The 250,000-nt window shown below is 35.4% G+C and overlaps 2 protein-coding genes and 1 long non-coding RNA gene across 5 annotated transcripts; 1 reads left to right on the forward strand and 2 right to left on the reverse strand.

Annotated features, from left to right (window-relative positions):
- Window positions 1-22,615: 22,615 nt before the first annotated feature.
- On the reverse strand, window positions 22,616-41,631 carry LOC130235077 (uncharacterized). The gene is made up of 3 exons (XR_008838361.1): window positions 41,054-41,631; window positions 33,243-33,339; window positions 22,616-22,846 (listed from the first exon to the last, which is right to left on the reverse strand). It is a non-coding gene; the product is annotated as an uncharacterized LOC130235077 (long non-coding RNA).
- An 11-nt stretch (window positions 41,632-41,642) lies between these two features.
- Window positions 41,643-211,670, forward strand: dachd (dachshund d). 3 transcript variants are annotated; one of them, XM_056465443.1, is made up of 11 exons: window positions 41,643-42,394; window positions 121,658-121,773; window positions 141,011-141,172; window positions 167,145-167,317; window positions 167,636-167,771; window positions 170,144-170,275; window positions 192,171-192,313; window positions 198,352-198,499; window positions 201,324-201,467; window positions 203,405-203,473; window positions 211,231-211,670. In XM_056465443.1, the coding sequence occupies exons 1-11, from the start codon at window positions 41,826-41,828 to the stop codon at window positions 211,269-211,271; spliced, it is 1,833 nt and encodes a 610-aa protein (XP_056321418.1). In that variant the 5' UTR covers window positions 41,643-41,825; the 3' UTR covers window positions 211,272-211,670. The 3 variants fall into 3 exon arrangements, with proteins under 3 accessions (XP_056321418.1, XP_056321416.1, XP_056321415.1); XM_056465441.1 differs by having other exon boundaries at window positions 41,644-42,394; window positions 192,168-192,313; window positions 211,234-211,670; XM_056465440.1 differs by having other exon boundaries at window positions 41,645-42,394; window positions 192,168-192,313.
- Window positions 211,671-238,696: 27,026 nt separating this feature from the next.
- On the reverse strand, window positions 238,697-242,557 carry gpr18 (G protein-coupled receptor 18). The gene is made up of 2 exons (XM_056465451.1): window positions 242,399-242,557; window positions 238,697-240,064 (listed from the first exon to the last, which is right to left on the reverse strand). Exon 2 carries the CDS (start codon window positions 240,052-240,054, stop codon window positions 239,065-239,067), a length of 990 nt encoding a protein of 329 aa, XP_056321426.1. The 5' UTR covers window positions 240,055-240,064; window positions 242,399-242,557; the 3' UTR covers window positions 238,697-239,064.
- Window positions 242,558-250,000: the final 7,443 nt, after the last annotated feature.

A 250,000-nucleotide genomic window follows, 5' to 3' on the forward strand; every position in this document is an offset into this window, starting at 1 on the left:
ATCTGTTCACCCTTGTTGATTCAAATCATCCCTGTTCCTAACAGGAGGCTTGTTTACCAGTTTACTGGTTTAGACATTTCCGAGATGGTAATTTTCAATCCTTAGCATATCATTAGCGCTCTCACTTTTGACACAGTGGTGAAAGGGACATCTCAATAGAGCCCATTCATCTTTTAATACTTTTAATTACTCTTCTTCTTTCAAGTTACTTGTTTAAATGAGCATTTTATACTCAGTAACTTGTCAGTTACCTTATTTACCATTACCTCTGTAATTACTAATAGTAAATAATTAAATAGTATAAATAGTGAATAATTAAAAGCAGAGACTATTTGTTATAGTTTTTTTTGTTCATATTATTATTTTTATTTATTATAGATTTTTTAAATCAACAAGGAATGTATACACCAAATTTATGCTTTTAATTTTACCTGCACTTTTCTTTTAATGGAAATAATTTGAGAAATCTCAAATATACTTATTGTAACAGTGTTGTAATTGCCATCATTTAACTTTTGTTATCTGAGTTTTTTCATAGTATAACCAAAGTTAGCAGCCATCTTTGAATCGCCTCTCGTGCAGTATGCTCGGGCATTCTGTCAGAATGAGGAAACATCAAATTCTCCAAAACTGTTTGCCAAGCCTACGATTACGTTACATATTTGCAATCACCATTAAAATTAAACAGCAACTGTCTCAGTTTTGTTTGTAAACGTCTGAGTCAAATATAATAAGCATTTTTTTCAGCTTGCCCAAGCTAATGTGCATGAACTAGAAAGGAACGAGATCACGACACCAACCTCATTTATGGCTGTTCTACACACTATCATCCTCTTGATAATGCTTTGTCAGATCGCACTGCTCTTCTGAAGTAATTCACAACTTGGTCTTGATGGCGAATCTCCTCCAGAAATGAAAGTGACTCTTTGTTTACAAGTTTGTGGGCGTTTGAGTAGCTGTTGCTGTCGTGTGATGTGCATTTGACACCTTGCATTCGTTTCATGCAGATTACAAAATCAGAAAACTTTGGTTTTCAGTTGTACTGGGTTCATTTAAAAGATATATAAAAGATATATAGAGATTTCAGGCTTTATGTGGATATATTTTTACTGAGATTCCACTGTGTTTCTTGACCACATAAACTGTTGTAAAAGCACACAACTGGTCCGAACTTCTCCCCTGTAGAATCGTCAGTCTAGTGATTGATGATTGGCTCCTGTACTAATAGGCGGGGCTTCATTCACTATATTGACCATTACACTTTTCCCCATTCAAAACTAAACAATTGACATATCTTATGTATTCTACAGTCTTTGGTATAATAAATGAAGTTCAAATGTGAAAACCTCCAAGTGCCATCTGAAATTTTCTTCTAAAATTAAAAGAGTTATTTCACATTAATGACAATGCAAAGAACCTATTTTTTTTGCCATAGAAGTGGATTTTCTGAACATACGCACAGGAATTTGCTAAAATTTGCTAATTTTAGAAGAACAATTCAGATGGCATTTAGAGGTTTTGCATTTGAACTCTTCAAATATAAAAAAAAAAATTCCCTAGGGGAAAGTTGGACTTATATTCAAAATGCATAAACTGTCCTTGTTTCTATACATTAAAAAAGTAAATGAAAGTAGGAAAACTAAATTAGCACTTTTGTTCAATGTATATAAGCTTTTTCCTATATAAGAAAGATTGATTGAAACTTTGTTACATTTTTATTTAGCTTGTATTGTGATCATTTTTATTTATTCATTCATGTATAGAAAAGCAGAGCATTAAATACAAATTTCTGCTTTGTTTCGCCAGCACTGTTTCTTTAAGGAAATGTTTGAGAAGTGTTGTTTCTAAGGAGTTTGTTTGAAACAAAGTTTACCCTGCTGCAGTTCAGTGATCCCTAAGTTGCCCATCATGTTGAAAAGCCACTTTTTAAAAAGTAAGACGAAAGTGCTGACATTGACGCGCGATGACAGAGCCCCATCGAGGATAGGTGAACCACTTTGGCAAAGTGACATCAATTTTCAAGATGATTTACTCTAACCATAACGCTCTTCTGGAGAAGGGGCAAAATTTCCAAAGTCTGATTTACCCCCACTGACAGTCGCACAACTCCTGCAACAATGTTTCCAAGGCTGCTAGCGAATGACGAGTGGTCATGTCTGTAGAACCGGCCCCATTGCTTTGATTTATAGGTGGGGGATCCAATAAAAATGGCAATCAAATCAGCCCAGCCACTTTACAGGTAGTAGCCTGTCTGATTAAGTTGTCCAAGGCATGGCTAGGGTTCAGAATGATTATCCAGAGGAACCGAAAAACGGGTCCATTCCCACTGCCAACAAGGACACCATTCATCTCCCGCTGTGTTCTTACTCCTTCTGTGATACATATCCAAAATAAGCGCACATCTACCGCTCACGTCCCCTCGCTGAAGGTTATTTGTTGTCTGAAGGACTCCTCTTGTCAAGATATGATGAATACCATGTACACAGACAGGGGAGCATCAAAACCCGGATTAGCCGGAAAACTCACTGATCTGTGAATAACCTAAAAAAGAGGAGCCGAAGATTAGCGACGACGCTTTTAAGAATGATCCATCAAACTCAACTACCAGAGGAGTGCGAATGAATCATGCGCCTTGATTTTTGAACCCTCTCTTCTCGGCAACTCCAGCGCCGTAGTGCAGTGCGGAGTATCCGTCGGAGAGAATGTTATTAAATAAGCGCTATTAATTTCCACACAGATCATTTCTTATCTGGCCTTCAGAATGAATTATTCACACAATGATGTCACAGATTGCTGAATTAATCGCCAGTCTTTTATATTCAACCGTGTTGACCAGAAAGCCTAAAGCGATGTCAGTGATTTAGCCCCTTGTGGAAAAAAAAGAAAAAGAAAGAATGGTTAATGGAGAAAGGAAAATCCCTTAAGAGCGCGTGTGACTTATTTTCTCTCATTCGCAATACAATGGAAGTAATGGCTACGTGTTAACCTTCGGGAAAACGAAGGACAGTGGTATTAATAAAAGGGCATTTCCCAAACCGTTCTGGCTATTTTTTTTCCCCTCAGAAGTGTGCTAACGCTACACGTCCGTATGGTTTCCTGTGCTAATGCCTCTGTGGTATTCAGCGATCACATGGCTGAATTAACACCATTGTCTGAAGATTTGCATTGGAGAAACGCGGAGGTTAGAGCACTGTTACAGCAGGCCTGCTTTCTTTTATCTCCAGCGGGAGACAGGCAACAGGTAAAATAATCAATCTGAAATGTTTGCGCTGCTTAGAAGTAATGGCTGCATACTTTTAGCCTGTTTACCGTCTGTTGTAGGAAGCCCATTGCAGGAAGTGCATTGGATCAAAGTCCGGGCAGCTGGTTTAGCAGTTACAGTGTGTGATAAGTCAAATGAAATCACCCTCATTGTTACATTGGAGTGACTTGTCTCAGTGTCTGACAGGAAAAAAGCAGGAAGAGGAAAATGGAGCTGATAGTTGGAGTTGCCTGAGTAATAAAAAAAGGCCACGGGCAGCCCTCCAACTTCCAAACAGAACAATCGAGCACAGAAGCTTTTGTGATAGCAACACAATCACCCCCAAGAAATAATAGTCCTGTATGCAGAACAGACACAGGCAAATCTTTCTAGACATAAATCTAACCGGAGCCCACAAACATGGCAATTATAACCATGCTTGGCTGTGATGGCTTTTTTGTTTATTCCTTGGCAGTAATGTTTTTGTTTCTGTGAAAGAAAAAAAAAACAACAAATCTGACAATTTCTTATAGTATGTTGCTTTCTTAAAGTGATAGTTCACCCAAAAAATGAACATTTGCTGTTGATTTACTCGCACGCGGGCCATCCAAGATGTAGGTGTTTTTTTTTCTTCAGTAGAACTTTAATGAAGATTTTTTGCTAAAATTATGGTCCTTGGCTTCTCATATAATGCAAGTCAACACCTAGTTGTTCAAATAAGATTACAAATAGTTCTTATTTGATTACAATTTACATCATATTAAAAAATAGGTAACACTTTATTTTGATGGTCCATTTAAGTATTAGTAGACTGTCTGCTTAATATCTGTGGATACTGCTTCTTCAACAGACATTTAACTGACTTTAAGAAACTTTGCCAGTACATGCCAATTTACACTAACCCTAAGCCCAATCCTAACCCCAACCTAACAGTATACTTATAATCTAATGAGATTTAGTGGCAATGTAACTTAAATTCAACAAACGGACCATCAAAATAAAGTGTGACCAAAAAAATATATGTAAATCGGCCCAATGCTGCTTTTAACATTCTTAATCAAATTACAGAGGGGGGAAAAAGTGAATGGTGAGGGTGAATAAATAATATTCGGTTCCCTTCCTATTGGCCATTTTAACATTTATCTAGTTGTGTAGTTTGAAATATAAACTTTCTGATTAAAAGTGCAATGTTATGCGGCAAAATAAAGCCTAAATAACCATCATGTCCTTGCCATTTTTAAAGGGCACCTATTTGATCCCTTTTACAAGCTGTAAGAAAAACCTTTGTTGTCTCTAGAATGTGCCTGTAAAGTTTCAGCTCAAAATATCCATCAGATTATTTATTATAGCCTCCAGAATCTGTCCATTTTGCTGTCTTGAGTACAGCTGTTTTTGTATCCTGTGGCTTTAAATCCAAATGAGCTGCTTCTCTTCGCTCCCATATGCATGTCTGCTTCTCATGCATTGTTGCAATGTTAGATAAACAGCCGTCAGTGATAAAGATTCAATTCAATTTTTCAATTCAATTCACCTTTATTTGTATAGCGCTTATACAATGTAGATTGTGTCAAAGCAGCTTCACATAAAGGGTCATAGTAAATAGGAACAGTGTAGTTCAGTTTGTAGTGTTTAAGTTCAGTTCAGTTTAGCTCAGTTCAGTGTGGTTGAAAAATCACTACTGAGAGTCCAAACACTGAAGAGCAAATCCAACGATGCGCAGCTCTATAGATCCCGAACCATGCAAGCTAGAGGCGACAGCGGAGAGGGAAAAAAAAACTTCATTAATGGCTAAAGTGAAGAAAAAAAAACCTTGAGAGAAACCAGGCTCAGTTGGGCACGACCATTTTAATTTCTCCGCTGGCCAAACGTCTTGTGCAGAGCTGCAGTCTCAGTGGCGGAGGCTGGAAGCTGGCCTCAGCGAAGACTTGTCTGTCTCTGGAGCATCACAGGAATCAGTCTCATGTTCTCCACTCCTCCATGACCACCACAGTAGCTGCTCAGGATTCGGCCTGGTCCAGGATATGGAAACCTTGGGATCATCTCGTCGTTGGTCTTGGATCGAATCAGTGACTCTGCATAGTCTGAGGGCCTCGGGAAGGGTATCCCCATGTGGAAATGGAGAATAAAGAAAATAATTAGCGTAGCTGCTGTTCATAGTGTATATAAACAAGATGCAGAACCTGTGTGGAAGCCCGCTAAGTGGTGCACTGAGTGTATGCTTTACTAAACAGATAGGTCTTTAGACAGACACGGATGAAGCTGAAATACAGCTCAGTAGTCAAAAATACCAAGTAAGTTTATTTTATATATTTGTGGTGGAGTTTATTCAAGCATTTCTGAAATGATGAGTCTCACACAAATGCCTTTTGGAGTTTACACACACATACACATATATATGTGCATTTACTGACACCATGCGGCTGTGGCGATTGTAGCAGTTAGGAATTACATAGCGATTTTACTGGGTTGTTACTAGATCGGATAAGGTTGTGGCCGGAAGTTAACGAGAATTATTTATATCATTTATTAAATTACCCATTAATTTTATTTTATCAACGTCTACCCCCGCCCCAACCCTAAACCCAACCATCACAGTAACGTAAAAACAGTAGTTGTACCGAGTATTATTTATGCTATCTATTAAATTACCCAATAAATTGTCATTTTTAACACCTACCCTATAGTGTCATAAAAAATGCTGATATATTGATGTGCATATCGCACTTCCGGTCGGCCGCGTATTCCAGAGAGTTGGAACAGATATTTTAATCTCAGTTTATTTGCAAAAAAAAGATGTTCCGTGGACATGTGTATACATGTTATTATAGAAACATGACATCTGTTGATCAATTCCGTGGGTGGGGAAAACCGCACTCCTACATCCCGTTGCATTGGGCCTCAAAATCAGTCGGACTTGTGTCCTATTTTACCATCAGGAAATTTTAGAAAAAGAGACTTGTGGGGTTTATATCACTCCAATATGACAGTGAACACACTACCTACACACAGTTTTGCCCTTTAAAGTAAAAAGGTCAATTTGACCTCACTTTATTTTTTGGTGCAATTCCCACTAGAAATAAACCATCAACTATGATTATTTCCTCAATAAACTTCTAATTTGCAACTTATTAACAGACATTAATTTCGTGGTTAGGGTTTGGTGTTCGGCAGGGCATTAATATCAAAAACAGCCAACATCTTAATAGGTAGCCACTTGTTCATAGTAAGAATTGGTATGTAAACTAAAGTATCACAGACAATTCTTATAACATAGCATTCATGAAACAGGAAATGACTATTCATTGATTTCTGTTTCCAGAAAGATCAATTTTATTCTTCTTTTGTTTTCCAAGTACAATGCTGCAAAGCTTCTTGCAGCTGGATGTATCCTGTACACCAAAGAAGAAAAGAGGCTATTAATCAAATGGTGTTGGTGCAAGCACATTGTGTTGTCCCGCACAATAGAGACAGCCCAAAGTGCTCTTGTTACGCTGCCAGTCGCACATATTTTGTAGCAAAAAAAAGTACATCACTGGACATATGGATGGGAGCCTGGCTGAAACAAATACACCACTGATAGAAATATTTTAACATGCATATTTGACATGCTTCCTCTAACCCATCGCTATATTTTCTTTTCTTATGACTTATTTCAGAGATTTAATGGTGTAAAAATGTTCACTATGCATATTGCAACATTGCTTTTGGCGTTATAAATCAAAGAGTCATACTCAAAGTGTTGCTTACATCAATTTACAGAATATAGCACGCATCCCTATTTATTTCTACTGCATATTTATTCTTCGATTTGTTCCCATCACTTATTTTTCACTGCCAAAGAAGCATCAGAGTGACTATGGATGTCCTTTTCCAGTGACAGCCACTGAAAGTGATACCTCAGGCTTTATCTTGCATCTGCCTGTTTAAGATTCATAGAAAAGGCTATCTGCCCTAATCAATATCTTCTTGAAATTTAAGTTGCATAATGCATCGCCTTCGCTGGCATGATTTAAAACATCAGCACAAAGTATTCTTAATTTTATTGCCCGCTGTAAATTAAAATTAATGATGCTGACATCCACAATTAACAATGAAAAATGCAGATTCCTATAATTACTTTAGCCATAATATTGTTTTTCAACAAAGACTCAAGGTGCCACAGACCAGCTCCTCAACATTCAGCAGAACACAAAGAGACAGCTTCATTACATTTTATTTGCCATAGGAAACAAAAAGAAAAAAAAAGCTTTTTATTTGCTATAGAAAAAAAAGGAAAAGCTAACAAAAATCCGCAGCTCATTTGGGATTCTCTCGCCATGCATAATTAAGCAAATTTGATTGGAATTAAGCATGACTTCTTTGGTTGAGTTTTAATGAATGCAAATCAGGCATCTACATCCCTAAGATTAATTTCAGCCAATTAAAAAACAAAGCTTATTGGAAAGTGTAAAAGTGTTCAAAGCCGGGTAGCAAAGCATTTTCCTCTGCTCGTCTCATCCTCATAACTTACACTCAGGAGATTTTTCCTCTCTCAACTTTGATCATTAGCGTGGAGTTGTGAGCGAGCCCTCTGATTTCAAATAGTGTGGAAAAACGCAACAGTCTTAACCGCAAAGTCACTTCTGCACAACTCTTTGCAACTCTGTGCTGTGTCACACACACACTCTAATACATTCATTAGCTGCCTGTGAGGATTAGTACTTCTGTACTTGAGAGAGGAGAACAAGGTATTCAAGGCCATGAAAGTAGTTAATAACAATAATATACATTAAGTGGGAATTTATTGCTAAATAAACCCACTCAAGGTCATACAAGATCATCATGTTAAGGTTTATTTAGATTATTTTGCTTAAGATCTGTGTTTTTCATACACTTTACATGACTAATTGACAATTGAATTACTGGGTTTATAATATTTTATTAGCGCTGTCACTTCACAGCAAGAAGGTCGCTGGTTCAAGCCCAGGCTGGGTCAGTTGGCATTTCTGTGCAGAGATTTCATGTTCTCCCCATGTTTGCGTGGGCTTTCTCAGGGTGCTCCGGTTTCCCCTACAGTCCAAAGACGTGCTGTAGGTGAATTGGGTAAGCTAAATTGTCTGTAGTGTATGAGTGTATGTCTTGTTACTCCATATTGAAGGTTGAGCGTTGGGCTAGCGACCCACCATAATAAAACTAACTAGATGTTACGAAACACCAATATGGTGCGGCGATATAAATGTCTTCGATATAAATGTCTCTGGGAGTAAGTAAGTATAATATTTTATTGTGTTGTTTGATGTAATAGTAAAGAAACAATATATAATTAACTGTGTAATGTAAGATTTCGGATAATATGTATATATTTTGCATTTTATTATACAATTTTTATATTAAATAATTTAAAATATATAAACTATCTACATATAATAATATCATGTACTATAATAATATAATCTATAATCTAATGACATATAATCTACATTATAATAAAGTACATAAAGTGATAGATTATCTTTACTTTTACCTCAGTATTTTATCCCAGCACAGATATATTCGAAAATCAAAATACATAACAATTATCTGACAAGAAAAAATATAATTAGATACATTGTCTTGTTTTATGAAAAAAATAAATAAGTGACTAAAAGGGATGCTGAATTTTTTTTTTTAATTATTTAATTCTTATAATTTTTAGTTTGTTGACCATTGGGATATATTTAATCTTTTATATGCATTAAAAGCTCTTAATTAAATTTTTTTTAAATCTGAAAACAAGACTTAGGGGGCACCTATGATTAAAATCATCTTTTGTAGGTTATGGAAGTATGTGTGTAGGTATGAAGTGTCCACTCATATTGAAGTGATATAAAGACAATAAGTGTCTTTCAAAAAATTTCCTGAAGATAAAATAGATTTAAACCCCTCCCATTTTGAGGCCCACCACAACGTGACGTAGGAGTGCGGTTTCTCCGTCCACAGAATTGATTGACAGCCGTGTATTAACATGTCTTCGTAGTAACGTGTGTAATCATATCAACAAGACAGGACGTGTGCAAAAGCAACCGGGATTAAAAGATCTGTTCAGCTCGCTGTGATCATCAATCATCATCAAATCTGATTAAGAATGAGCTTTATAAATTTAAAACATTTTTAAAAGAGTGCATGTTTGTAATGAATTACAGCAAATTTACCATCTTTATCACCACAGCCGCATGTCAGAACAATTATAAAAGAAGACGCTTCAATACCGGTTTGTGGATGTTAAATCAGGTTTATTTTGTACAATAACATAACTCATATCCATACTGCAACGTTTATCCTGTCACATATGCGTGTAAGGTGCAAAGTTAAACGCACGCACTGTGTGTGTGCGTGCGTGAACGACATTGTGTGTGACTCATCAATGCAACTCCACAACAAATACATCAAATAATAATCATTGGGAAAGTTCTCAGTCTGTTATCAGCTGAGGCGGAGATTGAGGAACACTCTCACAGGCACATGGGAACGGTTGGCAGGGAGAACTAGCATTAAAGGCACAGGCAACAAAAAACGCTTCATTGTGTTCAAAGCAGAGTATTCTAATGTTCTGAAAGGTATAATAAATGATCTGATGGGTGTTTTGAGCTGAAACTTTACAGACACATTCTGGAAACACAAAAGACTGATCTTAAATCTTGAAAAAAGGGATAAAATAGGTGCCCTTTAAAATTTGAAGTTCATAATATAATGTATCATCGTCTAGGAAAATCTTAAACTGAAAAATGAGAAGAATACAAACAAATAAATAGGCTTTTCAGCAGCGTTTAAATAATTTGTTCAAATGTATTTTGTTTCAAGAATAAGCCCCTGTTGCTTAATTTTCCAAACAGAACTAACTTGCGTAACTCCTGAACAGCGCATAACTGAGGCACTGTTGTGGGAATACAGTAAGTGGGTGATATTGGCCATCCTTTGAGCACAATGTGTATTTGCAGTACATTGCAGGGTTTGAATTGAGTTGTTTCTTCTCAAACCACTCTTGATTTTGGACCCTTCTCGTATCTCTCTATTTATACTGCTTTAACTTCAGAAATGCACTTAACTCTTGGCAGTGTGTCTCCTATAACCATTTTCTGCTCGAGCGTTTGTTTCACTGCCTGCTTTCTGCCAAAGCAGTTTCACGTTCCTGTTTTCTCCCCTGGGTGACTCTTTTGAAGCACTTAATCTTTTAAAATTTTTACACACCTGCTAATTTTTCCCTATTTCACATGTAGCCACTTAATAATTGAGGAAGCAAAAAAGAATCGTTCGCTCTGCAAAAAAACTCTGGTAAAACCTGATTATTTTGCACAGGCAGAAGTAAATGCTAATGATTTAAGGCAAGCAGGCACCTTCGACACTCGGGGCTGCGAAATGCTAATCCTCATCTTCCCCCTCCCCAGCATGCCGTTCGACGAGAGTGTGTACATCGATTTGATCTCTCACATCAAAAGACAAACACTGATGCGAGTCAGCACTTCCTCTGTCAATGTCATTCCTTGATGTGATTCTTTCCACGCACATCTTTGTGGAGCCCAAAGATCGAGCTTTAAGCAATCACAACTATTGGCATTTTTTAACTCTTGAACCGCCAGTGGTCGATGAATACCTTAAATGCTAGCGGGTAAAATATATGAATCCAAATGACTACTGATTGATAAGGCCAAAAATTATATATATATGTCACCGCATTATCCCTTATCCCCACTATCCCGTCTTCACAAAGTAATGTCTTGAATCATGAACAATTTTTTTTAGCCTGAATACTCAATGCAATTTATAACTTGTTTGCACAGTACTTATTTGTACAATCTAGTGGTGTAACTGATTACAAATTTCAAGGTTCAGATTACACTACGGTTTTTGGGTCATGGATCGGACCATTTTTCGGATTAGCAAAAAACAGGGGAGACAAATGTCATTTGCTTTCCATTTATACAAAAATATTACTGTAACTACCATTGGTTTCAACAAACAGAACCTGTAATTTTAATTAAAAATAAAAATCAAGAAAGAACCAGCTGAAAAAAAAAAGTGTTCAATAAGAAATATGATCTTTGCTACTGTTCCTGATAATGCTAAATATAGAAATCTAACATCTTGTACAACATATCATATTTATTTTCGATTAATGATTCAACAATTCACACATAAAACTTCATGTTTCAATAGGTGCATCATTTTTGAAAACCTATTCAGTAACATACTTTTGATGGTTGTTTGTCACCACCCATTGGTTAAACAATGTAATTGCTACCACATTCACCAGCATCAAGTTCCAATAAACGGTGACTTTAATCTTTACCATAAACATCAGTGTTTATATCTGAACTCTAAACTGTTCTCCCAGTACTTCTGTGTTATTTAATTGTAACTAACTGAAAAAGTGTAAAAACTGAATATCTCTCGATCAAATGCAGATTTGAATGCAGCGTTTCGGGGGATTAATAAACATGCAAATCATTATCATTTATCATTCATGTTGCGCGGGTTTGAATTGAGATCACGATCTTTGAATGTTTAAATTGTGCAGCTTTACACTGAATGCAGGCTAAACAAACAGTGAAAGAACACTTTACAGCTGAGATTTCAGCTGCTATCTGGGCTTTTACTGTCTTTTTACACCTCCCTTTATTCATGTGTTCAATACTTTGTGTCATTTAATTTAATCTGTAAACTAATTATATATATATATATTTCATATGTGTATTTCTTTGGTTGTTATCAACATCTGGTGAAAATTTCAAGTCAACAGCACCTTTAGAAATATGTTTTCTGAGAAAAATGGTGACGTTAAATACTTATTTCCCCCACAGTAAATACCCTGTTTATAATCTGTTCATGAAAACAAATTTTGCATAACATAATTTTACTCAAATCTTTGACAGTGAGACTTGGATATTTAATTGAAAGTCTGTTGGGTTTGTAAATAGTCTAGTTTGTAAATTACACGATTTCAGTAAAAGTCAAAAACACATCCCAAATTGCATATTTATTCTCTATAGGCATTTTGTAATATAAATCGAGTAAGTTTAAGAGTAGGTGCACTTTAAATACACTGAGGATGTACTTATTCCACCAATAAAAAGAAGTGTGGGATGTGGAACACTTCGTGTACTTAACAGCTTTGCTCACATAGTGGAGGGGGAAGAACAAAATTCTTCTATAGACACAATTATGCCGCCTCCTGATTGTGAATGTGGTTGTACTGTCAAAATCTGTCATCTGTCATCTGTCAGATCGTTGTTTTTAGTAATTTATTTTGGTGGTAGGATGGCTCAGTGGTTAGCACTGTCGCCTCACAGCAAGAAGGTCACAGGTTTGAGTCCCAGCTGGGCCAGTTGGCATTTCTGTGTGGAGTTTGCATGTTCTCCTCGTGTTCGTGTGAGTTTTCTCTGGGTTCTCCCGTTTCCCCTACAGTCCAAAGACATGCGCTATAGGTGAAGTGGATTAACTAAATTGGCCATAGTGTATGAGTGTTTTTATGAATGAGTGTATATGGGTGTTTCTTAGTACTGGGTTGTGGCTGGAAGGGTATGCTGCATACAACATATGCTGGAATAGTTGGCGGTTAATTTCGCTGTGGCGACCTCTGAAATAGATACTAAGCCGAAGGAAAATGAATGAATAGTCATTTATTTTACAAAATTAGCAACTTTTAAACGTCATTATGGAATTAGTTTTGAATTTCCGGTTAGTATAAATACATTAGCGTTCCATTTGGTACGACACTAAACTCAAACACGACTGAGTGTACAAGTGCACAGTATGTCATTTGGGCTGCAACTGGTGACTGGCAGACTTTGATATTTTATTGACAATCTATTTTCTACATTTGAAAAAAGTGATTCTAGTGTTAATAGAAGATTCATGATTGTAAGAAAGGGGGAAGAGCAGACCCGTCTGTGTGGATGGAGATGCTTTATGTTAGTACCACGCTAATCCCATTGTCTTTACCTGTTATATGTTTCATTAACATTGTCTTTCAGGATCAGCCTCCAGCAGTGCGGGGGAATAAGTTTGAATATGCACAGAAATCAAAAAGAATTCAGTGGCAGGGTTCAAAGCGGCCCACGAAAGGCCTTTATGTGGGCCTTAATCATGCTAAAACACAGGCTGGTATGCCGAGTGCGTCGCGCTCCCCTTGCTTTGCCGGGTGACAGCGAGAATTAATATTTGCCCTCTGATGCATTTTTTTTGAAGGAATAAAGAAAGTAAAGAGAAGCATTATCTATTCAAGTAGCGCAGGGAATAGCGTTCGCTGGGCTCCCTCTGTTCGAGCTGCTGCGTCTCATTTTGTCTAGAGAAGATCAGAGAACTGAAGACTCGCCGCTGCCGAGCGCCGAGTGGGAAATGAGACTGAACTTGGAGTTTCAGGATCCTAGGGGAGAGTTTTGTTGGGGTAACCAGACTTTTGAGCGTATTTGCATCACACAACTGGTTAAAGCTACTGCAGAGTGATACACGAGCGTGGTAACAATGCAACTGTGAAGATGGTTTTACTTAATGGTACATATGTTTGGCTGCTCTTTATTGATTAATTTCAATAAATTGATTTATTGTTTATTTCAAAAACAGAAATGTTAAAGCATTATTGCCTCAAAGCGGCTAGATAAATAGCCGTGTTGGAAAGTGACTCAAAACAGAATAAAAAATAATGATGCTGCTAACTTCATTTTAATCTATTTTATTAGGGTGTTTAGGTGTCAAATCCTGGTGCTTTTCAAGTAACAAGCTGTTTTTACAGGCATGGTGAAATTGATGTCTTTTTTCTCAATTACTGTATATGTAGATTAATGCTACCGAACCGATTAATCCTAATTGATTCCCTCTCATTTGAAGTCATGTAAAGTCTGCTAGATTCTAGTGAATTGCTTTCATTCTAAAAACTATTATTATATTTACAATAATTAGTATATTATTGTATTTCAACCATATAAATACTGATCCTAAATGATTCTCTCATGTAAATTCTGGAAAGCCTATTCATTAGTGTTTTGGTTGAGTCCACCTTTGTTGAGTCCAAGTCAAGACCAAGTGCTTAACTAGTCGAGTACGAGTCCAAAAAGGGTCGAGTCGGACTGAAGCCCGAGTCCTTAACATCCGATTTGAGTCCTGCCAAGTCCATTATGTCATGAAATACATTCATTAATTTTCCAGCTGCAACACAGCTGGAAACACCCATACACACTTATTCACACACACACTCATACACTACGGGCAATTTTTTTTACCCAATTCACCTGTATGTCTTTCACATGTCTTTGGACTGTGGGGGAAACCGGAGCACCCAGAGGAAACCCATGCCAACAAGGGGAGAACATGCAAACTCCGCAGAGAAACATTCCTGGCCTAGCGGAGACTTGAACCAGTGACCTTCTTGCTGTGAGGCAACAGTTCTAAGCACCGAGCCATGGTGCCTCCTACGTCATAAAATTGAAAATAATAATAATAATACAAACAATTGTTTAAACTTGTTCATCCATTCATCTGCCGCTTTTCCGGGGCCAGGTCACGGGGACAGCAGTCTTAGGAGAGAACCCCAGACTTCCCTCTCCCCAGACACGTTCCCAGGCCAGAGAGACAAAGTGTCTCCGGTGTGTCCTGGTCTTCTCCAAGGCGTCCTCATGGTGAGAAATGTCTGGAACACCTCCTTAGGTAAGCGTCCAGGAGGCATCCAAAACAGATGCCCTGAGCCACCTCTGCTGACTTCTCTCGATGTGGAGGAGCAGCGGCTCTACTCTGAGCTCCTCCCGAGTGTCAGAGCTCCTCACCCTATTCATAAGAGTGCGCCCTGCCACCCTTAAAAAGGAAACTCATTTCGGCCGCTTGTATCTGAGATCTTGTCCTGTCAGTCATGACCCAAAGCTCATGACCATAGGTAAGAGTAGGAACATAGATTGACCGGAGAGCCTCTGACCCCATACTGCCCGAGCACCCTCCACAAAATGCCACGACGGACACGGTTGAATGCCTTCTCCAAGTCCACAAAACGCATGTGGACTGGTTGGGCATACTCCCATTAACCCCCGAGGACCCTGGTGAGGATATAGAGCTGGTCCAGTGTACCACGGCCCGGACGAAAACCGAATTGTTCCTCCTGGATCCTTGGTTCAACCATCGGCCAGATCCTCCTCTCCAGTACCCTGGCATAGACTTTCCCCGGGAAGCTGAGGAGTGTGATCCCCCTATAGTTGGAGCACACCCTTTGGTCCCCCTTCTTAAAAACGGGAACCACCACTACAGTTGCCCAGTCCAGAGATACTGTCCCCGACCTCAATGTGATGTTGTAGAGACATGACAGCCAAGACAGCCCCACAACATCCAGAGACCTAAGATACACAAGGTGAATCTCATCCACCACCACTGCTTTGCCATTGCGGAGCTTGCAAACTACCTCAGTGACCTCAGCTCATGCAGGGGTGGACTCACCCATCAACCAATTGTTTAAACTGTTAAATTAATATTTTAAACTCTCTCAGCCAGAGAGTTCATAAATTTTTTGTTATAATTTCATGCTGTTATTTATTAAATTTTAATTGTTGTAGATGATGTGGACTCGCCTGTACTTGTGATATTTTCCAAAATGTCAAGTCTAAGTCAAGTCCGAGTACAACTTTATCTGAGTCCATGACAAGTCCAAGTCCAATCAAAATTGGACTCAAGTTGGAGTACCCCAACACTGCTGTTAATTCTATTGAATCTGTTCATTCTAAATGACTGTTTTATTGTTTATAAAGTTTTAGAAAGGCAGTTTCATTCTGTTTAATGATGTATGATTCTATTTTATATATAGTTTTGGGAAGTTTGATTCATTCCGTTAAATGAGGTCATCCTAAATGACTCTTCAGTGTGTCATGATTTGAAAAGTTTGATTGATCCTGGTGAATCACATCATCATAGAAGATTCTGTCTTGAATTTTGGGAAAGTCTGATTCACTTTTGGATCAAGTCACCCTAAACGGTTCTCTTAAAAAAAAAAAAAATGTATGTATGTATACAGTATGTATATATATATATATATATATATATATATATATATATATATATATATATATATATATATATATATATATATATATATATATATATATATATATAAAGGTTAGAAATATCTAGCAACCAAATTAAAAAGTAAATAATAATATGTCAGCAAACACTCACTCACTCACTATCCTCATTTATCAGGGGTAGCAACTGTGGAATAAACCAACAATTATCTTGAGCAGTGGATGCCCTTCCAGCCTCAACCTGGTACTGGGAAACACACATCCACTTTCTCATTCACACACATATTCATTCACTATGGCTATTTTAGTTTACCAAATTGTCTTTGGACTGTGGGGGAAACTGGAGCACCTGGAAGAAACCCATGTGAACACAGGGAGAACATGCAAACTCAAAAATGTCTCCTGGCACAGCTAGACTAGTTGGGACAACATTTTGCAATTTTGATGATCTTATATGGGTATAATACATTTTCAAATATTTCACATTTCTTTGTGTAGTGACCCAAGTGATTACATCAATGTTTTTCCATGTATAAGGAAAAAAAGTCACTTGGTTAATTTCAGTTTCAAGTAGCTTTTCAACAAATACAGCAGATGTGGTGTGAAATTGTCAAATTTCGAAAGTAATATACTGTAGAAAACAATGCAAATTTTCAATAGTAATTTACTGTTTCTATTTAAAACAGTTTTACTGTAGTTTGCAAAGCATAGTGGGGGGCTATAAAATGATAATATGCATTATTTTTTTGGGTGTTGGGTTTGCATTTCTATCAGTTTGTTTCTTCTTATTTTTCTTTGTTTTAATCCACAATAAGCATGCTTTTCCCTTAACGCCCCAGGCTTGGTATCCTATTAGACAAAGCATCATTGCCAGGCCTTATGTTTCACTTTATGCACCACAGACTGCACATTGAAGTCCAGCAGAGCAAACCACGGCCTTTGAAAATGCTTGTGCCACGTCAATATAAACCCACACTGCTAATACATTCGTAACACTACAGTTGCAGATCAACTGCTGCAAAACACTCTTTCCCTTTTATTCCTGCATATAATGACATAACAGATGTTTCTTATTCAGTGGCCGAAATCAGTGAAAGGCTATTGAGACGGTTTGTTTAAGGCCTCAGTAAAAGTGGAATAATTTGCAACGTCTTTGAGAATCAACACAATCAGCAGCGGCTTTAATAGCGTTTTAATTAATCTTCCTGAAATTGCGTGCGAGCGTTTAAAAGGAGATCTTCTGGGTGTTATATTGTGTGCGTGAGAGATGCATCTCTGTGATGGCAAACCCAGGGGACACGCAGGAGGACAATACTGGCTCTCTGGAGGATTGGATGTTGCCGAACTGAATGTGAATGCATAAAAGAAAACTCGGCAGCAGTGGGGAATAGGGCACAACATGGATTTGTGCACAGAGAGGGGAAAAAACAGCACAGAATGTCCACATTCTTGGTTAAATCTTAAATAGGTTACCTATTCATTATGCTTGAGCGATCTGCTTACCAGATGCATGCTACAGTAGTTGCAACTTATTTGTACAATTTCAGTTTTTCCCCAGTTTTGTAAATATCAAAAATCTTCATGAAAAGTCATGAAACATAATCAATTTCACATTTTACAATTTGAAATAAAATTTAGATCATTTTACAGCTTAAACAATTAGGTCTTTAGATACTTTATGAATCATGTTGTATTTTTATGCCTTTAAAATGTTTCATAATTTAGATTATTTATTTATTTAGAACATTTTATTTTACAATATAGGAGAGGATCTACTGTATATACATCTGGTATATATAGATATTGATCTCATTTTTATTTGAAAATTATTATTTCCAAAATTGTGCAATTTCATTTTTCTCACAGTTTTCTATATATCAAAAAAGCGTCATATTGATTGAAGTCATATAAACAATTTCACATTTTACAATTGGATATTTATTTTAGATCATTTTACAGCTTAAACAATTATGCCTTTATAGGTACTCTGAATTATGTCGTATTTTCAATGCATTTAAAATGTTTTAATAGTATTTTTTTAAACTAATTTATTTATTTATTTAGCACATTTTATTTTGCAATATAAATGTTTTTTTGCAAAATTGTTGCAAACAATTTAAATAATTGTGTAATCTTCAACTTAATTTGTTTGTTTAAATTCAGCCTAAATAAATAGTTTACAACCAGTTACCCTAAAAAATGTAGTAAATCCAGTGAATATTTTTTTTTCAGTGTAGGAGAGGATCTACTGTATATGCACATCTGATTGATATAGAGATTGATTGCTCAAATATTAGTAGTAAATAGGTTAACTACTCATTATACTTGAGCGATCTGCTTACTAGATGCAGCTTATTTAAAAACATATTTTTCCAAAATTGTGCAATTTCATTTTTTCCGCAGTATATTAAAAGCTTCATATTAATTGAAGTCTATATAATCATTTTCACATTTTATGATCGTATATTAATTTTAGACCATTTTACAGCTTTTGCAATTATGTCTTTAGCTACTCTATGAATTATGTTGTATTTTTTAATGCATTCAAAATATTTTCATAATTTTTTATTTTTTTTATTTAGCACATTTTACTTTTAATATACACTGAATTTTTTTTTTTGAAAAAATTAAAATTAGTAATGTTCAACTTAATTTGTTTGTTTAAATTCAGCCCAAATAAATTGCTTGCAACTACTTACCTTAAATAATATAGTAAATTCAATCAATACTTTTTTTCAGTGTAGGAGAGGATCTACTGTATATACATCTGTATAAATGATTGATATAAAGATTTATTGCTCAAACATTTCTACTTTCTGTAAATATATTATAATTTCCCATGTGTAGCGTTTTAATATATGTATTCATTTACTATAAAACCCAATAAGTTATGGTAACTCAAACCATTTAAGGAAACCGATTGCAACAAACCATTTAAGTTCAAAAACTAATCCTAATGAGTTCTGTGAACTTAATCTATTTGAGTAAATGAAGCAATTTGAGCACAGTAAAACCCAATGAATGTAGAGAACTCAAACCAACTGAGGACTGTAAACCCCTATAAGTTAAGGCAACTCAAACCATTTGAGGAAACATTGCAACAAACCATTTGAGTTAAACTAATCTATATGAGTACTCTGAACTTACTCCATTTAAGTTGAAGTAATGAAGTATGTAATTAAGTCATTACCTTCAAACTGAGTTCAAAACTCTTATCAAATGAGGAGAATTACCTTTCAGTAAATTTTGAGTTAACTACACTCGTTTCATTTGATAAAGTTGACTGTTTTACTGTACATGGTTTTACAGTGTACAGCAGTCCAATGCTTCGACAATGATTTTGTTAACAGCATGCATTTTGAAGAAGTTACAGTGATATTTCACACAAAACTGAAATTCTGTCTTACTTTCCTTTCACTTGTTTCAAGCCTGTTTTTTTCTTCTGTTAAATACAAAAGATATTTTGAAAAAGTCTGGAAACCTCTAACCATTGACCTCCATAGTATATGATTTTTCCTCCTGCTGCAATCAATGATTACAGATTTTTAGCTTTCTTTAAAATACCTTCTTTAGTATTCAAGAGATAATATCATAATTCTGACTGTGTGTGGAAGGTAAAGACAAAACGCTTATTACCTAGATTATAAATATTACTGTAAAAACAACTGAAATCTTTTTAAAGATTGTAAAGTAAAAGCCTGTTTTGTATTTTAATTATGCGATTTGATAGTTTACAGTACTATTTTTGATTTATTTTTCCAAAACCAGACTTTTTACAGTAAATTCCATTTATATGACTGCATCCAGTTGTTCACTCCACATTGCAGATATCACAGAGCCCTAGAACTGCTATTTAGTTTTTTTTTTTTTTTTTTTTTTTTTTTTTTTTTTTTTTACATCCACCACAAAGAGAAGTTACCGGAATGTTTTTTTTATAAGACCTTTTCTTGTGTGCACTAAACAAAAGCAGATCCATGCAACGTGAGCGTCCACCATGCGCTCCGGCTACACCCCTCCATTTGCTGCTCGCCTGCTTTTCCTGTTTGGTCTGCTCTCTTTGGTTTGTCCCTTATCTTTCCATCAGTCATTCCTCCGGCTTGATACGGCGCTTTGGCTGTGGCTAGTGTTGTTTGGCACCCTCTCTTTTCTCCCGTCTCTCTCTCTCTCTCTGTGAAAGGCACTTTGTCCTTCTGTGCTGAAGTTTAGAAGCGAGGGAGAAATGTCTTGGCAACACTTGCTGGCTTTGCTGGCGTCACACCTGGACCTGTCCAAGACTTCATCTTCAGGGAGATCTGCTCCTGCACCGCTGGACAGATGAAGCCATCTTGGGTTATTATGTACTAAACAATATAATAGATGACAGGATGACGGTTATTATTATTATCTACCATTTAAAAGGTAGACTTAGGCGGGATGTGGTTAAGGTTAGGGACTGTTTAGATGAATATAACAATGGAATAAGTTGTTTACTATTTAATTTTATATGCAAATTAATTTACAGTATGTAATTGCAGCTTTAATTACATGCATTTTCTTTGCATCATATTTTTTTAAACAAGCACAGTGTATCGCTACTAAACTTCACAATTATATGGAATATGTTTACTTATATACTGTATAACACAAATACTTTATATCATTTTTATTATCATTTATTTTATTATTTTTACTGTAGTTGAAGTGAGAATTATTAGACCCCCTGTTTATTTTTCCCCCAATTTTTTTTAACGAAGAGAAGAGTTTTTTCAACACATTTGTAAACATAATAGTTTTAATTACTCATTTCTAATAACTGATTTCTTTTATCTTTGCCATGATGACAGTAAATAATATTTTACTATATATTTTTCAAGACACTTCTATACAGCTTAAAGTGACATTTAAAGGTTTATGTAGGTTAATTAGGTTAACTTGGCAGGTTAGGGTAATTAGGCAAGTTATTGTATAACGATGGTTTGTTCTGAAAAAATATAGCTTAAAGTGGGTTAATAATTTTGAACTTAAAATGTTTTTAAAAAATAAAAACTGCTTTTATTCTAGCCAAAATAAAACAAATAAGACTTTCTCCATAAGAAAAAATATTATCAGACATACTGTGAAAATTTCCTTGCTCTGTTAAATATCATTTGAGAAATATTTTAAAAAGAAAAAAAATCAAAGGGGGCTAATAATTCTCACTTCAACGGTATATATTAGTTGACAAAATAAATTTGAACATAAAAAATGTTAAATATTATTAACAAATAATAATTTATATTACTGTAGAGTTGCAGAAGTTAAATAAAAGCATGAAATTAATTTACTTTTTTTTTGGTAAATATTATTGCAAAATAATAATATAAATAAAATTCATTTATGTAAATTCATGCATTCATTGAAAAAAACAAATATGTATTTTGAAACAGATTACAAAAACTAAATATAAAAACATATATATATATATAAAATATATTTACAAAAATGAAACTTGTAATTCAGAAATTGCTAGTTACCAATAATTCCAATAAAATGGTAACATCGACATTAGTTATGAAAACTTGTAGTGCAAAATCCAAATATTTTCTTGCCACAAATTTTCTACAATGTAGTAGCAGTTGAGAGTATTAATTGGTCGGTGTGTGTGTCTGTTTATGTGTGTAAATTGCTTAAAATGTACATGCTAATATGAAGAGTTGACAATAAAAACAACAATTTGGATATACCTTTGTGAAAATCTTTGTTTATTTTAAAATAATTTTCATGCAGTTCTTTTAATAAATTTTAAGTATTACAGAATACATTTTTTAAAAAAAAAACGTGAGCTACTGGAAAATATACCGCGTAGTGTCCGCGGGGTCTTAAAAAGTCTTAAAATGTCTTAAATTTCAAAAACTAAATCTTAGGCCCTAAAAGGTCTTAAATTTACAGATTTTTTGTTTTGTAGGTCTTAAATAATTTTAAACAGGTCTTAATTTTCTTTTATGTAAAGTTACCCAGTCATGCCGACCACTTACCAAATAATCCAATCTAAATAAAACATTTGATAGCTCCATTATTTACCAAAATGGTGTAATTATCTTTCTTACATTCACTTTTATTTGCATAAATTTGGCTTATTATAGTTTTACAAATATTTTAACTAGATTTTGCTTGTTTTGACACATTTAAAATATGTGGTTAAGATGTAACTAAATTAAATTTGTTTCAATGGGACAATCTTTTTCCTTGGCCCAACTATACCATTAGAAAAAAAATCCTTAGCGTTTAGCCCTGGATAAGTCCGAAATGTTCATCATAATGGTCTTAAAAAGGTCGTAAAAAGTCTGTGAAACCTGCAGAAACCCAGATAAAGGAATAAAGGAGGCTTCTATTTTTAATTTCTCTATTTTTATTGTCCTGTACTTTGCATGTTTTGTATCACAATCCACTTAGTATTTTTACAGCATATTTATTTAACCTTTAATTAATTCACAGTGATTTATAGCTTTTGAATATCCTTTTTCTTTTTCAAGATCCTCTGTTTTTCTTCCCTTCAAGGAGTTTCCAGCAGGAAGTCAAAAGTGTATCTGTCTTTTCCATCTTCAGTCCCTGTAGAGGTCACTGTTGCTTGGCACAGCTGAAAAACAACCGAGGCACACACAGAAGGTAATTAGATCCAACATTATCTGATATTCACACATGCCGTTACACTTTCACAAAATGATGTCGGATGCTAAAATAACTTAATCCCCATATAGTCAAGAAACAACTAGTGTACAGCTTCATATGCCTTGAGGAACATCCAGAATCATCCAGACACGTGTCAGGAGATATTTTATAGTTATGCCATCAGTTTATTTTTGCAAGAGCTCTGTGATGGTAATTGAATTCCTTGATATTTGTGTTTGGGGAAATGATTACAGGCTGTAATTAAGGGTGGGGTTTTGTTGTGGAGCTCTGAAATGAGAGGTATTAATTTGCTCTGTACTCCACATTTGTTTGTGCTCTTTAATTCTGAAATCCACACACACTCACTCGCATGTCGGAATCAACTCTAAATCATATTTATCGCTGGCAACACACGTCCAGATGGCAGACTCTTAACTGAGCTTGGATTAATGGGAGGACGGGCGAGAACTGCATCAAACTCCTCTTAAGGACCTTTGAAGAACAACATTGCTAATCGCTCATAAGGACGCTGTACAGCATGTTTGTTGGGTAGAAATAAACAAATTATGCTTTGTTTGGAAATACATTGCCAGCTTCTGCGTTTCTAGATGTCAGTAGACCAGCATGTATCTGTGTGTGTGTGTGTGTGTGTGTGTGTGTGTTTCTGAAGAAATGCAGATGGCCTGGTCCACATAAGCCCTTAGTTAGGATTCTGTTTAAGTGTTAAAATCAATTCCAAGCAAATAACGTGGAAACCTTTGTGTAAGCACTTTTTACACTCCTAATTCTCCCTTGTTAAATTAGCCTCTGTGTCGGAATGATGGGACAACAGATGAGGAAGGAACCTGAACGTGCTGGAGCATCACAAGATTTACAATTTACTACACAAAGTGGTTTAATCTTAAAAAAAATCTATTTAATCACATATATAGTTTATTATCTAAATCATTTTTATATTTACATTTATATTCTTTATATACAGTTGAAGTCAGAATTATTACCCCCTGTATATATACAGTGCTCAGCATGATTGAGTACACCCCATTTTGAAAATGAATATTTTTATCCATTTCTCGGTGAATATAGGCGATGTATTTTGGTGCATTTAAAGAAACAAATTTATTAAACAGACATATTTATTAAAATTATATTTTTATCACCAAACATGTTCAGAAATTGAAAGATAATACAACTAAATTCAAGCAAAATATTGCTAAAAACTTACAACCTACAAAATTGCAACAAATGTTTTTACATTTTTTTGCTTCTCTTGATTTTTCCTCTTTTTAAAAAATTGTATTTAATATTTTTCTCTAACATATACATTTGGGTGTACTCATTTTTTTTTTTTTCCTATTTTTAAATATTTCCCAGATTATGTTTAACAGAGCAAGGAAATTTTCAGCTTAAGTCTGATAATATTTTTCTTTTGGAGAAAGCCTTATTCGTTTTATTTCAGCTAGAATAAAAGCAGTTTTTAATTTAAAAAAAATCATTTTAAGGTCAAAATTATTAGCCCCTTTAAGCTTTATATTTTTTCTGATAGTCTACAGAACAAACCATCGTTATACAATAACTTGCCTAATTACCCTAACCTGCCTAGTTAACCCAATTAACCTAGTTAAGCCTTTAAATGCACTTTCAGCTGAATACTAGCATCTTGAAAAATATCTAGTAAAATATTATTTACTGTCATCATGGGAAAGATAAAAGAAATCAGTTATTAGAAATGAGTTATTAAATCTATTATGTTTAGAAATGTGTTAAAAAAAATCTTCTCTCTGTTAAAGATTGGGGAAAAAAATGAAATAAACAGGGGGCCCAATAATTCATGGGGGGCTAATATTTCTGACTTCAACTGTGTGTGTGTTTATACATATATATAGAGAGAGAGAGAAATGCATGTTCACATTAAAATAAAAAAAAATATACACAATAAATAAATAAAATAAGTCAAAATAATAATATTTTTTTTAAATGACTATAAAGTTGCAATAGTTAAAAAGAGCATGAAATGAAAACTAGTTTTTGGTGCTCCAATTAAATATCAATGCAAAATAATAATATAAGATAAAATGTAAAAAAATAACTTTAGCTGTTAAAAATATATATATTTTTCATTTATATTGAATTATCATTTATTCATTTTCTTTTTGACTTAGTCCCTTTATTAATTCGGGGTCGCCACAGCGGAATGAACCACCAACTTATCCAGCACGTTTTACGCAGCGGATGCCTTTCCAGCTGCAACCCATCACTGGGTAAGCATCCATACACATTCACACACACACACACACACACACACACACACACACACACACACACACACACACACACACACACACACACAATGGACATTTTAGCCAACCCAATTCACCTATAGCACGTTTTTTGGACTTGTGGGGGAAACCAGAGTACCCAGAGGAAACCCACGTGAACAAGGGGAGAACATGCCAACTCCACAAAGAAACGCCAACTGACCCAGCCAAGGCTCCAATCAGAGACCTTCTTGCTGTGATGTGGACGTGCTACTCACTGCGCCACCGTGCAGCCCTACTTCACAGACAATAAAAATAAATTAATTTAAAAACAAAACTACTAAAGTGTTAATTAATGTATGTAAGCATTTAATGAGAAAAGTGTGCATACAGTACATTTAGTGAACATTAAATTAAGTTACAATGGATGTAATGAATCTCTCAGGACTCCAAAACTGTTAGTAAGGCCAGCAGGGGGCGCTCAACCTGTGGTCTGTGTGGGTCCTAACACCCCCGGACAGTCAAGGCGACTCTATACTGCTCAGTAAGCGCCGTCTCTTGGATGAGACGTAAAACCGAGGTGCTGACTCTCTGTGGTCATAAAAAAAATCCCAAGACGTCCTTCGAAAAGAGTAGGGTTTTAACCCCAGTATCCTGGCCAAATTTGCCCACTGGTCTCTGTCTATCGTGGCCTCCTAAACCTCCCCATATGATAATTGGCTTCACCACTCTTTTCTGTCTCCTCTCCACCAATCAGCTGGAGTGTGGTGTGCGGTCTGGTGCAATATGGCTGCCATCGCTTCATCCGGGTGGATAGTGCACACTTGTAGTGGATGAGGAGATTCGCCCCAATGTGTAAAGCATTTTGAGTGTGGAATAGCGCTATATAAGTGTAAGGAATTATTAATACTCAGTATTGCAGTAAAATAGTGTTTCGGTCTTTCTGCTGCAAAATAGACATAAATAACTTTTATTTTGTTAGTAAATTGTAAGCTAATTAGTTAATGTAATTAAAGTACTACTACTAAAAAAAAACACTTAAACCTAATAATAATGCATGTATAGTGTGTGTTCATAGGCTGGATAATTTATAATTACAGTTGTTTATACAGATTTATTTACATTACTCTGTAATTTGATAATAGGCCATTATGCATTCATGGTTCTGAGTTATTGGGTTCTCCAACTGGGAGAAGCAGTATTTTTATCTAAGAGAGATGTGTCATTATGCGCTGATAATTCCACATAGAAAACGTGTCTGGCGGTGTTTGCTTTGCCATGGCGAGGCTTTCTGTATGCTACCCCAGTTGATTTCCACATCTAAAAGGACAGGGCATCTCATTTCTTGTCACCGTGTCCCAAATTCCTAAAGGTACAATTAGCATTTTGTCTGACAAAATGTTGAAAGGTTCATAGATTGATATTTGCAAAAATGCAGCAAGATGCTTTTTTCCCCCGAATGCAAATTTTGACATTTATTAACTTTTATTCCGGATCTGTTTATGGATTGTAAAAAGTCTGCATACATTTAACGAGAATCAAGCGAAATTACAGTGTTTACACAGTTGCTGTCCGACACGCAAAGTGCGTAATTTAACGCAGAGGCAATAAAATTTTTACTGTCCTTGATTTATGTCTTCTATGGCATTTCTAATGAGAGCGAGCGGCGTTTCATTGAGGAGCTGTGCAGGAAACTACATTTATTGCAGACCTTTTTTTTCTCAGGGGTGCTTTTCCCCCGCGAAATAATGTCAGCACTTTCCCACCTTCAAAGTCCTTTTGTTTTTCTCAATCTATTAACAATTCTAATTGTACAGCACTTGTTAAGTAAGCATGGTAAATAAGGCAGGAAACGCATTATTTCCCTTTAGTGCAGATTAAAGGTAGCACTGCGCTATGCTGAAACACATTAGTGAACACTAAAGACACGCTGGCTGCAGACTGGCTTTAGTGAGTTTCCTGACGATTAAGAGTGGTTTCTGTGAGAAACAGGCCACATATCTGTTAATGAACACATCCGTGTGCTGGAATCTTCAAACGGGATGCAATCACTTTAAATTTGATTAAAGTGATACATATTAGACTGGCTGTTTTCTTTGGGCCTTTCAGCTAATTAAATAGCTTTGTATGGCATCGACTGCTTTTCTCAGACACAACACCCCTGTTCAACTTCGCCGGCCATATCTTAATTGGGGATCATTTCGCAAATGCGGTTCAATTTCCTTTACAAGACAGTTACTGTTAACTGCTATTTTTAAAGCCAATAACAACGTCAAAGCTCGGGATGATTAAAGCAATTAAAGTTTCCCTTTGTTTTGTGAATACAGTCAGATAGGCGGCCGTGTTTGTATAACATTTATTAAACATTTACAAAATGGAATTGAATCTGTCATCGCAGAAGTTTCTCGGAGACAATGACTTTTTGGTGCGCCCAACGCGCTTTCATTCAGGGAATGTTTTTCGACCTTCTGTCCCTGATTAGCTGTGCGATTTTAATCAAACTTTACCCTTAAATCTACACGCAGTGAGAAGAAGTCGTGTGTAATTTCAGCACCAGACTTTACCCAATTAGCATACTACATTTTCTCCATTCGATAAAACTGCCTTTTGAGATCTGACTGGTTTAATCTGTTTAATGTGCGTGTAAACTATAATCTCTCAATTCTCCCGATTCCCTTAAGGACATTATTCACATACTCTTCATTTTTTTGAAATGCATGATCTAGCACTGCTCTTAAAATCAGAATTAAATGCTGATTAGAAGACGGCTTTTTCACAGAGCTTTGCCTTCGTGGTCAGAGGGGGGAGTAGAGTTATGTAAAAGTAATCAGCTGCAGACTAGTTTTGCCACAAGTTTAATAGAGCTTTACAACCAGACGTGTTGCTCGCACTGCTGTCACATACAGATGTTACTAATCAATGGATGCGCAGAGAAAAACATAATTTAAAAAAAATCTCTGTGCCACGTGCATTGCATTTTAGTTGCATTTGGAACAAAAGTTCATCACAGCAAAGATCTGCTCAGTTCTTAATGTAGGGGTGAAAAGAAGTTAAAAATATCTGTTAGCAAAAGATTCTGATGAATATGAAAATCTAACCAGCACGCTTTCCTTTCAATGCCGAAATAAACATACACGCAGTGGGGAATCAACTTTTACTCATATTCATAAAATGTTTGTATTTGAACATGAGCATTTACATTTTATTTTCCACAAAGTGGAAACCATGAATTAGGGACGTCGATTCACAAGGTAGACAAAGACATCTGCTTGTGAAAAAACAAACTGGAATGCATGCAAGCTACAGCAACAGTGGATGACTATGAAGATGAGAGATGGTGGGAAAAGTAGCTTGAAAAAGTACAAAGATGTTGGTTATAACCTGCGGCAATCCTACATACAGACCCCTGTAGGTTAGGAGTGGTACTGATTACTGCGCAAGCTCTAATAGTAACTCAGGGAGCCCCAAAACGGCGTGGGCCCTTAGAATCGTCCTAACTTTTGACCCCCCTAGCGGCGCCCCTGTATTAAACTATTGAACTGTAGGACAGTGCAGCTGAATAAAAGGCATGTTTAGGTATGTAGCTACATATATCTACATATATGACTATGCGATGGTCATGGCAGTGTCAAACAGTAAATGCATTTTGTTTCAGAATGTTATGCTTGAGCAGGAGTTCTGATCTTGTACATGCTCATTCTGGTAATCTCATACTCGTTCACACAGACAACATTGCTGTTAATTTACAGGTAATGTTACACCTTCTCTTAAATTGCCAGAATGAATTTACTGTTGTTATTATTTTATTTTTTTAAGAGCCTTTTTATGCATAATCTCTTGATGGTAATGAACCAGAAATGTATCAGTAAATTTGTGTGAAATGGGGCTTATGACAATTGATGGATTGATTGATATTTTATTTTAATAAAACATGTTCATGTTGAAAAAGAATACTTGCTCTACAGTAAGTTTGTATTAGTTAATGTTAGTTAAAGCATTTATTGACATGAACAAGCAATGTCCAATACGTTATACAGCTCTAGTAAGAAATAGTTTTCTCTGATCTGTATCTTTAATAATAATATTAATAGTTTATATAATAAAATGTGTGCAATACATATGACCACCCCTATAGTATAATGGTTCATACCATTGTGAATGCATAAGCTTGCCAATCAGTCTCAGAAGAAAATGTACTTATCCAGCAGATTTAGAGGACTGATAGACATTGCAAGTGTTCACAAGACACTTCTCTAGTAAAATAGGTGTTTGTATCTTCATTCAGCCTAAAAGTAAAGTAAAATTAAACACAGTTTGAACTGTGACCTACAGCAACCTCTGAAATAATTAATTGGGGACTACTGTAGATCAGAATACACTAAATATCCCTCACAACACTGAAAATTCAATATGTTTTATTAGTAAATTTAAATAAATACATATGTTTGATTCACTGAAGCATGTGTTACACATGCTAACAATACCAAAAAAGTTAATTGTAAATGTATAATTTGCACCCTGGTTAATGGAAATATAATTATTCAATGTTGTTTATGTTCACTCACAGTGCATTAAAGGTCCCATGAAATTAAAATAAAGTTTTTTAGATGTTAGTATTAATATTGTTCATTTTTAAAATATCTAAAAGTTTGCGTTTAAAAGATTTAAAAAACTGTTATCAACATGTAAAGCTTGTATTTTGTCACTTCCGCCTAAATAGATCAACGGTTTTAATCTCAACAACCCATACTACAGTTTCTCATCACATCATAACCAATCAAATGCTTTCTGCTATCTGACATGCCCCACCCCCGTCAAGAAGCTTCTCGTTTGCTTTTCATTTGATGCACTTGATCTCAATCACTCTCACTAGCAGAGTGGTGATAAAACAAAACACTACTGGCTGTTTTTTTAAAAAAAAGGGGAGGAGCTGATTGAATATGAAATATGAATTAGGATTTTGATAATACATTAGTAAAATGTTGAACTTTAATTATTAACATGTGTACTACGTATTGTTCATTATTTGTTCATGTTAGTATATAGTATATAGTTAGTAATATATTAACTAACATTAACTAATGAAACCTTATTGTAAAGTGTGACCAAAGAGATGGACCTATTTTCTATATCTATTGACTAATTAATTTATTAAGCAAGCAAATGCTCTGTTTGTACTGTACAACAAAATGTTGTGGGGGTCATGACATTTTTGTTTTGACGCGTACTGGCGATTTAACAAAAAAATGAAAATAAATAAAATAAAAAACAATGTGAACAGCGAAAGAGCTAAACATGAAATACATGTCTACACATCAATGTCTACTATTAAGCAGCTCGGTGTTGATCTTTTTTAGGACTTAAACAGGCCTCACTATTACATTACCATCTCTGGCCAATAGTAGTTCAGAGTTTACCAGTCAAAGCAAACATTTCTGGAAAGTTTACTTTAACAAGGTGTTTTTGAATAGCCTGATTTTGTCAGAAATTATATCACACCATTTTGTTTTTCGATTTTTCTTGAAGTAAATCAACATTTGCCATTCTGACAAATGCCCAGAAGAAAATGCTCAGAGCGCTGGATCAAACCCATCACTATTTGTACTATTGTAACAAGCGCGGAACGACAGCGAGGCTTTTGGAAGCACAATATATTTCTTTTATAGGATGCAAATGTATTGAGTGATGCGACAGACCCGGTTCGATACGTACCGCGGATTCCGACCAGAATGAGTCTTTGTGCAGGTTCCTTTTGAAGTCACTTCATTGATTACCACAACCCTCTAGGAAATGGCTCATGCATCTCATGTACATTATAACAAATGTTCTCTTTGCATTACAATTGAATTGTGATTGTTATGTTCAATCAATGGGAAAGGTCAAAGGATCGCCACTGCCAGCAATTTAATGGAGAAGTCGATGGAGATTCATTTTAATCACTGTGGCTGTTGCCGAACGAGCACAACAGGCCCTGTGAATGGCACGGTAATTACTACTGTTTATACAGGTTTACCTTCCAATTTAGATATCCACAAATCTCTCGTCTGATATAAAAGTCTGTGCGCCTTTAAACAGGGCACAGGGCACCGCAGAGTAATTGTGCAGCTATCAAGCGGCTTCTTTTGAAAAAAGAAAAAAGAAAAAAATGAAATTAGCTCTCTTTTAAAGACTGATATCACCGGAGGGCCAGTATTTTACATACGGTTGGACGTTTTGCCAGCTCAGCTCACAAGACACTTGGCTGGCATCTTTCCAAGAGAATCCTGAGATTTGCAGATATATTTGCAGACAGGATGCATAGAGAGAAAGAGAGATGGCATCATCAACATCATTACAACCGCACAAATGCATCTGAGCATCAGAACAGCTTGACATCTGATAATTATTTCATGGCAGCATATCTCTATAATGCATATAATGAACTGCTGTGTTGCAGCTATGTGCTAGGAAACTAAACATTGGTCAGGAAATGGTGATTCTCTGATGAATGGAAAGTTCAGAAGAACAGTGTTTATTTGAAATGGAAATTTTTGACATTTTGTGTTTTTACTGTATCATTTTATCAATTTAATGTGTCGCTTCTAAATGTAATAGAAATGTATCATTAATAATAATATTTTACCATTTTATATATATTATACCCCACACACACACATACCGGCCACTTTATTAGGTACACCTGTTCAACTGCTTGTTAACGCAAATTTCTAATCAGCCAATCACATGGCAGCAACTTAATGCATTTAGGCATGTAGACATGGTCAAGATGATCTGCTGCAGTTTAAACTGAGCATCAGAACGGGGACAAAAAGGTGATTTAAGTGACTTTGAACGTGGCATGGTTGCTGGTGCCAGATGGTCTGAGTATTTCAGAAACTGCTGATCTACTGGGATTTTCACGCACAACCTTCTCTAGACTTTACAGAGAATGGTCCGAAAAAGAGAAAATATCCTGTTAGTGGCAGTTCTGTGGGCACAAATGCCTTGTTTATGCTAGAGGTCAAAGGAGAATGGCCAGACTAGTTTGAGCTGATAGAAAGGCAACAGTAACTCAAATAACAACTCTTTACAATCGAGGTATCCAGAAGAGCATCTCTGAATGCACAACATGTCCAACCTTGAGGCAGATGGGCTACAGGAGCAGAAGACCACACCAGGTGGCACTCCTTTCAGCTAAGAACAGGAAACTTTGGGCCCATTAGTACCAATTGAGCATCATGTCAATGCCACAGCCTACATGAGTATTGTTGCTGACCATGTCTATCCCTTTATTACCACAGTGTACCCATCTTCTTATGGCTACTTCCTGTATGTCATAATGCGCAAATCATCTCAGACTGGTTTCTTAAACATGAGAATGAGTTCGCTGTACTCAAATGGCCTCCACAGTCACCAGAACTCAATCCAATAGAGCATCTTTGAGATGTGATGGAAAGGGAGATTCGCATCATGGATGTGGAGCTGACAAACCTGCAGCAACTGCGTGATGCTGTCATGTCAGTATGGACCAAAATCTCTGAGGAATATTTCCAGTACCTTTTTGAATCTATAACAACCATGGCCTGGACTTTATAGATGTGCAAGTGCAAATCTTTGCAGATGGCCTGATGCCCACAAACTACATATTACTGCTTGTTAACAGCTTGTTTTACTTGAATCTGAAAAAAAAAATTAAAAAAAATCTTTGAAAAATTCCACAAAGCAAAGACACTTTTATGAATTTTTGTTAAATATTCATCATTCATTTAATTAATGCAGTGTCTATATATGCTTATTTTACTGATGAATTGAAGTTATGTATAATTTAATGCATTGTGTTTGTTAAATGACTACAGTTAATACAAAACAACAAAATAACTAACTAATCACATGCATTTAAACCATTCACTTTGACATTGCTATTTCATATCAGCATTCATACGAACACCTTCTAGAAACTTTATTCAGATGCAGCTATCCAGACTTTTATCATCTCAGATTCCATACGTCCTGTAAACAGTAGGATCTGCATTCCATTATGAGGTTCCTTCACAATTTGTATTGACATGCAACATTCCAATCAGGGACTAAAAATATTTGCTTTAATTATGTCTCTGAAGGTCATACCTGATTTGTGCAGGAACTGCTTTATGGAAATGAGCCGGCTAGAAGATCTGTCGTTTTATTAGAGCACATTTGGTCTCTGTTTACTCTCTGATCTCATCTGTAATGTGAACACAACAAAGAGAGCCGTAGTTTCACTTTGTGGAACATTCCGAAGGCAGTGAACTCAGAAAAATTCCAGTCTGGGGAGAAACTCCATTCTCATTAAGCAAAGAAACTGTGCTATCATTCTCTCAACATCTAATTTAATGACAGTCCCCAACTGCCTGTCATAAAGTTTGCCTTCAGACGTGTACTAAATGAGGGGTCTCTAATTGGGAGTCTCTGTGTATTAACCCTGTCTTTTGTGTACCTGTGAGTCGAAATGTGCTTTTCTTTAAAGGAACAAATGGGGAAAAAAGGATGGATTTACATATTTATTCAAATACTCCATCAACAGCAAGTAAATGTTGTAAATATAAAACAAGTGTTTGTATAAAAAATTAAAATAATGTGGTTTATTAATAGCAATAAACATTAATCCAATCTGGTTTGGTGCTGAAAAAAAAGCAATATTAATATTGAAAAACAGTTGTGCTGCTTAAAACGATTATTTTGTTAAGTTTGACCTGTTTTTATATTCAGGGAATCTTTATTTAAATCTAGGGCTGCATGATAAGTCTATATCTATAATGAAACCGCAATCAGAATTAATCAAAAGCTGCGATTGTCATGCACATCTTGTCAGAGAAGCACAGTTCCATGATCAGTAGTAAATCTCCTCTGAAAGCTAGAGGGCGCTCTCACGCAAAAAGTCTACCTACGAAGAAGAACCAACCAAGAAATCCCCAAAAATGCTTGCTAAATAAACATACATTTTAACTGCTTTCATTAACATGACTAGTCATCACTACAGAATCATTTCACAGAAGGATTTAGAATTTAAATAGTCTTCGAATATGAACGCAATTTTGTGTAGCTTGTCAATGAATTTGACTCTGTCCTGTCTGAAAGCACATGCTAAAGATTTACTGCTACTTACAGAACTGGCTTTATTTACAAAATGCACACATAGTCGCCTCTGCAATTGTGCAGCCTCAGTTCATTCCATTGTTTAGTTCCTGTTTTGTTTAAGTATATAATGCTCTGATTTGTTGTCACGGTTACTGATAATGTTCCACACCTGAGTGTGATTTAGTTACTCATCATTTGTATAAAATGTTTACAATCATTGACATACTGAAAATAGAAACCTTTTAAAAAATTACACTATAACAAAATGTTTCTGCAAAAATTATTAAATTATAATAATTATTATTATCATTGCTGAGTATTAGGGCTGCACAATATATCGTTTCATCATCAATATCGCAATGTGCGCATCTGCAATAGTCACATTGCAGGATATGTAAAGTCCAGTCTAAATAATAGTTGACCAGAAGCTACAGAATTGTATTTAATTAGTGTATTTATATGCAATTTATATGATTCATGAAAAAAAATATTTCTTATAATTGTGTCTTGTTTCTAGATATTGTTCCAAATATCTACATTTCAAAATGAAAACAAGATTATTTTACTTACCCCAGTGGCAGAAATTTTAAATTGCCTTAACTTATAATTTTGACTTATTTCTTTTAAAGTTGAAAACAAAACAATATTTCTACTTGCTCCAAGAATTTTTTGATATTTGGATTAGAAACGAGACAAAGCAAAGTAAGAAAAGCATATTTTGCATTGTAATTATTCAATTTCTGTACCGGAATACTTTTAGACTTTCCAGTTCCCCAGTTTTCCCAGAAACATAAAATCGCAATATCAGTTTTTTCCAATATCGTGCAGCTTTACTGTGTACTATGCATGTTAAGCCATTAGTTGGCAGTGCCGCTTTGTAATCATAGAACACACACATGGTCCTGCTTGCTGCCATAGTTGTATTAGTTATCAAATACGTAATGATCGTTTTTATATTTTCATAATATCTTGTTTGTGTAGTTTACACACTGTAATAGTAATTATTTCTAATACAGTAAAGCAAAAATTGAAACCAGTTTTTTTTTGCCCAAAAATAATGTTGTACTGTAAATGAATGCCCACAGTGCATAAACCTTTTCTGTTTTCAATTGAAAACAGTCATGTAAACCAAGTATGTTTTGTTTTCATTGGTTGCTATGATTGCTGATTATGCTGCACACCTGTGTCTGATTTAGTTACTTATTATCTTTCTATTTAATGCCCTGCATTTCAATTATTGTTGTAATTATGTAGGGTTTCATTTCTGATTTTGATTATTTTTCCTGCATTCCCCTTGTATTGTTTATGCCTCAGTTCTCCTTGCTCTTGGAATCAATGTTGACATAAAAGTTTTCTACAAGTTTTGTCTTAAAATAAGACGTAATAGCGTGCTGGTGATTTTTATTCTTAACAATAGATAACTACTTTAGTTAACATGCAAAACACTGTAAAGCCTCATTTAATATTAAGCAAACAGAGATACTCAAATACAAATCAACAGTTATATTTTTAAATCAAAAAGTGATCAAAGATTAATAAATACCACACTAATAAATCATTGTTTGTGATTGCGTTAATATTTCAACCCTAATATTTTTATTTTATTGTTTCACAGGTTTATGAATGCTGAATATCTTCAAGTCCGTCTCTGACATTGACCTATAGGATGGGTGATGTTGAGGGCTGGATCTCAAGCTCAATCTGTGGCCATTCTGTCATCTGCCCTCCACCATGGTGTGTGTGTTTGTATGTGGCAGGGGCGTCTCCGGATGGATGGGGTCAATGGCATGCGACCTTGAGGAGACAAATATTCAAAATCAATAAGTATTTGTCTCACTCTGCACTCTGTTTGTCTGAGCAGCATTTTAAGCTCCATCCTCCCCTGAAAGCGGAACAATGTGAGTAAAGAACGTGAGTCAGAAGACAGAGGTTCAACACTCGCAGATTTACCCAAATATTTACTGCACGCAAGCCATGTTTATTCATTTATCCATCAGGCGGAGGTTTGCATTTAGTGCAATCTGCCAGCATGCTGCAATGCAACAGCGTCTATTTCCATCTGAAGCAGGTATGCCCATTTAATGCAATTAAAGTTATTTAGCTCCCTTTTCAAAGTTCATCAATTATGTTGAAATACTCTTAATGTCCATAAGGGGGATGATGTATGATTGGTGTAATTATTTCTTATTCACCATGCTTTCTAAAGCATATCAATTTTGTTAATACCATGTAATTAAAACATGTCAGTGCACTACAAGTTGCGAGCTGTATTAATGACTGTGAAAATTATTTTAATTAAATAGCCAATTATAGAAAAATCCTAACCATGAGAATTGACATTTAAATGAATTTAATTTAAATTGCTTTTCAACATTGTTTTATCAAAGCCTTATAGGCTGAATAAATTATTATATCAAACAATATACAGTGCCATTGATCATACGCGAGTCATATCGTAGTTCTGCTTTTAAACACTGACACGTGAGCTTTATAGATGGAGGGAAACTCTGTGCACCCGCTTCATTGCCAGCTGCAATGTGATCAACACATTTAACTCTATCATAAATGCAATATTTACTCTACTTTTTTTAAATTTAAAAGATATAATATAATAAACTGAGAGAGTAAATCTTTGTCATGGACCATATTTCTAAAAATAAGCTTGAAAAGTTGTCGTTAGCTGGGTGGTTCTGACGTAACAAGCAAGCGAACCTAAGGCACTTTCTGTAAGTCTAGAACCTAATATTAACTTTTCAGTTAATATTGACGTTTGCATTTAAAATCCAAAAGTGATATATAAGTTATATTTCTGTGTGAGGATTAGCCGGTTGCAAACACTCTCAGAAGGTATGCGAGCTGTCACTGGGGTGGAACCTTTTCAAAAGGTACACATTTGTACTTCAAGGGTCCATATTGGTACCTCAAGTATATATTAGTACCTAAAAAATTTAAGAGGAACACTTTTGTACTTTTTAGGTACTAATATGTACCCTTGAGGTTTTAATATGGACCTTTTAGGTACAAATTTGTTCCTTTTAAAAAGGTTCCACCCCAGTGACAGCTCATGACCTTTTATTCTGAAAGTGTTATGAACTGTGTTTGAACACAAAGCTTATTATTTGCGAACCTTAAAAAACCTATGGGAAAATCCTATAGGGATTTTATCGAGGGAAGCACTAGGTGACGTCATAGTTCCTCCACTCCATTGATTAATTGATTGAAAACTGGAAAAGTTGATAATATACTTATTTTTTCCCTAATCTTATTTAATGTTAAATTTCATTTATTCATTTTCCTTCGGCTTAGTCCCTTATTTATCAGAGGTGGCCACAGTGGAATGAACCACCAACTATTCCAGCATATGTTTTACGCAGCGGATGCCCTTCCAGCCACAACCCAGTACTGGGAAACACCCATACACACACATACACACACATACACACACACGCACACACACACACACACACACTATGGCCAATTTAGTTAATCCAATTCACTTATAGCGCATGACTGTGGGGGAAACCAGAGCACCTGGAGGAAATGTTAATGTTAGCATTCTCTAATATATTTTATAAAATCAATAGTAGCATTTGTATTTACTAAACAGTTAATAAAGTTTATAGCATACTGTAACTATGTAATGTAGTGTATTGCACGTTAATGATAATGTATTATGGGAACAAGGAGAGAGGATTTTTTCAACACATTTCGAAACATAATAGTTTTAATAAGTCATTTCTAATAACTGATTTATTTTATCTTTGCCATGATGACAGTAAATAATATTTGACTACATATTTTTCAAGACACTAGTATTCAGCTTAAAGTGACATTTAAAGGCTTAACTAGGTTAATTAGGTTAACTAGGCAGGTTAGGGTAATCAGGCAAGTTATTGTATAAGGATAGTTTGTTCAGTACACTATTGAAAAAATATATAGCCTAAAGGGGCTAATAATTTTAACCTTAAATAATTTTTTTTTTTAAATTATTTTATTCTAGCCAAAATAAAATAAATAAGACTTTCTTAAGAAAAAAAATACATTATCAGACATACTGTGAAGATGTCCTTGCTCTGTTAAACATAATTTGGGAAATATTTACAAAACAAAAAAAAAAATATTCAAAGGGGGGCTAATAATTTTGACTTCAGCTGTATATCTATATGTTGGTGTGTGTGAGTATGAGACTGTTTGAAGTGGCCATCCATTTCAAAATTCTTGACCTCCAAGAGGACTTAATTAAACCAGTTTAACATTTTGTTCCCAGCCGTTTCAAGCTGTTCGTTGTTATACGTAACCTCTTGATTATTGTTGGCTTGAACTTCTCTCAGGTGAACTGTGTTATCATATATTTTCCTCCAACTGAATAATGATGCAAAGCAGAATGAACACAGCTTCTTCTAAAGAGAGAGAGACTGAGGAATTCTAACCACGATGCATGCATTTACCCAATACATAACGTTTGCAGACGTTGTTAATTTAACCAATAAAACTAATTGAACATTCAAGTTTAGAATGCATGCGTTTCTCTGCATTGCGCATCCTGCTGTTTGCCTATTGAAAGACTGTTGTTCTAATGGGAGTTTGATTCATCAGGCCCACCCAGCTTGTTAAGAGATTCTGAATCGGAGACATCACAGAGGTCCTGTGGCGTTTGTGGATGCCTTTTTGTCTTATCATCATTCTTCTCTAAACGAATGTCTGCAAGCAGTTCTTTGTGTGGAATTTTATGGCCATCATTTGCAGTTAACCCCATGCTAACATGAAAAATTGTTGGCAAACTATCATGACATTCATTGTTTTTAATGAAATCTTAATATGATGCATATTTAAGCAAAGGTTAGCAACATAAAGGGCAACTTTGTGGCTATGAATTTTAAGCGGATATTGATTTTTACACTACATGCTACCTCTGTGTCTGAATGACAATTCTGAAATGGCATTCTGCTTATCTTAAAGCAGATCAGATCAGACTTCAACTTAGAAGTTAACTTGGAAAGATAGGGTTCTTTCCACTTTGTTTTAATCGAGTTCTGTTTGTTTCAATCTGGTCTTTGAAGAACGCATATCTGAAGTGCAAACTGAGACACAAGCATTAACAGTAGGCTATTAAAGCATGTTTAAACCAAGAATGATAACTTTGTGTAAATATCCAATGAAGATCCACACAAGAATTCAATGTCATTCTGTTCATTATAAACACATGCAGCAGTTTTGTCACTTGCCCTTTTAAACAAGTAACCACTTTTAATTTTTTGTGGATTTTGATACCCTTTTATTCATTCATTTTCTTTTTGGTTTAGTCCTTTTATTAATCTGGGGTTGCCACAGCAGCACCGCCAACTTATCCAAAACTTATGTTTTACACAGCGGATGCCCTTCCAGCTGCAATTCATCACTAGGAAATGTTTACCTTTTTATTGATGCATATTTTGATACATCAATGCCTCTTTTGTTGTACATTGATACCTTGAAAGATCCTATTTATTCAGGAATTTAAGTCTTTTCTGTATTTACAACCAGGCAGGTCAAAGTTGTTGCATCTTAGATAAATAATATATTTTTACTGCCAGAAACGGCATGTTGGCTATCTTGGAACCATCTTGATGTGAATGATATAATAGCAGAGATACAGTTGAAGTCAGAAATATTAGCCCCGCTGATTCCCCCCCCCCCCCAATTTCTGTTTAACGGAGAGAAGATTATTTCAACGCATTTCTAAACATAACAGTTTTAATAACTCATTTCTAATGACTGATTTATTTTATCTTTGCCATAATGACAGTAAATAATATTTTACTAGATAGTTTTCAAGACACTTCTATACAGCTTAAAGTGACATTTAAAGGCTTAACTTGGTTAATTAGGTTAACTAGGCAGGTTAGGGTAATTAGGCAAGTAATTGTATAAGGATGGTTTGCTTTGTAGACAGAGCAAAAAATATATAGCTTAAAGGGGCTAATAATATTGACCTTAAAATGTTTTTTAAAAAAATTAAAAACTGCTATTGTTCTAGCCGAAATAAAACAATTAAGGCTTTCTCCAGAAGAAAAAATATTATCAGACATACTGTGAGGATGTCCTTGCTCTGATAAACATCATTTGGGAAATATTTAAAAATAATAATTTATTAAATTATTTTGTGTGTGTGTGTGTGTGTGTGTATATATATATATATATATATAAATAAATAAATAAATATATATATATATATATATATATATATATATATATATATATATATATATATATATATATATATATATATATATATATATATATATACTAAAAATATTAACTTTTTGTTAGTTATTACTACTGGTGGGAATGAGACTTTAAAAGTAGTTTTTAATTGTATTTATTTTCTAATAAACAAAATGATAAAGGACAGTTTTGTACACATAGATTATTTTTTACTTCAGATGATATTTCCATAATTGTCTGTTACAAAATAACTGTACAATTAAAAATATGTAAATAGTTTAAAAAATAAAAAAGCACTTAAAACGTAATTCAAATTGCAAACACATATGTTACTTCAAAACATCTGTATCTGTGTGTTTGTCACTTTTGTGCCTTGCAGTACACACATTAATCCAAATTCCATCCATCTTAGTTCAGTAACAGTACTTGAGAAGTGTTACAGACCTTATTGTAATACTTCCAAGTTTTTGTTAAACAAGCAAATGAAAGCTTTTGTCGTTGCCATCAAATTAAACAAGAGACCCTGCTGATTCAGACGATAGCAGTTCTGTCATAACATAAAATAAACTGACTGCTGATCAAATCATAAGCTAGATGCGAAACTTTTCTTCACCTACCTTTTCTTACAGTGGGTCCTGCAAATCCTTTTATAACTTTTACGGTCACCTCAGGAGGGTGGTGCTCTCACGTTTGAAGTAATTTCACCCCTGCAGCTCTTTTCTAATTGGTTAAACCGACTGGGTTACAACTCAACCCGCGGTCTCTTCTCATTGTGGTTCTGTTAAGTGCACTTTTGTCAGCTGTCATAGTGGTAATAACTTTCATTAATATCAATAACAAGCATGTGTTTATATAGCCACATTTCCCACTCAAGTTCACGCCGTTAATTAAAGTAATTATAAAGTTTTACCTTTTTGTCTCACTCAAACTTAGTATACTTTAAAACAGCGAATAACACGAAGGAGAAGAGCTCGGCGGATAAAGAGTTTGAGAGCGCATTCCTGGATGAAGCGCACGCAGCTTTCTCATCCGAGCTCGCAAAGCCTGTATAAGTAAACGCTGGAAATGTTCCGGCGTCCGCTGTTCCACTAGGGTCGCATTAGATTGTGCATGTCTCCGTTTCAAAGCGCTGATAGTGGCTCCTCCCTCTCTGTACCTTGTGACAACAACAACTCATCCACAGAGCACAGGCACACTTTTCTGCTCATTTTCTTCCTGTCATTCTCTCCCAATCTTTCTCAGAGTCCTAATTTCAGCACGGCACCTCTCCACGTCCATTGGCGCGTCGGCGGAGCGCACTCGGGTGGATTTCTTCTTCTTTGAGCTACTTTTGCAGACTGGCTCTCCTTCCCGTCTGAACTTACTTGAAAGGCGCAGACAGAACACACTATGGCCGTACCGGCTGCTCTGATTCCCCCATCGGCTCTGGTCCATCCGTGTCCGATCTCAACTTCTTCGTCAGCATCATCAGCATCATCATCATCATGCTCCGCGACCGCAGCATCATCATCCTCGCCCTCGGCCACTTCTGCGTCTCCTTCTCAGTCAGCGACCCAGAATCTGTTCCGCGCGGATCTGATCAGCACCAACTGCACCAACAGCATCCCACTGGCCGGCAAGCCCGTGTACTCGACCCCGTCTCCAGTTGAAAACACTCCGCAGAATAATGAGTGTCGGATGGTGGAGCTGAGGGGCGCAAAGGTGGCCTCTTTCACAGTGGACGGACAGGAGCTCATCTGCCTGCCCCAGGCGTTTGACCTGTTTCTCAAACACCTGGTCGGGGGTCTGCACACCGTCTACACCAAACTCAAGCGGCTGGAGATCACGCCGGTGGTGTGTAACGTGGAGCAGGTCCGCATCCTGCGCGGGCTGGGGGCCATCCAGCCCGGGGTCAACCGCTGCAAACTCATCTCGAGAAAAGATTTCGAGACCCTCTACAACGACTGCACCAATGCCAGGTTAGAACAAACTCTTTTACCTTTCCACACCATATAATCGATAGATAGCTACACAAGTTGAATAAGACATTTCGTTAGAAATTACTACTAAACTAACGCACTTCATACTAATTGTTCGAGTCTTATGCGTGAAGGAAATACTTTCAAAATTGTCTTTACACCTTTAAAAAATTAAGGATAGGCTACAATTATAGGTCAAAAAGATTCTGCAGTGTAATGGAACATTATAAGCTTTTTAAACTTGAACTTTGCATGTGTTAACTTTACTTGCAAAGTTACTTAAGTAACTTTAGCTGAAAAACTTTATGAGAAACGATTTGATAAGTACATGAATAATTAAAGAAAGAAATCTTTTTTTATTATTTTAAGTAATTATAATAGAAATATTTGTGTCAAATTTTAGAATATTATAAAATTACATTTTGCAATGGTGTAAAGTTAAAATATTTCTATTAATAAATAAAAACACTTTTGCTCAATTGTTGTAGTGCATGCAAAATGCAGTGCTCTTTTTTTCTTCAACTGTTTAACATTAATAATTCATGAATGACAGTTGGCTTAAACATGTTTTATAGAAATAATGCACAAGTTTATATATAACGCATGAGATCTTTTTTCTTGTTCTTTAAATATTTGCTACCAACCATCAAAAAAATCCTCTGCATATTGCAAGCAATAGTGAGCTCCTATTAAGCATGTGAGGAAAATATCATCTGCCTTTCTATTATCTGAGCACTTTAAACAAGCATGCTTGTCAGAATTATTATAATAGATGTTCTCTCGCATGTATTAGTTGTATTTATAGGCAGACATTTCTTTCAGCTCTTTTCTTCCTCTGGGGAAAAATCAAATCATAGTCAATAAGTGCTTGTATACTTAATGGCAGGAGTGATACAGTGCTTGAAGGTACAAAATCACACAGGAAACAATTACTGCTTGTAACAACGGTGAATAATTTGCCCTGAAACTTTAATGTCACCCTTTAGTGATCAAGTGAATGGGCCCAATAATTACTAGAAAAAGTAAGCTAATTTAAAAATGTCAAGGTGTTGACAGCTCATCTGAAAGGAAAACATAAAACACCTTGCATGCAGCAACCCGAGCCTGAGTGTTGTATAATTTCAGATGCTTTTTTCTCTTTTTTTTTGATGAGGAACTTCAACGCTAAAAAATCTGAAAATTAAATCACAAGTTGTTTGTGAGAATTACTTTATAATTTGTAAAAAAAAAAGAAAAAAAAGAAAAAAAAAATTATATATATATATATATATATATATATATATATATATATATATATATATATATATATATATATATATTGCAGATTAAATTACACAAAATGCTTATTTTTATAATTATAAAAATAATATTTATATATACAACGCTCAATATGATTTCCTGATTTGGACAAGTGCTATTTTATTAAGCAGATGTGTGTAATAAAAAGTGTGAAATACCTTAACACCATTGCATTTGTTTTGCTAAATTATAATATGCGATATTTGCTAATTACATTTTTTGACTATTCAGATAGATAGATAGATAGATAGATAGAGAGAGACTTAATGCCATCACAATCACAGCTACAGAAAACTGAATGACTTTCATTATTTTTTAAAGGAACATATTTTAACACTTTAAATACAGCAGCTAATCTATCATTTGGTCTGAAAATTCCCCTCTATCTGCATGTGTCAAGTTTGGTGTGGTGCTAATGGAGCAGTCTGCTCTCAGTCTCTCCAGAGCTGTCTGTGGGAGATCCTCCTGAGCCTGTGCTTGCGTTCACTCCTCGTGCGGCCTGTCCCAGGCAGGGTCCTGAGGTGATGGAGTGTGTGGTTTGAACTCCAGGGCTGGGAAAGAGAGTGGTCAGTGATGGGGTTAAAGGATAATGCAGTGCTACACATTGCTTTAATGACGCTAAAGTGCTGGCCTATTACTGCTGCATAGAGAGGCCTGTAATTGTCTCTGAAAGCACCTGGTACTGCCGGTGTTATGCTGAAATCAATCACCTCCTCCATGTCTGCTTCCCATTTGGAGGATTACATCATTTGTATGGACAAAGGTATCTGCTCGGATGGAACACAAACACGCCAGCTCTTATTTACAGTGTGGATTTAGTGCATCTACATCTGTTTCAGTTCTCTGTATGGGGAAGGTCAGCACGCCAAGTTATAACTCTTGCATTGGCGCAGTTTCTTAAATGTTGAATTTGTGTGAAATAATATGAGTTTGATTGTGTAGGGGCTCACATTTGAGTTGTTCAAATCTTTTTACCTTTGTAAGGTCAATTAGAAAAAAACAAATGGTATAAGCACTAGCAAGCTCACTTTTCCAGTGCGCAGCTCGACTTCCAGAGTGCTGAAGAAGTGGTAATAATCCTCTTTGCTACGGGATAACAGCGTCCTTACATCTTTGTCTGCTCATGTTAAAAGAATTCCCCGTGAAGCGGAGTCAGACTCGCCCCATTCCCCCTTCCGCATGAGGACGTGTTCCTCCGGCTCTCCCCCCCTCCACACCTCATTCTCCCGGGGACCCTCGGCCCAGATTAATGCGCACCTTCTGCCGCCGAACAGATACAGGGCTGTAATCTCTCTGCTTTCATAGGAGTTATGAGTCTGCCCTGTGAGAAGCAATACTTCAGCTACTTGTTTTCCTTTCCATTTCGTCCATGTGGGACGGTGCGGTTCTTGCCGCCTGGTGACATTTGAACTCTTAAGGAAAGGTTATTGAAACACCAGGGCGGTCAGGCTGGAGGTGAGTGCTGAGGCAGCTGTTATGTCGGAGGGTTTGTCAGGCTGCGTACGGCCCAGGCGCTTAATTGACAGCCGTTGTCAACAATGCAAGGTTAAATGCATTCTAAATGCACCTGCATATTAAGACAATATACTCAATTTAAAATGAGGTTTTTGTTTAATTAATCATCAAATTATTTAATTAATTAATTTAATAATAATAACAATAACAATAACAATAACAATAACAATAATAATAATAATAATAATAATAATAATAATAATTAATATTATTATTATTATTATTATTATTATTATTATTGTTATTATTATTATTATTATTATTATTTATTTTAATTCAGTCACAAGTGCATCACATTTGACAAAATATTTTCGTTTGTGTACAACAACTGGCATATTTACCAAGGAGCGTCATTATTTTGTTTAGCACTCAGGGGTGCGTCTTAACACACAGTGGCAGATTTTATCGCTCTTTTTTTTCTCCCCCTCTCGCTCTCTTTGCAGTGCTCTTCTGATATATTTGTTTTCGACAAGGCACGGATGTGTTTACAGGTACTCATGGGAAATCTTTGGATCGAATTCAAATCATTCCCAGTCAGAGTGGGTGCTAAGATACCCGTCACCCAGCAACCACATCCAAGAGGGAGCTGAGGCGATAATAACTTCAAAAAACAGAGAGACAGATGCTGATTAGGATGAAAGAGTTAAGGGGGGGCAGAGGGGGGGGGGTGTATGGGGGGATGCATGTTAAAAGGCTTGTTAAAATCCCAGATTCATTGTATCACTTTCTTACAAATCATAAATATGATTCCATATTCTTCACTCACGATCGATGCTGATGGATTGAAAATGAAGCATATAAACAATCTGTTTTTTTTTCTTCTTTTTTCTTCATCGCCGTGAGTCACTGGAGCTCTCCTTGATAGGATTAGCCACGTGCGTTCAAATTAACTGTGCACTTGGCATCCTTCGTCGTCAACGCGAGAGGAGGCCATAGAAGAGTTTGTTATAAACGTGACACTGATAAAAGCAACCTGATACCTCTCTGTTTAGTTGAGGTTCATTTGAAACACTAGTTCTAGGAAGATAACAAAGATGCATATTTCTTAAAGCTCTCAAATCTATTTTGAAAGCTAGCAGATGTTATTGTTTGTGTTGATGATTTTAGATAATATTTTTTATTATACAGATGAAATCAGAATTATTAGCCCCCCTGTTTATTTTTTCCCAATTTCGGTTTAACGGAGAGATTTTTTTAACACATTTCTAAACATAATAGTTTTAATAACTCATTTCTAATAGCAGATTTATTTTATCTTTGCCATGATGACAGTAAATAATATGTTACTAGAAATTTTAATATGTTACTAGAAATTTTTTCAAAGTGACATTTAAAGGCTTAACAAAGTAATTTGGTTAACTAGGCAGGATAGGGTAATTAGGCAAGTTATTGTATAACGATGGCTTGTTCTGTACACTATCGAAAAATATAGCTTAAAGGGGCTAATAATTTTGACCTTAAAATGTTGTTTGAAAAATTAAAAACTACTTTTATTGTAGCCGAAATAAAACAAATAAGACTTTCCCCAGAAGAAAAACATTATCAGACACACTGTGAAAATTTCCTTGCTCTGTTAAACATCATTTTGGAAATATTTTAAAAGGAAAAAAATTCAAAGGGCCTTTAATAATTCTGATTTAATTTTGACATTGTACTGTCCATTAAAAATGTTCAAACTCAACCGTGCGGTTAATTTTATTGTAAACATTTAACCAGAAAGTTGGGTTTGTCTGTATTTTTTAACTGCATTTGGATTTATTGACCATATATTTTGGAGAGTCAGAATTATGTACTTATTTTATTAAAAATCTTATTCTTCTGCATAACTCAGAATGTTTGTGTAATACACTAGAAGTCAATGGGGTTCAAAACAACATTGATTGAACCCCATTGACCTTAATTACATGATCTTTTTCCCAGCCAGATTTTTGGTTGAACTACACTGTATTTTTTTCTTTAAAATATAACTTGAATTATTATCATTATCGTAATTATTTTGTCTAAAAATCACTCAATCTTTAAAAAGAGTATAATGTTGGCTGGATTTGTGTTCAATAATGCAGTCAACATTAGTTATTTTGATTGTTTACTGGATTTAGTAGTAATCATTCATAAAAAAATTAAATAATAAAAAATAAAATATAAAATCAAAATATAATTTATTTATTATTCATTTTTAAAAAAAATTTTGCTGACCTAACATATCTCAACACAATCAAGAATTTTTTAACTTGGATATTTTTGCTCTTTTGACATTTTATTAATTAGTGTTTATGTCTCTTTAAAATAACAACCAAACAATACCAACAAGTGATCAAACATACAATGTTAATTGCACAAACAAGTGTATATTTGTGCTTCTTAGTACAGGTTGTGGCAACCCTAAGTGACAGCATGAGTCATCAATCAATCTCAAATCAGACAAGCAAGAAGGAAGCGTGTCAAATCAACTGCAGATTTCTTTTTGTCTGACCAGCAGCTGTATGAAAGGAGACAGGACAGTGGCACTAGCCTCCGTAGCCGCACCTGAGACAGATAGCCGGTGGAAAAAGCAATGCATTACGAGCTTTCTGACTCTGAGCCATGGCATGTCTTTAGCCACCATCCCTTCCACATTACAGCATATTTAGGAAGCAGTGCGCAGGCCGCTGACGCTCTTGCAGGGATGTTAACCACTACTGACACAAGTTAGAGGGAGCAGATGAGATTTCTTGATTGGAGAGCAATTCTGGGCCTTAGCTCGCCTCTGTCTAATATGGTCACATAAAGAAATTGATTTTCCTCAGAAATTAATTAATTTTTCATATAGCCCAAAGCTGGAGTTTAAAAAGAGAGTGCACTTTTCTGCGTTCCTATTTTCCTCCTTTTTTAAAGAATTATTGCCTAATCATATTAATACTTTTGCCCTAAGGATAGGAAGATGATTGTACAAATGCATTCGGAAATATGTATCGCTGAGTATTTATGATTAAATTATGCAAATAACTCCGCTCTCATCCTTCGCGGACCCAGATTGTCTAATTAGGATTGATATGCCGAGTAGATGTTCGGGAATCTGAATACAAGCATGTCCAAAGAGCAGAAAATTGAAAATGACAAGGCCGGAATCCTTAAAAAGTGCTCTTTTTTTCAGCGTCAAATTTAGCGTAGCCGGATCAGGAGTTAATTTTCCCTGGCTTCATTTTGGTGTTGAAGCTGACATGAGAAAGAGAGAGAGAGAGAGTGAGAGAGAGAGAGAGAAAAAGAAGAATACTACAGGGAATCAATCTCAAATGGGATTCCAGAAATTTCCTCTTCTTGTTTTCCTCTCGCCTTCAAGATCCTATCAAATGATGAATCTCCTTCTATAAAAACTTTTGGCGTTATCGTGGAAATATCTGCGTCGTTTGAACTTAATGGCCTCTTCTTGTCCCACTCTTCTGCGATAAAAGAGAATGATGGGAAATCTATCTTGTACCAGTGATATTTACTCTGTTATAAAATGGAGGAATGTTATGATGGATGCTTTATGAGATCTGCAGTTTTGAGAGAAGACCACAAAAAAGCTGGATATTTAAGTTCGAGTCTCTGTCATAAACAGCGTCAATGAGGAGCAGGGGAGAGCGGAGGTCCCGTCTGTAGGTTTTTTGGTGGGACTGTGGTGAAGGACAGGTGACCGCTGAGGTCTCGAGGCTGTTTTCATTTAGGTCAGAACAAGCGCCACTTTACAGTGCAATGAGAGCGCCATGACTCCATTAAAGAAAAACAAAGGGCTCTAGAGTGCTGGAGACTCTTTTCCTTGGACAAAATAAATAGCACTCGCAATTCAACTCACTTCAAGCTGTAGTGCAAAAATGAATTATATTATTTAAGTACCTCTAATAAAAGCATATGCAGAATTCTGCCATACATTATATATTTAGTCATTTATGAATACACCATGAAATATGCTCATGTTTTTTTTCATGCTGCTTAAAAATACCTTTACGTTTTCTCACTGCGTCGCCAACAACTGAAGAGCCCCCACTCAAGGATTGAAAGAGAAAAAAGGAAATTGTACGCTTTTTTAATTCACATTCCTTTCTTAGCAGTGTGACAAAAGACTCGTTACATCTCTGAAGGTATCTCATAAAGTTGTGATTGTTATCTAATCTTTACCTGGCCCACAGCTAATGACACTCGAGAATAGAATGGAAGTCTGTTAGAGCTCAAAGCATGATGGGCCTTTGACAAAGCCGAGACGCCAGGCCTTCTCTTATGAAGCTGCAATCCTCATGGACCGCACAGAAGCCTATCAAGTCAATTTAACACAATTGAATTATAATAGAAAAGCCAAATTTCAGTGCTCGTTGCCGCTGAGGATGCCATATGTTGCCCATATTGAGGCAGTTGTTGAATTTATATCTCATTCTTGCAAGCTATTGAGGAGGCATCTATATTATGCAAGTGCTGTTTAATGTAGTGAAGATATATTTTTCAACTCATTTTTCAACATAAGTTTTTTACCATGATGATACATAATACTAGTTATTTTGCAAGATACTAGTATTAATCCTAAAGTGCAGTTTAAAAGCTTAACTAGGTTAATTAGGGTAAAGTTAGGTTAAATAGGCAATAATTTTTTTAAAGTGCTAACAATATTGACCTTAGCAGTTTTACATTTTTAATATATATTTATTTATTTTTATTCCAGCCAAACTAAAAGAAACTTGACTTGATATATATAAATATTAATATTAAAATATGATTTAAAAAAATTCATTTAATCATTTACATACATTTTAACGTTGAATAGGAAATACTGTGAAACAAATCCATGTTTGAAAAAACATAAGTTCACTGGAGGGCTAATAATTTTGTCTTCAACTATATCATTCATTTATTTTCCTTCGGCTTAGTCTCTGATTTATCAGAGGTCGCCACAGCGGAATGAACCGCTAACTATTCCAGCATATGTTTTACACAGCAGATGCCCTTCCAGCTGTAAGCCAATACTGGGAAACACCCATACACACTCCCATTCACACACACTACGGCCAATTTAGTTTATTCAATTCACCTATAGTGCATGTGTTTGTATTGTGGGGGAAACTGGAGCACCTGGAGGAAACCCACATGAACACAGGGAGAACATCAAACTCCACACAGAAATGCCAACTGGCCAAACTAGCAGCCTTCTTGCTGTGAGGCAACAATGCTAACCACTGAGTTACCGTGCCACCTCGTCAACTATATATAATCAATAAAAATATACAGTGAAATATCGTTTCATATTATTTAAAATAACTAATGCTAAGACGAATTTTCCATATCGTTACCCCAGTCTTCAGTGTCATGTGATTATACCGTTTATACTATACTATGATCAAATAAATGCAGCCTTGGTGAGCACTAGAAATTCAAAAGCTTAAAAAAATGTACTCTATATTTTTCTATTCATTAGCTTTCATTTCATTTAATCCATCTTATGTATCAATGTAAATATTGTATATACTGTAGGCATCATTTTGATTAGCTTCTTCAAAATGTGCTTGACTGTGTTCCATTCACTTCAACTAAAATATTTTCTAAATGCTGCTTTATGAAAGCAAAGCAAACAGTTCACAGACCTTGTAGCTCAACCATGGAATGTCATTTGAAGGCTATTGTGAATCAGCATCGCATAGCACATAACTTTCTTTAGAGGAAACATCCTAACACGCTGATTTAAAACAACTGATAACTCTAAAAACTGTAACACAAAGTATGCCTTTCCTCCAACAACGGATGCCCCAAACCATCCGAAACCCTCCACAGGCTTTTACAGTATTTCATTATCAGCAAACAAAGGTGTTGTTGCTTTGAAAGCAATCCAAAGCTTCTCACATTGCTGTTGTCTGAGTCCAGAGAGACAGTCATTCTGATAACTCTTTCTATGATGCTCCGCTTGAATTTCTCCTCCAGACTCAAATGTCAGCCTCTCGCTAAGGTTTCTGTAAAAAAAAAGAAAGTGTTTTTTTCCATAACATGTGGCTGTGGTGCCCAGCTATTATTACTCTCTTCTTTAAGACTGACAGTTTGCTCCAGAGAGACACGACACCGAATGCGTCTGCTGGAGGCGTAACACTGCATTTCACCGTCTGTCCAATCAGATATGTGTAAACTGACGACACCTGGCAGGAGAAGGTAAACGCTGAGCCCAGAGCTGCTGCAGACACAGATATTGTGTTCAAGCCTTTGTGTGAAGGGAAGATACAAGAAACACAGTCCCATAATAAAGCCCTGTTCACACCAAGAAAAGTTGCTTTACCGATAACTATGTTTGCGCCAATATTAGCATATTATAAATGTGTGGTCTGGTTGTGTTGTCTTTAAACGCTTGCACTAGTTAGAGTAGAATAAAAAAAAGTACGTGTTTAAAACAGAAAGTTTTTTATGTTTAATTTATTTTTTTGAGTTATTTTTTCTGGCTGACTTGAGATCACTTTCCTTCTGTCTCCCGTTATCCTGATCCATTCGTGCAGTTTCATCTTCTCAAGATTTCTGTTGATCAGGCCCATTATCAGATTTACTCGTGTTATAAAAATGAAAATATGCTTGACTGTCTCTTTGTCATTTTGAAAATGCTAATATTTTTAGGTGGGCCCATAGACTGTAAAAAGCCACTATGCCATTATTTATCTTCTCTGCTCACTCGCGAAACATCAACAACCAATGAGAGTGACTGTAAACATAAGAAAGCCAATTAGATGAAAATGAAAAATATTGTTGAGGGCCAATAGTTAAACGTGACTTTAAACTTGGGCATGGTGATCACCGTCATGTGCGCGCACACACAATCCACACAGCCTTCTCATTCTCTCTCTCACACTCTCACTCGGACATTTTCCAGAACAGGATTTGGCAATATCCGGCAAATTAAGCGCTTCTGTTCCAACTCTTTAATTTCTATAAGTTTTATAGGTTTAAAATCTATTTAAAACAAAGCCTGTTTGTAATAAAGTCATAAGAAGCAGACACGCATGTGGGAGCAGTGGGTGGGGAAAACCAGCTCATTTGGATTTAAAGCCACAGGCTACAAAAACAGCTACACTGTACTCAAGACAGCAAAATGGACAGATTCTGGAGGCTATAATAAGTTATCTGATGGGTATTTTGAACTGAAACTACATTCTGGAGACACCAAAGGATTATCTTACATCTTGTAAAAGGGGTAAAATAGGTGCCCTTTAATGAATTAATGCGCAGTTTGTATGAAATTGATACACTCTCATCTGAATGGAAATGTTTGATTTATAGAGGTTAAGGTCCCTCCAAACATAATCAATCATGAATATTTGCCATGAGATTTTATTGTGATTGAGATTGCTGTAAGGTTTATCCTTGGTGTAAACCCATGTTAGGTTATAATAATTTGTGCAAAGTTGTGAAATAATTTCACTCTTCATTTAGCTAAAGTTTTAGAAATTGTAGTACTTTTTATTTTTGTCTATTTAATTAGTAAATGTACACTGCAAAACATTAGTCAAAATCACTAAATGAAATAAGTTAGTTTAACTTAAATTTTTTAAGAGGTTACTTTGACTCTATGAAAAAGAGTTATCATAACTTATGAATTGATTATATTAAGCAGAACTCAAAACAAATCAGTTATGAATGTTTTTTTAACTTAACTCTAAGACTAGAACTTTACTATATAAAACATAAACAAGAATAAAACAAATAAATAAAAACAAAACAAGTCATATATAATGTCTACTAAAAGACAGAAAATATAACTTTACAAACTGTATTGTAAATAAATCATATGAACATTTTCATATTAGTTAATATTAATATTGAAGTTAATTTAAAAACGGAATAAATATACATTTACACACATTTACACAAGTATGATGGGCTGAAAATCTGTGGAAATCTGCGAATTTCTGTACGAGCAGATTCAGTGTGGGCCTATCTCTTGTGTTTTAGAGTGTATTGATTCATTCACTCAGTGTATTGATTGATTCATTCACTCACTCACTCACTCACTCACTCACTCACTCACTCACTCACTCACTCACTCATTCATTCCTTATTCATTCATTCATACATTCGAAAACAAACCTTTTCGTTTTAATTACTTTGTTTAATATCAAACTAAAAGCAAATAAGAAATAACCTTGAACACCTTTCTCCGATCTTTGATAGATCAGTAGACTTAACTTTGAATGAAATGCACTGTCTTTAATTCAATTAATACAATCTGCTTAATTAGACATTTTGAGCATTCAACTATAAAATGGATGTGAAGTTCATAGAGTGGCGTCGAATGGAAATTGTAAGTCATATAAAAAACTTCAACTTTTCATTGCACAGTTAGTTGACTTTACTTTCCATAAAACCCAAGAGTAGATACTTGTGAGATAAACGGGCTCTTTTCCCAGTAGAAAAATGAGAGCCATTGAGACATTAAAGAGCTCTCTTTTGTGGTTTTCTTTCCTGTGATACTCTTTGTTATCTCTTGCATTAGCGCTATTAATTTTAGGTTACACTCGAGTCTCTTCCATCCCATGCTCTCAATGCATCAGAAGGGATTATGTTACTAATGATTTTGATTGTGGATTTATTTTCAGACGTGACGTCACTAACAGATGATTCGCAGAAAAGCTTTCCCTTGAAAGTTGGGCTTGTTGTTTTGGTTCTCGGGCCCGTGAAGAGGAGGTTCATGGCTGTACATACATTTACATATTTACATTATCATGCTCGGGAGACGATATTCTTCCAAAGTGTCTTAAAGACAGATAATTTATTCCAGTTGTGGATCTGGCCTCACATTTTAAACTCGGTGTCTCCATTCATAGAGCTTACGGCGTGCTAATACAACATTCCCAGCATAATGTGTCTGTCCACATCTATTATCCTGCTCTGGAACAGGCAGTGTGATATCCGTAAACTTCACATATGAATAGGCTCAGTTGAAAAGGAGAATGAATTAAGTCAAGCTGACATCGCATGCCAATAAGCTTTGTTTCATTCCCAGTGCAGTATTCATTTGCGGCACAGAAAGATTTATTGCATGATTGACAATTATGAGAGGATGACCTAGTTTTTTGTAATGGAACAAAAATGGTTTTCATGGGACGCCACTGTCTGTCTGTGTATTCTGTGGATGCCAACCCAGTAATAACTAGGTTTTCTCTCACCAACAGAAACTGCTTTCTTTTTTTTGTCTCTCTCTTTCTTTCTTCAGGGGGCGGATTTGAAAGAACAGTGAATCACTTTACTTTTGCTCAATATATTTTGTCTGGGATAATTCAGTATTAAGTGTCAGCGCTCCCCATAGACTTCACCTCCCTTGAAGCTAATACATTCAATTTGCTCCTCAAAGTTATTTTCAATGCGATTTGACATGGCTCTCCCTGCAGGCGAGCACTTAAGTAACTTTATACATGAAGGAGGTTTGGTGCAGCCATTCAATAAGCTACCGAACTGTCTCTGAAGCCGCCCAACAATACTCCGTCTGCTTAACCAGAGACGTTTTCATCGGGATCTGGCTAATATTTCATGATTCATGCATTTTTGATCTTACCTTTCTATTAACTGTTTTATTCAGCTCAGTAAAGCTCATTACAGCTGTGGAGGAGGGCTCCGGCCCCCACGGGACCATTGGTTGAGTGGAACCACAAATGGCACAAGCAGGGTTTAGCCAGAAGTTAATATCCTGCAAAATTGTTTCTGAGTAGCTCGGTAGAATACGGATGATTAAATGACACGAGCAGATCAAAAAAACGTTTTCTCTGACTACAAAGTGTTAAGTGCCGGTGCTTTCAAGCGCTACAGATCTCCCAAGGTTGCCATTAAGTGGAATAGGACTTATTTAATGGGAAAGACTGTCCTGCCGAGAAGGGAACGTGGTGCTGAGAGCACAGCGCACGGTCTTGTGCTGTACAGAGAGCAGCAAAACAACAACAGCAGCAAAATGAGACTGTCAGTTCCTTTGTCATGGCTTTGTATTATTAGAAAACCCATCACTGAGGTTACGTTTAATAGATTTAAAATAAAAATGATTCGTATTAACCTCATAATGATAATAATGAGACTTTAAGAACAAAGTTTTCTAATTATTTAGTCATTAATTTAAATCCTTCTATATAAATTGTTAAATTTAACATGATGGTGTTTAGATGGCGATTTTAGTCATTTTTACAGGTTACAACATCACACCAGTAGGTGGTGAAAAATGACTTATGGGATCCTTAATTCAATTAACACTGATGCTACATCTGAAATCAAATACTCTATTAAAGGTACTACATTTAGATTGAAACTTTGTTGTTTTCTTATTTTCCTCTTCAGATTCTTAAGTAGTCCCTCAACTGGTGACTGTTTGCCTACTTATGAGGTTTTTAATTAGTGTAATTTTAATTTAGTGTCTACTCGTTGTTTGAAACTAAGGTGTGCAGTATGAATGTAATTTTATTATTGTTTTTATATACACTGTGAAACCCAATATGTTAAGGTAACTCAAACCATTTGAGGAAACCGATTGCACAAGCCATTCAAGTTAAAAAAACTAATTTTAATGAATACTGTGAACTTAATCCATTTAAGTAAACGAAACAATTTGAGCACAGTAAAACCCAATAAATGAAGAGACCTCAAACCAACTAAGTACTGTAAAACCCAATAAGTTAAGGCAACTCAAACTGTTTGAGGAAACAGATTGCAACAAACCATTTGAGTTTAAAAACTTATCTATTTGAGTACTGTGAACTTACTCCATTTACGTTGAGGCAATTAGGTATTTCATTAACTCATTACCTTCAACACTGAGTTCAAAACTCTTTTCAAATGAGCAGAATTAACTTTCAATAAGTTTTGAGTTAACTACACTCATTTCATCTGACTGTTGGGTTTTACAGTGTATATGTAACTTATTTGATCTAATTTTAGTATGGAGAGCCCTGCTGTGACGTGAATTTCCCTTTGGGATGAATAAAGTCTAACAACAACATTTAAATAGGAGTATTAAATTGGGTCTTCATGAGTTCATTTATTTAAAAATATATTGAAAAATGGCATTGATTCCTTTTACACTTAAAATCAGTCAGTCATGTACTTAGCTTCCGTAAGTCTTTGAATCATTAATTCAGAAACATTTAGGAATGCCAAGACTCACAATGCCGTTTGCCTTTGTTTGGAATCATTTAGCAGGCGGAGCAGTAGCAACTGTCAATATTGTATCTGAAATGTAAGTTACTCTGTATTTGCTTATTGTTTGTTGAACAGCAGTATGAAAACAATGTCACACGCTGTAACGACTTTGATCTGTATTTGGAACAAACATCACTTTTGTTAGTCTGATATTGCGTAAATATTTGGGTCAAAGCCGCCCACGTTTCAACATTGACAATGTGCAGTTTCCTGAAACCTGAAAAAAAAGCATAGTTGGTCTCAGTCATTATTTATGGTACAGCAGTTTGGCTCTGTTAGCGAGCGTGTGTGTTTCTGTGTAGCGACTTGACCTTTTGTCGCGGTCAGAGCGTTATCCGATTCTTTCCTCTTTTTGTCTTCAGAGCAGCAAATTCCTTAAGCTTCACCTTATGGTGAACAAATGCAAACGGACGCAGTTTCCCATTCTCCCTCCAGCTCTCCTCCCAAAGATAAAATGCTATGTTACTGATTCCAAGAAGACAGATTAAGGGTTGTAAAATGGAGTATGAGGATTTTGCAGTTATCAAATGTCCTCTCACTCTTGACCTTTCAAATGTCAGCAAAAGAATGTGAGACAAAAGCAAGCCCGTGTATCTGATTACACGGATCAAAAGCGTCTTTACGCTCCTATAAGTGACAGGGATGTTTAATTGGAGAATACCAGAGAGGGCGGATAAAACAATACATCATACTTATGTATTCTGCTCTGTTTTTGTACTTGAAGTGTTGTGCTGGAGCGCTGGAAACAGCTCGTAGTTGTTGGGGCATTATGTAATTTTCCCTTGATAAAGGAAGCTCTTTGGCAGCTGTGTCTCTTGCTAGTCTCACAGTCACATTCCAAATGGTCTAATATTATTCCAGCTCTGAGTGGGGCCCTCAAATGCGTACTTTAAAAGAACAGCACACACGGCTCACGGCTGTGATATGTATATTCGTTTTGCCATGGAAGGAGATTCGAGACAGGATAATTAAAGGTGTGCTTCTCAGAGGGTCAGGGTCAAGCCAATAGGAATGTCAGAGTCTTGCAAGGCTATGACAGCTCTTTTCAACAGGCCACGGTGGACTGGTGCAGGCAGAGATAACGCAGCGGCCCTGAAAGGGCAGCACGCTGACAGCTCTCCAGCCATGCCGTCCCAGCAGGAAGGCATCAGTTTGAGAAACAGATAGCCAGCGAGGCCGCCGGTGGCGCGGACGGAGTCGGGACAGATTAGGTGCGGCCCACAGGTCAGGCCGTTCCCAACGTTTTGCTCGCGAACCCTGGAGTGTTATTAATAAAAGACAGGGCCAAAGTGCTCATTGAAAATCTCAAACTCACCTCTTTCATTAGAGCAGGCGTATGTTGCTTCCACCATTAGTATGCTAGCTGTGGACGCTAGTTGACATGTAATGTGCCCTAGAGAAAGTTATCTTGTTGATACTTACTTTTTCTATTTTTAACCTCAGTACTTAAAGGTGAAACATGCCTTTTTATGTTAAAATTATTCCATCACATTATAAGATGCTGAGACAACTAGTAGAGACTGTGTATCTCCAATGTCATCAGTATCAGGGCATATTTTGTCTTTTATTAAAGATAAAGTACATTCATAACAGAGGCAGTAGCTGTGAATGTGTGACACAAGAAGGACAGTATGTTATTCATTGTTGGCAGTCACATAACTTGGAATGCTGCATTTGATCATTACAAATCAAGTTTTCTAGAGAGCTGTGGATTAATTACAGACATTGATCAATACCTTTTCCTAATTAATATAGATTGTGTAAGTCTAATAGGTGCATTATGTAAGTTTGACACCCAGTGGTTGAACTAGGTATTGCACTCCTGGATCAAACGCAAGCGCAGGTTGCCAGATTGATGACCAACAGGAGCGAGTCTCGAGCCTAAAAGCTGATTTAAACCGTGTTTTAAACAAGAACAATGACATGCGATAGAGGAATATTTTTATATTAAAAGGAGTTTTTGTCCTAACCAACACGAATTGATAAATTAAAGAACGCTTCTATTTCTTGCAGCTGAACAACAGAAAACTGACAATGATCACCTCATGTGCTTTATTCAGTGTTAAATGCTAACAATGTGAGTTTGAATGCTATTTTACATGAAATTATTGCCATACTACTGAAAGCAGCAGCAGATAGTTCACCTCAGATCTTGAAAATAAAATAAACCGTTAAATATGTAACTTTATAAATGAAATAATGCAAACCAACACATACTGTGTCAGTGATTCTGCATCTAAATTTAGTAATGTAAAAAAGCTTTAATATGTATTATTTAGATTATAAACTTTACCATTTCGTGAGTGAGGGCATATTTTGTGCTGATTAATAGCCACCTCATGGGGAACTCTGAATCTGCATCTTATTTCGGAGTCTGCTGCTGTCCACTGAAGGTTGCATTTGGGTCACGGGCGCATGCTTTGAGAGCTTTTCTTAATGTATGAAATATGCTGTTTTCCAACAAGGCAACCAGGGGGCTGAAATATAATTGGCTAAAGTGGCATTAATGGATTAAATGACCAAACCAAACACAGCGTTCCGACATGTAACTCACATTTTCAAAGCAGAATAACTGACTTCAGCATCGTTTTTCAGATAAACAAGAATGTTCACTTAACATGTTTCTTAAATATCTGCAAACATATTATGGTATTGTTTTGCTTTAAAAGAGTCAAAAACTTGCATAGAGCACCTTTAACAATGGCACGATATGTAAAAACATATTCAAACTGTGCTGAAATCTGAAATCTTAGGGTTCCAAAAAACTTAATACTTGTTTAAAGTTGTCTAAATTAATTTACTAAATATCTTCATTGAACATGATCTTTACTTAATATTCAGGTGATTTTTGACACAAAATAAAAAAGTAGAATTTTGACCCATACAGTTTATTTTTGGCTACTGCCAAAATATACCTGTTCCATATAAGAATGCTTTTGTGCTCCAGGGTCACATATTTAAAATGATCCACTATGTGTATTTGGAGTGTCATTAAAAAGCCAAAAAAAAAGAAAACCAACCTGATTTCATGACAAAATGTAATCATTTTGTGATTGTGAGTAAGGCATTTGTTAGCCGACTTTCACAACTTCCAAATATGTGGGTTAGGGAGTGTGACTTTTGGTTTGACCAACCAGAGGTGAAAATCCATTTCAAATCAGTATCTTGTGAATTTGTTTTCTGATGCTACTTGCACAGAAATGGCACCCATCACTTTTAACTGAGTCTTTATTACAGTAGCAAATTTGTCACGGTAAATAATCTCCATTTCAACGTTTTAAGTGAGGATATCTGTGCACACAGAGATAAAGCATGCTCCCATAACTCTCTCCTTACCTTAAGCGATGACTGGTGTCGTAGCTGTCATGTGTTTAAAAGGAAGCATAACACGATAAAGCAAGATCTCCGATCGAGATGTGCAGGTGTGCGACGGCCATGATTTATATGCCATGCCTCAATAAAAAGGATGTCAACTTCAGACCTTAATGAAAGCTCTTGAACGTATCGGCGGCAGTGAGATATGTTGACAGTAAGCATGCAAATGAGGTTAAATGTGCGCAAACTGAAATGAATCACCTCCTGTCTCTGCCATTTCTTCGGCTTGAAGCTTTTTGGTGGTTACGTAGGGGCGCATGACACGTTCTGTCCTTTGTTGCAAACTGCTAACTGTATTTAATTTCACATCTTATCGGCCTAGGCTTTGTCTGTCTAGCGGCTCCTCCCGAGTCAAAGCGACCCCTTGAGATAAACTCTGTCAGACTCCGGGGTGATTTATTAAATTCTGATTTCTGTGAAGGACTTTAATGGGGGCTGGGGTAGGGGAATACATTGCAGGTGGCTACCAGCTTCAGGCACTGTTTGTTCTATGATACACCCATGAAAGCTATAGAAGAAAGGGAGAAGTACAAATCTAAGTGGGATTTCCTTCCTTTGTTGTGGTAAGAGGAACTTTTCCCCCTACCGTCCCCCTTTAATTTCACCATTGCAGCAGTTGTTCTGAATAACTGCTGTTTAGAATAGAGACGGCTTGAGGAACTCGGGCTATTTATACTATCCCGCGACCCAGAAGAGTAAATTTACATTCATGCAAATCCACTAGCGGACACCTAAAAGTGTCTCTGACCCTCTATCCAAATCTATTAGGGAAATGTACTGACCCAATCTCAGCCCTATTTGATTAAACTAGTTTGCATCTCTTTTTTGGCCCTGCACTTGTCGGCAATGCAGCATCATGCTAACTGTTCAAAGTGGTGTGTGTATGTGTGGAAAATGCGTCAGACGATGTATTATTAAAGCTAATTTACAGCCGAATATGATTAACCACGGCAGGCGTTTCATTTCAAGGTTGTGCTCATATGGCCTCGTCTTTTTCTCTAGCCGTTAATGGCAGGAGAACATGGCCCATAAAAGTGATATGTTACTTATTTCAGTGGTATCTGTGATTAGCGCCTGATGTTCAGTGTGTCGTATTTTTTGCTCAGCTTTTGCTAGCTTTAAGAAGCTACAATATGCGTTTGCACATCTCTAATAAACAATTTCATGTATATTTGTAGCTGCTCTATTTATATTTAAATTTATATTTATATTTATTCTTATGTTTTAACAACATCCTTACATCATTTTCCAGCTCCTCATACTATTTTTTAGAGAAAAGCATGTGAACTAGAGGCCAAATTTACAAATCATTTATAATTTAGCTAAAAAACTATTCTTAACTGTTATTTTCTTGTTAGCTTATGAGCAAAGTTTACTACCTAAAGGGATAATTCACCCATTTATTATTCAACCTGGTAGAATTCTTTATTTTTTGGACTACAAGAGGAGACATTTTGAAACATTTATTGTTCAACCTGCATTAAATGTAAAGCAAAGAACAAAACAAAAAAATAAAGTAAATAATGAGTAATATAAAAGAATGATCCCATATGACAGAAGTCATGTTTACATTCATATTTAGACATTCCCTGTGTATGGTGATAAGGTTTGGTAAAACAAACAAACAAACAAAAAAAACTACATTTAAATTGCATTACTTCAAAATAAAAATCTGACCTTGACTATTAACTTCATGCATGAATGTGTGTTTATGAACTTCATATTTTACTTTGACTCGTACACCTGAATGCACACAAGTCACACATGCACCATTCTGATAAACTAAAATGGATAAAGCATAAGACAAACCTGGAAATCCTCAAATGTTTATAGACAGTAGCTTCTCAGTTTAATATTCCCAGACCAAATCTCTGGTTGTCAGAGTGACAGTTGACATGTGACACAACAGGTAGTCTTAGAGAAGTACTATAAGTGCATGGATTGTATTATGTATGCATTTTATCTTGATTTCTCACAACTCGTCTGCTTTTTCAAGGTGAGTTAAATGCAGTAGCGCTAAAGATCAGCATAAAAACAAAAAAACCTTAAATGTTGATTTGAAACTATGTGGGACACAAAACATGTGAAATACACAAGAAAGATGTAAAATATGCAGATGGAATATTTCATGTTTTACATGAAAAGATTCCAAATAATGGGTCACACTTTATTTTGATGGTCCGTTTGTTGAATAAAGTTACATTGCATCTACATGCTAACTAATTCTCATTGGATTATAAGTAGACTGTTAGGTTGGGGTTAGTGTAAGTTGACATGTTCTTGCAAAGTTTCTTGTTGTCAGTTAAATGTCTGTTGAAGGAGCAGTATCCGCAAATATTAAGCAGACGGTCTACTAATACTCAAATTGCGAGACAATGAGGGGGTGATTTCCAAAAATGTAATAAATGTTATTAAACTATTAAAATTACCATATTTTATCCATAACCTACTGAAGATAAAATAATATTTAATAGTTACATTAAGAAAACAACATACAAATAAACAATCATCAGCCTTTCAATTTTTGTTTCATTGGATTGCGACCCCTTGGGTTATTATTAACAACACCACAATAGGATTAGTTGCAGCAGATTGACTTCACGGCACAATGTTCACCTTTAACACATTTGCGGCACTCCTACATTAAAAATAAAGGCCACAACTGAACATAGAAGATGATTTCCAAGTGGAGATCTCCAAACTTAAACAAAGAATAGTCTTGTGCTGTAAACATTGTGCCCACCTGCCTCATTAAGTGAGGTTAATATTAAATTGAAAGAATAATGACTACACTGTAAATCCCAACAGTCAACTTTATCAAATGAAATGAGTGTAGTTAACTAAATATTTACTGAAAGTTAATTTTGCTCATTTGAAAAGAGTTTTGAACTCAGTGTTGAAGGTAATGAGTTAAATACCTCATTACTTCAACTTAAATGAAGTAAGTTCACGGTACTCATATAGATTAGTTTTTAAAATCAAATGGTTTGTAGCAATCGTTTCCCCAAACGGTTTGAGTTGCCTTAACTTACTGGGTTTTACAGTACTCAGCTGGTTTGAGTTCTCTTCGTTTATCGGGTTTTACTGTGTTTAAATTGATTCATTTACTCAAATGGATTAAGTTCACAGAACTCATTAGGATTAGTTTTTGAACTTAAATGGTTTGTTGCAGTTACCTTGACTTTTTGGGTTTTACAGTGTATAAAAAAGATATGGTCGTTCGACTGTAAAACTTTTTTGTGTCATCAATATGCTTGTGTTTATATAGTTCATATTGATGTGTGTGAGTCGTTGTGTGCAATGTTTGTATGTTTATAACCACCTTCGAGCATTGTGGATGTCGCGAGCCACTGGAATTGTTGTTTTGGAGGGTCACCGGCTCAAAAGTTTGGGAACCCCTGTCCTAAATAATACCACATGTAATATTAACATGTGATTGCACATGTGAAGCTCAGGTGCAATTTACAGACATTTGAGTTTAGTATATAATGACCACATTTCCCAGATTCCATTGCCTCAGTGGCATTGCAGTTCATCATGTCATTCCAGTTCAAGTTCAGCTCTCTATTCAAATTCAGACCCATATAATGAGAGGTAGCCAATTCACCAATTCTGATTTTTGCACATCCCTGATGTTAACCACAACACTGCCGGTGCATGTGATCAGAAGCTCTCAGTTAACTAGTCAAGGATCACCTGAATAGCCACACTCCGCTCAAGAAAGCAGCATGTTTCCTTTACAACTGGATCCCTGCGGTCCTCTGCTATGATCCCCACATCCAACATTTTCCATTGTTCTCGGCTCCTCACCATCTTTTGTCTTTTTGCCGCTGATTTGTCTTTTGATCTGTGCGAGTGATTTATCTGCATGGAATCGCTTTTCACGCAACTCTCACCCACCTGCCTCAACCGCCACCTCCTTCCCTTCAGCCTCAGGAAATTTGGAAAAGATCTCCAAATATCCTTGGCAGAACCAAATGGAGCGCTGTAGAAGTTGAACTGGTGTGTTTTGATGCCTCCCCTCCCAGTTAAAATGACAAATGAACACAAATTTGTTTCCCATCCACCATACTGTAAATGCAATATTTCTCTTTAAACGTAACAATAACAGAACACTAAAGATGCTAAGGTGGTTTAATTTCCGTCTTTCTCCTCTGAACTCCCCTGGCTGACCCATTTCAAGCCTGCGAAATCGCTCCAAGATCAGGGAGTTTGGTGGAAGACTCTGATGTCTTGAGACGGCAACAGTTTTTCCTCTGTTTGCTTGGTTAAAAGCATTGTGGGTTGGGGGATTGGAGTTGACAACCCTGAGGGTATTAGAGCTGTTTGCCTTCTCTCTCTCTCTCTCTCTCCTGCTTTTTTTTTTCCACTCGTCTGCAGCTGTTTGAGTCTCCTCCCGCCAGCTGTCAGTTAGACTCTCTCCGTAAACACCTCCACACACCACCTGCTTCCCACTGGGGAAATAGGTGTATGGTGGAAAAGTTTGAACAATACGAAAAGGCGGACAGGTGGAGAATCTGTATTCAGCCCAGAGTCTTGGCTCTGACAAGCCAGTTAAGTGTCGTCTCCGTCCAGGGTTTGTCAGAGTTACAATAATTCTAATTAGTAGGGCTGTGTTTGAGAAAACGTTCTTGCTTGTTTTGCGAATGAAAGCGTGCCTTGATAAATTCGAAACTTATGAAAGGCCTGGACGCATAAATCAAAGGCAGGAAACGGTTAAAGCTGCATCCACATTGCGGAATAAACGCAATTTGCCGTCTGTTAGGACTGTTTGAACAATGCAAGTTCCTTCTTCTGCAATTACAGCATAAAGCCTTGATTTGACAGATGTGTGGGTGCACGCTGGTGTTAAGTTGCTGTCAGAATGAGCCGTAAACCAGACAGGTATCTTTTCATCTGTCAATACGAGCGTTTATTCGGTCTATTGGAACAGCGCAGCACCCCGAGGAGAACTTTATTTAACTTTTGGTTGTCCTTCCAAGACTAAATTCTTCAATCCTGACGTTATCTGAACGCAAATTGTGAATGCTAATTAACAAAATGGCCTACAGAAATTCTGATAACCTGAATGTTTCTTTTTTTATTTCTGGCTGCTTGGCCAACGGGCTCTTTTCACACAGGAAGTTATGAAAGTATTACACGCAGATCATTTGCACAATGAAGTCCCAGGCCTCTCTCTGTGTTTTTGTTTGAATTAGCGTAGCAAGTTGAAAAATGACCACCTCTAGGCTAGTTTTGCTGCAGTCTGTCAGCTGCAGGAATGTAGCATTGTAGCACTAGGGCCATTTTTTAAATTAATTAATTTATTTTTATGTTGATTTTGATATTGTGTTTGTGTTCATGTTAAAGCAGCAAGCGTTGCAACATTCTAACCAAGTCATCTTACCATAGACTTCCCCAGAGCTTTAACCACAAACCAATCACACAGTCTTGGTCCTAGTTAAGTTATTTCCTCACCTCATCATTTCACAACTGCCGTTAGAGTGCTCTGCAAGTCAATCAGTGAGGCAATGAAACGAGTTTCACCAACTGAGATTAAGGAGCATTTTGATCTCGATAACAGACTTTCAACTTGTGACATGGAACGGAAAATAAACATGCATTTTTGATGCCGAAAAACAGGGACGAGAGAGATGGAGGGTAATGACGTTGTGCTGAGCTCCTGTTTAGCACTCGGCAGCCCCAGGCAACTGTAAGGCATCAAGGCCACCTGGGTGCGACTTTATTAAAGGATGAAATGAGAGGTCGCACGTTCCAGACCCTCACATGACATCCTGCTGCTGATTCTCTGTGCTGCCCAGCCTGGCTTTTTGATGGGTTAGCCATGAAAGTGTTTTTCATTAGTCCCTCCGAGGGACCCTGGAATGCTCTTTTGCCAGCAAATCCTAATTTCATTGTTGATAGGTCTGTTAGAAGCATGCCGTGTCTATCACAGGCTTTTAATTAATGCTACATAATGCGTTTGTAGGGATTTCGATAGATAGGCACATGTTTTGCAGTGGTAATTTTGACAACAAATTTTGATTTAGTTTTAGTCTTAGGCATTCATTCATTCATTCCTTTTCTTTTTTCGGCTTAGTTCCCTTATTAATTTGGGGTTGCCACAACAGAATAAACCGCCAACTTATTTAGCATATGTTTTACGCAACGGATGCCCTTCCAGCTGCAACCCAACACTGGGAAATATTTAGTCTTCTGAATCATTTTAGTTTCAGTCTAGACTAAATTTCCTAAGTTTTTAATAGACTAAATCTACTCGAGATTTCTAATTCTAAAGCGAAGATGTATGTAAAAATAAAAGTGCGCTTCACTACAAGGCAGTTTCGTTATCTTGTATGTTGTATGCTATTCCCTGATAAGCGGAGATTATAGCACTACAGTATCATTACATCCTTACATACGTAAGAAATAATCACACCGCTGAATGACGCCCTGAATAAATGGTTTTGTGATAGAGGTATACTGTAAATGGCTGTTATCATGATGATCGTTACCATAAAATTACCATGTTTTATCCATAACCTACAGAAGATAGAAATAGTATTTAAAAGTTGCTTAAAAAACATGCAAATAAAAAAATCTGCCTTTTTTTTTTTCAAAAAATCAAAAAAAAAATTTTCATTGGATTGCGACCCCTTGGGTTATTATTAACAACACAGCAATAGGATTAGTTGCAGCAGATTGCAGAATGACGGCCTGAATAAATTGTTTTGTGGTCAAGGTACACTGTAAATGATTGTTTTCATCACAATCATGGCGCAAACAGCGCGTGAATCTAGCATGAGTTAGTGAGTTAGCTAAACTGTAGCCGCAGCTAAAACGAAACACGCGAGGAAACTCCTCACGAAAATGAATGCCATGATCAAATGAATTTTAAGACTGAATCTTCTTTTTCTCTCAGCTGTTGCCATTTCATTATAGTTTAATTTTACAGATGCCACTATGGATGATGATGTAATCGCATCCAGCGTCTACAGTGGACCAGATACTTTTCAAATATGTTTGTCTGTGTGTATGTGTGTACGTCATGCATCACACACCAAGATTAATTCTGATAGGATATTTTTCAAAAAACGTCCCTCAATCAGATTCTCATCTCATATTTATTAGTCAACGAAAATGTCAGTATATTTTTATTATAGTTGTAATCATTACTTCATTTTTATTTAGTTTTCATCAATAGAAACATGTTTGTCACGAAATTTATGACAAGTTTTTCATCAACGAAATTAAGTTTTGTCAAGCCTTCATTATGGTTTAATATTTTATTCATTCATTTTCTTTTCGGCTTATCGTCCCTTTATTAATCAGGGGTCGCCACAGCGAAATGAACCAGCAACTTATCCAGCATATGTTTTACGCGGTGAGTGCCCTTCCAGACGCAACCCAACACTGGGAAACACCCATACACTCATGCATTCACACACATACACTATGGACAATTTACCTGTACCGCACGTGTTTGGACTGTGGGGAACAGCCAAGCACCTGGAGGAAATCCACGCGAACATGGGGAGAACATGCAAACTCCACACAGAAATGCCAACTGACCGAGCCGAGGCTCGAACAAGCGACCTTCTTGCTGTGAAGCGAAACTGTAATGCCCTGTTGCTATTTCATTATAGTTTAATTTGACGGACTATGAATGATGATGTAATCGCATCCCGCGTCTACAGTGGACCAGTTACTTTTCAAATATGTGTGCCTGTGTGTGTGTGCGTCATGCATCACACACCAAGATTAATTCTGATTGTATATTTTTAAAAAAACGTCCCTCAATCGCATTCTGATGTCATTTTTATTTGTCAACAAAAATGTCAGTATATTTGTATTATAGTTGTGGTCATCATCGCTTTTTTATTTAGTTTTCGTCAGTAGAAACTAGTTCGTCACAAAAATTATGACAAAAAAATTTTGTCAACTAAGTTGTCAAGCTTTCATTATAGTTTAATATTTTATTGCAATTTTATTTTTTGCTTTATCAAGGATACAACAAATATGTAAGCGAATTACATTTATGAAAGTAATAAGTTGTAGGCCAGAATTTAGTTATGCCACACGGTATCTTGAATACCATCCGTAATTTACTGAATTTTTTTTTTTATTTGAACACATACTGTAACTATAAATCACAAATCCTGAAAAACTAAGAATTTTGAAGTGCTCTACTAGGTGTGTGCACTATAAGTATAGCACTACATTAATTTAGCAGGTGTAAAACTTTGTTCATTGTTCATTGTTCTGCTTTGTCATAAATCCTAAACAAGATTTTTGTACTCATAGCTTTTGCATTGTGAACCTGTTATCTGATGGCAGCAATCGGGTAACAACTTTATAGCACTTTTTCATGGCTGTAGACTGTAAATGGAGTAACTGTTTGCATTGGCAAAGTGTTGCCTGTTTTATAGCAAGATCCCATCACGTCAAGCTCCTTATCGTTGGCAGGCACACTAGTGTTCTCGCAAAAACAGGCACCTGTTTCAGCCACTTGAGCATGCATTTCGCTTTTAAAGGGACAGCTTTAATTTAAGAGAAAAATGATAGCTTGTGAAAGTGCAATCTGTTGACATATTTCACTGTAGAATAATCGGTGCGTGCTGTGATTGGTCTTCTGCAGCGTTATCATTTAACAGACAGCTTTTAATGCTATCATTTAATTCTCCTCTCTCCCTCTCACCGGCTCATTTGTATGCTGCTCTCTCTGTGTCTGTTTGGGCTAGCTTTAAGAAGCACAAAGCCTTTAATTGTGAGGTTTAACATTTTGCAATTAAAATCCACCCTTATTGCTCAGAGGAACGAATGACGAGGCTTTGATGTATTTTAATCAGCGGAGATGTATTGTACTTTAAGGAGCGTAGAGATCCCTGATACATTTCTGATTTTAAATCGACATCCTCTTCTACCTTTGAAGATGATAGCATTTCAAGCTGAAAGCACTGAGCTGGGGTCCCTTGAACCCTCCCCCTAGATAATAAAGATTTTTATCTTCCCCATTCTAAAGTGGACAAATAGGATTATGGGAGACATTTATATTTCAACTAAACCAAGAACATCACAATGATTCCCCAGAGCATGAAGAATCAAATCTCCAAAGATGTAATAATTAATGGGAAAAGTTTTGCGGCAGAACTTTTTGGGATGATGACACACTTGGCGAAGCTGGGAGTGTACAGCAACTTATCTCGGCGAATAATTCGATTGCTGTTTTGCATCTGTGAAGCTGGAATTCACTAATAACGGATCTCCTCTGCTTCACTTTCCATTGACAGATGGACTGTGCATGCTCAAATCGAATTGGGCTTTAATTGCATTGTGGCGTTTCAAATTTATCTGCTCCAAAGGTTTTGTTTACAGGTTTGGGGGCTCCTGGAAATGATGGTTGCTTTCTTTCCAGTGCTCTAAAGAAGAGGCCACTGTAATTCCTGGAGAATGTGCCTTGGTTGTTTGCCCTCTGGGAAAGAAACTGTTCAATAGGGCAGATTGTTTTTTTTTTGTTTTTTTCTCTCATATGCACTTAAATGCTGTACAGCTGCCTGGATGGTCTTTGGAGCTGTATGTCTGCTTGGTTGCACAATGTTCACATGATGGGGTTCATTTGGATAGGTGGACCCAGTGTAATCAAATTCCTTTCTGCTTCTGAGCTCGTCTCTCCTCTTGCACATTTGTGAACGCACTTTACACGTGTACACTAATGTCTTGCCTTATTAAGTCGAAGCCGTTGAATATCAAAGGCCCGTGCGCACGGTAAACAGCATGCTTTTCTTTTATCAGCACTATCAAAACAAGCTGATGACGGTTTCGTTTGATAATGTTTCTTCGACTAGAAAAAAAAACAGCTTGTTTAGTAGAAATTGTTTAATCGTGTTGAATTCTGGAGAGAAATCATCCAGAACGCCTCATAGACAAAAATAATGGTAATAAAAATACAACACCCCCTCTGTAAATGCTTGTGTTAATATTGTTCTGGATGTTCATTAATAGCTTCAGATTTTCCACTGAGTGAGTCATGCTAATGTTTAACCAACTATTTTAAACCAAAGCCCACACAGAATCATATTTCCATTTTAAGAGATTCGAAATGTTTTTACTGTGTAAAACAAAAGCATTAGCTAATTAAAAGTCCCTTGGAAGACCTAAAGCTTAAAGGGATAGTTCACCCAAAAAATTTAATTCTCTTCTGATTTACTCACCCTCAGGACATCCTTAAAATTTTTATTTTTGTGGAAAATTAAGGATGTTTTTAGCTGAAATTATGATCCTTAGTGGTTCAAAAAATCTAAGTAAATGACTTCAGTCACTTTGAGAGTGAAAAGTACATACGATCAGTCAATCAACCTTTATTTATGTAGCACTTTACTACAACCAAGGTTGACCAAAGTGCTTTACACAAGTAAAAACAAATTGTACAGCACAACTAAAAAGCAGACAATGTAAAACAAAACAAGAAATATCAATAAAATGCCATACAACATACAGGCCAAACTAACATACAGGCCAAACTAAATGAATACCTATGACATTATTCACTGCATATTACCTGTAAACAAATCGTCACCTTAGAACTATAAGGTTTTATCTGACATTTTTGTCAAAATTGTGTTATTGACATATTCTTATTAAATGACAACATATTTACATTATGGGATGTTTTTTTAATAAGTTGTTTACATTTTAAGCCTTTTTATTTAAAAAACAAATGTAACACACATACTGTTTGCTGTAGAATGCAAAAACTTTGAAGCTCAATATCTCAATATCATTCAGAACGCAGATAGAACCTTATAATTTCAAGGTGACGAAATATAAGCGAACAGCAAATATCAAACCTAAAACTAACTTTGCCGAATTGAACTTTAAAAGAAAAATTATGATTCATTTCATTGTAACACAAAAAGTTGCTGTAGTGCCAGCAGACTGAATTAAAGAGCTGCAAAATGTCACTTTTATCTACCATATGGTACACTGCAACATAACATATAAGTGCAGACGGATGTGTTTTGATCTGGTTGTATTTACAGTTGAATTATTAGCCCCCCTGTTTATTTTTTTCCCCAATTTCTATTTGGCAGAGAGAATATTTTTTTTCAACACATTTCTAAACATAATAGTTTTAATAACTCATTTCTAAAAAAACTGATTTATTTTATCTTTGCCATGATGACAGTAAATAATATGTTACTAGATATTTTTCAAGACACTTCTATACAGCTCAAAGTAACATTTAAAGGCTTAACTAGGTTAATTAGGTTTACTAGGCAGGTTAGGGTAATTAGGCAAGTTATTGTATAATGATGGTTTGTTCTGTAGACTATCGAAAAAAATATATAGCTTAAAGGGGCTAATAATTTTGACATTAACATGATTTTTAAAAAAAAATTTAAAACATTTAAAAGTTTTATTCTAGCCGCAATAAAATAAATAAGACTTTCTCCTGAAGAAAAATATTATCAGACATACTGTGAAAATTTCCTTCCTCTGTTAAACATCATTTGGGAAATATTTAAAAAAGAAAGAATTTCAAAGGGGGGCTGACTAATTCTGACTTCAACTGTATATAACAGATCATAAATTCTAATTTGGTCAGTCAGTTAAGTGCGCTTCAATATATTTTTCACATAATTTTCAGCTGCAAAAACTTCTCAATGCATTGTCAGGAACCTCTGAATAGGGCTGGGCGATTTGGCCTAAAATCTAAATCTAGATTAATTGAACATTTTAACTCAATTATGATTAATGAATGATTCTTTATTTATTTATTTATTTTATTTTTTGCGCTTTCCGCATGGCCCACACTCGTCAACACTACCAAACTGACCAATCACAGAGCTTGGGCTATGTGTCATCATGACGTGTAGTTATATTTTTTTGAGAGGTCGGCGTCAGTCACGGCAAGGGCTATGCGACTGTGTTAAGTTAGCGCCAGATCATATTATGCGCTCGATGCAGAAGCGTAAACAGAGCGAGGTCACGTGACTCCACATGCGGTAGGGAAAGTAATTGAAAAAATTGACCTATTAGATCGATTATAGGTTCTGAATGTCGATTTCGATTACTTTACGATTAATCACCCAACCCTACCTCAGATATTTATTTTGTTTTGTCTATACAGGTTTTGTTCACTCTCAAAATGCCATTAACTGTTGACTTGCATTTTATAAATCACCAAGAAACTAAATTTCAGCCAAAAATTATCTTTAATGTTTTATAAATGGCTCAAGGGTGAGTAAATTAACCACAAGTTTACATTTTTTTGTTGAATTATCCCTTTAATGACAGAGCTACAGTAGTAACACACTGGAATGAGCTTGTGAAGAGAGAGGATGATTCCATCATGCCCTCTGCCACACACTCATTTGCCTGGTCTTTGTGAGCCTGTAATATTTTTCATGTGCTTCTAATGAAGATTACCCCTCTCTACCATCCACTCACCTTATCGTTAGCCTGAGCTTTGCCCGTGCACTAATTGATGCACCCCTGCCAATTCAGACTCCGGCCCTGTCACTGACCCCCATTAAGATCCCGTCCTCCCCTTCTTATGGAAATCAGCCCTAGCGTTGTGAATCCTCCACCTCCAATCAGTTTTGCTCAAGTGGAGAAAACAGCCTCTCGTCGCTCGAACCAAGATCAAGCCTGACTCTTATTGCTTTGTTTCTGCTGGCTACAATTGACGATCTCAAAGAGACTGCATTCCTTAACACCAGATTCATCCAAAACGTAATTAAAAAAAGGTCAATAATTAAGAACAAATATTTCAAGTGCTATCAAGTGAGATGGAAAAAGTAAACTGACCGTGACAGGTGATCATATTGTACTGACACCCAGTGGTAGCATAATGCAAAGTAGTAGTTTTTAGTTATTAAAAAGTAACTAGTATTTTAGTAGTATTTGTTGTCGACCATGTGTAACTAATTCAGTTTACCTTTATATGTACAGGTATATCACATTTCACAATGCATATTTCAACACATTAGCTAAAATTAATTCAATATCACAAGTAAGAGTCGATGCAATGCCCACATAGCAGAAGTGTACAGACATTTTCTAAAATAATAACATTTATGCAGATCATACAGTCAGAATTTTTAGCCCCCCTGTTTATTTTTTCCCCCAATTTCTGTTTAACGGAGAGATGATTTTCAAATCACATTTCTAAACATAATAGTTTTAATAATAACTGATTTATTTTATCTTTGTTATGATGACAGTAAATAATATTTGACTAGATATTTTTCAAGACACTTCTATACCGCTTAAAGTGACGTTTAAAAGCTTAACTAGGTTAATTAGGTTAACTAGGCAGGTTAGGGTAATTAGGCAAGTTATTGTATAACAATGCTTTGTTCTGTAGACTATCGAAAAAAATATAGCTTAAAGGGGCTAATAATTTTGACCTTAAAATGATTTAAAAAAAAATTAAAACTACTTTTATTCTAGCCGAAATAAAAAATAAGACTTTCTCCAGAAGAAAAAATATTATCAGCTATACTGTGAAAATTTCCTTGCTCTGTTAAACATAATTTGGGAAATATTTAAAAAAAAATTCAAAATGGGTTTAATAATTTAGATATCAACTGTACATGGTCATCAGGTCAATGTAAAAATTAAATCATATGACACATATGTAATAAATGACGTCAGTACATAATAACCGGTTATGATTATTACTGAACCAAAACCTAATTGTTTGAGTCTGCATCACGGTGAATCGAAAAAACAATTAATTTTGACACCCCTAACGACTTATACCGATGTGACTTGTAGTCACTTGTGTTTAATTATACATGTGATCCAAATACTGTATTCTGGCATTGGTTTGTCATGTCATCTTATCTGCTCGATGAGCTCACAAATAAATTTAGACCATCTCGTGTATCTACGAGTTTTTAGACAGTGTGTTTTATGTAATAAATTTTAAGCAAATAAAAAATGTCTGAGCGCTCCTTTTAAGCCACCTGCACCTCTCCCGCGTGAGAGGTTGAAGGCGATTTCACAATAAGTAGCCAGTCAGTAATGATGGTTGTCATCAGATTTATACATGTTGGCGTTCTGCACCTGTTCTAATATCTTCATGCTGTGCACACCAAAGCTCGTCCACGTGACGCCTCGCTAGCTTAACTGCTCTAATATAGATGCTGTATCTCAACCTCCAGTTATTTATGGCTGAAACACAACGGCACTCCCATGTCGAGTTCCTCTTCACTAGATGCGATGTCAACACACATCCCATGTTGTTCTCTGGAAGCTTGACATTTGCAGATAACAACCCTGCTGCCCAGGTAGCTTAGCTAACCGTTGTGGTTAAGATGCCTGGAATAGTGACATGCAATTTATTATCTTAACTAGCAAATAATGTCATATTTCAGCGATCATAAATGGTTTATCTGTTCTATGTTGTTGTTGTGGATTTAAATAGATGATTCATCCCCAAAAATTGTATTTTCACCATCAAGTTGGTCCAACCATTTTGACAGTATTTTTATTGAAAACAAAGGATGATATTTTGAATAATGTTGAAAGCTGTTAGTTACTAAAATTCATACAGTAGGTGGAAAACATAATAAAGAGCAGGATTATTAATTATTTCTAAACATAATATTTTTAATAAATATTAATAAATAAATAAATAATTTTTGCCATGATGACAGTACATGATATTTTACTAGATACTTTTTAAAGATACTAGTATTCAGCTTAAAGTAAAATTTTAATGCGTAACTGGGTTAAATAGGCAAGTTAGGGTATTTGGGCAAGTCAATGTATAATGGTGGTTTGTTCTGTAGACAATTAAAAAAAAATGCTTAAGGGGGTGAATAAAATTGAAAATGGTTTTAAAAAATTAAAAACTGCTTTTATTCTGGCCTAAATTAAACAAATAAGACTTTCTCCAGAAGAAAAAATGTTATAGGAAATACTGTGAAAAAGTCATAATTTGGAAAATGAATGACTTCAACTGTATATGGTCAAGTCGATGACAGTTTCCAACATTTTTCAGAATATCTTCCATGTGATGTTTTATAAACAAACTCCGGGAGGAGCATGCGTAGATGTTTCTACATCAGCCTAATACGTCGTTTACAATCACTCTATTATCCAATCAGCATACAATCAAATCATACATAAATATCAAGCTTATCCTACATTCATTATCTCTCAAGATCTCTTCTCTGAAACCAATCTCAGAGCTCTCTTTCTGGACAGCACGTCAAATGTGCTTATTCTTTATTAAGTCAAATATATCAGAGTTTCTACAAGTTTCATCAAGTCAAATTTAAGACTTTTTAAGACCTTTTTAAGACCATTATGAATGGAATTTCAGACTTACACAAGGCTAAGCACTAAGGATTTTTTCAAATGGCCCAGTTAAACCATTAAGAAATCATTACAAACAAATGTTAGGGAAGATAATTAAACCAAATGTTTATGATAGAAATATTAATAGAGATGGTAGATAGAGTTAATAAATATGAGTTAATAAATAAGATTTAATAAATAAACTTTTGTTAATTTGTATTGAGATGGAATGATAGTAATTGGATGGGTGTTGGCCCGATTTGATAGTTCACATGGACATAGGAAAAATTAAGAGCAGTTTGAAATTATTAAAGACCTATAATACAATATTTCAGTGAATTTAAGACCTTTTTAGGCCTAAAATTTAGATTTTGAAAGTTAGGACCTTTTAAGACCCTGCCGATCCCCTGGATTATCTGTAGGTGTGAACTCTTGAAAGAAGAATAAAACTTTTATGAAACAAGTGGATGGTAAGTAAATGCTGACAGAATTGTCATTTTTGGATAAACTGTTCCTTCAAACCTGAGTCAGAATCAATTTGCGATAGTTTGGCTGTTTAACTAACATAAAAAGATTTCAGATTCAACATTAGCCCCATTTATAACCTACTATCTGCTAGTGGATTCCATTCATAACATTTCCCCTACAGCGAATCGTTTCTGTGTCCTGCTGAATGCAGCCGAAAATGCTTATTTCTCATTCCAGTCCCCAGTGCAGAGACCGTGGCCCCTGTCTGTACTTATACTGATCTAAAACGGGCTTGGACAAAGCAATCTGCCACATGCTAGCCCTTGCAACATGCTTTTTTATAGTATCAATAGTCTGCCCTGCTCTCAGACATGACATCACAACAATTGGGAATCACTTTCGGCAGCTTGCTCTGTGAGGGTAACAGCCGGGCCAGAAGCGGATGCGGTATGCCATTCGGCTCATGGGTTAGTCAATGTGTAAACACAGCGTGCTAGTGATTTTGTAAGCGATAAGCACTTTAGTTCCTGTAATACATGTCTTCAAGTTACAATGCAACTAAATGTCACTAATAATTGCTAAGTTGTGCATTTGTGTGTATATAAAAGTTTCATGTAAAACTTCCACTGTACAATTTTATGAAAACTTTGGATTGTATATTAATGTATATATATAACTACAGTACTGCAGTATGTATATTTCTAACATATTAACACATTAAAGTGTTTAATTTAATTAAAAGTTTATACATATATGTGATTCAAAGCTGAATTTTCAGCATTGGTGTTTCAAAATAACAACTTTTAAACCTTTCATTGCATTGTAACATTTCCAATGCCACTTTTGATTTTATTCTGAACGAAATGGTGGAATCAGTAAAATGTCACAATTACACATATATACTATGTGTAATTGTGTAAAAATACGTTCATAAATGGCTAGTGAATGAGATCTACAGTAATGCTTTTCTACAGTATGCAACCCATTTATGCTAATCTAGCTGCTTTATTGGTTTGTTTAAATGCATTTAGCCCAATTAGGAGAAATCAGGTGGTGTGCTTGTGTTTTATCACAGTACACAGTCATTAGCTTTAAACACCTTATGGCCACTTCACTCTGTTTTTTATTTTGCTCAGATTGCTTTGTTTGTTGGATTAAAGAAGAAAACCCTGTTTTGCTGAGGACATTCTGATGCGCTTCCAGATTGTCCTCGAATGCCTCATAAAATATGGCTTCTGGATCAATTAATTGCGTACAGAGTGGAAAAGCAGAGCGGCGAGTGTTACAATGGAGGGCCCGTCTCCCCTGGGCCCCAGAAGCTTGCACTGTGATGTTTCATTAACTGCGTGCAGGCCTGTGGCCCCCAGTAAACACACAGTAATTAGGGAATTTTGAGTTGTCGTTTCTGAGCTTGCACTATGGTAATGATGATATGACCCTAAAAAAATATGAGGTACTTGCGAGGTCACGGAATAGGCACCCCGCATTTAATTCTCCTCGCTGGTCCAATTTAAATTAGCCTGTGACTGTTTAATATTCCAATTCTTGTGCGCTAAAATGGAGATTTATTTACAGATAAGGGCGAAGGATCATATTTCATGAATTTTTTTTTTCTTTGGAAGCTAATCGCAGGCCGCAGATTGACGGACCATTTGTCTGTGTCAGCAGCCAAGGACTTATTTGCTTGCTAATAAACACAGACGTCTAAATGTATACAGTCGTAAAAAAAAAATGACTAGCAGTCAGTGTTAATTATTCCAATGCAAAACAGCAAATAGTGTATTTCGTTATGCACCGGGTGTTTTTACCTCTAATATTAACATTATATTAAGTCTCCTAATTAGTGATGGCTGCAGTCGGGCCTCGCAATAGTAATTGCTTTTGCTTCTTTAAATAAAAGATGCCATGTACAATTGCGTCTCGTTACCGATATGGGATAAACAGGCTGAAGCCGGAGTGGCCAGGTTGGCGAGTGGTGCCCGGGCAGAGCGTCGAAGAGAGAGAGAGAAACCTGCGGATGGGGAGGCAGAGGCAGCATGTCAATGAGACGACTCGATGTCACTGAGCTCACCAGTCAGGACAGCCATCTGGAAAATCAAAGGCCAACGCCATCTGCTTTACTTTCCTACTGTTTCCCATTGCCCTCTTTCTCTCAGCTCTCAAAACGGGATCTTTGTTTGATACCTTCTCCTGGATTGAAGTGCCATTTTGTTTTCTCAATGTGGCTGTTGTGGAATTTCTATTCCTTTTTGTTGGTATGTTGACCCGTGAGGTTGCAGTGGCATTCGAATGCCCTTGTGGAAAGGATGACTTTTTAGGAATGCATTTGTATTGTTTAAGGACTCTCTTTTTAAAAAAGCATCGTCGGTGAGACACAGATGGAAAGGTGCCCTGGTGCTTCCCCCCCCTTTTTCGGAAAGAAATCTCCTGACTCTGTAAAATGGGCAATGATGACATATGTGGATGCGGGCTTGTTCATATCTTTGTAGGGCCTTTAGGGAAATAAATATCTGAGAACATTCAGTGAAATGAAGCTCACTCAATAAATCAACCTGACACAATAAACACTTCTGGCACATGCAGCCCCCCCCCCCCCCCCCCCCCCCCCCTTCATCCTTCCCCCTTTTCTCTCTCCAGCACCACCTACCTCTCAACGCTCTCACCGCTACCAAATGGTGCCTCCCCAAAGGCCGGTAAATCAAATCGGCACACAAATACAGTGGGAATTTATTTGGAATGGGTTTTTGTTCTGTTTAACGCCCGATTGTTAGATGGACTGGGCTGATGATAAATCTAGAGACCGCCGCTTTACCCGTGCTCGGAGCCTGTTGCACCTCGGCGCCGCGTATAAATCATAAATCCGATTGCATGAGAGAGCTTTTGCGGGCTGTTGACAGCAAAGAGAGTGGCAAATGAACAGAATATATGTCTGACGCTATTTATCTTCCCCCGACTGCTACTGCTGCAGACTGCTGGAAGTTGCCAGAAAGTTTCGTATTGAATCAGGAGAGGTGTGGGGCACAGGAACGTCCTGCGGTGTGATTAACGACCACAGAGCCGTTCACTTTTGCACCAGAACGTAGCTGAAACGTTGATGTGCGTGTAGCCCGTTAGAGCAGTTCATTAGCTTTCCATATTGACTGTTGCAGTTTGTTATAGGATTTAGCTCACCCAAAAATCATCTGCTGCCACTTGGGTTGTTCCAGTGGTCTGAGGAACATATTCTGAACAATGTTAAGGAGCCACTAGAAGGGCATCCGCTGTGTAAAACAAAATGCTAAAGAAGTCGGTGGTTCATCTTGCTGTTGAGATCCCTGATAAATCAGGCACTAAGCCAAAGGAAAATTAATGTTGAGGTGTCAATGAGGTCTAAAACAACTCTCCATTGACAATCCCACATTTTGTTTTCTTGTTTCATAGATTAAAAGATATTCAACCAAGAATAAATATGATGCTCACCCTTGAAGTAACTGGAAACTGGTAGTCACTGACATCTATAGCAGAAAAAAAATTATACTATGGAAGTTATAGGGAGACCCACCACTCACTGACTAAGGTCCAGAATTTGACCCATACAGCTCATTTATGCTATTTTGACTGCTATGCCATCATAAATAGTGAAGATAACCCATTGAAAAGGCTTTAAGACCAAGCAGAATGCCCTGTTGGCTATTGCTTCGGTGTGACATCAGCTAATCAGTTTTTCATATTGCAATCTGACATAAGAGAAGTCATCTTTCACTATTGCATTGTTTTTAAACAGAGAAAACATTTTACAGGTTACTTTTATTCTAAATCTTGGACCTTATTCTTGAAACAAAAATGAGTAATAAAAAGATGAGTAATAAAAAGCAACAAAAGCGAACCTGATATTGATAACATACTGTAGACTGATGAGGGAAAACCTAGACATGATGAAGATGAGATTGTTTCTTTGTACAAAATAGATTTGAGCATTGAAATGTAGTTTGGCTGCTTTATTTAGAGTGAAAGGAGGTAATTTTTGATCTGTAGGACAAATTGAATATGCAGAATTCTAAGACCAAACAAGGGTTCATTTAGAATCACATTTTAGTAGTATCAGTCCACTTGAAGATTTGGATGGCAGCATTCACACCTGAACCGAACTGACAAATCAAAGTTGTTTTTTAAACAAATGAACCAATCGTACTAAGTCCGAACACATCCTGGATGGATAACAGAACATTTTATTTAATGTTCAACCCAAAGTATTCAATGCGGAGGTGCACTCGTTTGTGATTTAGTGTTTTAGAACTTTCGATTCAGTTGCTTATGAGAGAAATGACTAGGAATAATAAACGGGAGAAAACTGTCAAACTACTTGATCTACAAACAAGTGCTTGCATGATTATACAGACAAAGCAGAGTGATATAATAAGAAAATATCAGTTTGCAACATCAAGCAGCATAATGAGCTGTATTTAACGTCTAAAAATTAATCGAAGTGAATGAGACCGGAAGTCTCGAGCTAAAAAGATTCAAATGGCTGCACCCGCTCGTATGCAAAGAATAAGGTAAATACTGAGGAATGGTGAAGAACTATTTACAATAGACAACAATACAATGGAAGTCAATTGTAAGAACAAACACCTCACACATGTTGTCCTCCACTTTAGAAAGTCAGTTATACTGTTATAAAAATGAGTCAGGGTGAGCAAATGATGTCAGTGTTAATTTCTGAGCGAACTATGCCTTTAATTTGTGACCTTGTGCTGATGCGAAATCCCTTCCACCGCTTGCCTACATGCCGAAATCCCTCCCAATCCCCCAGGCACTATTTAAACAGCAATAATATAAGCCGTATAGCAGGGAATAATTAGTTTATCAGTGTTTGCTATGGTAACACACGGGGTAACAGTCTTAAGTGATTGTGTTTTCAAATGGCAGGCCCCGCATACATTTTCTTTTATCTATCCACGCAGTGGCTATGATTGCTCAGTGTTATAAATGGCACATACTTTGTAAGCGGAGAGAAAGACATTGTTTACAGTTGGCCCCACACCGTGAATCTGTCCAGTGTAAGGTAATCTGCAGTAATAAGCTCCATTTGTTTTGTTTAGCTCTTTAACAGAGGGCTGGGGAAGAGAGAAAGAGAGAGAGAGAGAAAAATCTCATTTCAAATCCTACTAACCTCCTTATCTCTATTTGTTCAGTTGTTTTTAATGCCACATACTGAAAGAATTTCAATAGCTGTTTTGCCATGAAGTCATTTGTTATCCTTCAGCAGGCTTTGGTCTCCCTATTGTGTGACAGTCGCCGAGTGCTTGAATCTTCCAGATGGAGCTAGCCAGAAAGAGACGCTAGCAAACAAGCGTATGTTCACGTACTTGCGCACACACACACACACAGGAATACCTTTAGAGTTTGGGAAAGGGTGAAACGCTTGTGTCATGTTTCTCAATATCTTACTTCCAAAAATATATACTCCGTATCAGTGAGAATGTGTCAGGCACTTTGTTTTAACAGGTGGAACAGCTTGTCCCTTAAAGCTCCATCTCTCTGATGTTACGCGGTGGTCACATCCTAACATGATGAAGAGCAATGTATCCTTAGGCCAGTGTCATGCTGGATTCTATATGAAGTTACTTTGCTCATCTGCCACGTTATGTGCTGCTGACAGGCTTCGACGTGAAATTCACAGTCAAGGTGCACTGCTGCGAAATAATTTAACAGCTTAATGGCACGCACTTAACTAGGACTTAATTTATGGCTCCCGAACGTTAAGGGATACTGACGTATTAAGGGAGAAATGTGGAATAGACGGTTATTAAAAGACACTTGGAATTACTTTCCATCTGTTGGTCTGGTTGATGCAAGCATTTACTACCGAGTTGTGATAAATTCTGGAGCAAAATGGGACATTGAATGAGAAAAACTGTTGAATGTGTAGAATTTTTTTTCAGTTTGTATGGAAAATTGAGAATTGAGTTTAGACCATATGCATGTTTGCTACAGCATTGCTAGTTATATACAGTAGTGTTATTCAGTTCAGCATTATTGCAGATAATTGATTCAGAAGTTAAAGACACACACTTTTCTTTCTTTGGATCAAGATACCAATAATACAACAAAACTGTGTATTTATGAAGTAATCTTGGAGATTTTGAGTGTTGAATTTAAGCTAAAGTATGCATTACATCATTATTGATAATAGAGCTGTTTGTATAAATGTTCAGCTATTAAAAATGTTTGGCATTCCAATGTGAATGACTACATTCACAGTCTAGTGCCATCATCAACATGTTACACAATAGTTGAAAGCGCTAATAGCTCCTAACAAAGTGTGCCAACATGATCTTCTAGTCTTTGCTTGGATGTTCAAAACATGACACATTATACAGATTTTTTAGATAATTTCTGAATCGTAGATGCTCAGTTAAGTTACTGTTTGGGCTGGTAACATTTTTTAAATGCTTGATTTCCTACAGAAATCTCTTCAGACATACGAGGCCATATCATAAACCCGGTGCAAAGACGCAAGATGTGTTTGGCGCGATATGTTGCTATTTTTTAACCCCAGTTTTCCCGTTTTTTGCCACGTTGTTGAAATGGCAAATCCATTTGTGCTGCATTGTAAACTAATGGGTGTTATGGTCTAGAAAGGAGGTGGGTTAAGGTGCATTGTTGGCATGTTGCTATTTTGAGGAACTAAAATAGACTGTGCAATTGACCAGCTAAATGAAGGTCTTAAGTCCAGCGCAGAGCATGTTAGTTGTGCGTCTTAAACATGTACACATTGCTTAATACACACAGGATGTACACCAATATGCAAATATCTTGGAAAAAAAAGAAAAAAAAATGATTGAATATTACAAAAAATATAATTTTCTACATAAATATAAAAACCACTGCCTCCATGCTGCCGTCATCTCAGGGGGCTTTTTTTCAGTTTATTCATGACAATTTGCTTCTTTATAATGTTGTTAATTTTAATAGTATTGTTTATTAAATGCATATTTATATTTGCTTGAATAAAAACAAGCTTAGATTTGTCCACCTGTCAGGTTTTGGACATGTATGCTTCACTATATGGGCCATAAGAATAGGACGTGTGTTTGTATATAACTCAGTTTTTTGACCACACTTCGTTATTATTGTTCATTTATTAGTTTGCTGGAAATTAGAACTGAATTTAGAAATAGATTTGAAACATATCTTTGCGCTTAACAAATGTAATTAAATATATATAGACTGATGGATGACTTCACTGGAGTGCGTACATTGTACAACAGTGAAGCGTTCAGTTTTTCCACTTACAAAGTCTGCCATGTAAATAGCAAATGTACCACGGCGTGACACAACTGACTCTTAAAGGAAATGACTCTGATTGATTTTATGCACGTTATGCTCAATACACACCCATAACTCATTATGAGAATATGCACAACCCCTGTTAGACCAAGTGCCGTGGCACAAACCACATTTTTCCATCCCTAAAACAGCAAAAGTGGATTCGGACATGCTCTTAATGCTTTTGCGACATGTGCTTTAGACTTTGCGTCTAGATCGTGAAAATAGAGCCCATGGTGTTTAAGTTTTTTCATTATTATCAGTGCTGAAAACAGTTGAGCTGCATCATGTTTTAAGAAAGCTGTGAATTTTATCAGGATCTTTCGATTAATAGAAAGTTTGAAGAAACAACATTTATTTGGAAATCTTTTGCGGCAGTATCTTTACAGAATAATTATGATCAAGTTAAAAAATATCATTTATCTAATTTTGTTATGCTTATTTGAGCATTTGTCACTTTGCTCTATTGAAATATTATTTCTCATGACTCCAAAAAACCACCTTATCTTCTGGCTTCCCACATGGCAGATGTTTTGCATGTAACTTTGTGGTGAGATTCTTGCAGCAACATGTATGAAAAAACAAAGAGACTGTGATATGATTAGACTGTATTTTGTGTTTTAGCAGTACTTTATAATGTCTCCACTAACTCTTTCTCTTTCTTTTTCTCCCTTGCATGGCACTTGGGCCATTCCTGTGTGACGACTCTCCTAACTCAGGTTAGTAATGTTCAGTATTTTGCCACCGTATCTATTATGCATAAATCCCTCCCGTCCACAGAGACAGCTAAACAAAATTTCAAAGTTGAAACACAGGACATTTCAGCTTAAATTACAAAGATAAAGCGCACATCTAAATGCGTACGGCCATAGGCCACACTGACTGTATTATCTAAATACAAGAGCCTTAATAAGGTCAGTCTAATGTTTGGCTGTAATAAGCATAACAGTGGCTGGGATATGACTGATTCACAGCGGACCTCCAGGTTCCATCGGTAACTTAATGGAACTGTGCTTTAATTTGACCAAGCTTTTGATTGACAGCTGCTTGCGATATCTCCTTCCATAACCCTTGACAATGGACATTAGCGCCGGATTAAAGCAAGGTGTTAAAGTGTATTAAAAAAAATTAAGTCGATTTCCTTTCTGTTCGCTCATTTTCCCCCCTCAGACAGCATTAAAATTCCTCCATAGTCCGTTTTTATAAGACGATAGCGACGTCTCGCCGTGCTCTTTTGAAGAAAGCCCAATGACTAAATATACAGGGGTATTGTTAAAGGGAAAAGGACGGGAGCAAAACGTCATCCCTCATCGAATAAAGCATACAAATATTCTATGACTTGTGTGCAGGGGAATTATCTGCAGAACACTGGGCTTTACCTGTCAAAATGAATCTGATCATATCTCCGATGGGTTCATATTGCAGGCTGGTACACGTAGGAAAGCGCAGCCCCCCTCGCAGAGAGCTTTATCTGTCAAAAAGGCTCAGCTTGAACCTCTTAATTTGTGCCGAACTGCAAGTCTGCACTTTGTTTATTGTATTATTTCACGCTGCTGTAAATAGACATAAATCTCTCCTAAGAAATATTGTTCAGCCAGACACCAAAGCGTCCCACTTAACAGAGATGGAGCGTTACTTATTTGATTCCGTTTCCCTTCGTTTATGGATTCGTGAAGAGTCTGGTTTGAAGACAATGAACTAACAAAAGATTGTTTTAACAGCTGTGCGTCTTTGATTACACGCTTCTTTGAAGTATCACTTTAAGTTTGCCTTTGAACTTGGATAGAGATCAGAAATGATTTGGGCTCCTTTTTGATGTAAAAGGAGGGATTTGATTGTTGAAATGTTCATAAACTGTTTCCAACCGTTTGCAGTTTTGGTGTTGGTTTTCAAAGGGGATGAGGGGGAGAGATACTCCTCTTCAGGCATGTGATCAAAAAAAGACACATTGTTGTCTCTCCTGTAGAGCAAGTCGAGGATAAACAATTTTGTGCTTTTCTTCAAAACTGACTGGGGTTTTACATTCCTTTTGCGTTACATTTTTTGTTTCTATTTCCATGCTGTTCTTTTTTTTGAGGAGTGTATTCAACAATAAATAGACTGAGGATCTCAAAAAGTCATGTTTCGGGTGAGATTGAAACTGTCATATAAGATCGAGCCATTTAGCACATTTACACCTAAGGGGTTTTAAGGCATTTCACTTTTGGAGGAACTATCCCTTTAAATGGTTCCAAAAAACATTTGAGGAGTGGATTTACAAACACTAAAATCGAAAAAAATGTTTCGGGTGAGAACTGTCATAAGCCATTTAGCACAAGTCTAGGGTGTTTTAAGCCTTGTGGTTAAAATTATAAACCAGTTACAGCATATGTGTAATAAAGAAATAAATCTCTAATTACTTGGTTTTTGTTAATGTCATTAGCCCAGCCAAAATATATAAATACAAGTCTAAAAGAATTCAACTGCAGAGTTAATGGGATACAGTAAATTTATGTTGATGAGATTCTTCTTTTCAACACAAAAGAAGATATTTTGAAGAATGCTGGAAAACACAGACCTTCATACACAAAAAATGACTTTTGCTGTTTGTTCGAACAACTTATTTAAAATTAATTGAAACAAGACAGTTCTTATTTTTATTTTGGGATAATGATTTAAAAAAAATGTTTAATCAATTATTAATATTATTATTATTATTATTATTATTATTATTATTATTATTATTTATTTTTTTATTTTATTTTTTTATTATTATTATTTTTATTATTTCCTTTATTTAGGCAGGAGATCACATTGAGACCATACTGTCTCTTTTTCCAGTGAGACCTAGTCAAGATGGCAGGCAGCACATAAAGTTTCTCACAAAAATCACTGACAACAATACCACAAAATTACAAAACCACCGTTAATAAAAACAAAAAGGCCAGATCATAAAAAACTATTACAATTTCCAAAAAGTATCCTTTAAGACATTATACAGAAGATGTTTAAAAGTACTCAGAGCCGGAATTGTCAAAACAATTGCGTTAACTTAATTGATTTGTGTTGTGACAAGATGTAGGAATTATGTGGAACCCAGCATTTTTTACAGTGTAGTAGGGAAAATACTATGGGATAAGTGAATGACTACCAGTTTTACACATTCTTCAAATTACTTTCTTTTGTTTTCTAAATAATAAGAAAATTAAAAGTTTGGAACAAGTGGAAGGAGAGCAAACCATGGGTGAATTTTAACTTTTGGGGGAACTATGTCTTTAAATGGTTCCAAAAAAACATTTGAGGAGTGGATTTACAAACAATAGAATCGACTGAGGATCACTAAAAGTCATTTTTTGGGTGAGATTGAAACTGGGGTTTTAAGCCTTGTGGTTAAAGTTATAAACCAGTTACAGCATATGTGTAATAAAGAAATAAATCTCCAATTACTTGGTTTTTGTAAATGCATTTAGCCCAGCCAAAATAACTACAGAGTTAATGAGAAACAGTCTCATATGTTGATGAGATTCTTCTTTTCAACACAAAATAAGATACAGTATTTTGATGAATGCTGGAAACCACAGACCTTCATACACACACAAAAAACTTTTGCTGCTTGTTCAAACAACTTATTTAAAATGAGTTGAAATAAGACAATTCTTAGGTTTATTTTTGGGCATTTTTTATATTCAATCCACTTAAAATTGTAAAAGCAATTGAGTTAAACTAATTGATTTGTGTTGTGACAACTTGTAGGACAACTTGTAGGAATTATGTGAAACCCAGCATTTTTTTACAGCGTAGTAGGGAAAATACTATGGGATAAGTGAATAGCAACCAGTTTTCAGCATTCTTCTGTTTTCTAAAGAACAAGAAAATTAAACAGGTTTGGAACAAGTGGAGGGTGGGCAAACGATAAGTGAAATTTCACTTTTGAGAGAACTATCCCTTTAAATGGTTCCAAAAAACCTTGCTGCTAAAACACCAAAAGTTACTGGAACATCAAGGCCCTGTTATAAAATTTAAAAGTTTAAATAAATGGGGGGAAAATCACCCATGAATATCAAACTATGGACAATTTCTGTTAAAAGATACAGTTGTAAATAACCAGTATTTGTTCACAATGTGGGACAGTTGAACTCATATTGGTTTCTATTTGTTTGAGGGTTTTCATAATCCTTAAAGAGACAGTCCCCCAAATAACATTGGAACCTCAAAAAATTTAACATTTCTCAAAGTATCTTCTTTTGTGTTCTACGGAGGAAAAACTTAAACCTGTTTTTGACATAAAAGTGAGTAAATATCAACAGATTTGTCTTTTTTTTTTGGTTGCACTCTACCGTTAAGATCTTGTTTCCCAAAATGGTTATGTTAATGATGTCAGATTCCATTTATTTAATCAATTGTTTTTAATGGAAAAGACTTTATTTCATGTGGTGTTCCTGTTATTTTATCCTAATGACTTAGAATAGGTCAGATGGAGGTGATAAACTCTTTCCCAGGAGAGTGTTTCTTTACTTTTGTGTGTGAATGTGGAAAACAACTGGCACTATTCCAGTGCCTGTCCAAATAGATTAAATGCAATGTGAAGACCAATGCCAATGCTCAACAAAAAACATTCATCATCAATTCTATGCTCATGTTTTAATTCAAATTTCATTCCATTTATTTTATTACCTCTGGTTGAAATGCTCATCACTTGAATACACATAGGGTCTGCGTATTTTTAATTGTCAGACTTTTTTTCCCTTTGAAAATTACAACCTCAACTTGTAAAAAAAAAAAGCAGAAACAAAGTTAGAGTACATGGCCTATATCTGTCAAAGACATTAAAAGACAGTGCATAACTCTTGATTTATATTCGTCCAGGGAAAAAAAAAAGAAAAACGCAATTTTTCTGTATATTTCATTGAGTCAAGGACAAAGAAATGGATGGCCCCAGCTCACCAAATGACCCACATAACCGAATACATGCAATTCATGATCTACTTAAACAACGTGATGAATGCAAATACTGTCACATCGGCCCTAATCTCCGCACCATTATGCTGGAATCTCTCATTTTACTCTTGTTTTCGTTCTTTTCACCCTGCTGTTTTTGATACAAACACACTTGGCTTTTTTCCCAAGGACTCCGATATGAATGTTATTGAAAGAGAAGGGAGAGAAAATTTAGATATTTTTACATGATGTCCTACATTTTGTCAGCTAAAATGGGGATATTGCCTGAGCGAGAGTGAGGCATGTTCTTCAGTTGTCAAAAGGCAGTAAGTAATGATTAAAATAGCAGTGTGAAACGCTGGGAGATTAAAGTGATGCTAATGATAAGTGAGAGAAGAAAAGGGCAAGCTATATTTTAATTCCTAGGAGAATGGTTAATGACTTCTATTGCCTGAGATTAAACTAAACCTGTCTCATCAGCTTTTTTCTGCTCGCAGAGGAAAAAAAAGGGCCCCGTGCACTTTAATTTATTAAACTCTTTTAAGGAAGCACATTGATCTACATAGGTTAAACTTTCAAAATTTGGGCAGCACGTTCCATAAAGCTGTCTGCAGTAGCAGGGGCAGTGGAGTAGCTCAAGGCGCCGCCATAAAGAATTCATTATCTATGAACTGCCACATTTAATCAGAAAATATCAATTATTTAAAGGGGAAGGCTTGCTTCTGTTTAGCGCTGGAGGATTTTGAGACGGTCCAGATTAAAGTGACAACCGCAGACAATGCGCTGTGTGAATTTCCACTGTAACACAAGCCCTCGCTTTAGGTGTATTCGCCACGGCGTGTCAAAAGCCCGCGCTTGCCTACTGTATTCACGCCTGTGATTACAATTACATCAATAATGCAGAGGTGTACTGCAAGTAAAATATTTATCTGGCTTTTTCAGCCGCTCTCGATTGACTAAGACATACGCTGTAAAAATTTAACCGTGACATTAAAACAAAACCTCCCGTGACCTGCGTAATGAAATGTGTGTGTTTTTGTTGACATGGCATTACGCGTTCCGACAGACTTTATTAATATCTGTTTTGAGGGAACCTTTTGGCGTGGTCCTGGTGAAGATATGGGGCTGTGACACACATTTTTGATGCTAATTAGCATGCATTCCAATCCACTGAACCCGGCATAACAGCCCGATCCTTGCAGCCGCTAGACTTTCTCGGCACCGGCCGTGATAGAAGTCATTGAACATTCTGCTGACAGCAGATTATTTTTGTTTTTATACAGATGTCAGGCTTGAGTTGCTGGTGTTTTCCACTCTAGCTATAGGGCTCCAGACTCTTTGCACTGTAAATGGAGCAAACCATTTTTCGTTTCTCTGTTGATTGGGAAACAAAGAGCTGGTATTTAAATGGAAAGTTTGTTCCAAAAATTAACAATGAGTGCGTTTACCAGGAGACCAATAATCTGATTTTAATACGATTAAGACAATACTCTGATTAAGAGTTTACCATGTAAACATCGATTTTTGATTACCTTAATCTGACTAAGGTCATAATCAAACTAAAATTAAATCAAATTAAGACGTGGAGTATTCCTACAGTATTTAAGTCGCATTATTGAAGTACAGTACAGACATGTAAACACCGCACTTAAACTATTACTGTTGTGTAGGATTTTTGTCGCATTTTTTGTCAGGATAGTCCAGACACGCACGGCTGTTTGACACTATTCTCTGCATCTATCGAGTCAGTGAAGGACCACAGACACCTACCTTGTGAAATGCGGAGGATTTTTTCCCCCTCCATACTGCGTGCATTATCAAATTCCATTAAAACAACACTCTTCTAGCAGTTCATACTCGCATCCAATACCTTTTATCACGGAGGCATGCATAAAATGTTCCTGAATGAAAGTGAAAGTGCTAAATTGCAGTTAAAGTCGACAAATTAAAAGTGAAATGTGGATAGGGTGGTGTCGCAATGACATTAAGGGAATTATGTGCTAGAACATGTAAAACGGGATCATGAAAGAAACATTAAAAAAAGCTACTCATGTAAAGGCCTTAATCATATTATTGTCTTATTCAGATTAAGGCAAATAATTTGATTGCTGATGTTCATGTAAACGTAGTCACTCTGAGATCATTTACTCATGCTCATTTCATTCAAAATTTGTTTGGCTGACTGACTTCTGTGAATCTCGCATACACAAACACCTACTGTAAAAAGATTTTAATTGTTTTCGCCCATACAATGAAAGTCAATGGGATACAAAACAACATCGATTGGACCTCATTGACTTTCATTCTAGGCTCATTTTGTATTCCACATTACTTTCTTATGTGTGTGGAACATAAAAGTAGATATTTCGAACAATGGGTCACATTCACTGTATGTGGACGTTTTGTGAATAAATAGAGATTCATCAAAAACTTTTGTATTAAAATGTCTTACTAACTTTTGTACTGCAAGAGTGTGTGGGTGTTTCCCAGTGCTGGATAAGCTGGTGGTTCATTCCGCTGTGGCTACCCCTGATTAATAAAGGGACTAAGGCCTAAAGAAAATGAATGAATGAATGAACTTTTGTACTAAAATTATTAACTTTTACAGTATCATACGTACACAATAATTATGTACAGTCGGCGCCTTATGTATAAAGAACCCTGCATATAATTAATAACAGTATCTGTGAAAAGTAACTACATTAAACATTAATAATAAAATGCAATTAGAAGTCCAATATTATATAGGCAAGCCCTTACAGTATATAGGTAGAAGCAGAGTTCGATGTGTATTATGCAAATTAGCTACCTTGTGCAGACAGGCAGACATTTAGAACACTCCAAATTCACTATCAGAAGAATGAGTTTAGGACTTATCTTTTTGTGAGATGTTCGTATATGTATACAGTTGAAGTCAGAATTATTATCCCCCCTAAATTATTAGCTCCCTGTTTATTTTTTCCCCCATTTTTATTTAATGGAGAGAAGATTTTTTCAACACATTTCTAAACATAATAGTTTTAATAAATAATTTCTAATCACTGATTTATTTTATCTTTGCCATGATGACAGTAAATAATATTTGACTAGATAATTTTCAAGACACTTCTATAGAACTTAAAGTGCCATTTAAAGGCTTAACTAGGTTAATTAGGTTAACTAGGCAGGTTAGGGTAATTAGGCAAGTTATTGCATATTGATGGTTTGTTCTGTAGACTCTAGAAAAAATAAATAATATATAGCTTAAAGGGGCTAATAATTTTGACATATTAAAACAAATAAGACTTTCTCCAGAAGAAAAAACATTATCAGACATACAGTGAAAATTTCCCTGCTCTGTTAAACATAATTTGGGAAATGTTTAAAAAAGGAAAAAAATTTAAGGGGGGCTAATAATTCTGACTTCAATTGTATATATGAAGAATGTACACTATTGTTAGTGAATGAGACTCAATGTCTCAGTGTATTGTTATATACAATATAAGTCACCGGGGTCCAGTGTTGTTTAAGATATTAAGATAGAAATAAAACTGCATTATATCTAATCCTTGTATTTTTGGTTACTATTGTTAAGTAAATGGCTGCAACATTTACTTAACAATGGTAACCATACAAAACTTCAACATAACAACATTGCATGTAAATGTCAACTGTGCAGAATAGTGTGCTAATATGATCACATTTCTCGTAGTCTTGTGCAAAACCTGAACAAAAACACTTAATTTCAACATTAATGTCTCAGCCAGAACATGCAGTGAACTAGAAATCTTCTCTCAGATTTTGAGTTCATGTAGCTTTATCTTTTAAGCACAATTAAGAAATATACTAATATTTGAGCAAATTAAAGGCCACCTATGAAAATCCTCTTTTTTAAGCTGTTTGGACAGATCTATGTGTAGTAACAGTGTGTCCACAGTCATATTGGGGTGATATAAAGACAATAAGCCTCTTTTAAATAACCTGACATTAAAATAATATCCAAACCCTTTCCATTTTTAAGCCCAACACAACATGATCTAGGAGTGTGGTTTCCCCACCAACTGAATTGATTGGCAGCCACGTAGCTTCCGTAGAAACGTGAATAATCAAATCAACAATAAAGGACGTGTGCAAAGCAACCAGGATTAAAAGATCTGCTCGGCTCTCTGTGATCATCAATGATCATCAAATCTGATCAAGAATGAGGTTTACAAGCTGAAAAAGTTTTTAAAATAGTGCATGTTTGTAATGAATTACAACTATTTTTTTCGTCTTTACTTTATCACCACAGCCCCATGTCAGTACAATTATTAAAGAAGATGCTTCAATCCTGGTTTGGGGATGTTAGATCAGGTTTATGTTGTACATTAACATATTGAGTGGCTTGAATTAACTCCACAACAAGTACATCAAATACTCATCTGGGAAGTTCTTACTGTAGTATTTCTCACAAACCTAACGTGAGATCTGCTTTCTTCATGTCTGTCACTGTGCTGTTTATCTGACGCAGCCTATGCGTAGATTTAGGCACACTCTCATAGGCACATAAGAACATGGGTGGGAAGAACCAGCATTAAAGACACATCCCACCAAAACAGCTATAAAGTGTTCAAATTAGAAAATTCCAATGTTCTGAAAGGTATAATAAATAATCTGATGAGAGTTTTGAGCTGAAACTTTACAGACACTTTCTGGAGACACAAAAGACTGATCTTAAATCTTGAAAAAGGGGTAAAAAGGTGCTCTTTATCTCATTTCATTAGCTTATGTTTCACTGATCTTTTAACAGTTCAGGCCTCAAACAAGAATGTTTTTAATTTTAAAAATCACAACTTATTTTTGTACCGATTATTAAGTTATTTTTAATATAATGTAACTAAAGTAATGACAGATTTATAGACATTTCTATTGGATCTGCAGGAATACAAAAGGTTCCATGCTTCACTACAGTTTGAGATCCAACAATAATGCTTACCATGCGGCAAATCAATAGTGTCAATTGCCAAAGCTGCTATGCAGAATTTGATACCAAGGACTTGTGATGACGTTCACTGCTGGGTCAATAGCCATGCGATCCTTTTTTGGGTTTGGAATACATAATGCCTTTCGTTGTTAAGAAAGACTCTGACACGGTGCCATTACAATTGATTGCTTCAGTGCATGCAAGAATAACCCAATAAATCACCCTTGCCAATAACGCTTGAGCTTTGCCGTTCAGCTGATCAGGGGTGGCATTGCGACGAGTTGTCATTTAGCCATATTCTTTATCGAGTTTGCATTCAAAGAGGCAACTAATTATAATTTGTTTGCTTGACTATAAAAATAAAGAAATCCTGCCCAGCTCTCTGCAATAATGCATTAAGAAATCACATTAATAATGCACATATTTTTCTCACATATTTATAGCTTTCCCCCAGACACCAACATGTCACAGTTGTTGTTAGATCCCTATTGGTTTCAATTAAAACCTCGGCGAAGCAATAAAAATAGGCAATTAAATTGGAGCAAGCACTTCAGAGGTAGAAATGGGCTGATTAAATTAACCTTGAACTGCAATTAGGGTTAAAAATAAAGCTATGTATGTACAGTATTTGTCACAAGCAAAAATAATAATCAGGCGTTCGCTATTCTATCACTCTAAAAGTTTTAATTACAGCAGTTGCTTTGGGTTTTAAAGTGATAACTTTAGCTAATTCCATTACTTTGTGCTTTGTTTTCAATACTTTACAGCATTAATGGACTAACACCTACTCGCAGTAAGTAACTTTTCTGATTGAGTGTTGGCCATATGGCCCGTCCGACTCCCTCTCATATGGAGAGAATGACCTCAGCCTTGATATAAATGAGCTTTCGCGGGACGGCTCGGCCTTTGACTGTGACACTAATGGAATGCTTGTGCTCACAGGCTTTTACACGCTTAGGTAAAAAGGCTTTTGGTAGCGGATCCTAACACATGTTAGCTTAAGTGAAAACATTTATTTCTGGAGCAATACGCTCGCTGTCATTCCAGCTGCAGCTCATGTCTGCCCGTGTGTCTCATTATCTTGCACTTTAAATCAACGTATACTAGCAGTCGCGAGTCCTGAGTCTCTGTTGCATTGTCTGACTGCCGTTGTGCTTGTCTCAATGCTGTCATTCTGTTTTAAAAAAGTTAAAAATATTACTGTTGCTTTCCCCACAATGTTTCCTGCAGCAGTCGTTACCTAGAGGCCGTCTGATTCTTTTAGCTAGCCGTGAAGCTGATTAATTTCACTCTTCATTAAAAATGTGTTGTGGCATCTCCTGGACTATTGTCATTCCCTTTCTCTCTTTTTTTATTTTTCTGTCTCTTTCTTTCAGTCTCTCTCCCTCCTCTGCCCCGGCCACCCGCCTCCTCCTCCCTCAGCGCCCTTGGCAAATGAAAGGTCAAAGACGCTGCAGTGATTAATGAGCACCAAGCGCCAGGATCCCTCTGTCATTTCCCCCCCTTGTGTTTTTAGTCAGGCCGCTAATTCCTCCAAGACAGCTCAGGCTTTATTGGCCGATGGGAATGACGCGGTGTCTATGGAGGTTTTTTGACTGAGTTGGTTTTAGCGAGGAAAGGAAAACAGTCCGAAGGCACTCAGTCCCCATGAAAAAATGAAAAAGCTGCTTGAAAAATTCTCTGTTTTTATATCCGCTAAAATGTTTTGAGGTTGAGTGTCGCTCGTTTCTCGTCTGTTTTGTTTGCTCCAGGAACAAAAAGCCCACTCAGACACTAAGTTTTGTGATATGTTTTTTTCCACACAAGAGAAGTGGCCGTCAGTCGACTCTCTCTCCACTTCGTGGATGACACTTCAGCAGTGCACACTGAGTGTTTATTTGAAAAAGTAATGAAATATTTACTCCCTATTGCGGGTAGGATTAGCAGTGGTAATTGACTGCAGCAAAAACCCAGTCTGTGTGAAAGCGACTGAGAGAGCGCGAGTGAGAATGAGGGCCCCTCGTGTTTGAATGCAGATCCTTAGCGCACAATGGTCCTGTTAGCGAGGCTGTATTTCGCTCTGTCACTCTCTCTCTCCACATGTTGCTTTTTCTTTGGGAGATAAGTGGCCCTAATGCTGAACAAATAGTGGAAATCAGAAGCCACTGAGAATCATTCGGCACCGCTTTTCCCATGGCACCCAAATAGACGCCCGGTCTCACGGAGAGAAGGAGTGCGAGAGGGGGAGAGAAAGGGGGGAGAAAAAAAAAACTCTCAGATGAGCGCGAAACAGTTTTGTCACTGCAAGCAAATCCAATTGAAAAGTCCCCTGGACTGCGAAGAACCAGAGTTGTCAGAACGGGCCAGAGCACTGAAAAGATCCAGGAGTCCTAAATTGGCATCAGGTGTGGGGTTTCTCTCTGTGGTGATGGGCTCCCACATTGTGTCAGCTAGACATTTGGCCATTTCCAAATATAATGGGAGAAATTAATGCAAATGAGCGGCTGGAATGAAATGTATTTAAATGCAGATTGAAAGAGCCTCTGCGTTCTGCCTGATAACAAGTTGCTTTAGGAGAAGGGCCACATTGTGTTGGCTCATCTCACCCCCTACTGTTTCCATCCCCACACCAGTGTGTCCCTTTTTTCTCTGGTCGTTTGTGTCTCATAACAGGCCATTGTTCAGCGGGTAAACTCGCTCGCTAAACTATTTACATTGCTCATTTATTTGAATTTCAGATGTAACCGGGCCTTTGGCTTGGAGCCGGTCGAAAATGTTAATTGCACAAGGACTTGAGAGAAAGAGCCGGATCATTTATAATAATGTTGCTGTTGACCATAACCTCATTAGAACCTGCGACGGCATGAATTTCACAAACAAGTTCCTGGCCGACTCCTTGCCTGTGGCTAACCTTCTCTTAAAACATCCTCTTCCTAGCTTTAAAGAGCTCTTGTTTCAGGGCCTCGCACTCCGTGTCCGTAGCCATTATTAGAAGAGCCTGGAATACATCAGTTTCAAAGGAAATGTTCAAATTCGGAGCAGTTCAGTAGGAGGGCACATTTGTTTATCTGTTTGGACAGTGTGGCTGCCAGACGCGGCTGTGTCCAAAAGAACAGGATATTGTTCTTTTGGATGCAGATGCAGATTACAACTTTTAATCTACAAAAGGATCATTCACACAGGAATGAAAATTCCACCATCATTTACTCACCCTCATATGCTTCCAAACCTGTATGAACGACTTTGTTCTATGTCTATAGAATGAAAGTTTATAGTGTCAAAAGCAGCATTGACTGGAACCCATTGACTATCATTGACAGTCCTTTTCACCCTTTATAAAAAAAACTGTATCTCGTCCACACACACACACACACACACACACACGCACACGCACACACACACACACACACACACACGCACACACACACACACACACACACGCTTCCAAAAGAAGGTTTTTAGTTCCCCAAAGAACCTCTTTAAGAACCCAGAAGAAACATTTTCCACTTTAAAAACCTTTTGAAATGGTTACAGTAATATTATATAAATATTAACTAAATATTCAAAATTTTATATATATATATATATTGCCTTCAGAACTGCCTTATTCCTTCGTGTCATAGATTCAACAAGGTATTGGAAATATTTACTTTTTATAATTATAAATATATAAAATTATATTTTGGTCCATATTGACATGATAGCATCACATAGTTGCTGCAGATTTGTCAGCTGCATGTCCTCCATGATGCAAATCTCCCATTCTACCTCATCCCAAAGGTACTCTGTCGGATTGTATTCTGGTGACTGTGAGGCCATTTGAGTACAGTGAACCCAGTTCATGAAACCAGTCTGAGATGATTTGCGCTTGATGACATGGCACGTTATCCTGCTGGAAGTAGCCATCTGAACACTGTGGTCATAAAGGGATGGCCATGGTTAGCAACAATACTCAGGTAGGCTGTGGCATTGACACAGTGGTCAGTTGGTACTAATAGGCCCAAATGTGTCAAGAACATATTCCCCACACCATTACACCACCTCCAGCAGCCTGAACAGTTGATACTAGGCAGGATGGATTCATGCTTTCATGTTGTTGACGCCAAATTCAAACCCTACCATTTGAAAGTCGCATCAGAAATCGAGACTCATCAGACCAGGCAACTTTTTTCCAATGTTCTGTTGTCCTATTTTGGTGGGCTTGTGCGAATTGTAACCTCAGTTTCCTGTTCTTAGCTGACAAGAGTGGTACCCGCTGTGGTCTTCTGCTGCTGTAGCCCATCCGCATGTGTTGTGTGTTCAGAGATGCTCTTTTGCATACTTCGGTTGTAACGAGTGGTTATTTTGAGTTACTGTTGCCTTTCTCACCTTGAACCAGTCTGGTTGCACCCACAGAACAGACGCTCGCTGGATATTTTTTCTTTTTCTGTAAACTCTAGATCCCAGTAGATCAGCAGTTTCTGAGATACTCAAACCAGCCCGTCTGGCACCAACAATCATGCTACCTTTGAAATCACCTAAATCACCTTTCTTCCTCATTCTGTTCCTCGGTTTGAACTGCAGCAGATCGTCTTGACCAGGGGTGCTCAACCCTGTTGCTGGAGATCTACCTTCCTGCAGAATTTATCTCCAAACCAAATCAAACACAACTAAACCAACTAAACCAACTTGATGGAGCACCTATAATTAAAGTCAGGTGTGTTTGATCAAGGTTGCAGCTGAAATCTGCAGGAAGGTAGATCTCCAGGAACAGGCTTGGGCACCCATGGTCTTGACCATGTCTACATGCCTAAATGCATTGAGTTACTGCCATGTATTTGGCTGATTAGAAATTTGGGTTAACGAGCAGTTGGACAGGTATACCTAATAAAGTGGCCGTTGAATGTGTGTGTGTGTGTGTGTGTGAGTGTGTGTGTGTATATATATATATATATATATATATATATATATATATATATATATATATATATATATATATATATATATATATATATATATAATTTGAATATAATTCAAAACCAAATGTATTTATTTAAAATTAAATTAAAATTAATTTTTAAATATATGTATACAAGGTAAAATGTTTTGTAAACTTTTCCAATGTAAAGTACATTTTGATAAAAATCCAAAGGTGTTGAATGCACTTTGCCAGATGAGTACTTTTAGAATGAATAAATGATGACTTTTATTTTGGGTGAACTATCTCTTTAAGAAACTTAAAAAAAAACACTAAGAAAAACAGTCACTTGGCAAATGCAAAGAGTGTGGCTAAAAAAAGGGAAAACTTTACAGATGCAATTTACATGCAATTAATTTTAGTTAATTGGATACACTGACTTCATTTATCATGCATATTTATGTCAAGCAGCTTGTGTTTTTCCCTGATTATTAACCGATAAGCAGAAACATGGGCATTTGACTCTTATCTATCTTCCTACCATTATCTGCTGTATAAAGAGACAGGCGCTCTTACTGGCATGCGGCGCTGCTGTTTAGTGTGTGTAGTGCACTGAGAGAGAGGGATGGTCAGGTTTGATGAGAGTCCAGGGCAGTGCAGGAGACCGCTGTGTCCAGAAGGTCCGGGCCTGTGATTAATGTGATAGATAATGTGCTGGGGAAATGAGTAAACACTCCCTCGCTGCCTAGCTTTGTGCTTCATCGGGTTGATGACAAGGGCAGCACAAGGTGAGAATTTAACAGGCCTGCTGGAAGAAAAGAGGGAAAAAAGGAGAGAGATTCAAAGGAGTGAACCATGACAGACTTGGGGAGAGAAAGAGAGAGAGAGAGTGGGAGTCGGCTGCTTTGCTAATAAAGCGGGCTGACAAAAGTGGAAGTTTTTCAGGAGAGGAATAATTAAAAGTGCTCAGGGGACTGCAGTTTTAATTTCACATGTAAAGGGCTAAAGATTTCATTTATAGGCACGCTGAGTAGCGAGAAGGTTAATAAGACGAACAAAGCGTGCATTGTGAGAACATACACTCGGAGCAAGGCTGCTGGACTTTCACCTAACACGTTTTTAATTATCTTTCTTTACATATTTCTTGCGAGACGGGAAAAAAGAATAGATTAACTGATTAACAGGCCTGGTGACCGATTGCTGATGGTGTAAAGGCTCAAGTGTCTTGTTCTGCGTTAAACATCAGCACAAAGGTACAAAAGTCCCACGTTTTACAACTCATTTTGTGGTAAAACAGTGATCTTGGAGCAATTAGATGAACTTGCAAACTGTGACTGTATTTTTTTAAAATAACACTATATAATATTATATACTTTACAAAATGAAGAGTTCAGATGCAAAAGCCTCTAAGTGTCATCTGAAATTTTCTTCTAAAACAAGCATTTTTGTCAGGCTCCTGTGTATGTTCAGTAGTTTTTTTTCCCAAAATTGATCTCTTACACAAACACAAAATAAGGTTCCAAAAGGTTCAGTTTGAGTTCCCCAAAGAACCTGAGTAAAAGAACCCAAAAGCAAGCTTTTACACTTTAAAATCATTTTGAAATTGTTTATACAGTATAAAATATTAAATAGTGATTACCTAAATATTAAAAATTAAATATATATAATAACATATTTCTTGCAAGACATGAAAAATAAATTAATTAACTTATTAACAGACTTGGTGACCAATTGCTGATGGTGTAAAAGGCTCAAGTGTCTTGTTCCGCGTTAAACATCAGCACAAAGATACAAAAGTCCCATGCTTTACAACTCATTTTGTGGTAAAACAGTGATCTTGGAGCAATTACATGAGCTTACAAACTGTGTTGTTAACGGGGGTATATTTTGTGAATATTTAAAAAATAATACTATATAATATTATATACAATACTAAATGAAGAGTTCAAATGCAAAGACGTCTACGTTTCATCTAAAATTTTCTTCTAAAATGAGCATTTTTATCAGGCTCCTTAGTAGGTTCATTGCCTTTAAAGTGAAATTACTGAAACTACAGCCAGATAAAAATGCTCATTTTAGAGGAGACTTTTGCATATTGACTATAATATTTCATTATATTTTATTAGATTTTTCTTTTAAATAGGTTTACCTTGCAAAAAAAAAAAAAAAAAGTATATTACTGTTTAGACCAGGGGTGCCCAGACTTTTTCGTATGAAGGGCCAAAATCCAAGCTTGATTGAGAGCCGTGGGCCAATAAGAAATACAGCAAACTGTAGGAAGTTGCCATTGGTAATTTCCTAGTTTATTTAATTCATCCATTCTTTTTCTTTTCAGCTTAGTACCTTTATTAATCTTTGGTCGCCACAGTGGAATGAACCGCCTACTTATCCAGCATATGTGTTATGTAGCGGATGCCCATCCAGCTGCAACCCATCACTGGAAAACACCCATTCACAAATTTTTTCATAATATTTATAAATAAATACTTAAACCATATTTACAAATGCATTATATATATATTTTTTAAATGTATATTATTTTAGCGAACTTACTACAATAAAACCATTAAAAAGAAAATCCATTTAAAAAACAATGAATTTTAATGTTGAATACAAAGTCATGCTGAACCTGCCTTTGCCTTGATTAGTACGCTGATGTCTTCTGCTTTGTCCCCAATTTGTTAATTGACATAATGTAATTTTTTTTAAATCTGAATTATTTACCACATTTAATTGAACCATTTAATTTCAGTTTGCTTTTTTTTGCAGCTCAACAATAAAACAAACAAACAAAAGGTTACATTAAAATAGAAATGAGAATCTCTGTTAAAGGCATTCCCCAACCTTTCACAATCATTTTTCCTCTGGCGGGCCAAATCAAAGGATACAAAGGGCCAAATTTGGCCTGCGGGCCCTGGGTTTGGGCATCTCTGGTTTAGAAAAACTTGCGCATTATAATCAAATGGCATTATCAATTGCAATCAGGCACATTCTCTCTGTCTAATCTGACAATCCAGAAGCAACTTGAAGTGTTTTCTTAAATCCTGCTTGATCACAAATGAGCAAGTTCTCTATTCTTTCTGGTCAACCCCCTGATGCTTAAACAAAAGTAGTACGAAAGACTTTGTATATTTTGAGCCCCACTTCAGACAGTCTGGGTCTCGTTTCTCTCCATACAGTCCCAGTCTGGCCGAAATCATTCTGTCTGTCAGTCAGCAGTGGATCATGGGAATGAATGATCGCAGCGGCGAAATCCTCCAAATCCTTCCCCCGCCAGCCTGTCACACACTCCACTCCGAGCCTGACACTTCTCTATTATATGTTTATCAGTCTCTAATGAAATGCTGACAAGTTTCGCCGCACAACGGATACTGTGTTCCATTAATAGTATTTAACGAACCTTGAGCTCTCACAATGGCTGGGCCCTATTGCCGGTGACAGCTAAGGGGGCCCCTCTGCTGCTCCCCGGTGAGAGAAGATATTATGCATTATGAACATTTGCAATCCCCCTCTCTTGCCCCCCAGACCATCTTACTTGTCTTGCTGATGGGAGTGAGAGCGAGACAGTCCGTTCCAATATGGTCAGTGGTGTCTAGTTAGAATGGAGCCCATGCTGTTGTGAATTTTATGAATTCTCTTATGTGGTGCTGAGATGGATAATGAGGGAGGAAATCGTTTGTCATCATTTTTGTTCTCTTTTTTGGATTTATTTGCTTTTCTCAGTTTGCTTTGATTTAATTTTTTTTTCTACTGAGCCTAAAATACTGATACACTCTAGATTAGTACACAACTATTGATTGCAGATCATCATTGATGGCCCATGATGACTAAAAAGTGATTCACAAGTTGCCTGCCATCAAATGAAAAATACCAAATACGTAGGACAAAATTCAGGTTTAGAGTCTGTCAAAAATCTGTCAATCTACACTGTAAAATATGATGAGTTGGTGTAACCCAATATTGGGTTAAATATGGATAAACTCAACTGTTGGTAAAACGTATACGTTTTAGAGTTGAAGTCTGTGCGAATTGTAAATTTACAGTGTCATTCTTTAGGTAAACAATTAATCTGTGCTAGTTAATCCACTGAAAAATAAAGGTTTGTTTTGATAATCTTCAATCAAAGTCGAACCATTTGCTTCCACATTTTTAGTAGCGGTTCTTCTCTGTTGACGTCAACCCAATAACTCTTAACAACACCCTTCCCACCATTAGTTTGCTATGAGGGAATGATGGACAAAAAGACTGCACAATATTTCATTTCAGTTGGAATGGACACTCATTCATTCATTTTCTTTTCGGCTTAGTCCTTATTTATCAATGGTCGCCACAGCGGAATGAACCGCCAACTATTCCGTTTTACGCAGCAGATGCACTTCCAGCTGCAACCCAGTACTGGGAAATATCCGTACACTCTCAGATTCACAGACAACAAAATAAGAAGATGATATCAAAGCTGTTGCGATCATTCAAAAACATTGGTTTATTGACCAGTCATTGGTCACTTGGCAGAAGCTTGTCAAATCACCTAACTGCAATCAAGGGCATACCTTCATCCTTAAGACCACCGACCGCCATACACTTCTCTGAATTAGCTAATAATGCAGCCCTATCTGTATAACATTATTCCTTTAAGCCATTATCAGCCGGTGAGAAAGAGTTCTGCCCTCATGAATAATCGGACCTTAGCACCTTGCCATAGTTTATTTCTGTTTAAGTAACCTTGTCCACGGAAGTCACTCAAAACATTAGCGCATCATGCTAATTCGAAGCAGATGCCCGCTCGACCCACAGAGTGATTAGTTTCCACAGACGTCGGTGAATATATACGAGGCACAGAGTACGAGACTTGTGTGAAATATCCGCGAGGGCCTGGCACGAGACTAGAGAGCATAGATGTTCCTCATCTGTAATACACTGTGTAGACTAATATCTGCTGCTTTTTCTTATATTGCAGTGCGATATTGATCTGCTAAAATTGTACCATATTGGAGCTGTCTGTTGTGATATTCATCATTCTGTCATGCCCCCCCCCCCCCTCCTGTAGCGACGAGTTATTAGAGGCAGCGGTTTGAAGAGGTTGAAGGCTTTAGTTGCAGAGATGTTGCAAACAATTCATCATAAATCCGAGAGAGATAGCGGTAGAGGGACGGGAAAAAAAAAATCTCAGGTGATGTCTCGCTTAAGATTTATGTGGACTCGGGCCATGCATTAAGAATTACATCATCAAGTGGCGTGAAGACTTTCGCACGATGTGCTGAGTCGGACTATTTGCTCTCCTGCTGAGCCTAAATGGACTTTTCTTACCTCCTCGTGAAGCTTTTTAATGGAATCGCGAGCTTCCAGGAATAAAGCGAGTGATTTAGTTAGCGCGTTTGGAGGCTGGGTCACGGGCCCTGATAAAGCCTGTCTGAAGTAATTGTCATTCTGTGGGTTTAACGACACGGGCCTTGCCTCGCTGCCATTACGCCACATTTGGCAGTTGATGGCAATCAGACAGCGAGGATGAAAGTAAACTTGTACGTGCCACATTCGATTTGTCTCCTGACTGGGTGGGGCGCTTTTCCCTCCAACTGTCTTAAAAGGTTCTGGTTGTTTGCTCTCCGCACGCAGTCGGTGATTCGTCCTGAAGGATCAAAGAGACACCGAAGGATTCGGCTGACATGCATTTAGCAGCCGGGCCTCTTTTTTTATAGCAGGGACAAATCCTGGGATTGTGTTAGCGGTAGGGTCAATTGTTGTGTTTTCACAGTAAACTGCACTCAAATGGAATTGATCAGGATCTGGGAGTCACAGAAAATGATTTGTTCTGCATAAACAGTATCTAAAATTGCAAGAGGAGGAGGATGGGGCGGATCGCAACCCCCGTCTCGCTGTGCCGCTGTGTAAACATCGCTCTTCCTCTCCCACCACAGATCACTTCTGGACTCCCTGGAATATTTACATTTCATTAATTATTAAGAAAGCAGAAGGAGTATAAACAGCGGATCATTTTTTGTTTAATGTTTCACACAGGATTCCGATTCCACAGTCCAATTAATGTTAATCATTAAGGACTTCCTGTTTAGTCCTGACGTTCAGTTTGTTTGTCTCTGAGCGGATGCAGAAGACCTCACATCCTACGTCTTGCTCAATATCAGATATTTGCTCAAGTTGTAATTATCATCATGGCCTGTTTTAGTTGTGGCTGACTGAATTAACGACTCTGGAAAGTCAGTGGGCGACTGAAATGTCACAGAATGACCAGAAATACTTTTTTTTTTTTTTTTGTTGCTGTCATTTGCTAATTGAAATGCAAAACACTCCACGTAATGTGGGGCAAATGTTCTCTGTTACAGAAAAAAGCCTTTAGTTTTGTAAGTGTGTGTGCCGGTGTGTGTTTGTGTGGCACGCTGCCTTAATCGTATTGATTCTGAAATCATATTTGCCGAATTAATATGCATCAGTCTGAGTGCTATTGTTTTGTGGCCTCTTAATTGCTTCCTCTTGTTAATATTAAAAGCACATTAAAGTCTTAACTATTGGCTCTATCTGAAGTTGCTTTCGACGACAATTTCATAAGACAATGGGAAGGATTAATAAACTGCGTCTTGATCTCTGTTATCAAGCCCTTTTACTATTGGGAACCAATTAAGTACCCTTCAAGATGACTTTCACTTGCTGCACTGGTCTGTTCCTCTGCCAGAATTTGGGATTAATTGGGAATTAATATCCTCACAAGAACAAGTTTGCTTTGTTTGCTTTGTCTGACTTTAACAATCAGCAGTGAGGTTATCCCAACCTGTTTGTCAAAGCCCCTCTTCTCCTCCTCCTCCTCCTCTCCGAGATTGATACGTACACGTCCCAGATCCCTTCGAGCTGAAAATATGGGCCATTAACAGAGAATAGTCGACAATGATTTCATTCTCCGCGTAGAATTTTTTCGAGCTTTATTAGCCATGCATATTAATGACTCAATTAATTCTATTCATCCTCGCAAGTCATCTGTTTGTTTTCGCCTGACCTTTTATCTTAGAAGTATTCACGCTCGGCTCGGTTTAAGCACTTCCTGCGCGTCTGCGTTATCCCACAGTGGCCGAGCGCCTCCTCCAAGAGGGAGTCGTTTTAATGCGTTCCAGTGAACCTCCCTCTGTCAGAAAGCACGGCGGATGTAAATGTGACAGGAAATATGCTATTATTACACACTGAGCCTTTCGTCTGACATCCCAGCAAATAAAATTACAGCATTCCCTCCCTTCCTCTATACCCCAACTCCATCTGCCTCTAAAACACCTCTCTTTTTAATTTACGAAGATCCGAGTAAACAGGCATGTGATGTGGAGGGCTGGATACTTGCCCTGCGCTACATCTATCTCCCATTCAAAGTTAGTGGTGAGGACAGGACATATAATTGAAAACTGCAGCTGGACTGTGTACAATCTTGTAAAAGGATGCCTTGGAAATTAGATTAATCAAGAGGCAGACATTGTGGGGAAAGTTTGTTTCGAATGCCTGACAGTATCGCTCTTTCTCTCATTTCAAATGCTGGCAGGGCAGCAGGCAGCTCCAAGGGAAATGTGCTCCTTTCATACTTGAGTAATTGATGAATTGTATGCAATATGCAAATGAGAATCCATAAATCTTATGAATGACAGCTTAATTTATGTGAGCCTTAATGAATGCAGGATTAGATTTTAATTAAATATCCTCAAAGGCACCCTGACTAGTAAGTTTTTAAAGCCTTGTTTTGAAGACTTGTTTCAGTTCAGCGTGGTAGAGGCAGATCACTGAGAGCGTTTCCTCACCGTTCTGAAGATAAGCGCAGCTCTGTTTTGTTAACCAAAGGGACCGAAATTAATAAATATTGCGATGGAAATCATATCTAGCCATCTCGTTTTAACTTTCCTGGAACTGTTCATTTTCATACATTTGATTAACTGCATTTACTTTTTTCGTCTCCTCTCTCTCCCTCTCTCTCTGCCGTATCTGATCTATAACATTTTCTGCAGTGTCTTTTTAATTAAGAGAATCGTCCATTAGGCACGGAAAAGTCAACCAATTAGGCATTCTACATCAGTTCCCAGGATGTACAGGCCTGCTGCTCCTTATTAGTGCTAATAGTACTGATACAAAACAATTTTAAGCTTCACAATTATAGTATGCAATTAAGAAATCTGCTTTTTGCCATTAATGATGCATTAAAATAATCAGCAGTTTATCTTGCTTTCAGATCTTTTTTTTTACCCTCTAAGATCTCCCTTCACTATGAACTTATGTCAAACAGTTCGCATTTTAAAGAAAAAAAAGATGTATTTGCTTGGATTTTTGGATGAACTGGTCACAAAATAGAAACAATATAAAGATCCACCTTTAAAAAGTTATGGAAAATGTACATGCTTTTTTGTGATAATGTTTCAGGCAAGAACTTTATTTTCTGTAATTTTTCAAATGTCAGAATAATGTCATTGACCTGTAACATTTTGGCAATCTACCGCAGAGTGTGAATGCTTCATGTCAGTTCAGTCAGGAATAGACAAACACATTATGCTTAACCTTTAGGCTGCGCTGCAAACCCTTTACCTACTTTAGCATTCTCTTTTGGCCTTTTAAAAATTGCTTGTAAATCTCTCGTTATTCTATATTATCACCAAATGATTCAATATTTATGTCAGCTTGTTTTCTTTCAGCACGGGTTTGGTATTTCTTTTTGAAACTGATTGATTGTAGCCTTATGCAATATGAAAATTTGGAGTGCGCATAAAAGCAGTATTTGAATTTTGAGGAAAAAATTGACAAAAATATGTATTTTTTAATATAAAAATTTATATAAATTAACATAAAAACCAGGAAATTTGCTTTTAAAAAAAACTTTATTTTGTATGAAATCATACTCTTAAAAGTCTTTCTTGTGGTGCTTTTATTTAAAAAATGAAATCTGCATTGCAAGAATTTGATGATAATAATATTTTTTTGTAGGTATTATTATTTTATTAGGTATTTTGTTTTCTGACCAGGAATTATCTATCGATCTATCTGTCTGTCTGTCTGTCTGTCTGTCTGTCCGTCCGTCCGTCCGTCCGTCCGTCCGTCCGTCCGTCCATCCGTCCGTCCGTCCAGCCTGGTCTCACGAGAAAACGTATGTATTTTACGTTTTGTCAGTTTTTTGGCTAATTCGTACAAATTCAGTTGTACGAAATTGTATGATTTTAAAAAGGAGGCGTGGCACCTAACCCCACCCCTAAACCCAACCATCATTGGGGGATGAGCAAATCGTACTAAATTGAATTAGCCACGAAATCAAAAAGTTACGAATTGGCGTGAGATTGTGTTGATCTGTCTGTCTGTCTGTCTGTCTGTCTGTCTGTCCGTCTATCTGTCTATCTATCTGGTTATCTGTCTGTCTGTATTTCTGTTTGTTTATTTGTTTGTTTGCTTGCATGTTTGTTTGTTTGATAAATTAAGTTTATTTTCAATAGGAAATGAAAACAAAAAAGGTCACCATTTATTTTAAGGCATTGATACTCATTATTAACAAAGCATTAACTGACCTTTAGCTTAATTGTTCTTAATTTGCTGCTTATTAGTTCTTAATAATCATATTATATATATATATATATATATATATATATATATATATATATATATATATATATAAACAGTCCCTTGATTTAAACTGTTAACAGTTAGGAAAATCTATGTGAATCCCTGTCCAAGTTCTCCAAAGTCAGATAACTTGCGTTAAAGTCAGTAAAAAAGACTGTAGTTTTCAGCCAACAGTTCATAATCTGCTTTTTCACCCTGTGCTTAGCAATTAGCAATTAGTGCATTAGTGTCCCATAACTGGCTAAATGCACATACATTTTCACATATTTTTACACAAGAACCCACCCAAATAAATAAAGCTGAAGGAAGGAACATGAATGGGTTGCAAGTTCCTCTACAATGGCTCAATCTGATGGCCCTGCCCAATGCTTCTTTAATCAGACTGCACAAAAGCAGCAGGAAGGCCACTTTTATAACCTGTCCGCTCTCAGTATCTCTAAATGTTACGTCCGGCGCTGGACTGTTGAAGGATTGGCCAGAAAAACACGTCTGAGAGCCGAGCTGCTCCCTTTGATTGTGTGCATTTGATCTAATATATTGTTTCTCACAAAAAAAGTGCAGCGTTTACCAGCGGATGCAGCTGTTCCTGCTTATAAAACGCTTTATATGAAGTGCTCGCGCATAATCCATCTATGTAGATCTGATAAGGCGTCTACCTGGCTGAGGGTGACAGGTGTGAGAGGGAGAGAGAGGCGATAAAGTAACACCAGTTCAATGCAAATAAAGAGAGAGATAAAATGGAGATCTGAGGCAGCACTGATTAATGCCGGAGCGCTGGAGGAACGGCTGACCTCTTCTGTTTAGCGTTTCATTCATGTGCAGGTGATAGTGACTGAGACGGATACTTGTGTTGCAGCATATCAGGTATCATTGCAGATTCCACTGCTCTGGTTGCTTGCGAATGCTGTTGAAACTTCTGAGGAAGGCGATGTTGATGCTGGTCGTCTGTGTGGAGGAGAATAGAGATTTTTGGTGGTTTTCAAAAGAGAGAATAGTGTTTCGGATTCATAATGGGGTCATTGCTGTAGCATGTCCATAGTGGTTCTGAGGTTTTAAAAGCATGAAAAGTCTTTGATGAGCATTAAAGGGATGGTTCAGACAAACATTCTACTTCATTTGTGTTCAGACCCATATGCTGTTATTTTTTTTTTTAAACAATTTTGCAATGCTCTTGTTTTAATTCAGTTGGTTTAATGTAAATTAGGAATTTCTTTCGATGTATTTGTGTTATAAACTAACTGAAAGTTGATAAATTTTTCTTTTCCCCATACTCTTAACTTATTGATTATTGCAGTTAATGAATCAGATCAGATTAGAATAAAATATTTATTTATTTATTTATTTATTCAATTAATTAATTAATTAAATAGTTCATTCATTCATTTAATTTATATTAATTAGTAAATTGTTTATTTGGTAATTCTTGGCAAAAAGGTCAATTAATTTCTTAATTTATTAACAAAAATAAAAATTTGCAATGTGCAATACATTGGTTACAGTATGTTATCTGTTACTGTCAGTTAATAAATATATAGCTAGTTCATTTTTACTCAAATCCATAAAAGAAATATATTCTTAAAATCAAAAGTTTGGTTTAATTTTATTAGTTTAGTTTACACCTTTAATTGCACAATTCATTTGTATTAATTGCACAAAGAGCAGATTCATAGGTCTCCAGAAAAACACATACTGTACATCAAAAAAAAAAAACATAGTAAAAAAAACAAACATATGAAGTATCATTTAAAAAAGTTCTGACTACTCAAGGTAAACAAAAAGGAAATATATTCTGAGATAAATATGAACTAAGATTTATACTTGTATTATATATTAATAAATATATTTTCATTCATTCATTTTCTTTTGGCTTAGTTCCTTTATTCATCAGGGGTCGCCACAGCGGAATGAAGCGCCAATTTATCCAGCATACAGTATGTTTTATGCAGTGGATGCCATTCCAGCTTCAACCTAGTACTGGGAAACACCCATACACTCTAACATTCACACAAATACGCTATGGCCAATTTAGTTTATTTAATTCATCTATACCGCATGTCTTTGGACTGCAGGGGAATCCAGAGCACCAGGAGGAAACCCATGCGGACACGGGGAGAACATGCAAACTCTACACAGAAATGCCAACTGATCCAGCCGGGACTCGAACCAGCGACCTTTTTGCTGTGAGGTTACAGTGCTAACCACTGAGCCACCGTGCTGCCTAAATATATTTTTATATATTAAATAATGTAATTATCAAATAGAACCTTAGTGTTACAGTGTGTTTTTGAGTGACACGTCCCTTTATAAAATGCTTCAGCGACTATTTGCCTTCTTTGCACTAGGTTTTAAACTCAATTCAGATTATCCAGTCTAAATACAGTATACTGACCCAGTTTGATGTTTCAAGTCCTCTCGATGTACAGTAGTTACAGTAAACTGAACATCTTTCTAACTACAGTATGATCAATCGGCCAGAGTTATACACTTCGATCTTACAGTCAGCGCACGCAAAGATTGCGTAGTAAAACGGAGCAGCGTTTACCTGCCAGCATTCCATCTAATCAAGCCGAGGAAAAGCTGCAAAGTCAGGGGCCCTAATCTTTGTTATTGTTAGTGCGCAGACCTCGGGTTTGTTATCAGGCCCTTGTTTTCTCTGCTGGCCACCAGTAATCAATGAGGCATGTGCTGCTATCGCTCCAAAAGAAATGAAAAATAAACCAGTGATAATCCTTCAGTTAAAAGGTTATTCGGCACTGATAAAAGCTATTTTGTTAATTTATTTACACTTTGCGCAGGCGAGATAAAGAAAGGGAACAATTAGGGAATTCTAGGTGAGAGATTTGAAAAGGCCAATGACATTGGGTTAATATTTTATAAGGCCTGATTGGCGGCCTTCTGGAGGAGTCTGTATTTACAGAGGCAAAGATGCTGCGATTTGGCCGCTTGTTTTGCTTGACTGCGGGTAAATGGAATAAATATCTTCATCTTTACCTTTCCCGATGACAAACAAGAGGAAGACGGGAAAGGTTAATTGCTCCATTTGAGGCCAATCAAAAGGGAATGTTCTTTCTGTAAACCTGAGCGAGACATGTATTGACTTCAGCCGGCCAACGAAATGTGTCTGCGCTCGGTCCAGAAGTCCACATGCTGATCGAATGGGTTCTTTGTGGACACCTCAAATTTGTGTTTAGTAAATACATTAGGTATTTGATATGAAATACTTGGTTTTTAAAATTGACTGGGTATACAGTTGAAGTCAGAATTATTAGCCCCCATTGAATTTTTTTTCTTTTTTAAATATTTCTCAAATGATATTTACCAGAGCAAGGAAATTTTCACAGTATGTCTGATAATATTTTTTCTTCTGGAGAAAGTCTTATTTGTTTTATTTTGGCTAGAATAAAAGCAGTTTTTAATTTTTTAAAATCCATTTAAGGTCAAAATTATTAGCCCCTTTAAGCTATATATATATTATATATATATATATATATATATTTTTTTTTTTTTTTTTTTTTTTTTGTTTTGAGGCTACACAACAAACCATCATTATACAATAACTTTCCAAATTACCCTAACCTGCCTAGTTAAACTAATTAACCTAGTTAAGTCTTTAAATGTCATGGCAAAGATAAAATAAATCAGTTATTAGAAATGAGTTATTAAAACTATTATGTTTAGAAATGTGTTGAAAAATGTTCTCTCCGTTAAACAGAAATTAGGGAAAAAAATAAACAGGGGGGGGCTAATAATTCAGGGGGTTTAATAATTCTCACTTCAACTGTATTTTTTTTGTGTATTCAATGAATGGTACAAAACTGAAACAGGCTGTAGATAGATTGCAGAAGTTTAATAGATTGAATTAAGTGTCTTTTTTCTACAGTGGATGTTGTACTGTAAATAATGGAATAATTGTATCAGTTTTTATTAATAGCTAAAAAGAACGTTTGTAGCTTATTTAGTTTTTATTAATAGTTTGAATATTTTTTATTTTGTTTATTTTTACTTTTAAAATTTTAGTAAGGTTATGTTTTTATTTTTAAAAGCATCTATATGGTTTTTAACATTTTAAAAAATTATATTAGTTTGGTTTAATTAATTTCATTTTATTTAATTTCAATTTTAAAAATTATTTAATCTTACACCATTTTTTTAAGTAACAAAAATTTTAATCATTTTGTGATTTTATTTATTTATTTACATTTCGGTAGATTTATTTCTTTTATATTAAAAAAATTATTATTATAATTTTAATATATAATTATGTGTAATCCGTATTTAAGAGTTTAACCGATCACACCTGAATGTTAAGAATTTTCAGCTAGAAACAAACCCAAATTTTTCCTGACAGATATTAAGAAGCAACACATGAGAATTGAGAGATGTTTTTTAGTTTTTTATTAATAGTTTGAATATTTTTTATTTTGTTTATTTTTACTTTTAAAATCTTAGTAAGGTTATGTTTTCATTTTTAAAAGCATCTATATGGTTTTTAACATTTTTAAAATTTATATTAGTTTGGTTTAATTCATTTCATTTAGTTTAATTTCAATTTTAAAAATTATTTAATCTTATACCATTTTTTTAAGTAACAAAAATTTAAATCATTTTATGATTTTGTTTATTTATTTACATTTCGGTAGATTTATTTCTTTTATATTAAAAAAATTATTATTATTATGTGTAATCCGTATTTAAGAGTTTAACCGATCAAACCGGAATGTTAAGAATTTTCATCTAGAAAGAAACCCAAATTTTTCCTGACAGATATTAACAAGCAACACATGAGAATTGAGAGATGACTTTTGTGTTTTGTGTGTGAGATGGCCATATATTTTGTGGCTTTAATCTGATTGCTTTCTCAGTGTGGTGGGACGGAGGAGATCATGTTCCACTGTGAACTCCTGGGTCAACATGGACCAAGTCCATTAAAGGAAGCATGGTTCAGGGAAAGTTCACTCTTATTTTCTTTTCACCATGAATGCAAAACAAACGCAGAACTCCTACATTTGTTACAAATTTGCCACTTTTTTGGCCTCGGGCAAGCACTGTGTATAAAAGTTCTAGGATCTGTTATTAACTATAGCACGAGCAATAACCAGAGAATGCTGGCTAATTGTTTGGTTCTTATTCTGAAAGGTAAATAGAGCAGAATTTTTTTAATTTACCATCCAAGAATATGGTTTAACTTCTGCAAACCTCTGCACTGTCATATGTGATATTCAATGTGTTTTTCTGTCTACCCATATTGTGTTCATTCCAAGCATAACTAAAAATGCTTAAACTTTTATTTAAAATATAATTTACAAGTAAATATTTTTAGGTATGCAAATTTACTTTTTTAGCATTATACATATTGACATTATACATTTTAATGTTATTTTACTATTAAACTGTTACACATTAAGCCTCTTTATCTTTTCCTTATCGCTTTGTTTAAAGTAACAGGGTCAAACTTTAATTTAAGGCGGACAAAACCTTCTAAAACCCCCTGTAATTTGCACCCTGGCTGATACCCTCTTCCATAATAACTCGCTGGCTGTGTCTGCATTGCATTTTGCAGCTAATTTCAGATGTTTACTTTCTGAGTAATACAAACCACTCAGCTTTATCTAATAAATAAATGCAAGCAAACATTGCGTTCTCCCTCTAGGGGTGAAAATCTTGTTTATTTGAATTTGTCAGCATCGCGCTCAGCAAAACGTCACGGATAGCCTTGTTTCTCTCCCATTGTGTGGAAAAATATCTCATAGAGTTACAAAAAAGAAACGAGGGGGGAAAAGGATGTAACTAAGTTTGGTAGTGGTGACATCCAGTAGTGGAGTGGACAGGGCAAATCTCAGGCACAAGTGGATCTCATGAACCATTGTTGTGCTCTAATAGCCTACTTTTGAGGACTTTTTGTACTGGGCTATTTAAGGACTCAGCACCCAGCACATGACAAATTGTACTCGTTCTTTTGTGAAGGTCCAGCTCTTGTTCTCTCTTCGTCCTCAGTGGCCCCATAATCGCTGTTTACAGAAGCGACAAACAGAAGAGAAAGCTCATGCATATCTCAGCTAAATGACTGCAGTGTCCTCTTGAACATAGGAGCGCAGGCCGTCCTGTTTTAAGTGAAAACCTTCCGTACTGTCGCATGATGTGGATTTCACTTTCAAACACTTGATGTGATTCAGCTTTGTTTCCAGCTTGTTTTTTTATCTTTCAGAGTGCTATCGTGCCATCATAAATTAAAAACAAACCATATAAAGAAGACAAATACACATAGAAAAGCCAAATATAATAAGGTTAAAAAATAAATGGGTGTATTTAGGGTTGGTTCACAAAAGAATTTAATTTACTCATCCTCATGTCATTCCGAAACCATGAATATATCATTCATCTTCTGCAATAGAGATAATTTGAATCAAATCTGTGGGATTTCAGCTCACAAGGTCTATCTATTCATATAAATTAAGCAATATACTGTAATCTAAAGAGACGTGGTTGGTTTCTAAGGCATTTATTCACATACAGTTTAAACATTGACAAGCAAACAGTGTTTGCATCCTTCATATTTGATGTCTCAAGCATGCTTGCTTGATGCGTGACAACCAGTGAGGTTAATGCAGTACCTTTCAGCTTCCACAAGAACCAACGAGGTTCTTTCTAATTAGCAACTTTTCCATGATAGCTAATCTAACTCAAGGTTTCAGGTTTAGAGTAATTGTTAAAAGTAAGTTGTTTGAACAAGTTTTAAGGGTAAAATAAATATTTAAATCATATTACATAATGTTATTTGACTAAATGTCTGGTGATTATTTACTTATTTAAACTGCCTAGAGACCTAATTTAGGGCAAGGTAAAGATAAGGTAGTTAATTAATGCCAAAATTTAATCAGTATAATCAATATTTGTGATATTTTTCTTCTGATGTGATTCATCTCTCTCTCCATTTTCTTTATTTGTTGCTTATATTTTTTTACAAAAAAGTTATTATCATAGAGATTATCAAGATTTTTATTATGTAACTCTTTTATTATGCTTATTTTGTTTTATTTAAGTAATACTTAATAAAAAGTATTATGGGTTTGGAACATGACAATGAGTAAAAGATGTATTTTTTGACATCAGCAACAACAACAATAAAATTCAAATTTATATCGCTTATAAAGACCCCACAATTACAATTATTATGCTGTAATTGACTCATTGCATTTTTTTCAGACTTATTAGACTTGTTTTAACTCCTGTAAGGCTGAGAAAATCCCTGTAAATTTGATTGAGAAGTCTTCTCTCATACTTGCGATTGCATTCATAATGGTACTCTCATGGTTTTTATCGATGTTTGCTCTGGTTTCTTTCGTTTTCGTATGTTGCGCTAGCCTGGCCAATAGCGGACTCGGCATCGGCATCATCTTGATTTTCGTGTTTCTTCTTTGTTGTACGCAATGTTATTTTATCTTGGAGTTAGTTATTGCTAGAGTGGTTTGTTAGCTATATTTTTGTTCTGTTCGTGGCTGTTTAAAAGCAAATTTCTCGAACACTGTAGTAGTGTGAATAGGTACGTCCGATCAGTGCGCCACCATGTTGTCTCCTGACTTATTAGACTTCATTTGTTTCTTGAATACAAAAAAAATGTACACAATAGCGATCAAAAATTTGGGGTCATTTTTTAATGCTTTATTTTTTTAAAGAAAATTATTCTGTTCATTAAGGTGACATTTATTAAATGTAAAAAAAAATTAATTGTTAAATATTTATTCAAATTTTAAATAACTGTTTTCTTATTGTATGTAATTTCAAATGAAATTATTACTACAGTCATTGTTGCTTTTACTATTATTACCATTAATAATAATAATAATAATAATAATAATAATAATAATAATAATAATAATAATAATAATAATAATAATAATTAATATTAGAGTGATTTCTGAAGGACCATGTGACTCTGAAGACTGGAGTAATGAAAAATGTATCATTAAAATCACTGGAATAAATTATTAAATTAAATGATAAACTACTTTTGAACAGTTATTTTATAGTGCAATAACATTTCACTATTTTACAATTTGTACTGTATTTTTGATTACATAAATGCAGCCTTGGTGAGCAGGAGAAGCTTATTTAAAACATTTTTTAAAATTCTATTGACCCCAAACTTTTGACAGTAGTATATTTTTTGATATCAGCAACAACAACAATAAAATGTCAGTTTTTATTGCTCATAAAGACCCCAAAATTACAATTATTATACTGCAATTGAATCATTACCTTTTGTTTCAGACTTATTAGACTTAATTTGTTTCTTGAATTAGAACACAAAATAGTAATATATTTAAGGGACTGGAGCTTTAATGCATTAAAACCAGGCAAAATCATTCTAAAAGTTAACATGCAAGTCTTTCTTACTAAATATACATTCTGTGAGTGAACAGAAAAAATGTACGTTATGATCCACTTGAACTTGAGAACTGAATCACTCTAATACATGAACATATCATTCAGATTCTGTCAGTGGAAAAGGTCTGTGATTTGTTCATGAATTGGATCTGTTCCTCAAAAACTGTACAGTCCGCTATGTGTTTGGCTTCATAAAAGGCAGTATGAATTTTAAGACACCTTAATGCTGCTTTTTATCACAGTCAGCAATAAGAAAGTCTTTTGGGTTTGGAATGAAATTAAATCAAATGAAAATTTTATTTTATTTTTTTCTGCGTTTGTCGTTAGGGTAAAATATTGTTGCAACAACCTTACAAAAAGCCCCTGTTCTTCATCTCCTTTCACTCTATACCTTCATCAGATGGGGTGTAAACACTCTGAGAGCAGATCCCTGCACAGCTCCAAGGCTAAACGTCTGCTTTGTTCACAATCCTCTGCTCTTCCTGGAGCTAAAGTTGATGTGACATTTTGTCCATTTTTTTGTCCAAGTTTTTTTCTGCTCTTGGCATTGTTGAGAGAGGAGAGAGTAAGGCTTTTACCATCACATGCTGCCTATTGAGGTCTTTCATAAATAATTCAGCTTAGTACATTGAAAGTGATGACAGCAAAACTGTCATGCAATCTCCTTGGTAAGATCAAGGGGTTTTTTTTTTTTCTATAGGAGGAATTTCATTTAGGGACGTTTTGTGGGTTGGACTTGATCGTTTCTTGCCGTGGTCTCTAAAGATCTTCTACAATTCCAAATGAAGTGTTGGATTTAAAAGAGAGAAATTATCCACAAATGAAAATTGTATGATGATTTACTCATGCTTATGTCAGTCTTTGACTTCATATTGGAATTCTGATGAGTTTAGGACAATTTCAGATGTGTAAATTGACCAAAAAAGTTTAGTAGAGGAAGTCATAGATTGATTTAATGACAACACAGAAATATATATTTTTTTCTGTGTTAATTTGCGTATTCACTCCACATCCTAGATGGAGTAACATCATTAATAAAAATGACACAAACTATGTTTACGTGTGCACCAAAAATGTTACTGTTTTCATTTGTTTTGATTATTTGGTTATAAATTGTACTGTAAATGGGAATGAAGATGATCCTAAATGCCAGTTATGTGAACACTGTTAAAAAAAAAACATTTGCTGTAGATTCATTAATTCATTCATTCATTTTATTTTCGGCTCAGTCCCTATATTAATCAGGGGTCGCCACAGCGGCATGAACTGCCAACTTATCCAGCATATGTTTTACACAGCAGATGCCCTTCCAGCTGCAACCCATCACTGGAAAACATGCATGCACTCTCATTCACACACATACACTACGGCCAATTTAGCTTTCCCAATTCACATATAGTGCATGCCATTGGACTTGTAGGGGAAACCGGACCCAGCTGAGACTCGAAACAGCATCCTTCTTGCTGTGAGGCGACAGCGCTACACACTGCGCCACTACACCGCTTGCTGTATATTTAAACTACTTATTTAAAATGAGCTAAAACAACACAATTTTCAAGTTTTATTGGGGGGACAACTTAATTGTTTTATGTTCAGTCCACTGAAATTTGTAAAACTTAAATTAGTTAAATTAATTCCTTCATGTTGTCTCGACAAATTGATTATGTAGAACTCAGCATTTGTTACAGTATAGTGTGGGTATTTAACATTTTTTTACAGTATGTACTCAACCAGCATTTACTAGTCACTTGCTTTACTTGCTCTAAATGCTAAACACATTTTGATTGATGGTCATTCTGTGATGCAGTAAACGTTGTGATAACTTTACTACATCAGTTTCTTTGCACCATGTCTGGATGAATTCACACAACACAAACTGTGTATTGAGTTGTGTTGACAGTTTATCCAATTCAATTCATCTTTATTTCTATAGCGCTTTTACAATGTAGATTGTGTCAAAGCAGCTTAACATACTGTAGAAGTTCTAGTAAATTGAAACTGTCTCAGTCCAGTTTTTAGAGTTGAAGTTCAGTTTATTTCTGTTTGGTGTAGTTTAAACGTCACTGCTGGAAGTACAAACACTGAAGAGCAAATCAATCGATGCGCAGCTGTGGCGAGGAACAAACTTCACCAATTGACGAAAGTGAAAGAAAAAAAAACTTAGAGAGAAATCAGGCTCAGTTGGGACCATTTCTCTTCTGGCCAAGCTTCTTGTTCAGAGCTGCAGTCTAGGTGCCGGAGGCTGGATCATACTGGCCCACAGGATCAATGCGAAGACTTGTTTGTCACTTTGGTCTTTTAGGAATCAGTCTCATGCACTTCGCTCCTCCATGGATATGGCCAGTTTAGAGATTTGGAGTGAGGGAAAACCATATCCAAGCATACAGTTTGATCAAAGCAGTAATAATGTGACAAAGGTGCCTGTTTATTGCGACTAATTTTGCCATATGTAAAACAACTGTGATTATTGTTGCAGTATGTCAATGTGATTACAAGTTTGATCGCATTAGTTTGAGTGAAGGATTGTGTTAACCTGAGGTAACGTTTAATTGGAATACTGTCAAAATCAAGCCTGATCTCATAAGGAAACTTAACTATTTTATATAATGGCAGAAAAGCAGCTAATTCATTCAATTTCGTTTATGCAAAAACATACACTTTTTAAAACATCAAACACCACCCCTAAACCCAACCATCATTGGGGATGAGCAAATGAGATCATACAAATTTATACGAACTAGCCACTAAATCAAAAAGTTGTGAATATTTGTGATATTTTGTTGCAAAATGCCATTATAATCACATAATAAGGTTGCATTTAAACTGCATTTTTTCTTTAGTGTCTTGTGACCACTTGAAACTTGTCAAATATGAACATGCAAATGAATTTAACTGATATGATAAAGAAAACAGCTCAAATTATTTTGTTTTCTATGAAAGTAAAAACGTGGTTTGGATCAGATGGTAAAAGCATGATAACAGATATTTTGGGGGGTGAAAATTTCTTTTACAAAAGATCAAGTCCATTTTAGGCCTGAAAAAGATTCTAACAAATCATCAAATAGAGCCTCAGTAAAGAACTTGACATGTTCCAAGTATGAACAGAGGGGGCGCTGCAAAGAATATCAAATATAGCCCTATTATAACAGTGTGAAATCCTTTACCGGGACATTTATATGAGGTATGAAGTAGATGATGTCTCTATTTCTGTTGCGTGATGCGAGGTGGAAATGATTCTGTCACATCCGAACAGACTGATATGGTTCAAGCTCCTTACAGTGTGAATGGCCTCGGGCCTGACTGTATATCGAGTGCTTCTCTTTCTCATTGCTAACGCTATGAGCATGGAGTTTATGGCCTCTTCTGTTTTTAGTGTGCGAAGTAAAGAATTTCCGTTTCAATTTCATGCCTGTCAGGGATAAAACATGATAAAATGCAATGAAACGCAGCTCATCTGCCCAGTCTGTAAATGGACTAAACTGATGCACATGACAGACTTTGGTACATGAATAAGTGAGCTTTTAAAAAGGCCTTGGGTCGTTGTGAATACGCTCTTCTGCTTTCCTTTTGGCCATGAAAATGAGGCCCTGTTTAGTCACTGGAAAAGCAGAGAACAAAACCTTGAGTTAATGAAGGCCTCTTTCAATCATGTCCTGATATGCCATTCTAACGCAAGTGCTGTGAAATATAGACAATGCCTTGAAAATGAGCTTTTCTCTGGAAACAATGAGAAGCATTTTTATCTGATTTATTCATTATTTGAAATATTCAATCATATAATTAGAAAATTCATCTGTGGTGTTTTTTAAGTCTTGATAATTTAGTTAACAATTAAAGGTACAGTAGGTGATCTGCCTAAATGCTAACTGGTTAGCATAATATCTTTCAAAAACAATCCTTCCCCTGTCGTCCAAAGCCACGCCTCCTGAAATTGAGAGCACGCACATTAAAGATGACAGAGACCCGCTAGATCATGTCATTCGCCACTTACAAAACTTTATAGTACTTTATAATACTACAATTCTGAACAAAAACTGTATTATATCTAGCACGTTTTCAGTTATGTAATTACTCTCTCATCAGTCTCACTCATCAGTCTCACTCTCTCACACACTTTGTCCTAAAGTGACTACTGAATGCTTAGTGCTTGGCCAGCGAGGTGCAGGAATTACACTTATTACTAAGCCATACATTACTTGCATGCTATTTCAGACCGAATTTTAAGAGTAGCACGATAAACTAAAAAACAGGGACGCGTCACAGGTGTCATTTTTCAAAATATAACACCAACTTCACCAGTGAAGCAGGAATAGCGCTATTTACTAAATAATAAATATATACATTTTCAATGCTGTAAAAGGTACTGAAAATAGTCACATCAATTGTTTGCAGGAAGATTTTAGTGGCTGAACAACTCTTCCGTACATATAACCCATTCATAACAACACAATCTACATCAGCTTTGCATGACTAAAATAGTTTTAAAACATACTATTACCTGTCTAAAAGAAATACTTCAGCCATGGTGTCATCCTTCCTCAAGCGTGCAAAAGTAAATCCAATATTGATTCAGGATTTTAAAAAGTTTTGATTCAGCATTTGTTTTTAGCACTGTCACTCGTGTCCACGTGATTGCGGGCCGCGTGAACGCACCGGCGGATCTGAGTGAACAGGTGCGCAGTTGTTGAAATCTGCATTTGCTGACAGACAGTTTGGGCTACTTATAAGAATTATCGACCCGACAATTATTAATTGGATGAACATTTTTAAGTCTTAAGCCTTACCCAGAATATAAAAATACATTTACAAATACACATTTAGATCATTTACTTTAATCATTACTATTAGGATGTGAAGAGACTTTCAACCAGCACAACAAAAATCTTTCTGAAGACAATCACCTACTGCACCTTCAATGTTCAATTACCTTATTTGTATGTTTGTTTGTTGTTTTGCTGGTTTGTAAATTACATATTTACAATATGAAAATAAACATATTAAAACATATTTGTTTATTTACTTATTAATAAGGTAAATATAAAGGTTTTTATCAGTCTATAAAATGGTAATGTAAATATAAATTTATGTTGATTTTTTTTTTTTTTAATTTCAGTTACTATAGGAAGATTGGTTCGTTAAACAGGTACATAATATATGTTTATTTGTTTAGCAACTTTAATTAGTTTATAATAAAACAGAGAGTGGGGATGCAATCACGATTCTTTTTTCTTTTTTTTTTCTTCATTTTTTTTTTTTTTTGTAAAAACTCCCAAACATGTCCCCAGTGGCTGCAGCGGCTTCAAAACAACCACACCAATTTATTAGGGATGCTCTCAGATAGGAAATATTTCCGTAAAGGCTGTTTTGAAATTACGCAAGCTGCGTTTTGGCCAAAATTAGAGGAGAGATATGCATGGATGAACAGCACAGAGTAATGTGTGAAAAATATCTGACAATCAGCTCGGAGGGGCATTTTTTTCTCTCTCTCTCGCTCTTTGTCAGACTTGTGCTTCTTGTGTCATTAATCATTGTGTGATCTTGGTCACTCATTTCAAGTAATAAAAGTTTCCATCATAAACGCACAACAGGTCTGAGTCACTCAGTCACACCAGCTTCCAGCTACAGCTCCTATTAAATCAAGCAAGCAGAACGTTTCCTTAGGCAGCCGTTGCCTTTTAATTTCCTGAAGAACCTTACAATATCATTCATTACCAGAACTACACATATTTGGTTTTTAAAAGTCTCATAAATCAATAGTGGCCTGACTGCAATAATTATAACAAGTTAACATGTAATTTCCAGCCCGAAAAGCTGCACGGCCAGATTTTAGCATATGCAAACGAGGCAATTCAAATAGTGTAGGGATATTAATACAGAAGGGCAGGTAACGAGGTGCGGGCCATGAATTATGCATCAAAAAGTGGTTGATCTTCAATAAAGGAAATGAATTCACTGTGTAATCTAATTAGTTATGGAAGTCTATTATGTCGAGCGGCAGAAAGCAACTGTCCTTGAAAAGGAATTTATTTACAGTGCATGTTGGCTCTTTGGAACGGAGTTGCGTTCTGGTGCGAATGTTAACAGCAAGTCTCTCTCTCTCTCTTTCTCCCTCCACTTTTCCCTTTCCACCACTTCACTTCTGTTTTAGCTCAAGACCCGGGAGGCCTCCGAAACGGACCCAGAGTGTGACATCGCCGGAGAACCCTCACATCATGCCGCACACGGTGCCGGGCCTCATGTCGCCAGGAATGATTCCCCCCACAGGTAACACACGCAGACCTCCTCCCGCGTCCCGGCCCGTCCTCACAGCGGCCCACTGCCCATCCGTTAAATGGCACACTGCAAAATCTGACAGCCCTCATCCAAACTACCAGCCAGAACCACTGACCATCCCCGCCGGCCCCCCTCCCCGTGCAGCCACAGCTCCAGAATAAATTGGAGTGGAGAGTTGTTCTCTTCCAGATTATTACAGTGGATGCTGCATTCTGCCTTGAGTGGATTTTAATTAGCCCGATTAAATCCACTTCTCTGCTATATGTGCATAGGCCGCCGTCATGTTAAAGTAAGCTTATCGCCACAAGAATCAACAACAAGCGTTTGTGCCTTCAGTTGGCCTGGAGCCGGTCTTATGCTTTTGTTCTATTTGCGGCTGGTTTTCATTGTGGCGCCTTTGAAGTCGCTCGTGCTGATTTGCATATTGTGCTCTCGGTTGTTCTGCCTTCTTTTAATAACACATAGTCATTAGGTTATGGTTGACTCCCTGTTAATGTACGGTTAACTTCTCGTTTAGTCTCTCTTGCGGATTCCTAAGCAATTATTGAACACAGATACTTATAGTTAGCACTTTTAAACCCAAGTATCGTTTGTTTGTATTGTTGTTTTTTTTAAATGTTGTCGCTGTGGCACTCAGTCAAGCAGCGCTAAATGTTTTTTTTTATATTTGCATACTTCAGCTTTATCAGATCAGACTTGCGTTTTACCTATATGTGTCTTCCCTGTAAGCTTAACTTTGAAATGGTGTTACCCAAACAGACCAATTATTAAACATGCAGTATGCATTATATAATGTTACAGTATGATGCCATCAATAGCACCAGGAAAATTCTTTATAATTTATGCATTTGTGAATACAAACGGACACACATTCAGGACCAAAAAAATATCAGGGAAACAACACAAAATGGCCAAAAATTACAGCTTTAATTTTAAATTAATTAACAAATACCTCAGACCTAATTTTAAGAATCTATTTTACTTAATGGCCATCTTTTTTCATTCGTATACTTCTAAAAACATAGGGACTTGATACATTTTGTCATTGAATATCATGTTCAACAGAAAACTTTAATTAAGTTGAAGGACCCCATTCAAGATCATGTGACTGAAGCCCCCTGTAAAGCCCATGACGTTCGCCAGTGAAGTTTGTCTGAATTTATGGAACTTTTTGGAAGCATTATCAAATTTGTTGTCCTTCGGTGTGACATTCCTACCGTATTTATTCAAAATGTCCAAAAGTCAAACAAAGGCATGGAGAAAAAAAAACATTTATAATTTCAAATAACAAATATGTTTTACAATTAAATAGCACTATATGAAGTGTCCAGCAATGAAGATAAATTGCTATCACACTGTTTCTATATTATTACGAGTTTGTATGTTATTAAGAGTCTGTTTTTAACTGTTCCTTAATTTTTTTTTTTAAAAGTAACCCCTTATATTTTCTCAGACATCAGACTTCAAACTACATAAATATATAAATATTTATAATATCTATTTTATTTCCTTAAAAAATTACTTTTTTTTCAATTACCCATATTGTATATGTAACAAAATTTATTTACAGTTAAAGTCAGAATTATAAGCCTTCCTAAATTATTAGCCCCCTTGTAAATGTTTCCCCCAGTTTAACAGATAGTTTTTTTTTTTGCTCAGCACATTTCTAAACATAATAGTTTTGATAACTCATTACTAATAATTGATTTCTTTTATCTTTGCCATGATGACAGTACATGGTATTTTACTAGATATTTTCCAAGACAATAGTATTAAAAGACACTAGGATTAAAAGTGCAATTTAAAGGCTTAAATACACTGTAAAACAATTCGTAATATTAAAGTTTATTTCCGGCAGTTGGGGTGCCGAAAAAAACCCCCATAAAATAACGGCTGTTAAATTACAGAAATTTACTGTAAAATAACAGACATTAAATTACAGAAATTTCCTTAAATTCAAATTTCTGGTAAATTTCTGTAATTCTACCTCTGTTATTTTACAGTTAATTTCTGTAACTTAATGGCCGTTATTTTACTTTTTTTCCAGCACCCAGCTGCCGGAAATAAACTGTTAAATTACGGATTTTTGTTACAGTGTATAGGTTAATTGGGTTAACTAAGCAATTGGGTTAACTAATTAGGCAAGTGATTGTATAACAATTGTTTCTTCTGCAGACAGTCAAAAAAAATATTGCTTAAGGGGGCTAATAATATTGTCCTTAAAATGATTTTAAAACAATGAAAAACTGCTTTTATTTTAGCTGAAATAAAGCAAATAAGACTTTCACCAGAAGAAAAAATATTTAAAATATTATCAGAAATACTGTGAAAAATTCCTTGCTTTGTTAAGCATAATTTAGGAAATATAAAAAAAAGAAAAAAAATCACAGGTGTTAATAATTACTAATTTTGACTATTTATCAACTGTATTTATTTGAATTTGTTTATTGTATACTCAGATATGCAAAGCACAACTTCAAATCTAGACTGGAGAACACTTTAAAAATTCCTGCTTGAACAATGCTTTAGTGTAAAATTGGGCTTGAGAAAGTGCATCCAGCTGCCCCTCATGTTTGAGTGAGGTCAGTCTATCAGTGTCTTGTTTAGAAACAGGAACTCAAAGGCCATGAGCCACAGGATGAGAGTCTTCTCTTATTTAGTCCTGAGCAACCGCGACAAAAACCCTTTGATATTCAGCCCTTTAAACCATGAGAGAACCTCTGATCTTGACATTTTGTTTGGAACTTCTGAAGAAAAGTAACATTTTAAGAATGTTTGGTTGTTTGACGAAGCGGCATCCAATAGTGAGATTTCCATGAATCCCTGTTATCCTGGGGAGTAAAAATGAAAAACAGCTAAAAACAGCACAAAGTGGTATTTAGTTATTTTGTTGATGTAGCTTTTGTCATAAACACACTACAGTTGTAATGTTGGCAAATGTTCTGAGCCTTTATGCACAACATTGTGTTAAAGTAGTACTTGAAATGTTTTTCTTGCAGCAGCTTGTCATTCAGCACCAGTTACACCTCTAGAATAGAGATATCTAGCTCATTGTTAACAGTAATTACGTAACAACCATCTAGTAGATTAAATCATATTGGTCATTTGCTCTGGGTTTGACCAAAAAAGGAAAAAAGGGATAGTGAAAACTAATGGCTGCTGAAAATGTAATAAAACATGCATAAAAATTACTCTTTTTACTGTAAATAGACATTTTAGAACCACTGAGGAATTTTTTGCTTTATTAATAGGTTCAATTAGTTTTTGTTATTTAATTTATCGCTTCCGTTTAGTTTTTGTTCATTTGGTTATGGATTTTCTGTGCATTACTTTTAGTATATTTGTATTTTCATATATTAAAAATAAATATTTATAATTTTTTACATATAAATTTGTTTAATTATCGTTAATAATAATAATAATAATTAATTATATATATATATATATATATATATATATATATATATATATATATATATATATATATATATATATACATACACAGTTAAGGTCAGAATTATTAGCCCCCCAAATTTTTTTGTTTTTTAATATTACCCAAATGATGTTTAACAGAGCAAGATTTTCACAGTATGTCTGATAATATATTTTCTTCTGGAGAAAATCTTATTTCGGCTAGAATAAAAGCTGTTTTTAACTTTTTTAAAAACATTTTAAGGTCAATATTATTAGCCCCTTTAAGCTATATTGTTCTAAATTAAAACTATTATGTTTAGAAATGTGTTAAAAAAAATCTTCTCATCGTTAAACAGAAATTGGAGAAAAAAATAAACAGGGGGGCTAATAATTCTGACTTCAACTGTATATATAAAAATTTCCTTGCTCTGTTAAACATCATTTGGGAAATATAAAAAAAAATCCAAAATCAAAGGAGAGCTAATAATTCTGACTTCAACTGTACAATCAGATTCAAGAACCAGACAGAACTGTTGTATAAAAATGCAATATCAGATTCGTTGCAGTGCGATATGGCTGTATATTGTCACTGGTGGGACACTAAGGCACTCAGCCTTGATTTTAGTTTCATAGTTAACAGTAAAACTTTTATTTTAATCCAATAAATGCATCCTTGGTGAGAAATACGCATTCTCAATGTTACAAATCTATAGATGTATACCTTAAAAATGTAATTGGCCAGTAATAACTAATAGACAAGTTATTTCAAATGAAAATGCATAATTCTTAATATAAGCAAAACACTGGTAAAAAACACAGGAGAAAATTCCTTAATATCAACAGTCCACACTGGGCTGACCCCATAATACTCACCGTACACTTGACATTTAAGTGTTTAGCTCTGCAGGAAATGACATAAGAGCATCATTCCGTCAGTCTGTCATCAGGTGGACATGATCAACTAGAAAAGCGGCAAGACTGAGAGAATCGACACAAAAAGAGGTTAATGAAACATGTAGCCCTTCACGCAGATGCAAGATTACACTGTCATAAACAGATCAGTCAACTCTAATGTGACTCTGCTCACACCGAGCGTCGGCAGCTTATAATTGATGTGCGGTATTTGGCTCCATCGCAGATGGAACAATTCAGATGCATTAATTCAGCCAGTCCTCGCTGGCACAACCTCAGCTTTGTGTGAAGCGGTGCTCCTCAGTCGGAGAAACTGAGCTAATTTCTGCAAATTCGCTGGGTAAATAGAGAGGAGTTTGGCCTTGATCTTTATTAGGAGGCTGAAACGTAAAAAGAACTCTGGGTAAAAAGACTTGAATGGCTTGATATAATGTAAATGATATCTTTTACTGAAACGTAGTAGAAAACCCTTTCATTTAAAATATATTAATGATTAACATTTATTTTGGCAAGGCAGGCTCGCTTGAAATATGATGATGTTTAAAGGGACATATCAATGAGTAAACAAATATATACCACTATTCTAAAAAACATAACAACTCTACTGGTCTATCATTTGTGCTCAAATACGGCACATTTCCCTCAGCTGCCTGTCTCCATATGGACAAATTTACAAGTGTAGTCAGTCAAAAATAGCTCCCTTTGTACAGTGTTATACTTGTCATCTCGCCTCATTTCCTGATGGATTTTTTTATCATAGAAATGCTGCCAATTTCATATTTAAATTGATACTTGTATTGTGTATTGAGTAATTGCTTTATATAATAATAATAATAATGATAATGATGATAATAATAATGATGATGATGATAATGATGATGATAATAATAATAATGATGATGATGATGATGATGATAATAATAATAATAATAATAATAATAATAATAATAATAATAATAATAATGATAATAATAATAATAATTGGTGATTAATAATAACTGTTTGGTGGAGAGGAGACAGTTTGATGAAGCTAATTCTGATCTGGGGATGGCTAGGAGGCCATGGTGGACAGAGGCTAGTGCGCAAATTTGGCCTGGATGCCCTTACTCTTTTTCAATAGACATCCTGGGATTTTTACGCCCGATTCACACAGGCCTTCAGCGTGAACGCTTGACGGAGGGCATATCTGAAGTTGGGGCTGACGTGATCTTCACAGCAGCATCAACCAATAAAACAAGTCCACAATCTGCAACAGTCAGAGCTGGGGAATTTGCATAAAGCGATCTGATTGGCTGACGCTTCAATTGGCGCTTGACAATTGATAAATCCCCAGCTTCTGCAGCAAGCAACGCCGCTGAATCAGTGCAGAAGGACCCACAATTCAGTTTGGCAACGTTTGACAGACCCCTATTCAAAGTGAATGGGAAGCATTGATGCTGACACCCTGTGTGAATGGGGAGTTAACGACCACAGAGGCAGGACTTTGGTTTAATGTCTCATCCAAAAGACGGTGCTTGCTGAGCAGTATAGAATCCCCATCAATATACTGGGGCGTTAGGGCCCACACAGACCACAGGTTGAGTGCCCCCTGCTGGTCTCACTAACACCACTTCCAGCTGCAAGCTAGCTTCCCATGTGGTCTCCCATCCAGGTACTGACCAGACGCAGCCCTGCTTAGCTTCAGTGGGTGACCATTTGAGAGCTGCAGAGAGCTAGCTACAGTAGCTATATTTTTAGGTTGACTATTTTACCATCAGTACAAGGACTCCAGATGCAATGCATTTACACTAATTCTGACACATTCCTATGTCATTAATGTGCATTGTCCCTGTCGAATAAACCTGAAAAATTTAAATAAATAAATAAAAATGATGCAGACCGCACAGGTTTGAGTCCAGTGAAGCACAGTTCCACAAAAGAGAAAAAAACAATATTAAAACAAGGTAAAACTACATGATAGCAGTGCACTTTTCTCTTATTTTTGCTTCTGAAAGCAATATTGGTTGGGTTTAGAGAAGGGTTTAAGACAGTAGTTTGCTTTGTGATTTGTACAGCAAACCCTGCCTACTCATGGATGTATACAAGGACAATGTGCATTTGAAACATACAATAAAACATACCATAAAGTAATGCATTTGAGATTAGCAAAAATGTGGACAGCGCTCTCTAGTGGATTTGTCATCTGAAACGTTTAACAAACATTCCCAATACATTTTATGTTTTACAAGAATTTAGACCTATGGCCTGTTCTTCATACGTTGATTACTCCGCTAGCTGGATTTGGTTATTGACGTGATTTGACATGATCCAGGATCGTTTCGTTCTTCAAAACTCATCCGAGAGTTGTTGTCATAGCAACATTTCTGGTAGCTAGGGAGCAGGCTCATTCTGGTGCTAGGGAGCAGGCTTATTTCATATAAGGATTAGATCGGGTCAGTTCGAGCAAAGATAATACAGAAAGTATGCACCGAATGCTGATATTTTCTTACAGTAGTAGCTAAATACACTTGGGAAAATAGTAAACATATATATATAAATATATATATATATATATATATATATATATATATATATATATATATAGTAATAAAACTAATGCAATCTGCACTCCAAAATAAAAGTACAAAGACTGCCACCTGGTGGTTTAAAGAGAAAACTTATTGATATGAACTTTTTAGATTGCTTTAGTACAATTTGTGTATGATAATAGACTTGCACAATATGCAACTTTTTTTTTTTAAAAGGAATAATACATTTATGCAGTCATGAACATGTTTTGACAGTTAATATGATGGTGATTTGATGCCTCACAAAAGTTGCAGACACCTTTAACAATATTAAAATGCTTTTGTAAATATCCAGTTATTCTCTATACCGATCAAGAAACCAGCTACTATAATACTACTATGACTACTATAATAAAGAAAAATCCGCTCTAACTGTAAAACGAAATAAATTGCTAAATACTCTTGACACATGAAAGTGTAAAGCATGCAGCCCACAACAAATGTATAAAGTTTGTTATTTTTCTGGATAGTGGATAATTGAATATTAATCAGATGATGTCATTACGCTGCTGTGCCATCAGCCAATCGTTGCATTGCTGATCAGGATTTTGTGGACTGATAGATCTGTCCTTCACAACACACGGACCCCTAGACGCATAAATCCAATGAGCCATCATTTTAGGTGTGAGTGCTTGATGTCAAAAGGTGACTTTTGATGACTTCTGTTGGCTCTTAGTAGTTCACAGCCACAGAAAGAGCTTACAGGTGGCAATGGATATAAGCATACGCATAAACCAAATGGCGTACCATAGATTTTTTCCCCACAAGGAGTCTAAATGCTCTCAAATATTGAGTGAAATTCATGCTGAGAAACAGCTGGATGTAAACATGCCAATGTGCATCAGCCACTGAAGAAGAAAGTTCAAACTGACTTTTCATCAGTTTCATTGCAGTCAGTAAGTGTACAGTATTCTCCAGTTATGACTGATGTTGACAAGCATAAGTATGTTATGCATCTAGCGTTTCTTGTCTCTGCTGTTTCTCTGTGTGGAGTTCGCTTCATACCCATGGGTGCTTAGGTGGTTTGTGACTGTTTGTGAAGATTTGCATCTCTTATCTAGTTCCTCTTCAAATGAAAATTACTACAGAAAGCTGTACAATGTGACATCATATGAACAGACAGCACCAGTAACTCTAGAGCTGGGAGTCGATTCCAAGAACAAGTGATTCCTCAAATCCAACGCATAGAGAATTGAGAGTTAATTCGAAAGTTTTTATTTGATTCAATCAAGCGGAATCAACTTTCCTTTAAGAGGCTTTTCTGTTTAAAAGAAGTAATTATGAATTTAGCTCTTGCATCCTAAAAATAAGAAGCCAGATCATTTTTTATGAACAGATTTCATGAACAATTTCTGGTTATGGTGTCATGCTGCATGGCATACCATATCCATGCTGAAGCATCCAAATACAGTTGAAGTCAGAATTATTAACCCCCCTTTGAATTTGTTTTCTTTTTAAATATTTCCAAAATGATGTTTAACAAAGCAAGGACATTTTCACAGTATGTCTGTTAATTTTTTTTCTCCTGGAGAAAGTCTTATTTGTTTTATTTCGGCTAGAATAAAAGCAGTTTTTAATTTTTTAAAAGCCATTTTAAGGTCAATATTATTAGCCCCCTTAAGCTATATATTTTTTGATAGTCTACAGAACAAACCATCAATATACAAAAACTTGCCTAATTACCCTAACCTGCCTAGTTAACCTAATTAACCTAGTTAAGCCTTTAAATGTCACTTTAAGCTGTTTAGAAGTGTCTTGAAAAATATCTAGTCAAATAATATTTACTGTCATCATGGCAAAAATAAAATAAATCAGTTAATATAATTAAGTTATTAAAACTATTATGTTTAGAAATGTGTTGAAAAAAATCTGCTCTCCAGAAATTGGGGAAAAAAAATAAACAGGGGCTAATAATTCAGGGGGGCTGATGATGTAAGACTTCAACTGTTGGTATTGGTTTGGAATGCATATTCCTTTTAATCTTGATGCATTCAATACACAAATGGTTAATCTTCAGCATTTCATGATGTATCTGAATAATGTTGTCTAGAACAAAAATAAACGGGGGCTAATTATTCAGGGGGGAGGGGCTAATGATGTATATTTATGCATATGCATAACTGTATATTTATATTTATATATTTTTTTCTGTTTAAAATTTGCATTGTATTCAATCATTATGGACATGCATTTTAGACAGCATGTTCATGCGTCATGTAACAGTCATTAAAAAAAATGGTTAATTGACTCCAGAACCAGGAATCAGAATCAATTCCAAAAAGCCCAAAGTCGCTCACAGCCTTTTGACGTCAAACATGTTGATATTGCAAATCTATCATGGCTTTGTCACCGCATACAAGTATTATTATATTAACCCATACAAGTCTTAATGCTGAGGGTTCCCATTAAGATGAGCACTAAGCACGACTAAGTCACTCTTTGTGTACTGATGTGAAGTTAATCTGATCTTAATTTAATTACACTATTCGTGGAAGGAGGCACATACATTCTGTATTTGTTATAAGAATGTTCTGACATTGAGCAGGTATGGGGCAGCCCGCATGTTAATTAATAATGAACATTCTGACAATATTCAGAGGCATGACAGCGTTAAGCCAGTTCCTTTGCATATTAATAGATCCTTCATTATTATTTAATATGACAGCTGCTCCGAGGGCTACGATCAGACCCCGTCTCTATTATTTGCTGTTTTGTGCGCAGTGTGACAGAAGCATGCGATTCTTTATTTGTCAAAGCCGTCCGCCTGTCCACTCGCTCGCTGTTTATATACGGCTGAAGAGCTCCTTGTGTCTGTGAGAAAACAGACATGGGTGTCTGAAATCTAAAGGTGACTTTCAAAAGTCGAAACGTTGCGATCTGCTATTGGTGCTTGGCATACTAATGAATGCTAATTGAGGAAGGAGTGGGTTGCTGGATGTGCGTTTGCTGTGAGTGGACTTGTTGCTGATGTGGAGAATGGTTTGTGGATTGGTGCTCCAATGTGGATGTTACAGTGAACACACTCTTATAGCCTGTGATGGATGTTATTTTTGATATAATGAAGAAAAGACTCGCTCTGGAAAAACGTTGAATGATGATTTCGAGGAGGGGCTGTAAACACATGTACAGTTGGGGCTCGTATGGCTCGAGCTTGTAGAAGTGGTTTTCAGATTTTCAAGTTTGTTTGTTAGTTTATTCATTAATTTATACAGTACTAGGCATAGGACGATAACCATTTTCAAGGCATTTCACGGTTTGGAAAAATTTTCTGCTACATCATTTCTGCGGTATATGTAAGATTTTTTATTTACGTTTTCTTTTTCGTTTTTTTCTGACAACAGTGTCTCCAGCAGAGATCCAAAGATGCCATTTTAAATGGTAAAGAAATCTGTGTTTTAGAAACTAATAAAGACAGCAGAAGTCAATAATTCATTAGGATTATTTAGCCTGACATGTTTACAGCTCTAAAATATTTTAAATGTTTCTCAAAATAAAATATATTGTGTTCAAAGGGGAAAAAGTTTTAGTTTAATTTAAAAAGAATGTATTTTACAGAATTACTGAATTAATTATTTTACAATTATGTCTAAGGTGTTGCAGGTAAATATAGACCCATCCCCTGATGTTGCCATTTTTGGGGTTCCAAAGATTTGGTCCCAGTTTAATTGTAAAGAACTTGATATTTTGGCCTTTGCCTCATTATTAGCTAGGCATCGTATTCTACTTCACTGGAAATCAAATAAGTGTCCAACTCCATCCTAATGGCTTGTGGATTTTCTAAAATTGTAAAAGGTTTGATGCTCTGGAAAAACTAATTTCTTTAAAAAGTGGCAATGTTTTATAACTTACTTTAACTCTCTTAATATTTAGGCTTCCAATTAATAAATGCACTCTCCTTCCTTTTTAGTTTATGTCATAGTAATTTAATTTTTGTTTGTCTTTCACTATTATTATCTTATACTGTTCAATAGTAAAAATTTTCTTTTAACATTGACAATGTATCTGAACATTTGATTGTGATTGTTGAATGACTACATTCAGTTGGTTGTAATTTTTCTGTACACGTTTATTACTCTTATTTCCATTTTTCTTTTCCCCTTATTACAATTTTCATTATTATTTTTCAGTTTTTTACTTTATTATTATTTTGTTTCTCTTCTCTTTTGTAAAAAAACAACAACAAACATAATGATATGTAACTATTTGTACTAAAATAGTGTTTGTTTTTACGAAAATAAAAAATTTGGACATTTAAAAGAATACATTTTAGAGCAGTAATCACTATACCGTAAAACCCTGATATTTTTATCCAAGATTATCATACAGTCAGAATCTTATACTGACCAATGCCTGCAGTACACGCACATAAGTTTTTGTCTTTAAAATAGGCTTTAAATAAAACAAATGTTTGAAATTAACTATAAATGATATTAAAGAAAATTTTACTGTTTATTTTAGCTAGCTGTCAGACATATATTGATCATTTTCTTTAAATAAATGTGTGATTTTCGGCTTACCGTGAAGTATCATATAGCTTAGAAAAAATAAATCAAAATTATGCAGGTGCAAATAATAAAATGACGTTAAAAACTAAAACAAAATAACACTGACAAAGCACACAACAGCACTTATTTTAAATAATAAAAAAATATTTATCAAAAATGAATTAAGCTACCAGATCAGAATTGGCTTCTTTTAAAACCTAAACAAATCTTTTGACTGGTAGTGTATGATTATTTTTATTATTATTATTATTATTATTATTATTAATATTATTATTATTATTATTATTATTATTATTATTATTATTATTATTATTATTATTATTATTATTATTATTATTAAATACATACAGTTGTTGAAGTCAACATTATTAGCCCTCCTGTGAATTTTTAATTCTTTTAAAAATATTTTCCAAGTTTTGTTTAATGGAAAGAAGATTTTTTTCAGTGCATTATTAAACATAATAGTTTTAATAACTAATTTATTTTGTCTTTGCCATGATGACAGTATTGTTCTGCTAATTTTGCAAGATACTAGTTTTCTTTAAAATTGTCTTTAAAATTGCTTTTTAAAAAAAGTGTTGCTCTGTTAAACATCGCTTGGGAAACATTTGAAAAAAGAATTTTTAAAAAATCATAATTTTGGGCTAATAATTTTGTCTTATTCAGTAATATTCAATAATATATAAAAATGATATAACATTTATTATCACTGTGAGTGAACCCAAATTTAATGAAGTGTGGCCTTGATCTCAAGATTTCTACATTTATGTCATGCAAGATGCAAGAACTTGACCTATAATGAAATTTTAAACGTAGAAAATTTGATTTGCTTTATATGAGCAATAAAATAAAAGCCCACCCTCATCTAACTTTACTACTGTAAATCTGAGTCACAATCCACAAACACAAATACACAAATCTGTACTATATCAGTTTAACTAAGCAAGAAATTACGATAAGCTGTTTATTGATAACATCATAATCAACAACGCTAGGCATTCCACAGTATCCCACAGTCTGTTTCACAGAATTTTTTTTAAATAATATACGTAACTGTATATTCAATTCATAACCAGAGTGTGTATAATTGCTGGACCAAATGCTAAATGCTAGTCAAGCGACTCTCCCTGCGAGCCACCGGAAGGTGATTTTCGTCTGTATTTATTTTCCCCAGGTCTCTGCAAGAGCATACATCTCATTTAGAAAACAGTTGACTCTCTCCCATTAGACGCAAATGAAGATTGACCTTCAGTGCGACTGGAGGCCGTATTTATTATGAGTGGAGCTGTAGGCCATGAATATACATCAGCCGCTCCGACACCGTGTATACCATACATCAATATGGTACTGATGTACTTTAAAATGCAAACAAGCCCAGAAAGCCGGTGGCATCAGTGTTGCCCACACCATCTGCCTGTCTGCTGCTGGGCAAAGCAAGGTGGCGCATTAATGCCACATGTTCCATATCTTCGCTTTTCTCTTGCTCTTCATGCTTAGGAAAGGAGACAGAGGCCAAATGGACACAGTCGGGTCCTGTCAGCCAATGTGGCAGTTTTAGTGATGATGAATTTGCTTATTGGCTTCAGTCACATGAGGGAAAACAAGAGTCAAAACGGGTCATGAGTGAATCGCTGATTGATGGTACGTTAGAGGATTTGGGGGATTTTAAGGGCGGATTTCATGGAGGAATTTTAAATACTGACTGTGTCTTTGTTTAATATATATAGATTGATATACAAAAAATACTGGTTTTCTTAAAATAAAATGAATTAATATTGAATAAAATAATATTATTCGAGTTTATATTCAACAAATTATCTGGTTATTTGCAATAAAATAAAAATTGATAAAATAAAGTATAATCATTATAATTAGCTAAAACTAAACGTTACCAAAAATAAATGTAATAATTATTATAGTTAATTAGTCAACAAATCATGTTGTTACTTGAAATAAATGTTGATTAATAAAATAAATAATAATAAAATAGTGCAATTATTATAGTTAACTATAGCTAAAAATTAAAAACTGAAGGTTACAAAAATTTTATTAAATAATTATTATAGTTAATTAGTCAAAAAATCATGTGGCTACTTGAAATAAAATAAATGTTGATTCATAAAATAAATATTGATAAAATAAAGTGAAATTATTATTTTAAATCATAAACTATAAATTATTAACTATAGCTAAAACTAAAAACTAAAAGATAATTATTATAATTAACTAGTCAACAAGTCATGTTGTTACTTGAAAAAAAAATATTGATTAATAAAATAAAATATATATTGATAAAATAAAGTTTAGTTAGTTAACTATAGCTAAAATAAACAAGGTTACAAAAATAAATGAAATAATTATTATAGTTAATTTGTCAACAAATCATGTTGCTACTTGAAATAAAATAAATGTTGATATAATAAAGTACAATAATTATTGTTAGCTAAAACCAAAATCTAAAGGGTACCAAAATAAACAAAATAAATATTATAGTTAACTAGTCAACAAATCATGTTGTTTCTTGAAATAAAATAAATGTTGATTAATAAAATAAAATAAATATTTAGAAAACTAAAGTGCAATTATTTTAGTTAACTATAGCTAATACTGAAAACTAAAGGTTTCAAAAAATAAATAAAATAATTATTATAGTTAATTAGTCAACAAATCATGTTGTTAACTGAAATAAAAGAAATGTTAATTAATAAAATAAAATAAATATTGATAAAAAAGTATTATTTAATAAAATAATAAAATAAACATTTTTCAAATTTTAAATAAACTACAGTATTTTGGTTAATCTAATTAACACTACTAATGAATGGTTAAGGCTTCTGAAATAAATACATTTAAATAAAATAAAATAAAATAAAATAAAATAAAATAAAATGCATTTATTTGATGAAATTAGTTTAAAACATAAAACAAAAAAATGTCAAATCTAAATGACAAAATCTAAAATTTGAGTAATACATAAAAGATATTGAAATTATAATAAACAAAACTGTTTTACTGTATCTTCATGATAGGAAAGTCCATTGAAGTAAACTTCAGTGTTGTATTTATCTGCCACAATAATATTTAATTGTTTAATGTTAGCATGCAAATAATGAAATGGAATATCATTATTGACATAATAAATACAGAGGGTACAGATCTGTTCAAACCCTAAATTAAAAGTCATTTTTTTAAATGCAATCACTCATGATGTTGAATTTTTTGTGGTGTGTTACGACATTACCCTTACCCATAGCCCTTATCCCAGAATCCACTGTGCCCCCTAATCTGATAAATGAGTCTATTGTACTGTAACCATTTTCAGTACAGTGTATGTATAAAATGAGACAGAGATCACAGGATTCTCTGAACACAGCTGAAAAAAAAGCTCAGTCTGATTCATCCATTCACATCGTTTCATTAATCTTCATTCATGAGCTCAAGGTCTCTTTCAAGGATCCTCCTTTTACTTTCTGCGAGTCTTTCAGGTGTTTTGTCATTGAAAAAGAGTAAATGACAGCGAGTCAGTTCTTTATCCAATCTCCCTGTCTCTCCGCTACGCTCCTTTTAAACAAATCAAACAATGGAAAAAAGATTATTATTGCCACTGGAGCCAAAAGACTTTGAATCGCAGCGTCTCTGTTCATTCAGAGCCAATGACAATGGGTTTGAAGTCAGAATAGGGAGTTTAAGGCGAAACACTGCAGAAAAAAAAAAACTGTTTTTTACACCCACCTGTCAAATTTAGATTTATTTTTTCAGTCTAATATAAAGAACACGTGCAAGTACACATTTAAGTGTTTCTTTTGTTACACTTTATCAGTTTGTGTCTGCATTTCACTGTAGAAGCTCTGTCACGAAAACAAATTCCTAGTATTTGTGAACATACCTAGCAATAAAGCTCTTTCTGATTCTGATTCTGATATACACATATTTTTAAAGACCTTTTTCTCAAAATAATTTTTTTTTATTCTGCACTGAGGCATAAAGCTCCTCTTCAGCAGCACTTTTACATACAGTACACCAAACTACAGTTTCATTCATATCTATATTCTTAAGATTTTTACAGAGAGATACATAATTTGCCTTATTGTATACAGCATTTCATTCTACAAAAAATTATAATTAAAAATATATTTAAAAAAAATCTGTCTGTTCACAGTAGGGTTGCACAATACTGGAATTCGGTACCAATCGATACTGTTTAAACACCAAGTTTAAAAAATGTCCATTTCCCACTCACATTTGAGCACTATTGAGCTCGTTCTTAAACAGCTATGGTTTGCAGTTGTATTCACTTGCTCAACAGAAATGACTGTGATTGGCCATGAAGGTAATCAGTTCAACGAACTCGCTGTTTACTGATTGTAACCACAGATACAGGGACACTGGAGTGTTTTAAAGTCACGTTGATCAGCTGGTTTGTCTATAAGCTGGCATAAGAGCGATCCGCTGATGAATCGCAGCTTTAAATTGTTCCAGTGTCCCTGTATCTGTGGTTACACTCAGTAAACAGCGGTGAGTTCAGTGAACTGATGACCTTCACAGCCAATCACAGTCATTTCTGTTCAGAACGTGAACACAACGGCAAATCATCGCAAGCAAAATCTTACTGAATGCTCATTTTTTTGAGATATCAACTTAAATTTTAAATATAATTTGTTCAAATGTTTAGCTTAGATTTCGAGTTTGAATTAGGCATACAGAAATACATGTTATATAATATATATTTAAAAATATATAATTATATTGTTTTATTATTTTCATAAACTTAAAGGCACATAACCTATCTTTTATTTAACTTTCTGAACTTGTTTCCCCTTCAGCTACAATCTGACAAGTGTCGTTTTTAATAAAAAGGACAATAGTTTATTTTGTACATGTCATTTTCACATATTTGTTCCAAAAGTGGGTCTGACAGTTAAGAAGTTAAATAATGTCTTATTTGCATATTAAAACAACGTTTTAGAAAATGTTTGACCTTTTTTGTTTAGTCGAATGTAGAAGCATGATAATAAACATTGAATTTGTTTTACCCTATTCGTGTGCCAAGTCTTGCTAAAACAAATCAAACAATGGTGAAAATATTATTATTGCCACAGGAGCCAAAAGAATTGCAGCATCCCTGCATATGACAACGGATTGGGAGTGAGATGATGCTGTTTAATGTGCGTATGTTTGTGTGTGTGATTTGAACATTTCCCACTGTTTCCGACTGTTTGTTTTCACTTTGTCGTACATTGCCACCCGTTTATTTACAAACAGAAACCGTGGCATCATGTCAGCTCTGATATGTTCTCGCGACTCCATCTGTCAGCATCAAAGCTCAACAGCGTCATCTTTGCATTTAGAGAGAGAAAGAGACGGAAATCAGGGAAGACGTTCATGACAGTGAGGCTTCTAGCAGAAAGCATTGCATCAGTCCAACGGGACCAGCGGTGTAATCAAAAACAGCAAAGCTTGTGTTGGTGAAAGGATGCAAATGATTTAGTCGAGTTCAGACATGCTGCATGACTCTCTTAGGCTAATTATGGGTTGAACAGTTAACTAGTTAGTGAAGCAGTTTGACACCCTCATTCCGAGGTAAAGGCCTTTTCAGAGGCCTTTATAATCTGTAATCTGAGAGTAAAAATGTTCTTTATAATATGAAACAAAATACATTAGTTACAATAAGTATAATGCTAATTAAGATATCTCGTTAAATAAACCCACTGAAATGGGTACTAACTGTTGCATTTCAAAAATGTATAATAATTATTGATTTGGTGATGATGATGATGATTAGTATTATTATTATTTAATTCATCATGGATGCATTAAATGGATCAAAATAGATTAATATAGTCTTAAGTAAACATTTATTAGTGTGATTAGGTGTGCATATATTTTATTTTGCTTAATGTTTGTTTGTAAAAAAATGTAAAAATGTTTTTTTTTAGCATTCAATAATGTACTAATTCAAGAGTTCACATTTAGATGATGATTTATTATAAGCTTGTTTGGCATGCTGTCCCGGGAGAGAGCCCTGAGCTCATAAGATCCTCGAGCCTGGGGCTCCTTCCCGTTGCAAGGTGAGAGGGGAGTTTGAGCTCAGGTAGATCTCGAGAACTCCCCTGCTGTAGTAGCTAATGAACAGATAGTGATTGCTCTTAAGAGATAACTATTTACTAGGAGCATGTCTATAGTGCCGATTTGGATTAGTCAATTAACTTATGTTGCATGTTTTTGGACGGTGGGAGGAAACTGAGAAACCTGGGGGAAACCCACATGAGCATGGGGAGAAAGTGCAAACTCTGCACTCAACAGCGCTAAGCACTGGGCCACCGTGTCACCCATCTGGGAAGAAGGAGGAGTAGGGGTGGATGGGGGGATTCTTCAAAACGAAGATAGCGGTGGTACGTAACCCAGGGCATTTGTAGTAGCTTTGGGGTCTTCTGATTGGTGCATTGAGAATTGGATAATGCGGATCCAGCTCCTAGCAATCATAAGCACGTGATCCTCTCAAAATTTGTTTATAAATAAACTTTACAAAGAAAATTATTTGAAATAAAAAATCTATTTTATAACAGGATTGTTTCAGTATTGAGCAACTGTTATATTTTTTATTTACAGTATAAATTGGTTATTATTGCTATTTGCTTTTCATTTTAAATTTAAAGTATTAGTAATTGTGTCAACATGTTATAGTTGTCGTTTTTTGTCATCTACATTATTAAATCATTAAAGAGCACCTATTTTACCCTGTTTCAAGATTTAAGATAAGCCTTTTGTGTCTGTAAAGTTTCAGCTCAAAACACTCATCAGATTATTTATTGTACATTTCAGAAGTTTGGATTTTTTGCTCTGAACACAATGTAGCTGTTTTTGTTGCCTGTGCCCTTAATGCCAGTTCTCCCCACCCACCCTTCCCCTGTGCCTGTCAGAGTGTGCTTCTCTGCCTCAGCTGCATCAGATAAACAGTAGAGTGACAGACATTAAAGAAGCAAATCTCATGCAACATTTGAAAAATACTACATTAAGAACTTTACCAATGATTATTTGATGTATTTGTTGTGTTAATGAGTCGATAAGATTGATGAGTCACACATAAGGTCGTTACAAAGTTCCCGTACACACATACACACACAGGGCAGACACACTTGCACACACAACACACACGTTTAACTTTGCACTATTTTTGCACGCAAATGTGACAGGATACATGTTAATATCCACTGCTGTATAGATATCCGTTGTGTTGTGCAAAATAAACGTCCTCAAACCGGGATTGAAGCGTCTTCTTTTATGATTTTACTGACATGTGGCTGTGGTGATAAAGACGGTAAAATCACTGTAATTCATTACAACCATCTTGTTGATATGATTATACGCCTTAATATGGAGACATGTTAAAATGTGGCTGCCAGTCAATTTGGTGAGTGTGGAAACAGCACTCCTACGTCATGCTGCAGTGGGCCTTAAAATGGGAGGGATTTGGATCCTATTTTAACATCAGGAAATAAAAAAAAGATACTTATTGTCTTTATATCACTCCAATATGATTGTGGTCACAAAATACATACAGGCAGTTCTATCCAAACAGCTTTAATAAGATAATTTTTATCATAGGTGCCCTTTAAAGTTAATCAAAACACTACTTAAATGAACAATTACACTATTTCAGGGTGACTAAAGATAAATAGTTTTGAACTCCTACTTTTGTCTCTTCTCTCTCATGAGGTTGTAGAAAAGAATGATACTGAAATCATATTTATTAGCCACACCTGTGTTTTGAGCCCATTTGTACTGAACCTTGCGATGAAGTGTCTCCATGTTTGTGTCGTCCTGCTTTAGGCCTCACAGCTGCAGCTGCAGCAGCAGCCGCCGCCACCAATGCCGCCATCGCAGAGGCCATGAAGGTGAAGAAAATCAAGCTAGAGGTGATGAGCAGCTACCACAGCAGTAACACCCACAACGGGCCTGACTCTGAGAACGGGGACCTGAGTTCCAGTGTGGGTGAGTCTCAATCAACAGACATCTACACGTCTAATCTAATCTACATTTAGAATCCCTTTTACTGGCGACTCAAGTGGCCATTTAGTGAACTGCAGCCAGCAACTTTTCGCTAGTACTTACAGTAGTGCACATAACATACAAGAAACTAAATGTGAAAAAATTATAATATGCACTACCGATCAAAAGTTTGGGGTCAGTAGATTTTTTAAAATGTTTTAAAATAAGCTTCTCCTGCTCTCCAGGGCTGCATTTATTTCATCAAACATACAGTACAAATTGTAAAATTGTGAAATATTATTGCACTATAAAATAACTGTTTAAAAGCAGTTTATAATTTAATTGAATCTTATGATGATGATGACTATTATTAGTAGTAGAATTATTAATATTACTAGTATTAGTTTTATTATTAGTATTAGTATTTTATTTATCATGTATGCATTAATTTGATCAATAATATAGTAATATTATCTTATGTAATGGAGTTTTCCCAGTGTTTGCGTGGGTTTTCTCAGGGTGCTCCGATTTCCCCCTTAGTCCAAAGGCATAGACCATTTCAATGTGGTCATGTCACTGGCACTTGAATATTTCCTGTTATCAAACTATTTTATAGGCAACGCGGTGGGTTGGTAGTGTTGTCGCCTCACAGCAAGAAGGTCGCTGGTTCGAGCCTCGGCTGGGCCAGTTGGCATTTCTGTGTGGAGTTTGCATGTTCTCCCCGTGTTTGTGTGGGTTTCCTCCGGGTGCTGCGGTTTCCCCCACAGTCCAAAGACATGAGGTGCAGGTGAATTGGGTAGTCTAAATTGTCGGTAGTGTTAGGTGTGATGTCGGTAGTGTGTATGGATGTTTCTCAGAGATGGGTTGTGGCTGAAAGGGCATTGCCGCTGCGTAAAAACATGTGCTGGATAAGTTGGTGGTTCGTTCTGCTGTGGCGACCCCAGATTAATAAAGGGACTAAGCCGAAAAGAAAATGAATGAATGAACGAAACTATTTTATATCTATAACAAAAGAGGCAATTCAATCGTAACGTAATGTTAAAACAGCTATCATAACATTATTTATCATTATGTGGCTCTTTTTGGATTCTCGGAAGATATAGAAATGAAAAATATAAAACATTGTTGGGGCCATTGTTTTTGTTTAGATCCCTAATATGGTCTATAGGTGAATTGAAAAAACTAAATTGGCCATAGTGTATGTGTGTGAATGAGTGTGTATGGATGTTTCCCAGTACTGGGTTGCAGCTGGAAGGGCATCTGCTGTGTAAAACATATGCTGGATAAGTTAGCGGTTCATTCTGTTGTGGTGACCCTTGATGAATAAAGAGACTAAGCCTAAGGAAAATGAAATGATATCCTAAGTAAACATTTATTATATGAATAATAGTGAAAATATTTAATATAGTTTTTTTTTTTTGTTAAAATGTACTCAATCATGTCAACATATGAGTTCATTACAAGTGCATCATGATAAGTGTTTATTAAGCACATTTGAAACCATAGACTATATTTGGTCTGTTTTTTAAGACTGTAGTTCAATTAACCACTCTTTTGAATTACCAACATTGACATTCCTTTAGCAAACAGTTCTTTCAGCATTATTCTGAACATTACAACCATTAGTTTCATGTGTTATAAAAAAAAGAAGAGAGGCTCTCAGGAGTGCGTCTACAGTAGAAATCACATCCTTTTGATTTTTCCAAAAGAGGATCCTTCATTGAAATATCAGTCTACAGACTTTCATAGACAGACCTCTTTTTTGTTTGCAAGCTGTTTACACATTACAAATAAAAAGCTAATAAAATTCTTACATTGAGCACCTTCACACAGTATAAAAATTTCATAATTTACAAACCTTTTACTGTATACCTGTATGAGCAAAAAAGAACTGTTTGTCCTTGGGAGCCAAAAATGAATATATTCAATGCTGTACATCATCTTTTATATCATACAACAGTCAGTTTATAGAGTTTAATACACATTTATTCACGTATCCCTATAAGAACCAAGTGATTTGCTGTGATAAAAGTAAACATAATTCATTCTATTTGCCTACGCAGAATTCCTACAGCGTGTCTTTTAACTCACTAAAATGAAGATTAAAACCGCAAGCTCCCAAATCTACAAGGAAAGCAGAAAGCTTTGTGTAATCTTCTGTTGAGCAGTCAGTTTGTTTGCTTGATTCCAAATTCATCATTAGCAGGTAATGCACTTTTAAAGTAGCTACACATCAAATGCATCCATGAGCACTTTATCCCAAAGCTAATAGCTATTAAGCGAGCCGCTAATTCAATTTGGTGAAGAAAATTGGTTTTGAATGTCCCCGGCTCCAATTAATCGTTTCTCAGATACATTCCGATTTTTTCCTCTCTCTTTGCAACATTACTTAAAGCCATTTTTTTTGTGTGTGTGGAAATTACACTGTTATATTAAACCACAAATCCATTACAAATGATTCAGTTACCATAATCCCTGAGCTGAACTGTGTGTGTGTCTGTGTGTGTGTGTGTGTGTGTGATTTCCATTGTGAATATCCACCCCGCGTCGAGGATTTCCCAGCTGCATTTGACACTAGGAGTTTTGGCAAAACACGTTGCGCTCTAAGCAGATTTATCGAAAGCAAGCCGCGTGGAGCTAAGGCCGTTCGACAGCGAACAGCGGCGGGAGGCCGCGAGGTCACCGAAATAAAGATAAATGCGAAATGCAATAGGCGAGGCTGCGGCAATGGGGCTAATAAGAAAGTGTTTTTATCTTTTTACAATTTAAATTGTAACCTTGAGCATGCAGACTCCCTGAAGAATAATAATTCCAGGCCCAGCGGTGAGCGGAGGAGCCGAACTGGAGAGGCATTAGAAGCTCTGAGTGAAATATATGGCCGCGACGCCTCTCCGGCCCATCCACAATCAATTGGATTCTTTTACTTTAATATTTACTCGCAGCGATGAGATGCTAGTCTGCATGGTGATGAACAGTCTACCCCTGGCGTTTGAAGGTGACCTGTCAGCGCGTATGGACAAATCTCTCGCTCGCAGAAATGTAGAAAATAAATCATTAAAGGCAGGCGGGCCTCTCATTCCGGGATTTAAATCACTCGCAGATTTATGATTTAAATTAATGCTTCGTTTGGTCAAAAGAACGGAGGCCGAGACAAATGATGTTTGGTACTGAAGCCATCCTAATATTGATTACTGGATGTCAGTGCAATCTCTTGTTTATATCAAGCACTCTCCTGTGACGGGGTGGCCAATAGGAGTCACCCGCATGATAAGGGGGCGAAATATAGCCGCGTCTATTCAGCCAGCCAGAGGGGAGAAACAAGCTCCTTTCAGCCTTTAATTGCAACATAAATTAGGTTTTTAAGTGAAATAGACAGTGTTTTCCATTCCCGTCTCCCAGCGAATTCCCTCACTGCTCCGGATCATTACAGCATTAAAACGGAAAGGTCATTTCGCCGGAGAACTGAGAGAGATATCGCATCGGGGTGTTTTAAAAGAGTGCCAGAGAAAACATACAACTGTGAAAATAAACTCTTAGCGCTGTCACTCGGCTGGCTTTTTTGGAGCACCGTGATTGGCTCTAATGGTTTTGGCGTGTGAAGGCCTATTATGTCCTGCTTATAGGCTCTCGCTGAGTCCAGAGTGTGAAATCATCTGATGGATATAGCGATGACTTTACAACAGAGGAACTCTGAGAAACTCTCCAGACAGGAGTGGACAATGTTATGAGCAGGAAGTGAGCCGACTCTATTCTAAAACAGCTGCTCTCGCTACGAGGGTTTATTTACAGACACTTAGTTACAATCAAGTGTGTAATTATTTTTGAAATGTCACAGGGGCATTAACAGACTACACCACTAATAGCAAAAAGCTTCATTATACAAACAAACAAACAAAAAAAAAAACAAATTATGGTTCTTATTATCAATTGAATTGAATTGAATTGAATTGAATCATTATTATTATCATTTTTTAGTGCTGGGCAAAAATGTATTGCGATTAATTGCATCCAAAATAAAAGTTTGTTTTGACATAATTTAAGTGTGTGTGCACTGTGTATCAAGTCATGTCAAGTTGAGCTTTATTGTCATTCTGCTACATGTGTGGACATACAGAGGAATGAAATGTCGTGTCTTTTAGGACAATGGTGCTACATCAATTAATCATAAATACAAACACAACACTGGATATAAGAGTTATTTTTAAAAACCTATGCAAAACTAACATATATATATACACACATCCATACATATATTTGAGAAAATGTTTTTTTCTATTTACTTATATAAATATTTAATATAATATTTAATATATATATATTTTTTCCCCAGCTTCTGTTTAACAGAGAGATTATTTCAACACTTTCTAAACATAACAGTTTTAATAACTCATTTCTAATAACTGATTTATTTTATCTTTGCCATGATGACAGTAAATAATATTTGACTAGATATTTTTCAAGACACTTCTATACAGTTTAAAGTGACATTGAAAGGCTTAACTAGGTTAATTAGGTTAACTATGCAGATTATGGTAATTAGGCAAGTTATTATATAATGATGGTTTATTCTGTAGACTATTGAAAAAAAATAGCTTAAAGGGGCTAATAATTTTGACCGTGAAATGGATTTAAAAAAATTTAAAACTGCTTTTATTCTAGCCGAAATAAAACAAATAAGACTTTCTCCAGAAGAAAAAATATTATCAGACATACTGTGAAAATTTCCTTGCTCTGTTAAACATAATTTGGGAAATATTTAAAAAAGGAAAAAAAAATCAAAGAGTGGCTAATAAACTGAATAACTTACTATAAATTGGTTTATTTCGAGTCAGAGGGGGCATTAGGCATGTTAAAAAGTAAGTAGTTTGTGTATAAGAGTGCTTACTGGAGACGCGAATCATTTCAAATGATTCCGTTCGATTTGGTGAACTACTTCATCCGGTTCACTTAGAAGATCCGGTTAAAAGAACGATTCGTTCGCGATTGTGAACGTTAATACAGAAATAAAACCCATTAATGGGCATAAATGTGTTAAAGTAATACTTTTGAGTCTCTGTATTTAATGCTGTCACTGTGCTGCTGTCATGTCCATTCGCTGTTTTTGTCGCGAGCAACAGCGAGGACTGACTGGAGGAGAACCGGCTCGATCTGGCCAATGGCATCAGGATTACAGACTCTGAGGTGCCGTACGAGTCAAACACCTGGCAGCGAGAAGCAAATAGATTTACTTCTGAAAGGTATAGTAGATTTGCCGAGGGACCTTTTTGCTATAATTGTAGTTGGTTTCAGTTAGTTATGTATGTACAAAATACAGTTTCAGTTAGTTCTAGTTTGTTTTTAAAAAGTTAACGAAAATGATTTTAAATTTTAGTTTTCGTTTTTTCGTTCATATTCGTTAACTGTAATAACCTTAGTGTGTATCACATATATACATAATAAATATATACAATACACACACACATATATTATGTCAAAAGAAACTTTTATTTTGCATGATTTATCATGATTATTATGATTTATCATTATTTTTATTATATTTTATAATATTATATTTCAAATGTCATTGCTTTGATTTAAAAAAAATTGTGAGAGTAAAAAAAAAGTTTATTTAAAAAAATATTTATTAAATTTAATACCATTTTTAAAAGAAAATTGTAAATAAGTAAATCTTACACAATTTTTTTTTGCAATGTGTAGGGTGTTATAGGTGGTTGCTAGTACTGCTTTTGAAATATGCATCTTTCTCTATTCCTCCCCTCATATATATTCTAATAGAGATTCTCAGTATAGTCTAGAATAGATTTAATCTGAAGCACAAAGGCTGACAGTAAGTGTGTGAAGGACATTGTACTCTCCTTCGGACTTGTTGGTTGTTGATGCAAATTGGATGCGCTAATGTTTCTTCTGCATTAAATATTCAGCTCAATCACCCTCGCCGGCTTGCATCACTATTATTAATTACAAAAACAGAGAGAAAAACAGTCAGCCAGTTCAAGTTGGAGCCAAATAGCCAAACACTCTGCGCTAGAGAAGGAGGAGGTGAGCGTGATTAAGCTTCCCGTTTGATTCTTCCAGATCTTTTTTAAGGAGGTGGGGGGTTCCCTTCTTTTACAATGACAATTGTTCCATTCGCTCACAGGAAACGGCACAATTAGAGATCGCAAACCAAGCAAAACATGAGCCTGGAAGACACACAAACACTGATCCCCTTCCCTTGCCTTGCAACCAAAACTAACTAACACCTGGCCTTTTTCTGCAAGATGAATTGTTTTGATATTTATTCATTTTTATTTCTTCCTTGCGACTCATGCATTTGCCGCGTCCGGTTTAAGAAATGGAAGGAGGTGAAAAGAATCTCTCTCTTGGTGGCCACTGGGTGCCATTTTGCATCTGATTCCTTGCCACGGCAACGTTAATGGACCTTAAATCCTCTCCGTAATTAGATGGGGGAATTGTGTGTATCACCAACCAGATGATGCTGCCATAATGAAATAAGCGACAAACTTTCAGGCATGCGTGTGCGCGCGTGTTTGTGTGGCTCTGATTTAGCGAGTTGGCGTTGAGCGTTTTGGGGATGTGAGCCTGTCACGTCAGGGTTGGTGACAGGTGTCTATGTTAGGGGCAGAATTGAAAGTGAAGGGGGGGAGATGATGGGTGGGCGTCCCACCATCGATGAGGTCAGGCCGCTAATTCCGCCAGGCTTCTTCTGGCAGAGGAGGCCAGCACTCAAGAGATGGATCTGTAGAGAGACCGCAGCTGTAAGCGTGGAGGAGCTAATTGGTCCTTATCTTGCTGTCCCATTCATCTTCATTTTTTACCAATTACCGAGCATTATCTGTGTTCTCGGTTGGATATGGGAGTTAATCCTTTTTGGTTAAGCTGCTGGTGCCGCTTGCAGATTTCCATTGGTGGAGCGGGTGAAAGAGTCAAAGCGAAAAAACAAACTCGGGGAAACTTCTCATCATTGTGAGAAGGAAGGAATCAATTGGAAATTATGTCACAGGAGAGAAAACAATAAAACAGCTTCAAGGCGGGAAATCATCCCTTGTTTGCAAATAATTCGTTTATATCGTCGTTCAAGTTCACCTGGCATTTGTTTCATATATCTAGGCTCACACGGAATCTGCGTGCACAGAAATCTGCAGATTTTTAGCCCATCGAGTCTATTTATTTACTTGTGTAAGTGTGTGTAAATTTATATTTATTCAGTTTTTAAATAGATTTTAGTAATATTATTGACTGATGTGAAAATGTTCATATGATTTGTTTATAATACATTTTGTAAAGTAATATTTTCTGTCTTGTATGAGAGACTTGCTTTGCTTACCAAATGAGTGGTTCTAATTGGATTTGCATTGTAAACATTAAATAAAAGTTAACGTTTAGTTATGATACTCCCAAAATCATTCCGCAGAAATAGCAAAACATGTCCGCATATGCTGTCTGGCCCTACATACAGTTGAAGTCAGAATTATTAGCCCCCTTTGAATTTTTTTTTTTTTTAAATATTTCCCAAATGATGTTACATAGAGCAAGGAAATGTTCACAGTGTGTCTGATAATATTTTTTCTTCTGGAGAAAGTCTTATTTGTTTTATTTCGCATAAAAGCATTTAAAAAAAAGTTTAAAAACAGTTTTAAGGTCAATATTATTAGCCCCTTTAAGGTATATATTTTTTTGATAGACAACAAAACAAACCATCGTTATACAATAACTTGCCTATATACCCTTACCTGACATATTAACCTAATTAACCTAGTTAAGCCTTTAAATGTCACTCTAAGCTGTATAGAAGTGTCTTGAAAAATATCTAGTAAAATATTATGTACTGTCATCATGGCAAAGATAAAATAAATCAGTTATTTGGAATGAGTTTTTAAAACTATTATGTTTAATAATGTGTTGAAAAAAATCTTCTCTCTGTTAAACAGAAATTGGGGAAAAAATTGACACGGGGGCTAATAATTCTGACTTCAACTGTATATCCAGATGCTTTATTAGAATTGGAAAGTAAGGGATTGGTGAGCTACTAGAAAACAATCCATGTTTTTCTAATAGTTCAACAGATCATCGTCAATTATTCTGGTTATAGAGAGGGCAGTGGGTATACAGTGGCGCAGTGGGTAGCAGCAAGAACGTCATTTTTAGAGCTGTTCGAGCCCTGGTTGGGTCAGTTAGGTCATTTCTGTGTTGAGTTTGCTCCGGTTTTCCCCACAAGTCCAAAGACATGCGCTATAGGTGAATTGAGTAAGCTAAATTGTCCGTAGTGTATGTCCTGGTCCTCTTGGTTGGGGGTTGAGTGTTGGGCTAACGGGCCACCTCGTAAAAATTTGATTTTACGAAACACCAACTAAATATCTGTATACAACTGTGACTAAATATCTACTTCGATAGATAAATGGCCCTGGGAGTAATTAATTGCGTATACTAAATTAGAGATTGTTCAGATTTTGATACATTTGTCAGATTTACACACTATTGTACAAACTCACTGTTCAACAGCAGCATCTTTACTAATTTTAAAATTGTGAGCTAAACTGCTTGAAGAACAGTGTTGTGTCATTGTCAGCTGCAAAAATGATTGAGAAAAAACATGGAATTAGCTTGTTGTTTGTAGTATATTTTTAGCAGTGGTGTAAAGTAACAAATTACAAATACTCAAATTACTGTTTTTGTACTGAAATTGTAATTTGCTAGGTAGTTTTAAAAATGTGTACTTTTACTTTCCCTTGAGTACATTTTTAGTGCTGTATCAGTACTTTTACTCCACTACCATCCTTCAAACTGCAGTCACTATAGTATTTCCTGTCTATGGGCATTAGAAAAATCAGTCCTGTGATTCCTGTCCAATCAAATCGCACTTAGAAAGAACTACCTCAAGTCATGGGTTATTTATAAATGCAGTGTTTAAAATTTTTTAGAAGCATTAAAAGTGTCTAAGAAGACATCCAAAATCTTTACACACAGTGACCCAGAGTCTGTTTAGACTGCGTGCCACTGATGAAAAGATGGCGGATGTTTACTGTAGCACATAATGTTTGACTCCTGGATTACCATCTATGTTGATCCTAGAACATAATTTTTGTCGAAAATGTAATCCATACTTAATACCTACCCTAAACCCAACCATAACTGTAAACTATTCCCAAAATCAGAGGGGAATATTAGTTTGATAACAATCATGTAGAAGTGTATAAACCTAACTGTAAGTCAAAGGTTTAACATAGACAGTAAACATATGCTTAATTTCTGATTGGCTGATTGAAATGTTGTTCCAGGATCAAAATAGATGTTAATTTAGGTACATGTCCTACTTGGTGAAATCAGGTTGGCGGTTTGACTGTATAATGGCCGAAATGGCCTTAAACAATAACTAAATGCAATACAGAATGTTGCGTTTACACATTTATCCACAAAATACATGTAAACAATTCAGCTTTTTACAGTACTCACTACTTTTGAGTACTTTTAAAAGGGCCTACTTTTTACTCATACTTTGAATAATATTTACAACAGATACTTTTACACTGCTTGCACTACAGTTTTGGGCAAGTAATGGTACTTTTACTTGAGTATGATTTTTCAGTACTCTTTCCACCACTGAATATTAGTTTTATAATTTGCTTGTTCAGTGTCTTTTTAGATATTGGTTATTTTTCTGTTGTAAGAACCTTTAAAATTAACCCCTTAATTTGGTGAAGTGATATAGTTATGCCAGGGATCACCAATCTTGGTCCTGGAGGACCAGTGTCCCTGTAGGTTTTAGCTCCAACTTGCCTCAACACACCTGCCTAGGTGTTTCAAGTATGCCTAGTAAGACCTTGATTAGCTTGTTCAGGTGTGTTTGATTAGGGTTGGAGCTAAAATCTGTAGGGCATCAGACCTCCAGGAACAAGTCTGGCGACCCTTGGGTTATGCATTGAAAAATCTACTTTAGATGTGAGTTTCCCTTAATAAACCTGACACATTTATCAATCAATCAATCAATCAGAATCAATCACAACAGCCCCATATACAGTAGATAAAATGATAAGGACCATTGCCTGCTATTTAACTCATGAACTAAAGCAGACATTTTTAAATGATGTTTCTTTTCAAAGTGCTATAAAATCATCATTATATTTATAATACAGTGCTAAAAAGTGATTATATTACCTTAAAATACTAAGAGGGAACAAAAACTCTTCTCATCATTGCATAGAGCATGGAATCGATCGGGAAATGACATCACAGGAGGGAAAGAAAGAAAGAAAAACAGCAGGGAGGAAGGCAATCAATTATCGGTGTTATAATTCAAGCTCTTGTTTGCAAACGTTGCAGCACCATTGATTGCGTTTGTTTTCATTGCACTTGCCATTATTGACTTGTTAAAACCATATTTCTCTCTCATCGGTGGTTTCAAATGTGCAACCAATCAACCAGTGGTGTTCAAAAATCGTGTAATAATTACTCAAAACGTATGAATTTGTGACAGAATTAGCCATGCGATGAAGGAAAGGATCAAAATCGCTCTTATCACACACTTAACCGTATGGATAAGCTTGTAAACACATTAATAACTGTAAGACTTGTGCCTCTTATTGTACTTGTTACACTGTCAAGAACGATCTCGTCACAAATTCTATGCATCGCTGCGTTGAGCGCTTTTAACTGACATCGAGGCAGTCGGTAGCGCTGCGATATCTGTCTGATGAGCGCTGTCATATTTCCTCAACACCTATCAGAAAACATAGACCCTAAACCCATTGTCTTTAAAGCAGGCACATCCATCATGCATCGCGTGGCTTCTTTATAATCAGCTGGCTTGAACATGGAGCACTCATTTAGCATAAAGCGTCGGTGCTCTTAAAATAGCTCCCCATAGAGGATGGATTGAGTGAGCCATGCCTCCTGCTCTTTGATAGGGATCTGTTTGGTCACACACAGCACCAGCTGTCATCTCAGCCTCGACTGCTGTGATTTAATTAGTCTGTTTATGTCCTTTCTAATAATAAATCCCACACTGTGGAAGGACAAATCCAACAAGGGTTGCGCTTTGTTTTTCAATCTGGCCGCCTCGCACTGCTAAACGTGGCATGGCAACGACAAACAAAGTTTTTGGCCTAATCGTGTCGGTCTGTTTGACTTTCACTGTTTCCTACTCTATACTCTCATGCATTTCTATAAGTCAGAGTGGTTTAGATTTTTTTATTTAGGAAATCGCTCCATTTTTTTTTTGTTATGTTTATTTGTTTTACTGTCAATAATGGTTGATTATGTATTTATATTATTATTTATATATCAAACAATTATATTACATTTTATAAATAACTACTTTATGCTTGAACAGTTTAATACTAGTATACACCACCTGACAAAGGTCTTGTCATGAATCCCAGTTGTAAGAGCAACAAATAATAACTTGACTTCTAGTTGATAATTTGGAAAAGTGGCAGAGGAAAATTTTTCCCAATGAATCATCTGTTGAACTGCATCCCAATCATCACAAACACTGCAGAAGACCTATTGGAACCTGCATGGACCTAGGATTCTCACAGAAATCAGTCAAGTTTGGTGAAGGAAAAATCATGATTTAGGGTTATATTCAGTTTGGGGGCATGCGAGAGATCTGCAGGGTGGATGGCAACATCAACAGCCTGAGGTATCAAGACATTTGTGCTGCCCATTACATTACAAACCACAGGAGAGGGCAAATTCTTCAGCAGGATAGCGCTCCTTCTCATACTTCAGCCTCCACATCAAAGTTACTGAAAGCAAAGAAGGTCAAGGTGCTCCAGGATTGGCCAGCCCAGTCACCAGACTTGAACATTATTGAGCATGTAGGGGATAAGATGGAGTCATTGAAGATGAATCCAAAGAATCTTGATGAACTCTGGGAGTCCTGCAAGAATGCATTCTTTGCCATTCCAGATGACTTTAATAATGAGTTATTCAAGTCATTACAGAGATGTATGGATGCAGTCGTTTAAGCTCATGGGAGTCATACACAATCTTTTTCCACTGCATCATGACTTTATATTCTATACTGTACATTATTTCTGTTAAGTGATAGAACTTTTGTCTAAGCAAATTCAGACCTTACTGTTCTAATTAAATAATTCAAAATCAAGGTATGATCATATTTTATTTTGGTAAAAAAAGAATAATCTAGAGGCCTTTGCCTGTCATATAAGCCATTTCTGATACCAAATGATCAACTAGAAGTCAAGTTATTACTTGTTGTTCCTAAAACTTTTGTCAGGTAGTGTATATTGATCAAATGTTTGTATTTGATAATAATATAAACAAATATTAACCAATAAAACTCTATTAACTATTGCTAGTTAATAAAAATAATAATAACAAAAATTAAAGGGATAGTTCACACAAAAGTGAAAATGTACTCACTATTTATTCACCTCCAAACCTTTTATGAGTTTCTTCTTTTGAGCACAAAATATAATATTTTGAAGAAAGCTGAAAACCAATGGTTACAGATTTGCAGAAAGAGAAGAAAGAAACAGAAGAAAGAAACTTATAAATGTTTTTATTAAATAAGGGCAAGTAAATGATGACAGAATTTTTAGTTTGGGTGAACTATGTCTTTGAGTAAAACAAAATATTTATGGCTGATACGTTTTCTCATGCCATGGCTAAATTTATGTTTTTGTGGTCTTATAGTTTTTTATCTTAAATTTTAAGCATATATTTATTTTTTGACACATCCTTTTAAAATTATTAAATGAATGAATATTTTAGATTCAGAGAAATTAATGGAAATTTAATTAGCTTTCTCTTCAAAAAATTTACTGCACAAAAGCATAAAAAATATTATATTCTTGATGTTGCTTAAACAAATCCACCTCAAATCTAGAATAAAATCATACTATACTGTTGAAGTCATAATTATTAGCCCCCCTTTTAATTTTTGTTTCTTTTTTAAATCTTTCCCAAATCATTTTTAACAGAGCAAGGACATTTTCACAGTATGTCTGATATAATATATATCAGAATATTTTTTCTTCTAGAGAAAGTCTTATTTGTTTTATTTCAGCTAGAATAAAAGATAAAAAAAAACAAAAACATTTTAGGGTCAATATTATTAGCCTCTTTAAGCAATTTTTTTTCAGCAGTCTACAGACCAAACCATCTTTAAACAATAACTTGCCTAATTACCCTAACCTGCCTAGTTAACCTAATTAACCTAGTTAAGCCTTTAAATGTCACTTTAAGCTGTATAGAAGTGTCTTATAAATATTATTTACTGTCATCATGGCGAAGATAAAATAAATCAGTTATTAGGAATGAGTTATTAAAACTATTATGTTTAGAAATCTTCTCTCCGTTAAACAGAAATTGGGTGAAAAAAAACAGGGTAGCTAATAATTCTGACTTCAACTGTATATATGCCAGAAGTCTTCAGAGTGACAAACCAGCCTGCAGCCAAACTACACAAACACTGTTCACTTCCTATCCACATCTCCGAGTCGCAGCAGCAGAAATCAGGGCAATGATACATTACTCATTACTCGCTAACTGAGTCCCACCATAGAATTTCAGCATGGGAGATATCCAGACTCTTCAAACGCTCCTCACCTGTGTCCGTTTACATTGCTGAACGCTGTTTTGTCTCTGCTCAAACAGTGAGGCAGGAAGCATCAGTAATAGCTCAGAGAAGTCAGACATACACACACACACAAACGGCCTCTCCTGGGCATTCGTTTCTGAGTGCCTCTATTAGTGCGATGCGCTCCTGGGAAGCAGGTGACAGATAAGTGGAGAGCGTCACACATTTTAATAGAATTTCAAAAAGATAACTCGATAATCACTTACTTTTTTTAATGAAGTCGAATTGCTTGTTTTAATTCCGGTTGCATCGACTGTTAAGCATCAGCATAAAATTGAATATGCATGATTTGGGAAGAGAGAGAGAGCAAGAGGGGGGGAGTCGGGTGTAAAAACGTGGTGTACACAAATGCCTACAACTGCAGAAACAGATTACAAAATGGGAATTGATTAAACATTATTTCTGTAATGATCCGTATCATGCTCTATCATCTCTGAAAAGCGGCTCGGCGAACGGAGCTGCAGATATTTGTGCGAAGTGAAATAAATAAACGCTTTGCTTGTCGGGCCTCATCAACATTAAAGCTCGTTCTTCATTAATTGGATGAATTCATTTGAAGCCGTTTGATTCGCCTGTGTGTTGGCCGTCCCTCTTTGCTAATCTCTGTCAGGTTGCATTTATAAGTGGGATTGAGTGACCTTTGGAGGCAAAGATAGGGATGAAGAGATCCACGCAATTTGAAAAGACAATGTCACATGGTGTAAATGCGCTACATGTAATAAATGACATTCAACCTTTCACACACGATAAGCTTCTGCGGGTCATAATGCGAAAGATGCATGCGCTTTGACTGCTCTGAATATCCCTCCGATAGGTCATTCAATTATGGCAGAGACTCACAAAAAAGAAAACGCCGTGTCTTATGATGACGGAGAGGATGCGGAGCAAATGGAAAGTATTGCTATGATTGTTGTGGTGATGATAATGTTGCGGCAATTAGAATGTGAGGGACTGAACGTGTGGCCGGGTGTATCACTCATGCCTGGAGCCCCATTAACCCCAACCAGACAAGTGATCCTGCCCTAGGTCAGGCGTCCTGCCAGAACAAATCCACCCATATAGCCTCAAGTTACTAAAAGTAGATCATATTTAGGCCGTGTAGTATTTGTGCGAAATACTGGATTTCTGTATGTGCTACTGAATTTTTTTGAGTGAGTCAGAGGAAATGTGAGTGCTTCGAAGTTCTTCTGAAGCACTTTAGATGTCTGGTTTAGATACCGTATGTCTTTAGTAAAGGACGTAAACACAAATGTTGACATAATATAATGTGGATATTAGAAGTGAGCTTTTTTTTTTGCTTTGGCCTTAACTCTTTAACTGCCCCTTGAAAAAAGGGGATTGAATTCTTCTAAACTCCTAATGCCGCTTGTTAACACACTCAATGCATTTTTTTTCAACATGTCCTATAATTTCTAAAATGTCGGTCTCTCCCAATTGTTATATATGTCAGTTTATGGTAAAAGTATTGGAATTAATACGTATACTATGAACATTTTGAAAAAATTAAGTGTACCAATACCATTTTTTAAAATAATCAAAATAAAACATTTTTGAATACTAAATCATCTTTATTTTTGAAATATGCCAAAAAATATTTCAGAATCTCCTTTAACATGTTTTCTTGTTGTTTTAAAATCAATTTTAGTAGTGCAATAGGATTGTTTGTTTGATTTTATTTATTTATTTTATTTTATTCATTTATTTTTTTGCTGATGCTGTGTGTGTAAACTGTTATTTAAAACAGTCAAAATATGGTGAACCATTTGGTAAAGCAGGCAGTTAATAATGATGCCATTGTGAATTTTGCAGGTAAATGTCTTTTCTGTATTATTATTTTTTTAATCTGATAAGATTTAATCACTCCAAACAAAGATCAGTTCTGTTTTATACATTTGTTTAAAATAGAAACTGTAGAAACTGTAGAAAAATGTAATTAAAAAATATGATTATTTTATTTTATTTCAGATTTTTTAGCCAGATTTTCTTTTCATTTTAGTTTATCAGTATTTTCTTGTTTTTAATGGGATGATTGTCTTGGTGTTTCACTCTGTTTTTATTTATTTTATTTATTATTATTCGCTTATAAAAACTAAGTATAAAATATAATTTATTATATATAATTTTGAATTGGATTTTTTTATTGTTTCTTTTTCCTTTATTATTTTTTGCTTAAGTGTTTTTATTTTATTTTATTTTATTTTATTTTATTTTATTTTATTTTATTTTATTTTATTTTATTTTATTTTATTTTATTTTATTTTATTTTTTTTTTTTTATTTTTTTTTAGTAGCTTAATTAACCAGAAATGTATATGTTTTGTCTGTTCAAGTATTGTTATTGCCATTTTTTTGGCTTTTATTGTTATAAGACTGGAAATTTGGGAGAGAGTAAATTAGTAAAATAAATGAATAATAATAAATTATTTAAAATAATAATAATAATAATAATAATAACAATAATAATATATATATATAGATATATATATATATATATATATATATATATATATATATATATATATATATTATAAAAATATAACCAATTTTATTTATTAAGATCATTCATTCTTCCTTTTTTAGACAAGAAAAATATCATTGATGTAGTTATTTGAAAAACAACAATTTCTTCATCTTTTACTCCATTACTCCATTACCTCCATACATTCTTTAAAAAAACACAAAATTATACAATCTTTGTTTGTCAATAAATTGGATTTCAAAACAACACTGGGACCTCATTGACCATTATGTGCATGAAAATCTAATTCCTCTCATAAGACAAAAGCACCATCCAGATCTGTAACACATGATGGTGAATAAATAATAGCATAATTTCCATTTTTGGTTGAGCTATCCCTTTAAGCACATTCGATAAAACTGAAGCAGGATGACAAACATAACAAATCTCCTTTCACAAGGAATTTCAGAATCACACAAAGATGCAGCAGAGGCAACGCGATGCTAATTTTGTAATTAGAACAGATGATGCAAGAGTCTGTCGTTTTGTCCTGCAGAAAGCCTCCGTGATTGATAACACCGTTCAATACATTTCATCTCAGAGTCCGAGTCAAATGACAACTGCCTGCCATTGACCGAAAGCAATCTTTTTAAACGGGACCCTTCGCTCAGTATCTGATGGAAATGACGCTCCGCCTGGGTGTCACAGTCCCTCTGGGAGGAGCGTTATTGATTGGACTTGAATATATTGTACCCTCAGTGGAAACATCTGCTGCCTTCTGCTTTTTCTAAACCAGCAGTAGTTTATGGAGAATGATACGGGACACATTTAAGCTGGATCTAATTCAGAGGCAAATTGGGCGTGCTTTTGGTGAAGTGTCCTGAAGCCTGTGTCTGGGCATCTAGAAGCATGAAGGTAATTGCATTTACCAGATGGAGTTACAGTGGATAGGAGACTCAATTGTGGCATTTACCAGAAACAAAACAACAAATCCATGGGTTTATTTTGCAATTTTGTTTTTCATGGTTCTTATATAAAACTATAACTAACTAAAACCATAAAACAATACTATTATAATAACTTGAAGCACTAAAATTGGTAAAAAAAAAAAAAAAAAGCCAAAGAAAAAAGGCAATAAAATAAACCACAGCTTAAAACAAAATTAAAGTTAACAACAATATTGTAACTTGATAAGTAAATAAATAAAATAAAGGAATAATAATAAATTATTAAGTACTTATAAAATAATAAAACTAAAATATGACAAAAATTGTATAATAAAAAATATTAGTATTAAAAAAAGAATTAAGCTAAATAAATTAATAATACTTTACATACAATTAATTTATTTTTTTTAATAATTATTAATACAGTTAGAACTAGGGATGTCCTGGTTAGGTTTTTTGCCCTTGAGTCCGAGTCAGAGTCATTTAATTTTGAGTATCTACCGATACCGTAACCCGATCCAATAGTTCTATAATACATAAAAAGAATAAAGAACAGCGAAGTAACAGATCCAGGATGTTCTTTATTTTTAATTTAATTCACCTTATTTTGACATTCAACAACTCTGTTAACAAACAGAGCACTTCTGTGAGGTAGCTTGAACAATCAAGTGTTAAATAACATGGAATATAAAAACAAAAAGTTTTTGTTTTGAAATACTCGACGGGCAAAACCAAGTTTACATATCTCACAATTTGCTATGGCAATGTTTTCATCTTCAACTTTATAATGCTCCAGACCGCAGACATACTCTCACTTTCCTCGGAAGCTGCTTCCGTGTTCTACTTTGCTGGTATTTAATCAATAGCATCTCTGCAACAAAGTGATGTTGCTGCACATGTTGCTGTTTCTGTGTAAAGTCAAGAAAGAGGTCTAACTTTGAGCCACCACATAACTGTAGATGTGTTAAAAAATAATGTGAACATATATATATATATATATATATATATATATATATATATATATATATATATATATATATATATATATATATTATATATTATATATTTATATATTCGTGTCCTGATCAGGAGGTAACGTCTGATTCTGATCAAGTCTGAAACCATGTGATTGGGCCTGATTTCTAATCATGTGATCGGATCTGGACATCCCTAGTTACAACAAATTTAATGTAAATGTAAATCTAAAATAACAGAGACATAACATAACACAGTTGTTTATATTATTTTTTGTTGTTTGTTTTGTAAATCCCAGATTAATTTAACAATAAATTACACATAATTAAATAATCCATCTAAAATAAGTGTGTGCGTGCATGTGCGTGTGTAAGTGTGCATGTATTTGTGAGTGTTTGTGCGCATGTGTGTGTGTGTTTTGTGACAATACCAAAAAAATTACATTATTTTTTATTTTTAAATTATTGGTCATATCTAGGCCTACATGGAATCGTAGATTTCTGCAGATTTTTAGCTTATCATTGAGTATATGTATTTACTTGTGTAAATTTCTGTAAATTTATATTTGTTCAGTTTTTAAATTCATTTCACTAATATTATTGTGATATAATAATAATAATAATAATAATAATAATATAAAAAATGTTCTAATGTTTTATTTACAATACAGTTTGTAAAGTAATATTTTCTGTCTTTTAGTAGATATATTATATGAGAGACTTGCTTTGTTTACCAAATAAGTGGATCTAATTGGATTTGCAATGTAAACATTAAATAAAAGTTAAAAATGTATTATTTTTTTATTTAATTTATTACGTTTTTAGTTATGATACTCCTAAAATAATTTTTTATAAAATTCTCTGCAGAAATACCAAATAACGTCTACAGATTCTGTCTGGCCTTAGTTTTGTCTAAATCGTGATAATTTAGGCAAAAGGAAATTCACCATATGATTCAGTAAGACAGTCTGTGTAACAGGTAGTGAAGCTGGACCGAAATCACTTCACCACCATATGCCAAGCACTGCTGCTGGGCCTTTATCCTTCCTTGAGGAAGAATAAATAAATAAATAAATAATAAAACAATACTGTCTGTCTCCTCCATAATCCCTCGCACATGTTTGCTTTGATGGTTGTGGGGGGGCTGCAGCTCTGCGTAATTATGCTACCTCATCAAACTAGAGATGTTTTCTTGCCATTATTTTTTTACACTCACAAGTGTGTAATAGATGTTTTTCTTTGGCCTCTGTTTCTGATTACGCTCTCTCACTTCAGAGTGATCGCTGTAAATGCCTGTTCCTCTGTTCTTGTGGCTTCAGAAACGGCCTGTATCAAATACTCGAGCGTCTGCACTGCGTGATTGTCGGTGATAGTGTACAGGTCTGTTTCTTTTTTATTAACAGTTTTGGGGGGAGGGATATTAACAAACTCAAGATGTTATTTTTTATGATTAGCATTAAGATTATAAACAGGAAGAAAAGACTTTAAAGCTTTTTTCTCAATGACACAGAAAGGCCGTGGGTGGCTACTTCAAAGTCAAATACCTTCCTCTAACGGGCCTTTAATGAGTTACAGCATTTCTCAGCCTTGACTAGCTTTGCCATCTGGGAAAAAAGAAAACTATCTATACTTTAAACAGAGAAATGGTTTTGTGTCTGTAAACGACCCATGCTTTTATTTGCAACAACAGCACCACGACTTAGATGGAGCACAGTTTTTTTTTTTTTTGCCGTTGGTGTCGTGAACCAATCTTAAACATCAGTATTGAGGTCATGTTTTAACTCATTCTGTATGTACATATATTTAGTTGTTTGAAGCCAAATCCTTTATTTTGAACCAGTTCCAACTTGTCACATAATATTTAGCAATGTTTTTCGGGATACATGTTGTAATCTAATGGTTACGATGATAAAAAAACAAAAAATCGTTTTTGTCAATACGTAAACTCTGACAATGTTATCATCATCAACAAATTATAAGTAGCTAAATCTACCTATTAGAAACCCTTAATCACGGAGCCATCTGAATGTCAGCAAATATACTGGATTGATTTGTAATATCCTTAAAATTGTGCCTAGCACTAGCATAATACAAGTATAGCATTTCTTTTTGGCAGATACTCAATACTAAAGGTGCCATAGAATGAAAATCTGAATATACCAAGGCGTAGCTGAAAAATAAGAGTCAATACATGGAAATGACATACTGTGAGCCTCAAACACTATTGTTATCTCGTTCTCATGCAAATCATGTGAGTGGAATATTGTGGTAAAAAGGGGCAATCTGAACAAAACACCAACAGTTATTTTCCACATGGAATCATTAATATACACACCCATTGGCCATGTTTCCTAGGGCGATAACAATAATATTTCTTTACTTATTTGTCAGTTTATTTAAGATAGTTTTATATTTACTATCTATGTGGGACTCTTATTTTGAAAACGGGACAGGCTTTAATAAAGAGTAAACAGTTTCTTTGTTTTTTGACGCAGGCAGCCATGCAAGACCACAGAGTCGTATCTGTTCCCAGAATGTCAAAACCCGAAATGCGAGATATACAGATTACACATTTATTTAGTGCCATACAGAAAAGACACCAGATCTGTTTAACTGTATGTTTTTATTACGGATATTGTTAAATGTGCTGTGTATGTTTGTAATGAGGCAACAAACACTTGCATACTGCTGAATATAAGTGTACATTCTTGCCTGTGTCTTCTTACTGTACATTTTGAAACCATAATATCCATCTGTCAGCTTCTTTTGTTGAGTATAATTATAATTTGGTCTATGGATCACCCACAACACATTTCAGAAGCAAACTGGGTTACTGTGGTGGAATAAAGATAGCTTACTCAGTCCTTCAATCTTAAATAAGCCTTTCCACCACTTCAGTTGAAAAGATTCAACAAGGAATTCAACAACATTCAACAAGGAATCTACTCAGTTTGTTAAAATAATTGTTAACATCTAAAGTATGATTTATTTAGTTTGAGTGTTTTTCACTGTAAAATGTGTGTGTATGTGCATGCGTGCCTGTGTGTGTGTGTGTGTGTGTGTGTGTGTGTGTGTGTGTGTGTGTGGTGTGTGTGTGTGTGTGTGTGTGTGTGTGTGTGTGTGTGTGTGTGTGTGTGTGTGTGTGTGTGTGTGAGAGAGAGAGAAAGAGAGAGAGAGAGAGAGAGCAATAGTAATCGTTAGACACTGACATGAGTTACTGGATCACCAGAGCAGTGGTTAGTAATATTCATGACCCTTCCAAATATGGTCAAAACCTACCAAATCATATTAGGGGTAATCGCTAGTGTTGGAAATGGACCTAAAAAACATTTCTAGATCATTTTTGCACTTACCCAAGCCACACACTTTCTATTTAGATCATTTAACATACTCTATAAATGCCTTCAATTGCACCTTAAAATTACTCAGATTGATTTGGGGCACAAAAAAGTCTTGATGAAGCATTCCTAGAGGAAGGTCTTTAGTTATAGACAACATGTAATCTAAATAGTTTCACCATTAAAATGTAGCATAGTTTGTTATTTAAAAAAGAAACCTGTGCCAAAAGCCTTGAGAATTGTTTAAACAAAACTGATTATTGTTTATGCCAACCGGCGAAACCTCTTTATAACGATGGGCATCGCAAAAAATAACAATCTGCCATTCCGAAACGCCTCATGAAAAAAACAACTTAAATTGTTTTTCCGATTCAACAGCTACTTCAAAAGGCGCAAGATTTTGGCTCTCAAATCAAAGGGACGAGCAAAAGAGAACGTCTGTTTAGATAAGAGCATTTACAACATACTGCTCCATGGCGTTGCGCTCGCAAACAAAGATGGATAGGCCAGAAACAAGTCATTTAATTAGCGCTGGAACCCCCGTCTCTGACTCCAGCAGCCAATTACACATTCCAGCAGCATCTGCAGGTCCTATTTCACGGGAGGAAAGCAAATCTTCCCTGGCTTGGCTTCATACAGTACATCTTTCCTCTTCCATTTAAGAGAAGGTAAATAGCAGAGATGGACAGCTTCATTAGACAGCATCTGAGGAGCAGGCAGGGCGGATTGTCGCTTAAATAGTGGGCTTTTACTGGAGGGCTAACCGGCGACCTCAGATCAATTACAGCTGACATTATTGTTTGTCGTGAGCTCTTCCAGGACAGAGGAGTAGAGGCAGAACGGGCCCGGGCGCTGCTGAAAATGTAATTTTCCTCCTCTTTTGCTTTCATTCCACAAACAATAAATCACTCAGTTGAAGAGATAATAAAGTGCCAAGTAGGAGCTGGTTTAATTTTTGTCAAGGGAAAGCTTCCTCCCTCACTGGATAATGCAGGCTGCTATAGCGCTCTGAAGGCCAGCTTTCACCAGACAATGGCTGCTTCAATCTGTCTCGCTTTTAAGGGCCACTGGAATCAAAGTTCATCTGTTTGACAATAATATCTTGCTTGCTAATTCATGCAAATTATGGCAGTTTATCCCTCTTGTAGGTAAAGTAAGTGCAAAAGGAGTAGGCATTCTTCCAAAGGGCTATTAACAATTAAATTCAGACAGACGATGAGCTGAAGACCACGTCATCTACTGTATGATGAATATGTTTTCAATTACTTAAAATTCATTATGAATTTGTTTTGGCGTGAAAAGTCAGATATGTTTATCAACCACATCAAAAAAACCTCTAGCATGGGTCATAAATGAAAAGGGTTTTTCAAGCATTAAAACTTTAAATACACATTATATAAACAAACATGAGGTTTTTGCATGTATATAACTGTTACTCTAAATCAATGGTCTCAAAGTCAGTTCCTGGAGGGCCGCAGCTCTGCGTAATTTAGCTCCAACTGACACCTGCTTTATAGTTTATAGTAGTCTTGAACACCTTGATTAGTTGGATTAAAACTGTGCAGAGCTGCGGCCCTCCAGGAATCGAGTTTGAGACCTATAGTTTGCTTTAAACAATGATGGAACACTTTTTATCTTTATGCTTTTTGCCATTTTATTTTCACACAAGTTATTTGAAAAGTGAGCAATTTGTAAAGTCTGTCAGGTCAAAAATCTGTAAATTGTATATGCAAAATATTTTTCTAGATTTTATACATTCTATTTAGTAATCAACATTGGTTTCACGGACATTGTTAAATGTGTGTGCAATACTTTCAAAAATGTTTATGCACATGGTAGAAAAAGCTAGAAAAATTAGCAGTTTTTATTGTTATACCACGTGACATATTAAGGTTACATGCTACAGCCAATTCACCCTGCAGCCCAAGACCGCTTACTCACTGAAGCTAAGCAGGGCTGAGCCTGGTCAGTACCTGGATGGGAGACCACATGGAAAAACTAGGTTGCTGTTTGAAGTGGTGTTAATGAGGCCAGCAGGTGGCACTCAACCTGTCTCAATGCCCTAGTACAGTGAAGGGGACACCATACTGTCAGATGAGACGTTAAACTGAATTCCTGACTCTCTGTGGTCATTAAAAATATCATGGCACATCTCTTAAAGAGTAGGGATGTAATCCTGGTGTCCTGGGCAAATTCCCTCCATCGGGCCCATCATGGCCTCCCAGTCATCCCCATCCACCGAACTTGCTGTATCACTGTCTCTCCAGCTCTCTCTCCTGGTGAAGACACTGGCGCCGTTGTTCCCAAGTGGATGCTGTACACTGATGGTGGTGTGGAGAGACAACCTCTCTTGATTATAAAGCGCTTTGGGTGTATGGCCATACACAATAAATGCACTATATAAATACACATTACTTACTTACTACTTACAGCTAGATTTTTTCAACAATTATTTTGCTTGGACCAATCAGATTTTTTATTGGTCTGTATACAAACTGAATACAGGCATCTTGAAATAATAAGTATGGAATGTCATATCTCATTTTTAAATGTAGCTTCAGCAGAACAAAGACCTGTAAACTGACAGAACACAAATCAGCTCTTGAAGTGCTCATAAGTAAATAGTTTCTCAGGTGCTCAATATTTTCATTTATTTTAAGTCAATAATCTCAGTGCAACATAAGATGTCTTTATTAAATAGATAAATACTTTAATGTAGTACAAAAAAACTTTTATGTCTTTAGACCAATTTGTTGAAAAAGTACAAAAGAAGCAAAAAGACTGCTGATGATCAATGCAACTATTTCATCAGACATCTGGATTCTAGACATCCACAGTTCATCGCCTTTCAGTCTGTCTGAAAAGCTTTGCTGGACCTCTTTTAGCTTGTATCATGTTTTCCTCTACTTTTCAATAGGCCATTATGGCTGAAACATCACTTAAGGATGGCGAAACATGAAAGAAGGTGGGACGAGGAGAGAGAGAGAGAGAGAGATTAGACCCCCGAGAGCAGTCTGCTACTGTAAGCCCGCGGTGGTTCTGCTTTGTGAAGTCGGTCAACACAACAGACATCATTCACCGGCGGGCTGATAAAGGACGCCCATTTAAATGACAAAAGCAAAGTCATATCAGACTTTAATACGTTTCTCCGCTCTCTTGTAAATGTTGATTTCCTGAAATCCAGTCAGATCTTCTTGAGCAAATCACAAAGGCGCGCAGGCACTCAATCCGGCTCTCGAAAGCTCTGAAAGGTAGATATGTGCATGAATGCCTCTCTCAATTTGTTTGGACGTGGCGCTGTAAGTATCCTGCAATCACACGCTGGCGCCGTGGCAGGTTTTAATTGAGTCCGGTCCTGCGAGCGGTAATTGATTCAGACTCGGCACTCGAGGAGAGACGCCTTTACAAGGTGCTGCTTGGCCTCTCGTTCTTTTAATCTCCGCCTCCTTTTTAATGTCGGGGAATGTGTTTTCCCTGTGCATCTGGTCATCTTTCTTATGGAAATGCACAATGCTTCTCTGAGGAGCGCTGACACTGAAGGGCCCCCTCCTCTTATTTTGTGTGTGTAGTCCTGATATTTTGCACAAAAACAACTCACTGGATTATCCCTCTGAGTCTCCTGTTACCTTGAGCCGGGCGATAAAGGGGAAAGTGTGGGACGGAGAGTGCAGGATGCCCTGCTTGCTCGATCGGATCTGATGCGAAGGCTCAAGTTTGCTTTCAAGTGCTGGAGTGGTGCCTTTGACCGAAATTTCTCCGCGTTACTTTTGATCCTTTAGTTCAAAGTCAGGAGTGGGAGTGAGTGGGTCTTTAGTTCAGGGACACACACCAGGCTGTGACCTTATTTGTGTGCATATGTCCTTTGAAAAAGCGGGACAGCTTCCTTTCTACCCATTTAATCACTGTCTAAGAATGTAGCACAGTTCGCCTTAGTTATATATACGAGTTTAACCTGCAAGATCTGGTTTTCCTTTTCCGAATCTTTGAATGTCTTAATTATTTCAATCCCATGTAGCTATCAAGGACCTGCAAATGACGTTGTGAATGCGCTCTGTTATTCGAGTAATGGAGTTTCTGGCACAAATACACATAATTAGCTTGTAGGCATCTCATGATACACACTTAGTTTTAATTGGCTCGTTTTTGCTCATTTTAACTAATGCCTTTCATGTTTTTGCCTTATTTTGAACGCATTTACTATTAATGGTGAAATATTTCCATAATTTCTTCCATTTCCCAGCACAATAAAGATTAGTTTAAATCTCAACAATTATTAGGTTATTATAACTCTAATCACCACAGCGCTACAGTATATATTATTAACAGCAGCATATATTATTAACATCCAAAGTGAATATTTATGTTTCTAATGAGCGTAATGTTTTTTTAAATGTGCTGCGATTCCTTATTTCTTTATGACATCAACAGCTTCCATGTAACACAGTATCTAATGCGGTGATTATTATTTAATGAATATTTACTCTCCCCGCACAATAGGTCACGTGTGAATAATTCATAGCATTTCTCCTTTAAATCGTCCTCTCCTCTTCAGCGCTCTGCTTTCTTTTTCCGTCACACACGCATCTTCCATTTGCACACAACTTAATGCCAGAAATGATTAATTAATCAGCCGCTCTGGTCTCTCATCTGCAGGCTTGGAGCTGCCGTTTATGATGATGCCCCACCCCCTGATCCCTGTCAGCCTGCCTCCCGCATCCGTCACAATGGCGATGAGTCAGATGAACCACCTCAGCACCATCGCCAATATGGCCGCCGCAGCACAGGGACAGAGTGCCCCATCCCGAATGGTGACATCAGTGATTAAGGTAACCCACGGCGCCGTTCTCTCATTGTGTCGTGCACATCTCTCTCTCTCATCAGCCATTGGGGGAAGGTGGGTGGTGCGCGATCCGTGCTTTTGGTACGGCATTGCAGGGAGTAGTGTTTCAGACAATAGCCTGGGAAAGAATGAAAGCAAAGATGCAGAGAATGGGTGAAGGGAAGGGGGGTGTTATATCCAAAATAAATAAAAAGACGAAGCAGCAGCATGGATGCTTGCTTCTCCATGAAGGTGTGTTGGCTGAAAAGAGTGTGTCATGTAATGGCCGCCCCGGCTGTGTTTGTTTTTCCTGTTGGCTGTGCAGGAACGAGTCCCCGACAGTCCCTCCCCTGCCCCCTCTCTGGAAGACGGCAGGAGGCCGGGGAGCCGTCCCTCGTCCCAGCGCAGCAGCAGCGTCTCTAGCTCTCCAGCACACACCGAGAGCTCCTCCGACAGAATGCGTATGTTCACCTCATAAATCTCTCTCTCCCACTCTCTTTGTCTCTCCATTTTTCTCCCCTGTCACATACACACTGCTAAATACTGCACTAAACATGCCTCTTGTTAAGCCCGGAGCACACGTGCATCTCTTTATGCTTTCTGTTGTTTGCAACAGATGGGGGGGAAAGATATTAACAATCTTTAAATTTTTCTCCGGCATGTGTTGTGCAAAAACAGACCTCAAATGTTTTCATCATTAGATGTGCCATAAATTCAAAACAATGTTCTTAATCACTGGAAGAGCGTGAATGTTTTTCGTCATCTCTGAAATATGCTGCCATGTTTTATGAAGTTATTCTTTACGAGTAGCTGTTTATTTTGATTAGAAACTTATTTTGAGTTCTGAAAGTTATGTTGTATGCAATTAGATTCCCTCAGTTTCTAGATCACTATTAAGATATGTTTGCTTCCATTAAAGCTCAAGAATCAGTTTGGATCTTAAATTTAAATCGTGCTTAAATTAACTAATCAACATCGACAGAGTTTTCACAAACGTGTGGTCATGCAGCTCATGTTGTCATTAAAGCAAATCCCGCTCTTTAATAAATATGAAATTGACAGATTTTTTGATTATTAAGATAATATATAATAAATGTTTTAACCAGATCCCCTAGTTTTTCACGATTCCGTGATCACTGAATCTAATACAAAATCAACAAAAGTCGCAAATTTTTGCGATCCTTTTTTTGCGAATCCTTTTTAAACGCAAAATAATTGCAAAAAATGTAAATAATCTCATAAAATATCAAATTCCAAACCATATAATCAAAATATTTTTATTTCAGACTGCAAAAAAGGTGGAGCAAACATCTGACAAACGGAGCAATGGAACAGACAAAAGCAATAAAAATAAAAACTGTTTTTAATTTTTAAAAACCACTTTAAAGTCAAATTTTTAGCCCTTTTAAGTTATACATTTTTTTGATAGTCTGCAGAACAAACCATTGTTATACAATAACTTGTAATAACAAATATTATTTACTCGCATCATGGTAAAGATAAAATGAATCAGTTATTAGAAATGAGTTATGAAAACTAATACTTATATACTAATTTACTAATATAGGGGGAGCTAATAATTCAAGGGGGCTAATAATTCTGACTTCAACTTTATATATATATATAATAATTAATTACTATATATATATATATATATATATATATATATATATATATATATATATATATATATATATATATATATATATATATATATATATATATATATATATATATATATATAATTTTATTTTTTCCCAAAATTGTCCGCATATTTCTGGGAATTACCACCACTAAATCAGTCATTTTTATTACGAAAAATTGTGAAAAACTAGGGGGTCTGTTTAACATGTTGATTTACACTTCAAGTGCTTTACAATAATTTTTGGGGGGATCTCTCCTGACCACCAGCTAATAATTCAAGGGGGCTAATAATTCTGACTTCAACTTTATATATATATATAATAATTAATTACTATATATATATATATATATATATATATATATATATATATATATATATATATATATATATATATATAATTTTATTTTTTCCCAAAATTGTCCGCATATTTCTGGGAATTACCACCACTAAATCAGTCATTTTTATTACGAAAAATTGTGAAAAACTAGGGGGTCTGTTTAACATGTTGATTTACACTTCAAGTGCTTTACAATAATTTTTGGGGGGATCTCTCCTGACCACCAGTGTGCAGCATCCACCAGTCTCAGATTTCATTCATTCATTCATTCATTCATTCATTCATTCATTCATTTTTCTTCGGCTTAGTCCCTTATTTATCAGGGGTTGCCACATCAGAATGAACCGCCAATTATCAGTATCAATAATCATTATTAATAATAGAATTTGGAATGATTTTTTCATTACACTCTAAAAATGCAAATGTCACTTTACCAGTGGGCTTAGACTTTAGAAATCCACTTTGTGAATTGTTTATATCATTTCAATTGAGCAAATCACAGATTTGTGTAGCCATTTTAATTCACAGACTGTGTTTTTATAGTTGTTTTTTATTTATTTGTTGCTTAAGTTCTGTCCCCTCATCTCAGATGTCATAGAGAATTGCACTGAGAATTGCGCTCACCAGGCAGAGTGGTAAATGTGATTTTGATTGACTGGCGCATTGATTTGGAGATGAGGTATACCACAAGTCACAAACAGTTGAAAGCCAAGGACAGATTCACCTTCTCTAGCCAGTGGACGACGAGAGCTCTTTTCAACTAGAATCATTATTTATCACTCGAGGTGTTTTGCGTTGTCGATTGAGAGCATGTGGAGATGGGAATAATGTGTCTCTGTGTTCTCTCAAAGCTGTGCATCAGAACGGGCTGTCGATGAACCATGCGTTACTGGGTCTCTCTCCCAGCATCTTACCCGGGCCTAAAGAAGGCGATCTGGCTCACGACATCGTCCATAATGCCAAGAGAATGCATCTGGAGAAAGGTCAGAGTTCAATACCCTAAATCTGCATCTGAAACCAATAATTCACAGATATTGTTGGAAGTGTCTGTGAATTCGCATAAGTTTGGCAATTGCATGTCACATACAGGGTTATTATCTGGTTGGTACATAAAAATTTAACCAATGTGTGTATATATATATATATATATGATATATTTGCTAAATGATGTTTAACAGAGCAAGGAAGTTTTAACAGTATTTCCTATTATATTTTTCTTCTGGAGAGTCTTATTTGTTTAATATTTTTCAAATAATTTTAAGTTTAATATTATTAGCCCCCTTAAAAAGCAATTTTTTGCCAATTGTCTACAAAACAAACCATCGTTATACAATGATTTCTCTAATTATTCTATCTTGCCTAATTAACCTAATTAACCTAGTTAAATGTCACTTTAAGCTGAATACTAGCATTTTGAAAAATATCTAGTAAAACATTATTTACTGTCATTACAGCAACGATAAAACAAATCAGTTATTAGAAATTAGTTTAAAACTATTATGTTTAGAAATGTGTTGAAAAAATCTTCTTTTCATTAAACATAAATTGGGGAAAATATAATGGGGCAGATAATTCAGAATGGCTAATAGTAGACTTCAACTGTATACTACTATTCTAAAGTTCTGTGGCAGTCAAAAAGTTATACTCTTAAACATCAAGGGTGCATTCAATTCATATGAAATTGAGTTCATAACTGACATTAAAGACAAAAATCCATGAAATCCACAAAAATATTAAGCAGAAATTGATTATATTTTATTGATTATATTTTGAGTACCAAACGTATTAGAATCATTTCAAAAGGATCATGTGGCATTGTGGATTGAAAACATATTTTAAGTTGTAATGATACTTCATAGAATAACTGTTTTTACTGTATTTTTGATCAAGAAAATGCAGCCTTGGTGAAAATAGGAGATGTCTTTGAAAAACATAAATAAAATCACTTAAGACTTAATTAAAAATAAAGGTTCTTTGTTGCCGTTGGTTCTGTGAAGAACTGTTGACAATTTTAAAACCATTCTGTTGCTAAAAAGTTTCTTTATGTTGGAGAAAGGGTCTTTAGAGTATCAACATGTTCTTCGTGTTAAAGAATAATAATAATACAAAAATATTTCTCTTACTGTTTGCTGAAAGATTCTTTTGAGAAAGAAAGAGCAAGTATATAATAACTGTCACATTAGCATTCAGTCAAGCCCTTTAGATATTCTGAAATTCATTCAACCTGACTAATTATTAATATAATTTTCACAAAGGTCTAAACAAAAGTGAGTCAATTCACCATTAACTACATTACATTTCATTAACTCCATTAACTTCATGCTCAAAATTTAATAATTGAGCATGATTTCCTGTACCTCTTTACAAAATTTCATCAAATTAAATGTCAAAACATCTCTAGCTCTTGATTATTATGTTAAACCTTTGATAAATTTCTATTAATTTTCACTATTTACTTTGCTTTGGCAAAGAAAAAAATGAAGTGTCATTTCACATGCTTTGCATTAAACAGAAAACGAAGCAAATAATAGATTTGAGAACTGTCTCCAGGCGGAAAGGTAGGGCTGGGGAAGTGTTGGAGAGGGTGATAATGACATTAAAACCACGGTGGAAATCACTGGTCTGCACGTCCCCTGTTGGATCTGCCCGGAGAGGCGGCGCTGTGTAGGTCTCTCCCATAGACCGAGCAAGCCTGTGAATCAAAGTAATTAGCATGATTATATGAATTTACAGGTCAGACCTTAAGTGTGATGGGCGGGGGGGGTGGAGATGAGGTGTTTGTGTGATCCTTGGAGGATTGGTGTGTGCGGTCGATGTGTTTTGTTCTGTCTGGATCTCACGTTTGTAATGATTGATTGTGTACTATACATCTGGATTGACACCGCTGACATCTTGGCCTGTTTATGATAACATTATCACAATGCACGTGTTTCGACAAAACCTTTTTTTCCTGCCGGTCCCCAATCGAGACGCTGAGATGGATCCATCTAATCCCTCAGCATGCCACGGTTCCTCCAGCCCCGTTAGATATCAATTGAGTTAGATTGGTCCTGATTCTCTCCGACTGAGTGAAAATCCACATTGTCTATTTGCATCGCCGCTGCATTATCATTCAGACGCTTGGCATGCTTAATATGTCACTCCTCTTGATTAGAATCCAAAGCTCTCTAACGTGTGCGGCAAAGGTCTCGGGCTGTGGAAAACATTTTTATAAAATAATCCATTAATGCAGAGGAGTGCAACTAAATTAGTTACCAATTTGCTGAGCATGAATTAATGAACAGAGCTTCTCCTGGCTCCCAGAGTTGTAATTTTCATAATAACCTCAGACCTTTATTTGGCAGGTTGTTTAGTTTTTTCGTTTGAAGGTTTTCATTAGTCTAATGAGGACTGTGCAAGGGCGAGCAGTCAGCACAATTTACATGAGGAAGCTATCATAATAAATGAGGCAATTTGAATAACACGCACAGGTTTATGCCGCGAGATGAGAGAGATCGTAGCGCCGGATCTGGAGGTAACCAATACATTAGACCAACTAATAACCAAAGTAATCCCAATAAAAGCCTTAAGTGAAGGGAATAAAATTAATGATAGATATATTGAACTGTAATGATATGATACATGATGCATTAGATTAATAAAATAAATGTGCCCCATTGTTAAAGAGGAGGGGCTCGTCTGGCTTGGCCTGCTTTTGTTTATGGCAGCCTTTTTAATTAGGGTTGTTCATTGGATCAGTTTGTTTAGACAAATGAGATTACATTCCAGTGGTTTAATGATATTTCTCCACTTGTTTGATCTTTATGGTCATGGCAGGGCATTAAATTAATGCCACGCCGTTTGCTTTTGCTTCAATGCAAAATATTACGATTGAAGTGTTGACGTCACCTGTATCCAAGCAGGCTAACAGTCTTTAGCCTTTCAGACAATTGTTTTAGGTTTATGTAATCAACTCATATTTAGGCAGGATCACACAATCAAGAGTAATTATTGCTTCCAAGTTAATATTAAACGAATAGAATTTAGTAAATGATACAAGGACTGGCACAACAATTCAATAAACGATAGTTTACAATAAACATGATTAAGGCTAAAGACTGTTAGCGTGCTTGGATACAGGTAATGTCAACACTCATAATATCAATCGTAATATTTTGCATTGAAGCAAAAGCCTGTTTATAGCATTAATTTAATGCTCTGTTATGAACATGAAGATCAAACAAATGGGGAATCATTTCAATAAGCGATCAATTTACAATTAACAATATTAAGTAGCCTACATTTTAGACCAATTAATTTTTGTACCACCAAAAGAAACTGATTCCTCACAAAGTCAAATTAGAAAGTTTGATGCCACTTGATAATTAACTTGATTTTATTCCTAAAAGTATCAGGAATTATGCTTCATTCACACTACGAGCGACTCGCAGCGGCAAATCAACAAGTAACCGTTCATTTCAACGGAGAGTGAGCGACTTCCGACGACCTCTGTCTATGTTATAAACAGCGACCATTGGCGACCAGGTGTCGACCGGCATGACAAAGTTAGGAGTCCTTCAACTTTATGCAAATAAAGAACTACTTTCTTGAGCGACCGCCAATAAGAACACCAGTAGAGCTCATGTGATCCTCTCTCAGCTTGCTCAGAGGCCGGTTGTACTCTCCGTGCTGTAGACTTACACAGGCCTATGTTTACAGCAGATCGCGTTTTCCACCCTTAGCAACAGTCGGCTACAAAGTCGCTGCTAGTGTGAGTTAGGCATTACTTTGGAGTAATGATATGAGCAATGACACACAAAAACAGCTTCAACAGTTTCAATTCATAGATTGAGTCACTTTTTTATTCATAAAAACACATTTGAAATCACGTGTTTTTTCTTGAGTAATTACATACAGTACTTTGAAAGTATGTTTCATATAATGTGAATATAATTCAAATATACAGCATCCACCATGCTGTCATTATTTTAAAAAACATTTAAATTGTAAGTTTACTTAAGATATTTGCAGAAAGAAGTAGGTAATTGTCGTATTTTTTTCTGCTTTCTTACTGTATAACTACTGTGATATCAGATATACTTCTCGTCGCGTACAGTTTTTTGACAACTGTATATAGTATGCAGTGAGAAGAATACAATTTAAGATAAGCCATGTTTGTTTTGCTACTGAAAGTATCAGTGTTTTGTAAATAACTGAATACATTTATTCACTCGTAAAAACACCACCTACTGGTGAATCAGTGCAAATTTTAATATCATAATGCTATCACTCAGTTAATAAATGGGACATTCTGTAGGATAGTTCATTATTGCTGTATGGTTTCCTATATCTGTCATTGTTTGCTAGCATATCTGTGCCAGTAAAAGTTTAGACAGATTTAAGTGCTGCATCACCTTGAAGTGAAGTAAAAAAAAGCTAGCAGTTTTCTCACATTTATTATAAAGTCTGGACTAATTGAATTGCTTCACAAAGGGAATCTGTCAGAATTGTTTTTGACAAGCCTCGCTCTTGTGAAACAGCAGGTAGTTGACAAACAAGGAAATTTGAAAGGCTCTAAAGCCTTTGGCAGTAAACTCATTTTGGACATCAAACATTTAACATGGTTCCTCTCCTTGGGGGAGCCGCTTGTGAATATATCCACATATGGGCGGGAGCTGTAGCTAAGCGCTGCACAATAACAACACTAGAAGAGTAATTTATGGGATAATAACTGCAAACATTTTCAGTTGCCCAAAGGAATGGTAGGGGTTTATTTTTACCAAATGAGAGCGGCTCTCACATGAATTATTCCTGCATTATTGATCATCACAGATGAGTCATATTTGATGACATTGATGAGTGGCAATGTAATGTTGATGCCCTGTGGCATGTGTTTAGTTATGCAAAATTAGATTTGTGCAAAGGACGTTTATATTGTAAAGTTACACAATCATTTTTCATTGCTTTACTGTACTACATATAGCAGCGCTTCAAAATACCCTACTGAAAAAGGAGATCTTTCTAAAAGTCTACAGGAAACATCACTTGTCACTTGTCATAGTATTGCCATGATTATTACCCTTTCCCCTTTTCGTAGTTACCACAGTATTCAAATACATAAATGACCACATCCTCATCACAAGCATATTGTGTGACTTTGAAGGAACAGCGAACCGTCACAGAGTCTCTCCATTGACAGAACATCATGACTTTGGTTATGCGAGTGATTGATGCATACACCCCCTCTTCTGAATTCAGCATTAAATGTGCGTGGAATAATCGGATCTGATTTGGCCAAACAGACAAGCGCAGAGATGCAGTCATATGAATAATGGAGCATGGCAGCCGCAGTATCACTCCGATAATTTGCCAGCTGGTCAGTGAATGGCAAAGCATGTGTTAGCCATTATATGATTTCATCATAAAACACCTCATCCCGAAGAACATCAAAAGACAAGAAAATAAAAGTCATTTGCTTTTAAAAACTCAAATCAAAGAGAAGAGAGTGGATCATTCCATTGCAAAAAAAAGTGTGGTGTACAATAACCATACTTTCATACTTTTAGGGTTATTCTGAATGCATGTAATATTGTGTTCTACTGTTACATGCGTACGGACTAATGTTGTAAGATCTTGTTTTTTCAAGTTTCCTGACATGAAATTTAATAGACTTGAAGGGAGTGGGGAAATTTACCATGATGTGTTCTTTTTTCTGTATCTGGCAGAATTAGATATTGTTCTTGCAGTGCAAGAATGGAAACTCATTAGATTGCTTTGCTGATGTAATTGTCTTCACAAACCCCAAGGACAGAGGCTTTATTTCATTTAGAGCGTAACGCCTGAGAAATAATCTGGCTAATTTCACTTAGCGTACTGCAGAAAATTGTACAAATCCTGTGGACCTTTTGAGCAAAGTAAACATTATGATGCTTGATTCATATAACTTGTTTAAAGGCTTGATTATGGGAAAGGGGGTGTTAATAAAAGCAGTTTTTAATTTTTTATAAGCCATTTTAAGGTCAAAATTATTAGCCCCTTTAAGCTAATTTTTGTTTCGATTGTCTACAGAACAAACCACTGTTATACAATAACTTGCCTAATTACCCTAACCTGACAAGTTAACCTAATTAACCTAGTTTAGTCTTTAAATATCACTTCAAGCTCTATAGAAGTGTCTTGAAAAATATCTAGTCAAATATTATTTACTGTTATCATGGCAAAGACAAAATAATTCAGTTATTAGAAATAAGTTATTCACACAATTATGTTTATAAATGTGTTGGGAAAAAATCTTCTCTCCGTTAAACAGAAATTGGGAAAAATTAAACAGGGGGGCTAATTCTGACTTCTGCTGATCATTAGGTTTATTGGAGAAAAAAGAAGCCAAAACTACTTGTATTGAAGGATGTAGTAGCTGCATATTTCATAAATATTTCTGGTCCAGCAGTTTAATGACCGCCATCTTGCATCGTTATAGAGACATTGGTTTTTGCTTAGCAAACATGTTACTTACAACACACCTCCGGTTCTTTAACTCCATGGCTGATTACAGTAAAGTTGAATGCTCTCCTTTCATCAGACACACTTGCTTTCCAAGCATGTTTTCTATCGCCTTTTTAAGTGTCCTTGCGGTTCTGGCTTCAAAAGTGAAACGGACTGAGGCTTGTGCTGACTCTGCCGACTTTTCCTAAGACAAAAGGCTGGATCATTAGCCATGGGGATCTGAAATGTGACTTGGCAGACAATCACGGTGTATGATCAAACAACTTGTCAGTGTGTTCTGTCGAAATGAAGGGATGCAAAAAAGAAAAAAAATCATTCAATAGAGGATCAATCAAGTTTCTGAGCAGCGTAACAAATAGTGCTGATGATGCAAACGTGGACCGTCCCTCCAGGACACGGCGCTTCATTTGGATATTTGTTCTCCCTCATGAATGTTCCATTACGTGATACCATGGACTGCTAATCACATTCCACAAGAAAGACAGTGCTTTTAGGAATGTTGAAAAGCGAGTGGTTCTTTCTAATCTTTGAAATGCCTTAAAAGTGACAGAATGCTTTCTCCTGCCAAGATGTAAGGCTTAGATAGAGAGATAAATATGCTGTGGTCAGCTAAGAGTATCTCGCGAGCACAGAGGCAAATTTAATAATGTATTATCATTCACTAGAGAAGGTGAAATCTCCTTGTCCATCACAACATGCCAGGGCCGTTTTATGTTACCCTTCATTTCAAAGGGAGCAATGTGCTGCAGAGACACCTGCTTGGATGAAAAGGAAAGATGCAGCTTTTGGCCTAGAGGGTTAGGGCTTCACTTTTTGACTGCACTGGTAGATCTCCCGCTTTGCAAGTGAGTTTCTTTTTTGTTTTGCTGAAGAAGGGCAATTAGAATGAATGTGGTTCCGCATGCAGCACGGACCGTCTCTTTGTGAATTCTAAGTACATATCCGAGCATCTGCCCTTAACACTATGCACACTGCTGTGAACAAATTTATCATGTGCTTGCCCTTGGACAGAAGAAATGTAACAATTAGCAGTGGTGTTTTTCTGCTAATTTGCGATTCAAAATGCGGAAAGCTTGAGAACAACTGTTGTAAAGCTTAGGCTGACCCTGGCTTTCTATGACCCAGATGTCCTAGACATAACAATTAAATACCTCAAAGATCATTGTTTTGCATGCATGTAATTTGTTTGGTAAACAGCATGTTTTGAAGCCAGTTTACCAGACATAACAATTACAAAGGATGTTTTGCTGAATTGAAAAAGATTTCACTTTGTAGTTGCCGCAAATCCCCCAAAGGGAAAATAATTTTGAGTTTACATAGAGCTATGAGGAAAAATATGTGACCATTAGATAATTGTCAGATTCTCTGGATTTATAATTTATAGACAGCACAATACCAATGTTTTAGTTCAGGTGGAAAAACCCTACACTCCAAAAAATAGCTTATTGGATGAACTCAATTAAATTGAGGTCAGAATTTCCATCCAATAAATTTGTTTAGCACCCTCAAAAAAAAAAAAAAAAAACTATTTGCACAATTAAATGCAGTTGAGTTGGTCCAACACAATAATTTTATTTAACTTAAACTCAAAGGTCTGATAATATCATGTATGTCTATTATGTGTTGTACATTTCCAAGTCTTTTAGTTTTATTTGATGTTATCATAAATGAACTAAAAGAGCCTTGTTTAAGCATGTTTCATAAGTTGCATATACAGTTGATTGAGACTGATCTCAGAATTAATTTTAGGACAGTTATTGCATTTTTGCTTATTAAGCTGCCAACACCTAAGTCATGGGTGCTTCTGCAAGATGTCAAAACTAAAAGCATTAAATGAAACTCTTCTAAATCTTCAAACTAAGGTAAAGATTAAACTCTAACAAGTCTTTCTATTAACTTTAAACACCTAAGATTACTTTGATTGTCAACATTTCCCTCTCTTTATTCATTCCCATGCAAAGCATGCTGGGAAGCACAAATCCCCTAAGAAGGTAGTTGGACCAACACAATTCCTTCATGTTGTGCCAACACAAAATGGCTAAGTTAACTTAATAGTTTACAAATTTAAGTACACTGAACATAAAACAAATAAATTGGCCAAAGAAATTTCAAGAATTGTGTTGTTTCAGCTCATTTTAGACTGGTAGTTAAGTTAAACAAGCAGCAGTAGTCATTTTTTGAGTGTACTTAATTAAATGTCATTTTCTAAAAAATAAATAGCAATATTTTACTTAAATATTTTGATGAAATGTTATCAAAATATATGGAATACAACTAAAACTATATAACTATTGTAAAAAATGATATACCCCGTTGACTTTTAAAATATCATGTGTATTCTGCCAGATAAAAAATCATGCATGAGTAAATGTTCTAAATGAAATTTGGGTTGAACTATCTCTTTAATGTCATATTGGAGCGCTCGCACAGAAACGACGCTCTATTATTAAGCTGCTGAGTTTAGGGCAAAGTGTGTCAGATTTAAAAATTTCACTGTTCAATAATTATCAACGGATACTTAGGGCTGTTATATCCTTTCACTGCGAACAAAATCGTTCCTCATAAAAGAGAATAGGGGGTGGAGAAAAACTGCGGGAGGACTAATTCTCTCCTCTCTTGTAGCATTTGAAAGCTCGCCTAAGTGTTCCAGTCACCTTGACTTTGCAGCCACAGGCCCGGAGATGCTGTTGCTTATCCCGCCTAACCCCGGCCTGTCAATTAGGTGTTTAAAAATTAATCTCTTTAACTGGAAATACCATGCCAGCTTTCTTCCATCTGTAAATGGAGTGTTATTAATTCAAGCTGCGCAAAGCCAGTGTTATGAATAATGTTATCAAAACAGATTTCCACACGTTTAACACATCACCCGCTTTTAAAAATCCTAAGTATTTTTTTATAGCTGTGAACCAGACGCAAATGGATTTGCATCCATTTTCTTCTGCTCACGAGGGCATGAGAGACAGCAAGAGGAAGGGCGTCAGACGGGGGCTCATAAGCTCTGCTTTTTAAAAAGTTTACATTTACATTTCTTTTTGTCTTTCATCTTCTGTTTCCAAAGCGGCTCAGTACATAGAGCCTGGATTAGTGCCAGAGTCGATTGTCGCCCCAAACATCCTCATTCCCAGTAGGATTGCTGCGAATCACATTAATATGTCCGCCCGTCTTCAACGAAACACACTCCACTGTGATCAGACCGCAGACTATCTTCCGTTTCTCAGTGTTCGAGTGCTTGTTCTATCAAAGCCTTTTGATTATGTCGGGTTTTTTTAGTCCTTGTTTGAATTTCTAATGTCATTGTGTGTAAAATGCATACGCCTTTTACATATTGGCACAAAATACATTTGTAAGTCTGTCTGTAAGGAAGGTGATGTGTGCATTTTTTTAAAGATGTAGCAATTTCAACCAGATGTGAGCCAAGAACAATTTCAGTTAACAAAAATAAATAAATACATACTAAACTGTCTGGAGATGATTAGCACTAGATTGCAGAAGCTTCAGGAGTGGGATTGTAGTAATCTAGCTTTCAGGTCTGTGCCAGTTACTGTTCGATGATCAATAAACGGACTCAATCCAAACTGATACACCTGTAATGCATCCTGATAACAAACCCAATCACAAAAAGCTCATTATTTTAACCTGCAACACATTAGATTTCCAGACCCTAATGATCATCACCCCCCACATAGACTGTAAACAAGATCCTCCACTACGTACGAGTTCTGCATATATTTGCTTTTCAAAAGGCAATTAATTCAAAGGCCTTTGAGAGCATTAGTTACTCATCCTCCTTTACCTTTATTAATCGGGTTATGCAACCCTCTATCGCCAATGCTTCATCCACCTTTGAGGAGTATCTGTTTACCACAGTGATGGTTGTCATTGTGTGAACAGTACGGTCTTCCTGTAGGACGCTCACTTGAAGAAACAAAAGTAGTGGAGGGGCTTTTTTATGCAGTCATCACAGGCAGTCAAGCCTTTAATCCTCAGCGGTCCAATAATGACATCCCCTCTGCATTTATTACATGGAGGAGCGTGGAAAAACGCTGACTTTGAACAAATGAACACTCTGACCTTTATGCAATAAATATGACATGGGCTGTATAAAAAGACAAGATATCTTCTTCTGCTGTGGTTTGCACTAGAGACTCGTTGCCTTGCGCTGTTGTATGGCCCACCACCAGAAAACAAGACATTTGTGGTAATGCTGCATGTGGAATCACAAAGTATGAAATTGTGAAAGAAAAATGTTTAAGTGTTGTTTTGGACTCCTTTGCATTCATTGTTTAGATAAAAACTTTTCCCAAAATCTAAGTACATATGCAGTAAACTCAGAATAAAAGTTTTGAACAACTAGGATCAAATGATGACTGATTTTTAATTTTTTTGTGAACTATCCGAATCTAAGAAGATTTTTTTCCAAATCAAGTTTCCAAATGTAACAACAAAGTAATTAAAAGCAGTGTAAACAATAATAAATAATGAAATCAAACAATGTACAGTACCTTCACAAAAACAATTCATTCATTTAACATTAATTTATTAATCTGGGGTCACCACAGCGGAATGAACTGCCAACTTATCCAGCATATATTTTACGCAGCGGATACCCTTCCAGCTGCAACCCATCTCTGGGAAACATCCACACACACTCCTTCACACACATACACTACAGACAATTTTAGCCTACCCAATTCACCTGCACCGCATGTCTTTGGACTGTGGGGGAAACCGGAGCATCCGGAGGAAACCCACGCGAACGCAGGGAGAACATGCAAACTCCACACAGAAACGCCAACTGACCCAGCCAAGGCTCGAACCAGTGGCCTACTGCGCCACTGCATCACCCAAATAAAACATAAAAAATTGTATTAAATTATTGTTACCTCACAATAATCACTAATCAAAGTATTTGTAGCAAAACTGTAGTTAAGCTGGTATGCAAAAACAAACAAAAACAAAATGATTACACATTTCCTATAATTAAACCATGGTTCATTTGTGTAAAGGTAGCCATATTTATGTGGTCATACTCCAGTAAATGCTTGGAAATTGAAGTGGATTTCAAAACTACAGGTGTATTTGAACTAAAAATGCATTAATCAGACTCATGATTCATAGGTCAGAGTATGAACCAAAAGAAAAGCTGCATTAAGATTATGGAATATTATTTGCTTTTTGCTTGGAAGGAACTGAAACACAAGCAAACAAATTAACATCATCATTTTGTGCGCTCCGTGTGTCCAGTTTGCAGTCCGATTGCCTTCTGCAGTCCACTGATTCATTGTTTTCCCTCTGGTGGTGAACTGCTCACCATAAAGGCTGCTTTTGTTTTTATCCCTGACCGCGCACGACAGTTAAGGATTTATGAAGATTTCCACCCCTTCGCCTGCCCATCTGTGCGGCTGTCTTCAGCGTGGCCTTGAGAATATGTTTCAATTTATTAAGCCAAACCAAAGGACTCATTATTTCAGAAGAGGGGCGCGGAGTGACACACAGAATTGGTTATTAATGGAAAGTCTCTGCCACAGGGCAGTTGAAATTTAATGATATCCTACAAGAAAATATGATGGTGTCACTTTCCCAAAAGTCATGCGAAATGTCAGCGTTTTAAGGTCCCGACGCTAATTTTATGCCCGTGCACAGTAATGTTTGGAAGCGCGTTTAGGAAACACGGCCCAGTGCCTGTGCTGATTATCCCCCTCACCTTCCTGGTGCTCTCAAATGGGTTTGTGCAGCAAGCGATTTAATCTCTAAGTGTAGGGAACATTAGTGGGGAGAAAGGGAGAGAGAGAGAGAAACACCACAGTGCATTTCTCTGAGATAAGGCTTTCCAAGCCAAATGTTACCTGTTAATCCAGGGCTGACCGATTCAAGCACTTGACTTTGACTCTCAGCAGGAATTTGGTAATGGCTAATTTTCATCTCGGAATTAAAGAGCAGGAAAGAGCAAAGCCAAGTGGGTGTGAGCAGGGATGTAGAAAGCTGTATTTCCATAACACGAATGCCATAGTGTCTGTGTTCACCGTGCCCATATGCACAACATATGCACCTTTAAGTCATTCTAAAGGAATTTGCCCACTACGGATCACAGCACACATTTCTCGCTGTGGTCTGCATGTGTACACATGCTGTGAAGGTAAAAGGCTTTCCTTTTCATTTCTTTTGATGTTTTCTTGTTTTTCTGTTTTGTTTTGTACCTTAGTTACTGCACTAGCAAAGTAGTGATGCATTCATAACATCTGGTTTAGGGGGTTGTTTTCTGGTAAGGAGTCATTTGCAAAGAACCAAATCTTTAAATATAAGCGTCTGTCCGTCCATCTGTCTGTAAATCTGTTGTTGTTCTATTGCTATATTTAAAGCTTTTCAAATATTCAGATTTTGTCCTGCCGAACTGATTCATCATAGTGTTTACATGCTAATCATACATAGTAAACTGTGCTTTTTTATTTCTAATTTCTTATTATATCCATATTGACTTCATATTATAACTCGACTAACTCTAATGTTTTACACTTCGAAGGTATTTTGCCTTAGTATTTTGCCTAAAGTTAGATTTAAATACTGATTCTGGCCTAACTATCAGTTTATATATATATATATATATATATATAATTGGTGATCTTATAATTAAAAATCTGCCTGCTTTGATAATTAATCATGTGAACAATATGTCTGATACATACATCATACAGACCAGTAAAGGAAATGGGCAGCAACGGTACACTGGCGTTTTAACTGTGGGCAATATAAGCTTTGAGTTAGGTCAGTAAAACAGTTTGCTGTTGAAATATTTAATGGAATGCAGAAGAGAGAGTAGACGATGCAGTTTTAAAGATTAGCCTCTGTGTAATGCGCTGTTGTCTCCATTTATGAGACTGAAAGGTCATAACCACTCCCCTGGAAGGAGGCAACTTCTTCAGCCCCATTGGCAGGTCAAATAAAATGTAATTGTCTGGTGTAGGCAGCGGCAGCCTTTGCGGAGAGGGGAACTGACATCCTCCACGTTTTAAACATTCAATTCTCCTGCTGCGAGGAACACAGGTTTGCAAGGACACAGGCTTCACCTGTCAATATATCACAGTGACTGGCTAGCCAAATGCTGCAATGCTTTTCCCCTTCTCTCTCTCTCTCTCTCTTTCTCTCTTTCTCCCTCCTCCGGCTCAGTGCCTTCATTGGAGAAATCAGCTGAAAGGTCCGCTGGGACCTCAATTCAAACACTGCAACTTGCAACATATGGCACATTTTTAGCTCCCAAGGTCAATTAAAGCTATTTATTGAGAGAATGTTGCTAAATTTCCCAAGGTTTCCTCTCAATTCATCGCAGAGTGCCGTGTCTATCATATTAAAAATCGGTAGAGTGGTTTACGCTCTCCTTGTCATGACTTTCCATCAAAGATATCAAAGACTTTCGAGAGAGGTTCGAGACATTTTATCTTCTCTTATCGCCAACATCTCTTTTCACTCTCCCCTTTTCCTCAGCGCAGCCTTGTCCGCTCACAATACAAATCTAATAACATGTAAATTGGAGATAAGCCCAGATCCTTCCAAGTGATATTTTTTACATTCATAGTTTGTCAAGTCGATTTCCGAGCCCCTGTTTTAGCGGCACAACACATAAGGACTGAGAGAATTAACAGGAAAGGTGATTTATCATTGCTACCACACTGTCAAGGACTCCCACTGCTGCCATGGGAGGGAGCATGTGTGTGCGTGTGTGTTTGTGCGTGTATGTTTACGCGTGATTGTGAGTATGTGCGTTGTTTTAAATTATGGCATTTCATTCCAAATGCGTCGTATTTACAGCGTCCTATTATCCAGCGAAACAGTTGCGCGTGGAATGTTATTTGTGACACGGCTGACCTAAAAGGATTTCATAAAGATTTTTTTGAGGCAGAAAGCTGCAAACGGACCTGTCACAGCTGCTGCTGGCAGCCCCGGTGGAGAAATATCACCTGGAAAACACAGCCCTCTCCTTCGCTCTCTTCATCATGCTGGCGTCTGGCACTGTAATTAAGTCCAAGTCAATGATTCTGGACCAATGGCAGGAAATAAACAGCTCAAGCCAGGCCAAAATGGGGCGCTCGAAACAAGAGAACGCTCACAGACACAATCGCGCTCGAGTGTGGCTAATGTAAATGGAGACGGACCAAAAAAATAGCAAATTTCTGTTATTTGAGAGCCGAATTGGTCATTTGAGATGAAATGTGCTGTTTGCTTTCTAATGCATGACAGATTGTTTCCTAGTAACAAAGCAATATGAACCACCCTGTGATCCACTATTGTGTTTGCGGCGAGGTCCTGCTGAGTCTAAAGCAGAAGTTGGTTTAAGCAATGATGTATTATTAATGCCAACACCAAATCCAGGACTACGGTGGCTGCAAACCAAATACAGGCTTCTGACATCCAATTCTCCTCTATTGTTTCTCATTTGCAGATTCGCTACATGTTTGGCATCTGAAGAATCAGAGCCGTAAATGTGACAAAGGCAAGAAAATATAGAGTGTATTCAGTAATTTGTGTAATTCACTATGTTTACTTGATTTGTTGATTATGGCACAAAGCTGCATCCAAACTGCATTAGAAACATTTTCTTTTTTTACCATTTGATTGCAAGCAAATGCACTTCCATTAGTTGGCTGCTAATGAACTGGAGTAAAATGCTAGTTAATTTGGAGAGACCCTCTATGGGTTCCCAGCACTCCTCTTGGCCTTTTCTCCGTCCAAGAATTTCAAATCGTAAAGTCTTAATAGTGGCGGCTGATATTCAACTGTTGGTTGGCTGAATGTTTCCAGGGCATTTGCAGATGCTCGGAATAATCTCTTATGTTTTGCTGCAATCTGCTGCGGAGATGGTTGAAATAAATACTTTAAACTAATTAATGTCGGACCAGCTGTTACCAAGCCTTGGCTGGCGTTAGTGAATACTGATGGCAGGAGTGGGGCTCCTCGAGTCGTGCCGTGTTTGTGCATGATTTAGGGAGTCATATAAACACATATTAATTCTGTACGAGGGCCTGATTCTGGGGTTTGTGACTTAAACTGAAATCCAAAAGAAATGTATGGCTTTTAATTAACTACTGTAAATAACTAATTAAGATGCACTTTACAGTTTATTTTCACATCATAAAACGGTATTATTGTATATACATACAACAGTTATATTATATTATATTATATTATATTATATTATATTATATTATATTATATTATATTATATTATATTATATTATATTATATTATATTAACAATATAACATATTATATTACATTATCAATATATATTATATATATTTTATATATTATCAATATTATATAACAATATAATATAATATAATATAATTAAGACTGTATTAGGACATAAATAACATACCTAACAGTAAATTAATTAACCATGGTGTGCATGTATAGCTAACCCCTAACATTTTTGCTATGGATGAATAAATAAGTAAGAATTAGAGTGGTTGCCAAAAGCGATGTCTATCCTTTGAAAATAGACAAATTCACATATATGTAAATGATTCAAAACCTGTTAAAGACTCTGTAAACATATAGTCGTTCTTAGAGTAAAAACATCCAATTTTAAAATATCCAACACAATGAAATATGTAAAAATAATTGTGTTGCCATATGGCAACATGATATTTATGTTCATTTCCCTGCCACTGTTTCTGTAAGACCAACGTTCTATTTTTTTTTTTGTTTGTTTGGAAAGAGAAGACCTTAGTTTAGCCAATGGTGTGATTTGGTTTAGCCACATGACTTGCAGTGTTTTTCTGTGGCGCGATTTCTGACAGACTGGTATTTATTGTGTGTAATTGCTGAATGCAAATGTAAACGTCAATAAAAACAAACGATCAAATATGTCAGATCCACAAAAAAATCTGAAACATCACCTCCAGTAAGTTATGATGACATATTCCCAACTCAAATTTATTTTTATCAAATTAGTTTTTTGTAAATCGATCAAATGTATGTGCTGCCAAATGGCAACACTGTGCAATAGTGGAATTTGCAATATTACAATACACAATGTTACTAAACATTGTTAGCTAGTAGCTACATTATTCTGATGCATCTGGATATATTAGACTTATTTATTTGTTATAATATTTACTGGAGAAAATATTTTTATTCACTGTATGTTATACATGATAATACAATATTATGTTTGTTTTCAATAATATTCAGCAAAAACGAATGAAATGAATGAAAGATGTTGGAATTTTAGTTGTTGGAAAGTATGTATAAGGTGTCATTTCTGTGTTAAAGCTTATAATACTGCAACTCCAAATAAATCATTTTAAACAACAAAATTATTATTCATACATTCATTCATTTACTTTTTGGCTTAGTCCCTTTATTAATCTGGGGTCACCACAGCGAAATGAACCGCCAACTTATCCAGCATGTTTTTACGCAGCGGATGCCCTTCCAGCCGCAACCCATCACTGGGAAACATCCACACACACTTATTCACACTGATACACTACGGACAATTTAGCCTATCCAACAAAATTATTAATTATAAGGAAAGTTCTAAATTAGAAATTTCTAAGTCAGATCCACTATTGAACATTGTTGCCACATGGCAACATATCATGAAGTACCAAAAACAACATTTTTCCCCAAAATTTTTTTTTACAGCACTTCAAGTTAAGCCATTCTAAAAAAGAAAAACCGTCAATTTTTTTATAGATTCACCATAATGCGTGCAGTAGAGCAGTAGGGTTATTAATAAAAATATATTTATTACAGTGTTAAATTATTAGTGTATTCATTCAATTTAAGATCCTGTTACACTTGGTTTTAACATGGATGTTTTTTGTCAATCGGGTCACAAGAAGATAAAGCACATTCCTACCTGTTGTTTATATCCATCCCTTTTGTCCACTTTCGACTGCTTTTCTAAATTCTTTAAGGTAAAAGTTTGTAGGCAGCTGCATGTATGGCTTTTGTCTGACCTTTAGATAAAATATTGCTAAATAATCTGGTAAAAGTGAAAGGAGAAATTTGTGCAAAACGGCATCTTTTGTTTGTGCTCTGACAGCCAAAAACCACACTCAATGCTTTAAACCATTAAAGGACATTTGCTTTTTTTTATACTTTTTATTTTAAATGTACAGTTTTAGACAGCAAAATTGAAATCCTGTCTGGCTAGCGTGATAAACATTTCTGTTAGTAGGTGGTCTTTTGTGGCTGTTCAGAAGGCAATACAAATGAATATGTTTTATCTACACTAGAAGTAACATTTAAGCTTAAAACATTTAACAACTGTGCTTCACCTTGTCCATTTGCAATCAGATTGAGAAAAATATCATGTATAAACAGGACTTAAACTGACTTAAACTTGACTTAAAAAATAAATCTGTATTTAATAGTGGGAAAATAAATATGGTAAAAATCTCTAGTGCTTCCCTAATAAATATGATGTACAACAGTATGTATCAAAAAGCTTACTCTGTTCTTTCATAATGCATTACATGTACAGTATAGACTTAAAATGTATCATCCATTGTTTCCTGCCTTTAGATGAGCTGAATCTGACTCATGTTGTGGTATTTGTGGATTTTTGTGCATGGACATGGCCTGTTCTTCTGTCAGACTTCAGCTGTGATTGACAGCTGGCTATGACAGTGTGAAGATAGTGTCAGCTCAGGCCTGTGTGCTTTAAAGTGACTTATGCTAGTCTGTGTGTACATATTTGTCTGTGTGTGTAGATGGAGGCCTGTACACATGTGTGTTTGTAGTGATGGATGTAGTTCTATGATAGCCTGTACAAGGCAGTGACTGTTAAGTTTTGATGGCCAGTGTGTGTTTGTTTGTGTGTGAGTTATGATGGTCCATGCAGCAGATGGCACAGGTCTGCCCTTACGAAGCTGATGAATGGCAGATGATGTCATCAGGGCACTGACAGGCACTGGTGACTGATCGGAGGAAGTGAACAAGAATCTGCTTTACATTTGGGCCCCAGAGGGCCCAGTGTCTGTTCAGTGTCCAAGCTCATGTTATTTCCTTTCAGATGCTGGTCCCATACTCAAATGAATAGAAAACTTTTTTGTTTTATGTAATGAGTGTTGTCTAGTGGTTGTACGTATGTTTAAATGGTTACTGAAACAAATATAGGTTCAATTGTCATACTAATTTCATACATGAATCAAAAACAAAAGACATTTGGAGTATTGAGCATTTGACCTGGTGAAGACCATGTAGGTTGAAATGTTGTTCTATTAAATTTGTCCTTTTGCCTATATTTTTTGCAGTTTTTCTATTGAGTTTGGCTTGATCAAGTACCCGCCTTCAAGAATTTTCTAGATGTGCATACACTGATGTTTTTAATTGGAACATAAAATAAAACATTAGGGGCTTTATTTTAACGATCTAGGCGCAAAGTCTAAAGCATATGGCGCACAAAAATTAAGAGTGTGTCTGATTCCACTTTTGCTACTTTAAAGATGGAAAAATGTGGTTTGCGCCATGGCACATGGTCTAACAGGGTTGTGCTTATTCTCTTAATGAATTATGGGTGTGTTTTGAGCATATTCAAGCAGAGTATGATTCCCTTTAAGAGTCAGTTGCATCGCGCCATGGGGCATTTGCTATTTACATGGCAGAATTTGTGAGTGGAAAATCTAAACGCTACACTAGCGAGAAAACAGTTAAACAGACTATCTGCGACATAAGGATAAAGAACGAGCCACCTCCATTCTGCCTCTTTGCTTTCTCTTTACTTTACTTTTACTTTTTACTTACTTTTGTGGATAAGGAAACCGTGTTGTACGCATTCCACTGAAGGCATCCATTAGCCTACATATTTAATTTCAGTTCTAATGTCCAGCAAATGAATAAATTAACAATATTAATGAAGTGTGGTCAAAAAACTGAATTATATCCAAACACATGTCCTGTTCTTATGGCCCAAATGGTGATGCATATGTCTCCAACACCCAACAGATGGACAAACCTAAACTTGTTTTTATTAAAACAAATATAAATAGGCATATAATAAATAATACTGCTAATAATAATAACATTATAATAAAAAATTATCATGGATTATCATGGATAAACTGAAAAAAGCCGTCTGACGTGAAGAAGGCATAAAGGTAGTGGTTTTTATATTGATGTAGTAAATAATAATTTTTGTAACATTTTAATTCTTTATTTTTTTTCAAATTTAAAGATGTGTGTGTGCTGCTGTACATCCTGTGTGTTTGAACCTGCATAGGCGCATAGACCAGCTTTTACTTGGTCAACAGCTCGATCTATTTCAGTTTCTCAGACACACCTCCTTTCTAGACTAGAACACCCATGAGTCAACAAAATAGCACAAATGGGTTTGCTATTTAAGCAAAGTGGCGCAAAACATGAAAATTAGAGTTGCACCGGTCTGAAAATAGCAACAAATCGCACCAAACACGTGTTGCGCCTTATTGCACTGGGTATATAATAGGGCCATAGAAGTGTGATACAGCTTTTTATTATTATTCCTTTTTATAATGACTATTATCCATTCTTACCATGATTTACAAAAGATACACTGTCTAGACCAAAACACCCATGAGTCCACAAAGTGGCACAGATGGATTTGCTATTTAAGCAAAGTGGTGCAAAACGTGAAAATGAGGGTTGCGCTGGTCTGAAAACACGTCCTGCGCCTATTGCACTGGGTGTATAATAGGGCCCTAGAAGTGTAATACAGCTTTTTATTATTATTACTTTTTTATACTGACTATTATCCATTCTTGCCATGATATTTTATACACCAAATTATTACCATTTATACACCAAATATCTTGTCAGGCACCATTAGAACAAGAATCGTTTGATGATAAATTAAAAGACTATTGTCATTTTTCAAATTTGTTCACTGCCTTTCAAACCACAGTGTAGGTTTTACCCATTTGTCAGCAAGAAGGTTTCAATCATGAAACACATACATATACTGTAGTAAAATAAATACTTCAATGCATTCAATTCGAAATAAGTATGGTGTTTAATTTTTACATAAATATATCTTCTACACTGAATGGCGATGGAACATTTCTTCAATATTTGACGTTTAATAATTTTCAGTTATTTAAAGCATTAAAGTACACATTTTACATGTTATGTTACTTATAAATTACTGAAATTGTACAGTATGATAACAGCAGAAACCATTTTTACTGCAGTTTTCCCATAGCTGTTGGTCAAACAAGTCTAGAACAACACAGAGGTCATGGTTTTCAGTTCCAGGAAACACATACTGTTAAAATATATTGCATGCATTGTAAATAGATTTTGATTAAAATGTCTGCGACATGTATAAATGTAAATGTAATGCATATTGATTGCAACATAACTGTTTACAACACTATAAAAAGCATTTCATTTTTTCATTATTTTTTTAACATAGGGTACTTTAAATTGCTTTCATTTACCATACGCACGATGTTTAACAAGTAGACATGGTGATTAATCTTAGAAAGCTGTTTGTGAAGACATGCCGCAGACTTTACAGTGCTCGTCCCAGCATTTTCTCTCCTTATGACATTCAGCAGGAAGTCCCAGCGGACTAGGCGATAAAATATATACTCTTTAATGTGCCAGCCCCTGTTTTTATTTGTCTGGCAGACATAAAATCCTTTTTCTTTTATTTCCAGAGGGTTTTAACAGCCGCCCCACCTGTGACATTTTACACCTGCACATTTATGTGTCAACCATCGACTGAGAGGAAATAAATGATATTTATTTTACTCCTCTGTTTTCTTCTGCCGCGTTCCTTTTTGAATCTAATCCAATCATATTGATTTTTTATGCACCGATTCCTCCGAGGGTTTTAATTCATTTGCCCAAAATGGCATTGCCAGTCTGCTGAGGGGGCAGCAGTAGTGTTGAAACATGGTCAAAGAGGGTTCACCACCTTGTGCCATATGGCCTTTGTTGAGAAGCCAGAGCCCTTGATAATCTCAGCTTGCCATATGCATCTGCTTGAGTGCCGTCTTTTCCTATCACAGAGTTTTAGCGCCATATGGAACGGGTGGGCTTTTTTCTCCCAACATATCTGTGCCCTCCACGCTACCGAGAATATATGCTTTCCAAAAATGCAAATGACTATTTTTTTTTCTAAAGGGGCTTCTCATTCTATCTTTATGTAAAATCTCTCAAGCATTTATAGTGGCTATAAATACAGAAGCATCAATAATAGAGTGCTGTGTGACAGTGACAGAATGGGCTATCAATCATATGTGCTTGATTGGGCATGCTTGTATAGATGTTAATTTTACATCTCACAAACAATCTGGGTGTATAAACACCAATTCAGTAAAATAATGATTTATTTTACAGCACAGCACTACGTGGAGTGTGTCGTCTGTTGTGCTGAATGTGTATGTTTCTGTCTGTTTGCCACCAGAAGAAACTCCCATGTGCACGCCGACAGCCAGAGACAGCTATGAGAGACTGTCGCTGGCAGGGCAGACTTTACCTCCAGGATTCCCCTCACCCTTCCTCTTCCCTGATGGCCTGTCGTCTATAGAAACCCTGCTGACTAATATCCAGGTGAGAGACTTTGCTGTCTGAAGATCTGTAGTGGAAAGTGGTACATCATGTATAGTCTTTCTTGAGCCATTTTATTTGCTTGCTGATTTATATGATCTACTAAATATTGAACTGGTAATATTTAGACTAGATTAAAAAAAACATGCTGTGAGTCTTCAGTTTATACTAGACAGTTCAAATTTCTGGTATGTGCTCAAAAATGGTTAATGGTTTATAATTGGACCAAAACAAATAATACATTAAAACAAAAATAAATGTAATTTAGTGCCACACAACTCCCTTAAAACACATTCCAGAAAAAATGGTTTGGGGTCAGTAGGATTTTTAAATGTTTTAAAATAAGCTTCTCCTGCTTACCAAAGCTGCATCAAAAATACAGTACAAAGTGTAAAATTATTAAATGTTGTTGCACTATAAAATAACTGTTCAAAAGTAGTTTATCATTTAATCCAGTGATTTTTATGATGAATTTTCAGCTTCATTACTCCAGTCTTCAAAGTCCCATGATCCTTCAGAAATCACCCTAATATTAATTAATCATATTTAATAATTAATAATAATAATAATAATAATAATAATAATAATAATTGTAATAAAAGAAATATTGAATGTAATAATAATTTCATTTGAAACTGCATACAATAAGAAAGCAGTTATTTACATTTGAATTTTTTTATCAATACTAAAACAATTTTTACATTTAATAAATAAATGCCGCCTTGATGAACAAAGTCCTTTTCTTAAAAAAAAAACATGAAAAAAATAAAACTGACCCCAAACTTTTGACCAGTAGTGAATATATATATATATATATATATATATATATATATATATATATATATATATATATATATATATATATATATATATATATATATATGCACACACACACACACACATACATATTGGCATTTATATTTGACAGTACATCCATTTTATGAAAAGAAATTTTATTATGAAAATTCTGAAATTATTTTATTATTTAAATAAAACCAACCATGTGTGTAAGTTTAATTGAAAACAAAATATATTTTCTTGACAAAATATTCAACAAAAAATATTATTTTATAGTTAAAAGGGTTCATTATACTATTAAAATGTTCTTTACTCTAAGATAAACAGCTCTATTAAGAACTGCTCTTCTTGGAGAACAGCAAATTGTTGATCTATGGCATTACAGTCAAATTGGAACTTTTGTATTTTAGAGTGTATATTTTGAATGATACAGCATGTACTGTAGGGAGACCAAGACCAGCTGATACCTTTTAACTACTAGACTAGTTAAATAAGTTTTTCAGCAGTACTAATTAGGACTAAACAATATATCATTTGAGCATCATATTGCAATGTGTGTATGCGCAATAGTCACTGAACAGGATTAGATTATTTATTAAAGAATAACAGATTAAGATTCATTTATTAATTTTCCTTCCGCTTAGTCCCTTAATTCATCAGGGGTCGCCACAGTGGAATAAACCACCAACCTATCCAACATATGTTTTACACAGCAGATGCCCTTCCTGCTGCAACCTAGTATTGGGAAACACCCATGCATTCTCACATTCGTGCACAGATTCATACACTACGGCCAATTTAGTCCAATTATCCAATTCACCTATCATGTGTTTGGACTGTGGAGGAAACTAGAGCACCCGGAGGAAACCCACACATACACGGGAAGAACATGCAAACTCCAAACAGAAACTGACCCAGCCTGGACTCGAACCAGCAACCTTCTTACTGTAAGGTGACCACTGAGGCTAACCACTGAGTCACTGTGTCACCCAAAGATGAAGATATTATGAAATATTATTTTTTTAAATTATTTTTACAATGATGACCATGTTATTTTACGTTTGATTGTTCATCTGTATTTGAATACTGCTAGACTCTCGTGTTTATTTAACTTTTTATTTCAAATGTTTGATCTGTCACTTTTATATATGCTTGTAATTTATTATACTTTATGTAGATGAACTGCGTTAAAAAAACGTTATTATCCCGGTCGATGGAAATGAATAAAAAACCTTCCAAATAAAGCTATTCAAATCATCTGGTGAAATTATCGCAATATATATCGCAGCAAAACAAAATATCTCAATATCAGATTTTTCCAATATTGTGCAGCCTTAGTTCTAATATATTTATCAAAATAAAACAAACTTCTAAATGAGCATTCAAGTAAACCATGAGTGAGTATATTAATTCCAATAAAGCATCACTATCAGCGGCAGCACTTTCTCCTCTTGAACTGTGGCAGACGTTCAGTTGGTTGCTATAGTAATGTTTTATTTTAGCCTACTGTGGACTGGCCAGATGACAGGTGTCATGATGTTATCATGTCTTGTGTCATAACACAGTAAACAGCAGTGATGCTCAAGATTACACATAATGGAAGGAGATGGCACAACGAGTTGTTTATCACAATTTACGGCAATCTTAAGCCGCCGTTTGGAAAATATAGTGAACGGATGGCAATGTGCAGTGATCGTATCATCACGCTTGAGATGAAGTCAAACATTTATGCAGTAAGAAATATTTATGCTCCTCACAGTTAATCATTTAGCACACACTTTATCTTCCAAAAGAGGAAAAGCACAAGCAATCATATGCAAGTCAGTATTACTGGTAACGCTAAAGTGACAGTTAGAAGATGTTGCCAACTGTAATTTTTGATTTATTAATGAATATTGAGAAAAATAAGAAAAATATTTCTTAAAATTGCTCTGAATGATCACATTTAATTTGAAATCTGGATGAAATTTTATCAGTCTTTAATAGAGTAAAATATTACCAAAAAATAATTAGATGAAAATTATATGAAGAGTGCTGTCTTTGAAAGTGAGCAGTTTTCTCAGCCTCCTTTGTTTATGCTTAATAGTTTTACATTAAATGGAATGAAAGAGCATTCTTTGGAATAAAAGTGAAATTACTGAACCTACACACAGGATCCTGAGAAAAAAATATGATTTTAAAAGGAAAATTTTAGCATCTGACCTCTTCATATAGAGTAGAATGAATGTTACTCAAAACTAAACCTAATAAAATAAATCATTTCTAAGAAATTAACTTTTTTCTAGTTGTCTCTTTATTGTTATGTTATTTTATTCTCTGCATTTTGTTATAATAAGAATCAACTCTTTAACTTCATACCCTTGATTCATGGCCGTGTCAAAAAAAATGTTAATATAACGCTTTTTTCCGGGTACATCTCCAGCTGTGATGTTTTTTTCCTATCAAAACAAACGCATAGCCGCATAAATTCAGCACGACTCCCTTGATCACCACTGTTGGTTGTCATGCAAGTAAAACCCAGTCAGAAAGATGAATGTAGTTGATTAACACCGCCTCTGAGACTAATGATGTGGGTACAGTATGGGGAGTGAGAGGTTTGCTCATTGCTCTTGTGATATGGCCATCAGATCTATCGCGCCGCTTTCGGCCCCATTGTTAATTAGCAGGACTCAGTTCAGTCAGTCATCTTTAATCATGATTTCAGGGTAATGTTTTGATTGAACATTCACACACAAATCAACAAAACGAACCCAAGCAGAAAATTGAGATAAAGCAACTTAGTCTAAATTGGGGTCATACCAAGGAACAATTAGTATGATATAGCCCATTGCATTTGGCTTAATTGCATGCGTACAGGGAATAATTGTTTTGAAATGGTCACCGGGCCGTTTGTGCAGCAAATACCTCTTTAAGTGTTGTTTTAAGACAAGCAGCTGTTTGATCATTCTTACAGAACTTGCTACTGAAGTTCAGAAGTCTCAATTTTGATCCATGACATTTTGATGTCCGGTTATGAGACTGTAGGTTTGGACTATGCAGTATTTTTATGTTATGATAGTCACTGTTTCAGATTATTCATTCATTCATTCATTCATTCATTCATTCATTTATTTATTCATTTTTTTCGGCTTAGTCCCTTTATTAATAAGGAGTCGCCACAGTGGAATGAACTGCCAACTTATCCAGAATATGTTTTACGCAACGGATGCCCTTCCAGTCGCAACTCAACACCAGGAAACACCATACACTCTTACATTCACATACATACACTACGGCCAATTTAGCTTATTCAACTCACCTATAGAGCATGTCTTTGGACTGCGGGGTAAACCAGAGCACCCAGAGGAAACCCATGCGAACATGAGGAGAGCATGCAAATTCCACACAGATATACCAACTGAACCAGCTGGGGCTCGAACCAGTGACCTTCTTGCTGTGTAGCGATCGTGCTACCCACTGAGCCACCGTGCTGCCCTGTTTCTGATTATGCAGTTTTGAATCCTCCTGTAAAGTCTTGTGTCGGGATCAAGAAAATATGTTAGACTACACATTGCTTCCCAACCTATTATCATTTGCCATCTGTGATGACATGCATGATGTCATAGAGGAGGAACTAGAAGTTGACCTCCACAAGACTTTAAACAAACAACGGCCACCAAGGGCGACATGTTTTGTATAAATGCTGCCTAATGAAAAGTCTGTAACTTAAGCAGAAGATCTGATAAAGTTTGGGTGTGTTTTGACCAAATGACCAAACACGTGCACATATTCACTCCAAATTCAACATTTGAATGAGTTTAAGAACAAATTTGTGTTAATTAGGCTATATACATTTTCATCAGGAATTCAATGTGCATATAAAATCTACACAGTAATTAGTAAATGAGTCCAATTGTTCTCATTTGCATATTTGAATGGTCAGTGTCATTAATTTGGCAAATGCAGCTCACAACCTGTTTAAGTTAAGGCACTGCACATCTTTATATTAAATATTACTAAGCATTCCCACAAATGCTGAAACCATATTTTATTATGCAGTTTTGCCTGTGACTTTCCAAAATCTGCAATAATGAACCCCACAAAGCATCTAAGCATCTACGCAGTTTTCTATTTTAACATCGGTTCACATTACTCATTTTTGGCACCACAACTCCAAGTGACTACCACAAAAGTGGCACAAATTTTACTATGAAACAGACTCATAACCCTTCCAGCAGGCACATGATGTCAAATTGATGTTGTACTCCAACCTCTTGGGACGTTGCATTTTGTTTGGAAATGAAAATCGGGTTGACGTCAGATTGCAACGTCAGGTCGACGTCAGTGTCCAACCTAAAAAATAACAAAATAGCAACGTCTAATCAACGTCTGTAACAGCTTGATGTTATATGTTCATTACCAATATGACGTCTATCAGATGTTGGATTTTGGTTGCCATACCTGCTGAATAAACTTTTTTTGACTTCAACAGTATTTGACTTCAATATGACATTGGTTTAAGATGTTAGCTTGACGTTGGATTTTCATCACTTTCCAACACAACCTAAAATCAACCAAAGATCAACGTCATTTCATGTCGTTGTTGGATGTGACAATACCATTGTTCTTAGACATTGGCGACCTAAATATAACCTAATATTAGGTTGTCTGCTGGGCTGCTTCTAAATTAAGTGTAAAATGTTAATTTATTGGTGTTTTCGAGTTTGTTTTTTGGAAAATTTGGGGGTTTGGAAAAGAAAAAAAAATGTGTATTTTTCCTTTGGTTAATTTAATTGATTTAAATTTAAATGTATTTATTTTATTCGTAACACTTTATTTTGATGGTCCATTTGAGTATTAGTAGACTGCCTGCTTAGTATCTGTTAACTGCTTCTTTAACAGTCATTTAAGTCACTATAAGAAACTTTGCAAGTACATGTCAACTTACACTAACCCTAACCCCAACCTAACAGTCCACTTGTAATCTATTGGGAATTAGTTGGCATGTAGATGCAATGTAACTTAAATTCAACAAACAGACCATCAAAATAAAGTGTGACCATTTATTAGCGTTTCTTTTTTATTAATTAACTAAAAAAGTTTGTCTGTCTAACACTGGCTTTCATAGTATGGACGAAAACAGTTTCTTCAACATGCTTTTCAATGTTTGAATGTTTGAGTGGCACTACTCTAGCATATAGTGAACCATTCAAACAGTTTCTTGACTCCTGAGGAGGTGTGTAAGGTGTGTTTGTCTCCTGCAGGGTTTACTGAAGGTGGCGATTGATAACGCTCGTGCTCAGGAGAAACAAGTACAGCTGGAGAAAACAGAGCTGAAGATGGAGCTGTTTAGAGAGCGAGAGCTCAGAGAAACCCTGGAGAAACAACTGGCTGTCGAGCAGAAGAACAGAGGTGTGTCTTACTCAAACGCACGCACACACACACACACACATATTTAAACCACATGCTGTACGCGCAATTCATTATATCTCTTATTGCCTTGAATTCTCAGTTCTAAAAAAGTGATGATAAGGCCCAATTTCAGAAATTACCTTTTTCATTAAGGAGCTATGTTTGCACTTGTGAATCACATTTATTAGTGCATATTTTTTTTCTAGTCACATAAAAAAATTACATCTATTTGTTTCAACTGTTTTATTTTAATCAGCTCATTAATGCACATTCTCAGTCTGACTAATTGTGTTGAGAACTTGTTATCTATGAGCAGTATGTTATGCAATAAAATATATTTGACATATTTTTAGTTAAATGTAAGTGCTGTTTACCTGCTTTGGGGAGTTTTTATGATATTTCTAGTTTTACCTAGGCAAGCAAAATTGCATTACTAGGTGGTTATTAAAGCAATAACTAATGAGAGCTGAAATTTGACAGAATTTAGTTTTTTTTAAAAGTCCTATTTTTGTTCTCTTTGAATTTGATTGAGTAATTTAAATATAGTTCTTTTTTTAAGATTGATCATACATTTTAATTTCTGACAAGTAAATGATCAAATGTGTGATGATGCTATTATCTTTTACATTCATAAATGTGGTATCAGAGAAAAGGTAAATAATTTTATTGAGCAAGGATGAATGAAACTAACAGTAAAGACATTTGAAAGGATTAATATTATGAACAAAAAATATACAGTTGAAGTCAGAAATATTAGCCCCCCCACCACCACCTTGAATTTCGTTTCTTTTTTAAATATTTTCCAAATGATGTTTAACCGAGCAAAGAAATTTTCACAGTATGTCTGATAATATTTTTTTCTTCTGGAAAAAGTCTATTTATTTCAGCTAGAATAAAAGCAGATTAAATGTTTTAAAAAACATTTTAGGGTCAAAATTATTAGCCCCTTTAAGCTATTTTTTTTCTGATAGTCTACAAAACAAATCATCGTTATACAATAACTTGCCTAATTACCCTAACCTGACTAGTTAAACTAATTAACCTAGTTAAGCCTTTAAATGTCACTTTCAGCTATATAGAAGTGTCTCGTCAAATATCTCGTCAAATATTATTTACTGTCATCATGGCAAAGATAAAATAAATCAGAGAAATTGGGGGAAAAAAAGTAAGCAGGGGGGCTAATAATTCTGACTTCAACTGTTTATTTCAAATTAGTAAAGTTTAATTATTAACTAATTTAGAGAGGATCATGTTCTTATGATTTACCACATCCGGTCCCACATTAGCTAATCGTAATCCTCCAATCCTAAGTTTCTGGTGAGGCTGGGTGAATCCTTAGTTTACCTTAGCCACTTCAGCCGGGGAGTTTTTGAGATCTACCTGAGCTCAATATCCACTCTCGCTCTGCGAACGGGAGGGAGCCCTGGACTCGAGGATCCCTTGAGTGCAGGGCTCTCTCCTAGGACAGCATGCCAAACAAGCTTATGATAAATCATCTGCTATGTGTGAACTCTTGAAATGCTTCTAAACTTTGTTAATTGGAGAATGCTGAAAAACAAAACATATTATTACTTCAGCGGTCTTAACAAAAAAAATGCAAATTGAGCACCAGTTTGGCTATTAGACGATTTCTGAAGTATTATGTGACACTGAATTAAATCTGGTACTGACTTCATTATTTTTATTCTTGTTATGTTTTTACTTTTGATACTATAAACAATCACTCATGACAATCACAACCTTTTAATGATGACTTTCGCAAAAACAAACACCATGTTTTTATTTCTGAAAATGCAGGAATCTCTATAACAAGTGAACTTTAATTCATCATTTTAATGCATAGAGCAATTAGTGTAAAAGTGCATTAAAATGACCCGAAAAGCCCTGTTACAAGCTCAGTTGTTAATTACAAGCACACAAAAAAGCGTACAGCCAAAGTGATAGAGACAAGGTCATAAATCGAGCAGAATGAGGCATATTCACATTACGATCGATACATGAGCACATATTGATTATGCACGCAGAAGTGCTTGTGGGAATACAGTATATTACCGTAACTACATACATAGACAATGAGTGCATTAGAAGCATATACAAAGCCTTTATTCAAGTGTGTGGTTAAACTCGCGGAAACATGAATAAGTCATCTATGTGGTAAATGTTTTTAAATGAGCCACAATATTTCTCCAGGGAAAGTCATGATTGGACTGCAGATTGATAATAGTTTAGCTAATAATTTTCAACTCTCTTTGAGATTAAAAATGATATGTGCATTACAGATGGCCTCTAGTTACAATACTCTCTTACTGCATAACATATAATTATAAACTACATTTTGACATCAATAAAAGATTTAGATTTTTTTTTTCTGCACAAAAGCAATGCTATACAGTAAGTGCAGCTTAATAGTCTCATGTTCTATGTATTTATCCTACATAATGAATCAAATTGAGCTTATTAAGCCAGTTTCACAGAAGGATCCTTATAAATGTGCCCACAGCCCTCCAGCATTCTTCTGTTTAAAATTCAGCTCGCCTCTTTCCATTCCTTTTTTACAGAAAGTTTCCCTTAACCCCGTCTCATTGGCATTTTAACCTAGGTTAATCCAGGTTATCGCTGGCTCAATTATTTCGCTAATGACACAGTCAATTTCTCATTGAACAAGAACGGTTTTTCTTTTTTCAGCTGCAACTTTTCTATGAATTTTTCCTCTCCGAGGGAGTTTGAAAATTAGCTCTCCTTCCTTTGCTCCTCGATATTAGATGTGCTGCCGCATATGACTGGGGTCCTTGACTGCTGCTTTTTCTGTATTCTTTGCGCACAGCTATCATTCAGAAGCGGTTGAAGAAAGAAAAGAAAGCCAAGAGGAAATTGCAGGAGGCGCTGGAATATGAGTCGAAACGACGAGAGCAGGCAGAGCAGACCCTGAAACAGACATCACCTACAGAAAGTCTCAGATCACTCAACGGTGAGACATTTTACTTAAATAGTGTGCACAACTGCAATGTCTAGCAGGCTTGTTAGTTGCCTGATGAGCATATTCTGATGAAATATGCTTCTGTATGTGAGAGATAATATAGTAAAGTAGTCATTTTCACAAAATGAAAGCTTTATGTTGAGTATGATGTAATACAGGGCAACTTTTTCTCAGTTAGTACACAACTACTGACCAAAAAACCTCATTTGAAAAAAGAAAAGATTAAGCAATCAGATTTTTGCAGAAAGTATTGTATGAAGATATGTAATAAGATGAGAGAACATTCAATTATGAGCAATACATGCCAATACAAGCACTTCTTTCATAAAGAGAATGTCTTTTTAAATATTAAGATCACAGATATGTTTCAATTCAAGTGATTCAACGATTGCTGGTGAAACATGTTAGCATTAGTTAACATGTTTTAACAGAAATTTAACAGTCTTGGCTAATACTTTTTCCAAATTATCAAAAATAACTTTTGTACCAAGCTATTATAATGTTTTCATTAATTGACATAATGCTTAGATAAAATAAAATATGAATGTTAGATGAAAACATAACCAATGAAGTCAATGATTAAAATGACAAAAGCTAAGATAAAAAACTATAACTATAAAGTAGTAAGAAAAAAAAAAACTAAATAATTGAGTTAAATAGTGATGGTTCTATAATAAGCATGTGCATAAGAAAAATAAAACAAAAGGCACATTATCAAATTACTATATTTAACCCTTATGTACTGTTGGGGATGTTTTCATCCACTCTGTGGTGATTTTGAGTCTTAATATGGCCATAACTTTTTCTGTGTTTCAGCTAGCAGAATGTTGGTTTTTTTTGGTGATAAATCTTATTTTGACACATATTTTCAGAATAGGCTCAATGATTCACTCTTGGCAATTTTACTAGTTATTTGTTATGTTCGGGATGAAAACAACCAACTTTAACAACAGCTGTAAAACTGCATATATATATATATATATATATATATATATATATATATATATATATATATATATATATATATATATATATATATATATATATATTATTATTATTATTTTTCAATTTTCTTTGCATAAATCTGTTAATGAACCTCAGTCCTGATCAAAACTGCTAAATTGCTTAGAAAACAACAAGATTTTAACTCTTTAATTGCCAAATTCATCAGTTATGTCACTGATTTGGTGAGTAAAAAAACACAAAATGACAGTTTCAATATGAAAAATAATTGTAAACTGGATTTTTTTTTTACCTTTTATCAAAGTCTTGGACATGTGAAACAGCGTTGCCTTTGAATACATTGTTTTTGATAGATTTTTAAATTTTTTTAATTTTTTTAATTCAGTGGATGCTTTCATCCCGAACACAACAAAAGGGTAGTAAATTCAAACAGTGCACAAGGGTTAAAATTAATATGACATACATAGATTTATTTTGTAACACTGTATTTTATGCGCAACATACTGCCATAATTATTGATTTTTTCACAATAGGAATAATATATTGAATATATAAATATCCCCCAAAACATAATCCAAATTATTTTATACTCCATCCCCCTGTATTTCCTTATGTTACTACATTATAGTTACACCTCAATGCATGCACTTCAAAAAGAGATGCAACATTAAAAGAATAAAAATATTAAAATAATTCTGAATTTTTCACGTTTTTAATAGAGAATATTCTACATTGGCTTCATCTCCACCAAGTTTGCAATAACCATAAGATAAGCCTAATATGTGCAAACTTCTCTGTTCAGTATTCGTAACACCATCCAGTCATTGGTCAAATCTGGCCCTGACCTGAGCGACCCAAGCACATCCACCCTCCGCCCATCACCAAAGATGAGGCTGGAAAAAACTTCCCTAATTAAGCGCAGATGTCATGGATGTTTAATCGTCATTATCTTTTCATTTCGCCAGACTCGTTGACCCAGGAGATAGAGACTGACCGCAGCAGTGGCAGAACAGATGCTGAGAGGACAATACAAGGTACGTGTTTTTGAGGAGACTATAAATCTGAGCTCGGCTTCAGTATATGAGGCTCGCTTTAACTCGGCCTGCTGTTCATGCATGCAGCCGGCCATCTGGGCCACAGACCCTACAGTTCAAGAGGAAGGTCAAGATCAGTGAGATCTGTCGAAAGAACATCTCTAGACAGGAAAAATCACGCAAACGTACAGTATGACAATGGCACGGTCTGCTGATTCAGAGAGCTAAGTGTGTGAGGGAGTTTGATAGGATATTATATGAGGAACATGAAGAAGATTAAACTTTAAACAAGCCCACTCAGTCAATTAAAATTCTGCTTTTGTTTTGTAGTTTTTAACAGCAGGGATATATTAAAGGGATATTATTAAAGGGACAGTTCACCCAAAAAGTGGATATAGTTTCATCATTTGTTTAACTTAATGTAGTTCCAAACCTGCACGACTTTAAAAAATGGATTTTTAATACCTCTCGTGTCATTGTTCTTTTGTACCAGGCATTAAAACAGAGGCTTTTGCTTGAAAATGCAAAAAATGACATGACTTAATGTCCAATGAAATAGCAATAAGTCTTTAATTAGCATCGGCTAACATGAACTAAGATTGAACAATATTTTTTTACTGAATTTATTAATTTGTTAAAGGAGAACTGCACTTTTGTGAAATTTTATAACCTCCGTCAAGTTAAATGGTTTTACCATTTTTTTTAAATCCATTCTGATGATCTCTGGGTCTGGCGGGAGCACTTTAGCTTAGCTTAGCATAGATCATTGAATTAAATTAGACCATTAGCATCTTGGCCAAAAATACTTCATTCAAATAAATCAAATAAATAATTGTTCTGTTTGACGCTTGACTCTTCTGTAGTAACTTTGTGTAATCCAATTGAAACTGAAAAGTTTTTTTGGCTGATATGGCTAGGAACTATACTCTTATTCTGGCGCCATATTCAAGGAACTATACTGCCCAACCATGGCTGCAGCAGGTGCAATGATATTTACACAGCACCTGAAAAGTAGTTAAACAGTTGTTAATCTTAGTTTACAGTGTATTAAGATAGGGATAAAGTTAAATCTAGGAGCCCGTTGAGAGAAAACGTTCTGGTTAAAACACAGCTGCTTGCCACAAAATTAGACCCAATTTTTTCCTCTGATACATAATAGTCTTTATACGCAAAGCAGATAGAAATTATAACAGCTGAATGAAACCATGTAAAGCAGTCAAAAACAGCAGTGTGACAGACAAACAGATATACAGTGCTCAGCTTATATAAGTACACCCCCCACAAATCTCTTATTTAAACTAATATTTTCTGTAGGATGCTTTACAATATTTTATATGTGCATATACATTAGTTTAGTCAGTACAATCTGGAGCTTATCTAACAAAATACCTTACAAAAATTAGTAGACTTCAAAAATTAGTAGGTCAAATGTTAAAAATATTAAATAAAACTTTCAAAAATAGCAAAAATCAAGAGAAACAAAAAATATATACAATTTTGTTGAAATGTAGTTTGTAATTGTTTTGCAATATTTTGCATACATTTAAATGTATTATCTTTCCATTTCTAAAGATGTTATGTGACTAAAGTATTATTGTAATACATTTATTTCTTTAATAAATCTGTTTTGTACAAATGCACCAAAATATATTACCCATATTCACTATGAAATTGATAAAAATATTCATTTTCAAAATGGGGTGTACTCAATTATGCTGAGCACTGTATATGAATGTGGATGCAAGTATTTGGATTTGAACATATTTACTGACTGTCATGGTGAGTCGAAGTTATCAGATGAGCCTGTGTTATTTAGCAGTTGTTATCTAAAAATAACATACCTTGTGATGTCGAGACTGACCAATCAAATTTTAATAACTTATAATTTAATGTTCATAATAACATTACCTAAAATATTTCTTCATTGTTGGTTACTTTAAATCCTTTACCTGGTGAAGAACCTTATATACTACATTTGTTGACATTGATTACGATTTAAATCGTCCTGTAAAGGGTTAACTCATACTGTATAAACAAATGCAAACCGAATTTACTTGTTTCATTACTGCATGAATCATTCTTTTGAATGAATCTCTTGAACTAATGGTTAAACATATAATTGTAACAATGTACTGTAACAACTTAAGTTAGCCTTCCTAGCTGTGCTTTCATTTACCTGGTCAAGTTTCTCTCAAAGGGTGTTTTACTTTAATTTGGTTGCTACCATATACGTCATTGTTTATACCTGAACTATAAACTGTTATCCCAGTGATCTGGGATCATTTTAATGCTTTTAATATGTATAATTGAAAAGACCGTTATGCAAGCCGTTTCATAACTCTAAGACAACTTCTCTATCTAGGCCAAACGCAGATTTAAGCGTTTTTATTTTATTTACAATGGTTTATATAGATATATTTGAAACACAGATGGCGACATAGTAGCTCAGTGTTAGAGCTGTCGCCTCACAGCAAAATGGTCGCTGGTTCAAATACTGGCTGGACTCCATTTCTGTGGAGTTTGCATGTTCTATCTGTGTTGGCATGGGTTTCCTTCGGGTGCTCCGGTTTCCCGACATGTGGTATAGGTGAATTGAATACTAAACTAAATTGGCCCTAGTGTTTGTGTGTGAATGAGTTTGTATGGATGTTTCCCAGTTCTGGGTTGCAGCTGGAAGGGCATCCGCTATTTAAAACATATGCTGGATAACTTGGCGGTTCATTCCGCTGTGGCGCCCCCTGATGAATAAAGGAATTAAGCCAAAGGAAAATGAATGAATCACAGATTTAACTGCAGGATAAGACAACATGGGTGTTTGAGTCTTTTAATGAATATTCATGGTCAAAATGGTGTCTGGCTCAATAGATTGGATATAAGAAAAGAAACATTTTAAACATAGACCCCCTTGACAGTCAGACCCTGTCTATGTTGTGCACCTCAGAGACCAATGCAATTTAATGAGCATAATAAGAAGTTTCATTATCTGAAGATGACCCACAGTGGAGTTACCTCACAGGAGCACAACACACCCACTCCAAAAAATGCACACACACTTCATGGGTTTATGGGTGTTTATGCACCTGCTTCAATCAGGTTTGCTTTCACAGAAATCCACTTGCCCATTTGCGAATGTTTCAGTCACACTATTTTAACTACACCTTAAGTGTGAAGTCGCTCACCACTGATGTCTATTTTAATTGTACCCAGCAGCACATGCCATACCAAAAAAAAAAAAAACGTCGTCTTGAGTGGTCTCAATTTCCCTTTGAAAATAGTGTGTGGAAATTGCTATGAAATGTGGCAAATGGTATTTTAATACCCCGTCGCAAGTAAAAGCCCCGTAACCCAGTTTGATTAGCCTAGTTAATTTTTGTGTGTGCGAGTGTGTGTGCAGGAAGTTTTTAGTAAAAATAAATGAAGATCAAGTGAAAGGAGTGAGATTTTTCCCCGACTAAATCAAGTGACATTGACTTGATGAGCAGAAAAGGATTTTTTTGGATCATATAATGTCATTAGCATTATGATGGCTGTTATGCCTAAAGATTAATAATTTTCCAGCATTAATTGCTAGATATAGAAACTTAGAATAAGTGTAGATTAAAAAGAAGCTTGTCACTGTGAGAAGTTTCATATTGGAGCAGACATATAGGGGTCAAAGACGAGATTTTGGTCCCGTTTTGGAGTCTGCATCAAATTAAATGACTAAAAAGGGATGTTATATAAATAGGAAGCTCATTAAGTGCTACTAAAGTGTCTACTTTGATGTTTCAAATAACGTTTGTGGAAGTAATACATCAAAATATGGGTGAAATAATGTTCTCTTTTCATTCAGGCTAACAGATGAAATATATTAGGCCCAAATGAAACAAAAGGGATAGTAGAAAAGATTTAAAATAACATTTAATTAACCATGATCTTTTAATATTTCATCAAATGATTCTTGTTTTAAATATCCCTGACATATTTTTGTGCATTTAAACTAGTGTTCCGCTGAATGACATTTTAGTGGATATTTTAATAATTAAAATTATAGATGAAATAAAGCTGCAGTACACTTTTATTGTTTTGATGCTTGAAAATCCCTTTTCATCTTTGAGCAGTAATGAAATTTGAAGCATTGAGGTCATTTGATTTGGAAAAAAACAGGTATGTTTTGACTGTCAAAACTGTAGTTATTGCTTCACAAGATGCAATCATTTCACGGGTTGTTCGGTCAGTGCCCTTCAAGAATTGGCTTAGTCTGGCCAAAAAGAAGTGTGTATGTGTGTTTAAAAACATCATGTGTGTCTGTTCAATTACAACAGTGTGCTTGTGTGTGTGTTTATGTCATGGTTCTTGTGGCCTACAACCAGTGTGGCATAATTACTCTCAAATGGCAAAAACATAAAAAAAAATGCTGATAAATTACACTTGCATGTGAGGGAAAAATTCTATTCCAATCTGTATAAAAAGCAAAGAGACGTGCTATAATTTCAGCACTTGGCTGTTGAGGGAAAAAAAATAATGAGAGCATAATTTCAGAGAACTAATTATTTCTATTTGTCTTTTGTCACACTCTGTAATTCTGCTATATTAACACAGTCTGTGTTTATTAATTGCTTTTCCAGTGTTTTGAATCCATTCCAAGAATAAGCTTGACTGTTTTTCCTGGCTCCGTGCTTCTGGGAGCACATCTCGCCACTAATTCCTTGTGATACCGAACATAATATCTCCCCGGTATCTGTTCCTGATGCTCAGCGCTCGCCTCGCGATGTTTTCTGCAAGTTTACACGACCCTGTGCGGGGAGATAAAGTTCTTTGTTGCAAGATTAAACATCAAAACAGTTAAAGTGAAATTAAAATTAAATGAATGAATGTCACTGAAGCAAAAAAGGCAGTAATTAATGGCTCCCTTAATTGTCTTCATAAAATATTTGCATGGGCATAATTTGCATAATTTACATGTATTAATTAATCTTTCAAAGGAATTTTATGCTGAGAGAAGCCAAAAATGCCTTTGTTTTATTTAGCATCTTATGAAATATTTATCCTCTTTAATGAACTTTTCATCTTGATTTGAATATAAAAATGCCAAAGTTTTAACATATTTTAATGAGGGGGTTCTTTCATAAAACAACATGGCAGCCGTTCGATTCTTCCCACTCGAGAAGCTTTCCTGGCACCGTTTACTCAAGCTAGTTTAGCTACACTTCATTTGACCCAGAATTAATATGCTAATTTGTACATTTAAGATTAGCTCTCTGCTTGTTTTTTGTTGTCGTCATTGTTCAGAGGGTGTTGATATTCAACTGTGGCATTTTAATATATAAATTGCATATTTTCTGGCATTTTATTATTATTAAAATTCTAGGGATTGATTTTTGATATACTGCACTGCTGTTGATGTGTGATATCAAACAATGTCTGTACCAAATATGGTGCAGTCTAGAAAACTCAGCCAATCAGAATCTAGTGATCTGAATACATCTGTATGCATTTGTTTAATGGTGTCATTGATAAAAAAAAATGCCAAAAACTGTCCTTTTGTCTACATAATGTCACTGTTTATATATATATATATATATATATATATATATATATATATATATATATATATATATATATATATATATATATATGGATGGATGGATGGATGGATGGATAGATGTATGAATGGATGGATGAAAGCTATTACTAAGAAGCTATAAGATTTTTGGAATATTAGACAGTCCCTCCAGGATTTCGCTGGATATTTTTTCAGATTTTTGCAGGCTAAAATTATTTCTCTGCAGCTTTGCGGCAATACTTGCACCATTATTTTGTGTTGATTTGCTGTAAAAAAATATACCACAGACGAAAGTCTTTATTAAATATATTTTTATTACTCTTAGACCCAGACATTAGGTTCTGTAACTCATAAAATCACACTTAAAATTAAAAGATACTGTATGTTTAAAAAAATATCTTGTATCCTTATATCTAAAGCGTGTGCACGTAACAGGTCAAAGATCAAAATCCACTGAATCATTGCACATGTAGTCTCTCATGAAGGCCATCCTAGTAAAAAAATTAAAAGTGTTGCTGTTTCAAAATTATTTACCCTCCTCTGAATTTTTTTTTTTCCTTTTAAAAATTTTTCCAAAATATGCTTAACAGAGCAAGGAATTTTTCACACACTGTAAACCCCAAAAATTAAAGGTAACTCAAACCATTTGAGGAAACTATAATCTATATGAGTACTCTGAACATTTAGGTTGAAGTAATGAGGTATTAAATTAACTCATTACCTTCAACACTGAGTTCAAAACTCTTTTCAAATGAGTAGAATTAACTTTCAGTAAATTTTTTATTTAACTACACTCATTTCATTTGATAAAGTTGACTGTTGGGTTTTGCAGTGCAGTATTTAATATGTTTTCCTCTGGAGAAAATTTTCATTAAACTTAATTATTTTATTTTGGCTAAAATAAAAGCAGTTTTAACATTTTTTAAAAACATTTTAACATCAATATTATCAGCCCCCTTAAGCAAAGAAAAATGCAAGATCCGCAAAATTTTGTGGAGTTTGCTTGATTTTCAATAAATTCAGCGTTTGCAAAATCACAAAATCCTGGAGGGACTGATTACAGTAACACTATGTTTTATAAATTATTTTTGTATGCATGCTGCCACTTACACACGGACATATCTTTGCACATAGACTCAAAACACATTGTGATAATCCAATACACCATAATAATACAAACCTTTTGCTCTTGAATGTGGCAGCTGTACAGTTAGTAGTCTTTATAAAAAAGGTTTTAGAAAGAAAATCAGGTAAAATACTACAATATACATTTGACAAAAATACACATTTTTTTGCATTGTTTATACTGTTTGCATTAACACAACCAAAAAAAAAAAACTCAAATGAGGGTTAGAGTCATACATTTGGTGATATTTAATCGCCATCATTAGATCACAATATTATACCTGTAAGTCAAATAAATTACATAAACAAACATGATGGCATAATGCAGTTTTATGCACTCCCGGCAATTAATCAATGTCCATCAGATTTAGTTTCACATTAATCAATATTTCTGGGTTAAATAAAATGCAATGCATCAGCGTCTAATGGATAATTAATAATAGATATTTTCTGGAACACGAGTCCTTTTTTTATCTACAATGAGCTGAACCATTTTTAATTCAATTACCATGAAATTAACATTAATGTATTAACGTAATGTATCAGCAATTTGATGTTTAGCCTTTTCATTTATTATATATTTTATTCATAGTTATGCCACTATAACTTACAAAAAAAATGCATCTTTGATCACCCCTTCTGCTGATTTATTTGGTTGTACTTCACAAGAGAGCAAACGCTGCTTAAATGCAGTGATGCAGCATTCCCGGACACAGAGGAACTGTTCTGGTAATAAACGTCAAACAAGCTCCTGAGCCATGCCTAACAGATGCTTTTACCAGAACAGGCAAAGAGAGCTGCTGTCCATTCAGGCATGCACTTGCCGGTGAAGGTTTCCCTGGAAATGGACAGAGCTCATTAGATTGTACACGTTGAAGAAGGCATTGTTACAGCTTTTTTTCCTCCGCTAAATGTTATTTACGCACAGACTGTCATTTGTGAAGTGCTTTGAATCATAAGTGCTATATTATGTTTTTAAAATGTGACATAATCGAGGGTTTACAGTTTGTGTTTTTCCTATCTTTACTTAATGGATCAATTCTGTTCACTGTACTTATTATCTTGTCTCTCTTTGTTTTGTTTTTAGCAGATGGAAGACTTTTTCTGAAAACCACAGTGATGTACTAACAGCATGACGTTGAAGACTGGCCACATGTGTTTTAGGAAGATTCTCCAGAGTCCCTTTGCAGGGTAATTTAGTTACAGAAGCAGGTCAATCGCTCATAGAGGTGCACCAAGGGTTTATGCTGGGCCCGATGTGGAGGATGGATTGTGTCCGAATGTAGTATTAGGACTCGTATTATCACTGATATCAACATTATAATATACCAGATGTGGGATTGGATATGATGAGTTGACCAAGGTGACATTTTGAGCACAGTAAAACGTACCTTTTGGTACACTCGGTGATAATATTTACAACAAATTCACAGCACTGAAGATTTTTTATACTGTATTTAAACCAGCGAGAAAGCTTTGGAAATTCAATCGGATTCAGAGGTTTTGTTTTGTATTAAAAGAAGAAAACACACATACACACACGAGTCAATGTTAAAACTATTTGCCAAGATGTTAAAGATCCAAACTTGGAGGAGAACCTCTGAAAATGTGAATTTGAATATATGTTGATCAACAGAAAAGACTAATATCTGCTTTTAATGTTTTCTAAACTAGAAGAAAAAACAAACAATCAAGTTTCATTTCTATCATTATTGTATATACAAGAGCAGAAGATAGGTTAACTCACTCACTTTGGTATTTGTATATAATGTTAAAAGTTGGTATTGTGTATGCAGTAGATCTATTAGGAGAACAATACCGACGTTTATATTGAATTTCTAGATTTGTTTTGTTTCTGAGCCATCATTCTTTCAATTCGCTGCCACTACGGTGAGGAAGCATGCAGGCATGTAAATGTGTTGTCCTGAATTCATGTTATTCAATAAATACTTAACTGTGCTGAACAAATGTACTTAGGGTTTATTCACTCACACCCAGTTAAAGTTGATGAACACTATCTCTTTAATGGCCACATTTTGAAGCTGAATCTTGTAAGGACTGATTTTAAATTCAGTTGTATAGGTCACCAAATGCTACACATCATTGTTACACTGAATTTGGGGTATTACTTTGATTGATAGGCCCCTTTAAATAAGTATTTCATGTATCATACTACATAAATATCTATTGTTCGAGTCAGTATCTTCAACAAGCAAACATGCAGCAAGTTACAGATAAATTAAATTCATTCTGAGATACAATGGAAGATAACTTATAATAATAAGTCATTATTGTCCCCCATGTAGACCATATTTGATTAAATAAAGTGCATGCTGAACTTTATTATGAAGTTCAGCATAATAAAGTTGAACACTTTCTTTTTAACAGCTACATTTTGAAGCTGAATCTTGTAAGAACTGATTTTAAATTCAGTTGTATAGGTCACCAAATGCTACACATCATTGTTACACTGAATTTAAGGGGAATTACTTTGATTGATAGGGCCCTTTAAATAAGTATTTAATGTATCATACTACATAAATATCTATTGTTCAAGTCAGTATCTTCAACAAACAAACATGCAGCAAGTCGCAGAAAAATTATATTAATTTTGAGATACAATGGAAGATAAGTAATAATAATAATTCATTATTGCCCCCCATGTATTTGATTAAACAAAGTGCATGCTGAACTTCTTATTTTGCAGATTAATTATATATAATAATGAAATAATGCTAATGTGCACTTGCTGGCAACACATTTTTGTTTTATTGCATATTTTTTTAAAGAAAAAGATTCCTAAAATATTTGACAGATTTAATTAATCGTTGCCAGCAGATATTCACACAAGTCCTTCACATAATTTGCCTTTTTCCAAGGCAAAAATCAAGTAATCACAGCAATCCCAAACTGTCAGATTTGAATAAAGAGTGAAACAATTGAGCCGGATGGGTTTAAAATTACACTCTGCTAATTAGCGGTAATGTCGAATATATTAAATCATAGATTACAGGCTTTTATTATACCAAGTAGATGATGATGATGATGGTGATGAGGCACTTATTGGATAATCAAGAAAGAATATGTGTTGAAAGGATCCTTTATTAGATGGACTTATCTAATGTTACGGGGCAGCTATTTAAACTATAATCATAGACATTATTTTGTCACGCATTTGTCCTCGGTCTGTAACAATTCAAATGTTTATTGTGTTAAACTACATGTTAAAGTATCTTTTTACCTCATCAAAGGGGACTTGCCTTTTAGTTTCTTTTTATGTGATGTAAACACTGTAGCAAGATTTATGGACACATTGTTCCTTATTTCTTTCTATGGCAGTAAAGGAAACGTATAAATATTGAAAGGATGTCTTGTTTTAAAGTGCTTTTCCCTCTTTTCTGATCTTGTCTCCTGTAATGACATGGTATGAGAGAGAGAGAGAGTGTGTGTGTGTGTGTATGAGAACAAATGAGCGAAATTGTGCGTGTCTGCACACATGCACTGAAGTGTATCTGTGTGGATTTGCATGAGTGTGTGTCTGTTTTCTATTCTATGGTGTCAAATATGATAATAAAATATTTGTGAGTCTGATTATTAGACTAAACTCTTTTGCGAATGAATCACTTTGTCAGCTTGAGAAAACGTGTACACTTTTTTTTAAAATCAAATGTCATCATGTAAAGCAGTTTATTTCATAATCCATGATTCAATGTATCCTAATGAAGATTTTCAGCCGCAAAACAAAACGTCACGTATGATGTTACGTAAGCGGCGTGCTTATATTTTAATCTGAAGGGCAATCAAAATTGTTCATGGTTGAGTTGTAAAACATGTGTTACTGAGCAATGACAATAACTAGCAGAATAAAACCACTCATGCTTAGTACAGTGAGCACACGGCTCTACACAACACATGACTGAGAAATAATACCTTTCATTCATTCCGGCTGAACGAGCACAATATTCCTGGGAAAAGCCACATAGTCAAAGAAAGAAGGAAACGAGAAGAAGCTTACATCTCTTCATGTAATTTAATTAGTTATTGATAAACTGTTAGGATTGAGCCAAGCAAATCAGGTCATTTGGGTTACAGTATGGGTTATGTTTTTATAATATGCATCATAAACATAACTGACTAAATAAAATCTCAGTTTGTAAAGATGGAATATTATATATGTATATTTATAGATTAAAGATGCTGATGACAGGCTTGTGAAAAGGGTCCATAGATAACAAATCTTTGATTAAAACATTTAGCTGTGACTAAAAATTTCACCTATGATTAATTGTAATGGTTTGTGTATAATATATACTTTAGTAAAGTAAATGTACATTAGTAAATGAAGACTTCAGATGCAAAAACCTTTAAATGCCGTCTGAAACTTTCTCCTGAAATTCTTATTTTTCTCAGCCTTCTATGTTCACGTTCATTTATTTTGCCTTAAAGGCATTAAAAAAAAGAACATATTCATCACTATAAAAGTAAAATTACTGAGTCTACACACAGGAATTGTTTGTATTTTTCAGATTTACTGTGTTTATGTATGCTATTTTGAAAGTGCTAATTTTTTTAAATACTTTTCATATTGTTAAACCCCATTTTCGTTACAGGATATTGCTCTTTTTTTCATAAATAAAAAAGATGGCTCATTTTATAGTAGCTTTTTTGTTACAAAAAATAGCAGGAACATTTATTTATGAAAAATAACAAACAACACTATATATATATATATATATATATATATATATATATATATATATATATATATATATATATATATATATATATATATATATATATATATATATATATATATATATATATATATATATGAATAAATAATCATTTATATTACAATGAATAACATTGATATTTGATTTCATAAAAAAATAACACTTTTATCAATCATCACAAGGTTCTTTCTGAATTACTTTGAACTAATCGCATCATCATAAAACTCAAAAAGGTTGAGATGCTCATTTATTTTTCTACAAGCAATTCTTTCATTTACTTTAATCCTCCAAATAAGTGCTGCCATTTTGGTCCTCGATAGCAGGTTTAAAGTTAATCCTAAACTGAAATGTACATCTGAGTTCAAAGTGATGGAGCAACAAGGGTATGGTTAATGAAGGGTTATTTTGAAGTTAAATCCAGAATCAAACTGAGGGTTTAAATGTAAGCCTACCTCTTTTTAAACAAGGCGCAAGATTGATACAACTATTATCACATTTAGAAAATTCTTTTTTGTGCAACACACCCATGGTTCTAGATCATTTGATAGAAGTGATTTGTTTTGCTGCTCAAATGACACATTTATAACGAAGACAGCAAAATAAATAAGATTTTTTAAAAACGAGCATAACATTCAGGTCATGTTCTTTTTTCTTAACACAATTTTGATGACACTGTGATGGCGTTTCTTAATAAATCAGTTCAGAGAATTTATTTCACAATGATTCTGTGTTTTTAGAAGAAGAAAAAAATGAATGATTGATTTCAAAGAATCACCAACTTGTCACCAAACTCAAATGCTTGTTGCCACCTATTGGTGTAACAATATAATAGGCAGGAAGCATCACTTAAAAAACAGACTGCATCAAGAACATTTTTTTTAAATCTGTTGCATCCTATCATCATACAGTATACGAGGAACACGTGCATAGAATAAATAAAATCAAAGTTAATAGTAAATATGTGTCAATATAGTTTTTATTTATTTTAATGTCAATTAGGAAAACAGGAGTGTGGATTTAAAAAAAAAATACTATATTGAATTAAATTGACCGTTTTAAGATCAAATAATAAGGTCTAAGTTGAAAAGCCTCAATTAAAAATAAATAATTAATCGAATTTTTCAAAATGTTTAAAACCAGACATGTTTTCCCATTTTAATTGGTGATCCTTTTATGAATTTGACCTCTTTCACTTTCTAGCTTGAAATATTCCTTAATGACATCAGGAAGTAACATGTGAAAACAAGACAAACGTCTGAAACTTTTAGCAATAGATTTGTTAAATAATTAGTTTTGTGTTTTTTTTTTTTTTATTTTAAATACCACAATAAAATAAAAAGGAAATTGTTATGAGCTCCTGATCTTATTCATCCTGATTAAACATTTTCCTCTGTTGAATAACCCTGCAACTGCCTGCTCTACCAAATGGTTGACTATGTTTTGACTGTTTTAAATAACACACACAGCATTGTTGGTTTACAAAAAAATCTAACAAATATAATCATGTTGCACTACTACTCTTGATTTGAAAGGTTTTATTGGGAAAACAAACAAACAAACAAGAAAACATGTTAAATGAGAATCTGAAATATTTTATGCCAGACTTCAAAAATAAAGATGATTTAGAATTTAAAAATGTTTTAATTTGAATATATATATATATATATATATATATATATATATATATATATATATATATATATATATATAATGTTTTTAATAAATTGGTCTTAAACTGCATATTTTCAGATTTTCATAGTATATGTATTAATTCCGGTACTTTAACCATAAACCGACATATCAACCATTTGGTTGAGGTTAATATTTCAGAAATTATGGGATGTGTTGAAAAAGATGCATTGAGTGTGTTAACTAGCGACATTAGGAGTTAAGAAATGCAATCTAATTTTTTTTTCTTGGTGGGGTAGTTAAACCCCAAATAAATTGAACATTTCTGGTAGCTGGCACCCTATTGGCCTACAAAGTAATTTTTCCTCTATACTATGCAAGATGATGGGTGCCAGTAACCTGCATTCTTCAAAATATCTTCTTTTGTGTTCAACAGAAGAAAAACTTTTAAACCCCGCAAGTAAGAGTAAATGATGAGGTAATTTTCATTTTGTGTAATAGAGATCGCAGACAATAAAACAAACCATAATTAAAGCGTTCATATATATTTGTTTAATGATTCTGTTGAGTTCAATACAAAAAAAGGGAAAATGTATTTTTTGACATATTCAAATGACAACTGCCACTGATAAACACCTGCCAATAGCAATAGATTTGTTAAATAAATAGTTTTATGATATATATATTTTTAAATACCCATATAAAATAAATATGACATTGTTATGAGCTCCTGATCTTATTTATCCTGGTTAAACATTCCAATTTTTTTTTTTTTATCAATTTGTCATTTTGCAAATATTCAAGTGCATAAGCTTGCATATTCCCAAAAATGTTATACACTTTTTAAGAGAAATATTTATACACAGCAAAAACATTACTTTAAGTACAAGTTGCAGAGCTAAAAAGGTAGTGCGTAGCAGAAATGACCCATGAGATCACATAAGTGTTTGGCTCAGGAAACTGTTTTTCGAAGCAACGCAGCTAATTGGCATTAGTGTTATTTCAAATTTATAAAAGCTTAGGCAGAATTGACACTGAATGACAATTTCCTGTCGTAAGCAATTCTGATGGAAATGTGTTGACACAGCACGGCCGTGCACAGGTCCATTTTGCATGCTTTTGAAAGCGTGGCTGTAACAGAGAGGCTTGGAGATGAATAATTGACTGATCGCTGCATAATTCAACACAGCATTGTAAAAATTCAAGGTCTGGAACGTTTCATGTTTTTCTTCTTTATTGAAAATGAGGTTAAAGTTTCTATCAACCTTGGAAAAACTACATATAAAGTGGCAATCAATGGTGACTGTAATTCAAGTTCGGCCTTTTCATGAGCATAAAAGGTTTCTATCACTCACTGCTGAAATTTGAGGCGGTGAAGAAGCCGCAAATGTGCTGTCTATCAAATTGTTTTGTTTTCTTCGTCAGGCTGCTTACTTTAGTGCATTTTAAATACAGCAGATCCGTGTTGTCTGCATCTTTGATTGAGAATAGGATGATTTTCCTCTCTCTCAGACAGAAATGTACAGTAGTTATGAGCTGTTTGATGTCTTGTTCTGCTCCAGCTATTTGAGCGGGATTCACCCCTCCAGCTAGATGTTTCATATCACTGCACATATTGTAATAAATTCATTTCAGTTAGAACATGACTTTGAGGCACAAAGACTAAAATATCCACGGTGCTGTAATCACGTCCCATGTCGAGCACATTAATAACGAGCGCTGCTCATTCCAAACATGGACCGTGTCAATGTCATCACTTTGGAGTGTGTGCTTTTCTAGTGTCGAGTGTGAATATAAAGACATTCTCCAGGTGATTACTTCACACAGTCTTTTCATCGCTAATGCCCAAGGTGATAATGTCAGTCGATCCGTTTAGTGCAGATAACTGTAAATGAATTCACATGTTCAGTGGGATGTTGTTGTCAAATAGAGGTGCTATAATCTATCGGCTGATATAGCTTACGTATTAGATCAAATAACAAGTAGATATTTGGATGGCAATAATTTGTCGGTTTTGCTGCAAAATTTCCATCACACATTTCAAAATTAATTCTGGCTTCTATCTCTTCTTCCTCTTCTTTTAAATAACAATCGGGCTGCATCCAAAATGCCATACTTTCCCAGAATGTGACAAAAAGATTGTCTGAATTCACTCATAAAAGAGTAGTAGCTAGATGCTATTACTATTTGTTTCTGATGAGACTGTGAAATGCACATACTGTATGATACATGTTTTACTATGCTTTAAAGCCAATGAAGGACTGATGCTCATGACACATGACAACAACAAAAATGGTCAGTTCCCCTTTAAAGTGATAGTTCACACAAAAAGAATAATCTGTCATCATTCACTTAACCTTCTCTTGTTCAAAACCTATTTCAGTTTCTTTCTTCTGTTGAACAACACATAAAATATTTAGAAAAATACTGGTACTGTAGCTGGCACCCATTGGTTTCCACAGTATTTTCCCCCATACTATTGATGTTGATGGGTGCCAGCAACCTGCATTCTTCAAAATGTCTTTTGTATTCATAATAGTTTAAAACCACATGAGGGAGAGTAAATAATGAGGTCATTTTCATTTTTGGGTAAACTACAATACAGATTGCAAGATAAGCAAAAAATAAAAACAAACAATGATTAAAAAGTTACAGTTCTCAGCTGTATATAGTGGAGTACACCCCATTTTGAAAATGAATATGTTTATCCATTTCTCAGTGAATATAGGCAATGTATTTAGGTGCATTTAAACAAAACAGAATTATTAAATAGATATTCAAATAATATTTCAGTCACCAAACATATTTAGAAATTGAAGGATAATACAATTAAATTGAAGCAAAATATTGAAAAAAAATGACAACCTACAAAATTTCAACAATTTTTTTTTATATTTGTGTTTAATATTTTTCTATAACATATCAATTTTGGGAGCAGCACGGTGGCGCTGCCTCTCAATTGCCTCACAGCAAGAAGGTCACTGGTTCGAGCCCCGGCTGGGTCAGTTGGCATTTCTGTGTGGAGTTTGCATGTTCTCCACGTGTTGCCGTGGGTTTCCTCCCAGTACTGCGGTTTCCCCTACAGTCCAAAGACGTGCTTTACAGGTGAATTGGATACGGTAAATTGGCCGTAGTGTATGTGAGTGTGTGCAAGAGTATGTGGGTGTTTCCCAGTGCTGGGTTGCAGATGGAAGGGCATCCGCTGCATAAAACATATGCAGGATAAGTTGGTGATTCATTCCGCTGTGGTGACCCCTGATTAATAAATGAACTAAGCCGAAAAGAAAATGAATGAATATAAATTTGGGTAGCTCTGTACTAGTTTTTGGACTGTTATCATAAGTTAGATAAGCTCCAGATTTGGCTTCAGTACTGACTAATCTACATACACATATAATATTGTATAGCTTTCTATTAAAAATATTAATTTAAAAGAGAGATTTGTTAGGGGTGTACTTATATATGCTGAGCACTGTAGATACAGAGTTTTTATTTTTATTTTAATCTGTTCAATGATGGTTTGGTTCAAAATGAATCTCAAATGATGAAATGTTGAAAAAAAAAGATTTATTGTCGACCTCATGACAACTGATAAACAACTACCAGATGATTTAAATATTAACCTTATAATGAGACTGTATAACCAATCCCAGTCAACCAATGATAATAAATGTTTGTAAATGTGTGTGGACTTTTTAGATGGTCTTTTGATCACCATTCCTCCTGTTTCTAATCCACCAAATTTACATTTGTAATTAGGCATTTGGCTGAGGCTATGTAGAACATCATTTACGGTATATTTAAGTGAATTTTTTAACCTGCGGGGGTCTGGGGTGATTTTGGGGTGACTAAGATGTTTTGACATGCCCTAACATTTGTGCTTATTTCAGCTACTTATTAAATAGTATTGGCCAACGTGCATTTTTTTGTATTCAGCACAAACTGTGTTACAATACTATGTGAGAAATATGGATGTACACTACGGTCAAAAGTTTGGGGTCAGGTTTTTTTTTCCTGTTTTTTTTTTTTTTAAGAAAATGATTCTGTTCATCAAAGCAGCATTTATTAAATGTAAAAAAAATATGTTAAACTGTTAAATATTTATTACAATTTTAAATAACTGCTTTCTTATTGTATGTAGTTTCAAATGAAATTATTACTCCAGTTATTTTTGTTTTTAATAATATTACCATGAATAATAATAATAATAATAATAATAATAATAATAATAATAATAATAATAATAATAATAATTAATGTTAGAGTGATTTCTGAAGGATCATGTGACTCTGAAGACTGGAGTAATGAAGCTTAAAATCTTTAAAATCACTGGAATAGATTATTAAATGATAAACTACTTTTGAACAGTTATTTTATAGTGCAATAACATTTCACAATTTTGCAATTTGTACTGTATTTTTGATTAAATAAATGCAGCCTTGGTGAGCAGGAGAAGCTTATTTTCAAACATTTAAAAATACTGACCCCAAACTTTTGACCGGTAGTGTACAAAAAAAATATTACGCGTGGTTAGTAAGTTTTGGAGAAAAAATGTAGCTGAAGTAAGGTCCTAAAACCCACACTGAATGGGCCTGAATAAGACTTTTGAGTAACCAGTCTTGTAGGCTAGAAAGGTAGCGTGACCAGGGTCCTTTGAGGGTTAAAACTGTGAGTGTTTCCTGTGATCGAATCCATTATTGTCACACTGCTATAATGATATGCTTTACCAGTTAAGCTATATGTTAAGCTTATATAGTTAAGCTAAAGTTTGCTCAGACATAAAATGGTATGTATGTCTTATGTTAGTTGTGCACTATTTTAGTAAATGCTTCAGACAAGCAACTTTGAAAAGTAATAAAGGGTGGATAATGGGTTGCATAAAATAATATGCAAAATTCCATCAAATTATCTATTACTCAGGTAGAAATTCTAAAATGTAAATTATTTATAACCCTTTATATTATTTTTGTGTAATGATACAAATGATTCTGATAGATCAAATGACAGTGAAGACATGGTGGATGTGTATATCCACATTATATTCTTACTTCCCACTTCCATGTTATATAGAACATTTTACTCATCACAAAGAATGTACTTATTCAAAATAAAAGAGGATACAATTTTGAACGTAGCCACAGAAAATGATAATTGCTTATCACAACCTTCTTGTGTAACAACATAATGTTCAGAAATTATTCATGATAAATGCTCAGCCAATCAAATACGAGGACCAGAACTACAATTATAACATTAATGACCTTCAGTGCCTTGAGTGTTCAAGCACCGAGAAACCCTGATGTGTTGCATTAATGATCAAATTAATAGACTACACTAACTAGCATGCATAATTCTTATTTATTCCATTCGGGTAATAAAAAAAAATAAGATAGCGCTAATAGCATTAGAGCACACTGCCTAATTTAATCTGAATACCAGTTATGTGTTTCTTGATTTTTACATTTTGATTTAGACAGTTGCATGTCTGGAAGCGACATAATGCCTATTCCAGAAGCATGCTTAAATGTAATATTGGTTTTGCCGGTCAGACGTAATTACTCACCCTCATTTGACATTCAGCACAGTTCATAAAGTAAAAAGGTATCAAAGACTCGGCAGCCATGTGACTCTGTTCTTCATCTGCTCATCTTTGAGTCGGCGAGGAAGGAAATCGCACAGGCTTGATTGAACACAAGATAGACTTAATGTCATCTAATCAGAAAGACCATTATGTATTAGTGGAACCACCAAACAGAATTATCTGACAAGGGGCAGGCCACATTATCTAAATTAACATTTTGCAAGCATGAACATGCAAGGCCACAGTGGAAAATGAAAGGCTACAGGAGAGCGGCCTGCATTTAGACATTCGGGCAGTAATTATTAATTTATGCTTGTCTGTGGTCTTAATGAAAATGAAAGCCAGGAGAAGAGAACAGGGAAGGATAATGTGCCGTGAAATTGAGTTTCATTTGTTCGGGGGCCACCTTTTAACTTTTCCTTTCTTCCCAGGAAATGAAACCAACCAGAGTTCTTGTGTGTTTTTCCTCTGTGAACCCCCTCCTCCTGCACAACACACATCTCTTCAGCACAGACACAGACAATCTCTTGACCTCTGCAGTATCTGTAAATATCCTGTCTACCTCTGTAATCTACTTTATAGAGCCCTGCTTCAATGACCATTATTTCTTCTTCAATAACAACTGCCCATGTTAGCACTTTGTGCTCGACTAACTGATGGTACTGAGAACGCAACCTGTAACAGATTGCACACTGATACAGCCAATGAACAGTTAAAGTACTGTCTACGGATAATAAACTGTGGGCTTTATTTTAATGGTTATGAATTTGCACTTCTTTTTTTAATGTAACTTCCAACTGACTCTTTTAAGCTCCACCTTTTGGTTACTTTTGCAAGAGTTCACTTTTCACAATACAATGGTGTAGCAATGATGTCAGATGGCTTGTGTTAATAACTATTAAATGGTATTTTTTTAAATAAAGTCTGTGGTAAACAAATTCTACTACATGAACTGCACAGAATCACATCCCGAATGTTCTTCTAATTTGTTAGCAACATATCAGAAAACAGCTTCAAAATTCACATTTGTAAAATAATTTACATTATAGACCAAAATGTTAAAGTATCAAGTTATATTTACCACAGTGCTTATTTTAAACCCAGGGGGAAAATCTCACGTAAACTGAAAAAATGCTGAATTAATCTTCCACATTCTGACATAATTTCTCCAAAGAGATAATGGGATCAAACTTTGTGCATTCTCATATTTCATATTGCTAACTACTAACTACTAAAGTTATTTTTTCAGACAAGACTTTTGGTTTTATTACCTTGTCAAAAACAGTACTTAGTTCATGTCATGTCCTAACTATAAAAAAATGACAAAGTTGTAAATAGAGATCATACGGTATACTGATAGAACTTGTGCTGTAATTATCTGTACAGTGTATTCCATGTGACTGGTGGAGCACCTGCTGCCATGTTATTAACATAAAATTCCACGAGCAAGGATGTGAACAGCTCTTTATAGAACATCTTGTGTTGTCATCTTGAAATTACAATAAATGTGACATGGCCCAAAATGCAGATTACTATACTTCCTAAATTACAAGTTTGAAACATTAATCAAAGATAAGAAAAACAATGTTTATAATGGAGATAATGCAGAGTTAAGCACAATGTGGTAAAAGTTAGGTTAAGAATGACAAGGAAATATCTTCTTAAAATTGTTTAAGAAAGTGATCAAAGGTAACATTTTTAAAGTCTATATGCCAGACAGTGCTTTTCAGTGCAGAAGTTTTCTGATTTACAGTAAAGATGACCATGGATTAGGCCTAATTGCACATTTAGCTAATAGCTCAATTTGGATTTATTGACGACTTTAATGTTGCCCCACTGTATGATTCGTCAATAACAACAAAGTTAAAGCACAGTCTCCAACACAGTTTTTCCAAGTGCCAGGTGGGATGAACTATTTATTAAAAGTAACAGAAATGTGTTTATCTGATAATAGCCAACATACATTAACAACCAAATACATTAACCAGTACATCAACAACCAAAGAACCAATCTTGTTTGTTAATTTAAATCAAGAAGTACATTTTCAATGTTTAAATACTGTAGGCTATTGGTTTCTGTTTTGCATCGGACTGTCTTTGTATGTTTTTAATGTATTATTGGCTATCAAAAAGAGACTGGTGTTGGGAATGTGGGAATACAATTAATACAAAGTATTTAATTAAAATGGATGTACCGTTGACCGTAATGACTTTCGATAGAAGTTACGCGTTCAGCCCCGCCTTTTCCTTATATGGAGGCGTGCTGGCTGCGTTTAATTAAATACTACAGTTCAGCCTGTGCGCCAAATTCAAACGAGAAGGAATCCGATTTTGAGTGAAAACACATTATTTTCGCGTATTATATTTTCATCCAAACCAATCACAAGTTTTCAGAAGACACGGATTAACAGACATGAATAATATTAACTACTTTTATAACACGTTTATGGGCTGTTTGGAGTTTGAGAGCTACAGAACAGCACAGTCGCCATTTTCCACAGATGAATCACCGACACAAGTTTGGATCGACATGAATTGTGAGTACATTTCATTTCGGCAGTTTTATTTTGGCTTGAACATATGAATTACATTGATCCAGCAAGGATGTATCTTATTACTTTTTATGTGTTTTAATGTTGAAAATGTGACAAACTGAAAACTTTGTTTGATCCACATCGTGTAATACCCCAATATGTAATGTAACTGTTAAATTGTAGGCTTCTTTTTTTCTAATTATTAATCAATTCATGAATGTAAGTAAATGTAAATTTTACCCTTTTAAAGATAAAGATAAGAGGTGAAGGGAGCACAAAAGTTATGCTGCAGGGAGTTGAGAAAATTGACAAACAGTTATAAATGCCATTGGAGAACCCTTATCTAGATGCATTACTAGACAAGATTAGATAACAAATGCCATGTTATTAATGTTAAAAGGGTTTTAAAAGGCATGCTTATTATTTTGATCTACTGGATGAGAGTGAAAATTTAGTTTGAATGATATTTACACTTGATGCTCTTGAACAGCACCTATTTTGACCAGAGCAAAGTCACCACTAAGTGTCTTGATCCATGGATGTTTCTTCATTTTGTCCATTTGTCACAAGGCAGGCTTGCGTGCATAAGGACAATGCACAAACCATCCGAACATGCAGACACAGAAACACATACAGAAGCTATTAACCCTCCTCCAGCTCATCAACTTTGCTTTGCAATCTTCCCTCAGAACCATTAGAATACCCTGAAGAAATGACTTTCCAATTAAAGGGGATCTAGGAGAAGACAGCCTTTTTATCTCTGACTCCAGGAGTTCTTTATTCCAATCATTTAAATTGGAATTGATTTTTCAATTTAGCCACTGACTGCTCTGGACATGCAGCAGAGGGGGCCAAATAGAGCTGCGTTCTGAAATATTTGTCCCTCATAAAGTCACGGTGGCCTCGAACGCATTAATGTGTTTTGCACGCCACTGCCGCAGACAACAGATTTTTAGCTCAGCATGCTGATGGAGAGAAAGCCCATCAAGAGTAGCCACCTCCCTCACGCTGCAGAGCACAGAGCGCTGGACTGACGCATGTGTGTGTGTGTGTGTGTGTGTGTGTGTTTTTCTCCTTGCAGAGTGTGATTGGGTTTATTTTTCCTGTAGAGCAAAGGCAGCTACAATGTTGTGCATCTTACTCATTTGATGAGAAGTAATACATTTATCACAAATGTAGTACGTGGCTTAAGTGTGTTAAAACCTTGAGGACTTGAAGTTGGTGTACAGTAGGTGGGCTGACAAGTCCACCACATGGTGCGCTTGGTACCTCTGTGGGCTCTTATTGAAGAAACAGTTCTGGCTTTAATTGTCAGGTTTTAGAATAGCAACATTTTTCATATTCACGCCAGTTCAGTGTAAGTCATCAAATTTGTATAGCTTCGTTTTGAAGTGCCAACAACTTTAAGGGTTTACCCTAAAATTAAAATTCTGTTATCAGTGGTTTAATCCAAGTCTTCTAAATAGTGTTATATGATGAAGAGATTTAATTTAGGCTTTTATTCACACATAAACACTAATTAACCAACATAAACAAAAGCTCAACCACAATCGACTCTCGCTGAAGCTCAAACATGCTGCTTGACATACACAAAACAAAAAGGTTTATGTCAAGCATGCATGCTTGAGCTATCACAAGACCCTCTTGTGTTTGCCTTTTTTTTATAGTATATGAATAAAAACCTATTTTATCTTTTCACATCTATCTAGAAGTCTTGAATTAAAACAATCAATTCAAAATTATCAATATTATTATTAACATTTTAAGCATTAGAGAATCTCAGATTTAAAAAAAAAGATCATCTGTTGGAGCCATACATTGTATGGTGGCATTTGGCCACAAGGTGTCACTACCGTACTATATAACCGTGGCTTCACTGCACTGAGGAAGAGAGGTTGATAGGAAACACACAGTTTTTTTACCGTAACGTAAGGTAGCGTAACATACAGACAAGAGAGTAGTGTGCAATATAGATGAAGGAATATTGATGAAGGAATTCTGTTCATTGGAAAAATAAAGACGTTTTTATTTGCATCTATTTTTGTCTACGGACTCTGACTTTTATGCGTGCACAACCTACGTAGAGCCAACAATAGTGGCAATTGGAAAGCAGCTACATCATCTTCAGGCCAAAAAAAGAAAAAGAAATTTTGAGGTGAACTGACCTTTATAAATGAGAACTTTAAGATTAATTTCAACCTCTCCTGTTTTTTCGACAACTTTTAAAACTGCTCTGTAAATATCAGATGAAGTGCTTTACAGGGTTGATCTCTTAATTCATTTACAGCAAAGAATAAATATAGAATTGTTATAATATTCTGTAAAGCAGGGGTGTCCAAAGTCAGACCTGGAGGGCAGGTGCTCTGCTGAGTTTAGCTCCAACTTGCTTCAACACACCTGTCAGGAAGTTTCTAGTATGTCTAGTAAGAGCTTGATTAGATGGTTCATGTATATTTGATTAGGGTTGGAGCAAAACTCTCTAGAACGCTGGCCCTCCAGGACTGAGTTTGGACACCTCTGCTATTCACCTTATTCTTCGCGTACGAGTGGGCGCAGCCATTTGAATCTTTTTGGCTCGAGACTTTCAGTCTCATTCATTTCCATTTATTTTTAGATGTTAAAAACAGCGCGTTCTGCTGCTTGATGTTGCAAACTGATATTTTCTTATTACATTATTCTGCTTTGTCTGTAATCATGCAAACACTTGTTTGTAGAGCAAGTAGTTATTATTCCTACAAGTCATTTCTCCCATAGGCAACTGAATCGGGAGTTCTAAAACAATCGCAAAAAAGAGTGCACTTCCGCATTGAAGAATAAGTTCAATAAAGGTTTTAGTTTTAATCATATTATGATGCATAATTACAAGCTTGATCTCTGGCTTTACTGTAGAGAAAGAAAAAAACTCTTTAAATATGTAAGACAATACAGACAATACCAACTCCTGGACTGTCTCCTTCATTTACCTCTGTTTGTTGTTTCCTGGCACATTCTTTTAGATAAGATCATCTATGAAAGAGAATTTACAGCACCAAACCATTTGTATTTGTACTTGAAATCTCCTGGCAGTAAAAAGGAATCAATCTGAACTTAATGGTGCAGTTAAAAAAAAGAAAAGGCATTGAATCACTCTGGCCAAACTTGTGTGTTTAACAGGCCTCAGCTACTGTGTAGTCCAGCCTCTAACAAGCCCTGCCATCAGCACTGTAAATTTCCCCAGCTTCAGCCCGGGCGGAAACAGTTGTCTTCTTCAATTACAATTGGAATCAGATGTGCTTGTGTTTTCCAGCCAGGCCTGTGAAGTCTTCAACAGCACTGGCAGCTGCCTTTTAATGAGCATTTATTGTTTCGCCGGCCATGGATACCACTTTTATAGGGTCAGGTTCAAGGCAGAATGATTTTCTTCGCACCGTTTTACAGAAGCGTTTAGAGAGGTTTTTGTGGACTGATGGTTCACTCTCGGCTTCCTGACAGCTGCGTTGGCTTGTTTGGCTCTCTCCCCCATTTCTATTTCTTTTTCTCTTTCCTGAGTTGTTTAATATAGTTGTGTCGCAAGAATACGGAGGAGAAGATTAATGGACGCAAAGGATTGGTGGCAGTTGTGGGGAGATGCAGGACAGAGCAGGCCAGCAGCCATCTGTTCTCGCTACCTTTATGGCTCTCTTAATGGAGGACAGGAGACAAAAGCATCTCCGCCACCAGGCAGGCGGTGAGCATTTCTGTAGCGCCACTGTAAACTAATTGTCAGTTCTTTTGACGACGCGGAAGCCAGCCGCAGACACGTACGCACCCAAACACAAAGTTTCTCCCAAATGTCTTTTTACCTCTCAATCAAGCGTGGTTGGGAAGCGTCCAAGACAGTTGCAGCACGTTTAGAGAAAAAAACACTATGAGAGGAAAGTGATTAAAAGATCCTCTTGAGGCAAAACAGATCATTCACAGAGACAGGATGGCGCGTAATCAAATTAAGATGAAAATATAGAGATGGCCCTTTGGTCTTTTGAAAAGAAACAGAGATGTTCTCAGAACTTCATCAAGTGTTGGCCCATGCTCAAATGCAAATGCAGTCTGGCACTGCTTTCTTCTGAACATCATAATCAGCGCGAGACTTCAGTAGACCTTATGTGGCCTTCAAGTAGAGTAAAAATATTGTAATTATGAGCCACATGCAGATAAACAAACAAGTGATGTCGTATTTATGTTTTTTAATTGTCTGTGATACCCAAGTTGCAGCTCGTTCACATGAAAGATGCTGGAAAACAGTTCTGCAGTAAAAAAACAGTGAAAGATTTTGAGAATTTAGTTCTATTTCAGTATATTTTATAGACTTTATTTCTATTATATTTCAGTTTTAAATTATAGTCTCCATTTCATTCAGCAGTTAACACAGAAGCTAAAATGCACAGGGCTGCACGGTGGCGCAGTGGGTAGCATGTTCACTTCACAGCAAGAAGGTCACTGGTTCGAGCCTCTGCTGGGTCAGTTGGTGTTTCTGTGTGGAGTTTGCATGTTCTCCTCATGTTTGCGTGGGTTTCCTCCGGGTGCTCCGGTTTCCCCCACAGTCCAAAGACATGCAGTACATGTGAATTGGGTAGGCTAAATTGTCCATTGTGTATGTGTATGCGTAAAACATATGCTGGATAAGTTGGCGGTTCATCCCGCTGTGGCGACCCCTGTTTAATAAAGTCTCTGCTGTGACTTAAACTTAAACTCCTAAACCCAATCACACCATGTTATTATGAGATCACACATTTTTATTAATATCTAAAAGCAAACCTATTTTAAAAAGCAACATTTGAACATATCTCAACATTATAAGAACTACCTAAAATGATGGAAACAATGTTTGAAATAAATTTATTTAATCTTTAACTTCACATTCCAATCATTTGAATGGGTCAGCCATGATTTTTGATGTATACTAGTGCCAGCCACTAGGGGAGGCTATAGGTAAAATGTTTTGGCTTGACTTTTTAGGACAGGTGAAGGCATCTAACCTCAATAATATAATAGTTGGATATAACACCATATGCAAATAAATGTATGCATAAAACTAATGTCTTTTCCGTCAAATTAATTAACTATTTAAAAAATATAGGAACAATTCCATGCAAATGTCAACCTTGTCATGAAAAAAAAAGTTTTCACCAAAATAGAGAAACCGTTTCTACATTTTTTGTGTAAGCAAGTATTTTACAGGATAGAAATACTCAAATGTCTCTGTCAATGTTTTCAAACAATTATAATTGATTTACCAAAGTCACATAACGAAAAAGTGTTACATCCATAACAAAGATTTTTCCTCATAAATGCAAAAATGAAAAATAAAATAAAATCAATCATGTTTGTTCTATAGTGAGCCGACTCTTATTTTTTTATTGGCAATATTTCTTTTGGGTTGTGCAGTTTAATTCACAGAATTTCTACAAAGTATGTTGTGTACTGTAAACTCGCAATTGTTTTTGTCACATCCATAACGCATGTTTATTTTTCTCATGTTTTACAGATATTTTCCATGTTTACAGATTGATATTTTTCTGCTGCCATAACTATAATAAACAGTTGTTTCAATAAAATGTTAACGTATACTTTCTATGTGGATTTATGTTTCGAATTTTTACTGCAAATGTCACATCCATAACGCCGTATTGCTTATAAGCCGTATTGCTTATATTATTTGTAACACAAAATCTCCAACATATTTGTAGGTCAAAGATGCTCTCCAAGTAAATAAAATCCCCTACAAATTCAAGATAACATTCAAGACAATTAATTTCAGTTATTGAAGCTGTTGCTATTGAAGTCAATTGTGAAAATTCATGAAGTGTCAATTTGCATCATTACATTCAGATCTGTGCTCTTTGCTTGATCTTTTTATGTTTCTTTGAGTTATTGCATAGTTTACAGTAGACTATTAAAAAAAAAAAACTTTTGAATTCTGTATACATGATGTCACTGTATTTTACACAATTTATCATACATACCTTTCTATAAGCTATACACCAACTATTTAAATTGGTTTGTTCTATTCCATTAACATTCTATAGACCATTTCAATGTGGTGATGTCATTGACCCATAGTAATTTCCTGCTTGTTGTTAAACTATTTCATAACTGTAACAAAAGGCTATTCAATTAGAACTTTACGTTAAAACACCTTCTATAGTATTATTTACCAATGTGTGGACCTTTTTGTATTCTCGGAAGCTATGGGCATTAAAAATGTAAAACGGGAATTAGGTTACGACCATTCTTATTGTTTACATCCCTCAAAATGGTCTATAGTTGTTGCATCATTTAATTAAAAACTAAACTGGCTATGGTTGGTTACTTTCAATGTCAGTCAGACTTTCTCTCCTCAGCCAGGATAATGTGCAGTCAAGTCTACACTTTATTATTAGTCGAAAGTAAGGCTTTGTAAGAGGAAATAGACCTAAAGAAACGTAATTCTGATATTAGAAGGAAATAAAAGGCCTTTTAGTTTCACATGAGCTTATTCTCATTGCACAAACCCGTCTTATGTTAAACAACAGCCTCGCTTTTCTCTGGCGGTGCCGACATCTGTAAAGCAAAATGAAGTTTCCTCTCTGAGTATCAATCTTGTAATTGAGCTCTCGGAGGCCGATACGTGACGCGCACACACAAGAACCCTCCCCGCTGTCAGATCCCTACACACGGCTGCCCCGCTCTGTCACACTGAAGTGGTCTCCTTTTCTCTCCTCTCTCTCTCTCTCACAATCATTCTTCTGTCTGCGGCTCCCTGGGCCCTGCAGTGGGAGTCCGCCCGCGCACTTAACGCGTCAGGTTTCAATTATTTTGAATACCAAAAACCTTCCCATAATGAGGCATGACACAGACATGTAGTCGAATTTTAAATTGGATTTAATTGTTTTCTCAGTTGTAACTTCAGTGGGATGGGGGATGGATTGAGAGAGGAAGAAAGAGGGAACGGAGAGCGAAAAGTGGGTGGGAGAAAGACAAATTCAGTGAGCGAAGAAAACTGACGAAAAAAGACAGGGCGAAGTCTCTGATCTGTTTCTTAACACAAATCTCTCTTTGTAAGCTTTAGCAAGGGCCATGTTTGGAATTACAACTTTCATGTCTTTTATCCCTGTTGTAATTCCGCCTCGCGTGTTCTGCTGGTGTGATACGATGGATCATGGGGAAGTTTAAGTGAGACTGAATTAAATATTTAACCGATCCGACACAAGGCCTGTCTGCTCCACAGTGCCGCTACAATTAAACCAGGGTGCCGTGCTTTCACGTGCAACACTCGATCCCCGCTGAACGCTGTCAGGAACATGCTACTTTACAGACTTAAAATAAATCTTGTCCTAATCTATTGAAAAACCTGACAAGTGGAGCCCAAGGTTTCAAGGCACTTAGCTGAGTAGTGTAGAAAAAGGACTGTACATTATTTATGCCCTCTAATGGTGCTGCTATTCTCTGCGTGTGAATCAGCATCGGGCTTGTCCGCTAAAATAGCCGCCGCTGTAATCAAAGCCATATGTTTTCCTCACCTCTCCTCTACTAACTGACAGGTCAATGGGACTTGTCTTTTGCGTTGAACGCATTTTCTCTGGGAGATCATGGCTTATGATATGGATTAAAGAGCGCAAGGTCTTTCTCCCACTTCTGACCAGACAAGATCTTAATGCAAAAGCCAGTAAGGGTAAACACAGGCACCGCTGGGAACCGCATGAGTCGTTTTCTGAGATTTCTGTGGCTGTAGAGATAATGAAGGGCACCATCCAATCGCTGTCAAACACCATTATGCACCTCAATTCATTAGGCCAATATGCCACCTTTGGCATGGTTTTGGATAAGATGTGGGTTTTTTGCTCTCTGCTTGAGGATGTCTGAAAATTCCAGACCAGATTCTTAAAAAGCTTGACCACATGGTGCAGTATGACCCTCCATAAGTAATTATAATGTTACTCTGCAATGCTCATTTTTGAATTGTGCATTCAAATTTGGTGATTTAGAGGGCAACACTGTGGCTCAGTGGTTAGCACTGTCGCCTCACAGCAAGAAAGTTGCTGATTCAATCCCCGGCTGAGCCAATTGACATCTCTGTGTGGATGTTCTCCCTGTGTTTGCATGGGTTTTCTCTAGGTGCTCTGGTTTCCATCCACAGTGCAAAGACATGTGGTATAGGTGAATTGGTTAAGCTAAATTGTCTGTAGTATATGTGTGTGAATGTGAGAGTGTGTAGGTGTTTCCCAGAGCTGGGTTGCAGCTAGAAGGGCATGCACTACTTAAAACATATGCTGGATAGTTTGGTGGTTCATTCCATTGTGGCCCCCCCTGATGAATAAAGGGACTAAGCCAAAGGAAAATTTATGAATTTGGTGATTTTAATAGGGCCAAATACAAATTTGGTCTTGAGGTAATATGATGAAAGACCTCCTTAGGGATATTTTGTAAAAAATACCAAATAATATTTCAGAATAACATTTCTGAGCAGAGTTATAAAAACTAACCAAAACTGAAGCATTTTGGGGCTTGAAATAAAAGATGTGTTAACTGACTAAATATATTTCAAAATTATTTTTATTAACTTTAGCTGAAAACTAAGATAAATACCAAAGCTAAAACAAAACATAATATTGACTCAAAATATGTATTATTATAATAAAATTCCCAATGAAATTACTAAACCTTATTTTTTTAATGAAAACATAAAATTTAAAAAATAAGCCTGATTTTAAATCATTAATAAAAACTTGAATATTTAGACTGTGATGGTAAATGAACACTGTTAAATAACATTAAAGTACAGTAAAGAATGTTTTTCGACTGATACCTGACATTTAAAGCATCTGTCATAGATGGATGAAATGCATATTGTCCTGACAGTTGTATTGTACAGTGGCACATTTAGGCTATCAAATGAGTGTCAGTTTTAAATGGATTTTAAATCTATAAACATTGAATTAAAACTGAATGTTTTTCAAATACATGATATTGGTTTCATTTTTTTTTTTACCAAAGTGTTATAACTTTGTCTTACAAAGAAATGATTGCTTGACCTTCCAAATAATAATTTTGTCTATATAAATCCCACTCTTTCTTATAGCAAATTGCAAGCTCTCTGCCTCCAAGTCTCCACTCTACATTGTATTTTTATTTATTCATTCATTCATTTTCTTTTCGGCTTAGTTCTTTTATTAATCAGGGCTATCCGCATCGGAATGAACCGCCTACTTATCCAGCAAATGCTCTTCCAGCTGCAACCCATCACTGGAAAACACCCATACACTCATTCACACACATCCACTACAGACAATTTAGCTTACCCAATTCACCTATACTCGCATGTCTTTGGACTTTAGGGGGAAACCGAAACACCCAGAGGAAACCCACGCGGACACGGGGAGAACATGCAAATTCTACACAGAAATGCCAACTGACCCAGCCAAAGGCTCAAACCAGTGACCTTGCTGTGAGGCGACAGTGCTACCCACTGCACCACCGTGCTGCCCCATATTTTTATTTAACCATTAATATATATATTTTTTGGTTTTCAATAATCTTTTTAAAACTAATAAGCCGTATAGTGAGTGAGTATTAAATCTAAATCTAAGGATCGACTATAAATCTGTTATTTGAATATACATCGCAACAAGCTCAAAAAGATCTGTTGCAACCTCCATTATATTACTAATTGGAACTGTTTTGTAGTCCGTCTTTAGAACAACACAATAGTACTTCCTTCATTATGAACAGGCTGCATGGTGGCGCAGTGGGTAGCACGTTTGCCTCACAGCAAGAAGGTCACTGGTTCAAGCCTCGTCTGGGTCAGTTAGTGTGTCTGTGTGGAGTTTGCATGTTCACCCTGTGTTCGTGTGGGTTTCCTCCGGGTGCTCCGGTTTCCCCCACAAGTCCAAAGACATGTGGTATAGGTCAATTGGGTAGGCTTCATTGTATGTAGTGTATGAGTGTTTCCCAGTGATGGGTTGCAGCTGGAAGGGCATCCACTGCATAAAACATATGCTGAAGAAGTTGGAGGTTCATTCCTCTGTGGCGACCCCTGATTAATAAAAGGACAAAGTCGAAAAGAAAATGATTGAATAAATGAAATCATTATGAACAAATATAGATCATGTCTGATGAAATTGTGCCTATTTTTTATTGGTTGTGACAAATTTTCGATAAGAATGCCGAGTCATAATCACACAAGTCTGGAGTTCAAGCATGTTCACTGTTAAGCCATTGACATGAATCACATTGCTCCTGAGTAGTCAGAGGAAGCTAGTCAGACACTACCAGTTCCAGTCATGTTTTTTATATGATTTGTGAATTTGGCTCTAGTATAAGTGCTCACGAACAGTAGAATCCCATTATAATTCCCATATCACAATATAAAACTGCAACAGCTGAGGCATAAAAACAACACCGTACGAACTTCATTGAAGTCACTAGAGACGCGGCGGAGCAATATCCCACCAAACACACACCGCGGGCCCACTCTGATCATCACTTGATAGTGTGCTGACAAGCAAACTCTATTAAGCTGTCTTCAAATATGCAAAATGATATGATTTTACAATGATTACATATTCACTTCCCAGCTGGCTGGCTCCGTGCAACTCCATTTGTCATTGACTATTGTGTCCAATTATATGATTAGCTCCAAACACTCCGCCACTTGGAGAGCTCTCGTGTGTTCCAGTGCACTGACTGATTCACAAACAAAGTCATTACAACATGTATTCACACATATCAAATAACAAACAGATGGCCATTGTGCGCCGGCTGATTTGTTTGTAACACGAGCGGCAAAAAAAAGGTATTTTTTGCTGGGCTTTGTTTAAGCACCGACTGTTTTATTCCCAGAGAGAGACATCTGGCTGCCGAGGCGGCTAAATCAACTCAAATGAAAGACAATCTTGTTTCCATTAATTTTTCCTATGGCAAAAGCACTTGTTATGAAGATTCGAAATTACTGAGAAAGCTTCCAGATAATTCATCATATGGGCCGGTCAGAAGACTGCAGTTGCTCAGAGAGAGTGTCTGTCTCCATTAAGTTGCTGTGATGTGTATCAGGTGGGGTTGTTGAAGTGTGCATGTTGCTGTTTGCAATGCACAATTTGCAGTAGTTTTAATACTGTAGGTCTGAGGAGTCTAACATACAGTCATGTTGCTTGTTTTGTGCTGGTACCTTAACTGGTTAGGCCTGCCATGGATGGATAAATATGGTAACATATGACACTAAAACCACATGTAGGGGGCGGTAAGTCCCTGATTTGTTGATTTGATAATTCAAATGGTTTGTTCCAAATAGATCATTCATTTAGAAATAAATGAAGTGACTTTCTTTATCTAAATATATCTACTACCTACATGGTAAAAAATACATTATGCAAGAAAAGTACACTGTAAAAAAAAAATCTTAACTTAAACTTGAATCATGTTAACTTGTCTAGTAGGGCTGTGTGATTAATCGAATGCGATATGAAATACATATGTATTATTTAATTTCCCCTGCCTAGAGCAAATGCATGACTGCCGTCTGTGTGTGATTAGTCTTGCTAGCCAATTGAGTGAACACAAATGAGTGATGAGTGCTAAAAAGTCAACAAAAAAAAGAAAGTATTGCCAGTGACACTCAATCTAGTAGCAAGCAACAGTAAAGTGCAATTTCAGAGTTGTTTCAGCCATGTTAGCTTGCTGAGTGTTCTTTATTTTTATAATAAGCTATACTATCTCCCTAATTTGAGTTCAACTTGTTTAAGGAAACGTATGGTCATTTTATTTTTGTTTGCTCTAGAGAAAAATGAGTGTTTCATTCATGAATATTTAAAAATAAGTTAATATTTTTTCAGTTTCTTTTTTTAACACTCACTGAATTTTAGCAAGAAGAAGCTACGGTACAGGTTTTTGAGCTGAAGCTTGACTACAAAATTAAATCGCAAATCAAATCAAAATCGCAATATCTGTCAAATAAATTGCAATTAGATATTTTCCCCAAATCGCACTGCCCTATTGTCTTGTGTACTCAACTTGCATCAGTCAACCTGACAAAAAGAATTAAACTTTGTAAAACTGGATCTTAAGTAACTTAGTTGAAACCTGATTTAACTTAATAAAATTAGTTTAAAGTAACATAGAAATATTTGTTGTCTTGACTTTGTCAATAAATGTTTACAGTGTATTTCTTCCTAAATTCTTAGTATTTATGAACCCATTGCCAAGAAGTGTTTGGATGTTATGAGTCCCTTTTTCATTATTTCAATAACAATTTCGATACCTGGTTATACTGAGTACTTATCCAATTCCTTTTATATACAGCTACTAGCCATTTATGAATTTATTGCATTGTTATGGTGTGCTTCAGAATTATCCATTACTGAAAAGTGAACAATTTCAATCAGTGAACCAATTTTTTTTTATTATCAGACATTTAACAGTAATATTAATTTTTCTAAACTGAAAAATAACTTAAAAATAACATCAGCTACAAAAAACGTATGTTACAGTAGTTTTACATTCTAACTGTAGAAAAAAAGCAGTGCATAAACAGTGTCTGATCTAAATATTGCCATAAAATCCATAAATTATAAGTAATTGTGACCAGTCAAACTACTCCCATACCTGAATGTTTGTCACATACACAAACTATACCAGGGCTCCAAGTTTTCATTAAAGCAGTGAAATTAACTTTTTTGATGACACATTTTTGATCATCTTTATCACTTGTTGGCTGTCATTTAGATATTTTAATTGTTGCTTAACTGTTGAAAAAACACTGGAATATGAGAGATTTATGGACATTTCCAACAACCTGTATTGCTCTTCTGTGTGCAGTTGCTGGTCTACACTGGTCCCAAACTCAAGCTTGAATCTCAAATTGCATAAGAAATCTGTGTTAAAAGGTGTTTCACTCCACTGTGGCAACACCTGATAAATAAGGAACTAAGCCATAGGAAAATGATTAAATGAATGAATCTGTATTATAAATGCCAGGTTTTTTTTTTTCTTAACTTTGATTGAAGTTAGTATATAAAAACAAAGTACATCCATTTTAATAATTATGCTTAATCAAGTAAAGTGCATAGTATTGTTAAGTATTTTGGTTTTTAATGTACAACACATCCAGAGTTAAGTTTAAAATTAAGATAAATGCATGTGATTTTATAACTAAAAAAATCTCTAGTCTTAAACAACACAACTCATTAAAAATGGTTCTGCAGTGTAACATTTAAAACCCAAAATACTCCATAAAATCTCTCAAGTAAGATTAGGTCAAAAAAGCTGCATAATAATTATAACAGAATGAGAAAGATAAAGCATGTCACTACAGGATGTCAGTTTCACAAAGAACAAGTTTGGCCTTTAGTAGTCATTATTTTATGAAAAGTAAAGAAAAGACAAAATAGTAGAATGCAAAATTATAAGCACCTATAATGCCACTTTCAAGTAATTTGTTTACAATACTTGACACCACCTTATGGTGATCTTAGGACAAATAGCTGAAATTGTGCCCTGGTAAGTAGCGCCACCCGCTGGTGTCTTTTATACTACAGTTTAGGTTTACTGTCATGCGAAATACTACTGTAAATGCCTACTCCTGGTTAATTTCATTGTGATCAGGTTTTATTAAAGGATATTGGTGCATTTTTTAGGATCAGAACATAATTTTATATTTATAGATTATTAATTACTTTGATAATAATAGTATTAAAACAATAAGAATAAAAATAAAGTGCTCTATGTGATTTTAATTACCTAAATTCCATTTTTTTGTGTGAAATGTAACAGGTACTGCATACCAAATTGAATGACAATGTTTTGCACTTCTAGAAAGACAACGCATAGTATACACCTGTTTTGAACTAACCCCATCAAAGACATACCTCTTTCTGAAGATCATACTTGCTGTGATAAAAAAGCATACTCAGAAAAAGAATAACTGGTTATGCACAGATTGTGCAAAGACTGCAAAGATTTTGCAAGGGAAACCATTTCTAACTTCCTGCTGTCATATGCAAGCACATCCCCTAATTTCATATACAGTGCATTTTTTAAAATTTAATTTAAATATAATTTAATTATAAGTTTGACACAAGGCTCTCATTGTATCATCCAAATTTAAACCTTGAATTTTACTCCCTTTTAAAAACTCAAAACAACAAATCAACAAACCAAACAGTTTTAAAGGACGTGTTAACACATTCTGTGACTTCCAGCACAAACAGTTTACTTGGTTGGTGTTGTATATCCGGCAGCAAAACTGATTTTATGCAAATGTCCAGCAAGTTGCAATGAATCTATACCATGTAATTTGTCTTTGTGCTCACATGATATTTAAAAAGAAAGAGTTTGATTCATGGATTTAACATTGTTCATCTCGTCCCGCAAATTAAATCTTGATCTGCTATTTAATTACAAACACCAGCTTGTTTACATTCAGTTTTCATTGTTGTTGCCCACTGCATTATTCCTCAGATCATGGCACTGGTCAGGTTACTGAGCGAGCGAACGCTGTTGGTGTGACGACTCTTCCTGCGCACGCTCCTCAAATAGTTCCTGTACAGGATCACACTGATCACACGATCCTGAAACTGCTTTGACACGATGTAGAAGAGTATAATGTCTAACACGGTGCTGGAGTTCATCAGGAAGGTGGTGAAGGCACCCCAGGTGTTGTACCCTTTTCCATTTGTGTCCAGCAGCATGGAAACAAAACAGATGTGGAAAGGCACAAAACACACGAGCACCTGAATGATCAGTGTGATGATGATCCTGATGGACTTCTGCTTTACCTTGGGCTTCAGTTTGGATGTGCGGCCATGAATGAGGTTATCCACGATGGTAATGTAACAGCCCACCATTATGCACACCGGCACCAGAAAGAAGAAGACAATTCGTGCAAAGTGGACAGGGTTGTCACGGCGCAAGTAGATGATGTCGTGCATCTTGATGCAAGTGGTGAAATTTGATCCACGATCTGGATCTTCTTCGAGAAAGACGAGTGGAGCCGTGCTACCCAGGGTCATGATCCAGACTCCTGCACATGACAGCAAGGCTTTATGGATGCTTTTTAGTTCTCGTGTGTGTCGTGGCTGCACTATGGCCACGTAGCGGTCTGTGCTAATGAGGGCAAAGAGCCACAAGGCCAAGCAGGGATAGAGCACAGTCAGTGCTGCGTTAATCCTGCAGAAGATGTCCCCGAAGGGCCAGTAGTTTTGACTGTAGTAGACCATTCGAAAGGGCAGCTGTAAGATAAATAACAGGTCCACCAAAGCGACATTGATCATGTAAACAGTGATGGAGTTTCGTCTTTTAGTGGTCAAGGCAAAGACCCAGAGGGCTGTCAGGTTGACCACTGTGCCTATGATGAAGATAATGCCGTAAAACACTTGGCTGGCAATCCGGTACACTTGCGGAACTTCAGTCTCCATGTTCACAGGCAAAGTTGGGCTATGGTCCATGAAGGAATTCCTGATTTGATCATAAAATAGACAATGTAAAAACAGGACAGCCATAAATGTCTGATTCATAGATTAAAAATAACTAAATTTAACACCTACACTTGGGGAAAATCATAAAACATGTCAAAATCTAAATATGTTTTACTATTAATCTGATAATCACAATCATAAATCCTAAAGTTGTGTTACCAATTTGAGGTTGATATCTTAATAAATACAATAACAAAACAAACATACACCGTGTGTATAAATTAATTAGGTGTACAAAACAAGCATTTTTGTTATATAGACTTATCATCTCATCTGTTTCTAGTGCAGCCATTTTGACTATATCCATTGAAGGTGTTTTGTCCAATTTCTCTCTTTTTTAATCACAAATTTGTGGCAAATTACTGTAAGTGGCCAAAATTCAGACCATTAAAAAATAACAAATCTTAAAACAAAGCCTAAATTTTTCTTTCAAAAATGACAGGATTTACCAGAGAACATTTTGCAGGGATGAAAACAAGGGTGTAATGCATATAAGTACAATGATTTTAGTAATTGTACCAAATACAGACTTTAGAATTGAAACATCTTTCCAAAAGACTCTTTAAAGACAAAAATAGTTTTTTTTAATTATCCTTGTGATCTAAACTCTACCCTTGACCACAATCTCAGTCTTATGTTGCATGGGCAGATTTGGGCAATATACAAAAAATATGCATGGGTTATGCATATGTATGGGTTAAATTAATAATTTTTTTAAATGACAAAAATCTTTGGAATATTAAATAAAGATCCATGAAGATTTCCTGTAAATATATCAAAATGTTATTTCTGAAAAGTAATATGGATTAAGAACTTGATTTGGACAAATTTAAAGGTAATTTCTCAATATTTCAATTTTTTTAATCCCTCAGATTCCATATTTTCAAATTGTTTTATTTCAGCCAAATTATGTCTCATCCATAGAAATCTGCCTGTTTGGAAGTTTGCATTAGAGCTCAAGGATACATGAATTCTCTGCATTCACAATAAAGGGTCCTTGGTTTCAAATGTATTTACTGTATGTGTCAGCAGTGTGCTATATATCTCTGTACTATTAATGATGGACAATGAACTTTCAATTGTTACTAATATGATATACTTTTCAAAGTAAATAGAACAGTAACAGAAAACAACTATATATATATATATATATATATATATATATATATATATATATATATATATATATATATATATATATATATATATATATATATATATATATATATATATATATATATATATATATATATATACATGCATACACACACACACACACACACACACACACACAGTTGAAGTCAGAATTATTAGCCCCCTTAGATTTTTTTTTTTTTTTTTTTTTTTTTAAATATTTCCCAAATTATGTATAACAGAGCAAGGAAATCTTCACAGTATGTCTGATAATATTTTTTTCTTCTGGAGAAAGTCTTATTTGTTTGTTTATCGGCAAGAAAAAAAGCAGTTCTTCATTTTTTTAATACCATTTTAAGGTCAAAATTATTATAAGGTTAAAAATGATTATATCTTTTCAACAGTCTACAGAACAAACAATCATTGTACAATAACTTGCCTACTTACCCTAACCTGACTAGTTAACCTAATTAACCTTGTTAAGCCTTTAAATGTCACTTTAAGCTGTATAGAAGTGTCTTGAAAAATATCAAGTAACATATTATTAACTGTCATTGTGGCAAAGATAAAATAAATCAGTTATTAGAAATTAGTTATTAAAACTATTATGTTTAAAAATGTATTGAAAAAAAATCTTCTCTCTGTTAAACAGAAATCGGGGAAAAAAATAAACAGGGGGGCTAATAATTCTGACTTTCTGACTTCAACTGTGTATATATGTGTATGTGTGTATAATTGGAGTGAAAATTTTAACTCAATTAAATGTAACGAAGTAAATGTAATTCGTTACTACCCACCTCTGGAGAAGATAAATACAGAATTGTCACTTTCACTTAATTTGACTTTTAGGGTTAGTGAAAATAGTAAGATATCAAAAAAGAGAACTGAATAAGACACAAGTGTGAGTAGTCAATAAAAAAGGCAACAAAATGTTAAATATTAATATTAGTCAATTATACCAATACTCTAACATTTCTAAGTCTCAAATTCAGTGCAGAATCATTTTACTTCAACAAATCTGAACTGGTCTACTAACAGTTCAGTTAACTTTATATAGAAACCACATTTGACCAACAATATATTACAGTGCAAACTTCTGAAATGACAGCCGGTTTTGACACCTGCTGTTTTACAGTCATCAGCTTTAGTTTTACAAAGCACAACAGTGAAATATACGAACCTCAGAGATCCATCCTGTTGGCATCGTTACCGTTTTGAGGGCTGTATGAGTGACGACTATGTGCTATTGCTGCCGAGCTTCGATCTAACAAAGAGGAAGTTATGAAGCCAATGTCTTTATTTAGATTAGAATTTTTCTTTTGGTTTCTGTGAAGCCCCTTTACTTCCTGTAATGCATGTACTGGCGGAGAAAATATCTCCGATGCAAACTGTATGTCATATGCAGTTTGAGAGCGCTGGAGAAGTAAAGATGTGACAGGTTTGGGTGCTGGTTATTGATTGGGAAAATAGGGTTTGTCACACAGCATTAGCTCTCTTGGGAGCAGCACACAGCAGGTGGCAACAGAAGGCATCTGGTGTTGAAGAGTTTTAATTAAACACAGGATGCTGAGGTTGTTGGTGTATAAACAGGAAATGAGATCTTTGTAATGTTGGTTTGAGACGGCAGCTCATCTTTCGATCATAAGACGAGCAAGAGAATGGTGTAGACCTGACCAGGCAAAACAATTTATCTTTTCTGATTCAATTACTGTGGCTGAGGTCAACTGGCTATCTGAAAGTATTCAATATGATTGTTGTCTTTGCCACATTTTTTCAGACGTAATTATGATAAAACTGTTATGATATTGCATGCGAGAAAAAAATAATATTATTAGGGCTGCCATTTACTTCATAGTTGCTCCAGAAATAAATCATGTCTTCATTTGCTCACATTCATGTGTATCCATCCATACCAGCATTACTTTCTTTTTTCCAAAGGCATATTTACACAGAATTTAAGGCTGTTTTGTGACTTTTAAACCTTGGTTTAGATACAATGCAACATAGATTAAATGATGCCTGCTCTGACCCACATACGCCAAATTTTTTGAACCAGCCAGTTAAACTTTTTGTTGGTAGTTTAGTGGTTTCGTTTCTCTGAAAAGGGACAACAATTGAACTAGCAGACTATCACAAGGCAGAGCAGAAAATGTGTAGTTGTAACCTCCTGTGTTTGGAGAGGAGAACACAATTGCACACTCAAAATATTTTTTTCTTGCTCATTAAATTTGAATATTAATCAATTAAGTTAACAAAATTAAGTGGATTGAGCATAAAATAATTAAGCTGTTCGAAACAAATATCAATAATTGTGTTATTTCAGTTCATTTTTTTTAAGTAAAGTTTTACAAACAAATTTCGAGAAGAGCATGTGATATGATTGGTCTGTCTTCTCATCTGTAATCAGTAATAATCCAATCAGATTGATTCAAGCTTACAAAAAATAGACATATTTTACGCTACTACCTTCTCTTTATTTTGGAAGAATACCCCCTTCCACCCCATCTACTTCTTTTCCTCCCTTTACCAGGGGGACCCCTTATATGGGTATTGACCATCTCTGAGCTCAGAGTTCTCTACCGGGACAGCGTGCTAAACCTGCTAATAGCATCAAGCAATATGTAAGTGTGAACTCTTGAAATAAGTAGTTTGAAGTGATGTGTGACAGCACGTAATTTTTCACAGTATTTTCTATAATATTTTTTTTCTTATGGAAAAACTTCTTATTTTTTGGCTAAAATAAAGCAGTTTTGTATTTTTTTAAAACAATTTTATTGGCAATATTATTACCCCCCCCCCCCCCCTTTTTTTTTTTTTAATTGATTTGTCTACAGAACAAAGCATCATTATACAATGATTTGTCTAATTACCATAACTTACCTAATTAACCTAGTTCAGCCTTTAAATGTCTCTTTAAACTGCATACTAGTATCTTTTAAAAATCTGGCAAAATATTATGTAGTCATCATGGAAAAGATAAAAGAAATCAGTTATTAGAAATTAGTTATTAAAACTACTATGTTTAGAAGTGTGAAATATTTCCGTTAAACAGAAATTGTGGGTAAAAATATACAGGGGGGCTAATAATTCTGGAGGGCTAGTAATTACATACATAAACTGTATTTTGAGGCATTTTTCAGAACATATTCTTTGGTGTTCTTACGGCACTGCAAATTAAGAACAGAAGCACTTGTTAGATATCCCATTAAGAAATCTTTACACTGTGACTGTTAAAAGCAGCTCAGATGTGACATTTGGTAACACTTCATATTAACTATGAATCATCTATTAAACATTAGAGAATAGTGAATTTATTATTTGTTAAGCATTGACTCTACGTTAATATATGTTAGTAAGCAGTTTTTAACTGCAGATACAAATGCTCTAGTCTTGACTTAAACACATTTAAAATGTGCTTAATTGTACTTTCATACTTTGTTACTGATTCATTTTTATGACTAAATTAAGTATCGCATTATTTACAAACCATCCGTATTTAAGAGTTGTCATGATCACCAGTGATCCTTCCTGACAGGTCACTGGTGAACTACAAGTGTCCTGTTTAAGAACTACAAATCCTATCAGGCCATGTTAAACACCAGCTGTTCATCACGGCTGATGAGACTCACACACACAGCTGAGACTTGTGATGACTGATCATTCAGACTATTTATACACCACACATACACCAGTTTAGGACGGAGTCTTTGTAGTTGTTGTAGGTACCTTGCATGTCCTAGCATCTTGTTGTTTAGCTTGTTTTTTGACTACATTTTTGCATTGCCCTTTTTGTACCAACCACTTCTGTTTATCCCTGTTTTGCTTAAATATAATCTTATTTTACCTGCACTTGGATCCTCATCTCTATTGTTCCTTGCTGTTGTTCCCCAGTCTCTTTCGCTGTCCATTTGATGTCTTGGTTGTGGCCTGTGGCTATCTTCTATTCTTAATCTTCCGTGTATCCAGAACATCCAGTGGTATTCTTTGTTACATTCTTTCATCAGTTCATTAAATACTTGCATTTGGATCCACTCTGTCTAAGTGGCGTGACGAGTAGTTGGGGATTTTTTAAGATCATTAGGAATGAGTTAGTAAATTGATAAACTATTAAAATCAACGTTTTTGCATTATTCAGGCATATATTAATTTAATTTGAATGTTAATAAATGCTTTATTAACTCATCTTCATCCAGTTTTGTGACCTAATCTAAAGTGAGGACTATTTATGCTTCGTAAATCCCGAACTATTTATGCTTCGTAAATTAAAGGCTCAGGATCAAATGAACAATAAAATTTAAAATCTTATCTAAAAAGTAAAATTACTGTAAAGTTTAAACATTGCCAAATAACAGGAGTGTCAAAATACAACATAAAATTGGATAAAATAACAACAATATAATAGTTGAACACTATATTATGATACATTTCAATGTTATTTAGTGATGTTTAAACTGCGCAGTTATTTCATTTTAGTTAAGATTGCAAAGAATTGTTTATCATTTGATAGTTTCATTTGTGTATCTTCAAATGAATATAAATGAATAAAGTTGTTTATTTCCTTTATTTCCTGTTTAGAATTATACTAAGCCTTTAATTGCATTTATAAGGAATTTATAAAGCATAAATAGTCCCCACTTTAGATTAGGTCACACAACTGGATGACGTTGAGTTAAAGCATTTATTAACATGCAAAGTTAACTATCAGTATATGCCTGAATAATAAGATATACAAATGTTAATTTGAATAGTTAATAATCATTTACTTATGTATTCTAAATGAACTCTAAAAACCACCAACTTCTCTAAAATAACTGGTTTATAAAAGATGCAATACTTCATTTAGTAATGAAAAAATAATAATTAAAGTATGAAAATACAATTATTAAGCACATTAGATAGGCACATTATATTATATAGTGCTTTTACTCAAAGTCAGGAATAGAGCTATCCAGTTATAAACAGCTTACAAACATCTGTTCATGTAGACTTAATGCTTAACAGATAATGATTTAACTACTTGCTTATGCTTAATAAATGATTCATAGTGTGTAGTTATTATAAAGTGTTTTTTCCCCAAATATTAGTGTTTCTCAACTGGTGCATGGGTAAGCATATTAGGCTACGAAGTACAATTTTAATTTTGGAAGATGTGTTTTTCTTACAGATGCAATTCATGTTTGTAAGAAACACATTTTCTCGGAGCCCATTTCAGATGAGATGCAGCAGTCACAACTGCCCTTGTTCAGAAGCGCAGAACGCAGTAAATGAGGCTGGTTTCACTAGTGGTGGGGGCGCAAGCGGGACTCGTCCACCTAGCACTTCTTAGCTGGTGCCACCCAAGATAAAAGTAGGAGGCAGCAACCAGAGATAAAAGTAGCATGAGCCGTGTTGGCTTAGACTAATTACTGAACAGTTTATTAATAGTCAAACAAAGAACACATCACTGATCTCATATCAGAGTGCTGAAACATGATGGATATGCAAAAACACAAACACATGCCTAAAAACAGGGATGGGCAAAAATACATTGAAATGTATTTTAAAATAAATTACCAAGTACCTCAGTTTTACGTGTATCAAAATAAACTACAAAATACAGCAGCCACAAAAGTATCAAATTAAAATACTGTATTTTGAAAATACTACAAAACACTTTTAGCATGACATTTCTTTGCAAGCCTTCGATCTATAGGCATATTTCATCAATACCTTTACCATTAAACTGACTTTCTCTTTTATTTTAGCTAATGCTTTGTACAAGTTTCATACAGAAAGTCATGTCTTAAAGAGGTTCTGTTTAATCACTGTAAAAACCTGCAACAATCTCTTAACAGTCTTATATTTTAAAGGGTGATATATGAAGAGGTTATTTATTTATTTTGAATAAATGTTTTTTTTTGGGCGGGGGATACACTAAATTGTACTCTTCAGTGCACAACATAAATCATGATACCGCTAAAAATGGAGGTATCAGTTTTTGCAAATAAACTCTTCATATACATCCCGCTGCTGCCATTTAATGGGAGTCTGGAGTTTTTGACCAGTCTGTATAGACTGAAGTATTATTAAATATTTTTGTCTCTCACTTACTGTATTGCACCACTTTGACATCTCTTATTCTCATTTGTCTTATTAACTGTACACTGCACCTACAGATCAGCTACTGGCATTTGAAACGGCCAAGTGTTGTAGGAATCGCCACTGTAGGACTTATTTGAATGTTGTTTGTCTTATTTTCTTGGCCTCACATCAGCAATCCATCCAAAACTAATATCATTTGTACAGATCACTCATTCTCCCAAGATTTGTGCAGTTCTTCTTTATCTGGAAGAGTCTCACTTTACCCCCTTAGTGAACACCAGTACACAATCTTTAGGTGTTTTATAATTCTAAAGTTCCTCTGCGTTTCCACCTGCAGAACTGAGACTGATGTTCTGAAGGCTCCTCATTCTGTTCTTAAGGACTGATATTTTATTCCATCTAATTTCCATAAGTAAAATACTTTGTCTGAAAAACAAATCATGCTAGTCATGTTTCTTTTTAAATCACAAATAAAAGTAGCATGGACAATATTTTAGTTATTTGTTAAAAAAAAATTCTCACCTATTGAAAATAAACGTCAACCTGTCATTTATGCTGAGCTCACAGCGCACTCAATATTATATTTTCAAAAAGAAGTGATCACATATTTTCAATACTTAAACAAGAATTGTAATTCTTTATATTACTATATACTATATTACTACTTTGTGTTTTAAAATCTATTTTATATCCGTGAGAAGATGTTATCTGAGAAATGTTTATAATAGTAAGGTCTGTCCACATAAAATTGTGAAATGAAACATACAGTGGAATTTGTTGTTCATCTAAAGTCATATTTTGTTTACTATAAAAGATTAAAAATTAAATACAGAATATCCCAATAAGATCAAGTCATTTTATTTTATTAAATATTCAAACTTATTTATTATATAAAGCTCCTTTTTTTTCCATTTTCTGTAGTAACTACCTTTATACAAAAACTATATTGTGAAAGATATTATTACAGTGAAGTAAACTTTCTCATACTGTGAAATTAAATTTGGTAATACTACCCAGCCGTAGGTCCTTGTTAGTATATGATAAAACATTTTTGCTTTTGGGATGGGACCAGCCCTTTAATTATTACTCTTGTTGTTGTTGTTCTGTGATGAAGCTGTGGTCACAAAACCCACACGAATGGAGTGTTCCAGCAGCACACGCTTGATCCGGAAGTTTAATATTCTAGTATGGGAAAGTATGTTCTTTGAAGACGTCAACACTACAGCACTGCACTGTGTAGCACATTCATATTCTCCATCATCATATTAGACCATGTGCTCCACTGTGAACTCTTCACTCAAATATTCAAGTCAGTATGACACCTACGCTTTACATTGGCTGATTCATTCAGCACCGTCTGACATTTCCACAGTACAACATTCGCCCACATCAGGAAGCTGCTAGTTAACTTAACCACATGTGGAACCCTGACACACAAACATTAGTCTTTTAACAGGCCTATAGAAATCTGGGGATTTTTGTTTTTGGTAGAGTTGTGAACGTTTAGAGAGATGAGCTTAAGGTGAAATGAGGAACGTCTGCCTGATCTATAAGCCGCATTATGTTTTCAGTTCCATCATAATAGCAAAAAGAGGAAGGAAGGGAAGTCTAAAACTAAACACACTATAAACAAATAAGGGCACAAAATCTGCCAGTGGGATGGTACTTTTTCAAAAGATTCACTTTTCTACCAAACAGGTGGACATTAGTACCTTTAGGGTACACTTTTGTACCTTTTTAAGGTTCACTCTTGTACCTTTTAAAGTACTTTGAGGTACACGTTTGTACTTTTGGGGTATTAAAATGTATATTTAGGAGCAAAAACGTACCTTTGGAAACAGTAACAGCTTTTGTTACTTGAGAGTGTAAAAGATATTATCAGTACACATTTTTGTCTGTTACATTGTGTATGTATGATTAGGAGCATCAGTAAAAAGCATAAGTAAAAAGAACTTGAAATGCATTACTTGCATCACAAAAATGAACAGAGAATAAACAGTTCACTTAGAAGTTGGCCCTGTTAGGAGCCAGGTTTCACCTGATCATGTTGATATACTTGTGGTTTTAAAAAACAGCATGTGACACAATTTAAATGCAATAAATGCAGACTTGAGTGTATATTTACATTCTGTATAATCATTTGTGACCGTTGCTATTTTACATTTGCTTTGCATGCAAGTTTATTTAAATGTAAAAATACAGCGGATATAATGTATAAGCTTTTGTAAATAATAAGCACAATTGTAAGTAAGCAAAGTTTATTTATAAACCACGTTTAACTTCAGTTGGCACTGACTAAAGAGCTGAACAAAACCAAAACACGCATTCTAAAACAGAGTAAAATAGCAATAAAAGTATAATAAAGTAATAGTATGAACAACAACAATGCACAATTAAAGATGGGATAAACCTGGGAAGGCAATAGAAAAAAAATATGTCTTAAGTCTGGACATTAAAATAGAGAGAGAAGAAGCATTTGTAATGTCCGGTGATTTCACAAATGAGCAGTGATGCAAAGGCTCTCACTGCATCCCAATTCGCATACTTATACTGCCCCTAAAAGTATGTACTTTGGGACATACTACTTCCTCGTTAACAGATCATTGTGTTGCTTAGTTACGAGCCCTGTAAATCATCCACATTTCTTTCATATTTAATTTCCTACCTTCTTGGAGATTCAGCAGCAGGTTAATCTGCCAAG

Source organism: Danio aesculapii, chromosome 9 (assembly GCF_903798145.1).
Source record: "Danio aesculapii chromosome 9, fDanAes4.1, whole genome shotgun sequence".
NCBI classification, from domain to species: Eukaryota; Metazoa; Chordata; class Actinopteri; order Cypriniformes; family Danionidae; genus Danio; species Danio aesculapii.

Excerpts from the sequence above, each read along its gene's own strand:
- gpr18 (XM_056465451.1), bottom strand. The coding sequence starts at position 240,054 with ATGGACCATAGCCCAACTTTGCCTGTGAACATGGAGACTGAAGTTCCG.
- dachd (XM_056465440.1), top strand. The coding sequence starts at position 41,826 with ATGGCCGTACCGGCTGCTCTGATTCCCCCATCGGCTCTGGTCCATCCG. Across the intron at positions 170,276-192,167 it reads GAGAATGCATCTGGAGAAAG|AAGAAACTCCCATGTGCACG; the intron begins GTCAGAGTTCAA and ends GTTTGCCACCAG. Across the intron at positions 198,500-201,323 it reads TGTCGAGCAGAAGAACAGAG|CTATCATTCAGAAGCGGTTG; the intron begins GTGTGTCTTACT and ends CTTTGCGCACAG.